We start from the raw sequence: 288,358 nt of genomic DNA, 5'->3' as shown, positions 1-288,358 counted from the left end.
CACTCACTCACCCACTCACTCACCCACTCACCCACTTACTCACCCAGTCAACCACTCACTCAACCACTCACCCACTCACTCACCCACTCACTCACCCACCCACTCACCCACTCACTCAACCACTCACCCACTTACTCACCCAGTCAACCACTCACCCACTCACTCACCCACTCACTCAACCACTCACCCACTCACTCAACCACTCACCCACTCGCTCTCTCACCCACTTACTCACCCAGTCAACCACTCACTCACTCACTCAACCACTCAACCACTCACCCAACCACTCACCCACTCACTCAACCACTCACCCACTCACTCACCCACTCACTCACTCACCCACTTACTCACCCAGTCAACCACTCACTCACCCACTCACTCAACCACTCACCCACTCACTCAACCACTCACCCACTCACTCACCCACCCACTCATCCACACACCCACCCACTCACCCAGTCAACCACCCACTCAACCACTCACCCACTCATCCACTCACCCACCCACTTATCCACACACCCACAATCACCCACTCACTCACCCAGTCAACCACCCACTCACTCACCCACTCACCCACCCACTCACCCACTCACCCACTCACTCACCCACTCACTCACTTACTCACCCAGTCAACCACTCACTCACCCACTCACTCAACCACTCACCCACTCACTCAACCACTCACCCACTCACTCACCCACCCACTCATCCACACACCCACCCAGTCAACCACCCACTCAACCACTCACCCACTCATCCAATCACCCACCCACTTATCCACACACCCACAATCACCCACTCACTCACTCAGTCAACCACGCACTCACTCACCCACTCACCCACTCACCCACCCACTCACCCACTCACTCAAACACTCACCCACTCACTCACCCACTCAACCACTCAACCACTCACTCACCCACCCACTCAACCACCACTCACTCACCCACTCACCCAACCACTCACTCACCCACTCACTCACCCACCCACTCACCCACTCACCCACTCACTCACCCACCCACTCACCCACCCACTCACCCACTCACTCACCCACTCACCCACCCACAGGTCCGAGAGAGCCCATGACTCCCGTGAGAGGAGGAGGAGGAGGCCTCGGGTGGGCCAGGACGCCCAGCTGACGGAGGTTGTCACGCTACACTCCCGTGGCAGTCGAGCGAGTACAAGGTGGCCGCCAGTCCGGACGCCCATGGCGGCGTCTGCAGAGGCGTCTCCTCTCACCCGACCAGGAAGCGCCCCCACGCTTTGGGGACGCCGCCGGAAGAGCCGGCGCCGCTGACGGGCGCCGAGTCCCCGGGCACGGCGATCAACGCGGGCTTCATCTTCGCCGGGTCGGCGGCGGCGGTGGTGGTGGGGGGGCTCCGTTGAAGGCTCCGCGGTTGGCACGATGGCGGCGCTGGAACCCAGAGAGAGACGGCGAAGGGTCCCCCTCAGGGAGTGATGTAGGATCACCCTGAGCGGGGGCCCATACCATTGGCTGCCATCGGAGCAGAAACCGCGCAAAAAATCCCCTAGGCCCCGTGGTAAAATCCCCTAGGCCCCGTGGTAAAATCCCCGAGGCCCCGTGGTAAAATCCCTAAGGCCCAGTGGTAAAATCCCCGAGGCCCCGTGGTAAAATCCACTTGGCCCCGTGGTAAAATCCCCTTGGCCCCGTGGTAAAATCCCCGAGGCCCCGTGGTAAAATCCACTTGGCCCAGCGGTAAAATCCCCTTGGCCCAGCGGTAAAATCCCCGAGGCCCAGCGGTAAAATCCCCTTGGCCCAGCGGTAAAATCCCCGAGGCCCCGTGGTAAAATCCCCTAGGCCCCATGGTAAAATCCCCTAGGCCCCGTGGTAAAATCCCTGAGGCAATACCTTTGCCCTAAGGCTGTGATTCCCACATTGGAGTACGAGCGTGGAGATGATTGTGTTCTCTACGTAATAATTCTAAGGCATCTTCTTTGGTTCTTTCGGTAAAGTCACATAGAATGAGAATAAAATAATAAATTGATAAAATAAAATAACACAATAATATTTTATTAATTTATTATTTTATTCTCATTCTACGTGACTTTACCGAAAGAACCATAGAAGATGAATCCTTGCAGTCACGAAAGCTTTAAATCGAAATTGAAAGGCAATTTTACTCAATTCCAGTAATATGTTTGCGTGGATTTCGTTGCGATATCGAATGGCCTCAGTTTGAATGTTTCCCCTGAGACACATTCAAACTGTTAAAAAAACATGCCTGAGTATTGCAATTACGTTTGCATTTTAAACAATTGTATAGTCTGTTAGCATGTGTGTTGCAGTGTCACCATGAAAGTATGCTTGAATTCCAACCCCTACGTCACAAAGTTTTGAACATGCACTTGTTATCGCGTGTAAATGTACAATTTTATAGTTCTGACAAGATTGTTGGCTTGTGTTGCCACTGTTCCTCTGACTGTCGCCGTGTTTTTTCACGGTAATTTGTACACTAACATCGCTGTGCGTGACAATAAATTAGCCGTCTCTGTTCAGGGCTTGGTGTTGCAATGCCACATTCCCCAAATTAGAAGTGGATAAACTCAACATTCCCCAAATGAGAGACGGATAACCAGAGTTCACCCGTATGTCTATTAACATGGAGTTATATAAATATAAGTGTATTGGTAATAATTATAATTTGAAGCTCTTTGTCAATCCACTGCTACGATGGAGGCCTTCTCGTTCTTTTCAGTCGCGTGGCTAGTTTGACCATACTTCGTGGAGTTACAATGATCATGAGAACGGTGAGGAATCAGCCCAGAACTACACGGGAGGATCTTGTCAATGATCTCAAGGCAGCTGGGACCATAGTCACCAAGAGAACAATTGGTAACACACTACGCCGTAAAGGACTGAAATCCTGCAGCGCCCGCAAGGTCCCCCTGCTCAAGAAAGCACATATACATGCCCGTCTGAAGTTTGCCAATGAACATCTGAATGATTCAGAGGACAACTGGGTGAAAGTGTTGTGGTCAGATGAGACCAAAATAGAGCTCTTTGGCATCAACTCAACTCGCCGTGTTTGGAGGAGGAAGAATGCTGCCTATGACCCCAAGAACACCATCCCCACCGTCAAACATGGAGGTGGAAACATGCTTTGGGGGTGTTTTTCTGCTAAGGGGACAGAACAACTTCACTGCATCAAAGGGACGATGGACGGCGCCATGTACCGTCAAATCTTGGGTGAGAACCTCCTTCCCTCAGCCAGGGCATTGAAAATGGGTCGTGGATGGGTATTCCAGCATGACAAGGACCCAAAACACATGGCCAAGGCAACAAAGGAGTGGCTCAAGAAGAAGCACATCAAAGGTTCTGGAGTGGCCTAGCCAGTCTCCAGACCTTAATCCCATAGAAAATCTGTGGAGGGAGCTGAAGGTTCGAGTTGCCAAACGTCAGCCTCGAAACCTTCATGACTTGGAGAAGATCTGCAAAGAGGAGTGGGACAGAATCCCTCCTGAGATGTGTGCAAACCTGGTGGCCAACTACAAGAAACGTCTGACCTCTGTGATTGCCAACAAGGATTTTGCCACCAAGTACTAAGTCATGTTTTGCAGAGGGGTCAAATAATTATTTCCCTCATTAAAATGCAAATTATAACATTTTTGACATGCGTTTTTTCTGGATTTTTGTTGTTATTCTGTCTCTCACTGTTCAAATAAACCTACCATTAAAATTTTAGACTGATCATTTCCTTGTCAGTGGGCAAACGTACAAAATCAGCAGGGGATCAAATACTTTTTTCCTCACTGTATATAAATCAGCACTGAAGAGACTAAAGCGGCCAGGTGTGGTGCTGGCCACCCACCCCCTCGCGTGTGCTGCTCGCTAACAGCACTTGTCCCACCTGTCTGTTAAGGCTATACGGGGGGGGGGGGGGGGGATCTTTGTGCAGTGGATGGACGAGAGAGCCGAGAGCTCGCCTACACACAGCTCAAGATCGGCGAAGACGCCGGAACGAGTCCACAGATGCTCATTCAGACGGGGCGCTCGGGCGGCGGTGGCATCGGAGCCGAGAAAATAAATCCACACCTTTTTTATGTTTCGGTCGGCCGTGGGTGGGGTCGTTTGACCATACTTCACCACACTGGTCAGTACAGATTGTTGAAGGCAGGAAGCATAGCTGTGAGAATATGGAAGTTAAATAAAACAATAGAATTTGCAGTGCAGCGCTCTGATATTTAGTATATTGTAAAAAAAAACAGTTAAAATCGGTGGCATTCGATGTCTGAACCGCTGCTAGGCCCTTCTCTTCACCTACCCACAATGACCAGCGTGGTGAAGTATGTTCAAACAACCTCCGCTTAACTGACAAATAGCGGCCAAGTAAATAATTCCCATGTATTCATAAATATTTGTTGCTTTTGTAACCTGCAGGGGCGCATCTCAATTTGTGGCAATTTTGCGATTCAGCGCCCTACTTGGTGGAATTTGCTATGCGGGGGCTTGCACGGGAATAGCGAGTCAAGGAATTGAGGTGGAGGTGGGGGTGGGCGGGCTAGGAAGAGAGGAGAGTAGGGGTTTGATGTTGCAAATTTTAAACACGAATTCCCCACGGCATCGCAGTCATTGCGTCCCAGATCGGAGGCGCACGTTTCCACATTTTCATGGTAACCGCAGTCAGACTGCCGGGATCACTTTGACAAATCGAAGTGGTGAGGTTTTGATGCTGCCACGGAAACGCCAAGGTGCTCGCGCAGATTTCCATCGCTGAGCGAAATAACTACCGCTATTTCTTACACCACCACCCAAACCATTCCCTCCACGCTCACCAAATGTTTAAAGAGAACATTTTTTTAAAGTAAATAAATAACGCCAACCGTGCAGGTCACAGGTTGCCTTTTTGTTACAGCTGACCTGCATTCAGGGTCAATTCTGATGGTAAAAAAATAAAATAACTCGTGTAAGTGATTACGCAGATGCGTTTTTTCCCCCCCGCTGTTTGTGTATGTGTATACAAACGCACTGCAGTTACGTACTGCGAACATAGTTACATACCGTGTGTCTATTAACATGGAGTTATATTAGGTGTGTTTGCGCTGCAGGTGACAGCGGGAACATTGTGTACAAAAGTAACCCGGTACCATTACTATTTACAGACAGGCTTCGAGTGCTTCTGCAGTGACATTGAATTTGTTTGAAAAGGGTGGAGTGGAAGAAGAGGGGGGTAGAGAAAAAGTTTGCTCTTATTACAACACAGCTTATAATCCCACCAATTGGTCATCTTGGTTTTTGTGGCAGTGCAAATTAGCTCGAGCACGAATATTTAAAAGGTCAGAAAAAGTTTAAATTTCAAATCCTGGAATTTTTTTCAATTACATTTTTTGTTCCTCTGTTGTAATTATTACCATATATTTTTACGCGTTCCAGCCACGTACTTACGCTCATTACAAAGCGGAAGTGGAGGTCATGCAGCGGCTCAGTGCGCCAAGCAGGAGTTGACTCATTAACCCAAACCAACTTAACAAAAAATTCCTCTCAAATTGTTTTTCGGGGAGTAAATATTGCAACGTATTTAAAATAAGGAGAACTTTACGTTGCGGATTACGTGCGTGTGTGCCAATAACCAGGATAATTCATGTTTGCAACAGCATTTGCGGGGATTGTTGGCCAAGGTTGACCCGCAAAAGATTTCTCGGCAAAAGGTTAACACCTTTACACTCCATCAAAGACTTCCGTGGTGGGCCCATTAATGTTCCGCATTGCTGATAGGTCCCGTACGGACTCTTAGACGCTCAATTGTTATGTTTTGATGTGCTTTTCATGCCTCTTTTTACTTAATTAGAAATGTGGGAACTTTAATGGTAACATAACCAACAATGTTCTTTCAAGGTTAACCCGTACACTTTGGGCGTAGACAGTCTTAAAATAACGGTCGATAGATCACTGCTTCAAATTTGTGTGTAAGTGGCAGTGGCCAAAATTTGGCAAATCCTTGGTGGAGTGGCATCACAGCTGCGCAAAACAGTCTGGGTAATTGCAATATGGCGGCAATAGCAGTGTCTTGCATCGTTGAGATAGCAGCATTGTGCGATTATGGTTCTGGTGAATAAAACTTTGAAGGGAGCTGAAATGTATGGGGAGGTTAGGGTGTACACTTCAGCGGTGCTTGCGTCTTGTACAAACGAGTGCTTGAGTGGTGAAAATGGTTTAAGAAGGTGGATGGATTGGATGCATGTGTCCCAGAGATGTCTACGCTTCTGGCATTTACATGGTACAACACTGATGAGGCACGTTCGTAAGTGTAGCAGGGAACACGAGAGTGGGAAGGTCTCTGTCCAGCAGCGGATTGAGAAAGGTCTCTAAAAGAAATGTACCGCATTCTTTGTCAATCACAGCGGCAATCGGTCGCTGCTGGTCAACCTCCAACTGAGGAATATTACCGAATGCTCATCGAGTCTGTCTCGTTTGTGGACACATCAAATAGCGGAGCCTTAATCCGAATTCATGTTTTACCTTTGTCAGCCCGCGACTGTGTCGGTCGTGAGGGAGGTTGTTCATGAACATACTTCACCACGCTGGGCAGTGCGGGTTGGTGAAGGAAGTGGGGGCCGTGTCCAAGACTGGTTTCATATATCACCCGACCACCGCTGATGTCAGATATAGCTATGAATCGAACTCGGATCGCCAGGTTTATAACACAGTGTGCCAACTAACCATGCCGTTTGTAATTGCAGGAGCAAATCCTCGTTTTTTTCTGTGGCTGACGCCGTGTGGAAAGACCCAGGGGGATTGTGGGGGAAGTGGCGGGCCTCCATAGGTGGCTTCGATATGCGGCAGGATGGGTCAGAAGCCTCTTGAACGGATTCGGTGATCTTCACGCATCAACTACAACCGAGAACAGGCCACGATGGCGATGTTTTATGAAGGGCCTGCTTTTCGACTCAGAAGTTCAGAGGTCGAGAGTTGACCCCGCAGCAGCGTGAACGGTGGCGCAGCTTAAAAAAAAAAACACTTAACCCACTCCGCCAGACGCGTCCCAACTTGTTGCCATGCAAAGAGTAGCAAAATGCCCTTTTGTTTGCAAAGGCCGCTGCCATTAGGAACAGGTTTTACCCTTTTAACTGGCACAAAAACTGACACCTTTATTCAAGGCATCGTGTCTGCAATAAACACAACACAAGCAGTCAAAGTGCAAACAAAAAAGACTGCTTGATGAGTAACCTGTGACCTTCGGTAAAGTCACATAGAATGAGAATAAAATAATAAAACCAACACAAGCGGCCTTCATCGTCGTGAGAATATTACTGTGTTATTTTATTTTATCAATTTATTATTTTATTCTCATTCTACGTGGTGACTTTACCGAAAGAACCAAAGAAGATGAATCCTTGCAGTCACGAAAGCTTTAAATCGAAATTTAACCTGTGACCGTACAACCTGCTCCGTCGATGCCGCGGTTTACGCATTGGCGTCTATCCACCGCTGGGTTGAAGGTCTCTTAAATTTCGATTTAAAGCTTTCGTGACTGCAATGATTCATCTTCTTTGGTTCTTTCGGTAAAGTCACGTAGAATGAGAATAAAATAATAAATTGATAAAATAAAATAACACAATAATATTCTCACGACGTTTCGGCCACAACACAAGCGGCCTTCATCAGGTGAAGGGGACGAGAATGTCTGGTAGGACAGTGCTGAAGGCTGCTTGCGTTGTGGGCGAAACGTCGTGAGAATATTATTGTGTTATTGTATTTTATCAATTTATTATTTTATTCTCATTCTACGTGACTTTACCGAAAGAACCAAAGAAGATGAAGGTCTCTTCCCTGTGCCGTCGTCGTTGCGACGACGCCGCAACGCGTCTCACTCCGGCACGTGAGGCAGGGCCCTTCATTGTAGTGGGCAACGTTCGCCGATTGAATGGTTTCTTCTTCGGAGACACGCGTCGATTACGGTTGCTTTTCGTTGTCGGTTTTCCAAAAGCACTCCAATCCTGCTCTCGTGTGTTGTCTTAACGGTGTGCAAAATAAAAATAATAATAAACCAACGGAATAAGTTGGCTGTATTATTCTACACAGGGGTTAAACTGTTCGAAAATGCAATTGCCAGAGATTCAGAACTCCCCGTACTTTTGATTTGCCTCAATATAAACAGTGTACCGAAGCCCCTGCATCATGATTAAGACGGATGCACTGCTTGTAGCTTGGAAGAGTCCACAATGATGGGGTGGGATAGAGGATATTATTTACCTCTGACTTTATCCCAGGTTTATACGGTGGAACTGCTTGTCCAAAAAATGTAATATTGCGCTTTAAAAATGGATCAAATATGAGAACAAACGCACTGTCGTTCACCCTGTCAAATCTCTGGAATTAGACATTTTATTTTGAAAACCATTTATACACAACGCATTTTAATCATTTTGCACTATTCCGTGTGCCAGAGGTGATATAAATTGGAATGATATCAATCTGTATTCTTAGCTCTTTCGGTAAAGTCACGTTGAAGGGAAACAATAAAATAATAAAATATATATAAAACAATAAAAATTCTCACGACGTTTCGACCATAACACAAACGGTCGTCATCAGGTGACGACCGTTTGTGTTATGGTCGAAACGTCATCAGGTGACGATCGTTTGTGTTATGGTCGAAACGTCGTGAGAATTTTTATTGTTTTATATATATTTTATTATTTTATTGTTTCCCTTCAACGTGACTTTACCGAAAGAGCTAAGAATATGAATTACAGCAGTCACCAAAGCTTTAAATCAAAATATCAATCTGGTTGGGGCGTACAACCATTCCAGAGGTGATTCCTCGAGACGTCTTTGCAGTAAATATTGTGGCACGAAGCCCGCCTTAAATATCGCAAATTCTCCAAGCCAGCCTCCGATAGAGCTTGTAGTGAAACGTTTCTGGATTGAGAAAGGTTACTCTGCCACCCAGCCTGACCTCGCGGTAACCCCACGAGTTCCCATTGCAGCAGGGCTGGCTGTATGGGAGAAAGCGGCTGCGGTACTATTTGTGGGGGTGAGTTGTGGGGGGGGCGGGGGTGCTGGGGAGATGTAGTGATGGGGAGGTGGGGGTGAGGGGATGTAGTGATGGGGAGCTGGGAATTAGAGGGATGAGGCTCGTGGTGGTGGTGGGGAGAGAGAGAGAAAGAGGTTGTGGTGTGGAGGGGAGTTCAGTTGCCACGTTGTGTTGTTTGGCGGTGAAGTAGGTCGAGAAACGGGAATGGATAGACAGACAACCAGGAATGGATGGACACATAATGGGGAATGGATGGACACACAACTGGGAATGGATAGACACAGAACTGGGAATGGATAGACACACAACTGGGAATGGATAGACACACAACTGGGAATGGACAGACACACAACAAGGAATGGATAGACACACAACCAGGAATGGATGGACACATAATGGGGAATGGATGGACACACAACTGGGAATGGATAGACACACAACTGGGAATGGACAGACACACAACAAGGAATGGATAGACACCCAACCAGGAATGGATGGACACATAATGGGGAATGGATGGACACACAACTGGGAATGGATAGACACACAACTGGGAATGGATGGACACACAACCGGGAATGGATAGACACACAACTGGGAATGGATAGACACACAACAAGGAATGGATAGACACACAACTGGGAATGGATAGACACACAACTGGGAATGGATAGACACACAACAAGGAATGGATGGACACACAACGAGGAATGGATAGACACACAACTGGGAATGGATAGACACACAACTGGGAATGGATAGACACACAACTGGGAATGGATAGACACACAACTGGGAATGGATAGACACACAACTGGGAATGGATAGACACATAACTGGGAATGGATAGACACACAACGGGAAATGGATAGACACACAACTGGGAATGGATAGACACACAACTGGGAATGGATAGACACACAACTGGGAATGGATAGACACACAATGGGAAATGGATAGACACACAACAAGGAATGGATAGACACACAACTGGGAATGGATAGACACACAACTGGGAATGGATAGACACACAACGAGGACTGGATGGACACAACGGGGAATGGGTGGACACACAACCGGGGAACGGGTGGACACACAACCAGGAATGTATGGACACAACGGGGAATAGGTGGACACACAACCAACGTTATTTCCCTGTTGTTCTTTCACGCCCTACCTATTTCAGACCCGTAACGTCCCTCTCTATTATGGCAAAAGGCTTGAGAACAACGCCCCGCTGGTGTGGCATCGTAGGCCTACGTGGTAATCTGCGTGTGACACAGAGATAAGTGCGGGCGAATACCGGCTGCGTCGCACGCGTGAACGTGAAGTGAGCGCGGCACTGTCGGTGTTTGAAGCGGTTAGAAAATGAAAGGAGACTCAGAAGAAGAGGCGATTGAGCTAATTTTGTGGAGGGTGGGGGGCGGTGAAAATTTTATTTAAGAGCATTTTCATCCCACCCCCCCCCCCCCCCAGAATCTATAAAATAAACACAATGACAAGCATCATGTTAGGCATCAGAATGGCTGTTTTGATATGGTGTGCCAAGATCAAATGTAACGCGGAGAATGTGGTTTGCAGGGCCGTACAAATGATGATGGGTCATGACAATGTTTAAGGCCCACTGTTTATGAACTTATGCTGTTGCAACGTGGGGTGAAGGCATCGATGTACAGAGTTATGCTATAGAGGAATGGCATGAAAACGTGTTTTATTTTTATAACATTCTTCGTACAACGTGAACAGCCCTTGTCACAGGCCACTTCTGGATGAGGACTTCCTCCTTGCCGTGCGGGTTGTGGAGGTCATTTGACCACGCCGATCCGTGCGAGTAATATGAGGCGGGGAACATAGGAGTAGAGTACAACAGCGTACCGTACTGCTTCTAACAGGCTCGACGTAGCCCACAACACACGACGTTCGGTTCGAAGCACTTGGTCTGTGCGCCCTTCCGTTGCTTGGGTCAACAGTGGGGCTAAGTTTTTGCCCAATCATCGCCAGCTGGATCAAAAACGTAATGAACTGACACCGATGCTCAGCTCCGTGATGACCCATTAAAACACTATCCAGTCTCAACCCTTTGCGTACCATAATATTTGCTTCATATTCTTAGTTCTTTCGGTAAAGTCACATTGAAGGGAAACAATAAAATAATAAAATATATATAAAACAATAAAAATTATCACGACGTTTCGGCCATAACACAAACGGTCGTCATCAGGTGTGTCGGTTTGCATTAATTTATTTATTTTTAAACGGTGTATTTATTTATAAAAAACGTCAGCGCCACGCGCAGCGATTTGGCAGTTTATTTAGAAGGACTAGTCCATCTATGTTCTGAAAAGAGGAGGGGGGAGACGAAAAATGTAATGTATGCTGTCTGAAAGCCACTGTAAGCGTGAACAATCAATTAAGACCTTATTTGATAAACCATTTCAGTTCTTAATTGATTGTTCACGCTTACAGTGGCTTTCAGACAGCATACATTAAATTTTCCGTCTCCCCCTCCTCTTTTCAGAACATAGATGGACTAGTCCTTCTAAATAAACTGCCAAATTGCTGCGCGTGTCGAAACGTCGTGAGAATTAATTTTATTGTTTTATAGATATTTTATTATTTTATTGTTTCCCTTCAACGTGACTTTACCGAAAGAACTAAGAATATGAATTACTGCAGTCACGAAAGCTTTAAATCAAAAATATTTGCTTCATTCATCTTTCTCTGTCTCAACTCACGTCGTCGTCATCGCCGTTGCTGTTGCTGTTGTTGCTGTTGTTGTTGTTGCTGTTGTTGTTGCTGTTGTTGTTTTTTGCCGTTGCCGTTTGTGTTTCTGTGCAGGTTCATCAACGCTCGCCGTCGGGATAGTGCAGCCCATGATTGACCAGTCCAACCGAGCAGGCAAGTGTCCACTCGCTGACTGAGCCATCGCCACAGAGGCACAGGCACACGAACACCCCCCGAGTTGGTTGCTGCCGTGTCGGCTGTCACGAGAAATTTGACACCAAAACAACAGCTTACGACTCGTGCCAATTCTAAGTTAGATTTTCCAAAAAGTACGGTGGGGGGGGAGGGGGGTGGAAATAAAAGTCCACTTATTTATTTTCTGACAGTTTTTACGCACGCTCGCCAGGGAGTCGCAACTTCTCGAGGAGCCTGCCGAAATTGTCAGCGCGGCCAGAACTATTTTTGTAAAGATCCAGTGCACAAGCGGCGTGTGAACACAGCACGTGAACACAGCACGTGAACACACAGCACGCGAACACAGCACGTGACACACAGCGCGTGAACACAGCACGTGAACACAGCACGTGAACACAGCACGTGAACACAGCACGTGACACACAGCACGTGACACACAGCACGTGAACACAGCACGCGGGTAGATGTTGCGTATGCGAGGCGCCACCTTGCCAAGGCTTGCCAGCCACAGCGTCGTTGCCCGTGCAAACTGGCACTGGTGGTGCCATCGTTTTACAAGTTTTACAAGTTGTGGGGGAGGGGGGGGGGGCTGACAGCGCAATGGGGAGAGGACGTATGATTTCGGAAAGGGGGTCACACCAACAGGCCAGACTATCGCATATGGTAGGTCCGGATGACCTCCGTCGTGGCCATTAAGCCGACGAATCAGTCGAATTATAAAATCTGTGGTAATTCTTGTATAATTATTTAAATCATTCGGGCAGGATCTGCATGTCGTAGGCCTAGCCTAGGACTCCCCATGTATTGAAATTGGCAGAGCGGTTTCGGTGATATTCTCTGAACCACCATACGTATACATATGGATAGATCAAATGATTATTAAATAGATGTGCTACTCAAGTTACATGTCAGGGCATCAGCCACTGGGTCACGAGCGTTAGTGTTTGAAATGGAATCCCTTCCTGAATACCGTGTGCCGTTCTACAGATTGGACACTATGCAAGATTTGTTCCCTCTACTGGCAAATACTATAGGTTCTCTCTCGCATTTCCACTGAAGCTATGCCAATGAAGACTTGGCTTGTGACTAATCGTATGAATGCTCGAATCAAATTAACATGTTGGCCATTCTCAGTCTACTTATGGATGGATGGATTGATTCCTCCCTGATGCCTTGTCGGTCATGGGGGTTTTAGCCGTGTATCACCACGCTGGCCAGAGCAAGTTTGTGAAAGGAAGTGCCCAGGACCGGATCAGATGTCACTCACTATTGATTTGAGCTGTGGCAAGGAATTGAACTGCGGTACTCTAACTACTACGGCACTGTTCCCCCCGTAAGTGATCATAACCATTCATTATTAATGTCACAGATCAACTTTGACATCTAGTTAGTTATTCTGTTAATTTCTATTCAGCCATTGTGGCAATGCTTTGAATTAATATCTGAATGAGCAGGAGTTTGTATGAACTCCTCCTGTTCTGCAGAGTGAGAGTGAGTGGAGTTTGTATAACCTCCTCCTGTTCTGCAGAGTGAGAGTGAGTGGAGTTTGTATGATCTCCTCCTGTTCTGCAGAGTGAGAGTGAGTGGAGTTTGTATGATCTCCTGCTGTTCTGCAGAGTGAGAGTGAGTGGAGTTTGTATGACCTGCTGTTCTGCAGAGTGAGAGTGAGTGGAGTTTGTATGATCTGCTGCTGTTCTGCAGAGTGAGAGTGAGTGGAGTATGTATGACCTCCTCGTGTTCTGCAGAGTGAGAGTGAGTGAGTGGAGTTTGTATGATCTCCTGCTGTTCTGCAGAGTGAGTGGAGTTTGTATGACCTCCTCCTGTTCTGCAGAGTGAGAGTGAGTGGAGTTTGTATGATCTGCTGCTGTTCTGCAGAGTGAGAGTGAGTGGAGTTTGTATGATCTGCTGCTGTTCTGCAGAGTGAGAGTGAGTGGAGTTTGTATGACCTCCTCCTGTTCTGCAGAGTGAGAGTGAGTGAGTGGAGTTTGTATGATCTCCTCCTGTTCTGCAGAGTGAGAGTGAGTGGAGTTTGTATGATCTGCTGCTGTTCTGCAGAGTGAGAGTGAGTGGAGTTTGTATGACCTCCTCGTGTTCTGCAGAGTGAGAGTGAGTGAGTGGAGTTTGTATGATCTCCTCCTGTTCTGCAGAGTGAGAGTGAGTGGAGTTTGTATGATCTGCTGCTGTTCTGCAGAGTGAGAGTGAGTGGAGTTTGTATGACCTCCTCGTGTTCTGCAGAGTGAGAGTGAGTGAGTGGTGTTTGTATGATCTCCTGCTGTTCTGCAGGGAGTGGAGTTTGTATGACCTCCTCCTGTTCTGCAGAGTGAGAGTGAGTGAGTGAAGTTTGTATGACCTCCTCCTGTTCTGCAGAGTGAGAGTGAGTGGAGTTTGTATGATCTCCTGCTGTTCTGCAGAGTGAGAGGAGTTTGTATGATCTGCTGCTGTTCTGCAGAGTGAGAGTGAGTGGAGTTTGTATGACCTCCTCCTGTTCTGCAGAGTGAGAGTGAGTGAGTGGAGTTTGTATGATCTCCTGCTGTTCTGCAGAGTGAGTGGAGTTTGTATGGCCTCCTCCTGCTCTGAAGAGTGAGAGTGAGTGAGTGGAGTTTGTATGATATGCTGCTGTTCTGCAGAGTGAGAGTGAGTGGAGTTTGTATGACCTCCTCGTGTTCTGCAGAGTGAGAGTGAGTGAGTGGAGTTTGTATGATCTCCTGCTGTTCTGCAGAGTGAGTGGAGTTTGTATGACCTCCTCCTGTTCTGCAGAGTGAGAGTGAGTGGAGTTTGTATGATCTGCTGCTGTTCTGCAGAGTGAGAGTGAGTGGAGTTTGTATGACCTCCTCCTGTTCTGCAGAGTGAGTGAGTGGAGTTTGTATGATCTCCTGCTGTTCTGCAGATTGAGAGTGAGTGGCGTTTGTATGACCTCCTCCTGTTCTGCAGAGTGATAGTGAGTGGAGTTTGTATGATCTCCTGCTGTTCTGCAGAGTGAGAGTGAGTGGAGTTTGTATGACCTCCTCCTGTTCTGCAGAGTGAGAGTGAGTGAGTGGAGTTTGTATGATCTCCTGCTGTTCTGCAGATTGAGAGTGAGTTGAGTTTGTATGATCTGCTGCTGTTCTGCAGAGTGATAGTGAGTGGAGTTTGTATGATCTGCTGCTGTTCTGCAGAGTGAGAGTGAGTGGAGTTTGTATGATCTGCTGCTGTTCTGCAGAGTGAGAGTGAGTGGAGTTTGTATGACCTCCTCCTGTTCTGCAGAGTGAGAGTGAGTGAGTGGAGTTTGTATGATCTCCTCCTGTTCTGCAGAGTGAGAGTGAGTGGAGTTTGTATGATCTGCTGCTGTTCTGCAGAGTGAGAGTGAGTGGAGTTTGTATGACCTCCTCGTGTTCTGCAGAGTGAGAGTGAGTGAGTGGAGTTTGTATGATCTCCTCCTGTTCTGCAGAGTGAGAGTGAGTGGAGTTTGTATGATCTGCTGCTGTTCTGCAGAGTGAGAGTGAGTGGAGTTTGTATGACCTCCTCGTGTTCTGCAGAGTGAGAGTGAGTGAGTGGTGTTTGTATGATCTCCTGCTGTTCTGCAGGGAGTGGAGTTTGTATGACCTCCTCCTGTTCTGCAGAGTGAGAGTGAGTGAGTGAAGTTTGTATGACCTCCTCCTGTTCTGCAGAGTGAGAGTGAGTGGAGTTTGTATGATCTCCTGCTGTTCTGCAGAGTGAGAGGAGTTTGTATGATCTGCTGCTGTTCTGCAGAGTGAGAGTGAGTGGAGTTTGTATGACCTCCTCCTGTTCTGCAGAGTGAGAGTGAGTGAGTGGAGTTTGTATGATCTCCTGCTGTTCTGCAGAGTGAGTGGAGTTTGTATGGCCTCCTCCTGCTCTGAAGAGTGAGAGTGAGTGAGTGGAGTTTGTATGATATGCTGCTGTTCTGCAGAGTGAGAGTGAGTGGAGTTTGTATGACCTCCTCGTGTTCTGCAGAGTGAGAGTGAGTGAGTGGAGTTTGTATGATCTCCTGCTGTTCTGCAGAGTGAGTGGAGTTTGTATGACCTCCTCCTGTTCTGCAGAGTGAGAGTGAGTGGAGTTTGTATGATCTGCTGCTGTTCTGCAGAGTGAGAGTGAGTGGAGTTTGTATGACCTCCTCCTGTTCTGCAGAGTGAGTGAGTGGAGTTTGTATGATCTCCTGCTGTTCTGCAGATTGAGAGTGAGTGGCGTTTGTATGACCTCCTCCTGTTCTGCAGAGTGATAGTGAGTGGAGTTTGTATGATCTCCTGCTGTTCTGCAGAGTGAGAGTGAGTGGAGTTTGTATGACCTCCTCCTGTTCTGCAGAGTGAGAGTGAGTGAGTGGAGTTTGTATGATCTCCTGCTGTTCTGCAGATTGAGAGTGAGTTGAGTTTGTATGATCTGCTGCTGTTCTGCAGAGTGATAGTGAGTGGAGTTTGTATGATCTCCTGCTGTTCTGCAGAGTGAGAGTGAGTGGAGTTTGTATGACCTCCTCCTGTTCTGCAGAGTGAGAGTGAGTGAGTGGAGTTTGTATGATCTCCTGCTGTTCTGCAGAGTGATAGTGAGTGGAGTTTGTATGACCTCCTGTTGTTCTGCAGAGTGAGTGTGAGTGGAGTTTGTATGACCTCCTGTTCTGCAGAGTGATAGTGGCGTTTGTAGATTATCTCCCCCAGTTCTGCATCTGTTTCCTCTAGATTTTCCATCATTCCTCCTCCCGCAGTTAAACACAAACACAAGTGCAAACTGGAATTGATTTAATAAATATCCCAGTGGCTAAAAAAAAGTACCGGACGATTACTCATTCGGGATTACACGCAGCAGCAGCGGCAGCAACAGCAAAATCGCTCTCCCTACCGCGGACAACTTTGGCAGGAAAAGTCTTGAGACACGTGAGTGAGGCTTTGAAGTGAACACCTCGATATGCGTACGTTCGATATCTCGAACTTTGGATTTGTGACCATTGCTGTAAGCAGAAGAAGGACCTAACAGAGAATGGGTTGACGACAGCGGAAGAGATTGGGTGTCAGTGTGATGTGGTGCACTACTTGAGCGTAATATAAAGCAGAGAGAGAGAAAAGTGGAAATGACAAATGATGGAATGTGCAGTGGACACCTAACGGGGCCACGTGTCCATGAATCGTGGTGATGATGATGATATAATTACTTTAAACGAAAGGCTAAATATAAAGTATGATCAAGTATAAAATACAATATAAGTGTACGACGCTACAGGAAGGCATAATACAGAGTGGTTTTTGGGGGGTTAGATCGTATAAATATACATGTGTCGTTAAACCCACTGACCACCCGACACAGCCAATTACTAAGGTTTGTCACGTAAACAAACTTTACATAAACCGTATTAACTTCACATCTCTATTTACGCGATCTACCACCCCCCCCCCCCCACTGACCCAAAAAAAATAACCCTGTACTATGGATTATATTTGTCGCGTCAGCCTGCTTGTTAAGCCGAGGTTTTGCAGTCCATGAAGGAGTCGTGGTAGCTGTGTTCTGATTTAGATCTGGAGCGATGGGATAGCTTCGTGGGTAGACGCTGCTGGGTTGAGATGCCGGCAGTGGCTCAGGGAGGCCTTCATCCAGCAGTGGATTGGTGCGAAAGAATCCTAAATACATGGCTGATGATATTATTGACCCCATGCACAACACCGCAGGTGTTCTCTCTCAAGCGAGAATGTTCACAGCTGCCAGTGAGTTGAAGGATTTCGAATTTTTAATCCGACTTGGGGGGGTTGGCTCAACCCATCATCCTCTGCCTCCAGCGGAGGTGGGGGGAGGGTCGATAAATTGGGTACCACTTTGTTTTGGAAGTCAACAGCGATTTGCCTTCACAAAAATTAACTGAAATAAAATATAATTATATGAGCAGTCTCCAACCCTTATACATCGCTCTCTGGCCTATGTGCAGTGTAGGAGGGCCATTGTCCGAAACGTCGCCTTATACAGGGACTCCTCTGCTTACGAACGTTCGACTTTCAGAGATGCAAAAAACCTGTCCGTATGTCATGTAGATGCTACATGAAGAACCAGTGGCATCTACATCTACAGAACGTGAAGAACCAGTGGCATCTACATCTGCAGAACGTGAAGAACCAGTGGCATCTACATCTGCAGAACTTAAATAACTAGTGGCATCTACATCTACAGAATGTGAAGAACCAGTGGCATCTACATCTGCAAAACTTAAATAACCAGTGGCATCTACATCTACAGAACGTGAAGAACCAGTGGCATCTACATCTGTAGAACGTGAAGAACCAGTGGCATCTACATCTGCAGAACTTAAATAACTAGTGGCATCTACATCTGCAGAACGTGAAGAACCAGAAGCATCTACATCTGTAGAACGTGAAGAACCAGTGGCATCTACATCTGCAGAACGTGAAGAACCAGTGGCATCTACATCTACAAAACTTAAATAACTAGTGGCATCTACATCTGCAGAACGTGAAGAACCAGTGGCATCTACATCTACAGAACGTGAAGAACCAGTGGCATCTACAGCTGCAGAACGTGAAGAACCAGTGGCATCTACATCTGTAGAACGTGAAGAACCAGTGGCATCTACACCTGCAGAACGTGAAGAACCAGTGACATCTATATCTGCAGAACTTGAAGAACCAGTGGCATCTACATCTACAGAACGTGAAGAACCAGTGGCATCTACATCTACAGAACGTGAAGAACCAGTGGCATCTACATCTACAGAACGTGAAGAACCAGTAGCATCTACATCTGCAGAACGTGAAGAACCAGTGGCATCTACATCTGCAGAATTTAAAGAACCAGTGGCATCTACATCTACAGAACTTGAAGAACCAGTGGCATCTACATCTGCAGAACATGAAGAACCAGTGGCATCTACATCTGCAGAATTTAAAGAACCAGTGGCATCTACATCTACAGAACTTGAAGAACCAGTGGCATCTACATCTGCAGAACATGAAGAACCAGTGGCATCTACATCTGCAGAATTTAAAGAACCAGTGGCATCTACATCTACAGAACTTGAAGAACCAGTGGCATCTACATCTGCAGAATTTAAAGAACCAGTGGCATCTACATCTACAGAACTTGAAGAACCAGTGGCATCTACATCTGCAGAACATGAAGAACCAGTGGCATCTACATCTACAGAACTTAAAGAACCAGTGGCATCTACATCTACAGAACTTAAAGAACCAGTGGCATCTACATCTGCAGAACTTAAAGAACCAGTGGCATCTACATCTGCAGAATTTAAAGAACCAGTGGCATCTACATCTACAGAACTTGAAGAACCAGTGGCATCTACATCTGCAGAACATGAAGAACCAGTGGCATCTACATCTACAGAACTTAAAGAACCAGTGGCATCTACATCTACAGAACTTAAAGAACCAGTGGCATCTACATCTGCAGAACTTAAAGAACCAGTGGCATCTACATCTGCAGGAGATTATACAACTTTTAAAGCGCATTCCCCGTGTTTAGTGTACACGCCGTACAACACGTTTGGAGTAAAGTTACGAACAGAGACCTCTGGAACGAAACTCGTTCGTAAGTCGAGGAGTCCTCGTATATAAAAAGTCACTGCCAAAGCACAATCACCAAATTCTAAGTTCTCTCTCCCTGTGTGGACGTGGGAGGGGTGCGGGTTCCACCGACCACTGCTCCACCCTCTATGCTCCACGCTCATCCCCGTCCAGAGGAATGTGGAATTTCCACCGCCGTGCAAGCACGTGACTCTTGACGTCTTACGGCCTCCGTGGCCGCCATGTTGGGTAAGTAGGTTCCGCTGTTTTGGACGAGCGTTTGCAGCCATGTTGGGTGAGTAGTTTCAGCCATCTTGGGTGAGTAATTTGCCGCCATTATTGGGTGAGGAATTTTTTGCCTTGAGGGCCGTTTTCACAGTAGCAGTCAAAGTAATCGACTCAGCAAAGGTCCTGTGAATCGATTCCAGAGACGAGCCATAGCATCAGATTAAAATTTACGATTCCCAATTTTGTATGGCAGTAATCGAAGAATCGATTACTGTTTGTATTTTGCAGGCGAGGTAACAAAAGCGACCCGCGCAAAAACTCCTCCTCGACACGATTGTTCTCTACATAGTACAGCGTAATTAATTAACACAATTAATGAACACTTTACCTCATAATTTACCTCATGATTATCGTATTTTAGCTTAAGTCGAGTTTTTTTTTATTTTGTTTTGTTTTGTTTTTGTTGTTCACTGGTGGGGTGGGGTGGGGATTGCTCAATATTGGTGACGACCTCGAGCAGAGAGACGGGGTCAGGGTCAGCGTGACCTGGCTGAAGGGAGGGGATACGTGAGGGGTACATGAGGGGGATACGTGAGGGGATACGTGAGGGGTACGTGAGGGATACATGAGGGGCATACGTGAGGGGATACGTGAGGGGGATACGTGAGGGGATACGTGAGGGGATACGTGAGAGGGATACGTGAGGGGATACGTGAGAGGGATACGTGAGGGGATACGTGAGGGGGATACGTGAGGGGATACGTGAGGGGGATACGTGAGGGGATACGTGAGGGGATACGTGAGGGGATACGTGAGAGGGATATGTGAGGGATACGTGAGGGGGATACGTGAGGGATACGTGAGGGGATACGTGAGGGGTATATGTGAGGGGATACGTGAGGGATACATGAGGGGGATACGTGAGGGGATACGTGAGGGGTACGTGAGGGATACATGAGGGGCATACGTGAGGGGATACGTGAGGGGGATACGTGAGGGGATACGTGAGGGGATACGTGAGAGGGATACGTGAGGGGATACGTGAGAGGGATACGTGAGGGGATACGTGAGGGGGATACGTGAGGGGATACGTGAGGGGGATACGTGAGGGGATACGTGAGGGGATACGTGAGGGGATACGTGAGAGGGATATGTGAGGGATACGTGAGGGGGATACGTGAGGGATACGTGAGGGGATACGTGAGGGGTATATGTGAGGGGATACGTGAGGGGATACGTGAGGGATACGTGAGGGGATACGTGGGGGGATACGTGAGGGGATACGTGAAGGGGATATGTGAGGGGATACGTGGGGGGATACGTGAGGGATACGTGAGAGGGATACGTGAGGGGATACGTGGGGGGGATACGTGAGGGGGATACGTGAGGGGATACGTGAGGGGATACGTGAGAGGGATACGTGAGGGGATACGTGAGAGGGATACGTGAGGGGATACGTGAGAGGGATACGTGAGGGGGATACGTGAGGGGATACGTGAGGGGGATACGTGAGGGGGATATGTGAGGGGATACGTGAGAGATACGTGAGGGGATACGTGAGGGGATACGTGAGGGGGATATGTGAGGGGGATGCGTGAGGGATACGTGAGAGGGATACGTGAGGGGGATACGTGAGGGGATACGTGAGGGGATACGTGAAGGGATACGTGAGGGGATACGTGAGGGGATACGTGAGGGATACGTGAAGGGATACGTGAGGGGATACGTGAGGGATACGTGAGAGGGATACGTGAGGGGATACGTGAGGGATATGTGAGGGGATACGTGAGGGGTACGTGAGGGGGATACGTGAGGGGATACGTGAGGGGGATACGTGAGGGATACGTGAAGGGATACGTGAGGGGTACGTGAGGGGGATACGTGAAGGGATACGTGAGGGGATACGTGAGGGATACGTGAGGGGTACGTGAGGGGGATACGTGAAGGGATACGTGAGGGGGATACATGAGGGGGATACGGGAGGGGATACGTGAGGGGATACGTGAGAGGGATACGTGAGGGGGATACGTGAGGGGATACATGAGAGGGATACGTGAGGGGATACGTGAGGGATACGTGAGGGATACGTGAGGGGGATACGTGAGAGGGATACGTGAGGGGATACGTGAGGGATACGTGAGAGGGATACGTGAGAGGGATACGTGAGGGGATACGTGAGGGGATATGTGAGGGGATACGTGAGGGATACGTGAGGGGGATACGTGAGGGATACGTGAGGGGATACGTGAGAGGGATACGTGAGGGGGATACGTGAGGGGATACGTGAGGAGATACGTGAGGGGGGTACGTGAGGGGATACGTGAGGGGATACGTGAGGGGGGTACGTGAGGGGGATACGTGAGGGGATACGTGAGGAGGATATGTGAGGGGATACGTGAGGGGGATACGTGAGGGGGATACGTGAGGACGTGTGACCAACAGCACAAAGGCGGTGAGGAGGAGGAAGAGGGCGATGTTGGTGATGTCGTGTAAAATGATGAGTGATGTGGAAGATGATCACAACGCGTGGTGGTGATGGCGTAAGACGGCGCTGCGGGTGTAGATGTTGGTGTTGGTGGGTGACGGTGAAGTGGAGGTGATGATGGTGTGGAGGTGATTGTGATGTGTGGGTGTGATAGTTTGAGTGTTGTTCGTGTGTGTGGAGGGGGGTGGGTGATGGTGTGGAGGTGATTGTGATGTGTGGGTGTGATAGTTTGAGTGTTGTTCGTGTGTGTGGAGGGTGAGGGGTGATGGTGTGGAGGTCATTGTGATGTGTGGGTGTGATAGTTTGAGTGTTGTTCGTGTGTGTGGAGGGGGGTGGGTGATGGTGTGGAGGTGATTGTGATGTGTGGGTGTGATAGTTTGAGTGTTGTTCGTGTGTGTGGAGGGTGAGGGGTGATGGTGTGGAGGTCATTGTGATGTGTGGGTGTGATAGTTTGAGTGTTGTTCGTGTGTGTGGAGGGGTGATGGTGTGGAGGTGATTGTGATGTGTGGGTGTGATAGTTTGAGTGTTGTTCGTGTGTGTGGAGGGTGGGGGGTGATGGTGTGGAGGTGATTGTGATGTGTGGGTGTGATAGTTTGAGTGTTGTTCGTGTGTGTGGAGGGTGGGGGGGGGTGATGCAGCGTGTGAGAGATAGTGTGATAATGGGGAGAATGATGTGAGTGATAATGTGATGGTTGTGGTGTAATGGTGTACATGACGATGATATGGAAATGATGATGTGGTGGTGTAAGTGTTGCGAGGGATGGTGGGAGTCATGGTTCGAGTGATAGTGGAGTAGGTGACGGGAGTGATTGTGTAAGACTTGATGTTGTGAGCAGTGCCGTGATGATGTGAATGGTGATGGGAGAAATGCTGCGAATATTGGTAGTGAGTGATGTTGGAAGGGGCACTGCGGAGGTGAGATGTTAACTACCTCGCCAGGTGTACAGAAAGTCGTGGGTTAGATCCCGACCCTGACGACGCCTGCTGTGTATTTGGAGTTTGCGGTGTCTCTCTCTGTGTGGTGAGATGTTAACTACCTCGCTAGGTGTACAGGAAGGCGTGGGTTCGATCCCGTCCCTGACGACGCCTGCTGTGTATTTGGAGTTTGCGGTGTCTCTCTCTCTCCCCGTGGTCGCGTAGATTTTTCTCCGGCTCCGGCTTTCCCTCCACATTTATATAATCAACGTGCGTTTAGAGTATTTGGCTGCTATACATTTCCACGTGAATGAGCCACTTTGTTGAGCTATAATTTGTGGCCAGGTCGCTTCTGAAAAAGAGCTTTACAGCTCGGTGGGATTTACCTTGTTAAATAAATACTGTATAGTAATTTACCGTCTATTGGAACCCCACTTCTCTGCTTTCTCTATGTGCTGTGAAGAAGGGCCATTGCCTGAAACGTCACCAGTAAATATACCCTTTCTTTTTAAGGTGACAGTCCTCTTGACGAATATGTTGAATTTTATTCGTGACACCACTGCCAATGCAGCAGCGTCGCCGCCACATACATTTTAGACCGATATCATTAGACTTGGCTCACCGTCTCCGCTGTGTGCAGGAATGCTCCAAGAGGAAGCGGGCCGGGGTGAGTGTGGGGGTGAGGAGCGGACGCAGGCCCTGCTGGTGAGCGACTGCCTGCCGTGCGGAGGGTGTCCGTCGGCGGGTGAGCGCGTGCTCATGGCTCAGCGGAATCCCAAGCAGCTGATGGACGTGCTGCACCCGCCAGAGGTGACGATGCTCTGGGGGAAACCACGACTACATTCGCACAACTGTAAACACACACTCGGTCACCTGCGCAGCTACGAACACTGCAACAGCAGCAGCCGCCGTTCGCCACTAAGCGGCGGCGATGTCACCACTGCGTCCTGCGCCAGGCCGGGTGCACGTTGAGGACGCGTGAAGTGTCGAAGGCTCGCTGACGGGAGCTCACGGAACAGACCCAGGTGGTACCGTGGGTTGACTGACTGAGGCGATTGGTAGATGCACCACCAGCTGCGTGCCGCCTACCGTACCCAAACTCGCTGCATTTTAGCCGCCCCTCTCGCTCCGCTCGTCGTTCCCGCTCGTCGTTGTGAGCGTCGCTCCTCCGCCCTCCGTTGTTGTTGGAGGGCGACCGCCTCCAACCGCCCGGCTACAAATACATCCGCGTGTGTACGTACGGTGACGTGCGCAAAGACAAATACCCCACCCGTGGCGTTGACGGGCCTTTGGGGCGAGCGCCGTGAAGACCGGCACGGCGCGCGAGGCAAACGTTTACCACGCACCGCACCGGGGCGCTCGTTCTAAGAGTCGGCCGAGGGGAGGCCCGGGACCGGTTCGCGTCTGTCGTCACCGAGGTTGGCCGCGAGCGAGAATCGATCCCGGGCCACGGGGGGGGCCTCGTCGACGCGGTGCGTGAACCGCCGCGCTGCCGCTCGCCACTACGCCGACCCGCACGCGCCCCAAACGCGACCGCCGCCTACGCCGCCGCCCCGTGGACTCGCGAGCGCCGAAGGCCGCGTCGGCCGAGTGGCTGGCGTGGCTGGCGGCGCTGCGTGGACGTGGCGGAGAAGGCACGCAGACTCACGGAGCTTCCTGCACGGCCTGGGTGAGGGGCCCTCGATCGCAACTCGCACGGTCACACCCCCTCACTCACACTCACACCTCCTCACTCACTCACTCACACCTCCTCACTCACTCACTCACACTCACACCTCCTCACTCACACCTCCTCACTCACACTCCCTCACTCACACTCCCTCACACCTCCTCACACTCCCTCACTCACACCTCCTCACTTACACCTTCTCACTCACACCCCCTCACTCACACTCCCTCACTCACACCTCCTCACTCACACCCCCTCACACTCCCTCACTCACACCCCCTCACACTCCCTTACTCACACCTCCTCACTCACATCTCCTCACTCACACTCCCTCACTCACACTCCCTCACTCACACCTCCTCACTCACACCCTCACTCACACCTCCTTACACCCTCACTCACACCTCCTCACTCACACCCCCTCACTCACACCTCCTCACTCACACCCTCACTCACACCTCCTCACTCACACTGGCTCACTCACACCTCCTCCTCCAAACACGGCGAGTTGAGTTGATGCCAAAGAGCTCCATTTTGGTCTCATCTGACCACAACACTTTCACCCAGTTGTCCTCTGAATCATTCAGATGTTCATTGGCAAACTTCAGACGGGCATGTATATGTGCTTTCTTGAGCAGGGGGACCTTGCGGGCGCTGCAGGATTTCAGTCCTTCACGGCGTAATGTGTTACCAATTGTTTTCTTGGTGACTATGATCCCAGCTGCTTTGAGATCATTGACAAGATCCTCCCGTGTAGTTCTGGGCTGATTCCTCACCGTTCCCATGATCATTGAAACTCCACGAGGTGAGATCTTCCATGGAGCCCCAGGCCGAGGGAGTTTGACAGTTCTTTTGTGTTTTTCCATTTGCGAATAATCGCACCAACTGTTGTCACCTTCTCACCAAGCTGCTTGGAAATGGTCTTGTAGCCCATTCCAGCCTTGTGTAGGTCTACAATCTTGTCCCTGACATCCTTGGAGAGCTCTTTGGTCTTGGCCATGGTGGAGAGTTTGGAATCTGATTGATTGATTGCTTCTGTGGACAGGTGTCTTTTATACAGGTAACAAGCTGAGATTAGGAGCACTCCCTTTAAGAGTGTGCTCCTAATCTCAGCTCGTTACCTGTATAAAAGACACCTGGGAGCCAGAAATCTTTCTAATTGAGAGGGGGTCAAATACTTATTTCCTTCATTAAAATGCAAATCAATTTATAACATTTTTGACATGCGTTTTTCTGGATTTTTTGGTGTTATTCTGTCTCTCACTGTTCAAATAAACCTACCATTGCAATTATAGACTGATCATTTTTTTGTCAGTGGGCAAACGTACTTAATCAGCAGGGGATCAAATACTTTTTTCCCTCACTGTAAGTGGGTGAGTGGGTGGGTGAGCGGGTGGGTGAGTGAGTAGTTGAGTGGGTGAGCGGGTGGGCGAGTGAGTGGGTGAGCGGGTGGGTGAGCGGGTGGGCGAGTGAGTAGTTGAGTGGGTGAGCGGGTGGGTGAGTGAGTGAGCCTCACCTGCAGCGTGGGTGGACAGCAGCTCGGCCGTCACCAGCGAGTGAGTGAAGTGGAAGAGGGACGACGTGAACTCCTCCTCCGCAGCTGCCCACCGTGCACACGAGGCCACCGCGGGGTTCACCGCGGGGTTCACCGCGGGGTTCACCGCGTTCTACTAAAACAAACTAAAACTGCCTTTTATTTGACCAGGCAAGGCCCCGGTGTGTTGCTGTGCAGCACTGTTTTAGAAGCGACCCCGGCCACCGCAAATGACAGCCCCACGAAGTGGGCCACTGTCGTCGCCGCGTCAAGAAGCGTGAACAACAATAATGTTACATCGGAGGGGATGGTGCTCGTAAAGTTACGAAAGAGGGTAGAATTAAAGTTCTCGATTTGAAGCTTTCGTGACTGCAAGGATCCACGCTCTTTGGTTCTATTCGGTAAAGTCACGTAGATAAAAAAATTTAAACAAAAATCACGACGTTTCAGGCCACAACACAAGCGGCCTTCATCAGGTGACAGTCTGGTCCCTTCAGCTGATGAAGGCCGCTTGTGTTGTGGCCGAAACGTCGTGATTTTTGTTTTAATTTTTTACCTACGTGACTTTACCGAATAGAACCAAAGAGTACAGAATGAAAGTGTTAATCTTTTAAAAAAAAAAAACTTTTTTGGAAGTGTTGCATTCACAACTTTTGCTCAAATTTTTTTTTGTTATTCATGGCAACCCATTTTTCTAACCATCCATCCGTTTGGCGTTAAAAACCATTTAACGCTACTGCTACCTCACACCTCCAATGTGCACGGTTGGTTACGTACAATGCGAAATACGTTCAACATACACACATACCCTCTTGTGTCCATCTAATTCATTGACTGAAGTGTAAGTGTGATTATAAATGCATTCTTTGTTAAGTAAAAATAAACACAATTTTAATAATTTTAATCAGAATGTCTTACTGACTGGCAATCATTACATACTTTATTAAAATCGATTTTTTTTTATTTGTTCATTCATGCACCATTATGATTTTGTTGAGATCTCTGCTCCACATCTTAAACCACACATTTCTAACTTAATCCCCTTGTATTGCCGGTGTGCACAGAGGAGTGAAGGGATGGGGGGATTAAAATAACGTGCCCATTATTTCATCTGCTCCACCGCCGGGGGCAGCGGTGGTGGTGGTGCCCGGCACCAGCTGCAGCTGCAGGGTGACAGCCGCTCACTCAGCCAGCCACTCACTCAACCAGCCACTCAGCCAGCCACTCACCCAGCCGCTCACCCAGCCACTCACCCTGCCACTCACCCAGCCACTCACCCACCCACTCACCCAGCCAGCCACTCACCCAGCCACTCACCCAGCCACTCACCCAGCCAGCCACTCATCCAGCCACTCACCCACCCACTTACCCACTCACCCACCCACCTACTCACCCACTCATCCACCCACCCACTCACCCACCAACTCACCCACCCACTCACCCACCAACCCACCCACCTACTCACCCACCCACTCACCCACCCACTCACCCACCCACCCACTCACTCACAAACCCACTCACCCACCCAACTACTCACCCACCCACTCACCCACTCACCCACCCACCCACTCACTCACCCACTCACCCACCAAACCACTCACCCACCCACCTACTCACCCACTCATGGGTGAGTGGGTGGGTGGGTGAGTGGGTGGCTGCGTGGGTGAGTGAGTGAGGCGTGGATGGGTGGGTGGTTTGGTGAGCGGGTGGGTGGGGGGTGGGTGGGTGAGTGAGTGAGTGAGTGGGTGAGTGAGTGGGTGAGGGAGTGAGTAGGTGGGTGGGTGGGTGAGTGAGTGGGTGTGTGAGTGAGTGGGTGGGTGAGTGAGTGGGTGGTGGTGATGCTGCCGCTGACGATGGTGACAATAATGATGTTGATTATGAGTTTCTCACACCATCAGCTTCAGCAGAATCATCAGCATCATCATCAGAATCATCAGCATCATCATCAGCTTCATCATCAGCATCATCATCGGCTTCAGCAGAATCATCATCATCAGCATTATCGGCATCGTCATCATCGTCATCATCGTCATCACCGTCACTGCGGTGGTGGTGGTGGTGGTGACGGTGTTTGTGAGCTGACTGTCACCATGGTGACGGTGGTGGTGGTGACGGTGATGGTGAGCTGACTGTCACTATGGTGACGGTGGTGGTGACTGTCACCATGGTGATGGTGAGCTGTCTGTCACCATGGTGACGGTGGTGGTGGTGACGGTGATGGTAAGTTGACTGTCACCATGGTGATGGTGATGGTGGTGACGGTGGTGGTGGTGAGCTGACTGTCACCATGGTGACGGTGGTGGTGAGCTGACTGTCACCATGCTGATGGTGAGCTGACGGTGATGGTGAGCTGACTGTCACCATGGTGATGGTGAGCTGACGGTGATGGTGAGCTGACTGTCACCATGGTGGTGGTGAGCTGACTGTCACCATGGTGACGGTGGTGGTGAGCTGACTGTCACCATGGTGGTGGTGAGCTCACCATCACCATGGTGACGGTGGTGGTGAGCTGCTGATCGTCTTCGTGCCTTCAATGTCTCCCCCAGCTCCTCCACGACTTCCACCCCAAGAAGAAGCAGAAGACCAAAGGCGTCTACAAGGTGAGTGGCTGGTGAGCGAGCCGCTGGTTAGCAGGTGAGCGGGTCGGTGAATGGGTGGGTGGGTGAGAGGGGTGAGCGGGTGGGTGAGTGGGCAGGCGGGCGAGGAGGTGGGTAGATGAGCGGGCGAGCGAGCCGCGGGTGAGCGGGTGAGGAGGCGAGTGAGCGGGTGAGCAGGTGAGCTAAGTGGGTCTCATGGTGATGGTGGTGGTGGTGATGGTGGTGGCGGCGATGATGATGGCTGTAGTGGGTCTCATGGTGGTGGTGATGATGATCATTTGACTGCTTCCCTCCCTCCCCCTCCCTCCCCCCCCTCCCCCCGTAGACGAAGAGCAGGCAGCCGCTGTGCACCAGCCAGATCTTGGCGCAGGATGAGCACACGGCTCAGACGGAGCTCTTCTCTGCCAAGTTTGAGCTGGCGCTGAGCAGCGCTGCCAAGCGCAGGATGTCACTCAAACCCGTGTGGGTGCCCGCACGCTCACCCACCCACTCACTCGCTCACCCACTCACTCACTCACCCACTTACTCACCCGCCCACTCACTCACTCACCCACTCACTCACTCAATCACCCACTCACTCACCCGCCCACTCACTCACTCACCCACCCACCCACTCACTCACCTACTCACTCACCCACTCACTCACCCACTCACTCACCCACCCACCCACTCAACCACCCACTCACTCACTCACCCACCCACCCACTCACCCACTCACTCACCCACTCACTCGCCCACTCACCCACAAACTCACCCACCCACTCATCCACTCACTCACCCGCCCACCCTGACGTCGCGTGTGCGTGCGTGCGTGTGTGCGTATGTCTACGTGCGTGTGTGTGTGTGTCTGCGTGTGTGTGTGTGTCTGCGTGCGTGCGTGTGTCTGTGCATGTGTGTGTCTGCGTGCGTGCGTGCGTGTGTGTGTCTGTGCATGTGTGTGCATGTGTGTGCATGTGTGTGTCTGCGTGCGTGTGTCTGTGCATGTGTGTGTGTCTGCGTGCGTGTGCGTGCGTGTGTGTGTCTGTGCATGTGTGTGCATGTGTGTGCGTGTGTGTGTCTGCGTGCATGTGTGTGTCTGTGCATGTGTGTGCGTGTGTGTGTCTGTGCATGTGTGTGTCTGCGTGCCTGCGTGTGTGTGTCTGTGCATGTATGTGCGTCTGCATGCGTGCGTGTGTGTCTGTGCATGTGTGTGACTGTGTGTGTGTGTGCTGCGCTCTTTTCAGGTTGGGGACAAATCTCTTCCAGAAGAATCCCAAGCACGTGTCGGTGCTGTCGGAGAGGTGAGCACCCCGTACTGCTGATGGTGATGATGGTGATGATGGTGATGGTGTTGATGGTGTTGATGGTGTTGTTGATGATGATGGTGTTGATGGTGTTGTTTATGGTGTTGATGGTGTTGATGGTGGTGTTGATGGTGTTGTTTATGGTGTTGTTTATGGTGTTGATGTTGTTGATGGTGTTTTTGATGTTGTTGATGTTATTGATGGTGTTGTTGATGTTGTTGATGTCGTTGACGTTGTTGCAGTGGTATCAGCTACGAGAAGCCGCTGTCACCTGTCCAGGTGGCAGCGCTCAGGGCGGAGAGAATCGCTAAGGAGAAGAAGGTGAGAGGGGGGGTGGGGGGGGGAGAGTGGGGGGAGAGTGGGGCGAGGGGGGGTGACTGAGTGCGTGGGTGAGTGGTGGGTGAATGGGTGAACATGCAAACACACATGGCTCTGATAATAACAATATGATGCATTGTCTTCAATAACAATGTAACTATAACGATATGATGCATTGTCTTTAATAACAATGTAACCGTAAAAATGGTATGCATTGTCTTCAATAACAATGTAACTATAACAATATGATGCATTGTCTTTAATAACAATGTAACTATAACAACAGCATGCATTGTCTTTAATAACAATGTAACTATAACAATAGAATGCATTGTCTTTAATAACAATGTAACTATAACACTAGGATGCATTGTCTTTAATAACAATGTAACTGTAACAATAGGATGCATTGTCTTTAATAACATTGTAACTATAACACTAGGATGCATTGTCTTCAATAACAATGTAACTATAACAATATGATGCATTGTCTTTAATAACAATGTAACCATAACAATAGGATGCATTGTCTTTAATAACAATGTAACCATACCAATAGGATGCATTGTCTTTAATAACAATGTACCTATAACAATAGGACGTGGCGGCCGCGGGCCGTGTGGGGCCGCCGCCGCCGGATCTCACCGCCGACCAGCCGCAGTGGCTTGTCAACGAGGACTGGGCCCTGCTGCAGGTGACGCGGTGGGGGGTGAGGGTGGTGGTTGAGGTGGGGAGGGTTTAAGGGTTTACGTCACGGTTAAGGTTTAGGGGTTTAGGCCACCCACCTGCTCGACAACAACCACCGCTGCGGTGTTGTCGCTTGTTCCAAGTGGAGAGGCCCAAGTGCTACTAAAGCACTTGCTGATGGCATCTTCTTCCTTGGTTCTTGCGGTAAAGTCACGTAGAATGAGAATAAAATAATAAATTTGGTAAAATAAAATTACACAATAAAATTCTCACGAAGTTTTATTTTATTTTATCAATTTATTATTTTATTCTCATTCTACGCGACTTTACCGAAAGAACCAAAGAAGATGAATCCTTGCAGTCACGAAAGCTTTAAATCGAAACATGGCAACTTCGCCAGCCAGCCCAGGCCTCCCCGCATGCTGGAGCTGGCTTCTCATTATTGCCGGGGACGTCGATTTTAATCCAGGCCCCGTCTTTCCCTTGTGGCGGCTGCGGCATGAACGTCAATGCAAATTCCATCCAACGCGACGGTTTGCAAAGCTTCGTAACGCAAACGCTGCGCTGCTTTAGCCCGCATCCCCAGCTCAAATTCCGGCCGGTTCTGCGAATCGTCCACTCCAACAACTCCACCTTGCACAACCACAACACGAAACATCCACGACAAAAACGACCTTAAAATCCTTCGACCAAAACATCGACGGCGTCAACGACAAATCTCTTGAACTCCGGCACCTTCCTACAAGATAACTCCATTGACGTAGCCGCCATCGAAGAAACAAAATTAAAATCCACTTCTCGCGCGCCCCGACTTACAAAATGTCACTTTCCTCCATAAGAGAGACCGACTAACAGCCGGTGGCGGTCTCCCTTTACCTCATCCACGACAGCATTCAATTTGAAGATATTAAAATCCCAATGCCTCATTCTGATATCACCGTATCAAATCCCGTCTGGGCCCGCTCACCGTAATCAACGTCTACATCTCGGCGACGAGGTCTTGCCCTCGCAACTAAGAGTTCAATATATATCGACTTTTACCAAACGACGACTCAATTGTTATTGGAGATTTCGACGCCCGCAAAAAAAGGCCGCAGTCTTCCCCTCCCCGATGCACGTGGCGACCTCATGGCCGGTATCTTGAAGGGCTCCCCTTATGGGGTACTCGATGAAAAGAATCAAACCAGAGTTCCGTCATCACCTTGCCCTTCAATAGTGTCAGGAAAACTCCTTTCATCAATCGACTGGCGAGTCTTTTTGAGGCCCTTGGAGCCGACCGCCCACCTATTGCGTTGACCCTCAATGCCGCCAAACATTCACAAACTCCTAAAAACCGTTGACTCGATGCTTTCGGTAAAGTCACGTAGAAGAGAAATAATAAAATAATAAAACAATAAAATTCTCACGACGTTGCGATTGCTAAACAAACAAGCAATCCTCAGCAGGTGTGAAATCCACAGCGAGAAGATTTTGAAAAAAAAGTGACGTTTTTTAATGATGATTGCAAATGTTGTGAGAATTATTTTAAAAAATATTTTTATTATTTTATTGTTTCCCTTCTACGTGGTGGTGACTTTACCGAGAGAACCAAGAATATGAATCCCTGCAGTCACGGAAGCTTTAAATCTACATTTAAATCCTAAAAACCGCTTGTATTACAACTTTAAAAAAGGAAACTGGCCACTTTTCACTTATGATTCAGAATAATTATTCACCGACAACATCAACCATAGCCACACATCCGCAAATAACTCTGAAAAGAATTTCAGAAACATCATCGCGACTACCACCAAGCACACCGTCGCTGGGGGGTTACTGCACGCAACACCTTCCCTGCCTCCCTAAACAAGCCTCAACGCTAATAAACCAACGGAACACCATTAGGACAAAAAATCCTACATCACCACAAATCCTCCCGGCCTTCAATATTGAAATCACAAAGCTAATCAATCAAGCCAAAACAGGGAACGCTGGCACGAGTTTGTAGAATCTTTTGACCACCGCCAAAACTCATCAAAACTTTGGAAGACCATCAAAGCCTTAGACGGACACTCCAAACCGCCAATTGCGCAACCACTTTCAACAACATATCCGATCTTGAAACTACTGGTACCAGTCATCGGCAAGTCCACTCAGCTCCACGTCCTCCTGTACCATGTCACTCCATCTCTTCTCTGGCCCGGGCTGCGCCTGTTTAGCCCCCTCTATCCGGCAGAACAAAAGCTGTTTAGGCATGCCGGACCACAGACACACACACACACACAAACTTACCCACTCACCCACCCACCCACTCACCCACCCACTCACCCACCAACCCACTCACCCACCCAACTAGTCACTCACCCACCCACCCACTCACCCACCCACTCAATCACCCACTCACCCACCCACCAACCCACTCACCCACCCAACTACTCATCCACCAACCCACTCACCCACTCACCCACTCACCCACCCACTCACCCACCAACCCACTCACCCACTCACTCACCCACTCACCCACCCACCCACTCACCCACTCACTCACCCAGTCACCCACCAACCCACTCACCCAACTACTCACCCACCCACTCACCCACTCACCCACCCACTCACTCACCCACTCACCCACCCACTCATCCACCCACTCACCCACCAACCCACTCACTCACCCACCTACTCACTCACTCAGCCCACCCACCCACCCACTCACTCACTCACCCACTCACCCACCCACTCACTCACCCACCCACGCACTCACCCAACTACTCACCCACCCACCCACCAACCCCCCCTCCCTCCGTGTCTCCTCACCAGGCGATCCAGCAGCTGCTGGAGCTGCCGCTGAACCTGGCCCTGGTGTCCCCGGCGCACACCCCCAACTGGGAGCTGGTGAGCGATGTGGTGAACGTGGTGAGCCGCGTCTACCGCTCACCCAAGCACTGCCGTTCGCGCTACGAGGCCGTTGTGGTGCCACGCGAGGAGGGCAAGGTGGGTGGCTGGGTGGGGGGGTGGGTGGGTAAGTGAGTGGGTGTGTGGGTGGCTAGTGGGGGGGTGGGTGGGTAAGTGGGTTGGTGGGTGGGTGAATGGGTGAGTGGGTAGGTTGGTGAGTGAGTGGGTGGGTTAGTGAGTGGGTGGCTGGGTGAGTGAGTGGGTGCATGGGTGAGTGGGTGGGTAGGTGAGTGGGTGGCTGCGTGGGTGAGTGAGTGCGGCGTGGATGGGTGGGTGGTTTGGTGAGTGGGTGGGTGAGTGAGTGGGTGGGTTAGTGAGTGGGTGAGTGGGTGGCTGGGTGGGGGGGTGGGTGGGTAAGTGGGTTGGTGGGTGGGTGAATGGGTGAATGGGTGAGTGGGTGGCTGGGTGAGTGGGTGAGCTGACTATCACCATGGTGACAGTGGTGGTGGTGACGGTGATGGTGAGCTGACTGTCACCGTGGTGACGGTGATGGTGGTGACGAGCTGACTGTCACCATGGTGACGGTGATGGTGAGCTGACTGTTACCATGGTGACGGTGGTGGTGAGCTGACTGTCACCATAGTGATGGTGAGCTGACGGTGATGGTGAGCTGACTGTCACCATGGTGACGGTGGTGGTGAGCTGACTGTCACCATAGTGATGGTGAGCTGACGGTGATGGTGAGCTGACTGTCACCATGGTGACGGTGATGGTGAGCTGACTGTCACCATGGTGATGGTGATGGTGGTGACGGTGGTGGTGGTGAGCTCACCATCACCATGGTGACGGTGGTGGTGAGCTGACTGTCACCATGGTGGTGGTGAGCTCACCATCACCATGGTGACGGTGGTGGTGAGCTGCTGACCGTCTTCGTGCCTTCAATGTCTCCCCCAGCTCCTCTACGACTTCCACCCCAAGAAGAAGCAGAAGACCAAAGGCGTCTACAAGGTGAGTGGCTGGTGAGCAAGCCGCTGGTGAGTGGGTGAGCGGGTGGGTGAGTGGGCGAGCGGGTGGGTGAGCGGGTGGGTGGGTGGGTGAGTGGGCGAGCGAGCCGCGGGTGAGCGGGTGAGTAGGCGAGTGAGCGGGTGAGCAGGTGAGCTAAGTGGGTCTCATGGTGGTGGTGGTGATTTTGATGGCGGCGATGATGATGGCGGCGATGATGATGGCTGTAGTGGGTCTCATGGTGGTGGTGATGATGATCATTTGACTGCTTCCCTCCCTCCCCCTCCCTCCCCCCCCTCCCCCCGTAGACGAAGAGCAGGCAGCCGCTGTGCACCAGCCAGATCTTGGCGCAGGATGAGCACACGGCTCAGACGGAGCTCTTCTCTGCCAAGTTTGAGCTGGCGCTGAGCAGCGCTGCCAAGCGCAGGATGTCACTCAAACCCGTGTGGGTGCCCGCACGCTCACCCACCCACTCACTCGCTCACCCACTCACTCACCCACTCACTTACTCACTCACCCACTCACTCACCGACCCACTCACTCACCCACTCACTTACTCATCCACTCACTCACCCACCCACTCACTCACCCACTTACTCACCCACCCACTCACTCACTCACTCACCCACTCACTTACTCACCCACTCACTCACCCACCCACCCACTCACCCACCCACTCACTCACCTGCCCACTCACTCACTCACCAACTCACCCGCCCACTCACCCACCCACTCACCTACCCACTCACCCACCCACCCACTCACCCACTCACTCACCCACTCACCCACCCGCCCACTCACTCACCCACTCACACACCCACTCACTCACCCACCCACCCACCCACTCACTCACTCAATCGCCCACCCACCCACACACTCACCCACCCACTCACTCACTCATCCACTCACCCACTCACCCACCCACTCACTCACTCATCCACTCACTCACCCGCCCACTCACTCACCCACCCACTCACTCACCCATTCACTCGCCCACCCACACACACACTCTTCCACCCACTCGCCCACCCACCCACACACACACTCTTCCACCCACTCACCCACCCACTCACTCACCCACTCACTCGCCTACCCACCCACCCACTCACTCACCCACTCACTCACTCACTCACCCACCCACTCACCTACCCACTCACCCACCCACCCACCCACTCACCCACCCACCCACCCACTCACTCACCCACTCACCCACCCACCCACTCACTCACCCACTCACCCACCCACTCACCCACCCACCCACTCACTCACTCATCCACTCACTCACCCGCCCACTCACCCACTCACCCGCCCACCCACCCACACACACACTCTTCCACCCACTCACCCACCCACTCACCCACCCACTCACTCGCCTACCCACCCACTCACTCACCCACTCACCCACTCACTCGCCCACTCACCCACTCACTCACCCACAAACTCACCCACCCACCCACTCATCCACTCACTCACCTGCCCCCTCTGACGTCGCGTGTGCGTGCGTGCACGTGCGTGTGTCTACGTGTGCGTGCGTGCGCGTGCGTGTGTCTACGTGTGTGTGTATGTGTGTCTGCGTGCAGGCGTGCGTGTGTCTGTGCATGTCTGTGTATCTGCGTGCGTGTGTCTGTGCATGTGTGTGTGTCTGCGTGCGTGTGTGTGTGTGTCTGTGCATGTGTGTGTGTCTGCGTGCGTGTGTCTGTGCATGTGTGTGTGTCTGCGTGCGTGTGCGTGTGTGTGTGTCTGTGCATGTGTGTGTGTCTGCGTGCGTGCGTGTGTGCGTCTGCGTGCGTGCGTGTTTGTGTCTGTGCATGTGTGTGTGTCTGCGTGCGTGTGTGTGTGTGTCTGCGTGCGTGTGTGTGACTTTGTGTGTGTGTGACTGTGTGTGTGTGTGCTGCGCTCTTTTCAGGTTGGGGACAAATCTCTTCCAGAAGAATCCCAAGCACGTGTCGGTGCTGTCGGAGAGGTGAGCACCCCACACCGCTGATGGTGATGATGGTGATGGTGTTGATGGTGTTGATGATGGTGTTGATGATGGTGTTGATGATGGTGTTGATGATGGTGTTGATGATGGTGTTGATGGTGTTGATGATGGTGTTGATGGTGTTGATGATGGTGTTGATGGTGTTGATGATGGTGTTGATGGTGTTGATGATGGTGTTGATGGTGTTGTTTATGGTGTTGATGTTGTTGATGGTGTTGTTGATGGTGTTGTTGATGGTTTTGATGTTGTTGATCGTGTTGATGGTGTTGATGCTATTGATAGTGTTGTTTATGGTGTTGATGTTGTTGATGTTGTTGATGTTGTTGATGGTATTGATAGTGTTGTTGATGTTGTTGATGGTGTTTTTGATGTTGTTGATGTTATTGATGGTGTTGTTGATGTTGTTGATGTTGTTGCAGCGGTAACAGCTACGAGACGCCGCTGTCACCTGTCCAGGTGGCAGCGCTCAGGGCGGAGAGAATCGCTAAGGAGAAGAAGCTGAGAGTGGGGGTGGGGGGGGAGAGTGGGGGGAGAGTGGGGGGAGGGTGGGGGGAGAGTGGGGGGAGAGTGGGGCGATGGTGGGTGACTAAGTGCGTGGGTGAGTGGTGGGTGAATGGGTGAACATGCAAACACACATGGCTCTGATAATAACAATATGATGCATTGTCTTCAATAACAATGTAACTATTACACTAGGATGCATTGTCTTTAATAACAATGTAACTGTAACAATATGATGCATTGTCTTTAATAACAATGTAACTATAACACTAGGATACATTGTCTTCAATAACAATGTAACTATTACAATAGGTTGCATTGTCTTCAATAACAATGTAACTATTACAATATGATGAATTGTCTTCAATAACAATGTAACTATAACAATATGATCCATTGTCTTCAATAACATTGTAACTATAACACTAGGATACATTGTCTTAAATAACAATGTAACTATAACAATATGATGAATTGTCTTCAATAACAATGTAACTATAACAATAGGATGCATTGCCTTTAATAACAATGTACAGTGAGGGATAAAAGTATTTGATCCCCTGCTGATTTTGTACGTTTGCCCACTGACAAAAAAATGGTCAGTCTATAATTTTAATGGTAGGTTTATTTGAACAGTGAGAGAGAGAATAACAACAACAAAATCCAGAAAAAAAGCATTTCAAAAATGTAATAAATGTATTTGCATTTTTATGAGGGAAATAAGTATTTGACCCCTCTGCAAAACATGACTTAGTACTTGGTGGCAAAACCCTTGTTGGCAATCACAGAGGTCAGATGTTTCTTGTAGTTGGCCACCAGATTTGCACACATCTCAGGAGGGATTTTGTGCCACTCCTCTTTGCAGATCTTCTCCAAGTCATTAAGGTTTCGAGGCTGACGTTTGGCAACTCGAACCTTCAGCTCCCTCCACAGATTTTCTATGGGATTAAGGTCTGGAGACTGGCTAGGCCACTCCAGGACCTTAATGTGCTTCTTCTTGAGCCACTCCTTTGTTGCCTTGGCCGTGTGTTTTGGGTCATTGTCATGCTGGAATACCCATCTACGACCCATTTTCAATGCCCTGGCTGAGGGAAGGAGGTTCTCACCCAAGATTTGACGGTACATGGCCCCGTCCATCGTCCCTTTGATGCAGTGAAGTTGTTCTGTCCCCTTAGCAGAAAAACACCCCCAAAGCATAATGTTTCCACCTCCATGTTTGACGGTGGGGATGGTGTCCTTGGGGTCATAGGCAGCATTCCTCCTCCTCCAAACACGGCGAGTTGAGTTGATGCCAAAGAGCTCCATTTTGGTCTCATCTTACCACAACTTTCACCCAGTTGTCCTCTGAATCATTCAGATGTTCATTGGCAAACTTCAGATGGTCATGTATATGTGCTTTCTTGAGCAGGGGGACTTTGCGGGCGATGCAGGATTTCCTTCACGGCGTAGTGTGTTACCAATTGTTTTCTTGGTGACTGTGGTCCCAGCTGCCTTGAGATCATTGACAAGATCCTCCCGTGTAGTTCTGGGCTGATTCCTCACCGTTCTCATGATCATTGCAACTCCACGAGGTGAGAACTTGCATGGAGCCCCAGGCCGAGGGAGATTGACAGTTCTTTTGTGTTTCTTCCATTTGCGAATAATCGCACCAACTGTTGTCACCTTCTCACCAAGCTGCTTGGCAATGGTCTTGTAGCCCATTCCAGCCTTGTGTAGGTCTACAATCTTGTCCCTGACATCCTTGGAGAGCTCTTTGGTCTTGGCCATGGTGGAGAGTTTGGAATCTGATTGATTGATTGCTTCTGTGGACAGGTGTCTTTTATACAGGTAACAAGCTGAGATTAGGAGCACTCCCTTTAAGAGTGTGGTCCTAATCGCAGCTCGTTACCTGTATAAAAGACACCTGGGAGCCAAAAATCTTTCTAATTGAGAGGGGGTGAAATACTTATTTCCCTCATTAAAATGCAAATTAATTTATAACATTATTAACATGCGTTTTTCTGGATTTTTTTGTTGTTTTTCTGTCTCTCACTGTTCAAATACACCTACCATTAAAATTATAGACTGATAATTTCTTTATCAGTGAGCAAACGTACAAAATCAGCAAGGAATCAAATACTTTTTTCCCTCACTGTACCTGTCACCGGATAAGTAAGAACTTGAGTGAAATAAAATTCCTTGGCTAAAAATCATTGCTAATCCCATTTTATAAGAATGCATTTTTCCTTGTGGGATGCTTTGGTCTCCAATTATATTCTACCAGGTTCAAAGCGTTTTTCCAAGATGCATTTTTGTTCATAGGTTGCATTGAGCAATTCACACAGTTTTCCTGTGCAGCAGAAGTGTTATTTTTACATCACCATAATGATTTAGAAATACAATACTATGTTACTTGATGATGATGACGACAATGTTGATATGCAGTATTTACTTTTTTTAATGGAAAATAATAAATAATAAAACTGGGACACGTTTATATATCATCATCGTCATCATCATCAGCCATGGTCAATGAATGGAGGCCAACCCACCACCTTTGACGATGCTACGATGTAATAATCCAACTATGACCTGCACACGAGCTGATTTCATTGCTCCATCTCCCAACTGATGCGTTACATTTTTTGACTGCCATGCCTGTTTACAATGGTTACTTTACAAATAATTCTGGTCCCACCATATGGTGTTGTTCAGGAGATTTATTTGCTAATTGACATTTTTTTGATCTCTCAGTTGTTCAGAAACAGCACTTGCATGTAACAACAATAATATATCTTCATCAACATCACGATACACTAAATATGGGCTTGGGTAAACAATGATCTTTTAATGATTTATATGTGCTGATCTCTCATTGCTTAGCTTATTGAAAATGTGGAGGAAGATATCGTATTATAGACCAAAAAATATCCATAATATACAATCACAAAGCAAACATTGTGCGTCATTGCCGAGTACATGATATGAACTGGATAATGCAATAATTGATTCACATTCTAATACATACGTGTGCACATCTGTTAATATTTTTTTCACCTTGCGCAACAAATACGTTACAAATGTGAAATTAAATTTAGTATGCGTGGAGAACGTCTTTCACACCGTACGTAGCCAACCGTGCTATAATCGGAGCTGCGACATGATTCCCTGATTGCATGTGCATCCATGTGTTGCTTTGTGCTCGGATTGCTTCTTTTTTCATCGTCAACAGTTACAACAATAAACGCACATCAGTGCTTTAATCAAGCATTCTTATTTTCAGTGGTCGTGGGTGCTGTGTCAAATTATTTCCATGCATTTAGGGCGATTTTAACTTGGGGACAAATGATCGGAGTAGGTTACATGTCAAGACGTTATGTAAAGACCGCGAGAGGTCACTTAGTATATCAACTAAATGTTGCAAATTCTTGGTTCTTTCGGTAAAGTCACGTAGAAGGGAAACAATCAAATAATAAAAATATAAAACAATAAAATTCTCGCTAGAAGGGAAACAATAAAATAATAAAAATATAAAATTCTCTATTATTTTATTGTCTTCCCTTCTACGTGGTGGTGACTTTACCGAAAGAACCAAGAATATGAATCCCTGCAGTCACGAAAGCTTTAAATCAACAATTTAAATGTTGCAAGTTTGACAAATGAAAGAAAGTAAATTGAGTTATGTAGAAAAAACAGCTTGCACAAGCTTCTGCCCACCCCCCACAGCACACAAATCCTCCCAATCCCCCCCCCCCACTTCTCCCTTTCCACCTCCCCACCATTATATAGCAGCCTATAAATGAAACATGCAAATAAAACAATATGCAGCAAAATCTTGGTTGCATGCTCGTTTCAAATTATTTGAATGATAAACAAAGCTTCGAGGGTTATTTTGCATTTTAGTAAATACCATAACCAAGTAAATGTGAAATAGAATTCAGAGTCAAATGACTTATCATCAAAGTCATTCTCTATCCGCTTCTGGAAGAAGGCCTTCCAATGTCCATCTCTCAATTGTCTTGCGAGTGATCAGAAACAATGATCAGGAACGGAACTCACAATGACAAATCAAATGTAACAATCGCACACGTTGGGAATTTCGCTGCGAGACAGAAAGCGGGACACAAAATGGATGGGCACAAGTGCGAGTAGAGCATATAAGTACAGTACAACAATGGATCCTTCAGCTGACCACCTTGCACCCCTGCAGCTGCCCATGCCAACCTGCTATGCGTGTGGTCAGCACTGCGCCAGCAACATCCAAGTTAAAACCTGATTATCTTCCAGGATTTGACTAGATCGGGTACATTCTGGGTTATTTGGGCATAGCTGCTGATGATGATGATGATTGAAAAGTTTTCATCCTGTGAACAAACGTAGCCCCCTATTATGGGAATGTGGAAATTTCACCTTGTTTGGTTGCTGGCATTGGTGATGAGAGTCACTCGATGCTTTTTACGTGAGCAAGAAAACACTTCGTATTTTTTTGACAAATTGTACGTGATTTAAATAATATGAACAAACTGCCTTGTATTCCTGGTTCTTTCGGTAAAGTCACCACCGCGTAGAAGAGACACAACAAAAACAGGTCCCTGCAGGGTGGGCTGGTAGGAACATTGGAATTTTGTGCAATTTGATGACATTGTTACTCTCAAATGTTGGGTGCAATAAGACATATCAAGTCTCTGCGCTGTCTATTGCTGATTTTACACCCAACAGCACGAGATTTCACTTCGTTAAAGTATTGAAAGGGGACGGACGGACGGACACATTAATCTATTGCAGGCTGGTACACTCAGTTTACAACTTCGTTCCTACCAGTATAATAAAAATATAAAACAATACAATCCTCATGACGTTTCGACTGCAACACAAGCAATCATCATCAGGTGTGAAAACCACAGCAAGAAATTTTGAAAAAAGTGGCGGTTATTTTTAACGTTAGCACCACGGAGAGCGATTTGGCAGTGATTCAGATGGACGAGTCCATCTATGTTCGGAAAAGAGGAGACGAAAATAATGGATGCGGTCTGAAAGTCACCGTAAACGTTAAAAACAAACGCAACTTTTTTCAAATTTTCTTGCTGTGGTTTTCACACCTGATGATGATTGCTTGTGTTGCAGTCGAAACTTCGTGATAATTTTATTGTTTTATATTTTTATTATTTTATTGTTTCCCTTCTACGTGGTGACTTTACCAAAAGAACCAAGAATATTAATCCCTGCAGTCACGAAAGCTTTAAATCAAAATGTAAACTGCCTTGTATTTGGTTTAACACGTGGTAGGCTTTCGTGACCAATATCATCCCATAATACAGCAAATCATCACTGGCCATTGGATCTGCATGATCGAACATCGGCGCTGAGGCGGCGGGAAGTGCGGCTGACACCGTTGTGAGAGGCGCAACCTGCGCAGGCAATGGCGGCTTACAACGGCCCGAGCCCAAAAAATACGCACATTTTTGAGCCGGCGGAAGGCGAGACAACGCATCGGCATTCGTGTGTTGTGCACCCCTACGGTAAGTGACATTGAAATCGTAGTCCTGAAGGACTTCGAGCCACCGAGAAAGCTGCCCGGACGGTTGGTCAACCCGCAGAGCGTACTGTAAAGCCGAATGATCAGATCGCACGGTAAAATGCTGACCATACAGGTACGGCCTGTATTGCTGAATAAAAAAAACAATGGCCAGCAGCTCACGTCTGGTCACACAGTATCTTTGTTCAGCAAGAGACAAGACTCTGCTACCATAGGCAACAACCCTTTCAATGCCATCAACTTTTTGGGACAGAACACCCCCAATCCCTGTATTGCTAGCGTCGGTGTCCAACACGAATGGCACGGAAAAATCGGGGTACGCAAGGGACGGTGCCGTCACGAGCGCATTCCGCAAGGAGTCGAACGCAGCCTGTTCTGCGTCCCCCCAATTAAAAACGCCACCCCTTTTGACGTAAGGGCGTGGAACGGCTTGGCAATCGTCGCGAAGCCAGCAACAAACTGGCGGTAGTACGACGCAAAACCAATAAAACTACGAACATCGCCCGCAGATGTAGGGGTCGGCCAATGTTGAACACATTTGGTTTTTTCAGGGTCGGTAGAGATGCCCGAGCGGTTAACTGTGCCCCAGATAGCGCACAGACTCACGCAGAAGGTGACACTTCTGCGGCTTGAATTTCAAGTTAGCAGCCCGCATTTTCAAGAAGACAGCACGCAACCGTTCGATGTGTTCGCCGAACGTGCGGCTAAAGACGATGACGTCGTCAAGATAAATGAGACATGAGTCCCACTGGAGCCCAGCGAGGACCAGCTCCATGAGCCTCTGGAACGTCGCTGGGGCCGAGTGGAGACCCATGGGCAATCTATTAAACTCGAAAAGGCCCTGTGGTGTCCGAAAAGCAGTCTTAGGTTTTGACGATTCGTCGAGGGGGAGTTGCCAAAACCCCGACAGAAGGTCCAAGGTGGAGAAATAGTGCGCCCCTGCCAGGGCATCCAATGACTCGTCCATACGAGGGAGAGGGTAGGCGTCCGCTACCGAGATTTTATTTAGGCGCCGAAAATCAACGCAAAAACGGAGACTGCCATTGTGCTTTTTGACCAGCACTATTGGAGCACCCCAGGGACTAGTGGAGGGAGAAATTATATCGGCCTTCAGCATGTCATCCACAGCCGATTTAACATGCTGTTTCTCCGCCGGGCTAAGCCGAAACGGGTTTTGTCGAATCGGGGCAGCGTCACCAGTATCAATGTGGTGACGCAGCAGCTTGGTGCAGCCAATATCAAATTTAGATTTACTGAAGACATCGGAAAATTCTCGCAGAAGAGCGCGCAATTTAATTCGCTGCGAATGAGACAGATCACCCGTGTCTGTGCAGAGCGCGTCCAACCATCTCTCATCCGATTCGGAAGGAGGTGGGACCTGCGGCGTGTCATGCACGTGTCCCACGACTCCGGTCCCCAACGGCACCGGGGTCACGTGAGTGAGCACAGTTCCTTGCGAAATGACGGTTGTGGACAATCCGACATTCAAAACCTGCAAGAACAGCTCCCTGTCGGCTGCTACGAGGGTCTGTGCAGCCACCAAATCTAACCCCTTAGCAGCTGCGTTTGAAGGCCCCAGCAAAATGCCATGTGCCAAGGCCTCCGGGGCTAGCGGCTTTTTAAGTTGCAAGGGCACGAGCATTTGTGTCCCTGGCGGAATGCGGACTGTGCTCGCGACAAACGCCTGCACCGAGGCACTAGCCATGCGCGGATGTGAGGGTGTGGGCAAGAACGCCATCCGTCGACCCGACGGGAGTTTGATGCAGCCTTGATCTACAAGGATCTTAATAGGCATTTTCGCGAGAAAATCAGTGCCTAACAAACACGGCACGGCAAGGGAAGAAGAGACCAAAATAGGCCCTGCCAATTTAATGTCTCCAATCGAAATTTGCGCCCGAATTTGCCCGATAATGCCCAGCGAACTGCCATTAGCGGCGAAACACGGGATAGAAACCCGTTCCAAGGGGCGGCATCGTACGGGCAGTATATTGTGAATCAAATCCGAAATGATCGTAGCTGACGCGCCAGTATCGACTAACACGCGAAATTCCACACCCTCGATTGATCCGACAACCACGGACGAACCTGCCGTCGCCGCGACTACCCTATGGGCCAACTCAGACCACTGCCCAGGTCTGAGTGGCCGCGAACAAACGCCAGAATACCCCCCATCACACGCCGAATCGCGAGCCCTTCTTATGGTGCGTTGCGGTGTGTATGGTGTGAATGAGGGCCGAGCGTGAGAGGCGTCGCGACTTGCCTGGTTTTGCCGCGATGCCGTGGACGTCCTGTAGTCCTGGCCCCGGGATGCGGAGGGGCGTTGTCGAGGCGCACGGCAGTCAGAGGAGATGTGGCCTCGTTGGCCACAGTTGAAGCACGTCACGTCGCCGCGTGGAGAAGGCCGTCCCCGCTGCTGGTCGTTGCGGCGACCAGCGTGGTCGGACGATCGCCGGCCCGTTGACCTGGTCGCCATGAAGGCCCGGTCGGGGGAGAACTCGGCGTCCCTGCTAGCAGGCTCCGACGTCGAAGCCGAGGCGGCGATGGTCGATTCCGTGTGGAGCAGCAGATGTGCGTGGATGCACCGAGCGGCTCGTAGCGAGCACATACTGTCGTCATCCACCACTTGAATGACGATGCGCAGCTCGCGCGCCAGCTCCAGCATCTTCTGGAGAATGATGGCGTCGATGGCCTCGTCGTCCATGCGAGGGTAACCCACTCTTGCCATCGCCAGTAGAGCGGTCCGGAATGCCAACGGAGACTCTTTAGGGCGGCGTCGCCTGTCGTAAAATCGGCTGTGGACGTCGGATGGAGGCCCGTAGACGTCGGACATCCGTCGTAGGGCCGATTGAAGAGTCGCCCTTTTATGCCTGGGGATGGTGAGGAGCGAGGCGAGAGCGTCGTCGTCCAGAGTGGCTGGTAGCGCTCGGAGCGCCTGTGCGTCCGACCAGCCCACCGTCTCTTGGTGGCTCAGGAAGCGACGCTGGAACACCGCCCAGTCGCCCCCTTCAGATGTGAATTCCCGGAAGATGGGCAGGCATTGTTGGAGGGCGGACGTCGTCTCCTCCTCAGCTTGCACCGTCTCGAGCCGGAGATTGGCGATTTCCCGGCCGATAGAGTCTACTGTACCGTGTCGGTACAGTGATGACGCGGCGTCTGCTGAGGAACTTGAATTCGCAGCGTCGCATGCTGATGACGTTGCGGGTTTTGATTGGCCCCCCGCGTTCCCAGGATGCCCCTGGCTTCCGCTTTCGGCGGGATCACGTGGTTCTCCGGCGGGAAAATCAAAATGTCCGCCCCGGCCGATGGCGGGAACGTCTGCTGGCGGTTGACTCGGCCTGCCCGCGACCTCCAAGTTGATCTCGAGAATGGAGGCCGCGGCATGTAGGAGTTGAGCGAGACGGCCGTGTGCTGCCCTGAGTCCGTTCCCCATTGCAGGGGGAGCGACCGGCTGCTCAACCGGTGGCTGGGCGGCCGTCAACGCGGCAGCATTTTCAGTGGAGCTGGCGGTGCTTGCAGGTGAGACAGCGTTTTCTTCGTTCTGGCTCCGCGCGTGGGCTGAACTTCTGGTTTCCATTTCCAACCACTCCTGACACCAGTTGTAGTGTTGTAAGGACGAGCAGACTTCTTAAGGAGGCACACTGTTTATTGTATTATTTCCTTATACAATGCTTAACACACACAGAGGGATATTCGGTCCCCTCATCCGATACCCTAGGGAGGTACAGCCTCTGGACTTGGCGGGACTCACACGTCTACTGCTAACCTCCTTGATACCTAAGGAGGTACAGCCTCCGGACTTGGCGGGACTCACACGTCTACCGCTAACCTCCTTGATACCTAAGGAGGTACAACCTCCGGACGTGGCGGGACTCACACGTCTACCGCTATCCTAGTCCTCCGGCTAGGACCTAGGGGAGGCTATCTGACCCACCGCTGGGCCGGTGGGTCCTGACCACTGGGTATGCCGAGCCTTAGCCCTTAGAAGGGCTGGGAGGCTGGTCCAGGGTCCTAGCTAGGCTTCAGCCTAGTCTTCTGTCTTCGTGCAGGGAGAGAACTCCCCGAGATCCGTTGGGTCACCTGTCTTATACCCCTTCGTGGCCAGGTAGAACCAATCAAACATTCCCACGTGGAACCGTCTGATTGGTTCGTACTAAACCCTGGCTACGATCCGTTTCACCTCCACTGACCCCAACCGTTGTACCCAGGGGTAATGCTGCACTGCCCCGGTGGCAATGCAGGTTACGCAACAGCGCGTAGTTAACACCTCTACATATATTTAAGTTTAAGTCATAGTTTCGCGGTAATTTTTTGAAGGTGGAGGGGTTACCAGCCCCTCTACCCATCCAGAGCCCCTGTTTAGCCCCTGTGGTGGTCACAGACACCATGAGGGGAGGAACCAATCGGAATTGGTCCTCCCCCCACAGCACTGTCCACGACAGAGTTGCCCGTCCGGCACCGTGAGGAGGTAGGGGGTTGAACACCATCACCACCATCATCACACCACTCACTTGAACATCACCATCACAACACTCACTTGAACATCATCACCATCACACACCACTCACTTGAACACCATCACCACCATCACACACCACTCACTTGAACACCATCACCACCGTCACACACCACTCACTTGAACACCATCACCACAATCACCATCACACACCACTCACTTGAACACCATCACCACCATCACACACCACTCACTTGAACCACCATCACACACCACTCACTTGAACCATCACCATCACCACCATCACAACACTCACTTGAACACCATCACACACCACTCACTTGAACATCACCACCATCACAACACTCACTTGAACATCATCACCATCACACACCACTCACTTGAACACCATCACCACCATCACACACCACTCACTTGAACACCATCACCACCGTCACACACCACTCACTTGAACACCATCACCACCATCACCACCATCACACACCACTCACTTGAACACCATCACCATCATCACACACCACTCACTTGAACCACCATCACACACCACTCACTTGAACACCATCACCACCGTCACACACCACTCACTTGAACACCATCACCACAATCACCATCACACACCACTCACTTGAACACCATCACCACCATCACACACCACTCACTTGAACCACCATCACACACCACTCACTTGAACCATCACCATCACCACCATCACAACACTCACTTGAACACCATCACACACCACTCACTTGAACATCACCACCATCACAACACTCACTTGAACATCATCACCATCACACACCACTCACTTGAACACCATCACCACCATCACACACCACTCACTTGAACACCATCACCACCGTCACACACCACTCACTTGAACACCATCACCACCATCACCACCATCACACACCACTCACTTGAACACCATCACCATCATCACACACCACTCACTTGAACCACCATCACACACCACTCACTTGAACCATCACCATCACAACACTCACTTGAACACCATCACACACCACTCACTGGAACATCACCACCATCACACACCACTCACTTGAACACCATCACACACCACTCGCTTGAACATCACCACCATCACCACCATCACACACCACCCACTTGAACACCATCACCATCACACACCACTCACCTGAACATCACCACCATCACCACCATCACACACCACTCACTTGAACCACCACCGCTGCGCCTGCAGAGTTTGCGTGCGGCCGATGCCGATGAGATGTCACCTCCGTACGACTCGCTGGCCGTCTTCGCGTACGAGGGCTCCGGCTCCGAGGCCGGCTCACTGAGCTCGCGAGCTCACTGAGCTCCTCACTGAACTCCTCACTGAGCTCCTCACTGAGCGGCTCCTCACCGTGGGACGCCGACCACAGCCACGGAGTCCTGGACACGTGGGGGCCGAACTTCTTCCACAATCTGTCGGACTTCCACAAGCTGGCGGACTTGTACGCTGGCGACTCAGACTGAGAACATCCACCACTACCACTACTACCACTATCACCACTACTACTACACTCACTACTACCACTGCAACTACCACTACCACCACTATCACCACTACACTCACCACTACTACTACCACTATCACCACTACCACCACTACTACCACTATCACCACTACTACCACTACTATTACACTCACCACTACTACCACTATTACCACTACCACTACACTCACCACTACTACTACCACTACCACCACTACTACCACTATCACCACTACTACCACTACTATTACACTCACCACTACTACCACCACTACTACCACTACAACTACACTCACCACTACTACTACCACCACCACTATTACCACTACTACCACTACCACCACTACTACCACTACTACTACCATCACTATCACCACTACCACCACTACCACCACACCCACCACTACCACCACTACCACCACACCCACCACTACCACCACACCCACCACTACCACCACACCCACCACTACCACCACTACTACCACTATCACCACTACTACCACTATTACCACCACACCCACCACTACCACCACTACTACCACTATCACCACTACTACCACTACTACTACCACTACTACCACTACCACCACTATCACCACTACCACCACTACCACCACACCCACCACTACCACCACTATCACCACACCCACCACTACCACCACACCCACCTCACGTCCTGCTGCTGCTGATGTTTCAGTTCTGTTTTTAATCCACCCTTGAGGACAAGAGCGTCGTTTGATTATCAAGGGCGTAGTTTAATTATTATAAATTAAAAACTTTAGCTTGATTGATCACTTGCGCTGCTGAGGAAGGACACCACCGTGACACTCGTCACGGAACAACAACACATCGTACGGTCCACACGATGTACCGCACAAGCAGCAGAGCAATCCCGTACCGTAATGCCGTACCACCGTGCTCTCACCCTTGCGGGGTAGGCAGAGACTGCTAGTCACGGTGGCTAGGAGATGAACCCACGACCTCCTGGTACGCAGGAGGTCGTGGGTTCACCTTGACACGGCCTCCTGCTGCTGCTGTATTTGGAGTTTGCGCGTCTCCCCATGGCAGTGCGAGTTTTCTCCTGGTGCTCCGGTGTTTTCCCCCGCTCCGCATTTAGAAACAACGTCTCTACGGGATGTTTATTTTTCGTGAGCATTTAGCTGCTGCTGTAAGTGTTCCACGCGTTGAGTTATCGCTTCTCTGTTTTTGTTATATACATGTGTACCCGGAAAAATAAAAAAATAAACGTTTCTCAGTATCGCGGTCACAGCGCGCGCCCCTTGTACCGCGATGTTCGCGAACGTCACCGACTCTAAACGGCGCTTTTTTTTCGCGCCCGTCCGTTTAAGAAGGGGGGGGTCAGGTCGTCGCGTCGAGTTTAAAATGTTTGTTCACGCACCGCCCCCCTCCGGTCCTTCACTCGAGGCTGAAGACGACCTAGGGGATCGATTTTCCGGAGCTCAGCCACGTGCAGCTCCGACCTCATCGAAACCGGTGATGTCAACAACGCCGAAAGTTGCGAAGGGCCGAGTTGACACTCGCGACGGGGTTTCACGAACTCGCGACCTTTCCCAACGTATTTCCTCACGTCGAACAATCAAAAAAAAGGGCACGGAATTACTCGCAGATTTTAAGCGCTTTAATTTCGAGCGTACACTTGACGTCGCCCTTACGAGACGGCACTCGATGAAGCGATATTACAGCAACGAACAGAACAAAATGAACATTTACTTTACAATCGCAACTTATATAATACCACGAAAGTCCACGCCCGCCAGTGACGTTATACTGCTCCTGTTCTGTCAAGCGTGTTTATTAAACAGTTTATGGCCAGTTCATTGCTACTGACGTGAACCATGTGTTGCCTATTCCGAATTACCCAGCTTGTTGTTTCACGTCTTGAATGGCGTAGCCTTCAAAAGTCGACCTACACACAGTTCGCTCTTCATTGCAAGGCCCGCAAGCCACTAGCGGCCACTGATGGGCCTTTAGCGCGGCCCTCTGACGTGCGCCCCCCCCCCCCCCCCCGACAATACACAAATGTGAAAACACCCCCCCCCATCATCATCATGCTGCTGTCAACCCCAGCTGTGGTTTCAAATGTGTGGCCGCCCAACTCAAACTTATAGGCGAAAGTGTCTCCCCCCTCCTCTCTGAAAATTGGTGAGAAACACTTTTATTATTCTTGGTTCTTTCGGTAAAGTCACCACCGCGTAGAAGGGAAACAGTAAAATAATAAAAATATATAAAACAAAATTCTCACGGCGTTTCGACTGCAACACAATCATCATCAGGTGTGAAAACCACAGCAATAAATTTTTTTCAAATTTTCTTGCTGTGGTTTTCACACCTGATGACGATTGCTTTGTGTTGCAGTCAAAACGTCGTGATAATTTTATTGTTTTATATTTTTATTATTTTATTGTTTCCCTTCTACGTGGTGACTTTACCGAAAGAACCAAGAATATGAATCCCTGCAGTCACGAAAGCTTTAAATCAACAGAAAAAACACTTACTTAAAACTGAACACCCAAAATATTTTAACCGCGGTGGCTAAAAGTCTCCACCCTGGCCACCATTTCGCCAAGAACATTGAACGCAAAACAACGTTAAAACAACGTTAAAACAACGTCGCTCAAAAAAACACTCTGACTTAATCCTCAGGTTCAAAAGCGTAGACATCTGGATCCTAAAACCAGTCAAAGATGTTGCCGCACTCTATTGCAGGAGGCTTGCTGGGAGGTAACGCAGAGATCATCCTCCCTCGTTTGACCTTTCTTCTCGACGCAGCTTTTCTTGAGATCTCGCTCGCCTGTGACAAATGAACACATCGAAGACGTCACAACAACACCGCCATCGTCAACAGTCACAAAGATGCGGGACGCAAACGCAGAGGCGCTCACAAAGAACCACGGCGAGATGCTCCCTTGGGATTACACTGAGAGATGGTGAAAGGAACAACGTTTTCGTTGTCCATCCACCCGCACCTTCGATTAGCACAGTTGGCTACGCACGGTGGTGCCAAAGTAGTTCAACACGTACACACGCACGTACGCACGCACGTACACACACACGCACGGACAACACGAGGGTCAGATAATGTACACAGGGTTCGTGGCTACGCACGGTGGTGCGAAAGTAGTTCAACACACGTACTGCACGGACAACACGAGGGTCAGATAATACACACGGGGGTTTCGTGACATCGTTCAAACTGTTGAGAGAAGCCACCTTGGGCAGGAGAGGGACGATGGGACGATGGCCAAGGAAAAAACGGACCGGAGTGGCATCCAACGGAAGATACTCGACCGAGGCGGCGACAACCGAGGAGATGGAGCGATGAATTGAGCCCCGCGTGCACAGGCGCTAAGTGTGGATCATTATAGATCTGCAGGATCGCGAGAGAGGTGGCGATTGCGCGGGGAGGCCTCCGTCCGGAAAGTGGAATGATTACGGCTGATGGGAGTCTCCATGCCACAAAAACGAGAATGTAGAAGCGTGAAAACGAGGGCACCAAACATGTGACACGAACACAATATTATTGTAAACATTAAACAGCATTTACATAAAAGGGGGGGGGGGAGCACTCAAAAGCTCCACACTGATAGATTCAAGAATCCATTGCTATGCTGCCATCTCCTGACCACCTCGTAGGCCAAGCCTGGTAGTCCCCGGCAGTCTCCCATGCAAGTATTGCACCGGCTAATTCCTGCTTAGTGTCTGAGATCTGACAAGAGTGGGCCCATTTAAAGATCGGTCAAAATTGTTGGCTTGAATGGGTGGGTGACCAATCGGGTGACTGGCATTGACGCTGCAATACGCGGACTAGGAATGAGAGCGACCACCTAGAAGCAATGCAATGAGATAAGTAGACAATAGAAGTGACGCTGCAATACGCGGACTGGGAATGAGACGCCTAGAAGCAATGCAATGAGATAAGTGGACAATAGAAGTGACGGTGCAGAGCTGCAATTGCTGGCTCATGCCACACTGCAGGCAGAATGAGTTCTACAGGGGGTGAGCGGCGCTGTCCACGACGTCTTGGAAGGAGTTCTACAGAGGGTGAGCGGCACTGTCCACGACGTCTTGGAAGATGGTGGGAGTAGCCGCAACTTGACCCCACCACACACAACCAGCCGATCGATTAAATGGCGCACCCATTTATCCAGAATGAGAAGTTGTATTTATATTGGAGGAATCCGATGAGCTATGAAGCCGTTTTTCACAGATGTCCGGTACTATTAACTATTTTTTTTATTTTACCAGGTAAGGCCCACTGAGCTGTATAGCTCTCGTTCAGAAGTGACCTGGCCACAAATGATAGCTCGACCAAGTGGCTTATCACGTGGAAATGTATAGCAGCCAAATACTCTAAAAAGCCACGTTTTTAAATGTGTAGGGAACAATCGGAGGACCTGGAGAAAAATCCACGCAACCACGTGGAGAACACGCAAGCTCCAAATATACAGCAGGCGTCAGAGTCGGCATGGAATCCACGACCTCCTGTATGCCAGGTGAGGCCGTTAACATTTCTACACCGGTAAGAAGGCCATGTCAGACGTCACAACAGCAAACAATACAAGAACACCACAATAGGAGTGCAAAGTATAGGAGAGGTTAAAAAAATGAATAAAACAATATAAACAAAAAAAACTAAACCATTTTGATCTTACTCTTTGTTTTTTTCGGTAAAGTCACGTAGGTAAAAAAAATCAATAAAATAAAAATAAATGAAAACCAAATTTTTTTTTAATCTCAGCAGGTAAGGCCCATTGAACGATGAGCTTCTTTTAGAGCGGCGAACTGGCCACAGACGGCAGCTCTAAGAAGCGGCTTGCCGCGTGAAACGTTGCTGGAGAGCAACAATGATCTTTTGGAGTGAGAGACAAAAGTGCGTTACGTCGTGGGCATTGTTGAAACCGCAGCGCCCAGGGAGATCAAGCCGGATTGCAAGCGAAGCGCACTCATTCTAGATTGGAAGTTGTCGTGACTGCAAAGGATCCACACACTCTGGCTCTTTCGGTAAAGTCACGTAGGTAAAGAAAATTAAAATAAAGGTTAAAAATAAATTAAACCACGACGTTTCGATCGTGACACAAAGCGGTCATCATCAGGCAAAGGGGTCAGCCTCTAAAGGCAAAGTGTTTGTGAAGGTTTGGGGATGGGAGGCATAGCCCAAGTGTAGCAACAACACCAGAAGCACGGGCGGTGCACGAGTGCCAATGTAGCAACAATGTAGCAACAATGCAGCAACAATGTAGCAACAATGTAGCAAAAATGCCAATGTAGCAACAATGCAACAAGAATGCAATGCAGCAACAATGCCAATGCAGCAACAATACCAATGCAGCAACAATGCCAATGTAACAACAATGCCAATGCAGCAACAATGCCAATGTAACAACAATGCCAATGTATCAACAATGCCAATGTAGCAACAATGCCAATGTAGCAGCAATGCCAATGTAGCAACAATGCCAATGTAGCAACAATGCCAATGTAGCAACAATGCCAATGTAGCAGCAATGCCAATGCAGCAACAATGCCAATGTAGCAACAATGCCAATGCAGCAACAATGTAGCAACAATGCCAATGTAGCAACAATGCCAATGTAGCAACAATGGATCAACAATGCCAATGTAGCAACAATGCCAATGTAGCAACAATGCCAATGTAGCAACAATGCCAATGTAGCAACAATGCCAATGTAGCAACAATGCCAATGTAGCAACAAAACCAATGTAGCAACAATGCCAATGTAGCAGCAATGCCAATGCAGCAACAATGCCAATGCAGCAACAATGCCAATGTAGCAGCAATGCCAATGTAGCAACAATGCCAATGTATCAAACAATGCCAATGTAGCAACAATGCCAATGCAGCAACAAAACCAAACGCTGGGGATGCGGGGGGGGGGGGGAATTAACTAGGAAATTAAATAGTCTAGAACCCGGCAGATATGATGGAACAACCAAAAACATCTTCTTGGTTCTTTCAGTAGTCACGTAGAAGGGAAATAATAAAATAATACAAATAAAACAATAATTTTCGTATTGTTTTATTTTTACCGAAAGAACCAAGATTATTAATCCAATACTATACAGGCATATCCTTGACAACTTCATAGCAACACCTGATATCGTTAGCAGACCCCACAAGGTATATTTAGCATCTGCCACAAACAATTTTGCAAGAATTTAAAGTGTAGTGGTAAAGCCTCACTCGGATTGTGTCCGTGTCATCGTCATCGGAGTCACCTGACCCCTCGGCATCAAAAAGGTTCTGAGGAAAATGTAAACAGTGATTAGCACAAATAAACTTGGGCATCTTCAGAGGTCAAATCAATTTCTAGGTTCACCTCCTCCAACCACATCTTGCACACCGCGTGCACTGCAGCCACGACCAATTTCATTCCACAAATGCCTCAATGACGTAGCTGCTGCACTTGGCACAGCCACGTTTCAAAGCTGCCTGAGTCGTTTCAAGGCCCCGGTTACAGTTATTCAGTTGAGGAAATTGTTTCCATTAAAAATCAAGTCACTTGAAGTAATCAATCCCATTCATTAAAACAGCTCATTCAGGGGGGGGGGAGGGGGGGCGACGTTTCGGCCACAACACAAGCAGCCATCCTCAGGTGAAGGAACATAACTGTCTGGACGACAGCGCTCCAGTGAACACCGCTAAGCTTGGCAGCGTCTTTTAAGCTGGGTGGGAGGAGCAGAGCCCCTTGACAAAGGAGTTTACATATCAACAGAGGAATTTATCATTGAAGTAGCTAAGTTAATGTGAGAGATTAGCAGGATGTTAATGTGAGGAATGAGCATGTAACTGGGAGATTAGCATGATGTTAGTGTGAGGAATTAGCATGTAACTGGGAGATTAGCAGGATGTTAGTGTGAGAAATTAGCATGTAACTGAGAGATTAGCAGGATGTTAATGTGATGAATTAGCATGTAACTGGGAGATTAGCATGATGTTAATGTGAGAAATTAGCATGTAACTGGGAGATTAGCATGATGTTAGTGTGAGAAATTAGCATGTAACTGGGAGATTAGCATGATGTTAGTGTGAGGGATTAGCATGTAACTGGGAGATTAGCATGATGTTAATGTGAGGAATTAGCATGTAACTGGGAGATTAGCATAATGTTAATGTGAGGGATTAGCATGTAACTGGGAGATTAGCAGGATGTTAATGTGAGGAATTATCATGTAACTAGGAGATTAGCATGATGTTAATGTGAGGAATTAGCATGTAACAGGGAGATTAGCATGATGTTAATGTGAGGGATTAGCATGTAACTAGGAGATTAGCAGGATGTTAATGTGAGGAATTAGCATGTAACTGGGAGATTAGCATGATGTTAGTGTGAGGAATTAGCATGTAACAGGGAGATTAGCATGATGTTAATGTGAGGAATTAGCATGTAACTGGGAGATTAGCATGATGTTAATGTGAGGAATTAGCATGTAACTGGGAGATTAGCATGATGTTAATGTGAGGGATTAGCATGTAACTAGGAGATTAGCAGGATGTTAATGTGAGGAATTAGCATGTAACTGGGAGATTAGCATGATGTTAGTGTGAGGGATTAGCATGTAACTGGGAGATTAGTGTAGTGCCGTGAATTCACTCGTACGACAACCGTCTCTTTTTCCTCCGTCACTTTTATTCCATCGTTCCGTACACACAGTAATTCTCTCCATGCTCCGCCAACTCGGACACTCCGATTTACTTCAGCATCGTCCGTGCATCACCTTCCACACACAGTGTTTCTTCGCCTATCTCTTCACACACAGTATCTTCCCTTCCACACACAGTGGTTCGTCTTCTATCTCCTCACACACAGTATCGCCGCTATCTCTTCACACGCAGTGACTTCCATCTATTCACACACAGTGACTCTATCTATCTCCGCTAACGCTGACTCTCCCTATCGCTATTTACTGTCTTTGGGGTCTGGCTCTCTATCTATTCTTCCCTAACATTTCCAGCTGTCTTCTTCGTATCTCTTCACCTCTCGTCAACAACTGCCCAGCAACAACTCTCCAGCAACAACTCCCCAGCAGCAACTCTCCAACAGCAACTCTCCAACAGCAACTCTCCAACAGCAACTCCCCTCCGTTCAAACCACCTCGCGTTTTATCCCCTCTCGCATTAGCCTTAATTAATTGCCACGTGGCTCGCTGGCCGTTTCCCGCCAGCCCGCACCTGTCCCCTTCATCACACATTCAGACGCTACCACTTAAGCTAAGTCTCTCGACCAATCACAGCCCTCGTGCCACGACTCCCTTAATTACTTGGGTTTGTTTACGCCACTCGCGACTCGACCACCTGTTCGACCTCGTGTGACCCGTTCTCCTTGTCTGTCTGTATGTACTGTATATGGCCAATTCCTATGCACATTATCTACCCCACTACATTAGCATGATGTTAATGTGAGGAATTAGCATGTAACTGGGAGATTAGCACGATGTTAATGTGAGGGATTAGCATGTAACTAGGAGATTAGCAGGATGTTAATGTGAGGGATTAGCATGTAACTAGGAGATTAGCAGGATGTTAATGTGAGGAATTAGCATGTAACTGGGAGATTAGCATGATGTTAGTGTGAGGGATTAGCATGTAACTGGGAGATTAGTGTAGTGCCGTGAATTCACTCGTACGACAACCGTCTCTTTTTCCTCCGTCACTTTTATTCCATCGTTCCGTACACACAGTAATTCTCTCCATGCTCCGCCAACTCGGACACTCCGATTTACTTCAGCATCGTCCGTGCATCACCTTCCACACACAGTGTTTCTTCGCCTATCTCTTCACACACAGTATCTTCCCTTCCACACACAGTGGTTCGTCTTCTATCTCCTCACACACAGTATCGCCGCTATCTCTTCACACGCAGTGACTTCCATCTATTCACACACAGTGACTCTATCTATCTCCGCTAACGCTGACTCTCCCTATCGCTATTTACTGTCTTTGGGGTCTGGCTCTCTATCTATTCTTCCATAACATTTCCAGCTGTCTTCTTCGTATCTCTTCACCTCTCGTCAACAACTGCCCAGCAACAACTCTCCAGCAACAACTCCCCAGCAGCAACTCTCCAACAGCAACTCTCCAACAGCAACTCTCCAACAGCAACTCTCCAACAGCAACTCCCCTCCGTTCAAACCACCTCGCGTTTTATCCCCTCTCGAATTAGCCTTAATTAATTGCCACGTGGCTCGCTGGCCGTTTCCCGCCAGCCCGCACCTGTCCCCTTCATCAGACATTCAGACGCTACCACTTAAGCTAACAGTCTCTCGACCAATCACAGCCCTCGTGCCACGACTCCCTTAATTACTTGGGTTTGTTTACGCCACTCGCGACTCGACCACCTGTTCGACCTCGTGTGACCCGTTCTCCTTGTCTGTCTGTATGTACTGTATATGGCCAATTCCTATGCACATTATCTACCCCACTACATTAGCAGGATGTTAATGTGAGGAATTAGCATGTAACTGGGAGATTAGCATGATGTTAGTGTGAGGGATTAGCATGTAACTGGGAGATTAGTGTAGTGCCGTGAATTCACTCGTACGACAACCGTCTCTTTTTCCTCCGTCACTTTTATTCCATCGTTCCGTACACACAGTAATTCTCTCCATGCTCCGCCAACTCGGACACTCCGATTTACTTCAGCATCGTCCGTGCATCACCTTCCACACACAGTGTTTCTTCGCCTATCTCTTCACACACAGTATCTTCCCTTCCACACACAGTGGTTCGTCTTCTATCTCCTCACACACAGTATCGCCGCTATCTCTTCACACGCAGTGACTTCCATCTATTCACACACAGTGACTCTATCTATCTCCGCTAACGCTGACTCTCCCTATCGCTATTTACTGTCTTTGGGGTCTGGCTCTCTATCTATTCTTCCCTAACATTTCCAGCTGTCTTCTTCGTATCTCTTCACCTCTCGTCAACAACTGCCCAGCAACAACTCTCCAGCAACAACTCCCCAGCAGCAACTCTCCAACAGCAACTCTCCAACAGCAACTCTCCAACAGCAACTCTCCAACAGCAACTCCCCTCCGTTCAAACCACCTCGCGTTTTATCCCCTCTCGCATTAGCCTTAATTAATTGCCACGTGGCTCGCTGGCCGTTTCCCGCCAGCCCGCACCTGTCCCCTTCATCAGACATTCAGACGCTACCACTTAAGCTAACAGTCTCTCGACCAATCACAGCCCTCGTGCCACGACTCCCTTAATTACTTGGGTTTGTTTACGCCACTCGCGACTCGACCACCTGTTCGACCTCGTGTGACCCGTTCTCCTTGTCTGTCTGTATGTACTGTATATGGCCAATTCCTATGCACATTATCTACCCCACTACATTAGCATGATGTTAATGTCAGGAATTAGCATGTAACTGGGAGATTAGCACGATGTTAATGTGAGGGATTAGCATTAACTGGGAGATTAGCATGATGTTAGTGTGAGGGATTAGCATGTAACTGGGAGATTAGCATGATGTTAACGTGAGGAATTAGCATGTGACTGGTCCATAAACAGTTCAGGTTTAACCTGGTCGAGTGCAGGCACCATTGGTGCTGCGTCAGCGAAACCTCGACATCTACGTGAGGAAGACGTCGGAGACCCTCACCTTGCCTGCTGCCCTGGCCTTGTCACTTCGCTTGGATGGCATCGCGCCAGACGCACTCTCTAGGAGTTGTTCATCCACCTAACGTACATTCATAAATATCGATGAAGATAAATCGTGCACATACATAGATCCTGCAATTAAACAAAAATTATTCGGCCTTGCTGGAATACGGCGTAAGCCAAAAGGCTTCCTGAATTTTTTTAAAATAATAATTTACTTTACAAAAAAAATCAGTTCCCGTGCGCGCAACGCACGAGCAAATATAAATCTTCATCGAGGTGTTGCACGTTGAGATTTTTGGGAATTCAGAAACCCGTCCCCTGGTCACGGGCATGCTTTGTGAGCGCTCCGTCTCTGGCACATCCATCCTACGGTTATTTAACAAATGCTCCAAGCTCGCCACGATGTTTATTCCACCTTCACGCATCCAGTGACCGCGGCCTTTTATTCCGATTCATGGTGATGGAGACTCACATTAAACTGCAGAGGAGAGATTTTGTTTGTGTTTTTCATTTAAAATTGATCTTTTAGTGCCAATTGTCAAATGAATGCCTTAAGATTCCAGTTACACAGCCATGCAATTATTAAGCAATTATTTTCATTAGATTAAAGCAAATATTTAATTATCTGCGGCATGCCAGTCAGCCCCCAATAACGGGAAAGGCTCTCCCCCCAGTTGGTCCGGCTTTGAGTGGTTTGACTGCGCGCCGTACATTAGGAGGAATGCCTCTATTCAGCACGAACATCCACAAGTGAACCTGGCATGACGCGAATCATCCCTGGGGTCAAGCGAGCCGCTCCTTCCCCTACCAGAGTGGATCAAGTCCCATTGCGGCGTCCGAAGAATTACAATCAAAGCGGTCGCATTAACTCACCGTCAAATCCATGCCTTCAGAGCTCTCGGAGTCCGACCAATAGAGTAACTTTCGCTTTGCATTCGCCATCTCCCCCGTGGCAAGGGGCTCGCGAATGCCCTCGGGAGCCGACTTGGCCGCTGTTACTGGTGCGGGCAAAGGTGAAGTCTTGCAGATCACACGGGCACACAGACAAAGATCCCCCATTTAGGTCTCGCAGGCTACAGGGGTGCCGTGCTGATCGCAAACACCGAACATCGTCGCTTAACCCAGCGGGATTTATTTAACAAGCCTGACTGATGAATAAGACCCAAGAAAGTAAAAAAAACTGCTCCAGATCTTGCTAGCTTGAATGAATACTGCTGAATAATATTGGTCTGTAATGCCAAAAGGCTGATGGCCAAAGCATCTATTACGTGCGTGTATGTGTAAACACAGAATACATTGTTACCCGTAACGTTCCACAATAAAAAATGAGTCTCAATACAAAATCAATTTCAATTATGTGGTGCAGAGATGTGCAGAGATGAGACCACGTGGATTGTTAACGAAAAGCGTTGAGTTGAAATCCGATTCTGTGGGCCCCGTCATAAGAATGTGGAATTTCCACTCCTGGCTTTCAGAGAGAGAGGGGGAGTGAGCCACCTCACGCCGGCTTGGCCAGCGCAGCGCACGAGGAGGGGGGTTGCCGTGGCCAGCACCTCACCTGGTCACATGTCTCCCCCCCAGTGCTGACGTGTACACACTCTGTCAGGTGTGTACACAAGGCTGACGTGTACACACTCGGTCAGGTGTGTACACAAGGCTGACGTGTACACACTCGGTCAGGTGTGTACACAAGGCTGACGTGTACACACTCGGTCAGGTGTGTACACAAGGCTGACGTGTACACACTCGGTCAGGTGTGTACACAAGGCTGACGTGTACACACTCGGTCAGGTGTGTACACAAGGCTGACGTGTACACACTCGGTCAGGTTTGTACACAAGGCTGACGTGTACACACTCGGTCAGGTGTGTACAAAAGGCTGACGTGTACACACTCGGTCAGGTGTGTACACAAGGCTGACGTGTACACACTCGGTCAGGTGTGTACACAAGGCTGACGTGTACACACTCGGTCAGGTGTGTACACAAGGCTGACGTGTACACACTCGGTCAGGTGTGTACACAAGGCTGACATGTACACACTCGGTCAGGTGTGTACACAAGGCTGACGTGTACACACTCGGTCAGGTGTGTACACAAGGCTGACGTGTACACACTGGGCCAGGTGTGTACACAAGGCTGACGTGTACACACTCGGTCAGGTGTGTACACAAGGCTGACCTGTACACACTCGGTCAGGTGTGTACACAAGGCTGACGTGCACACACTCGGTCAGGTGTGTACACAAGGCTGACGTGTACACACTCGCCGTGTGTCAACACAAGGCCCAGAGAGTTCAATTGTCTCAAAACAATGTTGATACAACTGTGCGCTCCCAGAAGGCAATTGTGGGACGGTGGCTTAAGAGACGTTATTATTGTTATTCTTGTTTTTTTTTCCGGTAAAGTCACGTAGAAGGGGAAACAACAAAATAATAAAAATACGAAACAAAAGCTTCAAATCAAAACGTAGATGTTTATCATCGTACCAAACGGAGAGATGGATATCGCGAAGAGAACGCGAGCGGGCTTTGGCCGGATATACTTCCGCTAGAACGGACGACGGCAGCCAGCCGACTTGGCGAGACTCGCGACGGAACGGCGGCCGAAGGCGAGGACGCCCCCAGAGAGGCCGACCGCCGTCGAGCCCGGGAGCGACGGGGATCGGCTCCCGTGCGCGACGAAACGCGCGACGTACCTGCGTGGCTCTCTCGCGTGGACGCCGGCGGAACCCCCGAGAGGATTCGCGCGGCGCCTCGTCCCCCGCCGAACCGGGAGCGAGCGCGTTCCCGTCGCCCGTCGCCGGCGTCACCGCGGAAGTCCCGGCCGTGACCGCCGCCTGGGGCGCGGCTCGGGGTCGGGACGACGCGTCAACGCCGCCCTCCTGCGGGGGGAACGCGAGAGGATCGAGTCGCCGCCTTCGCCGCGGGCAAAGTTCTCGGGCTCGCTTAGACGGAGCGAGTCCCGTGGGCAAAGCGGGAGCCGCGCTCTTTAAGCGGAATTTTTTTTTTAAATAAATCAATCCCGACGTTTCCATCGCAACGCTAAGCAAATCATCGTCAGGTGTGACAACCACAGCAAGGACATTGTTTACTCAAGCGGGAGAGAGACCAGGGGTTGTTTAACTGCCCTAACCCCTGGTCTCTCTCCCACTCTTACACTCACTCACTCATACACTCACTCACTCATACACTCACTCACTCATACACTCACTCACTCATACACTCATACACTCACTCATACACTCAATCACTCATACACTCAATCACTCATACACTCACTCACTCATACACTCACTCACTCATACACTCACTCATACACTCACTCACTCATACACTCACTCACTCATACACTCACTCACTCATACACTCACTCACTCATACACTCACTCACACATTCACTCACTCATACACTTACTCACTCACACACTCACTTACTCATACACTCACTCTCTCACACACTCACTCACTCATAAACTCACTCACTCATACACTCACTCAAACACTCACTCACTCATACACTCACTCACTCATACACTCACTCACTCACACACTCACTTACTCATACACTCACTCTCTCACACACTCACTCACTCATACACTCACTCACTCATACACTCACTCACTCATACACTCACTCATACACTCACTCACTCATACACTCACTCATACACTCACTCATACACTCACTCACTCATACACTCAATCACTCATACACTCACTCACTCATACACTCACTCACTCATACACTCACTCACTCAAACACTCACTCATACACTCACTCACTCAAACACTCACCTTCTGCTTCAATTCTTCCTTTAACTTTGCTATTTCTGCTCTCATTTCATTGTTCTGCTTTCAACAAACAAAAACGTCACGGTGATTGACATTGTATACTTGAGTTGTCTACATACACCAAGAACCTCTCTATAACGCAGGCGCGACTGGGGATATGAATGGCACACGCATTATAAGCTACTTGCATTATCAAGGAAACTTCACGTGCATCTCTGTACGTGTTTCTGTGCCTCCCTATCTGTGTCTGTCACATGGCTCAGTATCTCAGAGTGGGGAGCGGTGGCGCAGCGGTTAGCGCGTCGCGCTACGAACCCCACGACACGAGTTCCATTCCCTCTCACGGCCAACACCGTCAGTGACGATTCTCTGAACCGGTCCTGGGCCTCCGCTAGGTCGACTCAGCCTCAAATGAGTACCTGGTGCGGTGTGTAAACATCGCCACTCGGGAGACAAAAAGGCGGTCGGGCGTGGTGCTGGCCACCCACCCCCTCGTGTGCCACAGTGCCGGCCTTCATAGGTGCTGCTCGCGAACAGCGCTTGCCCCAGCAGTCTGTTAAGGCTACACGGGGGGATCTCTGTCTTTGTGTCTCTACGTGCATCTCAGTGTCGACTACTTTCACGAGAGTCAATCGGTACGATAATTGAACTGCAGATCCGTCGAGTATTTCATAGGTAGGACGACTGAGCGGACCGTCTCTCGGTTAAATCGTGTGCAGTGTGCGACCGTGCAAATGGGTTGCTTGCTCTTCCTTCAGCAAAATTTGTCACCGTTCTGATTTAAAGCTTCCGTGACTGCAGGGATTCATATTCTTGGTTCTTTCGGTAAAGTCACCACCACGTAGAAGGGAAGCGATAAAATAATAAAAATATAAGACAATAGAATTCTCGGGACGTTTCGACTGCAACACAAGCAATCGTCGTCAGGTGTGAAAACCACAGCAAGACATTTATTTTTTATTTTTCTTGTTGTGGTTTTCACACCTGACGATGATTGCTTTGTGTTGCAGTCGAAACCTCATGAGAATTTTATTGTTTTATGTTTTTTTATTATTTTATTGTTTCCCTTCTACGTGGTGGTGACTTTACCGAAAGAACCAAGAATATGTCACCGTTCTGTTCATACAATGAGTCTTTAATTTGCCGTGTGATTTGGCAACATTGCTCACCTGCCATAACATCACCGGGATTGTGAGGGTGGGGTGGAACGTGAGCGTGACCATTCTCAACGATGATTTACCAACGGAGGAACCAACAAATGATACAGAAGCTAAACGGGAAAGGCTCTCCCCCCAGTTGGTCCGGCTTTGAGTGGTTTGACTGCGCGCCGTACATTAGGAGGAATGCCTCTATTCAGCACGAACATCCACAAGTGAACCTGGCATGACGCGAATCATGCCTGGGGTCAAGCGAGCCGCTCCTTCCCCTACCAGAGTGGATCAAGTCCCATTGCGGCGTCCGAAGAATTACAATCAAAGCGGTCGCATTAACTCACCGTCAAATCCATGCCTTCAGAGCTCTCGGAGTCCGACCAATAGAGTAACTTTCGCTTTGCATTCGCCATCTCCCCCGTGGCAAGGGGCTCGCGAATGCCCTCGGGAGCCAACTTGGCCGCTGTTACTGGTGCGGGCAAAGGTGAAGTCTTGTAGATCACACGGGCACACAGACAAAGATCCCCCATTTAGGTATCGCAGGCTACAGGGGTGAAGTCTTGCAGATCACACGGGCACACAGACAAAGATCCCCCATTTAGGTCTCGCAGGCTACAGGGGTGCCGTGCTGATCGCAAATACCGAACATCGTCGCTTAACCCAGCGGGATTTATTTAACAAGCCTGACTGATGAATAAGACCCAAGAAAGTAAAAAAAACTGCTCCAGATCTTGCTGGCTTGAATGAATACTGCTGAATAATGTTGGTCTGTAATGCCAAAAGGCTGATGGCCAAAGCATCTATTACGTGCGTGTATGTGTAAACACAGAATACATTGTTACCCGTAACGTTCCACAATAAAAAATGAGTCTCAATACAAAATCAATTTCAATTATGTGGTGCAGAGATGTGCAGAGATGAGACCACGTGGATTGTTAACGAAAAGCGTTGAGTTGAAATCCGATTCTGTGGGCCCCGTCATAAGAATGTGGAATTTCCACTCCTGGCTTTCAGAGAGAGAGGGGGAGTGAGCCACCTCACGCCGGCTTGGCCAGCGCAGCGCACGAGGAGGGGGGTTGCCGTGGCCAGCACCTCACCTGGTCACATGTCTCCCCCCCAGTGCTGACGTGTACACACTCGGTCAGGTGTGTACAAAAGGCTGACGTGTACACACTCGGTCAGGTGTGTATACAAGGCTGACGTGTACACACTCGGTCAGGTGTGTACACAAGGCTGACGTGTACACACTCGGTCAGGTGTGTACACAAGGCTGACGTGTACACACTCGGTCAGGTGTGTACACAAGGCTGACGTGTACACACTCGTCGTGTGTCAACACAAGGCTGACGTGTACACACTCGGTCAGGTGTGTACACAAGGCTGACATGTACACACTCGGTCAGGTGTGTACACAAGGCTGACGTGTACACACTCGGTCAGGTGTGTACACAAGGCTGACGTGTACACACTCGGTCAGGTGTGTACACAAGGCTGACGTGTACACACTCGGTCAGGTGTGTACACAAGGCTGACGTGTACACACTCGGTCAGGTGTGTACACAAGGCTGACGAGTACACACTCGGTCAGGTGTGTACACAAGGCTGACGTGTACACACTCGGTCAGGTGTGTACACAAGGCTGACGTGTACACACTCGGTCAGGTGTGTACACAAGGCTGACGTGTACACACTCGGTCAGGTGTGTACACAAGGCTGACGTGTACACACTCGGTCAGGTGTGTACACAAGGCTGACGTGTACACACTCGGTCAGGTGTGTACACAAGGCTGACGTGTACACACTGGGCCAGGTGTGTACACAAGGCTGACGTGTACACACTCGGTCAGGTGTGTACACAAGGCTGACGTGTACACACTCGGTCAGGTGTGTACACAAGGCTGACGTGTACACACTCGTCGTGTGTCAACACAAGGCCCAGAGAGTTCAATTGTCTCAAAACAATGTTGATACAACTGTGCGCTCCCAGAAGGCAATTGTGGGACGGTGGCTTAAGAGACATTATTATTGTTATTCTTGTTTTTTTTTCCGGTAAAGTCACGTAGAAGGGGAAACAACAAAATAATAAAAATACGAACAAAAGCTTAAAATCAAAACGTAGATGTTTATCATCGTACCAAACGGAGAGATGGATATCGCGAAGAAAACGCGAGCGGGCTTTGGCCGGATATACTTTCGCCGGAACGGACGACGGCAGCCAGCCGACTTGGCGAGACTCGCGACGGAACGGCGGCCGAAGGCGAGGACGCCCCCAGAGAGGCCGACCGCCCTCGAGCCCGGGGAGCGACGGGGATCGGCTCCCGTGCGCGACGAAACGCGCGACGTACCTGCGTGGCTCTCTCGCGTGGACGCCGGCGGAACCCCCGAGAGGATTCGCGCGGCGCCTCGTCCCCCGCCGAACCGGGAGCGAGCGCGTTCCCGTCGCCCGTCGCCGGCGTCGCCGCGGAAGTCCCGGCCGTGACCGCCGCCTGGGGCGCGGCTCGGGGTCGGAGCGACGCGTCGACGCCGCCCTCCTGCGGGGGGAACGCGAGAGGATCGAGTCGCCGCCTTCGCCGCGGGCAAAGTTCTCGGGCTCGCTTAGACGGAGCGAGTCCCGTGGGCAAAGCGGGAGCCGCGCTCTTTAAGCGAATTTTTTTTTTAAATAAATCAATCCCGACATTTTGATCGCAACGCTAAGCAAATCATCGTCAGGTGTGACAACCACAGCAAGGACATTGTTTACTCAAGCTGGAGAGAGACCAGGGGTTATTTAACTTCCCTAACCCCTGGTCTCTCTCCCACTCATACACTCACTCACTCATACACTCACTCACTCATACACTTACTCACTCACACACTCACTTACTCATATACTCACTCTCTCACACACTCACTCACTCATACACTCACTCACTCACTCATACACTCACTCATACACTCACTCACTCATACACTCACTCATACACTCACTCACTCATACACTCAATCACTCATACACTCACTCACTCATACACTCACTCACTCATACACGCACTCACTCATACACTCACTCACTCAAACACTCACTCACACACTCACTCACTCATACACTCATTCACTCATACACTCACTCACTCAAACACTCACTCACTCATACACTCACTCACTCACACACTCACTTACTCATACACTCACTCTCTCACACACTCACTCACTCATACACTCACTCATACACTCACTCACTCATACACTCACTCACTCATACACTCACTCACTCATACACTCACCCATACACTCACTCATACACTCAATCACTCATACACTCAATCACTCATACACTCACTCACTCATACACTCACTCACTCAAACACTCACTCACTCAAACACTCACTCACACACTCACTCACTCATACACTCATTCACTCATACACTTACTCACTCACACACTCACTTACTCATACACTCACTCTCTCACACTCACTCACTCATACACTCACTCACACATTCACTCACTCACACACTTACTCACACACTCACTTACTCACACACTCACTGTCTCACACACTCACACACTCACTCTCTCACACACTCACTATCTCACACACTCACTCTCTCACACACTCACTCTCTCACACACTCACTCTCTCACACACTCACTCTCTCACACACTCACTCACACACACTCACTCACACACTCACACACTCACTCACACACTCACTCACTCATACACTCACTCACTCATACACTCACTCACTCATACACTCACTCACTCATACACTCAATCACTCATACATCCAATCACTCATACACTCAATCACTCATACACTCAATCACTCATACACTCAATCACTCATACACTCAATCACTCATACACTCAATCACTCATACACTCAATCACTCATACACTCAATCACTCATACACTCAATCACTCATACACTCAATCACTCATACACTCACTCACTCATACACTCACTCATACACTCACTCATACACTCACTCACTCATACACTCACTCACACACTCACTCATACACTCATTCACTCATACACTCACTCACTCATACACTCACTCATACACTCACTCATACACTCACTCATACACTCACTCACTCATACACTCACTCACACACTCACTCATACACTCATTCACTCATACACTCACTCACTCATACACTCACTCACTCATACACTCACTCACTCATACACTCACTCACACATTCACTCACTCATACACTTACTCACTCACACACTCACTTACTCATACACTCACTCACTTTCTCACACACTCACTCACTCATACACTCACTCACTCATACACTCACTCACTCATACACTCACTCACTCATACACTCACTCACTCATACACTCACTCATACACTCACTCACACATTCACTCACTCATACACTTACTCACTTACTCACTCACACACTCACTTACTCACTCACACACTCACTTACTCACTCATACACTCACTCACTCATACACTCACTCACTCATACACTCACTCACTCATACACTCACTCATACACCCACTCACTCATACACTCAATCACTCATACACTCACTCACTCATACACTCACTCACTCACACACTCACTCACTCATACACTCACTCAAACACTCACTCACTCATACACTCACTCACTCATACACTCACTCACTCATACACTCACTCACTCATACACTCACTCACTCAAACACTCACTCACACACTCACTCACTCATACACTCATTCACTCATACACTCACTCACTCATACACTCACTCAAACACTCACTCACTCATACACTCACTCACTCATACACTCACTCACTCATACACTCACTCACTCACACACTCACTTACTCATACACTCACTCTCTCACACACTCACTCACTCATACACTCACTCACTCACACACTCACACACTCACTCACTCACACACTCACTCATACACTCACTCATACACTCACTCATACACTCACTCATACACTCACTCACTCATACACTCACTCACACTCACTCACTCATACACTCATTCACTCATACACTCATTCACTCATACACTCATTCACTCATACACTCATTCACTCATACACTCACTCACTCATACACTCACTCAAACATTCACTCATACACTCACTCACTCACACATTCACTCACTCATACACTCACTCACTCACTCATACACTCACTCACTCATACACTCACTCATACACTCATTCACTCATACACTCACTCACTCATACACTCACTCAAACACTCACTCACTCATACACTCACTCACTCATGCACTCACTCACTCATACACTCACTCACTCATACACTCACCTTCTGCTTCAATTCTTCCTTTAACTTTGCTATTTCTGCTCTCATTTCATTGTTCTGCTTTCAACAAACAAAAACGTCACGGTGATTGACATTGTATACTTGAGTTGTCTACATACACCAAGAACCTCTCTATAACGCAGGCGCGACTGGGGATATGAATGGCACACGCATTATAAGCTACTTGCATTATCAAGGAAACTTCACGTGCATCTGTACGTGTTTCTGTGCCTCCCTATCTGTGTGTCTGTCACGTGGCTCAGTATCTCAGAGTGGGGAGCGGTAGCGCAGCGGTTAGCGCGTCGCGCTACGAACCCCACGACACGAGTTCCATTCCCTCTCACGGACAACACCGTCAGTGACGATTCTCTGAACCGGTCCTGGGCCTCCCCTAAGTCGACTCAGCCTCAAATGAGTACCTGGTGCGGTGTGTAAACATCGCCACTCGGGAGACAAAAAGGCGGTCGGGCGTGGTGCTGGCCACCCACCCCCTCGTGTGCCACAGTGCCGGCCTTCATAGGCGTTGCTCACTAACAGCGCTTGCCCCAGCAGTCTGTTAAGGCTACACGGGGGGATCTCTGTCTTTGTGTCTCTACGTGCATCTCAGTGTCGACTAATTTCACGAGAGTCAATCGGTACAATAATTGAACTGCAGATCCGTCGAGTATTTCATAGGTAGGACGACTGAGCGGACCGTCTCTCGGTTAAATCGTGTGCAGTGTGCGACCGTGCAAATGGGGCGCTTGCTCTTCCTTCAGCAAAATTTGACACCGTTCTGATTGAAAGCTTCCGTGACTGCAGGGATTCATATTCTTGGTTCTTTCGGTAAAGCCACCACCACGTAGAAGGGAAGCGATAAAATAATAAAAATATAAGACAATAGAATTCTCGGGACGTTTCGACTGCAACACAAGCAATCGTCAGGTGTGAAAACCACAGCAAGAATTTATTTTGTATTTTTCTTGCTGTGGTTTTCACACCTGACGATGATTGCTTTGTGTTGCAGTCGAAACCTCGTGAGAATTTTATTGTTTTATGTTTTTTTATTATTTTATTGTTTCCCTTCTACGTGGTGGTGACTTTACCGAAAGAACCAAGAATATGTCACCGTTCTGTTCATACGATGAGTCTTTAATTTGCCGTGTGACTTGGCAACATTGCTCGCCTGCCATAACATCACCGGGATTGTGAGGGTGGGGTGGAACGTGAGCGTGACCATTCTCAACGATGATTTACCAACGGAGGAACCAACAAATGATACAGAAGCTAAACTTACCGACGTTTGCACATTTTCAAGTGCTTCCTGATGTTTGTGGCCGATATAACAATATTGCTTTTCTTTAGCTGCCAGATTCCGGTCACACTGGCGCTTTACGTCGGGGATCGCAAGAAAGAAAATGCAAAACATTTTAACGGCATTTACCAACTTGCACAAAAACTAAGGAAATAGATGTGTGTGTGTGTGTTTTGGCTACGGTTACAATTTGCGTTTCGAAACATTTCGTGAATATATCGCGAACAATGTAGGGACGAAAGACGACGCTTCAAAATTCTTAACAAACTTTCTACTAAAAGTAAATAAACCCAAAAATAAATAAATTGAAACATAAACACCGGCAAATGTACATTCACAGAAATCCAACACATTTGTCAATAAAACTTCCCTAAAGAGGAACATCAAAAATACGAAGGGAAACTTTCGGGCAATGACCCTGGCATCGCGCGTCGCTTTCAGATGCCCTTCTGGGGCCGTCTGGAACGCTCTTCATTTTGATATTAGGAAACCACCAGAGCGATTAACTTTGAAATCTAGATCGAGAAACTAATTTCTACTGGACATCGGTGAAAGAGAGCTTTATAGCTCATCTGATTCCTCCTCCAGCCTAAATAAATATTCTAATCTCTGTGCTTAGTTTGTTGTCCTTCCCCGACACCTCCGATAAACACGGTTGGCTACGTACAGTGCGAAAGAAGTTCAGCATACGTACAGGTTAAACACTCATTAATTGGATGATAAAACCTGCATATAATATATAAATATAGCTCAGTGGGTTTTACCTAGTTTTATTTGTGTATATATTTTTTTAAGCTATTCGTTTACCTTTCCTATACTTTGCACTCCTACCGTGTTTTGGTTATTATTTGTTGTTGTTGTTGTAACGTTCTGACCCCGTGCCCCTACTGGACATTTGTGAAAAACAGCTTTATAGCTGAAGATGGATTCTGGCTTAGCAATCATTGGAAGGATTCGAAAAACCATTTCGGGTCTTAATTGATTGTTCACGCTTACGGTGGCTTTCAGACCGCATCCATTATTTTAGTCTCCCCCCTCCTCTTTTCCGAACACAGATGGACTCGTCCATCTGAACAAACTGGCAAATCGCTCTCCGTGGTGCTAACGTTAAAAAAACGCCACTTTTTTCAAATTTTATTGCTGTGGTTTGCACACCTGACGGTGATTGCTTGTGTTGCAGTCGAAACGTCGTGAGAATTTTATTGTTTTATATTTTTATTATTCTATTGTTTCCCTTCTACGTGGTGACTTTACCGAAAGAACCAAGAATAAAAACAGCTTTATAGCTCATCGCATTCCTCCTGCAGTCTAAATAAATATTCTGATTATAATGATATACAGAGAGGAGCCAGAGCTTGGGCAACTGTCGGCTCAGGGCTCATCGTGTGGCTGCCGTGCTGCTTGTCCGTAGCTCCTCGTGCCCGAGTCATTGTTACGTCTCTCTATGATAGGGTGAGCGAATGCCGTGCGAGTTACAAGTTTAAAACGTTATTGTTGCCGTTAAGAAGGGGGGCAATTGCAGAGCGTTATGAACAAATGCGCAATGTCGTTTTCAATCCAACCATTGCCAATGAACAATCAGAAGAAAAAAAGACACTTCGTTACTTCCTTTGACAAACTTTGCAGATATTTTGAAGCAGCTTAAAGCACGAAGTGCCAACTTCCGCGCGTTACCTTGTACTCTTCCGCCATCGCAATCATTTCCGTGATTTTGAACTGTGCAGTTTTTTCCGCTCTGATTTTCACTTGCTCAATCTCAGCTGAAATACTCCGGGAATTTATCTGGAAGAGGGTAAAAAAAACCCAACGGTCACGCTATGCGCCTGGGATTTTGACTCGATAAGAAAGAAATTCATTACTAAATGCCATGAAAGCAAAATATTTGCTGTTTTTTTTTTTACTTAACATCGGTGCAAGTTAACGCTCCACGTATAAAAAGTAACATCTGCTACGGCACCATTAGACTCCACCGTGCTTGTGTTGAGGAGTAAAGGGGTGACGGAATGTCACACTCGCCTCGGGAGGAGTGACGTCATGTCCCCTCGGGGTATTTGAGGGAGGACCGGTGACGTGTTCGGGGTCTTCGCGAGGAGCCGGGGTCGTGAGCGGTAGGAAAGTGGGGACCCAGGGTAGGGGGGCTACTTGACTCGGCTGGCCGAGTTGGTCAGCGCCGTGGGGAGAGCCCGTTAGCCTGGGGGGGGGGGGGGGGGGGCGTAGGGGTTCCCGGTACCTTTCCCCTGGGGAGATTTAGCTTAACCACCAAGTCCCGTGTTAGCCCTTCCCCAAAAGCTAGGCGACAGCCCTTAATAAACCGTTGGCATCAGCCCCGACAACGTCTGCCTTCCGCGTCGTCATTTACACCATAACACTTGTATAAATCACAGTTCGCACGCGACAACACGCAGCATCCTCTTCGCTGCGCGCGGTGGGTTTGGCTGTCTGCGAATCCGGCACCCTTCGAAGAAAGGCCAAGGTCGTTGATCGTTTGTGGAAACCCCCGAACCCAACTTCTGCTGATGAGGAGGCCAATAAAATACACGAAAAGTAGATGGCGCAAACCTGTGACTGAATTGAACTCGTATGCGCGGTGCATCTTTGGCCAGATGCTCCGGTTTCAATATACCGGACTCACGACACTCACAGGTGATGGGACGTGGCCAACAATCTCCGAGCAGAACTCTCACGTGAAAGAGAAAAAGAGCTCAAGGCTTGGGTGAGGTTTCACTGAATAAATAAATGGCACTCTTATTAGTTTCAGCGTCAACTGTTGTGTTTAGTTTGATGTCCTTCAACCCCCGCACCTCCCGATTATCATGCTCGGCTACGTACGGCGCGAAAGAAGTTCAACGTGCACACACATTATGCTCGGTGCGTTGTTTTTTTTAACCAAGACTGAAAACGGAGGTAAAAAAAACATTTGTCAACTTCTTTCCGCAAACCTCTTTCAGGTGCTTTATCTGCTCCCTGCAATCCGCCAACTCTGCCGCTGAGTTGTTGCGCGCTTGCTTGTGCCGTCGCTTCAGCGAGTCCATTTCAGACTCCAAATCCTTGATCTGCAAAGTGAACACGGTCATCGCGAACCTTGCAGTCACCGTACAGACTGCTTGGGTTTGAGATGTTTAAATATTTAAAAAAGTACTTTAAAAAAAACACGCTTTAATGTAATGTGCGCCGTGCTGGTGATGCCAGAACTCCACGACTCCAGGAAGTGGCCCCGAAACTCGCCACAAAGTAAGGGGCCTGTGGCCAATCACAGCCAACGTCAGTTGACAATGAGACCCAAGCCCAAACATAACATATAAAAAATAACGTTTAAATACATAACGTTTAAATACATGAATATAGTATTGTCATCAGTATGACATAAGTATACCAAGTTTGCGGTCGATACCACATTGAGAAGTGGGTTAACATTGAGTTACAAGATTTGAGGATGCAACAGAGTGAGTTAATACAAAGCTCGTGATAAAAAGGGGTTGTTTTAGAAGTGCTGTCAATGTTAATGTCATCACGCGCTGTCTGCTATTTATAAAGTCAACAACACCTGACTCCCACATTCTGCTCTTACAGTATAGCACGTAGACCGGCTTTAGACATTGTTACAATATAATTATTTGCTGTCGTCTTACATCTGAGCCACACTTGCAAGAGAGCTTTTTGGCCCAATGGGCTTTACTTAGGTAATAAACGTATGAACTTCAATTGTAACGTTGAATATTGTCCACTCTTCTGGCTGATATTGTGAAAACGACATTAAAATGTACTCACCAGCGTTTCTTGATGTTTCGCATTGTTATTGTCACTTGCAATTGTCATGTTATCTGAAAATAATAAAGTAATCATATTAATAAAAGGACTATCAATGAATGTTGGACATGATGAAAATATACAATAGACGTTAATAATGTACACACCTGATAGAAGTAAAATGTCGCACATGCGATAAATAATTAACACTCGCAATGGACATTTACACTCTCAAACGTTGCGTACCTATTTCTGTATTTTTTCCACGAATATTTGTTTCAAGCCTGCTACGAATCTCAGCTTCTTCACTGCACCTGCAAAAAAAACGTAACAAGACATCTGCCTCATTTCATTGTTTAAAAAATGTATAGGCAATGCAGCACACTCTCAATGCAAGACGAAATTCCACCGTGTAGCCTTAACAGACTGTTGGGTCAAGTGCTGCTCGCGGGCATCATTGAAGCCCGGCACGGTACACGAGGGGGTGGGTGGCCAGCACCACGCCCGGCCGCCTTTGTCTCCCCAGTGGCGATGTTGACACACCGCACCAGGTACTCATTTGAGGCCGAGTCGACCAAAGGGATGCCCAGGACCGGTTCAGACAATCGTCACACGAACGTTGTGTCCGTGATGTGCGGCAGAAGCCAGATTAAACGATGCGGAAAACTGCATCAGTGCACAAAATGTACCGTATTTGTTTTGCTTTACAGATACAACAGTCAGATGTTCTACGGAATGTAGTGCTCATAATAAAGGTTTGTGGGTTAGATCACGTTCTTTATAAATGTGTCGTAACCCTCCACCACCCGACACGGCCAATCAGCAATAAAGTGTCACGTTGACAAAAGACAAATAAATTTTTATTTAAAGCTTTCGTGACTGCAGGGATTCATCTTCTTGGTTCTTTCGGTAAAGTCACCATCACGTAGAAGGGAAACAATAAAATAATAAAAATATAAAACAATAAAATTCTCACGTCGTTTCGACTGCAACACAAGCAATCGTCAGGTGTGAAAACCACAGCAAGAACATTTGAAACGTCGTGATAATTTTATTGTTTTGTATTTTTATTATTTTATTGTTTCTCTTCTAAGTGGTGACTTTACCGAAAGAACCAAGAATATAAAAAGGCAAAATAGTTCACTACTTTAGCCCCACGCCGGTGGTGTTGAAGAGTGAATACACCACAACATTTACAGTTGTAGCGCCTCCTCCTGAGTAGCTCGCAATGTCTGACATTTACAAACTTGAAAACTCGCTAATAACTTAACTGGGGGAAACACAAAGCAATCGTCGCCCCCTACTGCAAAATAATTGCAGACACCTTCTAAACATTAACACCGTGGGGCAGTCATCATTAGACCTCCTTTGCCAGTACCAAAATATAATAAAAGGGTTTTTCCACTTTTATTACATTTTGGTACTGGCAAAGGAGGTCTAATGATGTAGATGCTCACCCCGAGCCCTCATTACTTTGATAGTGCATTGTCTTTGAGCTGTGTGACGCCTTTTGGGGTCATGTGGTCGAGCACCAATTGGGTCGAGGCTCAAAAGAAAGCCGTCCCTTGGTGTGGACCAATCAGTTTCAAGGACAATGCATCAGATATGATCATAGTGTGTTTTTTTGTTTGCATTTTTACTGCAGGTATTGTGGTAAATGCAGTAACATGAATCCTTGTAAAAAAAAAGGTTTCAGTTGTGTTGCCAGAAAAAAGTGGAAAAACCCCTTCTCTTATTATTACTGTGGGGCGGTGTTCTCCACCGCAAGCCCAGCGGGCCACCAGCGGCCCCTGGTGGTGTCCTTTAGTGCGGCCCCTGACACACGGCAATACACAGATCTGAAAACACCTCCCCACCACCGTCGTGCTGGTGTCGAACCCAGCGGTTTCAAACGTGTGGCGGCCCTCAAACTTTACGATGTCTTATCGGCGAACCTGCCCACCCTCCCCACCCTCCCTGCCTCTGAAAATTAGTTAAGAACACTGGTGAGGGGCTTCCATGCGTCAACCAGCGTGGTACGTAACAAGAGCGATGTAATGATAACATCTCAGCGCACCCGACTTGCTGTGCTGTAAAAAGTTCACCACTTGCCTCTGGCCGGCTGCTTCCGGCAACTCTTCGTTTGCCTTCTCTAGGTTTTGCACAATTACGTTTAGGTCCCGATGTTCGTGTTGCGGCTGGTCACGCGATTGTTGCAGCTCCGTCGTGCTTGTAGTGTGCTCTCGCTCCTCCACTGCAAGACTGCTCTCCGTGTTTTGAATCTTATCATAATACAGCAGTGGCAGAAAACACGTTTAGTCATCACTATTTCTGAAAGTAATATTTCCATTAATACCGTACGAGCTTTACTACCCGGCTTCGCCCGGGACTTGGATTCTTGTCTTGGATTAATTTCACATTCCCTTACATTTCACTGACAAAAAACCCTGGAAAAAAAATTGACACTTGCAAGAAATAAAACAGCCGAAACAAATCAATTTGACACGGATGTTTTTCGCTGACAGAAATTTAACCATAACCCACTTATGCGTAAGGTTCGATTAAGGCAACTCGGGGAGGGAATGACGTGGCGAGCTGAAAATCGTCGCGTTCCCTTAGAAATTCCAGACGGCGTCGGCTGTGCAAATTTCACAACGTCAGAGCTCAGCGTTCTAGAGTTTTTGCTGCTTCGCACACAAACGGATCTTCTGCTTTATATTTAAGAGCGCGCTGAAAATAGTCGCGTTGACGTAGAAAATCGAGACAGCTGTACCGCGCATTTGTGCGGGACACGCGGCCTGCGCGGAGGGTCGGGGGGGGGGGATGTGTGACGTCAGCAGGCACATTGCATAACGCTGCCGCATGCGGGTGACATCACAGATGTGACGTCACCGCTCACTTGTGCAATGTTTTATATCAATTATCGTGCCTCCCCCCCCCCCCCCAAATAAAAAAAGTCTATTTTTATACATTTTTCATTGTGTACAGTCTGGAAACTACCCACGTGCAAAATTTCAAGTTTGTTGCATGTTGGGAAGTATGCGATACATTTCGAACAAACGCACACATTCACAAATTTTCCTTTTATATATATAGATGAAGATTAAATCAATGAGGCATTAGACCCGCTACATCTTTCAGATACAGTAAAGAGCTGAGATTTGCAAAAAGGCTACAGAAGACCATTCAGATCAAAATATACAGAAATAGGTACGCAGACAATCTTCTACATAAACATGAATGGATTTGTCACCTGAAGTGTGCTTTCAACTTCCTGACGGCGATCTCTTTCAAGACTGAGGGTATTAATTTCTTCCTGTGCTTGCTCAAGTCGTGTTGGAAAGTTGCCTGTCAATTCGCGTAAAACAAACAAAATTGAGATCAACTTTCGCGGTCAGATGCGCAGACATTTGCCTGCCTACCGCACACATATCCAGGCTGTTGGCAAACGCCCACAATGTTAATGCAAGCACACAGTAAAGGCAACTTTACTGTGTGCTTGTCTCTGTGCTGGCTCGCTCTACTTGGTTGTCTGTGTGTGTGTGTGCGGTCCGGTGTGTGTGTGTGCGGTCCGGCAAAACAACCCCCTACCTCCTCGCGGTGCCGGACGGGCAACTCTGTCGTGGACAACGCTGTGGGGGGAGATCCAATTTTGATTGGCTCCTCCCCTCATGGCATATGTGTCCACCACAGGGGCAAAACGGGGGCTCTGGACGGGTGCGAGGGGCTGGTAACCCCTCCACCTTCAATTAATTACCACGAAACTACGAATTTAACTGAAATATGTAACAACTAAGCTTGTGCCGGAGGCCCCGGGGGGCCAGGCGTCTATGACGTCTCCTGGCCAAACCCCAATTGGCGGAGCCAGGAGATTGAATACCTACCCTCGGGGCTACTCCAGAAACAACGAAAAGCCACTACGGTTGGCCACGTGGAATGTTCGAACGCTCACTGCAGAGGAGAGGCTGCCACTCCTCTGTCGGGAGCTGGACGGGTACCGCCTGGATCTATGCGGCATTCAGGAGGTCCGGTGGACCGGCTCTGGCTCCTGCCACCATGAGGGGTGGACAGTCCTCTACTCGGGGCAGCAGACTGCCAAACAACAGGGTGTGGGTCTTCTTTTGAACAAAAGAATGAAAGGGGCGTGGGAGCGTGGCGGTGAGGTGTGGGAAGCTGTAAGCCCCAGGCTACTTTGGGCTCGCCTTCCCATCAACCGGAGGCGAGGAATGGTGGTCGTGGTTACTTATGCCCCCACCGAAGATGAACATCCGTGGAGGGATGCAGGCAAAGCCGATGAGTCAGATGCCTTCTATGACCTCCTGTCACAGGTGCTGGCTAAAGTGGCCCCTCGGGATAGAGTCATCATGTTGGGTGACTTCAATGCCCGAGTTGGTCATGATACTGGCACCTGGTCTGGAGTGATTGGAGGGCATGGGCCAGATCAGCTCAATAACAACGGTAGGAGGCTGCTAGATTTTTGTGCAGCCCATGGGCTTGTAATTACCAACACGCTGTTCCGGCATCGGCGCATCCACACAACATCATGGATGCATGCCGGGTCCAAGCAAGAACATCTGCTGGACTACATAGTGACGGACCAGCGAATGCGAGCCCATGTCCTTGACACCAGGACCTACCGTGGAGCTGATCTGCCCTCTGACCATCGACTAGTCATCTGTAAGATGCGCCTGCCATTCTTCCACTCCGGTGGTGGGTGTACACCCAGGACCCCATTCCAACCTAAAGTGGCCTGGTCTCAGTTATCTGATGAAAGTTGCAAGCGAGAATTTCATCATCGCTTGCGGCTGGGATTGGCATCGTCCCCGACTCCTCCTGATGTCGAGGGTAAATGGGCGAGGTTTAGGACTGTGACTCATGCAGCTGCAATGGCTGCTTTGGGTACGCAGTCCAGACCTCCCCAGACACCCTGGATGACAGAGGAGTTGTTCACGATGGTTGAGAAAAAGCGACAGGCCCACTGTCATCGGCTACAGAATCCCACGTCAGAGAATGAGGAGGCTTACCGCAGCCTTCGCTCGGAGGTTCGGAGAGCCGTGAGGCGCTGCAAGGATGGGTGGTGGTCGCGGGTTGCTGAGGAGATGGAGTCTGCCTCAGTGGCCCGTGATCACAAATCTCTATTTAACTCCATCAAAAAAGTAACCTGCAGCGCCACACCTATTACCATCATTAGGGGAAAAAACGGTGATCCGATTTCCGACCCCCAGGAACAGGTTCGCAGATTTGCTGAGCATTTCTGTGAGTTCCTGGGGGAGGGAAAATCCCTCAGCCAGGAAAACATCGTGGCACAAAGTGAGGATGACCCTGCTGAGGCTGCGGTGCCTCAAATATTGGATGAAGTCACCCCCTGTGAGTGGCTGGCTGAGGTGCCATCTGCTGGGGAGGTGTTGAGGGCGATCCGGAGTCTGGGGCCGGGAAGGGCGGCGGGCAGAGATGATCTCCCGGGCGAAGTGCTGAGGGAGGGTGGCGTTTGTGCACGGACTGCCCTATATGACATCATGACGGCGGTCTGGACCGCTGGGCGGGTTCCGCAGGATTGGAGGGATGCCCTGGTGGTCCCCCTTTTTGAGAGGGGGGACCGTGCAGACTGTGGCAACTGCAGGGGCGTCTCGCTCCTCGGTGTGCCGGGAGGGGTCCTGGCAGGGATTGTTCGGTATCGCCTTGCCGGGCACGCTGAGGAGAGGCTTGCGGAGCCCCGGTGCGGTTTCGGGAGAGGGCGGTCCTGCACAGATGCCATATTTTCTGTCCGTCTGCTACAGCGGAGGTGTAGGGAATTCCAACAAGACCTACATCTCTGCTTTATTGACCTGGTCGGGGCCTGTGATGCCATCAGTAGGCCTGGGCTCTGGGTCGTTCTTCGTGCTTTTGGAGTGCCTGACCCTCTGCTCACGATCATTGGGGACCTTCATGATGGTGAGCGGGCCCGGGTGGGGCTACGTGGCCGGGAGTCAGAGCCATTCCCTGTGCGCCTTGGGGTGCGACAGGGATGTCCTCTGGCTCCCACATTGTTTAACATCTATTTTGACCACGTGGTTCGTGAGGCCTTCAATGGCTGTGCCGGGGGAGTCTCCATGTGGTACAGATATAATGGGAGGCTGGTCGATGCCCGGGTGCGGTCGGGGGATGGCTCCCTGTTGCTCAACCACGTTGTGTATGCTGATGACTTGGTAATAGCTGCTCAGTCAGGGGAGGAGTTGGAGGCGCTGCTGCTGAGACTGGAGCGTGCCACTAAGAGGTGGGGCCTTACCATCAGCCCCACCAAGGCTGAGCACCTGCCTGGGTGTTTTGTGCCATCGGACACTCCACCCCCACGGCTCCCAATCGGTGATGGGGCAGTTGTGGAGAGAGTGGAGAGTTTCCCATACCTGGGCAGTGTGCTTATGACTGGCTCCAGTTTAACAGCAGAGGTCTCACTCCGAATCAGTCGAGCGGCAATGTCTTTTCATCGGTTGCGTGGCGCTGTGTGGAAGCTGCCTGGTCTGTCGCTCCGCACTAAGCTTCGGGTCTTCTCGGCCACGGTCATTCCCTCCCTTCTCTACGCTTGCGAAACGTGGACCCCCCTAATGGAGCATCTTCGCCGGTTAGAAACATTTGGGCTGGCCTGCCTGCGGTCCATCCTGGGTTTGGCCAGACTGGATTGTGTGAGGAGCTCACAGGTCCTTGAGGGATCTGGGCGGGGTCCCGTCGGTGGGCTCCTCCGGCGGGCAGGGCTGCGATGGCTGGGTCGTGTAGCCCGCATGCCCAGCCACCGCATGCCGAGACGGCTTTTGTTTGGCCGGATTGAGGGGGCTGGGCGGGCGCGGCACGGGCTGGGGAGGAGATGGGGTGATGTGGTGCAGGAGGACGTGGAGCTGGGTGGACTTGCCCATGACTGGTACCAGCGGTGTCGGGATCGGCCTCTGTGGAGGAGGCTCGTGAAGGATGCTGCTGGGCGGTTGGAGGCGGTCGCCCTCCAACAACAACGGAGGGCGGAGGAGCGACGCTCACAACGGCGGGCGGAGCGCCGGGTGGCTAAGGCACAGCAGGTTGGCACAGTAGGGGGCACAGGTGGTGCATCAGCCAGTCATCTCAGTCAGTCGACCCGTGGCACCTGGGTCTGCCCCGTGACCTCCTGCCAGCGGGCGTTCGACACTTCACGTGGCCTCAGGGTGCACATAGCCTGGCACAAGCGTCGTGGTGACGTCACCGCCACTTAGTGGCGAATGGCGGTTGTTGTTGTTGGTCTGTGTTTTGAGTATCAAACTTTACTTGCAATTGAGCAATCTTTTGAAATAGCGTGATCAACCGGACTATGCGTTAATTGTGTTTTGACCGACCATCTGTGTTGCTTTACATGGTTTCCAAATTTTTTTTGGGTAAACCCTGTTTGTCTGGTATGCTTCTCTCTCTGTGTCCCCTGTTGTATCTGTGTTAGTTCCCCCTACTTGGGTGTCTTTATATACATCTGAGGTTATGTGTCTCCCCTCTCTCATAATTTAGCTCTTCTGTACCCGATGATGGCTGCTTGTGCTGCTATTATGTTATTTTATTATTTCTTATTTATACGTGACTTTACTGAAAAAACCAAAGAGTAATCCCTGCAGTCACGAAAGCTTCAAATCAAGTCTGAATGTTAATGCACTCTCACGCTTTATTCCTTCGAGTCCAGCACAGTTTGAACTGGGATCTTGCAACGCGTGAGAGGTCGTTTTGAGTACTTCATTTCTTAACTCCAATAGCTCAGAATTTTCTTTGACCTTAAAGCGAAAGACAGAACGGTGTATGTTGCTAACTCCTGAACAATGCTACGACTATATCATTAGACCTCCTTTGCCAGTACCAAAATATCATAATAGGGGTTTTTTCCCATTTTTTTTCTGGCAACAAAACTGAAACCTTTTTTTACAAGGATTCATGTTATTGCATTAACCACAATACCTGCAGTCAAAATGCAAACAAAACACATACTATGATAATATATGATGCATCGTCCTTGAAACTGATTGGTCCACACCAAGGGACGGCTTTCTTTTGAGCCTCGACCCAATTGGTGCTCGACCAGATGACGTCTTTTGGCGTGTTTTTTGTTTGTATTTTGACTGCAGGTATTGTGGTTAATACAGTGACATGAATCCTTGTAAAAAGGTTTTAGTTTTGTTGCCAGAAAAAAGGGGAAACACCCTATTAAAATAATATGACTGTATACACGAATCTGCTGGGCAAGGCATGCTTTCTGGTTTGCAAGTCATCATTTAATTCAACTAAGTTTTGTTTACGAGAATGAAAAGAACTTGAAAAATCAACGTGAAGAGGTAAAAATGTGTACATCCCATATATTTCGTTGAACAAATGAATGTTGGGCACTAAATACGTTTTAAAGTGGAAATAAGTCACATTTTAGGCATTGTATTGTTATACAGACGTTTGTAAATTGTAAAACCAATGTATTACCCAATGTACAGAATGGCAATAGTAGGCGTTAAAGGCAATAGTTTGGGATAGGAACATGAATACGTCAGTTTTTATTTGAAGGTGATCTTACTCTTCAAAGGATATTTCATGATTGAGAGAGGCATGTCTTTGGGAGCTGAATTTCTTACATTTGAAATCAACAAAGAATATGAGCCTGTATTAGAACAGACCCTTATGTTTGTGCTGTATATACACTAGTTTGTAAAATGTAACACATGACAATTTAATCCAATATTTTGTTCTAAATATGCATTTAAAATGTGAGCAAAAGCGATCAGCTCATGATTTCACACGAACCTGGCTTTCTTTAATCGTCAACTTGATTGTAAAGTCCCACTGCGCTCTTCCCATTTCTTCCACAGCTACTTCCACTGCGTACAACACCCGCATCGTATGTTCAACAAAATATTCTTGGTTCTTTCGGTAAAGTCACGTTGAAGGGAAACAATAAAATAATAAAATATATATAACAATAAAATTCTCATGACGTTTCGACTGTAGCACAAACAGTCATCATCAGGTGTGAAAACCAACGGCAAGAAACATTTGAAAGAAGTGGCGGTTTGTATTCATTTATTTATTTTTAAGCGTTGGCACCACGGATAGCGATTTGGCAGTTTGTTTAGATGGACGAGTCCATCTATGTTCGGAAAAGAGGAGGGCGGGGAGACGAAAATTTTATGTATGCTGTCTGAAAGCCAGCATACATCAAATGTCTCTTGCCGTTGGTTTTTCACACCTGATGATGACTGCTTGTGTTACAGTCGAAACGTCGTGAGAATTTTATTGTTTAATATATATTTGTATTATTTTATTGTTTCCCTTCTACGTGGTGACTTTACCGAAAGAACCAAGGATATGAATCGCTGTGGTCGCGAAAGCTTAAAATCAACATTTCAACAAAATAGTTGAGCGCATCAATATTCATCCAGGAAAACCACAACTGTCATTGATCAGCATCGACAGTGCTCTATCCACTGCTCGATGGAGGCCTCCCCAAGCCACCGTCAACCCTCATGGCCTTGCTGCTGCTGCTGCTGCACGCGAGCCGGATCCCATGGCTCCATCTCCGTGGTAGCCGTCCCTCATTTGGCTGCCCAATGTTGTCACCAGCCTCGACATCGACCATCACCCGTTCGAGCGACGTGTACCCGACCAAGCCCAACTTACTTTCACCTTAACACTCGACGCTGCGTGTCTGGAATTTCCGTTCGGTCTCTGATCCTTTTCAATGATCCTTATTTGTGCACTTTTCAGATTTTGTTCCATTCTCACTGTCGAAGTCCAGATTTCTAATCCGCGTGACAAAGCAGGTGATATTCAACGATCGATAACTTCAGTGCCTATTTTTGCAAGTGGAAGGATTCCACACGACCCAGATAACACATTCTCCTGTGGAGGGAGCTGGTAGGAACGTTGGGTTGCCCGGTCAATGGCGGCACCACGTGGTGTATTCCGCAAATATGCCCGACTGTGAGGGCGGGCACAAAGCCGGCGTGAGTAGGTTACACGTTGAGTTTTATAAGGGCACCACGGGGTGACCAGCCCCTCCCCACCCAGCCCCACCCCTCCCACCCCCCACCCAGCCCCTCCCTCCCCACCCAGCCCCTCCCTCCCTCCCCACCCTCCCCTCTCCACCCAGCCCCACCCCTCCCATTTTTGGATGCACGACGAACGGACGGACACAATAATCCCCTGTGGGCTGGTGGTGTAACCAGGAGGTTGCTACCAGTAAAACTCAAGCTCACACCACTTAAATAATCCCCTGTGGGCTGGTGGTGTAACCAGGAGGTTCCTACCAGTAAAACTCAAGCTCACACCACTTAAATAATCCCCTGTGGGCTGGTGGTGTAACCAGGCGGTTCCTACTAGTAAGACTCAAGCTCACACCACTTAAATAACCCCCTGTGGGCTGGTGGTGTAACCAGGAGGTTCCTACCAGTAAAACTCAAGCTCACACCACTTAAATAATCCCCTGTGGGCTGGTGGTGTAACCAGGCGGTTCCTACTAGTAAGACTCAAGCTCACACCACTTAAATAACCCCCTGTGGGCTGGTGGTGTAACCAGCAGGTTCATACCAGTAAGACTCAAGCTCACACCACTTAAATAATCCCCTGTGGGCTGGTGGTGTAACCAGGAGGTTCCTACCAGTAAAACTCAAGCTCACACCACTTAAATAATCCCCTGTGGGCTGGTGGTCTAACCAGGAGGTTCCTACCAGTAAGACTCAAGCTAACACCACTTGAATAACCCCCTGTGGGCTGGTGGTGTAACCAGGAGGTTCCTATCAGTAAAACTCAAGCTCACACCACTTAAAAGCTTCGCACAGCTGGAATCAAGGGGCCCATTTTCTGTACCGCCACTTCACAGCCGAACGGGTTTGTAGTTTACTTACAAGCATGCACCACTGTGCCCAAACAAATATACGATATATGACAGTTTCAGGACATTGGTGCTCTATATATTTGACAAAACCTTCTTATTACTGAGCTATGCATTGCGTCACCATGCACGAGACTCACCTTTGTCCAACGTAACGTTCTTGTTATTTTGAGTCTTTAAATTTAAATCGCCGAGAGTCACCGCAAATGTCTTTAAAGGAAGATGACAGCAGGGTTTAAGCATCAATATGAAATGTGCACGTGTGCACGTTTATACCATTATACGTTTGTCAAGAAATACAATTAAATTAAAACAAAATAAAAAATGTATCGTACATTTACCTTCGTTTCTTGCTTCCGTGACAAGTTAACATATTCCGTGTTTTCCTTTTCTGCTTCAGCTGTCAATATCACCGTACGCACGTGACCCACGTGAGTCAACGACAAGCAAGTTTAATCACTAAACGTGTTACACCGTCAATGTTCATTATCACCGCAAGCACGTGACCCACGTGAGTCAACGACAAGCAAGTTTAATCACTAAACGTGTTACACTGTCAATGTTCATTATCACCGTACGCACGTGACCCACGTGAGTCAACGACAAGCAAGTTTAATCACTAAACGTGTTACACCGTCAACGTCATTATCACCGTACGCACTTGACCCACGTGAGTCAACGACAAGCAGGTTTAATCACTAAACGTGTTACACCGTCAATGTCATTATCACCGTACGCACGTGACCCACGTGAGTCAACGACAATCAAGTTTAATCACTAAACGTGTTACACCGTCAACGTCCATTATCACCGCACGAACGTGACCCACGTGAGTCAACGACAAGCAGGTTTAATCACTAAATGTGTTACACCGTCAATGTCCATTATCACCGTACGCACGTGACCCACGTGAGTCAAAGACAAGCAAGTTTAATCGCTAAACGTGTCACACCGTCAATGTTGAGAATGTACCTCTCGTGAATGTTTGTTGCACTGAAGAGGCTTGGCACTTCAGATCGTCACACATCTCCCCGGTGGCACGGATTCTTATGGACACAGGCATATTGCAAGGACAGCGGTCAGAAAACCTTCGTAGAAAAATCTCCACCATTTAAGACAAAGCGCATCGCAGAGAAGATATTCTTGGTTCTTTCGGCAAAGTCACGTAGAAGGGAAATAATAATCTGTGGATGTGTAGGCTTTGACTTTAACATAGCTATTTCTATGACCAGTCACAAGCTAATCCCTCAGTTATTTCAATGCTAAATTCTCCTGTTTGATTTGTACTAGGTGCCTCTGTGGATGTGTAGGCTTTGACTTTAACATAGCCATTTCTGTGACCAGTCACAAACTAATCCCTCAGCTATTTCAATGCTCGGAGTATCAAGTGGTTGTTTCTGTCTCTCCCTCCATACAGAAACAACCACTTGATACTCTGGTCAAAACCATCACACTACCATATATAGCAGGCGTCACTAAAAAGATTTCCAAAAATTCTAAACAAACACGAGATACAGGTCCGGTTCAATACAGTACACAAAATTTGTGATCTGATCCCATCCGTGAAGGATGTCATTCCTGACTTACAGTACCCCGGGGTTTACAAATTGAGTTGTACCTGCAGTGATTGCTATATCGGGGAGACGAAGCGACATGTCTCTGACCGAATTCGCGAGCACAAATCAGATTTGAAACACGGCAGAACGAATTCTTTTGCCGTAGCTGATCACTGTTACAAAGCTGTGGGTGATCACGATATAATTTTCTCCGATACCAAGGTTCTTTGCAAACCCACGGGTTTTTTTAAATCAGAGATTTCTTCACGAGGCAATTCAGATCTACAAACACAGACACAATTTCAACCGAGAAGATGGTTTCAAATTAAGCAACCATTGGAAAGATGTTCTACCTCCTCGCGGTGCCGGACGGGCAACTGTCGTGAACAGTGCTGTGGGGGGAGATCCAATTTTGATTGGCTCCTCCCCTCATGGCATATGTGTCCACCACAGGGGCTAAACGGGGGCTCTGGACAGGTGCCGGAGGCCCCGGGGGGCCAGGCGTCTATGACGTCTCCTGGCCAAACCCCAATTGGCGGAGCCAGGAGATTGAATATCCACCCTCGGGGCTCCTCCAGAAACAACGAAAAGCCACTACGGGTGGCCACGTGGAATGTTCGGACGCTCACTGCGGAGGAGAGGCTGCCATTCCTCTGTCGGGAGCTGGACCGGTACCGCCTGGATCTATGCGGCATTCAGGAGGTCCGGTGGACCGGCTCTGGCTCCTACCACCATGAGGGGTGGACAGTCCTCTACTCGGGGCAGCAGACTGCCAAACAACAGGGTGTGGCTCTTCTTTTGAACAAAAGAATGAAGGGGGCGTGGGAACGTGGCGGTGAGGTGTGGGAAGCTGTAAGCCCCAGGCTACTTTGGGCTCGCCTTCCCATCAACCGGAGGCGAGGAATGGTGGTCGTGGTTACCTATGCCCCCACCGAAGATGAACATCCGTGGAGGGATGCAGGCAAAGCCGATGAGTCAGATGCCTTCTATGACCTCCTGTCACAGGTGCTGGCTAAAGTGGCCCCTCGGGATAGAGTCATCATGTTGGGTGACTTTAATGCCCGAGTTGGTCATGATACTGGCACCTGGTCTGGAGTGATTGGAGGGCATGGGCCAGATCAGCTCAATAACAACGGTAGGAGGCTGCTAGATTTTTGTGCAGCCCATGGGCTTGTAATTACCAACACGTTGTTCGGGCATCGGCGCATCCACACAACATCATGGATGCATGCCGGGTCCAAGCAAGAACATCTGCTGGACTACATAGTGACGGACCAGCGGATGCGAGCCTATGTCCTTGACACCAGGACCTACCGTGGAGCTGATCTGCCCTCTGACCATCGACTAGTCATCTGTAAGATGCGCCTGCCATTCTTCCACTCCGGTGGTGGGTGTACACCCAGGACCCCATTCCGACCTAAAGTGGCCTGGTCTCAGTTATCTGATGAAAGTTGCAAGCGTGAATTTCATCATCGCTTGCGGCTGGGAATGGCATCGTCCCCGACTCCTCCTGATGTCGAGGGTAAATGGGCGAGGTTTAGGACTGTGACTCATGCAGCTGCAAAGGCTGCTTTGGGTACGCGGTCCAGACCTCCCCAGAGACCCTGGCTGACAGAGTAGGTGTTCAGGATGGTTGAGAAAAAGCGACAGGCCCACTGTCATCGGCTACAGAATCCCACGTCAGAGAATGAGGAGGCTTACCGCAGCCTTCGCTCGGAGGTTCGGAGAGCCGTGAGGCGCTGCAAGGATGGGTGGTGGTCGCGGGCTGCTGAGGAGATGGAGTCTGCCTCAGTGGCCCGTGATCACAAATCCCTATTTAACTCCATCAAAAAAGTAACCTGCAGCGCCACACCTATTACCATCATTAGGGGAAAAAACGGTTATCCAATCTCCGACCCCCAGGAACAGGTTTGCAGATTTGCTGAGCATTTCTGTGAGGTCCTGGGGGAGGGAAAATCCCTCAGCCAGGAAAACATCGTGGCACAAAGTGAGGATGACCCTGCTGAGGCTGCGGTGCCTCAAATATTGGAAGAAGTCACCCCCTGTGAGTGGCTGGCTGAGGTGCCATCTGTTGAGGAAGTACTGAAGGCGATCCGGAGTCTGAGACCAGGAAATACAGCGAGCAGAGATGATCTCTCAAGCGAAATGCTGAGGGAGGGTGGCGTTTGTGCACAGACTGCCCTATATGACATCATAACAACGGTCTGGGCCGCTGGACGGGTTCCGCAGGATTGGAAGGATGCCCTGGTGGTCCCCCTCTTTAAGAAGGGGGACCGCACAGACTGTAACAACTACAGGGGCATCTCACTCCTCAGTGTGCCGGGAAAGGTCCTGGCAAGGATTATTCAGCATCGCCTTGCCAGGCACGCTGAGCGGCTTGCGGAGCCCCAATGCGGTTTCAGGAAAGGGCGGTCCTGCACAGATGCCATATTTTCTGTCCGTCTGCTACAGCAGAGGTGTAGGGAATTCCAACAAGACCTAAATCTCTGCTTTATTGACCTGGTCACAGCCTATGATACCATCAGTAGGCCTGGGCTCTGGGTCGTTCTTCGTGCTTTTGGAGTACCTGACCCTCTGCTCACGATCATTAAGGACCTTCATGATGGTGAGCGGGCCGGGTAAAACTACGTGGCCGGGAGTCAGAGCCATTCCCTGTACACCTTGGGGTGCGACAGGGATGTCCTCTGGCTCCCACATTATTTAACATCTATTTTGACCACGTAGTTCGTGAAGCCTTCAATAGCTGTACCGGGGGAATCTGCAAATGGTACAGATATAATGGGAGGCTGATCGATGCCCGGGTGCGGTCAAGGGATGGCTCCCTATTGGTCAACCACGTTATGTACGCTGATGATTTGGTAATAGCTGCTCAGTCAGAGGAGGAGTTGGAGATGCTGCTGCTGAGACTGGAGCGTGCCACTAAGAGGTGGGGCCTTACCATCAGCCCCACCAAAAATAAGCACCTGGCTGGGTATTTTGTACCATCGGACACTCCACCCCCACAACTCCCAATCGGTGATGGGGCAGTTGTGGAGAGAGTGGAGAGTTTCCCATACCTGGGTAGTGTGCTTATGACTGGCTCCAGTTTAACAGCAGAGGTCTCACTCCGAATCAGTCGAGCGGCAATATCTTTTCATCGGTTGCGTAACGCTGTGTGGAAGCTACCTGGTCTGTCGCTCCGCACTAAGCTTCAGGTCTTCTCGGCCACGGTCATTCCCTCCCTTCTCTACGCTTGCGAAACGTGGACCCCCCTAATGGAACATCTTCGCCGGTTAGAAACATTTAGGCTGGCCTGCCTACGATCCATCCTGGGTTTAACCAGACTGGATTGTGTGAGGAGCTCACAAATCCTTGAAAGATCTGGGCAAGGTCCCATCGGTGAGCTCCTCCGGCGGGCAAGGCTGCGATGGCTGGGTCATGTAGCCCGCATGCCCAGCCAACGCATGCCGAAACAGCTTTTGTTCGGCCGGATTGATGGGGCTAAGCGGGCGCGGCACGGGCTAGAGAAGAGATGGAGTGATGTGGTACAGGAGGCCGTGGAGCTGAGTGGACTTGCCGATGACTGGTACCAGCGGTGTCAAGATCGACCTCTGTGGAGGAGGCTCGTGAAGGATGCTACTGGGCAGTTGGAGGTAGTCGCCCTCCAACAACAACGGAGGGCGGAGGAGCGACGCTCACAACAACGAGCGGAGCGCCGGGTGGCTAAAGCACAGCAGGTTGGCACAGTAGGGGGCACAGGTGGTGCATCAGCCAGTCATCTCAGTCAGTCGACCCGTGGCACCTGGGTCTGCCCCGTGACCTCCTGCCAGCGGGCGTTCGACACTTCACGTGGCCTCAGGGTGCACATAGCCTGGCACAAGCGTCGTGGTGACGTCACCGCCACTTAGTGGCGAATGGCGGTTGTTGTGTGTCTGTGTGTGTGTCTGTGTGTGTGTGTGTTTGTGTGTGTGTCTGTGTGTGTCTGTGTGTGTGTATGTCTGTGTGTGTGTGTTAGTATGTGTCTGTGTGTGTGTCTGTGTGTGTGGGGAGCGATAGTGTAGCGGTTAGCGCGCTGCGCTATGAACCTGGCGACCCGGGTTCGATTCCCGCTCACGGCCAACACCAGTGACGATTATCTGAACCGGTCCCGGGCCTCCCCTAGGTCGACTCAGCCTCAAATGAGTACCTGGTGCGGTGTGTAAACATTGCCACTTGGGAGACAAAGGCGGTCGGGCGTGGTGCTGGCCACCCACCCCCTCGTGTAGCGTTCCGGCCTTCATAGGTGCTCGCTAACAGCACTTGCCCCTACAGTCTGTTAAGGCTATATGGGGGATCTTTGTTTGTCTGTGTGTGTGTCTGTTGGTATGTATGTGTGTGTCTGTGTGTGTGTCTGTGTGTGTGTCTGTGTGTGTGTGTGTATGTCTGTGTGTGTGTATGTCTGTGTGTGTGTATGTCTGTGTGTGTGTGTATGTCTGTGTGTGTGTATGTCTGTGTGTGTCTGTGTCTGTGTGTGTGTCTGTGTGTGTGTGTGTCTGTGTGTGTGTGTGTCTGTGTGTGTGTCTGTGTGTGTGTGTGTGTCTGTGTGTGTGTCTATGTGTATGTGTGTGTGTGTCTGTGTGTCTGTGTGTGTGTGTCTGTGTGTGTGTGTCTGTGTGTGTGTCTGTGTGTGTGTCTGTGTGTGTATGTCTGTGTGTGTGTGTCTGTGTGTGTGTGTGTCTGTGTGTCTGTGTGTGTGTCAGTGTGGGGAGCGATAGTGTAGCGGTTAGCGCGCTGCGCTATGAACCTGGCGACCTGGGTTCGATTCCCGCTCACGGCCAAACACCAGTGACGATTATCTGAACCGGTCCCGGGCCTCCCCTAGGTCGACTCAGCCTCAAATGAGTACCTGGTACGGTGTGTAAACATCGCGACTGGGGAGACAAAGGCGGTCGGGCGTGTGTGAGTACTGTGTGTAGTGTGTGAATACTGTGTGCAGTGTGTGAGTACCGTGTGTGTAGTGTGTGAGTACTGTGTGTGTAGTGTGTGTAGTGTGTGAGTACTGTGTGTGTAGTGTGTGAGTACTGTGTGTGTAGTGTGTGAGTACTGTGTGTGTAGTGTGTGAGTACTGTGTGTGTAGTGTGTGAGTACTGTGTGTAGTGTGTGAGTACTGTGTGTGTAGTGTGTGAGTACTGTGTGAGTACTGTGTGAGTACTGTGTGTGTAGTGTGTGAGTACTGTGTGTGTATTGTGTGAATACTGTGTGTATTGTGTGAGTACTGTGTGTGTAGTGTGTGAGTACTGTGTGTAGTGTGTGAGTACTGTGTGTAGTGTGTGAGTACTGTGTGTGTAGTGTGTGAGTACTGTGTGTGTAGTGTGTGAGTACTGTGTGTGTATTGTGTGAATACTGTGTGTATTGTGTGAGTACTGTGTGTGTAGTGTGTGAGTACTGTGTGTAGTGTGTGAGTACTGTGTGTAGTGTGAGTACTGTGTGTAGTGTGTGTCACTCTCAGAGTTGGTCGAATCCAAATTAAGTGAAAAGAAAAATGCAAGGTGGCTCTCTGATGTAGGTGTAACAATGATGTCACTAGTTGCACCTCGTGATTAGATGAATTGCTGCAATTTAAATAAAATCATCTATCCGTTTTTTATAACATTGTAGTGAATTTAGCAGTGGTCTTGGGCCCATTGCATAAACATTCAGATAAAAATAATCCATTGTTTTCATATTCGATTCAATGCATGCTTAATTAAATGTGAAATCGATATTGATATCAATGGATTACATTCCATTTTACTGTCTGTCATTAAAAACGGTGCTGGCTCATTCTAATGTGGGTATTAGCTACCCCAAGTGATACAGCCAACTTCGAGGGATGGATGAGTAAAGAATCCGCTTATTTGGCTAATCTTAGCAAAGGTCAAGGCAATCGTCGAGAAGACTTAAACCTATCACCTGGCTCACCTGTGGAGTCATGCCGTGAAATAGGTGGCGTTGGGTCATTACGACGTCTTCCTTCTATTTAAACAGTAACATGAAAGTAATATATATACCGTACACAAGCAAGTGGAACAAATCTTGGCAACAAATCTCAGCAATGATTATACTTGCATTGTCTTTAGTCACAGAAACAGTAATCTGAGATGCGCATTGAGTAATGGAAGGTGATTTAATCCTCTGAGCAAGTAATTTATTTTTTCAACAGATATAATTTTTCATACAGTCAGCTTGCAAAGAAAAAACGCATTTTCATTTTGAACTCATCTATATTCCCGCATTGTGTTTTATTAGCATTATTGGTTCGTGCCTTTGAAATTAAATGAAGTAGCATTTGATTTAGCATTTGATTTACAATCAGGTATAACCTTCATTAAAACTGCGCAGGGCTTAGAGTGAATAAATAAGGTTGGTTACTGTGTCCGTACTCTTTGAATCTATGGGAGACTTTAGCATTGAAGTCTATGGGAGACTTTAACATTGAAGTCTATGGGAGACTTTAGCATTGAAGTCTATGGGAGACTTTAACATTGAAGTCTATGGGAGACTTTAACATTGAAGTCTATGGGAGACTTTAACATTGAAGTCTATGGGAGACTTTAACATTGAAGTCTATGGGAGACTTTAACATTGTGAGGGCGAGAGGTCGGCTCCACTCTCTCACTCACCGCCCTCCTTGTTGTGTCGCTCGCTCTCGTTCACGTTTTTGTTTTATTATAGTCGTAGTAGTTGTTGATATTACAGTATTAGTTATTATAGCAGTTCATGTTTTTATTACTAGTGTAATTGTTTATATTATTGCTGTTGTAAGTTGTTGATGTTATTATTAGTGTTATAGTTACGATTGTAGATGTTATTGTTATTATAGTAGTAGTTATACTTATGATTATAGATGTTGTGGTGGTGGTTGTTAGTCTCCTCAGAACACACAGCCGCCTTCTCCCGCCAAAACGCGACACTTCGGTGGTGGAGGGAGAGGGTCGTGGGCGAAACCAACACGGGCAGCGGGCGAGGGAGGGGTGAATGCCACCAGCGAACTTAAATTGTTTTAATTTAGGGGGGTACACAGCAAACCCCACCTTTCACTAACGCTAGCGAGCCCCTCTTGCTTCTTGTCGCTATGGATGAAATAATTAAACATCAAACAAATTCGCTACATTTATTCAGCGCGTCTTGAGTTTTGATACTTTTCATCCCCCTCCCCCTCTTCCGGGCTATGCTTGGTATAGTCTGAAACGCAGCAGCGCCTTATCTAGTCTATGCTATTTACCATGGGCCTTAATCCGGGCTATGAAATAAAGTTCAATGTCACGTGCAATGGAGCTGACCAATTAAAAAACACCCACGAAATATCAATACCACGTGACTCGTGGTGGGAAGGGGGTTGCCATCTTGGTAAGGGAGAAGCCACCACACACCCCCCCTACCTAAGATGACCGCTCACGTTGTTTGACTGGTTGTTGGGGAGAACCTCTAATAGCCAATAGCGACTATTAGGCGACTATTCACACTCGACTATTGCGGAGCTGTAGAAGCCCATCACGCTTTTACCCCGTCGTGGTCTTTGCGCAGGCAAAGTGAGTTCTCAGGCCCGTACGGGCGTACAGCCGTTTCAATACGGGCAAAGAACAATAAAAATCCGTGTCGATTTGTTTGTGTTTCTTCCTTGTGATGGGACTTTGTAGGATTGACGTTGAGATTTATAAGGGGCACGGGGTGATCAGTAAGGTCTGAATTGGTCTGTAATAAGGTAGGGCACTGATAAGGGGTTGACAGCTGTGTAGTGTATAGTGTAGTATAATGTATAGGATGAACGTTGAGATTTATAAGGGGCACGGGGTGATCAGTAAGGTCTGAATTGGTCTGTAATAAGGTAGGGCACTGATAAGGGGTTGACAGCTGTGTAGTGTATAGTGTAGTATAATGTATAGGATAAACGTTGAGATTTATAAGGGGCACGGGGTGATCAGTAAGGTCTGAATTGGTCTGTAATAAGGTAGGGCACTGATAAGGGGTTGACAGCTGTGTAGTGTATAGTGTAGTATAATGTATAGGATGAACATTGAGATTTATAAGGGGCACGGGGTGATCAGTAAGGTCTGAATTGGTCTGTAATAAGGTAGGACACTGATAAGGGGTTGACAGCTGTGTAGTGTATAGTGTAGTATAATCTATAGGATGCACGTTGAGATTTATAAGGGGCACGGGGTGATCAGTAAGGTCTGAATTGGTCTGTAATAAGGCAGGGCGCCGATAAGGGGTTGACAGCTGTGTAGTGTATAGTGTAGTGTAATGTATAGGATGAACGTTGAGATTTATAAGGGGCACGGGGTGATCGACAAGGTCTGAATTGGTCTGTAATAAGGTAGGGCACTGATAAGGGGTTGACAGCTGTGTAGTGTATAGTGTAGTATAATGTATAGGATGAACGTTGAGATTTCTAAGGGCATGGGGTGATCAGTAAGGTCTGAGTTGCTCTGTAATAAGGTAGGGCACTGATAAGTGGTTGAGAGTTATGCTACTGACACTCACGGTGTGACTATGCATACGTAGCCGTTCAGAGTGTTCAACGTCGGCCTGGGTGCTGCGGTCGTCCAGGCGGGCACCGTTCTAGCCCACGCAGTGGCCGTGTGTTGTGGGGAGGCCGGCAAGGCGACCACAGATGTCTCGTGGCCATGGTGAAGCGGAGGAGCGAGCCGGACGAATCATGGATGGACGCGCTGCGCTGCAAGAATTCCGATTTTATCCGGCGAGCGGCGGGGCGAATTTTCAAAACATTTTCAGTCAGGGTAAATATGACACTTTGGCCGCACGTCCCTGATGGCAGCACCGCATTGACACGGGCAACGCCGCTTCCGTACGCCAGAATTCACACGGGCTCAGTCGTCAGGAGGAGGACCACGTTCGCCACTGCGGTCGACGAGGGGAGCTCTCGTTGTTCCCGTTAAGAAACACGATGGGAGTCTGCGGCTTCGCGTGGATTTCCACCAATTGAACAGGGTCTCCGTGGCAGATGCACACCCGCTCCCACGGATGGACGATTCATTGGATGCCCTGTCGGCCGTGTGGGTTTTCTACCACACTTGACTTGTCGTCAGGGTGTTGGCAGTTGCCTCTTGATGAGAGCTCTAAACCAAATCCTGCGTTCTGAACACCTCGGGCTCTGTTCCAGTTTAATTGTCTCCCGATGGGACTCCACTCGGCTCCGGTCACGTTCCAGTGACTCACGCAGCTGGTCCTAGCAGGCCTCCAATGGGACTCGTGCCTTATTTATTTGGACCACGTGATCGTCTTCGGATGCATGTTCCAGGAGCAGCTGCAGCGGTCGCGATCGGTGTTTGTTAAACGTTCGGGCGGCCAATCTTACGTTTAAACCACAGGAGTGTCATCTCCTGCAGACATCGGTTCGCTACTTGGGGCACATCGTCAGCGAGTCCGGGATAGCCACGGACCCCAACAAAACTGCGTGCGTGCGCAACATGGCCAACCCCCACGTCGGTGGGTGACGTTTGCAGCTTTGTCGTATTACCGCCGCTTTGTGCCCAAATTTTGCAAAAATTGCAAAACCGCTCCACGCTCTCACCGCGGAAAGGCCAAAGATTTCGGTGGGGAGGGGGGGGTGGAGGAGGAAACCGCATTTGTCGCGCTGTGGGACGGCCTCGTGACTGCTTTGTGACGTCATACACCAACGTGCATTGAGGCCCTTGTAAGGACTGCTTTGTGACGTCCTACACCAACGTGCATTGAGGCCCTTATAAGGACTGCTTTGTGACGTCATACACTAACGTGCATTGAGGCCCTTATAAGGACTACTTTGCGACATCATACACCAACGTGCATTGAGGCCCTTGTAAAGACTGCTTTGTGACGTCATACACCAACGTGCATTGAGGCCCTTGTAAGGACTGCTTTGAGACGTCACACACCAATGTGCATTGAGGCCCTTGTAAGGACTGCTTTGTGACGTCATACACCATTTGCCATGACGTCCAAGCCATTAAACACCGGAACAACGAACGTGCCATTCAAGTACATCTTGAAACCCATTATCTAAAGTAGTTTGTATTAAACAATAACTAAATAATAGAAACACGTTTACAATATTGAGCGAAGTTATAGTCACGGACTTTTTCCAACTTTAGCTCAACAGGACCATAAAAGCTCAGATATTGGTTCATAATAAATTAATCAATCTGATTCAAATCATTAACTGGCTAAACACTTTTCGATTTCAACATCACCTTATAAAAGAATAACATTTTAAATATAAGCGCACAACTTTATCTATCTGTGATGAGCGCTGCACTTTCTGTTGTTTTCATGCAGGGGGCGCTGCAAACCTACACACCCCCTGCATGGACGACGGAGGCGCAGGGACAGACGTTTGATTACGTGGTCTTCTCGCACGGCCAGCAGCTCGATGTCGCCTTATCTCGATCCCGCAATCCCAAACAGGTGAAAGTCCGCATCGAACCGAACCCCCGGCAATTAGTAATATGAAGTAATATGAATTACTGCAGTCACGAAAGCTTTAAATCAAAATTGAATAAATTATGTTACTGACGCCGGCCCATATGTCGAGGGATGGGGGCGTGGGCACTGAACCCATCAAAATAAACTCGCGACGGCTTTAGCGGACACATTATGTTAATGAGCCACCAGTCACTGGGCGTAGCTTTGCCCAAATAAGGATTGCCACTGGACCGATATCGGCAGTGACCCAAGTGGAGGTGACGTCACGCTCAAGAGCGCGGGGGACGGGTGAATACCTTGGTGACATGACGTCACTAGCGAGGTACACCTCCCCCTGGCGTTTCACGCCGATGAGGTAATGCAGAGTAGGGATGTCACAGAGTTGGAGTTTAAGTTGATTTAGATTCATTTTCCATTGCTCCTTCCCTTGGGTGTGTGAGCTCAGCTACAACAACGTGGACATTATTGTGTATACACTGTGTGTGTACACTGTATGTACACTATGTCACTGTGTGTCGCTGTGTGTCACTGTGTGTGTCACTGTGTGTGTGTACACTGTGGAGAGTTTCCCCTGCCTGGGCAGTGTGCTTATGACTGGCTTCAGTTTAACAGCAGAGGTCTCACTCCGAATCAGTTGAGCGGCAATATCTTTTCATCGGTTGCGTAACGCTGTGTGGAAGCTACCTGGTCTGTCGCTCCGCACTAAGCTTCAGGTCTTCTCGGCCACGGTCATTCCCTCCCTTCTCTACGCTTGCGAAACGTGGACCCCCCTAATGGAACATCTTCACCGCTAAGAAACATTTAGGCTGGCCTGCCTACGATCCATCCTGGGTTTAACCAGACTGGATTGTGTGAGGAGCTCACAAATCCTTGAAAGATCTGGGCAAGGTCCCATCGGTGAGCTCCTCCGGCGGGCAAGGCTGCGATGGCTGGGTCATGTAGCCCGCATGCCCAGCCACCGCATGCCGAAACAGCTTTTGTTTGGCCGGATTGAGGGGGCTAAGCGGGCGCGGCACGGGCTAGAGAAGAGATGGAGTGATGTGGTACAGGAGGACGTGGAGCTGAGTGGACTTGCCGATGACTGGTACCAGCGGTGTCAAGATCGGCCTCTGTGGAGGAGGCTCGTGAAGGATGCTACTGGGCAGTTGGAGGCAGTCGCCCTCCAACAACAACGGAGGGCGGAGGAGCGACGCTCACAACGAGCGGAGCGCCGGGTGGCTAAAGCACAGCAGGTTGGCACAGTAGGGGGCACAGGTGGTGCATCAGCCAGTCATCTCAGTCAGTCGACCCGTGGCACCTGGGTCTGCCCAGTGACCTCCTGCCAGCGGGCGTTCGACACTTCACGTGGCCTCACGGTGCACATAGCCTGGCACAAGCGTCGTGGTGACGTCACCGCCACTTAGTGGCGAATGGCGGTTGTTGTGTACACTGTGTATATATACACTGTGTTCCCTGTGTGTGTACACTGTGTGTATACTGTATGTATAGTGTGTGTGTACACTTTGTGTGTACAATGTGTACATTGTGTGTGTACACTGTATGTACACTGTGCGTACAGTGTGTATACACTGTGTGTACACTGTGTGTGTACACTGTGTGTGTACAGTGTGTGTGTACACTGTGTGTGCACACTGTGTGTGTGTACACTGTATGTACACACAGTGTACACTGTGTGTGTGTACACTGTGTGTGTACACTGTGTGCTTGTGTACACTGTGTGTGTGTACAGTTTGTGTCCGCATTGAACCGAACCCCCGGCAAGGCCATCTACTTAATGATGAGAGAAAATTCACGCGAAATGTCCTTTTCAATGAAGTCTTCCAGATGAAAATTGATACAAGCTTTTAATGAAGAAATAAAATCATCTAATTCAAAACACAACACAATTCAAAGATGTTTCATTTTACAACTTCAAAACGGAGCAAGGGGTGCTTGTGTGAATTCGTCCTTCGTGTGCAAATGTTGTGACTTTCCTGGCCTGAAGGCCGTCAATGTGTTGGACCCTTATTGGTGCACAGCGTCTCAACAACGGCAGTGGGGTTTGCTTCAACCGATAGGTAACGAACATCCAGACGTCAATCAGCAAGGTGCATTTCTAGTCCCAGTTAGACAAAATCTACGTCAACACGTAAGACAAAACTACAATTCGTGTTGTAGAGAATGTACCTCCTCCTATACGTGTAACTTTCAAGTGGTATGCCTTGTAACTGATGAATGATCCGAGCGTGCTACCTATTTCAAAGACAATGAGTTGCTCCAGATGCTTCGTGGAACACAAAAACACCGTTTGACCTGTATCACAAGAACAACGGGTCCCACCTGAGTTCTCTGTACAGGTTACTTTCAAATACACACACACTTTGTCCTAACATCACTTATTCAATGTTTGACCCTTACAGATCAAATGTTACAAGTATGCACAAAACCAGACAAGTATACATTCTAAATTATTGACAGGCATATTAACAAAATTGGATTACTGCAGTGAAATATACTGCATCACGTTACATCGTATTAACAAGCTTTTAAAAAAATGCACAGTCTGCTTCACAGTGTATGTAAAACATACTATTGTGTCATTCAAAACGAGTAGGCCATTGCATGCTGGCGTCTGAGTGAAAATGTAGCAAATTCTAAACATTACCTACAAACTACACAACTGAGATGACACATCAATCATCGCCCCCTACTGACAGGCTCTTGTCCACATGCAGGCCGGTGCAGGGCCACCACCCTGTGCCACACAGGGGCAGCTGCTACTTGGGGATGCTCTTTGAGTGTTTGTGATGAGGTACGACACAAAACTCCGAGTTGCTGAGGCGATTAAGCAAGCACCATGTAAAAGCAATTATGATAACATAGTGAATGCTTGGGAGCTTATTGGCTCTTGCTCCTGGTTAGAGATCTACCCAACCCACGGGCCCACAAAGTGGTCAACTTCACGTTCTTGTCATTAAAGGTCTGTGACAAAGGTGCATCTATTGTAGCGACATCGTCTCTGGCTTACACATCTACCGGGTCTCCACTTGACTTTGTATTGTCTAGGAGCAAGTCCACCCACGCCTCCACTTCCACAAACTGCTGGGAGTTGCCTCGCTCTGCCTCAGTCAGAATTCTCCTCCTGCTTCACGATGTGAAGGTCCCATTTTGGAGTTGAATCGTCATCTTCACATTTTACCTTCACTTCTTCGCTCATCACTTCTTCACATTTCACCTTCACCTCTTCATATTTCACCTCGATACCTTTAAAAGTGTCCAAGCTGGGATTTTCGTCCGGTTCTTGTTTCATGAGGGATGGGCTCATTGCGGCACTTTGACTTTCACAAGCTGATTTCAGACTCCGACTCCGCTCCTTGTGGATCTTCCGATGTGTTCTCTGGTGTACTTGAAGATTTGATGAATGTGCAAATGCCTTCCCGCACAGAGTGCACCTGAAAGGTTTCTCTCCCGTGTGTGTTCTCTGGTGTTTTTTAAAAGTAGATAAATCTGAAAATGCCTTCCCACACACACTGCACTTGAAGGGTTTCTCTCCCGTGTGTGTTCTCTGGTGTGTTACAAGATTACATGACTGTGCAAATGCCTTTACGCACACACTGCACTTGAAGGGTTTCTCTCCTGTGTGTGTTCTCTGGTGTGTTACAAGATTACATGACTGTGTAAACGCCATCCCGCACATCGTGCACCTGAAGGGTTTCTCTCCTGTGTGTGTTCTCTGGTGTTTTTTAAGAGTAGATAAATCTGAAAATGCCTTCCCACACACAGTGCACTTGAAGGGTTTCTCTCCCGTGTGTGTTCTCTGGTGTTTTTTAAGAGCAGATGACCATGAAAATGCCTTCCCACACACAGTACATTTGAAGGGTTTCTCTCCTGTGTGAGTTCTCTGGTGCCGTGTCAAATTTCCAGTCTGATCCGTGCCGTATGCACGCTGGTCGCATTGTTGACTTGTCGTACCGAGCTGCGCTGAGTGCCTTTGCTCCATCAGACCAATTCTGCAGAGGAAGCGTCAGCTGCAGACAGAAAAAAAGAATATCCACACCATCTACACGTCAGGCACAGAGGAATGCACACGTGACTTACACGTCTATACTTATTAATATATTCATGATGTAGTGAAAAAGTTTCCCAAATTCATCAGATTTGATGAACGTGCAAATGCCTTCACGCACACCCTGCAACTTGAAGGGTTTATCTCCCATGTGTGTTCTCTGGTGTACTTTTAGATGTGGTGACTGTGCAAACGCCTTCACGTACAGAGTGCACCTGAAGGGTTTCTCTCCACGGGCTGCTATGGCACACAATGAGAGGGAAAAAGTCATTAATATGCCTGGAAGCCTTCATATCTTCAAGATGAATGTTAACCCAAAACTCTAAGCACACAATTTCGGCTGTCTGACTACAAAAGGGATATTTATGAAAGCTAAATTCAGCTGACATAGCAAAGGGTGTTGAAAACAATACTATCTGTGTTATGCAGAAATGCATGAATTAATGTTCAATCGCAAATTAGGTGTGAATCCAAGCTCAGATGTCCTTGAATGCTGGGGATGAACAGTTCCGACTTCAGCTGAATGTGTGTGCTGTGTAAACTCCCTGTTTCCATTCTTAGTAAGAGTTCCAGAGGAAAACAAAAATAAACTATTGTTTTGATATAACCTCCTTGTTCAACAGAGTTAATAGACTTTACTGCAAACACAAACTTGACACTGTCACACACTGCCATGAGTAAACAGGTGGTGGTGTGACCAGCACCATGCCTGGCCACCTTCATCTGCTCAGCATTAATTCTTCCTCACTCCACCAAGTAATGAATCGAGGATCAATCAACATAGCCGAGGCTATCCGTGTCTCTGTCTCTCTCTCCCCGTGGTGAACGTGTTCCCCTCCACACATTCAGAGTCAACAGCGGCACGCGCTTAGCATCTTTGATCGATAGATACATTGACACACGTATTGTTGGTTCTTTCAGTAAAGTCACGTAGATAGAAAATAAAAATAACAGATTAAATTTAATAAGATAAAGACCACTTGTGTTGCGATCAAAACGTCGTGGGTTTTTTTATTCATTTTAAAAATATATATATTTTTCATTTAATTTATTATGTTATTTTAATTTTATTTTCTATCTACGTGACTTTATCGAAAGAACCAAGAATATTAATTCCTGCAGTCACCAAAGATTTAAGTCAAAACATTCACACACGTTGACAAAGCCTCACCTTGTGTTGTTGTGGGCAGGTCGCTTCTGATAACAAGAGCGGTATAGCAGCTCAAGCGGGCTTGGCATGGTAACAAAAGAAAATAAAAACTGCGTGAATATTGACAATAAAACAAAGTTACAAAGTAGCGAGCCGGGTGAAGACAAATTAAACTTAAGCGAGATAATTAAAGTAAACGCAATAAGGCGAGGGCAGGAGGCAAGGCCCCGCGTGGCTAGGCCCCGCGTTGTAAAGTTCCAACCTGGACATCGATTCCCATGCTCGCTGCTACTCAACTGACATCCCTACGAGAGAGAGGCTCTACCTTGGTAAACAACAACCACCACCACAACAACCACCACCACAACAACCACAATCGCAATGAGAATTTATCACCTCGGATTTCAGTGCAGGAAGCGATAGCTTCCTGTTACCTCGTGACGTCACGCAGCAGCAGGTGACGTGACGTCACTTCGGGGGTACGAGACACGCTCCTCCCACAATGAGCGATCCGTAACTGAACAAATTAGAGAATTAATATATTATGTTAATGTAACTCGTCCCATATGTCGTGGGCAATGAACCCGTCGCAATAAACTCGCGACGGCTTTAACGAACACATTATGTTAATGAGTTGCCGTCACTGGGCGTAGCTTTGCCCAAATAAGGATTGGCACTGGAATGCAATCGGCAGTAACCCAAGCGGAGTTGACGTCACGCTCAAGAGCTCGGTGGAATACCTTGATGACATGACGTCACTAACGAGGTACACCTCCCCCTGGCGTTTCACACCGATGAAGTAATGCTGAGTGGTGACGTCACAGAGCGGGATTGGAGTTTAAGTTGATTTAGATTCATTTTCATTGCTCCCTCCCTTGGGTGCGTGGGCTCAGCTACAACAACGTGGACATTATTGTGTATACACTGTGTGTGTGTGTACACTGTGTGTGTGTATACTGTGTATGTGTGTGTACACTTTGTGTATACACTGTGTGTGTGTGTACACTGTGTGTGTACACTGTGTGTGTACACTGTGTGTATGCACACTGTGTGTGTGTACACTGTGTGTGTGTACACTGTGTGTATACACTGTGTGTGTACACTGTGTGTGTGTACACTGTGTATATGTGTATACACTGTGTGTATACACTGTGTGTGTGTACAATGTGTGTGTGTGTACACTGTCTGTGTGTGTGTGTATACACTGTGTGTGTGTGTACACTGTGTCTGTGTGTGTACACTCTGTGTGTGTACACTGTGTGTGTGTACACTGTGTGTGTGTACACAATGTGTGTATACACTGTGTGCACTGTGTGTATGTATATACACTGTATGTACATACACACTGTGTGTGTACACTGTGTGTGTACACAATGTGTGTGTGTACACTGTGTGTGTGTACACTGTGTGTGTACACTGTGTGTGTGCACTGTGTGTGTGTACACTGTGTGTGTGTATACACTGTGTGTGTGTGTACACTGTGTGTGTACACTGTGTGTATACACTGTGTGTGTGTGTGTACACTGTGTGTGTGTACACTGTGTGTGTGTGTACACTGTGTGTATACACTGTGTGTGTGTACACTGTGTGTGTGTGTGTACTGTGTGTGTGTGTACACTCTGTGTATATACTGTGTGTGTGTACACTGTGTGTGTGTGTGTACACTGTGTGTGTGTGGACAGTGTGTGTACGCTGTGTGTGTGTACACTGTGTGTGTGTGTGTACACTGTGTGTGTATATTGTGTGTGTGTACACTGTGTATATACTGTGTGTGTGTACACTGTGTGTATATACTGTGTGTGTGTACAGTGTGTGTGTACATTGTGTGTGTGTGTACACTGTGTGTACACACACACACAATGAGAGTGTGTGGTGCCACAACAGCGAAGCCGCTCCGTCGAAACCGGGGCCGTCGCTGTGCTGCTGCGACCGAGAAGCCACCAGGCTCCCATCACAGCACTTCCCCCGCCACCCCCCCCCCCAGGCCAACTGGCACTGCGGCACCGTGGCTTAACTTAGAATTTAATGACCACGGAGAACTCGCTGAGAACCGCATTGAGGAGATGCCCAGGACACACACGGGCCAGCAGACAGGTGGGGACCAGGGCAGCGTGGGTTAGCGTCTCTACCCATGGTGCACCGCGGGCTAGCGTCTCTACCCATGATGCACCACGGATTAACGGCCCTACCAATGATGCACCGCAGATTAACGGCCTGACCCGTGATGCACCGCGGATTAACGGCCTGACCCGTGATGCACCGCGGACGGGTGGTGCGAGGGCTTTGAAAGGAGCATAAAAAGGGACGCTTTGGGCAAGCACGGGGCCATTTATTTTATTTGACTGGAGATCAACAGGAGGGAGGGATCGAGGAGCCGTCACCTGATTGTTACTCACACGTCCGTGAGACAGAGAACAGCCAGATTCTGTTTACAGCATCATCAATCCGCGACCTCCATCGCTGCGAGGTCGGACCGTAAGTACGAGGGAGAGAGGTAAGACAAAGGAACGAAATTCGGAGAGAAAATAGAGGGCAGACAGGTCCATTAAGTATCAGGCAGTAGCGAGATAGGTTAGACCTGTCCTGCTGGTCCGTACTGACACACACAGTCTAGTTCTATACTCGCGGGGAATAAAACCACTAATAGGATAAAGCTGTGTCGTGGTCACTGTGAGTGCGAGGAGGGAGACGGAGTGTTTGGTGTTCGCATACCGGTACGAGTGTGTACAGAGTGTTTTGTGTTCGCGCGCATACGCGGCTGTTTGCAGCGAATAAGGGAGTAGAACATGCTTAGTGCCGGTACCTGTACGATCGTTTACAGTATCGTTCAGCGCGCGCGTACCTACACGAATATCTTCGGTGGTGCCCAGCGCTCGCGTACCTGCGCAATAGCCTACAGTAGCGCTTTACGCTCGCGCGCCTGTGTCTAATAGCGAATTAAGCGCCTGGCGTGCGCGAATACGCAGCTGTGTAAACAGCCTGTTAAATCGGAGCAAAGTAATCGAGGCGTGTTTGTTTTTGCTTAAGTGCGTGGAGCGTGGGTGGGAGGGAATCCCACGGGGGCGCGCCGCGCTTGTTTATTCCCGTGCAGGACAGGGTTTTACTTTGCGAGCGCGCTCACCGCGACACGCCGCCGTTCAACAGGGTAGCGCATCGCGAGCGTAAAGCGTACGAGCCGCTAATTAAGCTACGCAAACGCGGTCGACATCCCAGGCAGAGGTACAGGGGGGCGAGGCATTAGGGGTCGGTAGTCTGGACCCGACAGAGCAGCCGGGGGGTAGCGGTATGAGTGGAACGGGGGAGTCGGTGGGCAATGGCCCCGACAATTCAGTGATGGCGGGGGACGGTAGCCCCCACATTTTCCCTCCCCCAGGACCTCACAGAAATGCTCAGAAAATCTACAAACCTGTTCCTGAGGGTCGGAGATTGGATCACCGTTTTTTCCCCTAATGATGGTAATAGGTGTGGCCCTGCAGGTTACTTTTTTGATGGAGTTAAATAGAGATTTGTGATCGCGGGCCACTGAGGCAGACTTCATCTCCTCAGCAACCCGCGACCACCACCCATCCTTGCAGCGCCTCACGGCAATAACAGTGGGCTTGTCGCTGTTTCTCAACCATCCTGAACACCTCCTCTGTCAGCCAGGGTCTCTTGGGAGGTCTGGAACGCGTACCCAAAGCAGCCATTGGAGCTGCATGAGTCACAGTCCTAAACGTCGCCCATTTACCCTCGACATCAGGAAGACTCGGGGACAATGCCAATCCCAGCCACACGCGATGATGAAATTCTCGCTTGCAACTTTCATCAGATAACTGAGACCAGACCACTTTAGGTTGGAATGGGGTCCTGGGTGTACACCCACCACCGGAGTGGAAGAATGGTAGGCGCATCTGACAGATGACTAATCGATGGTCAGAGGGCAGATCGGCTCCACGGTCGGTCCTGGTGTCAAGGACATGGGCTCGCATCCGCTGGTCCGTCACTATGTAGTCCAGCAGATGTTCTTGCTTGGACCCGGCATGCATCCATGACGTTGTGTGGATGCGCCGATGCCGGAACAGCGTGTTGGTAATTACAAGCCCATGGGCTGCACAAAAATCTAGCAGCCTCCTACCATTGTTATTGAGCTTATCTGGCCCATGCCCTCCAATCACTCCAGCCCAGGTGCCAGCATCATGGCCAACTCGGGCATTGAAGTCACCCAACATAATGACTCTATCCCAAGGTGCCGCTTTAGCCAGCACCTGTGACAGGAGGTCATAGAAGGCATCTGACTCATCGGCTTTGCCTGCATCCCTCCACGGATGTTCGTCTTCGGTGGGGGCATAATTAACCACGACCACCACTCCTCACCTAAGGTTGATGGGAAGGCGAGCCCAAAGTAGCCTTGGGCTTACAGCTTCCCACACCTCACCGCCACGCTCCCACGCCCCCTATCTCCTCGCGGTGCCGGACGGGCAACTCTGTCGTGGACAGTGCTGTGGGGGGAGAGGGCCAATTCCGATTTGCTCCTCCCCTCATGGCGTCTGTGTCCAGCACAGTGGCTAAATGGGGGCTCTGGACGGGTGCGAGGGGCTGGTAACCCCTCCACCTTCAATTAATTACCACTAAACCACGAGTTAAACTGAAATATGTAACTAATAAGCTTGTGCCGGAGGCCCTGGGGGGACAGGCGTCTATGACATCTCCTGGCCAAACCCCAATTGGCAGAGCCAGGAGATTGAATCTCTATCCTCGGGGCTCCTCCAGAAACAAGGAAAAGCCACTACGGATGGCCACGTGGAATGTTCGAACACTCACTGCGGAGAAGAGCTGCCACTCCTCTGTCGGGAGCTGAACCGGTACCGCCTGGATCTCTGTTGCATTCAGGAGGTCCGGTGGACCGGTTCTGGCTCCTGCCACCATGAGGGGTGGACAGTTCTCTACTCAGGGCAGCAGACTGCCAAACAACAGGGTGTGGCTCTTCTAAGGCCCCCCACACACACACGCCGACAAAGACAAAGATCCCCCATATAGCCTGTAACAGACTGTAGGGGCAAGTGCTGTTAGCGAGCACCTATGAAGGCCGGAACGGTACACGAGGGGGTGGGTGGCCAGCACCACGCCCGACCGTCTTTGTCTCCCTAGTGGCGATGTTTACACACCACACCAGGTACTCATTTTAGGCTGAGTCGACCTAGGGGAGGCCCGGGACCGGTTCAGATAATCGTCACTGGTGTTGGCCGTGAGCGGGAATCGAACCCGGGTCGCCAGGTTCATAGCGCAGCGCGCTAACCGCTACACTATCGCTCCCCACACACAGACACACACGCACACACACACACAGGGCACACACAGACACCCACACGCACAGACACCCACACACGCGTGTGCTCTTCTTCAAAGACTCTGTGAAGAATAATAGGAGCATTAAAAGCGGAGCCAAATGTTCAAACCGGCAAACGTTACAGAGTGGTGGTGTGTGTGTGCGTGTGAGGTCCGGTGGACCGGTTCTGGCTCCTGCCACCATGAGGGGTGGACAGTTCTCTACTCAGGGCAGCAGACTGCCAAACAACAGGGTGTGGCTCTTCTAAGGCCCCCCACACACACACGCAGACAAAGACAAAGATCCCCCATATAGCCTGTAACAGACTGTAGGGGCAAGTGCTGTTAGCGAGCACCTATGAAGGCCGGAACGGTACACGAGGGGGTGGGTGGCCAGCACCACGCCCGACCGTCTTTGTCTCCCTAGTGGCGATGTTTACACACCACACCAGGTACTCATTTTAGGCTGAGTCGACCTAGGGGAGGCCCGGGACCGGTTCAGATAATCGTCACTGGTGTTGGCCGTGAGCGGGAATCGAACCCGGGTCGCCAGGTTCATAGCGCAGCGCGCTAACCGCTACACTATCGCTCCCCACACACAGACACACACACACACACAGGGCACACACAGACACCCACACGCACAGACACCCACACACGCGTGTGCTCTTCTTCAAAGACTCTGTGAAGAATAATAGGAGCATTAAAAGCGGAGCCAAATGTTCAAACCGGCAAACGTTACAGAGTGGTGGTGTGTGTGTGCGTGTGAAACAAAGGCTGTTCACCTACCCCCCCCCCCTCGTGTGCCGTTCCGACCTTCATAGGTGCTTCTCGCTAACAGCACTTGCCCCCACAGTCTGTTACAGGCTACACGGGGGATCTTTGTCTCCTTCATAGACATTGCTGCTGCTACTCGCTAACAGCATTTGCCCCTACAGTCTGTTACATGTTACATGGGGAACCTCTGTCTATTTACATGTGGGGGAGTGATGGCGCAGTGGTTAGCGCACTTAGCCACGATCCCAGGCAACCGGAGTTCGATTCCGCCAACATCAGTGACGAATTATCTGCACCGATCCTGGGTTCTCCCTTAGATAGACTCAGCCTCAAATGAGTACCTTGTGCGGTGTGTCGTAAACATCACCACTGGGGAGACAAAGGCGGCCGGGCGTGGTGTTGGCCACCCAACCGGCTCGTGTGCCGTACCGACCTTCATAGGTGCTCTCTAACAGCACTTGCCCCGGCAGTCTGTTGCAGGCTACACGGGGGATCTTGGTATTGTTTCTTGAAAGCACAAAGAATGTGTGTATGTCTGTGAGCAGAGTGGAGGATCGAGGTTTAGCAACTGGGGGGTTGGTAGGAAGAGGTAGTGATGGGTGGGACACGTAAAAAGAACTCGATTGGACGTGCAAGATGACATCATGTCACCCGGGGATTAACAGGCTTTGAGAAGATAAGAGGGGAGGGAGAGAGCAAATTGAATTCAGAGTTCACCTGGAGCCGCGTTGAATCCCAGCCGCCCTCAGCGTCCGCCTGACGCCCGTTGGGTGCAGCTGCGAACCATTGCCCAGGCAGAGTCTTCGCTGCCCAGCGTCCTCCCCAACTTCCACCGTGCGAGGTGAGTGATCGTTCAGTTGGTCAACTTCATTTGGCGTGACCCCGGGGTCCCGAAAAAATCAGGTCAATATTTATTATTTTTCAGTCCGCCCTCCGGTCAGCCATCGATCCTCAGCTTCTATGCCAAGGCGAGCCTGCGCCCGCAGTGAATTTAACGTGTTTATGTAATTTTTCAACTTTTTACGAAACTTAGTTCCCCGAGTAGCTCTCAACGAGGCCAATTGATTGACCACTAGTTTTGCTGTCGGTAAGGCAAGACTCGTGTCGCTACGCAGTTTTTCCCACCCCGGGGCAGTGATGAGACCCCCGGGGTCCCGCCAATTGCTTCAATTCAGCCCTGTTAGCCGTTAGCCCTAGCCTGAGAATAGTCGCACATCGCGAGGGGTGGGAAATAAGAGACTAGGCGAGATCCGTGGACTGTTCGCTGGGTGGGGGGGCATAAACAGGGGTTCACTATTCACGCCGGGAATAAAACCTTGGTACAAGATTGATGGTCGACGCGTTGTGCGTGTGTGAAGAGTGGTGGAACAGCGATTGGCACACTGCCGTGTGTGGGTGATAAAAATTAGTGGGTTTGGTTTGGCCATGTTTGTTGTAGTACGGAGTTAGACTGATGGGATTTTTGCACACAGCGTTGGTGTACGGTGCTTTTTCAGGATTTTTTCCTGGATTTTCTGTTTCCACAAAGTCACAAAGTCACTTTAAAATGTTTTCTTATTCGCGTTTTTGTTTGTTGCGGTTGCACCCGATTCAAGAGCCGAATGGCTCACAGGGCTATACACCAAATAAATGAAACTGGGTGGTTATACCGAGAGCGCAAACTAATGAGTATCCGTACAGCTGCGGAGTTTCTGCAGCTGCCAGCGAGTTAATAAATAACCACTCGAGGGCGGTCGCCGTGTTGACACAAGGGCTTAGCAGCTGGGGGGGGGGGGGGCATCCCGCCCTCTCACGGGGAGCGGGGCGTCAGCCCCCACGAGAGCATAAACGTTGTGACGTTTACTAAGCGTTCCTGCTACATGTTTTTTTTCAGCTGTGGATTAACTTTCGAAAATCTGTGAAATCTGGATGCAAAAGTAACTGGCAATTCTTGAGAATATTTTTTTGTTTGTTAATCGAGAAATCTGGAGATAGTACGGCAAAGAGAAATCTGCAGGAAATCGGAGAGCTTTGGTAAAAAAAAAAATATTGGGAAATCTAGAGACTATCTGAAAAGTATTGGATACAGTCTGCGAAACTCCTGAGAAATCTGGAGAGTCAAACAAAATCCCGAGATATCCGAAGAAAAAAATCGCTTCGAAAAATGCAGAGACATCTGTAGAAGGATCACACTCGTCCAAGACGTCCTTCCCACTTCCCGTGACTGCAGCCTCAAGGTGCACATGGCCTGGCACAAGCGTCGTGGTGACGTCACCGCCACTTAGTGGCGAATGGCGGTTGTTGTGTGTCTACGTGTGTGTGTCTACGTGTGTGCGTGTACACGTGTGTGTGTACACGCGTGTGTGTGTACACGCGTGTATGTTTACACGTGTGTATACACCTGTGTGTGTACACGTGTGTGTACACGCGTGTGTGTACACGTGTGTGTGTGTACATGCGTGCGTGTGTGTACACGTGTGTGTGTACACGCGTGTGTGTGTACACGCGTGTATGTTTACACGTGTGTGTGTACACCTGTCTGTGTACACGTGTGCGTACACGTGTGTGTGTACACGTGTGTGTGTGTACATGCGTGCGTGTGTGTACACGTGTGTGTGTACACGCGTGTGTGTGTACACCTGTGTGTGTATACGTGTGTGTACACGCGTGTGTGTACACGTGTGTGTATACGTAGGAGTTAGTTTCGGGTACTTTGTTGTTAAACAGTTGCTGAGCATAGGCACAAAAGTCAAACGAGCGGTCAGCAACTATCGGCAAATGTCAAAATGTAGTTAGAATGTAGTTAGGGTTCGATGTGTCTTGAATTGAGCCGAGGTCGTTGTCATCAAGAATCAAGAACTTGTGGGGATGAGGAGAAGAGGGGACGGGAGGGAATTCCAGAGCTGATGGAGGCAAGTGGGAATTTTCGTGTTGCTTCGGGAGCGTTTGGGGGAGGGGGTGAGAGGTGTGCTTCGTCTATGCAGAGGATGATGCTCTGGGCAATAAACATTTTTTTTAATCGGGAGAGCGCGATTAGCGAGTGCGCGGCGTTTGTGGAGCCTTTTGGTAAGAGCACGCGGTTATCAGTTTGCTGAAGTTTGTGGTCGCTTACTGACCCCTGTGACCCCCCTACTGGACGTGTGTGGAAAAGCGCTTCATAGCTCCTCGGATTCCTCCTCCTGCAGTCTACATACAGATCGTGAGACTCTGCATCGCGAGGACTGGGGTGGTCAGCCTCTCTGAGTGCGCGGTGTTTCGGGGCTGCATGATGTACAAAGCAGCACGGTGTTGTAGCTTTGTACAGCCACTTAAGTAGCAGTGCGCGTTGTTTAGCGACAGCGTGGTGAAGCAGTTTGTAACAGCGAAGACTATGGGGTGGGGGTGGGTAGGTGGGTGGGTGGTGGGGGTGGGTAGGTGGGTGGGTAGGTGGTGGGTAGGTGGGTGGGTCGGTGGTGGGGGTGGGTATGTGGGTTGGTAGTGGGATGGGTAGGTGGGTGGGTGGTGGGTAGGTGGTGGGGGTGGGTAGGTGGGTCGTGGTGGGGTGGGTGGGTAGGTGGTGGGGGTGCTTCGGTGGTGGGGGTGGGTAGGTGAGTGGGTGCTGTGTAGTGGGTCGGTGGTGGGGGTGGGTAGGTGGTGGGGGTGGGTAGGTGGTTGGGGGTGGGTAGATGGGTAGGTGGTGGGGGTGGGTAGGTGGGTTGGTTGTGGCTAGGTGGTGGTGGTGGTGGGTGGGTTGGTCAGCGTGTGTGAGTGCGCGGCGTCTATGAAGCGCGCGGTAGGCGGAGTGGCCCCCCCACCCACCCCCACCACCCACCCACCTACCCACCCCCACCACCTACCCACCTACCCACCCCCACCACCCACCCACTTACCCACCCCCACCACCTACCCACCTACCCACCCCCACCACCGACCCACGTGTGTGTGTGCGCGTGCTTGTATAGTCGTGTACACGCACACACACGCGTGCACACACTAATACGCGCGTGTACACACTCAGGCGTGTACACACACTAATACACACGTGCACACACTAATACGCACGTGTACACACCTATACACACAGACACCTATATACAGTACTGTATACACACGTGTACACACACACACACGTCGTGTACACAACAGACACGCACACACACACGTGTACACACACACAAACGTGTACACACACACGTCGTGTACACAACACACACACGAGGGTGTGTATATGTGTGTACTGTGTATCGCAATGTGGGTGTGGATGTGGGCCATGTGTTTACAAGTCCTGCAAGAAGACCACGCTGACGAAGACGACGATTCGACGAACGTCAAGACCTGACGACATTTGCGGAGAGATTTACCAACAGTGGTGATGGGAGGCTGACAAGGAGATCAACGTTTCGCAGGGGGACCCTGCAGCAGCTGCGAAGACGCGTTTCAGAGCGCGAGCTGTTTGCCATATCCACTGCTGGATAAGAGAGAGGCCTCTGACAAGTAGTTTGTTTGTGTGTGGTGGCTGTGTGTCGTGAAACCCGCCGCCACCCGACACAGCGGAGTCGTGAGGGGTTTAGGGGACGGAGCGTCAACAGAACGAGGAGAGCGAGAGCCACGACGTTAGCTTACACTCTGAAGTACGACGTTTCGCGAGCGATCCCAACGAGCCGAGCCTCCCGTCGAGGCGATTTGCCCGAATTGTGTTTGACCACACTTCACCGTCCTGGTATCGTGCAGAAGAAGAGGTGGTGGAGGTGATGACTTTGGATGGATGAAGACGTCGATTCACGTGGACGTTTGAAGCGAGGCGCCAACTTGCTTTGTTTGGATGTCGTGCCACACGCGAAGGGCCGAGGATAATGTTAAAGTTTAAAGTCGACAAACACAAAAGGTGAGGATTGTTTTTGTTGTTGTACACTCCACAACCATCGTTGTTGTTGTAATGCACAGCACCAATCGATCTCATCGGTAGCGTCGACAATCGTAAATTGTCGACGCTGTCGCTTATGCATCATCATCTCCATATATATAAAAAGGCAAAGTTGTGATTGTGTGTGTCTGTTCAAAATGTTTAGCGTACTTCCTGACATGCAACAATCTTGAAATTTGCCACGTGGGTACTTTCCAGACTGTACACCGTGCAAACATTATAGGGGGAGGGGGGGGAGGAGCTCAATAATGCATCAATTTTTTTGTACGGCAAGTGAGCTGTGACGTCAAATCTGTCACCATGGCCCGCGCATGTGGAAGCGTAACGCATTGTAGCGTAGTGGTTAGCGTTGTCTGTGTGTGTGTGTCTGTGTGTGTCTGTGTGTGTGTCTGTGTGTGTATCTGTGTGTGTGTGGAAGCGTAACGTATTGTAGTGTATCGGTTAGCGCTACGCCGCGCTACGAACCCGGCGACCCGAGTTCGATTCTCGCTCACGGCCACCACCGGTGACGATTATTTTAACCGGTCCTGGGCCTCCCCTAGGTTGACTCAGCCTTAAACGAGTAACTGCTGTAGTGTGTGAACATCGCCACTGGGGAGACAAAGGTGGCCGCGCGTGGTGGATCCAAGTCCCACTCACCCACCCATCCAACCACCCACTCACTCACCCACCCACCCATTCACCCATTCACCTACTCACCCACTCACCCACACACTCACCCACCCACCCACTCACCCACACACCCACCCACCCACCCATTCACCTATTCACCTACTCACCCACTCACCCACCCACCCACTCACCCACACACCCACCCACCCATTCACCCACCCACTCATACACCCACTATCCACTCGCCCACCGACCCGCTCACTCATCCACTCACCCACCCACTCACTCGGTCGATTGCTCATTGACTCACCCACTCACTCAGTCGCTCACTCTTGCAAACGAGTTCTCCGCCTTGTCACACAGCATAAACTTGAAACATGACGACGACGATGACCCCCGTGTGGTTTCTGCTGACGTCGGTATAACGCAACGTCTCCCCCAGGATTTCCGAATCGTCGCAACCACCGCAACAACAACAGCAGCCGCCGCAACAGAAACAACATCATCAGCAACATCAGCAGCAGCAGCAGCAGCACCAACACCATCATCAGCAGCAGCATCAGCTGGGCGGAGGCAACGGAGGAGGGGAGGAGGAGCTGCTGGTGGTGTGTGACGCGGCGCTGGCGCGCCCGGTCAGCGTTTCCAGCGGGAGCTCTGCCACCGCTACCACCGCCGCCACCACCGCCGCCACCGCCGTAATGTCCGGCCACTCGGCAGGGGGAGAGCACGACGGGGGGAGCACCCCCCCCATCCCCGTGCCTAAGGTGCGTGCGTGCGATCGGACCCAAAAACCTTGATTATCAACAATAATATTGGTTGCGAAAGTTTATTGCGTGTGAAACGAACAACCCCCCCCCCCCCACCGTTTGCCTCTACGCTGCGCCCCATCAGACACTCCGACCCCCACTGCGCTCTGCGCGAGTCGAGGCTGCGCTTGCGTAGAGGGCTGACGAGTTGCCACACCTGGGCGGCGTGCCTCTCGCACACCGCCTCCGCTTTGGCAGCAGAAGCTCCCCGGCGGTTCTCTAGGCCGTTAGAGCGGCGTTATCTTTTCACCAGGTCGCATGACGCCGCGCGCGCGGGACCTGCCGTGCCCGTCTCCGCACGACGCTTTGGGGCTTGTCGCGCCACGGTCGCGCCCCCCTCCTCTTCTCTACGCTTGTGACAACGGGGACACTCTTTGTCCCCGAGCGCCGGTTGCGCCGGTTGTGCAAACATTCAGGCCGGCTCCCCGCCCCCCCCCCTCCCCCCAACCTACGATCCGTCACGGTTTAATCAGGCCGGATTGTGCGAGGAGCAAGCTGGCTGGAGTCACGTAGCCCGCGTGTCCGGCCACCGCAAACCCGCCCAGGCATCTTACGATTTGTTGGATAGAGAGGGGGGGCTGAACGGACGCAAGGGACGCGCGTGAGAAGGGACGGGCCCTTGTGTTGCCAGCGGCGTGAAGATCGGCCTCTGCGGAGGAGGCTCGTTAAGGACGCTACCGGGCGGTGCCGGGCTAGGTGCGCTCTGAGACTACTGGGCAGTTGGAGGCAGCAGCCCGACAGCAACAGCGGAGGGCAGAGGAGTGACTCTCGCAACGACGAGCGCAGCGCCGGGCGGCTAGAACACAGCGAGGGGGGGGGGGGCTCGTTGGGGAAGCCCTCATCCGGCAGTGGATCGGCAAGAGGACTGCACGTGCTTGTGCGATCGTGTGGTGGTGGTGACGGAACGTTACGCGTGTGACGCAGAACGCCAAGGGCTCCAGGAAGCTCCAGAACTTCGGCAAACGCTCGCATTCCATCCGGCGGAACCCCAACGCGCCCGTCATGATCCGGGGTTGGCTTCACAAACAGGTGGGGTGGATTCACCGATAGACTCACATAGAGACCCACAGACTCACAGAGACCCACAGATTCATCACACAGAGACGCACAGACTCACACAGAGACCCACAGACTCATCACACAGAGACGCATAGACTCATCACACAGAGACGCACAGACTCACACAGAGACCCACAGACTCATCACACAGAGACGCATAGACTCATCACACAGAGACCCACAGACTCACACAGAGACCCACAGACTCATCACACAGAGACCCACAGACTTGCATAAAGACCCACAGACTCATCACACAGAGACCCACAGACTTGCATAAAGATCCACAGACTCACAGAGACCCACAGACTCACACAGAGACCCACAGACTCACAGAGACCCACAGATTCATCACACAGAGACCCACAGACTCACACAGAGACCCACAGACTCACAGAGACCCACAGATTCATCACACAGAGACCCACAGCCTTGAATAAAGACCCACAGACTCACACAGAGACCCACAGACTCACAGAGACCCACAGACTCATCACACAGAGACGCATACACTCACACAGAGACCCACAGACTCACACAGACCCACAGACTCATCACACAGAGACCCACAGACTCATCACACAGAGACCCACAGACTTGCATAAAGACCCACAGACTCACAGAGACCCACAGACTCACAGAGACCCACAGACTCATCACACAGAGACCCACAGACTCACTCAGAGACCCACAGACTCACACAGACCCACAGACTCATCACACAGAGACCCACAGACTTGCATAAAGACCCACAGACTCAAAGACACCCACAGACTCACACAGAGACCCACAGACTCACACAGAGATGCACAGACTCACAGAGACCCACAGACTCATCACACAGAGACGCATAGACTCACTCAGAGACCCACAGACTCACACAGACCCACAGACTCATCACACAGAGACCCACAGACTCATCACACAGAGACCCACAGACTTGCATAAAGACCCACAGACTCAAAGACACCCACAGACTCACACAGAGACCCACAGACTCACAGAGACCCACAGACTCATCACACAGAGACGCATAGACTCACATAGAGGAGTCTCGTCCTAACGCAGTGGCTGTGTGGCTGTCGGCACCACAGGACAGCACGGGGATGAAGCTGTGGAAGCAGCGTTGGTTCGTGCTGTCCGACTTCTGCCTGTTCTACTACAAAGGTGAGTGGTGCACTCTGACCCCTGACTTCTCAACCCGAGCCCTCACCATCTCGTTACCCCGGTTACTTGTGACGTGCCGGGAGCCGAGTCGCCACGAGTGGGCGGGCCCGGTCGCTCCGCCGTCGTGCCGTCGCTGGGGCCTCGATGTCCGACATTCCGCCCCGCGCCACGGGAGCTCCCTGGCAACGGGCTCGCTGTCCCCCCCCCTGCCCTCCCAACCATGCTGACTCTGCCCCCCCTCCACCTGCCCCGTGGCCCCCTGCCGTGGGGGAGTGCAGACAACAAGGAGGAGGGTGTCCTGGGCAGCATCTCCCTGCCCAGCTTCCAGGTGAATCCGGTGGAAGCCGACGATAAAATCAACGGCAAGTTCGCCTTCAAGGTACGGTGGGCAAGCGAGTGGGCCTAGCAGGCGGGCCTGGCGGGCGGGGCCTAGCGGGCGGGCCTGGTGGTGCGGCGTGTAAACATCGCCACTGGGGAGACGAAGACGGCCGGGCGTGGTTCCAGCCACCCACACCCTCGTCGTGTGCCGGGATGCCCCCTTCCGCTCGCACGCGGGGGGCCCACGGCGCCGGGTCACCGCCGCTCACTCGCATCACCGACCGTCGCGGTGAAGTACGGTCACCGAGACAACGACCGCGGCACGTGGGAGGTGGCAGTGGGGGGGGGAGCCTTTCATCCCGCGGCGGATTGACGAACGCCCGCACACTCTCGTTTTTGTGATTGTCATCACAACAATAATATTCACCATCGTTTTAAGTGGCCGCTGGTCACGTGTGCTTTGTGTTCTCGGATGCGACATGACGTGAATGTGCAGCGTGCTCGTCGTTGCACGGGGGGGGGGGGGGGGGTTGTTTTTATTATTTTTTTTCGGCTCGCTAACTTTTCGACTGCCCGCCCACTAACGGATTTCCCTGCCGCGCGCTCACTAACGCCCTGCTCAGGTGGGCAGGGGTGGGGGCCTCGGGTGGAGGGTGCGGGGGGTGCGACCGCTTGCCCGCTACGCCGCTCACGCTGTCCCCTCGCTCACGTAGAAGGCGTGATGTGTGACGTACTAGCGTGTGTGCGCGCGTGTGTGGTATTAACGTGTGCGTGTGTGTGTGGTATTAACCGCAGTAATCACCACGCACCATCTGCTTCGTTCAAAGTGGACGTTGGGAAATTCTGGATAGCTCCATCACCCCCACCCCACGCCACACGTCTAGACTGTTCTAACGATCGGCGTTGCGGCTTGCTCTCAAAGCGACGCTGCGTCTCGACGCACGTGGTAGTAACGGCACGGCCACCGAGGCGACGTCGGTTTGCCCCCCCCCCCCTCCGTGCACTTTCAGAAATTACCTTTCCTGCACGGTCTCCGTGCCGCAGCCGGCTGCTGCAGCTGCTACGCCCCGTACAGCGCGCGAGTTTGAGAAACCGCCGCTGTGCGGTGAGACGGTGCGGGGGGGTCTGGGTGCGATGCGGGGACTGGGTGCGATGCGGGGACTGGGTGTGATGCGCGTGGCTGCTTGTGCGTGCGTCGCCGTCGTCAATGTGTTCCCCCCCCCCCGTGCCGCGTGACCCCCTGGGAACTCTGGGAACGCCTCTTCCTCCTCTCCGTGCCTCTCTGGGTGTCTTCTCGGTTGGACCGTCGCTCCTTTCACTCCGACCTCGCGAGCCGCTCGCTCGCAAGGCGGCTTCGCTCGCCGGACAAAGGTACGCGCCCGCATGGCTGGGCTAGGGGTCGCGAGGATTTGGGGATGGACGGGGGGGGGGGGGTTCTTGCCGCGTTTTGTTTTTAGCCCAAAACAGCTCCTCGGCTTTTCAGATAAAAATTTCCGTGCGGTCGCCATGGGGCGTTGGATCTCGGGAGTGGTTCTGGGACGCCTCCTTCCTCGTGGCGTTCTCCGGACACGCCTAGGCGCTTTCCGCGGTGGGCTCCTGCTGGCGGATGCCGCTCTCTCTCGTCTCCAAAGGAGTTCAAAAACCGGCGACGATTTTTTTTCAAAAGCGGAAATTATTGACGTTGCCGTACGTCGATTAAAAAATAAATGAAACCCTTATAAGACGTGGGGGAAAGCTGACGGGAGAAAATACTCGCGTCGAATTTTCTTTTTATAAGACGAGCTGACCTGCACGTCGTCGCACGGGGCTAAAACAATAAAAAATGCAAAGCTACTCGAGAGGAAGCTGTTGGCCAATCAGGTCGGGGGGCAGGGACCCTCCTGAGGAATGGAGTTTCGGAGACTCGCTGGGCCCGAGGCTTTCCAGAGCGGTGAAGTATGGCCAAACAACCCCCGTGGCTGACACGGCATGAGGAAGGCTTCATCCGGCAGTGGATTGGCAAAACGAAGAGTTGATAACAATGGCTATTTTAATGGGCTTTCATTGATGAATCGATGACATTAATGAATATTTATTTACGATGTAATTTTGGTGCTCTGGAAAGCCTCACTTGTATGCGAACAAATACGCACTTGTGTACACGCGTGCGATGTCTGTGTTCGTGCACGCTCACGCATTCACGCAAAGTATGTATTTTTTTTAATCTCATAAGTTAAATGCCAGACGAATACAACTGCAACAGTGAAGTTACACTTCGCCGTTACTTCGAATGCATCAAAGCAATGTAGGCAAAAACGGGAAATACAATCGCGACGGAGTTCACGACGTAAAGTCCGGCCGGGTTATAATGCAGCTGACCAGATTATAATGCAGCTGACTGGGTTATAACGTAGCTGACTGGGTTATAATGCAGCTGACTGGGTTATAATCCAGCTGACTGGGTTATAATGCAGCTGACTGGGTTATAACGCAGCTGACTGGGTTATAACGCAGCTGACTGGGTTATAATGCAGCTGGTCGGGTTATAATGCAGCTGACTGGGTTATAATGCAGCTGACCTGCGTGCGTGCCTGCGTGCCTGCCTGCCTGCGTGCGTGCGTGCCCACCTCCTCTGTTCTCCCCCCCCCTCCCTCCACAAGCTGGGCCTCCGAGCCAGAGGCACGAGAAGCCGGCGGGGGGTGGGGGGGGGCGCCACTTGACTCGTGTGCCGTGGCAGGCGCGGCACGCTGGCATGCGCACCTACTACTTCGCCGCCGACTCGCTGGAGGAAATGCGCGTGTGGATGAAGGCGATGGCGCAGGCGTCGCAGCTGCAGATGGAGATCCCGCAGGGGTGAGACACCTCCTCCCCTCCAACCCCCCCTCGTGCGTTTGCGCGCGCGTGCGTGTGCGTTGAACGCAACGTACGTAGCCAGCCGTGCTAATCGGAGGTGCGGGGGAAGGACAGCAACCTATACACAAAGAGGAGTTCTCAAGAATTTAGTTTGTCAATCTAGATGATGATGATTTAAAATTGCGTAGCTCCAGCGGCTCCAGCGGCTTCCCAATATCGGATGGTAGCATGGCACAGGGTGGCGCAGGGTGGCGCAGGGTGGCTCAGGGTGTACACCGCCCGGCACGTACACCGCCTGGGAGTTCACAGCGACGTGGCCACAAACGATAGTTCAACGAAGTGGACATTTCTCGCAAGCCATACACTCTAAACCGTCGATTTAGGTGACAAACCTTGCTCAATGTCGGTTGGCTGGTGGGTTCAACGCCATATTTATATCAGTTTAACGCGTAGGCTCTTAGGTTGACTCAGTAATCCCCCCGCCACTTTGCGCAAGAGCGCAGAAGTGTGGTCACCACATCTACGCCTCTATATAAGGAACGTAGCAGGTGGAGGACTTCTCCACAAATCTGGCTGTCGCCTGATGAATCTGGTTGTATTTACTGGCGAAGCGTCACGATATTCAGAATTTAAATGTTGTGGCTTGGCTCTCCAACACACAACCGGTGTGCTGTACTAGTACACTACACTATACACTACATTATACACTACACTACTATACACTACATTATACACTACACGACTATACACTACACTATACACTACATTATACACTACACACTAGTGCTGTACTAGTGACGAATTGGCCACGTTCTGTTTACATGATAACCCTTACTAGTTGGCTGTGTCGGGTGGTGGCGGGTTTTAACGACACAACATTTACACATTTACGCGATCTAACCCAAGAAAAAAACCTGGGATATCAATTCTAAATGTGGAGAAGAATCAACGTAACCCACGGAAGAGAGAGTCGGGATTGAACCCACGACCTCCCGCGTACCAGGCGAGGTAGTCAACATCTCCCAGCCACCGCGGCGTCTCACGCGATCTGATCCCAACGTCCAGCAACGGCGGTGGCGGCGGCGGGGGCAACCGCTCACGCGGGCGAGCGGCGGCGGAGGAGGAGGCGGGGGGGCAGGTGCTCGTCGACGGGCTCCGTGGGGCGCCGGGAGATGTCGCGGCACTGGCCCGGTGGAGGCCGCCGCGCTCCGACGACGACGACGAACGGGGGGGCGGCCCTCGTGGCGATGTGGAGATCGTGACAGAGGAGGGGCCGGCTCGCTCGCGGGCCGGCACGGACGACGAAGACGCTGCGGCGGCAGCCGTGGCCGCGGAGGAGCTCCGGCGGCAGCTGCGCGACGGCGATGGCGAGAGGGGGGCGGCCGCGGAGCGGCGGGACGGCGACGAGAGGTTCAACCCGTCGGCGGGCCCAGGCCGAACGACCGCGGAGGCCGCCGATCGCCCCACCGCCGGCGCCGCGATCTTACGGCCGGAAGCGGCGGCGAAGTCCGGCGTGGTTCTATGTCACCCGAACCAGCAGCAGCCGCAGCAGCCGCAGCAGCCGCTGCAGCTGCAGCTGCGCCTGCAGCGGCACAGCACGGACAGGATGGGGCTTGCCGGCAGCAGCAGCAGCAGCCTGTCGGCGTTCAACCAGGACGAGTTTGGCTACGGGGCGGCTGGCGGCGCCGGCGAGGGCCACCGGGCGGCGGCGGCACTGGAGAGGCAGACGCGTGACTCCACGGTGCAGCTGGAGCAGTGGATGATGCGGTCGCTGAAGGAGAAGAACGAGAGAGACCGCTTGAGGTGAGGGAGACGCCGGGGTGCGGTTGGGGGGGGGGTAGAGGAGGGGTGGGGGGGGAGCAGCTCAAAGATTGGTGACAGGGAGTGAAGGAGGAGGGGGGGGGTGAAGATGGGAGGTGGAGGGAAGGAGGTGGAGGGGAGGAGGTGGAGAATGGTTAGAGACGAGATGGGGGGGATGGCCACGCGTGGCTGTGAACCCTGCGGGTCGCAGCGGTGAGGCGTCGCTGTGAAACCTTGAGCAAGGAACGGGCCCTGACCCCCTCCATCCTCCTCCTCCCCTCTCCTCTCCCCCCCCTCTCCCTCCTCCCCCGTAGCATCGCGTCCACCCAGACGCTGCCCAGGTCCATGCCCAGCTACCGCCAGTCGCTGGTGGTGGTGGTGGGCGCCCCCGGGGGGGTGGACGTGGCGGCGGCCGCCCCGGGGGCGCGCCGGCAACGCGCTGCCGAGTTCAGCCACGGCCACGGAGCGCGGGTACGGCTGCCCCCTCCCCCACACACGTATGGCGCTGTCTGTCGGGCTTTCTGTCTATTGGGCTGTCTGTCTATCGGGCTGTCTAACTGTCTGGCTGTCTGTCAGTCTGTCTGTCGGGCTTTCTGTCTATCGGGCTGTCTGTCTATTGGGCTGTCTGTCTATCGGGCTGTCTAACTGTCTGGCTGTCTGTCAGGCTGTCTGTCTGTCGGGCTGTCTGTCTATCGGGCTGTCTGTCTATCGGGTTGTCTAACTGTCTGGCTGTCTGTCAGGCTGTCTGTCTGTCAGGCTGTCTGTCTATCGGGCTGTCTGTCTATCGGGCTGTCTAACTGTCTGGCTGTCTGTCAGGCTGTCTGTCGGGCTGTCTGTCTATCGGGCTGTCTGTCTATTGGGCTGTCTGTCTATCGGGCTGTCTAACTGTCTGGCTGTCTGTCAGGCTGTCTGTCTGCCGGGCTGTCTGTCTATCGGGCTGTCTGTCTATCGGGCTGTCTGTCTATCAGGCTGTCTGTCAGGCAGTCTGTCTATCGGGCTGTCTGTCTATCGGGCTGTCTAACTGTCTGGCTGTCTGTCAGGCTGTCTGTCTGTCGGGCTGTCTGTCTATCGGGCTGTCTGTCTATCGGGCTGTTTGACTGTCTGGCTGTCTTTCCCTATGGTCTCGCAGTGCACGCAGACGCTGGATAGGAGGCCCACACCGTTCATGGTGCACACGTCCACCCCGCAGTCCACCCCGCAGTCCACCCCGCCCAGCCTGCAGGGCCGCACGGTGAGACACACGCCGCTCACCCCCACGCTCACCCTCGCCGCTCACCCCCGCGCTCACCCCCACGCTCACCCTCCCCACTCACCCTCCCCACTCACCCTCCCCGCTCACCCCCACGCTCACCCTCCCCACTTACCCTCCCCGCTCACCCCCACGCTCACCCCCACGCTCACCCTCCCCACTCACCCTCCCCACTCACCCTCCCCGCTCACCCCCACGCTCACCCTCCCCACTTACCCTCCCCGCTCACCCCCACGCTCACCCCCACGCTCACCCTCGCCGCTCACCCTCGCCGCTCACCCCCACGCTCACCCCCGCGCTCACCCCCATGCTCACCCTCGCCGCTCACCCCCACCCTCACCCTTCCCGCTCACCCCCACGCCCCCCCACCCTTCGCAAAAGAAGTTCAACGAACATTTACCTCTTGACCTCTTGACCTTTCCTTCCGACGGCGAGTCAAACCGCTCTCGCCCCGCCCGACTGCTGCGCCACCCGGTGGCCGTCTGGTCGGTGCGTCCACGGCAATCCCGCTATCGGGGTGGACAACGCCGGTGCAATGGTAACGGGGTGGCGGCCGATGTTGCTCCGTTTGTGCGGCGATGGCGGTGTTGATAATGCTGACGCGACGACGACGATGATGATGATGATAGCAGCGACGACGGTGATGGCGGTGGTTACGCACAGCCAGAGGAGCTGACCCTGCTGCTCATCCAGCTGCAGAGAAACCAGTCACAGGTCCGGCACGGGGGGGGAGGGGTCACGAGGTCACGCGGGAGGTCACGGGGCCACCGGGGGGGTCACACGGGGTCACACACAGTCACGGAGGGTCACAGGCGGGTCTCCAGGTCACACGATGGGGTCACAGGGTCACACGGGGGTCTTGGGGGATCGGAGGTCACGGGGGGCGTGGGGATGGGGCGCCACATCGGAACGAGGACGGCTGACACGGTAGCGGCACGCTAGCCACGTGCTCGACACGCACACGAGGTGCAAGATCGATTCACTGCCTCTGCGCTAGACACATGCTTAATACTTTATATATTATAGACACGTGCCCAATTCCCTGTACTCTAGACACACGCTTAATACTTTATATATTATAGACACGTGCCCAATTCTCTGTACTCTAAGACACATGCTTAATACGTTATATATTATAGACACGTGCCCAATTCTCTGTACTCTAAGACACATGCTTAATACTTTATATATTATAGACACGTGCCCGATTCTCTGTACTCTAGACACACGCTTAGTACTTTATATATTATAGACACGTGCCCGATTCTCTGTACTCTAGACACATGCTTAGCACTATATACTCAAGACACACGCTACCTACACATAATACATGCCCCACTCACAACACATGCTCTACCCCTTATATCGTATTTCACACACACACACACTACCCAAAACACACACACACACCACCCTGCCATCCTCCCACACACCACCACCCACCACTCTCACCACACTCCCTGGCCGCGCTCACCGCGCTCGCCATCCCGTGTCTTTGCTGTGCCACCCACGACTCCCCCGTGCCCCGCTGCCTGCTCAGTCGTTGGCACCACCACTGCACCTGCAAAGGAACCTGCGCTTGATTGAGAGCCAGGTGAGGCAGTATGGCATCATCCTCACCAGCATCCTCACCAGCATCCTCACCACCACCACCACCATCCTCACCACCACCAGCATCAACCTCACCACCATCCTCACCACCACCATCATCACCACCACCAGCATCATCCTCACCACCAGCATCATCCTCACCACCATCCTCACCACGACCATCATCCTCACCACCACCACCATCATCATCTCTCACCTGCATGGCCCCCACCGTCCCCACGGTTGCAGCCAGTACCCCCCCCCAGCCCCCCATCCATCGCCCCCCAGCCCCATCGTCACCTCGTTACCCGCACGGCGCCCCCTCGTCCCGTGCCTCGTCACGGACCTCGTCACGTACCTCTTCAAGTGCCGTCACACCAACCCCCCCCCGCCCCCCCCCCCCCGTTCCCCCTGCCCGGTAGCTCCCCAGTAGCCCAGCGGCGTAGCTGCCGGTGGCGTGTGCGGGGCGGGCCGACCGCGGGATAGAGCGGGGGGGGGGGGGGGGGGGAGCCCCACGTGGTCACACAGCGGGAGCAAACGTCGCGAGTGCTGCAGGCGGTGCAGTCGTACCGTTGGTGAGGCCCAGGTGCCAGGCTGACGAAGGGAGGAAGAGAAGGGGTTGGTGGAGGGGGGTCCACGCCACCTGCGCCGCTACGCCACTCGGGGGCCCATCGCATGCCTGACGTCGCGTTGCTGAGGCCGCGTTATCCCTTTACCCCGTCGTTTAGTTACCCCCCCGCCCCACGTCACGAGAGGGTCACGAACGGCGGGGTCGCGCAAGCTCGATCGCGCCGCCGCCCCCCGCCGGGTCTGGCTGGGTTGGAAAATAATTTCACTGGAGGGGTAGGGGGAGAGACAAAGGCGGCCGGGCATGGTGGCGGTGGTAGTGCCGGCCACCCACCCACCCGGCTTGTGCGCCACAGTGCCGGCCTTCGCAGGCGCCGCTGCAGCGAGCAGCTGCAGCGAGCAGCTGCAGCGGCGCTCGCCCCAGCGCCCTCGTTGAGGCTGCGTGCCGCCGAAATCGCGGTGTTATCGGCAAGCGCGGAAAAATATTCGGCGACAAATGAAACCTCCCCCACCAATCCCCTGGGGGATGGGAAATCCCTCAGCCATAAAAACATCGTGGCACGAAGTGGGGATGACCCTGCTAAGGCTGCGGTGCCTCAAATATTGGAAGAAGTCACCCCCTGTGAGTGGCTGGCTGAGGTGCCATCTGTTGAGGAAGTACAGAAGGCGATCCGGAGTCTGAGACCAGGAAAGACAGCGGGCAGAGATGATCTCCCAAGCGAAATGCTGAGGGAGGGTGGCGTGTGTGCACAGACGGCCCAATATGACATCATAACAACAGTCTGGACCACTGGACGGGTTCCGCAGGATTGGAAGGATGCCCTGGTGGTCCCCCTCTTTAAGTAGGGGGACCGCACAGATTGTAACAACTACAGGGGCATCTCACTCCTCAGTGTGCCAGGAAAGGTCCTGGCAAGGATTATTCAACATCGCCTTGCCAGGCACGCTGAGGAGAGGCTTGCAGAGCCCCAGTGCGGTTTCAGGAAAGGGCGGTCCTGCACAGATGCCATATTTTCTGTCCGTCTGCTACATCAGAGGTGTAGGGAATTCTTTATCTCTGCTTTATTGACCTGGTCAAGGCCTATGATACCATCAGTAGACCTGGGCTCTGGGTTGTTCTTCGTGCTTTTGGAGTCCCTGACCCTCTGCTCACGATCATTAAGGACCTTCATGATGGTGAGCGGGCGCGGGTAAAACTACGTAGCCAGGAGTCAGAGCCATTCTCTGTACACCTTGGGGTGCGACAGGGATGTCCTCTGGCTCCCATATTATTTAACATCTATTTTGACCACGTAGTTCATGAAGCCTTCAATAGCTGTACCGGGGGAATTTCCATTTGGTACAGATATAATGGGAGGCTGATCGATGCCCGGGTGCGGTCAAGGGATGGCTCCCTATTGCTCAACCACGTTATGTATGCCGATGATTTGGTAATAGCTGCTCATTCAGAGGAGGAGTTGGAGACGCTGCTGCTGAATCTGGAGTGTGCCACTATAAGAGGTGGGGCCTTACCATCAGCCCAACCAAAACTTCCTGGGTATTTTGTACCATCGGACACTCCACCCCCACAACTCCCAATCGGTGATGGGGCAGTTGTGGAGAGAGTGGAGAGTTTCCCATACCTGGGCTGTGTGCTTATGACCGGCTCCAGTTTAACAGCAGAGGTCTCACTCCGAATCAGTGGAGCGGCAATATCTTTTCATCGGTTGCGTAATGCTGTGTGGAAGCTACCTGGTCTGTCGCTCCGCACTAAGCTTCAGGTCTTCTCGGCCACAGTCATTCCTTCCCTTCTCTATGCTTGCGAAACGTGGACCCCCCTAATGGCACATTTTCGCCGGTTAGAAACATTTAGGCTTGCCTGCCTACGATCCATCCTGGGTTTAACCAGGCTGGATTGTGTGAGGAGCTCACAAATCCTTGAAAGATCTGGACAAGGTCCCATTGGTGAGCTCCTCCAGCAGGCAAGGCTGCGTTGGCTGGGTCATGTAGCCCGCATGCCCAGCCACCGCTTGCCTAAACAGCTTTTGTTCGGCCGGATCGAGGGGGCTAAACGGGCGCGGCACGGGCTAGAGAAGACATGGAGTGATGTGGTACAGGAGGACGTGGAGCTGAGTGGACTTGCCGATTATTGGTACCAGCGGTGTCAAGATCGGCCTCTGTGGAGGAGGCTCGTGAAGGACGCTACTGGGCAGTTGGAGGCAGTCGCCCTCCAACAACAACGGAGGGCGGAGGAGCAACGCTCACAACAACGAGCGGAGCGCCGGGTGGCTAAAGCACAGCAGTTTGGCTAGTAGGGGGCACAGGTGGTGCATCAGCCAGTCATCTCAGTCATCTCAGTAAGTCGACCCATGGCACTTGGGTCTGCCCCGTGACCTCCTGCCAGCGGGCGTTCGACACTTCACGTGGCCTCAAGGTGCACATGGCCTGGCACAAGTGTCGTGGTGACGTCACCGCCAATTAGTGGTGAATGGCGGTTGTTGTTGTGTGTCTGCGTGTGTCTGTCTGCATCTTTCTGTGTGGGTCTGTGTGTATCTGTGTGGGTCTGCGATAGCGCTAACCGCTACACTATCGCTCCCCACACACATCTTTGTCTTTGTGTGTGGGGAGCGATAGTGTAGCGGTTAGCGTGCTGCACTATGAACCTGGCGACCTGGGTTCGATTCCCGCTCACGGCCAACACCAGTGACGATTATCTGAACCGGTCCCGGGCCTCCCCTAGGCCGACTCAGCCTCAAGTGAGTACCTGGTGTGGTTTGTAAACATTGCCACTAGGGAGACAAAGGCGGTCGGGCGTGGTGCTGGCCACCCACCCCCTCGTGTACCGTTCCGGCCTTCATAGGTGCTCGCTAACAGCACTTGCCCCTACAGTCTGTTAAGGCTATATGGGGGATCTTTGTCTTTGTGTGTTTCTGTGTGTCTCTGTGGGTCTGGTTGTGTCTGTGTGTCTGTGTGTGTGCCTGTGGCCGCGAGACGCGCTTGCCCCAGCGGTCTCTTCAAGGCCTCCACTGGGCAGGGGGTGATCTTTGTCTGTTGTGGCTGCGACAGATGAAGCTGACGCGGCTGTGTGACCTCAACAAAACACTTCACGAGCAGGAGACCAGGCTGAGGCATCTGCGCAACGAGAAGGTAAGTTCACGATGGTGAGGAGGTGAGTTCACGATGGTGAAGAGGTGAGTTCACGATGGTGAAGAGGTGAGTTCACGATGGTGAGGAGGTGAGTTCACGATGGTGAGGTGAGTTCACGATGGTGAGGAGGTGAGTTCACGATGGTGAGGAGGTGAGTTCACAATGGTGAGGAGGTGAGGTCACGATGGTGAGGAGGTGAGTTCACGATGGTGAGGAGGTGAGTTCACGATGGTGAGGAGGGGAGGTCACGATGGTGAGGTCACGATAGTAAGGAGGTGAGTTCACGATTCCCGCTCACGGCCAACACTGGTGACGATTATCTGAACCGGGTACTGGGCCTCCCCTAGGTCGACTCGGCCTCAAATGAGTACCTGGTACGGTGTGTATTAAACATCGCCACTGGGGAGACAAAGGCGGCCGGGAGTGGTGTGCTGTGCCAGCCTTCATAGGTGCTCGCTTACAGCACTTTCCCCAACAGTCTGTTAAGGCTACTCAGGGGATGTTTGTCTTTGTAGCGCGCGTGATGCTGACCAACCACCCACCCGCTTGTGCTGGCCTTCATAGCTGCTGCTGCTACTCGCTAACAGCACTTGCCCCATCAGTCTTGTCAAGGCTATACGGGGGATCTTTGTCTCATTCATAAGCACTGCTGCTGCTACTCGCTAACAGCACTTGCCCCATCAGTCTGTGAAGGCTATACGGGGGGTCTTTGTCTCATTCATACGCACTGCTGCTGCTACTCGCCGACAGCACTTGCCCCAACAGTCTGTTAAGGCTATATGGGGGATCTTTGTCTCATTCATAGGCACTGCTGCTGCTACTCACTGACAGCACTTGCCCCAACAGTCTGTCAAGGCACTTTTATTTGATTTTGGAGAGCGATGGTGCAGTGATTAGGGCCACGCTTGCGCTGAAACCCCATCTACCCGAGTTCAATTCCCGCTCAAGGCCTGCATCGGTGACGGCAATTATCTGAACCAGTCCTGGTCCTCACCGAGGTCGACTCGGACTTAAATGAGTGCTCTGTGCGAAGTGGAATCATCGGCAGTGGGGGGACGTGGCGACGCTACTCGCCGTGACGGCACTTGCCCCGACAGCTTGCAAAGGCTACCCGGGTGGATGGAAGGCATCTTTATCTTTGTGCGTGTGTGTGTGCATGTGTGCGTGCGTGCGTGTGTGTGTGCATGGGTACGTGGGTACGTGGGTGCGTGCGTGGGTGCGTGGGTGCGTGCGTGCGTGTGTATGTGGGTGCGTGCGTGTGTGGGTACGTGTGTGGGTGCATGTGTGGGTACGTGGTTGCGTACGTGTGTGGGTACGTGCGTGTGTGCGTGGCGGCGCAGGCGTGCATCGAGTCGTCCCTGGAGGTGCTGCACCTGCAGATCGCTCAGCGATGCTCGCACGAGCAGCAGCAGCAGCGGCTGCTGCTGCAGGCCGACCTTGTGCACCTCCGTGCAGACGGTGCCCGGCTCAGCCGGGTGAGAGGGACCCCCATGCCCCATCCCCTCACCCTCCCATCCCCTCAACCTCCCATCCTCCCACCCACCCATCCCCCACCCGATCACCCCCCCCCCCATCCCTCTCATCCCCCACCCAATCAGAGGCGACCTGGCCACAAATGTTGTGACCGTCACTCGTTGTTGTGACCGTTTGCTCGTTGTTGCGAGCGTCGCCCATTGTTTGTCACCGCCGTCGTCATCATCGTCACCATCGTCGCCGCCATCGTCATCGTGGCCATCGTTTTTGTCATTGCTAGGAGCGGCCCAAGAGCGCGATGGACGCGCTGTACCCGGCGGGCGGTCCCGCGGGCGGTGCCGCCCGGGGCAAGATGACCGCGCAGGAGCAACTGGAGCGGCTCAAGCTTAAGCAAAAGGCGGCGGCGGCGGCCGGGAGCGGCGTCGGGGGGGACGCGGCGACGATGGTGACCCCGGGGGGATCGGGCCAACGCGGCCACGCGATGACGCTCGACCGCCGGACCGTCCTGGCGGCGTGGTCGCCCACACGGCCCGCGTCCGTGGACGTCTCGCGGGTGTGTGAGTGTGTTGTGGTTGGCACGTGCCCTGTATGTGTGGGTTGAAGGTGGCACGTGCCCTGTGTGTGTGTTGGCACGACCGTGGTGCTGGCCAGCCCACCCCCTCGTGTGCCGTGCCGGCCTTCATAGGTGCTGCTACTCGCTAGCAGCGTTTGCCCCGACGGTTTGTTTGTTGGCACCAGTAGGGGGGCACAGGTGGTGCATCTGCCAGTCTATCTCAGTCAGTCAACCCATGGCACGTACAAAGTAGCACAGAGAGGACGGCCATCCCAGTCAGTCGACACGTTCCACGAGCCGTGGCGTTTCGCGCCGTTGCTACGTTGAGGTGCCGCCATTTCCGCGTCATTACCACTCGGTGGGCCTGGCGTCAACCGATGTGGCACATTTTATCGCGGGGGAGACACCGTGGCGAGACGGTGGGCGATGCCTTGGGCCATGAGGTTTTGGGCCACGAGGCCATGGGCCATGAGGCCGTGGTGGTGTGGTGTCCGCCTGCCTTATCCAACACCGCCGCCGCGTCATTGCAGCTCACGAAGTTGAGGCAGCGCCAAGACGACCTGGACATCGCCGAGATGGAGCGCGCTGTGCAGGACGCGCCGGCGCCCGAGACGCCGGCGCAGGAGATCGCGCGGCTCCGCACCGCATGCACGGAGCTCGACGGCAGCTACGATCCGGGGTCAGAGGTGAGATGCAGCCGGGGGTTCGGGGTGAGAGACGGTGAGGGTCAGAGGTGAGACACAGCCAAATCCTGGGTGAAAGTGGGAGGTGAGATGGCAGGGTCATAGGGGTGGGACACAGCCTGGGTCAGAGTTGAGACACAGCCGGGGTCAGGAGTGAGACACACTAGGGCCAGGGGTGAGAGATGGCCAAGGTCAGAGGTGAGACACAGCCAAGGTCAGAGGTGATCCAGGGTTAGAGATCAGTGGGTAGAGATCCGGGTCTGGTTTGAGAGCTATATCCGGTTGATGAGTGAGAGGTGGGGGGGGGGTGTTGGGATGGTGAGAGATGTGGCGCTTGGCGGTGATGTTTCAAATGCTGCTGAGAGTTCTGGGATTTTGGGCTTACGAGGCCTGGGTTCCAATCAGGAGTCGGAGGTCAGGAGCGAAAACAGCTGGACCCGGGCAGGAGGTCACGGAGAGAGAGATCCAAATCTGAGCATTGTTCTGTGTCTGTTGTTAGGTGCTGGTGATCACAGCCATAAAGGCAATGGTAGCGTTGTGATGTAGAAAATGATTTTGATTATAGCAATGCTAATTATGTATATGATGATGGCAAAGGCAGCAATGATAACCGTAGTTACGACGACGATTGTCATGACGATGACAGTGGTAAAGAGAGCCATGACGATGTCAGTATTCATGACCATGGTTACGATGTTTGCAACGGCATTTGATGGTGACAATGACAGCGAGCGATGACGACAATGTTTACCGATGATAACGGGAGCGATGATGTTGATGACGAGCCGGTCACGGTAATGCCCCCTCCCCCCGGCCCGCAGGTGCCCCCCCCTCGTCGCCACGTGACGGTGCCCGAGCGCCACGTGGACGAGGACCCCGAGGAGCCGCCGATCCCCCTGGGAATGGAGGCGTGGCAGAAGAACACGGAGCGGATCAAGGCGATGCTCGCCAAGTCCAGGTACAGCGTCGTCACGCTCGCGTCGTCACGCACGCGTCACGGTGCGTCGCGGTATTCCGTTTCGCACCGCCGCGACCGCCCGCCGTCACATTTCCCCGCCCTCTCCGCGTTGCCAGCGTGCAGAACGCGGTGCCGCCGCCGTCGCCGGCGAGCTGCGAGGCGACGCGGGGCAAGGCGGAGGTGTACGTGCAGGAGCTGGAGCGCATCGTCAGCATGTCGTGCGCCCTCGCTGCGGAGGCGTGCCAGCGCAGCAAGGCCGGTACGGCGCCACTGCCGCGGGCGGCTCGGCCGCGCGTCGGTGGCACCCGGCACGCGGTATTCCAGGGGTCCCCCTCACGGGGTTTGGCGCCTCGCCATTTGTTCACTGGGTCGCCGGTAAACTGCGGTAGGTGGCGCTCGACTCCGTGGTATACCGGACGCGGTGTGCCGGAGCGGGGATATATTTTCCGGGTGACCAACCCGGCCGAAGCGAGTCTCCGCGTTCCTCACGCCCGTCGCTCCGCTCTCTGGTTTTGTTTCCTGCCGCCCGCCCGACAGCCAAAGTCGCTTCCCCGACGAAGGAGGCGTCCCCTTCCCAGGATGCATCGGCGCCCGGCGGCGGCAGCTATTCTACGCTTGTTTAAAACGCCAAGGTTTCCGCTCAGCTCAGCGGTGAGAGACTCACTCGCTCACCCACTGGCTCATCCGCTCGCTCACCCACTGGCTCATCTGCTCGCTCACCCGCTCGTTCGCTTGCTCACTCACCCACTCGATAACCCGCTTGCACGCTCACCCAATCGCTCAACCTGCTCGCTCATGGACTTTCGCACCCACTCGCTCGCTTGCTCAGGCACTCGCTCACTCACTCGCTCACCCACTCGGAACAATCTCGGGCTCACGGCCACCGCTGTGGTTGACATCTCGGCATGAGTACTCGTGTTGCCGGTGGTACCCTCAGTTTCACCGTTGCTCTTGAAATCCCCTACCCCCCCCCCCCAGGTGTCATCCACCTGGCGGAAGAGGTGAAGGAAGAGGACGACGACGATTAAGGGAACAAGAAGAGGTGTCCGCGAGAACGCGGCCGCACGGGGAGGAGGGGGCGGGGGGAGAATGCAGGACGCCGCCGCGAACGGCCGTGCGTCTGTCGCCGTCGTCATCCCGACGATCGTTACAGAGCCCCAACAATGAGCGGCGTCGTTACCGGATGAAGAAGTGGCGGTGCGGGCGGTGCAGGTGGTGTGGGCGGTGCCCCTTCTCCGCTCACAAAGAGTTTCTTCAAGTGTTCGATTCTCGTAGAAGGGAGAGGGAAAGTTGTATCGGCATTCTTAGCAGATTTTATACTGTTTGTATGCCCACGCTAAATGGTGATAACTTTAAAATGACCCCCAAACGATTTTATAACCACACTTGCGTTTGGAATATTAGAAATATGCTTTAATAATGAGGATGACGACGATGCTCAACCGTCAAAGACAGGATAACAACACGTGACGATTTCCAGACGCACGCATTTTGTTCAAATGCTCTCGCTGCGGGGAGAAAATGGCCTTTGATTGTATTCTTACCCCCAGGTATCCTTTTTTGCAAGAGACTTTAGCCCCCCCCCCAACGCCCATATCGATGTCTGGGTTTTAATGTGGAGGTCGGCGAAGGTAACTCTCTCTATGACCGTCCTGGGTGCTCTGGGTGAGTCGACCCACGCACGCGGCACCTGGGTCTGTCCCCTTCGTCACGGCCTCAGGAGGGCCGCCACCTCGTCTGGCGCACAACGCCGTGGCGGACGTCGCCGCCACCTCGACAACGAGCAGCGGTTGTTGTTTGTTTGTTGTTTGTTGGTTGCTTGTTGGGCCAGCGACGCGCGCCCTCTCCCAACACGCGCGTGCCGCACCCCGACCTCAAGCGCGCCCGTGTCCGTTGTGACGTGGCCCGTTGTGACGTGGTCCATTGTGATGACGAATGGCGTCAGCCAATCAAATCCATCATCGCACGCACGCGCCTTGAGTCACCCCCCTCTCTCCCCCCCCCCCCCAAGGTTGCGTTTTTAGACTTTGAGCGACAGCATCTCGGTGCCTATATATCGACTTGCCGCAGTTGGCAAAGCAATGCACCCCCTTTTACCCGATGGGTGGCATTTGCACCCAAAAGTTGCTGCAAAAAAAAAACTACTAGCGGTGTAATAAAAGTTAATTTTAAAAAAAACTAAGTGATGCAACAATATATAAAACACGCAAAAAAACATGACACTTCAATACAGCACGTTGATAAATTATCCCGTTACATTTGTGGTGGTTATAAATTGACGAATAAAACTTCTGATCAGGCAACACATGTATCGTCTTTTATACAAGGTCCCTAACACAAAGGGTTTATCGGTGTTGAGTGTGTGTATCGGTCCCTTAACCCGATGCCTGGGGAGGTATGGCCTCTATGAGCCCTATCACTGGGCAACTCGCTCTCTATCACTGGGCAACTCGCTCCCTATCACTGAGCAACTCGCTCCCTATCACTGGGCAACTCGCTCCCTATCACTGGGCAACTCGCTCCCTATCACTGGGCAACTCGCTCCCTATCACTGGGCAACTCGCTCTCTATCACTGGGCAACTCGCTCTCTATCACTGGGCAACTCGCTCCCTATCACTGGGCAACTCGCTCTCTATCACTGGGCAACTCGCTCTCTATCACTGGGCAACTCGCTCCCTATCGTCCTCCGGCTGGGACCTAGGGGAGGCTATCTGACCCCACCGTCCCGGTCCGTGGGTTCTAACCACTGGCCTCACTGAGCTCCGGCCCTTAGAAGGACATCGGAGCTTGGGGTCCAGGGTCCTCTCTTCAGCCCAGGTCTTCGTTCTTCAGCTTTCAGATGACTGAGCCAGACCTCTGAGAGGTCCGGCTTATATACTGGTTCGTGGCTTGCTCCGTCCTAGCCACGCCTTCCTTCTGGAACATTCTGGAAGGTTACGTCATCCCCCGGTTCCCCCCTCCCGGGGCCCTGGGGAATGTGTCCCAGGATCCGTTTGCTGGGTTTTGTCGTTGGTCCCTTTTTGGGCCCATGGACATTTGCCTTGTCGTGGTTTATTTCAGTTTTTTTTATTTTTATTTTGGTATAGCCCTGTGAGCCATTCGGCTCTTGAATTGGGTGCAACAACAACAAACAAAAAAACATTGCTCAACCTCTATCATCTGACCTAATAATTAAGAGTAATCAAATTAATAAACAGTAAATCTATGTTTTAACGGAGCTGTGAATATAAGCGTTTTGCGCATGCGCAAATGTGTGCTGTCGCGCGCTGAGCGGTAAAATAATAAGTAAAAATCTCACTAAATCGTTAATTAAACTACCTTAAAGTTTAGGGATGGGAAAACGGAATAGCCTATGCCAAGCAGGGGGCTTATGGCTTGCCGCCCAGCATGTTATTTTTCTACGCGAACCCCGCGGTTAGAAAGCCAAATCCCTCGCAAGCGAGCGTCGTCGCTTCAAGACGATTCTAAAGGAATCTACAACCTTTGATTCCTTTGCGCGATTGAAATAATCGATTCTTGGCGCGCTCGGATTTTATTTTAAACGGATTTTATTTTAAATTAATGAGTTATCTTTTCATTTGTATGTTAAGTTTTTAAGTTTTCAGACGTTTTAAAATGTTTCCCCGCTAGTAGCAGTATATATCGACTCTATAGCACATTGTACTCACCTGACAGATTGCCGTGACGAGGCCTAGTCCCGTGCAAAGCCTCCGGCCTCGCCTAGATTGCCCGGCCGGCCGTGGCTGTTGTTGTATATATAGGTGTTATGAAAATTGATGAAAATAATGAGAATTAAATGAAATTTGTGATTTGCATAATTTATCCGAAATTATGTTAATCAGTGTAATTAGGCGCATAAATTATGCTGATTCGAGAGATAATCGTATTAATTTATGCGAGTGGGCGTGGTTATGATAATGCAGGTCGTTATGGATTATCAGGTCGAGCCTCGGTGACGAGGATTGTGTTATGAATTGGAATAACGCAATTAATCGTATGCAGTGACGCATGCGTTGTGAGCGTGAATGAGAGAGAGTCGATTCGATTCTGCTCTTTAATTCCGTATTATCGATAAGAATACGATTACTCTCGATTGAACATTACGAATTATGTGTGTTATGGATTATGTGTGGTGATAGTGTGCTTATGATAGGTCCCCAGGATTCAGATCTCAAACGCAGAACAATATTATGCAGAATTTCAGGAAGAATCACACACAAACCTTCTGCTTTAATCAATTTTATTTCTAGCTAACTTTAATTTTTGGATAATATAAAAACTCAATCTCGGGATTTTGGAATTTCAACACAGCGTTAACATGATACCATCACGATTGCGTTGTTTCACCTCGATAGCGGCACCTGTGGTTAATTCCCGACGCGTAACGCAATCGATCGGTTGTTGAGAGAGAGATTAAAAACATGCGAACTATTCTATCAAACCTTAACTTTATAATATGCAAACTCGTATGCTTGAATTGTTACACAACACGGCACTTGGTCTTTGATTCGTATCCAATCCTTAATACATTCTGATATGCGAAGTTATTATGCTTGAAATCGTCAGCACAGTACCACGTTGATGTTCGTTCATTGATTCATAACGATTATGAATTTAAAGCGTTCGACTGTGATACTTCGAATTGCCTTATCAACACCACTCGATGGCCACAATGCTTCGTTACTTGAATTGTCACACAACACAGCATTCGGTCATTGATCATGTGTGGCCCTTAATGCAATTATTGTCACGTTGTTCACAATAGGATGACTGATTATCATGCAACGCTACTCGTTGACAGGGGCACTACAACCAGTATTATTCTTGGAGGCACAACTATGCGTTTCAATTCGTTATTTCATTCGTGGATACCAGCAAGATTATGCAGAAAGACAATATTAACGAACGACTCAAGTATTTCTAATCAACTTCTCAACGCGACTCAATGGGTGGCGATGTTTCCTTTTGATATCCTTATCTCGGGCCAATCTTTTAATTAATTGTGGCCAGACCTCTGACAGGGAACCGGTTGAACCCGCTCTCTATCCCCGCGAGCGGCGCTCCGTGGTGAGGAGTCAAGAATTAATCTTTGTTAATGGGTCAGTTGGTAATTTATGCGGTTAGAAGTACAGCCCCAGCACAATATTACAGAGAAAAATTATGAACACTCTTAAAAACGATGGATTATTCACTCGGTCGTTGCGATGTTTCCACAATCACGGATGGTTCAATGGCTTGAGGTTTTTAGGCTTTGTTAATGACCCGTGTGTGTGTGTGTTGAATGGTGTGAGTGGTGAAAGAGTAGGCCAATGTTCGGAATCGATTCTTTGCGTCAAGCAGACGTCTGGTTTGTGTGTAGTGGGGGGCAGTGTATCATACGTATCAGTTGATTCTTCTTTCAGTAGTTGGTTCGGACTCGACGGACGTTGGTGAACGAGTAGATGCGTTGTTGTAGCTGAGATGACCGTCTGGTAGACGGCGTTAGAAGCACGCCCGCAGCGGCGCGCTGGTACTCCGTCGTCGGCGGTTGTAGATTGCAGGCTCACGATTCGCTCGTGGTGGCGCTGGTGCTGGTGGCACGCTGGTGGCGCGCTGTTGGTACGCGCTGGTGCTGATGCTGGTGCTGATGGCACGCTGGTGGCGCGCGCTCCCTCTCCTTGAAGACGCGCGAACGCGCCCGTGCTGGTTCGCTGACAGCAGTTTCCTCCACTGCTGGATGAGCTACGCCGGCGCGCGCTCTTTCCGCTGCTGTAGTATCTGACGCTGCGCTCGCGAGCGACAGGTCAAGTTTTCTTCTGCTGAGTTGAGTTGAGATGAGTCTTCTTCTGTTGAGCTGAGTTGAGATGAGTCTTCTTCTGTTGAGCTGCCCCCGAGGGCTGATGAGTTGATTTCAATGCTGAAACGGCTCCTTTTTATGCCAAAAATCTCTCCCCTTCTCGGCTCCCCCTCACGAGGTGGAGCTATCTTTGATCTGATCGTATGTCGGTGGGGGGGGTTCGTGTGTCGGTGGTGGGGGGGGTTCGTGTGTCAGTGTGTATGTTTGTGTGTGTGTCATTTATGACATGGTCCTGTTCGGGTCTTTCCTCAAGCCATAAACATCAAGACAACAGACACCTCGATTCATCTCGGTGGCGTCTGGTTGTCTGATCCCTCCACCCAGAGAGAGGGGCGGGTTCCCCCCCCCCCCCTTTTCCGTTCGCGTTCCGACGCACAAAGAAATGGTTAAGATTTTTTTTAAGTTTAACATTTCACATCACAGTTGGTATCTTATCATACACAGTTATGATCCTGCTTGTGATTCATAGTATTTGATTTATTTCCAAGTGAAGATGCTCTTCCGAGCGTATGCATTTTATCACGTGCTGCAGGGAAAGACAAAGGTGGTCGGGAGAGACAAAGGTGGTCGGGAGCACCTCTTTATACTTTCGACTTATTTTTCTCAAATACCATTTGGTCCCATGTTCGCCAAGACTCGTGTTTGTAACTACGTCTTCCCGACACCTCTCGGTTTTACCGAGGTTCGAATTGTTATGATGGAATTATTAAAAAGAAAAATAATTATCATCCTGAGTTTAAGAGGTCCATTTCTTGATTGTTGGAATCCATATCCCTTGGTTCTATAAGGTTCTATAATGGAATGTCGTGTAAGGTTAACACGTTGTTATTATTCATATTATTTTGCAATTTTCTTTAAAACTTTATTTGCCTGGTTGCCGTGTGTGGGGTGGGTGCGTCTCCTCATCAAACCCGGCTGGCTTTTCCAGATGGCCCCTTGTGATAAGGTGTAATTCCTGCTTCTCCGCGCTGTGAGAGAGACAAAAGGTGGTCGGGGTTGCTTGGAATATTGTTTAAACTCTTTCGCAAGTTTGCTCGTTGTCTCATTCCTTCTCGATAACCTTTGATGTGACTCGGTATTCTTGCTCCAAGCTTTGTTTTAACAGTAAAAGTATTAAAGGTGAAAATCATTTGATAGCGAATTAATCATTGGATAATAATTCACTGATGTGTCTGGTGGCCTGTTCTTAATTGGAGTGAGCGTTAGGCTCGCTACTTTTATCTTATTCTTGTTGTTGCCTTTTAATTTTTGTTGTTGTTGTTTTACTGGAAAATAAGGAAAAGAATATGTATATGATTTACCCTGTTGGCGTCTGGTGTCTGCTCTCTTGGTGTTCTGACCTCGGAGGGACCTTTCCTAAGGGGCCCATCAAACTCTTGTTCATCTGGAGATTTTCGCCGATAGCTGTTACATCCTCGCCTCGAGAGTTTTATTATTTCTTTATTTCTTAATGGTCTGTTTATGACCGACATCTGGTTTTTCGTGTTTCTGGCTTACGGGTTTGATTCATTATTAAAAAAATATATATTGTTTGTCACGAAAGAAAGGAAAAAGAAATCTAGGTGTATGCATCCATAAATATTCTTACGGATATTAATTGTGAAAAAAGGGCCGTATACAACATTCTGCCCTTTCAAAAATGATCGGTGGTCTGCCACCGGTTATTTTTAATATTAAAGAAAAATGCCTTTTTCCACCATGAACCATCAAGTTTGTGATTTTTCCTTACAACGCGCGCGTACGTGTCACAACTTAGCATGATTATATTTGAATTAATAAGGGATTTTTTGTGTGTTTTTTTTGTAATAAGATAAGGAAGTATTCTACTGACTACATGTTATAGGGGAAGTTGTTGATTGAATTTTTTTTTTATTCTTCCTCTTGTTCTCCCAGCACAGGGTACGGTTTGATTTGATTGATGTGTACCCACTTGTACTGCTGCTCTCTTCCTGTCTTTGTGATTTTTATCTGATATACAACTGGGGACATTTTGTCAACAATCTCGTGTGGTCCTGTCCAGGAAGGGAGGAATTTCCTGCACTTCTGCTTTCTTTTTTCGTAATTGAGGTACAACACCTGGTCTCCGAGCTGGTATTCTGCGAGGCTGGCTTTTTGGTCATAGTATGCTTTGCTCCCCTGAGCCTCTGCTTGCAACTGGTCTCTGACCATAGCGAATGTGCTCTGTAGGTGACTGTTCAGTCCCGCTAGGTATTCAGTGGGCGTCATTGCCGTCGGGGTCTCGTCCTCCAGTGGGACATACAGCAGGTGCACTGGGAGGGTCATTAGTCTCCCTGTCATGATCTCGAATGGTGTCCTGCCTGTAGCTTGGTTGGGTGTGGCTCGCATGGCCATCAATACTAGGGGTAGTTTCGTATCCCAGTCGCGTCCCGTGGTGGACACATATTTCTTTAGGAGGCTCACGATGGTCCTGTTGGCTCTTTCCACCTGTCCTGAGGATTGTGGATGGTAGGCGATGTGTAGTTGTCTTCTTACTCCCAACATCTTCCACACTTCTGTGATGACTTCGGCTGTGAAGTGGCTTCCTTTGTCTGAATCGATTGTTGACGGTAGGCCCCACCTACTGAATATTTGGTTGATCAGTAGGATAGCTGTCGTTTCCGCGGTGTTGTTGGGTGCTGGTAAACACTCTATCCATTTGGAGAATGCACAGGTCACAGTCAGCATGTACTTATTTCCTTTGGTTGATCGGTTGACAGGTCCTATCCAGTCGATTTGTAGGTTGGACCATGGATAGTCTGTTCCCCTCTTCTGTAGGGGTGCCCTATGCCTTGAGGTCGTTGGCTGGTACTTGCAACACACGAGGCAGTTGGACACATGTTCGTGTATGTCTTGACTCATTTTAGGCCAGTAGGCCACCTGCCGCAGCATCTGTCCCGTGTTCATCTCGCATCGGTGGCCGCTGCATGGTTCGTCGTGGGCATGTTGTAACATTATCTCTCGATATTGTGAGGGGACTACCCATCTAGTTTTACCGTCTTTTTCGTTCGTATATACCAGTAGCCCTTTTCGTATTGAGAACCTTTTGATTTGGTTATGCATGATCTCGAGCTCTTTGTTGTTGTTCAGGTTGTCGGTAGTGATTGGTTTTCCTGTTGGATCCTGGATATGATCAGCCAGTGTTTTTAGTGTTTCGTCCTCTTGTTGCATTCTGACTAGATCTTCGGAAGGCTGTGCACTGTTCAATTGGGCTCTGACTCCAGCTTCTGCAGGGTTCTTCCCACTCCTGGTGATCAGTCTTATTACGGCAGGGTCTTGGTTCGTCGACTCTTGTTGTCCGTCTCTTTCGGTTTGGCTTTCTAGCTTCCACGGTGTGCCTTCCAGGCTTCCCGCTTTTGCGAGGGCGTCTGCCTGGTCATTTCCAGTTTTCTCTTGGCCAGGTATCTTGGAGTGCCCTTTGACCTTCTTCCAAAATATCTTCATATCTTTGTTCTGAACCATCGTATCTATGGCCTCGAACAGTTCTTGATGGTGAATTGGTTTATTTCTATGGTTCTTCATACCGTTCTTTTTCCATATGGGCAGGTGGTGTAGGAAGCTGTGCTGTACGTAGTTGGAATCAGTACACACCACCATGGTCTGTATTTGGTTATTGGATGCCATTTGGACGGCGATGTGTACCCCGGCCAATTCTGCATACTGGTTGGACTTTGGTCCCAGTTGAAATCCCGCTTGAATCCCTGTGAGTGGGCCAGTTTCCCAAACGATTCCTGATCCGGCGTGGAGTTTGTTTTCCTTCATTTTGGAGCATCCATCGATGCACACCATTGGTAGGTCGGCGCATGTTTCCTTTTTGAAGGGCAGGTGCCTGTTGTCCTCCGGAGGTACCTTTGCGGCACATGCTTCTATGCTGTCTAGCGTGCAATCATGTAAGTCAGCCAGACCTTTGGCCATTGGACTTTTCTTGTTTTTTGCGTATTTTACTGTGATTGGTAGGCCTTGGAGTGTCAGTGCCCAATTGGCTATCCGGCTGCTGGTTACGCGGCCCTCTCGAATCTTCTTATTGTTGAGGTACGCCAAGGATTCATGATTCGTTTCTAGGATGATTTTCTCTCCGTTCAACAAGTTCCGAAAATGTTGTATAGCCCAGATGTTTCCGAATATTGCCTTCTCGCACTCAGAGAACTTTGTCTCTACCCCACGGAGGGCCTTGCTGGCATAGGCAATAATTCGTTTCCCTGCTTCCTGTATCTGGTATAGTACCGAGCTGATACTATGATCTGAGTATGCGGTCTCTAGGTAGTATTCTTTTCCTTTCTCTGGGTATGCCAGGCAGGATGCCCCTGTGATCTGTCGTTTTAATTCCTCCACTGCAGATTCCTGTTCTTGTCCCCATTCCCATGGTTCGTCTTTTTGAAGTAGTTTGACTAGGGGTCGAGCGATCCCTGCGTAGTCGTCCACGAACTGTCGAAGGTAGTTGCAGATCCCTAAGAAGCTCCGAAGGGTCGTGACCGTGGTGGGCGGTTTGAGCGCGTGGAGGGCTTCAAGTCTTTTCGTTTGGGGTAACATTCCTTCAGTGCCGATCTGGAACCCGAGGTAGTCCACCCTTTTACGTTCCCACTGTCCCTTTTGTATTGATATCTTTGCACCTGCTTCTTTTAACTGCTCGAGGGTACGCTGGAGGTTCTCGAGGTGTTCTTCCCATGAGGAGTCCTTGACCAGAATGTCGTCGACATAGACGATGGTGCCTCGCTCTTTTGCGTCACCCATTGCCTTGTGTAGGAATATGTTGAAGTCTGCAGGTGAATTTGAGTATCCAAATGGGCATCGGTTCCAAGTATACTGTATCCCGTTGAATGTGAAGGCCGACTTGTATTGATCTGCTTTTTTCACGGGCATGGTCCAGAAACCATTTGATAGGTCCATTGTGGTGAGTATTTTTGCACCTTTTATTTGGTTGAGACTTTGGTCGATTTCCGCCATGGGCCATCGAGATAGGGGAACCGTTTTGTTGAGTTGCCTATAGTCGATGGTGAGTCGCCACTTGCCAGTGGGTTTTAGCACAGGCCAAATTGGTGAGTTGTAGGTTGAATTGCATTCCCGAATTATATTCTTCTTGAGTAGGTTTCCCAAGGTTTCTTGGATTGATTCGTAGGCGGCCAGTGGAATCTTGTATTGTTTCACGTATACCGCTGGTGCTCCCTCCAGGGTGGGAATGGATACCACATGTAGGTCGGTTTTTGCCGCAGTCATAGGAGTCTTCTGAGAACAGGAAGTGGTATTTCTGGAGCAGTTGTCGGAGCTCGTTTCGTTGAGTGTCATTTTCAAGGGCGTCTGCCGCTTCAATTTGTTGTTCAATTTGTTCTTCTATTGTAGGGACTTTTTTTCCTTGGTCTGGGTCTAAGGCTTCTGTGATTCCTGGTAGCTCAGTGGGTTGTTTCCCTTACGTTATTATCGGTTGAATTGCCTTTGCTTCACTGGAGTGGAATATGCTCTTGATCTTGTGTTGTCCTTCAAAAGTCCCCTGTTCACCTGTTTGACCACTAGTAGGCGGTATATACCCCACGAGGGGACAGTCCTTGGGAACTGCTGGTCGTAGGTCTGCTTCCTCAAGGTCCTTTCCCGGTTTATTTGTCAGCAGTTGAGTGGTTCGTATTCCTGCTGGACGCTTGATTCTGTTCTTGGTTGTCTGTGATAGGTCGTTGAGTTCTGGTGTGGTTACTTGAATTCCCATAGAGTCTTCTGCGACTTCTTCCTCTTCTGGATCCCTATGCTGCTCCGGCATTGACTGTGCCCATATTTGTCGGGATTCAAGGTTCATAATGGGTTTAAGGCGATTCAGTAGTTCGATCCCAATGATCAGCTCTTTTCCTGGGTTCTGTACGACATATAATGGATGGCTCATGTTGACTTCGTTGAACTTGAGCTTCATCGTGACCTTGCCCAATGGTCGCATGTGGGTCCCTTCGCATCCAGAGTAGGTAAGCTTGCTTGGCATCATCTGCAGTGCTTCATTCTTCCTCTGGAGGGCAGTCTGGAGTTCGTCAAATAGGTCCCTGGATATCATTGATATTTCTGCTCCAGTATCACAAAGGCCCTGGCTGGTCAGTGTGTCTTGCAGTGTTACTTCCATGTGGACTCGCCCGACCGGTCCTGCGGGAATTAATTCTCCCAGATGGTACCCTTTGCCCTCTGGTATCACCTCGGCGACTGCTTTGGTGTTTCTTGAGTTTCCTATGTTTACTTGGTCTACTCTGGCGTTGGGTGTGCCCTCTTCCTGTGTGTGTTCTGTTGGTCTTCTTGTCTTTGGTGTTGGTATCGGAGTCTTCATACTCTCTTGGTGTCCTCTTTCCATCCGAATGTGGTGGGCGTATCGACTCCTGTTGGCTGACTGTGGTCTATGCTCGATTGCTAGTGGAGGCGGCAGTGGAAGACGATATGGTGTTTGATTCAGTGGGCGTCGGCCCCCGTGGTGTAGGTATGATTCATCACTCGCTCTTCCTCCTCCATAGTTCCAGGATCCGCCTCCTTCGGTATTCCATGGCTGTGTTGTCCGTGGATGCCAAGTCCCTCTTGCCTCGCTCCTCTCCCCACGTGGAGTGTTATTCAGCATGCCGTTGATGGGTGTTGATTGTAGTAGATTAGGCGCCCTCTCCAGGGGGGTTTCATGTCCGTCCCGTATGGTGTTGTTATTATTTCTGGGACATTCGCTTCCCTCCAGATCAAGTCGTTCTTTATCTTTGGTGATGATGTGTGTTTTGGCTATGTTTGTGGTTCTTCGGCCGTTCACCCAGGCCGTGTGAGCCTTGCTTTCAATCTGGCGCAGGGAGGCAGTCTCGGGATCCAACATCATTCCTACTATCTTCATTATTTCAGGTCTTAGGGATTGGAAGAACATAACTTTTAATATTTTCCCTTCTTCTTGGGCGTTATCCACGTCGCCTGCGTAATACGCTCTCTTGAGGCGTAGGAGATAATCTCGTGGGTCCTCGTCTGCACGCTGAGTCATCAATTTTGCCGCATTCAATCCTTCAGACAGTGTGGAGTATTCCCCGAATCTCTTAACTACTACTCGGCTTAATTGCTTGAAATCGCTCCTGACCCTATTGGGCAGGGAGGTTACCCATGGTCTGGCTGACTCATGCAAGCTCCTTGATAATAGACATGCTTTTTCTGCTGATTTACACAGACCCCGGATCTTAGCCTCCTGTCCTACTGTGGCTATGTGAGTGTGGATATCCCTGTTCTTGTTGTGTGGATCGAAGTAGGGAATTCTCACGAGCGCTTTATCCATTCGTTTGAGGGTTTTACTGTTAAAAGTGTGTTGTTCGTCGTCAGTGGTGTCTGTTCCTGAGGAGTGCTCACTCGAGCTGTCCCGGTCTTTGCTATCACTGCTGTCATGTTTCCCTTGCCTGTGCCGTGGTCTCCCTCTGTCCGAGGATTTGTATCTGTCCCGTGGCTTGTGTGCTTTGTTTTTCCTATGTGGGTCTGGTGAATCGTGCTTGTGGGTTGGTGTGTGTGATCTCCTTGAGCTGTGTCTATGTGGTGAGTGTCTTTGTCCTTGACCTTCATACCGTCTATCACGTGCGTGGTGTCTGCTGGGTGATATGCTGCGTTTACGTTGGTCTCGTATTTTGTGACTGTCAGGATTCCTGTGTCTGTCTTCTGTGGTGCGGGTTGTTTTGCGTTGGTGAGTTTTATGTGTTGCGCGTCTCTCTGGGGAGCTGTCCCTGGTACCCGTGTCATGTCGGTCATGTTTACGTGAGGTGCGTTCCTCTGGTGAGCCGTCTGTGTCTGACTGGTCACTTTTGCGTGCTGTGCGCCTCTCTGGAGAGCTGTGGGTTCTACGTCGGTCGGGCTTGTGTGGAATGTGTCTTCCTAGTGAGCTGTCTCTGTCCTCTGCATCATATCGGTCATTTTTGCGTAGCGTGCGTCTTTCTGGCGAATTGTCCCTGTGCCGCTCATTCCGCCCTGGTTCCGCCCCTTTTGGTGCTATTCGTACTGCGTATCCTGGCAATTTTATTTTGGGTTTTTGTGTCTCTCTAATTTCGAGGTTGTCATCCGCATGTTTTTCCACTTTTATCCCTGTTTCTCCTTCCTTCCTCTCGAATTGCAAGGGGGTCTCTCTGTCAAAATTGCTTTCTTTGGTGGTCATACTTTTTGGGGATTTTGGCCCTGGGCTACGTATGCGTGGCTCGGAGTATGGTAAACTGCTACTCCCGTATGGGTTATGTGTATCAACGTCTGGGGGTTTCACTGGTGCAGCTAGCTCTGATCCTTTCTCTCCCACGAGGGTGCGCAGACGTTCTACCTCCCCCATCAGGGACAGTTTATCCTCTCTTTCCCTTTCAAATTTTTCCGCATTCCATGCCCTTTCCCTGTCTGTCTGTATGAGTAGGTGTGAGTCTAACCTTGCTATTTCCGCAATTTTTACATCACGTTCGGATTTGTTACATTTTATCACGTCCTTAAGAAGTTTTTTCCGATGTTCCTTAATGTCCTCGATATGTTTCCCCTCCCATATGTCTCTCTGTTCTGCCTGCTCTTTAGCAGTCCGGCCAGTACGTTTTAACACAAGTTCACGATATTGTTTTTCCATAGATTCCATCTCCTCCGGGGAGGTCCCCTCTGAGTCAGTGGTATGCGTTGGGGTGTCAGCCTCCGAATGTTGCAGATCCAGTTCCATCTATCTTATGTGGTGTACTTGATAGACTTGAGTGTATCTTAATTCTGACATTTCATTTGTGGTGTGAGTTACTCTGGAAATTCCCTTCGGAGCACGTATAAACAATTGTATCACAGGATATGGTCAGTTTGACTCGAGCAAATAATCTTACTTCAATTGTCTTTGTTATACCCTGCTACTCTGGAATTTCCCTTCAGAGTGCGTTTTTTTGTTTGCTTTACACCCGTTACAGTCACAGGGCAACATTAGATCATAAAACCTTGGTTAATACAACAGTGATTTGTTCCTTAATTCGAGCATAAACTGTCTGCGAGAGATCCCGGACGACGCGCCCAATATGTTGTATATATAGGTGTTATGAAAATTGATGAAAATAATGAGAATTAAATGAAATTTGAGATTTGCATAATTTATCCGAAATTATGTTAATCAGTGTAATTAGGCGCATAAATTATGCTGATTCGAGAGATAATCGTATTAATTTATGCGAGTGGGCTTGGTTATGATAATGCAGGTCGTTATGGATTATCAGGTCGAGCCTCGGTGACGAGGATTGTGTTATGAATTGGAATAACGCAATTAATCGTATGCAGTGACGCATGCGTTGTGAGCGTGAATGAGAGAGAGTCGATTCGATTCTGCTCTTTAATTCCGTATTATCGATAAGAATACGATTACTCTCGATTGAACATTACGAATTATGTGTGTTATGGATTATGTGTGGTGATAGTGTGCTTATGATAGGTCCCCAGGATTCAGATCTCAAACGCAGAACAATATTATGCAGAATTTCAGGAAGAATCACACACAAACCTTCTGCTTTAATCAATTTTATTTCTAGCTAACTTTAATTTTTGGATAATATAAAAACTCAATCTCGGGATTTTGGAATTTCAACACAGCGTTAACATGATACCATCACGATTGCGTTGTTTCACCTCGATAGCGGCACCTGTGGTTAATTCCCGACGCGTAACGCAATCGATCGGTTGTTGAGAGAGAGATTAAAAACATGCGAACTATTCTATCAAACCTTAACTTTATAATATGCAAACTCGTATGCTTGAATTGTTACACAACACGGCACTTGGTCTTTGATTCGTATCCAATCCTTAATACATTCTGATATGCGAAGTTATTATGCTTGAAATCGTCAGCATAGTACCACGTTGATGTTCGTTCATTGATTCATAACGATTATGAATTTAAAGTGTTCGACTGTGATACTTCGAATTGCCTTATCAACACCACTCGATGGCCACAATGCTTCGTTACTTGAATTGTCACACAACACAGCATTCGGTCATTGATCATGCGCGGCCCTTAATGCAATTATTGTCACGTTGTTCACAATAGGATGACTGATTATCATGCAACGCTACTCGTTGACAGGGGCACTACAACCAGTATTATTCTTGGAGGCACAACTATGCGTTTCAATTCGTTATTTCATTCGTGGATACCAGCAAGATTATGCAGAAAGACAATATTAACGAACGACTCAAGTATTTCTAATCAACTTCTCAACGCGACTCAATGGGTGGCGATGTTTCCTTTTGATATCCTTATCTCGGGCCAATCTTTTAATTAATTGTGGCCAGACCCCTGACAGGGAACCGGTTGAACCCGCTCTCTATCCCCGCGAGCGGCGCTCCGTGGTGAGGAGTCAAGAATTAATCTTTGTTAATGGGTCAGTTGGTAATTTATGCGGTTAGAAGTACAGCCCCAGCACAATATTACAGAGAAAAATTATGAGCACTCTTAAAAACGATGGATTATTCACTCGGTCGTTGCGATGTTTCCACAATCACGGATGGTTCAATGGCTTGAGGTTTTTAGGCTTTGTTAATGACCCGTGTGTGTGTGTTGAATGGTGTGAGTGGTGAAAGAGTAGGCCAATGTTCGGAATCGATTCTTTGCGTCAAGCAGACGTCTGGTTTGTGTGTAGTGGGGGGCAGTGTATCATACGTATCAGTTGATTCTTCTTTCAGTAGTTGGTTCAGACTCGACGGACGTTGGTGAACGAGTAGATGCGTTGTTGTAGCTGAGATGACCGTCTGGTAGACGGCGTTAGAAGCACGCCCGCAGCGGCGCGCTGGTGCTCCGTCGTCGGCGGTTGTAGATTGCAGGCTCACGATTCGCTCGTGGTGGCGCTGGTGCTGGTGGCACGCTGGTGGCGCGCTGTTGGTACGCGCTGGTGCTGATGCTGGTGCTGATGGCACGCTGGTGGCGCGCGCTCCCTCTCCTTGAAGATGCGCGAACGCGCCCGTGCTGGTTCGCTGATAGCAGTTTCTCTCCACTGCTGGCTGAGCTGCTGCACGCTCTTGCTTGGCGTTGCTGGCCGCGCTCTTTCTCCTTGAAGACGCGCGAACGCGCCCGTGCTGGTTCGCTGACAGCAGTTTCCTCCACTGCTGGATGAGCTACGCCGGCGCGCGCTCTTTCCGCTGCTGTAGTATCTGACGCTGCGCTCGCGAGCGACAGGTCAAGTTTTCTTCTGCTGAGTTGAGTTGAGATGAGTCTTCTTCTGTTGAGCTGAGTTGAGATGAGTCTTCTTCTGTTGAGCTGCCCCCGAGGGCTGATGAGTTGATTTCAATGCTGAAACGGCTCCTTTTTATGCCAAAAATCTCTCCCCTTCTCGGCTCCCCCTCACGAGGTGGAGCTATCTTTGATCTGATCGTATGTCGGTGGGGGGGGTTCGTGTGTCGGTGGTGGGGGGGGTTCGTGTGTCAGTGTGTATGTTTGTGTGTGTGTCATTTATGACATGGTCCTGTTCGGGTCTTTCCTCAAGCCATAAACATCAAGACAACAGACACCTCGATTCATCTCGGTGGCGTCTGGTTGTCTGATCCCTCCACCCAGAGAGAGGGGCGGGTTCCCCCCCCCCCCCCCTTTTCCGTTCGCGTTCCGACGCACAAAGAAATGGTTAAGATTTTTTTTAAGTTTAACATTTCACATCACAGTTGGTATCTTATCATACACAGTTATGATCCTGCTTGTGATTCATAGTATTTGATTTATTTCCAAGTGAAGATGCTCTTCCGAGCGTATGCATTTTATCACGTGCTGCAGGGAAAGACAAAGGTGGTCGGGAGAGACAAAGGTGGTCGGGAGCACCTCTTTATACTTTCGACTTATTTTTCTCAAATACCATTTGGTCCCATGTTCGCCAAGACTCGTGTTTGTAACTACGTCTTCCCGACACCTCTCGGTTTTACCGAGGTTCGAATTGTTATGATGGAATTATTAAAAAGAAAAATAATTATCATCCTGAGTTTAAGAGGTCCATTTCTTGATTGTTGGAATCCATATCCCTTGGTTCTATAAGGTTCTATAATGGAATGTCGTGTAAGGTTAACACGTTGTTATTATTCATATTATTTTGCAATTTTCTTTAAAACTTTATTTGCCTGGTTGCCGTGTGTGGGGTGGGTGCGTCTCCTCATCAAACCCAGCTGGCTTTTCCAGATGGCCCCTTGTGATAAGGTGTAATTCCTGCTTCTCCGCGCTGTGAGAGAGACAAAAGGTGGTCGGGGTTGCTTGGAATATTGTTTAAACTCTTTCGCAAGTTTGCTCGTTGTCTCATTCCTTCTCGATAACCTTTGATGTGACTCGGTATTCTTGCTCCAAGCTTTGTTTTAACAGTAAATGTATTAAAGGTGAAAATCATTTGATAGCAAATTAATCATTGGATAATAATTCACTGATGTGTCTGGTGGCCTGTTCTTAATTGGAGTGAGCGTTAGGCTCGCTACTTTTAACTTATTCTTGTTGTTGCCTTTTAATTTTTTTGTTGTTGTTTTACTGGAAAATAAGGAAAAGAATATGTATATGATTTACCCTGTTGGCGTCTGGTGTCTGCTCTCTTGGTGTTCTGACCTCGGAGGGACCTTTCCTAAGGGGCCCATCAAACTCTTGTTCATCTGGAGATTTTCGCCGATAGCTGTTACATCCTCGCCTCGAGAGTTTTATTATTTCTTTATTTCTTAATGGTCTGTTTATGACCGACATCTGGTTTTTCGTGTTTCTGGCTTACGGGTTTGATTCATTATTAAAAATATATATATTGTTTGTCACGAAAGAAAGGAAAAAGAAATCTAGGTGTATGCATCCGTAAATATTCTTAAGGATATTAATTGTGGAAAAAGGGCCGTATAAAACACTGTGGGCTGGGCCGCTACCCCCCCCCCCCCCACCCCACAATAATCCTATTTAATCGCTATATTTTTAGTATCTACGACCCTATAATAGTAAGTGCACACATTGGGGTGGAGGGGGACAGAAGAGGACGTGACACTTTGATGAATTTACCTCAGCGTCGCGTGTAAAAAATTTTCATTTTGAATGAGAAATGGCGTCCCCCCTGCGGCGACGGCGTCTGTGCATTGCCAGGGGCAACGGCGTTTCGTGCATGCGCAGCAGTGAGCCGGTCGGCAAAAGTAAATAAATAAAGATAAATCGCACCAAAACGTTAATTAAAACACTTTAAAGGTGACGGACGGGAAAACGAAATAGCCTATACCAAGCGGGGGGCCCAGGGCGTGCCGCCTGGCAAAAAAATTTCCACGCGAACCCCGCGGTCCGAGAGCCAAATCCCTCGCAAGCGAGCGTACACAGACAGACAAAAAAAATGAGTTTTATAGGTTAAATAAAACAAAGTCAGTACAGTCTAAACTTGCACCTTTTAGTCCAAACCAAACTCAAGATCACCAATTTTTATACTTCCGACTGTATGTCGCTGTTAAATCCTCTAAACTTGCAGCAGTTTCTAGGACATTGCCGGGTGAATATTAGCAAATTAACACGAAGCACTGAATCATGCAGGGCGATGTACATCCTAATTCATTGGGGTGAAAGCAACTGCCTATCCAGCTGGGTGGTGCTGAAGGTTGGAGCGTTGAGCTAAGCATGGGAATGTTGCGAGTTCGAGCCTAAGCTGAGGTTCAACTCAGCCCATTAACCATCCTTCATCGGTAAAATGAGTTTGATTTCATGGGAAATCAGCAGTGGTTATGTAATAACAATGCTTGCTCCTTCCATAAGAATGTGGAATGTGTGACCACTATTTCAGAGCTTCCAACATAATATGAGCTTGTTTTGGGGGGGAGGAATGCTGCCATCATCATTATCGTCATTATCATCAGTTGACAAGACTTTATTGCATTACATCTCTCAGTTCATTAAGCTTTGCTCACTGTGTGATTAGCTTTCAAAGTAAGGTGGAATATCACAACTATGAGACTTAATACATGGACATGGCCGATATATAGTAATAATAGATATATGATGGTTCTGTTGTTGGTGGCGTTTTAGACAGATATAATATTTGGACATGGCCGATATATAGTAATAATAGATAAATGATGGTTCTGTTGTTGGCGGCGTTTTAGACAGATATAATATATGGACATGGCCGATATATAGTAATAATAGATATATGGTTCTGTTGTTGGTGGCGTTTTAGACATATAATACAAGGACATGGCCGATATATTGTAATAATGGAGAGATGATGGTTCTGTTGTTGGCGGCGTTTTAGACAGATATAATACATGGACATGGCCGATATATAGTAAAATAGTATTATATCTGTCTAAAACGCCGCCAACAACATAACCATCATCTCTCTATTATTACTATATATCGGCCATGACCATGTATTATATCTGTCTACAACGCCGAAAACAACAGATATAATACGTGGACATGGCCAATATATAGTAATAATAGATAAATGATGGTTCTGTTGTTGGCGGCGTTTTAGACATATATAATATATGGACATGGCCGATATATAGCAATAATGGAGAGATGATGGTTCTGTTGTTGGTGGCGTTTTAGACAGATATAACACATGGACATAGACGATATATAGTAATATAGTATTATATCTGTCTAAAACGCCGCCAACAACATAACCATCATCTCTCTATTATTACTATATATCGGCAATGTCCATGTATTATATCTGTCTGAAACGCCACAAACAACAGATATAATACATAGACATGGCCGATATATAGTAATAATAGATATATGATGGTTCTATTGTTGGCTGCGTTTTAGACAGATATAATACATGGACATGGCCGATATATAATAATTATAATAGATATATGATGGTTCTGTTGTTGGCGGCGTTTTAGACAGATATAATTCATGGACATGGCCGATATATAGTATAGTATTGTCTAAAACGCCACCAACAACAGAACCATCATCTATCTATTATTACTATATATCGGCCATGTCCATGTATAATATCTGTCTAAAACGCTGCCAACAACAGAACCATTACATATCTAATATTACTATATATCGGCCATGTCCATGCATTAATTGCCTGCAATCTACCGACCCTCGAGGACCTGCACACGACAAGGTCTATGAGGCGAGCGAGGAAGATTATGGCCGATTTCTCCCACCCTGGACACTCTCTGTTTCAGCTACTCCCCTCCGGCAGAAGGCTTCGGTCCATCAGGACCAAAACCTCACGCCATAAAAACAGTTTCTTCCCATCTGCTGCTGGCCTGTTAAACAAGGCCAAGGGCTAACACTGTTTTTAACATTTGATCTACATAACGACACGTTGCTGATATTAACTATGTTTCCCTATTTGTATTTTTAAATTATATCTTAAAGCTATTTTATATTCGATATTTATTTAATTTTATATACTTCAGCCCCTTAGTGTTAGACTTTTAACCCTTATTATAGTAAGACTTGTTTAAAACTTATTTAAGATTTTAGATTCCTATATGTTGAATGTATGCACCATCCTGCCAAAGTAAATTCCGTGTCGGTGTGAACTTACATGGCGAATAAAACCCTTTCTGATTCTGATTCTGATTATATCTGTCTAAAACTCCCCCAACAACAGAACCATCATATATCTATTATTACTATATATCAGCCATGTCCATATATTATATGTCTAAAACGCCGCCAACAACAGAACCATCATCTATCTATTATTACTATAGAATCGGCCAGTTCCATGTCTTATATTGTCTAAAACGCCGCCAACAACAGAACCATCATATAACTATTATTACCATATATCGGCCACGTCCATGTATTATATTGTCTAAAACGCTGCCAACAACTGAACCATCATCTATCTATTATTACTTTATTTCGGCCACGTCCATGTATTATATTGTCTAAAACGCCGCCAACAACAGAACCATCATCTATCTATTATTACTATATATCGGCATCGACCATGTATTATATCTGTCTAAACCGCCGCAAACAACAGAACCATAATCTAAATATTATGTCTATACATCGGCCATGTCCATGTATTATAGCTGTCTAAAACGCCGCCAACAACGGAACCATTATCTATATATTATAACTATATATCGCCCATGTCCATGTATTACATCTGTCTAAAACACCGCCAACAACAGATCCACACATATATCTATTTTTACTATATATCGGCCATGTCCATGTATTATATCTGTCTAAAACGCCGCCAACAACGGAACCATCATCTATATATTATAACTATATATCGACCATGTCCATGTATTACATCTGTCTAAAACGCCGCCAAAAACAGATCCATCATATATCTATTTTTACTATATATCGGCCATGTCCATGTATTATATCTGTCTAAAACGCCGCCAACAACAGATCCATCATATATTTATTTTTACTATATATCGGCCATGTCCATGTATTATATCTGTCTAAAACGCCGCCGAAACGGGACCATCATCTATATATTATAACTATATATCGACCATGTCCATGTATTATATCTGTCTAAAACGCCGCCAACAACAGAACCATCATCTATATGTTATGTCTATATATCGGCCATGTACAAGTATTATATCTGTCTAAAACGCCACCAACAACAGAACCATATATCTATTATTACTATATATCGGCCATGTCCATATATTATATCTGTCTAAAACGCCGCCAACAACAGAACCATCATTTATCTATTATTACTATATATCGGCCATGTCCAAATAATATATCTGTCTAAAACGCCACCAACAACAGAACCATCATATATCTATTATTACTATATATCGGCCATGTTCATACATTATATCTGTCAAAAACGCCGCCAACAACAGAACCATCACCTATCTATTATTACTATATATCGGCCACTTCCATGTATTAAAGCTGTCTAAAACGCCGCCAACAACGGAACCATCATCTATATATGTCTATATATCGGCCATGTACAAGTATTATATCTGTCTAAAACGCCGCCAACAACAGAACCATCATATATCTATTATTACTATATATCGGCCATGTCCATGTATTATATCTGTCTAAAACGCTGCCAACAACAGAACCATTATATATCTAATATTACTATATATCGGCCACGTCCATGCATTATATCTGTCTAAAACTCCCCCAACAACAGAACCATCATATATCTATTATTTCTATATATCAGCCATGTCCATATATTATATGTCTAAAATGCCGCCAACAACAGAACCATCATCTATCTATTATTACTATATAATCGGCCAGTTCCATGTCTTATATTGTCTAAAACGCCGCCAACAACAGAACCATCATATAACTATTATTACCATATATCGGCCACGTCCATGTATTATATTGTCTAAAACGCTGCCAACAACAGAACCATCATCTATCTATTGTTACTTTATTTCGGCCACGTCCATGTATTATATTGTCTAAAACGCCGCCAACAACAGAACCATCATCTATATATTACTATATATCGGCATCGTCCATGTATTATATCTGTCTAAACCGCCGCAAACAACAGAACCATAATCTAAATATTATGTCTATACATCGGCCATGTCCATGTATTATAGCTGTCTAAAACGCCGCCAACAACGGAACCATCATCTATATATTATAACTATATATCGACCATGTCCATGTATTACATCTGTCTAAAACGCCGCCAACAACAGATCCATCATATATCTATTTTTACTATATATCGGCCATGTCCATGTATTATATCTGTCTAAAACGCCGCCAACAACAGAACCATCATCTATATATTGTCTATATATCGGCCATGTACAAGTATTATGTCTGTCTAAAACGCCGCCAACAACAGAACCATCATCTATATATTATGTCTATATATCGGCCATGTACAAGTATTATATCTGTCTAAAACGCCACTAACAACACAACCATCATCTATCTATTATTACTATATATCGGCCATGTCCATGTATTATATCTGTCTAAAACGCCGCCAACAACAGAACCATTATATATCTATTATTACTATATATCGGCCACGTCCATGCATTATATCTGTTCAAAACGCCCCCAACAACAGAACCATCATATATCTATTATTACTATATATCGGCCATGTTCATACATTATATCTGTCAAAAATGCCGCCAACAACAGAACCATCACCTATCTATTATTACTATATATCGGCCACTTCCATGTATTATAGCTGTCTAAAACGCCGCCAACAACGGAACCATCATCTATATATTATGTCTATATATCGGCCATGTACAAGTATTATATCTGTCTAAAACGCCGCCAACAACAGAACCATCATCTATCTATTAGTACTATATATCGGCCACGTCCATGTATTATATTGTCTAAAACGCCGCCAACAACATAACCATCATCTATCTATTATTACTATATTTCGGCCACTTTCATGTATTATATTGTCTAAAACGCCGCCAACAACAGAACCATCATATATCTAATATTACTATATATCGGCCATATCCATGTAATATATCTGTCTAAAACGCCGCCAACAACAGAACCATCATCTTTCTATTATTACTATATATCGGCCATGTCCATGTATCATATCTGTCTAAAACGCCGCCCATCATCTGTCTATTATTACTATATTTCAGCATCCTCCATGTATTATATGTCTAAAACGCCGCCAACAACAGAACCATTATCTGTCTAAAACGCCGCCAACAACAGATCCATCATATATCTATTATTACTATATATTGGCCATGTCATGTATTGTCTGTCTAAAACGCCGCCAACAACAGAACCATCATATATCCATTATTACTATATATCGGCCATGTCCATGTATTAAATTGTCTAAAACGCCGCCAACAACGCAACCATCATATATATTACTATATATCGGCCATGTCCATGTATTAAATCTGTCTAAAACGCCGCTAACAACAGAACCATCATCTATCTATTATTACTATATATCGGCTACTTCCATGTATTATATTGTCTAAAACGCCGCCAACAATAAAACCATCATATATCTATTATTACTATATATCGGCCACGTCCATGTATTATATTGTCTAAAACGCCACCAACAACAGAACCATCATCTATATATATTGTTTATATATCGGCCATGTCCATGTATTATAGCTTTCGTGACTGCAGGAATTCATATTCTTTGGTTCTTTCGGTAAAGTCACGTAGGTAGAAAAAATATAATAGATCACGACGTTTCGATCGCAAAACAAGCGACCATCTTCAGGTGTGAAACAAACACAGGCGGACTGCTGACGTAGGAGAAAGAGCCGCTGCAACAAGAGGTTATATAGGATATTGGTGGGCCTAACCCACTGATAAGTGGGTGGAGCTAGAGAAGGAATTTGTACCTAAATGTAAATGTGGGAGATTAGCATGTCAACGTGAGATGGCCCAATGTCAGAGAGCCGGGCAACAGGAACAAAAACCCCTAAGAGCAAGAGGTACACATGATGAGAGACACACAGAGAGTCGGAATAACAGCTGACATAGGCTGGTAGGAGGGAAAGATCACAGTCAGTTAAGAATTTACTTGGTTAATAAAGTCCTTCCAATGATTGCTCAGTTTGTACCCATCTTCTCGGTTGAAGTTGTCTGTGTTTATATATCTGGATGGCTTCATGAGCAAATCTCTGAAGGTAGCCGGTAGGTTTGCAGAGTAACTCCGTATTGGAAAAATATATTTCGTGTGAGCCCACAGCGTTAAAACAATGATCGGCAATGGCAGAGGTATTGGTCCTACCGTGTTTCAGATCTGCCTTGTGTTCACGAACACGGTCCGAGACATGTCATTTCGTTTCCCCAATGTAACTGCTGCCGCAACCATAACTCCGTTTCTAGACAACAGGGTATTGCATGTCAGGAATCACATCCTTTACAGATGGGATTAAATCACACACACAAACTGACACACACTGACACACACAGAGGATTCATAATGGTTGTCTCTCTCTCTCTCAGGGGATTCATAATAGCACTCTCTCTCTTTCTCAATGGATTCATAATGGCTGTGTCTCTCTGGGGATTTGCAATGGTTAAGACGGAGACATCGAGATGCTGGGTTTCCAGCTCTGGGTCCATGTGTATCAGCATCTCCTTTGGCCACGCGTCTCTTCAAGGAGGGTCCTGGCGGCATGGCCTCGCAGGGACAATCAGAACACCCAAGGCAACGAAATCAACAGGACGTAGCAAACAAAGACAGCCTGGTCAAGATGGGGAAGCGTTTTAATGTTTGCATTCACGCTCTCGAGCATCCCGGCGGAAGCGGCGAGAAGAAGCGATTCACGGACCGCCCTTAAAAGCTGGGGGCTATGATCAAGCGCTTGGAGCCAACGGAGAAAAACAAAAAACCGGGGGTCCAAATTGGTCAACGGTGGCTTCCCCTAATACAGGTTTTGTATTTATTTTGGTGTTAGATCCCTTATCAGTGACTACACTCAGACCTGTCAACCCCTTATCAGTGACTACACTCAGACCTGTCAACCCCCTATCAATGCCTACACCCAGACCTAACAATCTCTAATCAATGGCTACACCCAGACCTGTCAACCCCTTATCAGTGCCTACACCCAGACCTGTCAATCTCTAATCAATGCCTACACCCAGACCTGTCAATCTCTAATCAATGCCTACACTCAGACCTGTCAACCCCTTATCAGTGCCTACACCCAGACCTGTAAATCTCTAATCAATGCCTACACCCAGACCTGTCAATCTCTAATCAATGCCTACACCCAGACCTGTCAACCCCTTATCAGTGCCTACACCCAGACCTGTCAATCTATAATCAATGCCTACACCCAGACTGTCAATCTCTAATCAATGCCTACACCCAGATCTGTCAATCTCTAATCAATGCCTAAACCCTGACCTGTCAACCCCTTATCAGTGCCTACACCCAGACCTGTCAATCCCTATTCAGTGCCTACACCCAGACCTGTCAACCCCTAATCATACAAACTCCACTCACTCTCACTGTAGAATAGGGGGAGATAGAACAGGGGGAGATTATACAAATTATCAGACAAGCTACTTCACGTGACTTTCAGCCACGGATTATTCAATGCGCATAACTGTAGTTTGCGGCTACATGAACCAACTGTTCGATCAATAAAACACAGACACAAGACCGTGTATTATTAGGCCCACCCTAGACTTACTGGACGTGTGCGACCCACTCGGCCCAAACTCAGTCCGGTGGTCGTCTGGACCTTCATAGGTGTCTACGCCTTGGTAATTGAGACGTTAACTACCTTACCTGATATACAGGAGGTCGTGGTTGTAATTACTGGTAAAAGCATCTCAGTGTCTTGGGGTTCCCTCCCAGTTTCTTGCGTTTCTCTCCCGGCTTCCAGAGGGGCTCTGCGTCGTTCTGCTGGGCTCGCCCCGCATCGCCTCCTTCACCCGCGCGGGCAGCGACTCAAAGAGCTCTTCCTCCACCACCAGCCCCCCGCGCCTCAGCTCCGCGCACTCCCCCAGCTCGGCCGGCAGCTCCGTCAGCCGGTTCCCCACCAGTTCCAACCTGCGCAGCCTCCTCAGTCTCCCCACCAGGCCGCTGAGTTCGCACAGCTCGTTGTTGGCGAGCGCCAGCGTCCGCAATCCCTCGCACCGGAACAACTCATCGGGCAGACGCCGCAGGGCATTGCCCGACAGAAGGAGGGTGCTCAGCTGAGTCAGCAGCCACACGTCGGGCGGCAGGGCAGCGATGGCGTTGCGGCTCAGGTCGAGGGGGCGCAGGCCGTGCAGGCGGAGCAGCCCCGCAGGCAGCTCGCCCTCGATGAGGTTCCCGTCGAGGAAGAGCGAGCGCAGGGCCGGCGACCCCGCCCCCGCCGCGAACCGTGGGACGCTCACGAGGGCGTTATCCTAAAGGCTCAGGACGGCGAGGTGCTCCCAGGCGGCCGCCGGCAGCGACGCGTCATCGCCGTCGCCCAGCGAGCGGAGGCCGTTGCGGGACAGGTCGAGGTCGCTCAAGCGTCCCAGCGCCAGCAGGGGCCGCGGAAGCTCGGCGGGCTCCAGGCCGCAGCGCGTCAGCCGCAGCGTCTCCAAGCCGCGCAGCTTGCTCAGGGGCGCCGGCGACTCGAGGCGCACGCCGCCGTTGTCGAGGGCGAACGCGCGCAGGCCGCCGCCAGCGACGGCGGCCAGGCCGGGCGGGAGGCGGGCGACGCTTGTCGTCAGGCGCAGGCCCCGCAGGCGCCTGAGGCCGCCCAGCGGCTTAAGGAGCGCGGGCGTCAGGGGCCCCTCCAGGGACAGCTCCTCCAGGTGGCGCATTTCACGCAGCCAGCCCGGGACCTCCGCCTTGACCGCAAACTTCACCTGCAAGAGGGCGCGGGGGGGGGCGGACGCCGCGAATGGCAACGGTGAATATCGGTCCCCGACACTGCGACTTAAATACATTTGGTGGGGGAGGTGACTTTTTGGTGATGTCACGGCCGGGTCAGTGGAGCCGAATGGACCGCTCCGACCGACCCACCCTCGCGCCCGCCCGCCCATCCACCCACCCACGCACCTCCAACTGGTGCAGCTCCTCACTGAGGAAGGCGAGTGCGCGATTGTCGACGCTCACGGTGCAGTTCAGCAGCCGGAGTTGGTGCAGGTTCACCAACTGCACCACCGCCGCCCCCAGCGTCACCCCGTGCATCGAGTCCAGCGTCAGCACCTTCGGTGGGGGATTGGGTATGAGGGTGAGTGAGTTGGTGGGTGAGTGGGTGAGTGGGTGTGTGGGTCAGTGGGTATGTGGGTGAGTTGGTTGGGCGAGTGGATGAGTTGGTAGACGAGTGGATGTTTGGGTGAGTGAGTTGGTGGGTGAGTGGGTGTGTGAGTTGGTGGGTGTATGGGTGAGTGGATGGGTGTGTGGGTGAGTGGGTTGGTGAGTGAGTGGGTGTGTGGGTGGGTGTGTGCGTGGGTGGGTGTGTTGGCAAGCGAGTGGGTGAGTGAGCAAGTGGGTGAGTGTGTGCGAGAGTGGTTGGGTGGGTGTGTGGGCGAGTTGGTGGGTAAGTGGGTGTCTGGGTGAGTGAATTGATGGGTGAGTGAGCAGGTGGGTGGGTGGGTGGGTGCATGGGTGTGTCCACGGGCACCTGTATCTGAGTGAGGCGGTATGTGTCCACTGGCACCGCTGCCAGCTTGCAGAGGCGTAGCTCGCTCTCGCCCTGCGCGTTGATCTCAAGCAGCCCCGTCAGATGCGACAGGGTCCACACTTGATCCACGTTGACCTGCCTCAGCTTATTTTCGCTCACCTGCAGCAGCAGCAGCAACAGCACCAGCAGCCAAGCATGGATGGATTTTATTTGTTTCAGCAGCGAGGGCCCAATGAGCCGTACCGCCCCATGTTATACATATGTAGTGAGCAACTTCCGAGACACATCGCGTAGAGGCCTTCTTATTTATTCTCACACTGGACAATACGTATATGTAAACGTCTCTACGTGGCTACACAACCCCATCGTCGGCGTCCAACTACACAGTTACTTGACTTAGCGCAGCGACGGCGACGATGAGAGCCCTGCAGAAGATCGACCACGTGGCAGGACGGCAAAGAGAGATGACGGCGAGCGGCGACGCAGCCAGGACTCAGGACCCCCTCATGTACACCCCGGTGCGGCCAAGCCCCGCCTCCGGCCACGCCCCCTTCCAGAATCTTCAAGCAGGTTCCCGGTGCTTGCGGTCTGACTCAGCCTTTGACCTTTACTACCGATACGCCCCCCCCCCTTATAATTAGTCATTACATAACTTGCCTATAACTGCGATTACCCCTCCAGGCCGACAGGTGACACCCTGTCATTACACATGGACTAACACGACTCAGACAGAGACCCAAAGACTCAACATCCCCCCTATAGCCTCGATGGACTGTTGGGGCAAGTGCTGTTAGCGAGCACCGATGCAGGCCAGGCCAGAACGGCACACGAGGGGGTGGGTGGCCAGCACCACACTCACCACACAGAGACCCACAGTTTGTTGTCCTAACACCGCATCTCTGATCAGCGCGGTCGGCTCCGTCCAGTGTACGGCGTGCGTGCAGCGCACAGCGTGCTCTGCGAGCGGCTTCTCCTCACCTCGGACAGGAAGACGGAGAACTTGGATGCGTAGCACGGGTCGTACTTGTCCACTAGGTGCAGGAGGAAGGCGAAGTCGTTGCGCACGTCCGGAATGTCGTCCACCCCCGTCTCCTGGCGCGTCTCCGCGAAGCTGTACTCCTTGAGCCTGCAGTGTCAGCGCCCCCCCCCACCCCCCAGCACAGAGAACTCAGTGCCCGTCGACCCTCGTCCCGACGCGGAAGATCTCCCATAAAGCCACTAGTAAAACGTTACGTTTAAATCTTTGTTGCAGTGTCGCCGTCCGCGCTAACCGCGTCTCCACGATCGCCGAAAAGCCCGTAGGCCAAAGCCAGAAGGCTGCCAGACGGCGATCCGGTGCCACACAACCGCTCTGCGGCAGCACCGCCGCCCCCCCCCCTCTCACCTGCAGGTCACCACCCAGTAGACGACGTAGGCACAGGTGAGCGCGTAAACACACATCGTGGTCGCGTAGGCCATCCACATCATGCGGAAGATGCGCCACAGCCCGTGGACGCAGTAGAAGTTCCCGTAGCCCGTGATGTACTCGCCTTCCACGCAGTGGATGTGGTAGCGCATATTGGGCCAGGCGTAGCCGGTGTACGCGAGCACCACCAGCGCCTGCAGCAAGCGGGCCGCCGTCTGCAACACGTATATCCTGTGGAGCCCGCCGCCCGCCTCCGTGTGAGCGCGGAGTTTCTTCACCTTCTCGAAGAGAGCCTTAGCCTGCTCGCCCTCCTTGTCCAGGATGCGATCATCCGATGGCGTCTGCCGGTCCTCGCTCTGCCCCGGGGGGGACCGGTCGGGTGGTGCGGCCTCGCCGGGGTCGACAAACTGGACGGAGGGCCGGGGCGGTCCCGGCGGAGACTCAGGAGGCAGCTTCTCCATGGGGATTTCGCCGGATCTCGGGTCGCTGCGTACGTGGGATTGCGTGGACATCGGGCAACGCGTCATGACGCAGAGAAGCACAGAGACCCATAGAGACTCACAGAGACCCTTAGAGACTCAGAGACCCATAGAGACTCACAGAGACCCGCAGAGACCCACAGAGACCCATAGAGACTCACAGAGACCCATAGAGACTCAGCGACCCATAGAGACTCAATGAGACCCATAGAGACTCACAGAGACCCATGGAGACTCACAGAGATCCTTAGAGACTCAGAGACCCATAGAGACTCACAGAGACCCACAGAGACCCACAGAGACCCATAGAGACCCACAGAGACCCATAGAGACTCACAGATACCCACAGAGACCCATCGAGACTCACAGAGACCCGTAGAGACCCACAAAGACCCATACAGACTCACAGACACCCACATCACACACGCACACAAAGATCCCCTGTATAGCCTTAACAGACGGTAGGGGCAAGTGCTGTTAGCGAGCACTTATGAAGGCTGGAATTGTACAAGAGGGGGTGGGTGGCCAGCACCACGCCTGGTCGCCTTTGTCTCCCCAGTGGCGATGTTTACCAGGTACTCATTTGAGACCGAGTCGACCTAGGGGAGGCCCAGAACTGGTTCAGATAATCGTCGCTGGTCTTGGCCGTGAGCGGGAATCGAACCTGGGTCGCCGGGTTCATAGCGCAGGTCGCTAACCGCTTCACTACCGCTCCCCACAAAAACAAAACAAAGATCCCCCGTATAGCCTTAACAGACTGTAGGGGCAAGTGCTGTTAGCGAGCACCTATGAAGGCTGGAACGGTATACGAGGGGGTGGGCAGCCAGCACGACGCCCGACCGCCTTTGTCTCCGCAGTGGCAATGTTTTTATTCACCACACCAGGTACTCATTTGAGGCTGAGTCGACCTAGGGGAGGCCCAGGACCGGTTCAGATAATCGTCACTGGTGTTAGCCGTGAGCGGGAATCGAACCCGGGTCGCCAGGTTCATACCACAGCAGCGCGCTAACCGCTATACTACCGCTCCCCACACACACGTCACACACACGTACACACACACGCACACCGCCAACCGTAAGCCAAACCGGTTATGAAACGCAGGGGGATAGAGATATGTGTGAACGGGCTCGCTGCCCCAAACCCACGCGGGGTCCCCCTGCAGGGAGAAAGGGGAACTTTTTAGGTTTTTTTTACTTAAGGGGGGAAGGAATGACAAAGGCAAGAGAGGGGATAATAATAACCAGGAAGGAGCCGTGGGCCGTCTCTCCGTCAGCCCCCTTCTGACCTGCAGCTCTCCGCCGTGGCGGGCAGCGACGGCCGCAACGCCGCCGCCGTTGTTGCCACCCCATCAAGCGCGGCCTCGTGGACGGCGTGCGTGGTCCACTGCGAATCCATGCACTTGCCCAGCACGGACACAAAGTGCTCAATCTTGGAGCTCGTCTCCGGGAACCTGAACCAGAAGTTTCTGGTGGCCGTCAGGACGAGCGTGTGCAGCACCACGAGGTGCGGGAAGTACTTGCTGATCCACAGCCCCGCGTTGTCGTAGCAGAACTGGTTGATCAACCGGTACTGGTACTGGTCGAAGCCGGTCTGGGCGAGTGTGGGAACGCACGCAGAAGGGCAAAGTGAACTGGCGTGGCGGTGATATCGCATGCCCCTCCCTTGCAGGGTGACAGAGCTGGCTCAAATCTGGCTTTCGCCTGATGATGTCGGTTGTAATTACTGGCAAAACGTCACCGTACTCAAGATCGTCAATGTTGTGGCTTTGCTCTCCAACACACTGGTGTGCTGTACTAGGATATTACACTATACACTACACTATACACTACACTATACACTACACTATATATTACACTACACTATACATTACACTATACACTACACACCACATTATAGTATTCACTACACTATACATTACACTATACATTACACTACACTATACATTACACCACACGTTATACATTACACTACACTATACATTACACTATAATGTACATTACAATATACACTGCACTATACATTACACTATACACTACACTACTATAGACACTATACATTACAGTTTAACACGTAGGCTTTCGCGACCAATATTATTCTTAATAAAGGTTTTTGGGTTAGATCGCGTTTATTTTAATGTGTCGTAACCCTCCACCACCCGACACGGCCAATCAGCAAAAAAAAGTGTCACGTTGACAAAAGACAAATAATTCACTACTTTAGCCCACCGGTGTGTTGAAGAGTGAATCCACATTTACAGATTGAGTACGACGTTTCGCTGGTAAATACATCCAGCATCATCGGGCAATTCGCCAGAATGGTAAAGCCCTCGCTTGCTCCCGGTTTTATATAGAGCAGCAGGATGACGTCATCACTTAACTCATATCAGGTGCAGTGATTAGAGGCGGAGGGGGGGGGGTATTGTAATTATATAATCGATTAGTAATCAGTCATTGGTTATGATTAGTAATGAGTTGTAGATTAGTAATTCTTTAAATCAAAATGTAATGTGTATTATTTAATAATACGCTTCCAGGCCGCACTAAGCCGGTAGCTGTCAGAGCGATTAAAGTTATTCTTGTTCCTCTCAATTTCAATGGATTCTCTAATTAGTCTTTGCCAGTAATAATTAGTTTTACACACCACTGCAACATTGTCAAAATCAATTGAGTGTCCTTGTTGACAAGCATGTTCTGCCACTGCCGACAGTTGTGTTTGAGATAATTTAATATTTCTCTGATGTTCTTTTAGTCTTACGCTGATGTTACGTCCCGTCTGCCCAATGTAGCAGCTGCCACATGAACAATTAATCCGATATACACCTTCTGTTGATAGTTTAGGTAATGCGTCTTTAGTGCAAGATACTAGTTTTTGAATATTGTGTACTGTACCAAATCTTACTGTAATGTTTTGCTTTTGCAAAACACGGGCTAATTTGTCAGTTACTCCTGAGATATATGGAATTTTTATTGTTTTAACAATCTGGTCGCTTTCAGCAGTATTGCTTTGCGATCGTGATTTGGCATTCAATGCTCTGTTAATTTGAGCATTATTGTAGCCATTCTGTCGTAGTGCGTCTTTAACGTGTTTAATCTCTCTCACTAGACTCTCACCATCTGACACTGTTTTAGCCCGATGTATGAGCGTCTTGATAAGAGAGGATTTCTGAGCTGGATGATGATGTGATTCTGCATTCAGATAGGCATCAGTGTGCGTTTGCTTTCTGTAAACGCTGTGTGTTATTTTACCGTTTAGGCCATGTCCAAGCAAAATATCTAGGAATGGGAGTGTGTTATTCACCTCCATTTCCATGGTGAACTGGATGGCCGGGTTTTGTGCATTGAGATGATTTAGAAAATCATTAAGTGTATCTTTACCATGTGGCCAGACAACCAAAGTGTCATCCACATATCTAAACCAAAAGGATGGTTTTAATGTGCTCGAGGCAAGTGCTCTTATTTCAAAGTTTTCCATGTACAAATTTGCTATAGCAGGAGATAAAGGAGAACCCATTACTGCTCCTTCTTTTTGTTTAAAGAAATCCCCTCTCCATAAGAAGTAAGTGTTATTTAAACAATGGCCAGCAAGTTTCGGAATATCTTTTGGTAAACCGGTTTTCTTTACTAGTGTATCAAGTAATTTAAGCGATTCGTCCACTGGAACCTTAGTGAATAGAGAAATCACATCAAAACTTACCAGAATATCATCAGGAGTAAGTTTAATATCTTTAATCACATTCACAAGATGTTCTGAATTTTTTATGAATGAAGATGTCTTACCGATGTAGGGCTGTATTTGTTTGGTTATATATTTTGCTAATTGATATGTGGCAGAGCCAATTGTACTGACTATGGGTCGTAATGGGATGCCGATTTTATGAATCTTTGGTAGCCCATAGAGTCTAGGTGGTTTTGAGGCCCTTGGCTTAATTAGGTATTGCTCATTTTTAGGGATTAATGAATTTGCAATTATTGCAGTGGTCTTACGTTCTAAAGTATTAGTTGGATCTCGTTTAATTTTAATGCAAGTACTTTCCTCTAGTAAATTTCTAATTTTATTATCATAATCGGCTCGTGACATCACTACAGTAGTGCGGCCTTTATCAGCTGCTAGGATTTGGATATCCTTATTTACACGCAGCTCTCTTAAGGCTTTTGCCGTTACCCCACGCACAATTCCAGTGGATGAGATAATTGCTGAGGTAGAATCAGCAGTTAGACTCCTTCCACATAATGAGGCAGAGATAACTAGACATGAGGTTGCTAAAATAATTGGGAATAGCAAAGTTCCAAAAGTAAATATTAGCTCTACCAGCGAAACGTCACAGTACTCAAACTGTAAATGTGGATTCACTCTTCAACACACCGGTGGGCTAAAGTAGTGAATTATTTGTCTTTTGTCAACGTGACACTTTTTTTTTTGCTGATTGGCCGTGTCGGGTGGTGGAGGGTTACGACACATTTATAAATAAACGCGATCTAACCCAAAAACCTTTATTATGAACTATACATTACACTATACACTACACTATACACTACACTACTATAGACACTATACATTACACTATACACTACACTATACACTACACTATACATGACACTATTCCTCGGGCAACTGTCGGTGGCGCAGCCGGCCTTTCCGCTGGCAACCAGCGGTTCCCCCCCTGCACGGTGGTGCCGAGCCGGCCCGAGGGGGACCCTCACTCACCCTGTGGGCCCTGGGGTTGGCCACGAGGTCCCTCAGCACGGTCTCGTTCCACTCCTTCAGATCCACGTCGAAGCCGCTCGGCACCGGCACACACAGGATGCGCTCGTTCATGTTCTGGGCGGAGGCGGGGGAAGTGGGTACCGCGTGACCGTGAGGAGCGGTCGTCATGGTCACGTGACGCCGTGTGGTCTCCTGGAGGACGCCGCTCCACGCAGGTGGTTCACTTTGCGCAATTCCCGGTGTGTACGGGGGGGGGAGGCAACCCATATCGACCCAAGATTCGCTCTCTAGCCAGCGCTTTGAGTTAGCTCGCACGCAGAGTTGGAACCCACGACCTCCTGCGTGCCAGGCGAGGTAGTTAACATCTCGCGGCCACCGTGCTGATGAGACATACGCAGAGTCCGAATATGCAGCAGGGGTCAGGGATGGAACCTATGACCTCCTACACACCAGGCGAGGTCGTCAATATCTCCCGGCCACCGTGGCGCGATGTTATACAATATCCATGAGCAAGGCGGCGACATTGATGAATGTGCGTGGGGGGGCTCTCTGGAGCGTTGTTGGAACGACGCACCTGCAGCATCCCGGCAAAGATGCCGATCATGAACATGGGCACGGAGAGCATGTCGCACAACACGTCCCACCAGGGCTGAAGGATCTTGAGGTCCTGGTGACCCTCCAATGAGAAGGAGGAGGTCAGGGCTCCGATGGGAATCATGACTCGGGCCGAGACTGCACACAAGCAGACATCAGGCGCGCAGAAACACGCACAGAGAGACACTCGCACAGAGACGCGCACATAGAGATGCACACAGAGACACACATAGAGACACACACACAGAGACACACACAGACACACACAGAGACACACACAGAGACACACACGCAGACATCAGGCGTGCAAAAACACGCACACAGAGACACTCGCACAGAGGCGCGTACACAGAGACACACACACAGAGACACACACACAGAGACACACACAGAGACACGCACACAGAGACACATACACAGAGACACACACAGAGACACACACGCAGACATCAGACGCGCAGAAACACACACACAGAGACACGCACACAGAAACACACGCACAGAGACACACACACAGGCAACAAAGACACACACAGAGACACGCACACAGGCAACAGAGACACACACACAAAGACACGCACACAGGCAACAGAGACACACACACAGAGACACACACACAGACACACAGAGACACACACACAGAGACACACACACAGGCAACAAAGACGCACACAGAGACACCAACACAGGCAACAGAGACACACACACAGAGACACGCACACAGAGACACTCGCACACAGAGACATTCGCACAGACACACACACAGGCAACAAAGACAAAGATCCCCCGTGTAGCCTTAACAGACTGTAGGGGCAAGTGCTGTTAGCGAGCAACTATGAAGGCCGGAACGGTACACGAGGGGGTGGGTGGCCAGCACCACGCCCGACCGCCTTTGTCTCCCTAGTGGCAATGTTTACACACCGCACCAGGTACTCATTTGAGGCTGAGTCGACCTAGGGGAGGCCCGGGACCGGTTCAGATAATCGTCACTGGTGTTGGCCGTGAGCGGGAATCGAACCCGGGTCGCCAGGTTCATAGCGCAGCGCGCTAACCGCTACACTATCGCTCCCCACAAGGCAACAAAGTCGCACACACAGACACGCACACAGAGACACACACAGAGGCAGACACACACACAGGCAACAAAGACGCACACAGAGACACACACAGGCAGACACGCACACAGAGACACGCACACACAGAGACACACGCACACACAGGCAGACACACACAGAGGTGCACACAGAGACACACACGCACAGAAACACGCACACAGAGACACTCGCACAGAGACTCGCACAGAGACACGCACACAGAGACACACACAGACACACACACACAGAGACACACAGACACACACAGACACACAGAGACAGACACACACACAGAGACAACACAAATGTCTCCCCGTGTAGTCTCCCTGACGGGCTGCGTGAGGCTGACAGAGCCACACAGAGACACACACACAGAGACACACACACAGAGACACGCACAGAAACACGCACACAGAGACACTCGCACAGAGACACTCGCACACAGACACACGCACACAGAGACACGCACACAGAGACACGCACAGAAACACGCACACAGAGACACTCGCACAGAGACTCGCACAGAGACACGCACACAGAGACACACAGAGACACGCACACACAGACACACACACAGAGAAACACACACACAGAGACACACACAAAGAGACACACACAGAGACACACACAGAGACACACACACACATACACACAGACACAACACAAATGTCTCCCCGTGTAGTCTCCCTGACGGGCTGCGTGAGGCTGACAGACACACACAGACACACACACAGACACACACATACACACACAGAGACAGACACACACAGACACACAGACACACACAGAGACATACCCACACACAGAGACACACACACAGAGACACACACAGAGACACACCCACACACATAGACACACACACACAGAGACACACACACACAGAGACTCACACAGATACACACAGACACAGAGACACACACACACAGAGACACACACACAGACACAACACAAATGTCTCCCCGTGTAGTCTCCCTGACGGGCTGCGTGAGGCTTACAGAGACACACACAGAGACACACACACACATACACACACACAGAGACACACACAGAGACAGACACACACAGAGACACACACAGAGACACACACACACACAGAGACACACACAGAGACTCACACAGATACACACACACAGAGACAGACACAACACAGAGACACACACAGACACACAGACAGAGACACACACAGATACACACAGACACACACACAGACACACACACACACACAGAGACACACACAGAGACACACACACACACCCACACACAGAGACACACACACACAGACACACACACAGAGACACAGACACAACACAAATGTCTCCCCGTGTAGTCTCCCTGACGGGCTGCGTGAGGCTGACAGACACACACACAGAGACACACACACACAGAGACACACACACAGATACACACACACAGATACACACACAGAGACACAGACAGAGACACACACAGAGACACAGACACAACACAAATGTCTCCCCGTGTAGTCTCCCTGACGGGCTGCGTGAGGCTGACAGAGCCCGCGCGTCTTTGTGGGCCTCAGGCTGTGAGGGCGAGAGGTCGGCTCCACTCTCTCACTCACCGCCCCCGTTGTGTCGCTCGCTCTCGTTCACGTTTTTGTTTTATTATAGTCGTAGTAGTTGTTGATGTTACAGTATTAGTTATTATAGCAGTTCATGTTTTTATTACTATTGTAACTGTTTATATAATTGCTGTTGTAAGTTGTTGATGTTATTATTGTTTATATTATTGCTGTTGTTAGTTGTTGATGTTATTATTAGTGTTATAGTTACGATTGTAGATGTTGTTGTTATTATAGTAGTAGTTATACTTATGATTATAGATGTTGTGGTGGTGGTTGTTAGTCTCCTCAGAACACACAGCCGCCTTCTCCCGCCAAATCGCGACACTTTGGAGGTGGAGGGAGAGGGTCGTGTGGGCGAAACCAACGCGAGCAGCGGGCGAGGAAGGGGTGAATGTAACTGGCGAACTTAAATTATTTTAATTTAGGGGGGTACACAGCAAACGCCACCGTTCACTAACGCCAGCGAGCCCCTCTTGCTTCTGGTCGCTATGGGTGAAATAATTAAACATCAAACAAATTCGCTACATTTATTCAGCGCGTCTTGAGTTTTGATACTTTTCATCCCCCTCCCCCTCTCCGGGCTATGCTTGGTATAGTCTGAAACGCAGCAGCGCCTTATCTAGTCTATGCTATTTACCATGGGCCTTAATCCGGGCTATGAAATAAAGTTCAATGTCGCGCGTACAATGGAGCTAACCAATTAAAAAACACCCACAAAATATCAACACCACGTGACTCGTGCGGGGGGGGGGGTGCCATCTTGGTAAGGGAAAAGCCACCACACCCCCCCTACCCAAGATGACTGCCCACACGTTGTTTGGTTGTTGGGGAGAACCTCTGATAACCAATAGCGACTATTAGGCGACTATTCACACTCGACTATTGCGGAGCTGTAGAAGCCCATCACGGTTTTACCCCGTCGTGGTCTTTGCGCAGGCAAATTGAGTTCTCAGGTCCGTACGGGCGTACAGCCGTTTCAATACGGGCAAACAACAATACAAATCCGTGTCGATTTGTTTGTGTTTCTTCCTTGTGATGGGACTTTGTAGGATTAACGTTGAGATTTATAAGGGGCACGGGGTGATCAGTAAGGTCTGAATTGGTCTGTAATAAGGTAGGGTACTGATAAGAGGTTGACAGCTGTGTAGTGTATAGTGTAGTATAATGTATAGGATGAACGTTGAGATTTATAAGGAGCACGGGGTGATCGACAAGGTCTGAATTGGTCTGTAATAAGGTAGGGCACTGATAAGTGGTTGAGAGTTATGCTACTGACACTAACGGTATGACTATGCATACGTAGCCATTCAGAGTGTTTAACGTCGGCCTGGGTGCTGCGGTCGTCCAGGCGGGCACCGTTCTGGCCCACGCAGTGGCCGCGTGTCGTGGGGAGGCCGGCGAGGCGACCACAGATGTCTCGTGGCCACAGTAAAGCGGAGGAGCGAGCCGGACGAATCATGGATGGGCGCGCTGCGCTGCAAGAATTCCGATTTTATCCGGCGAGCGGCGGGGCGAATTTTCAAAACATTTTCAGTCAGGGTAAATATGACACTTTTGCCGTATGTCCCTGATGGCAGCACCGCATTGACACCGGCAACGCCGCTTCCGTAAAGTGGTCCAGAGGCCTATTCTCTCTCTCCTAGCCTCTCTACTGCTAGCCTGTTCTCTCACGCTCCTAGCCACTCCACTGCTAGCCTGTTCTCTCACCCTCCTTAGCCTCTCCACTGCTAGCCTGTTCTCTCTCACTCTCCTAGCCTCTCCACTGCTAGCCTGTTCTCTCACACTCCTTAGCCTCTCCACTGCTAGCCTGTTCTCTCTCTCACTCTCCTAGCCTCTCCACTGCTAGCCTGTTCTCTCTCACGCTCCTAGCCTCTCTACTGCTAGCCTGTTCTCTCACTCTCCTTAGCCTCTCCACTGCTAGCCTGTTCTCTCACGCTCCTAGCCTCTCCACTGCTAGCCTGTTCTCTCACTCTCCTAGCCTCTCCACTGCTAGCCTGTTCTCTCACTCTCCTAGCCTCCACTGGTAGCCTGTTCTCTCTCTCCTAGCCTCTCCACTGGTAGCCTGTTCTCTCTCACTCTCCTAGCCTCTCCACTGCTAGCCTGTTCTCTCTCACTCTCCTAGCCTCTCCACTGCTAGCCTGTTCTCTCTCACGCTCCTAGCCTCTCTACTGCTAGCCTGTTCTCTCACTCTCCTTAGCCTCTCCACTGCTAGCCTGTTCTCTCACGCTCCTAGCCTCTCCACTGCTAGCCTGTTCTCTCTCCCCAAGCCTCTCCACTGCTGCCCTGTTCTCTCTCCCCAAGCCTCTCCACTGCTAGCCTGTTCTCTCACTCTCCTAGCCTCTCCACTGCTAGCCTGTTCTCTCACCCTCTCCTAGCCTCTCCACTGCTAGCCTGTTCTCTCTCCCTCTCCTAGCCTCTCCACTGCTCGCCTGTTCTCTCTCTCTCCTAGCCTCTCCACTGCTAGCCTGTTCTCTCTCATGCTCCTAGCCTCTCCACTGCTAGCCTGTTCTCTCACCCTCCTGGCCTCTCCACTGCTAGCCTGTTCTCTCACGCTCCTAGCCTCTCCACTGCTAGCCTGTTCTCTCACCCTCCTAGCCTCTCCACTGCTAGCCTGTTCTCTCACTCTCCTAGCCTCTCCACTGCTAGCCTGTTCTCTCACCCTCCTAGCCTCTCCACTGCTAGCCTGTTCTCTCTCACTCTCCTAGCCTCTCCACTGCTAGCCTGTTCTCTCTCACGCTCCTAGCCTCTCCACTGCTAGCCTGTTCTCTCACCTTCCTAGCCTCTCCACTGCTAGCCTGTTCTCTCTCACGCTCCTAGCCTCTCTACTGCTAGCCTGTTCTCTCACGCTCCTAGCCTCTTCACTGCTAGCCTGTTCTCTCACTCTCCTAGCCTCTCCACTGCTAGCCTGTTCGCTCACTCTCCTAGCCTCTACACTGCTAGCCTGTTCTCTCACTCTCCTAGCCTCTCCACTGCTAGCCTGTTCTCTCTCTCCTAGCCTCTCCACTGCTAGCCTGTTCTCTCTCACTCTCCTAGCCTCTCCACTGCTAGCCTGTTATCTCTCACTCTCCTAGCCTCTCCACTGCTAGCCTGTTCTCTCACGCTCCTAGCCTCTCTACTGCTAGCCTGTTCTCTCACTCTCATAGCCTCTCCACGACTAGCCTGTTCTCTCTCACCCTCCTAGCCTCTCTACTGCTAGCCCGTTCTCTCACACTCCTAGCCTCTCCACTGCTAGCCTGTTCTCTCACGCTCCTAGCCTCTCCACTGCTAGCCTGTTCTCTCTCTCCTAACCTCTCCACTGCTAGCCTGTTCTCTCACGCTCCTAGCCTCTCCACTGCTAGCCTGTTCTCTCACCCTCCTAGCCTCTCCACTGCTAGCCTGTTCTCTCTCACTCTCCTAGCCTCTCCACTGCCTGCCTGTTCTCTCTCACTCTCCTAGCCTCTCCACTGCTAGCCTGTTCTCTCTCACGCTCCTAGCCTCTCCACTGCTAGCCTGTTCTCTCACCCTCCTAGCCTCTCCACTGCTAGCCTGTTCTCTCTCCCGCTCCTAGCCTCTCTACTGCTAGCCTGTTCTCTCACGCTCCTAGCCTCTCCACTGCTAGCCTGTTCTCTCTCACTCTCCTAGCCTCTCCACTGCTAGCCTGTTCTCTCACCCTCCTAGCCTCTCCACTGCTAGCCTGTTCTCTCTCACTCTCCTAGCCTCTCCACTGCCTGCCTGTTCTCTCTCACTCTCCTAGCCTCTCCACTGCTAGCCTGTTCTCTCACGCTCCTAGCCTCTCCACTGCTAGCCTGTTCTCTCACCCTCCTAGCCTCTCCACTGCTAGCCTGTTCTCTCTCACGCTCCTAGCCTCTCCACTGCTAGCCTGTTCTCTCTCTCCTAGCCTCTCCACTGCTAGCCCTGTTCTCTCTCTCCTAGCCTCTCCACTGCTAGCCTGTTCTCTCTCACTCTCCTAGCCTCTCCACTGCTAGCCTGTTCTCTCTCACTCTCCTAGCCTCTCCACTGCTAGCCTGTTCTCTCTCACTCTCCTAGCCTCTCCACTGCTAGCCTGTTATCTCTCACTCTCCTAGCCTCTCCACTGCTAGCCTGTTCTCTCACGCTCCTAGCCTCTCTACTGCTAGCCTGTTCTCTCACTCTCATAGCCTCTCCACGGCTAGCCTGTTCTCTCTCACCCTCCTAGCCTCTCTACTGCTAGCCCGTTCTCTCACACTCCTAGCCTCTCCACTGCTAGCCTGTTCTCTCACGCTCCTAGCCTCTCCACTGCTAGCCTGTTCTCTCTCTCCTAGCCTCTCCACTGCTAGCCTGTTCTCTCACGCTCCTAGCCTCTCCACTGCTAGCCTGTTCTCTCACCCTCCTAGCCTCTCCACTGCTAGCCTGTTCTCTCTCACTCTCCTAGCCTCTCCACTGCCTGCCTGTTCTCTCTCACTCTCCTAGCCTCTCCACTGCTAGCCTGTTCTCTCTCACGCTCCTAGCCTCTCCACTGCTAGCCTGTTCTCTCACCCTCCTAGCCTCTCCACTGCTAGCCTGTTCTCTCTCCCGCTCCTAGCCTCTCTACTGCTAGCCTGTTCTCTCACGCTCCTAGCCTCTCCACTGCTAGCCTGTTCTCTCTCACTCTCCTAGCCTCTCCACTGCTAGCCTGTTCTCTCACCCTCCTAGCCTCTCCACTGCTAGCCTGTTCTCTCTCTCCTAGCCTCTCCACTGCTAGCCTGTTCTCTCTCACTCTCCTAGCCTCTCCACTGCTAGCCTGTTCTCTCTCACTCTCCTAGCCTCTCCACTGCTAGCCTGTTCTCTCTCACGCTCCTAGCCTCTCTACTGCTAGCCTGTTCTCTCACTCTCCTTAGCCTCTCCACTGCTAGCCTGTTCTCTCTCACGCTCCTAGCCTCTCTACTGCTAGCCTGTTCTCTCACTCTCCTTAGCCTCTCCACTGCTAGCCTGTTCTCTCACGCTCCTAGCCTCTCCACTGCTAGCCTGTTCTCTCTCACGCTCCTAGCCTCTCCACTGCTGCCCTGTTCTCTCTCCCCAAGCCTCTCCACTGCTAGCCTGTTCTCTCACTCTCCTAGCCTCTCCACTGCTAGCCTGTTCTCTCACCCTCTCCTAGCCTCTCCACTGCTAGCCTGTTCTCTCTCCCTCTCCTAGCCTCTCCACTGCTCGCCTGTTCTCTCTCTCTCCTAGCCTCTCCACTGCTAGCCTGTTCTCTCTCCCGCTCCTAGCCTCTCTACTGCTAGCCTGTTCTCTCACGCTCCTAGCCTCTCCACTGCTAGCCTGTTCTCTCTCACTCTCCTAGCCTCTCCACTGCTAGCCTGTTCTCTCACCCTCCTAGCCTCTCCACTGCTAGCCTGTTCTCTCTCACTCTCCTAGCCTCTCCACTGCCTGCCTGTTCTCTCTCACTCTCCTAGCCTCTCCACTGCTAGCCTGTTCTCTCACGCTCCTAGCCTCTCCACTGCTAGCCTGTTCTCTCACCCTCCTAGCCTCTCCACTGCTAGCCTGTTCTCTCTCACGCTCCTAGCCTCTCTACTGCTAGCCTATTCTCTCACGCTCCTAGCCTCTCCACTGCTAGCCTGTTCTCTCACTCTCCTAGCCTCTCCACTGCTAGCCTGTTCTCTCACTCTCCTAGCCTCTCCACTGCTAGCCTGTTCTCTCTCTCCTAGCCTCTCCACTGCTAGCCTGTTCTCTCTCACTCTCCTAGCCTCTCCACTGCTAGCCTGTTCTCTCTCACTCTCCTAGCCTCTCCACTGCTAGCCTGTTCTCTCTCACTCTCCTAGCCTCTCCACTGCTAGCCTGTTCTCTCTCACGCTCCTAGCCTCTCTACTGCTAGCCTGTTCTCTCACTCTCCTTAGCCTCTCCACTGCTAGCCTGTTCTCTCTCACGCTCCTAGCCTCTCTACTGCTAGCCTGTTCTCTCACTCTCCTTAGCCTCTCCACTGCTAGCCTGTTCTCTCACGCTCCTAGCCTCTCCACTGCTAGCCTGTTCTCTCTCACGCTCCTAGCCTCTCCACTGCTGCCCTGTTCTCTCTCCCCAAGCCTCTCCACTGCTAGCCTGTTCTCTCACTCTCCTAGCCTCTCCACTGCTAGCCTGTTCTCTCACCCTCTCCTAGCCTCTCCACTGCTAGCCTGTTCTCTCTCCCTCTCCTAGCCTCTCCACTGCTCGCCTGTTCTCTCTCTCTCCTAGCCTCTCCACTGCTAGCCTGTTCTCTCTCATGCTCCTAGCCTCTCCACTGCTAGCCTGTTCTCTCACCCTCCTGGCCTCTCCACTGCTAGCCTGTTCTCTCACGCTCCTAGCCTCTCCACTGCTAGCCTGTTCTCTCACCCTCCTAGCCTCTCCACTGCTAGCCTGTTCTCTCACTCTCCTAGCCTCTCCACTGCTAGCCTGTTCTCTCACCCTCCTAGCCTCTCCACTGCTAGCCTGTTCTCTCTCACTCTCCTAGCCTCTCCACTGCCTGCCTGTTCTCTCTCACTCTCCTAGCCTCTCCACTGCTAGCCTGTTCTCTCTCACGCTCCTAGCCTCTCCACTGCTAGCCTGTTCTCTCACCTTCCTTGCCTCTCCACTGCTAGCCTGTTCTCTCTCACGCTCCTAGCCTCTCTACTGCTAGCCTGTTCTCTCACGCTCCTAGCCTCTTCACTGCTAGCCTGTTCTCTCACTCTCCTAGCCTCTCCACTGCTAGCCTGTTCGCTCACTCTCCTAGCCTCTACACTGCTAGCCTGTTCTCTCTCACTCTCCTAGCCTCTCCACTGCTAGCCTGTTCTCTCACGCTCCTAGCCTCTCTACTGCTAGCCTGTTCTCTCACTCTCATAGCCTCTCCACGACTAGCCTGTTCTCTCTCACCCTCCTAGCCTCTCTACTGCTAGCCCGTTCTCTCACACTCCTAGCCTCTCCACTGCTAGCCTGTTCTCTCACGCTCCTAGCCTCTCCACTGCTAGCCTGTTCTCTCTCTCCTAACCTCTCCACTGCTAGCCTGTTCTCTCACGCTCCTAGCCTCTCCACTGCTAGCCTGTTCTCTCACCCTCCTAGCCTCTCCACTGCTAGCCTGTTCTCTCTCACTCTCCTAGCCTCTCCACTGCCTGCCTGTTCTCTCTCACTCTCCTAGCCTCTCCACTGCTAGCCTGTTCTCTCTCACGCTCCTAGCCTCTCCACTGCTAGCCTGTTCTCTCACCCTCCTAGCCTCTCCACTGCTAGCCTGTTCTCTCTCCCGCTCCTAGCCTCTCTACTGCTAGCCTGTTCTCTCATGCTCCTAGCCTCTCCACTGCTAGCCTGTTCTCTCTCACTCTCCTAGCCTCTCCACTGCTAGCCTGTTCTCTCACCCTCCTAGCCTCTCCACTGCTAGCCTGTTCCCTCTCACTCTCCTAGCCTCTCCACTGCCTGCCTGTTCTCTCTCACTCTCCTAGCCTCTCCACTGCTAGCCTGTTCTCTCACGCTCCTAGCCTCTCCACTGCTAGCCTGTTCTCTCACCCTCCTAGCCTCTCCACTGCTAGCGTGTTCTCTCTCACGCTCCTAGCCTCTCTACTGCTAGCCTATTCTCTCACGCTCCTAGCCTCTCCACTGCTAGCCTGTTCTCTCACTCTCCTAGCCTCTCCACTGCTAGCCTGTTCTCTCACTCTCCTAGCCTCTCCACTGCTAGCCTGTTCTCTCTCTCCTAGCCTCTCCACTGCTAGCCTGTTCTCTCTCTCCTAGCCTCTCCACTGCTAGCCTGTTCTCTCTCACTCTCCTAGCCTCTCCACTGCTAGCCTGTTCTCTCTCACTCTCCTAGCCTCTCCACTGCTAGCCTGTTCTCTTTCACTCTCCTAGCCTCTCCACTGCTAGCCTGTTCTCTCTCACTCTCCTAGCCTCTCCACTGCTAGCCTGTTCTCTCACTCTCCTAGCCTCTCCACTGCTAGCCTGTTCTCTCTCTCCTAGCCTCTCCACTGCTAGCCTGTTCTCTCTCACTCTCCTAGCCTCTCCACTGCTAGCCTGTTCTCTCTCACTCTCCTAGCCTCTCCACTGCTAGCCTGTTCTCTCTCACGCTCCTAGCCTCTCTACTGCTAGCCTGTTCTCTCACTCTCCTTAGCCTCTCCACTGCTAGCCTGTTCTCTCACGCTCCTAGCCTCTCCACTGCTAGCCTGTTCTCTCTCACGCTCCTAGCCTCTCCACTGCTGCCCTGTTCTCTCTCCCCAAGCCTCTCCACTGCTAGCCTGTTCTCTCACTCTCCTAGCCTCTCCACTGCTAGCCTGTTCTCTCACCCTCTCCTAGCCTCTCCACTGCTAGCCTGTTCTCTCTCCCTCTCCTAGCCTCTCCACTGCTCGCCTGTTCTCTCTCTCTCCTAGCCTCTCCACTGCTAGCCTGTTCTCTCTCATGCTCCTAGCCTCTCCACTGCTAGCCTGTTCTCTCACCCTCCTGGCCTCTCCACTGCTAGCCTGTTCTCTCACGCTCCTAGCCTCTCCACTGCTAGCCTGTTCTCTCACCCTCCTAGCCTCTCCACTGCTAGCCTGTTCTCTCACTCTCCTAGCCTCTCCACTGCTAGCCTGTTCTCTCACCCTCCTAGCCTCTCCACTGCTAGCCTGTTCTCTCTCACTCTCCTAGCCTCTCCACTGCCTGCCTGTTCTCTCTCACTCTCCTAGCCTCTCCACTGCTAGCCTGTTCTCTCTCACGCTCCTAGCCTCTCCACTGCTAGCCTGTTCTCTCACCTTCCTAGCCTCTCCACTGCTAGCCTGTTCTCTCTCACGCTCCTAGCCTCTCTACTGCTAGCCTGTTCTCTCACGCTCCTAGCCTCTTCACTGCTAGCCTGTTCTCTCACTCTCCTAGCCTCTCCACTGCTAGCCTGTTCGCTCACTCTCCTAGCCTCTACACTGCTAGCCTGTTCTCTCACTCTCCTAGCCTCTCCACTGCTAGCCTGTTCTCTCTCACTCTCCTAGCCTCTCCACTGCTAGCCTGTTCTCTCTCACTCTCCTAGCCTCTCCACTGCTAGCCTGTTATCTCTCACTCTCCTAGCCTCTCCACTGCTAGCCTGTTCTCTCACGCTCGTAGCCTCTCTACTGCTAGCCTGTTCTCTCACTCTCATAGCCTCTCCACGACTAGCCTGTTCTCTCTCACCCTCCTAGCCTCTCTACTGCTAGCCCGTTCTCTCACACTCCTAGCCTCTCCACTGCTAGCCTGTTCTCTCACGCTCCTAGCCTCTCCACTGCTAGCCTGTTCTCTCTCTCCTAACCTCTCCACTGCTAGCCTGTTCTCTCACGCTCCTAGCCTCTCCACTGCTAGCCTGTTCTCTCACCCTCCTAGCCTCTCCACTGCTAGCCTGTTCTCTCTCACTCTCCTAGCCTCTCCACTGCTAGCCTGTTCTCTCTCACTCTCCTAGCCTCTCCACTGCTAGCCTGTTATCTCTCACTCTCCTAGCCTCTCCACTGCTAGCCTGTTATCTCTCACTCTCCTAGCCTCTCCACTGCTAGCCTGTTCTCTCACGCTCCTAGCCTCTCCACTGCTAGCCTGTTCTCTCACGCTCCTAGCCTCTCCACTGCTAGCCTGTTCTCTCACTCTCCTAGCCTCTCCACTGCTAGCCTGTTCTCTCACCCTCCTAGCCTCTCCACTGCTAGCCTGTTCTCTCTCACGCTCCTAGCCTCTCTACTGCTAGCCTATTCTCTCACGCTCCTAGCCTCTCCACTGCTAGCCTGTTCTCTCACTCTCCTAGCCTCTCCACTGCTAGCCTGTTCTCTCACTCTCCTAGCCTCTCCACTGCTAGCCTGTTCTCTCTCTCCTAGCCTCTCCACTGCTAGCCTGTTCTCTCTCTCCTAGCCTCTCCACTGCTAGCCTGTTCTCTCTCACTCTCCTAGCCTCTCCACTGCTAGCCTGTTCTCTCTCACTCTCCTAGCCTCTCCACTGCTAGCCTGTTCTCTCTCACTCTCCTAGCCTCTCCACTGCTAGCCTGTTATCTCTCACTCTCCTAGCCTCTCCACTGCTAGCCTGTTATCTCTCACTCTCCTAGCCTCTCCACTGCTAGCCTGTTCTCTCACGCTCCTAGCCTCTCTACTGCTAGCCTGTGCTCTCACTCTCATAGCCTCTCCACGGCTAGCCTGTTCTCTCTCACCCTCCTAGCCTCTCTACTGCTAGCCCGTTCTCTCACACTCCTAGCCTCTCCACTGCTAGCCTGTCCTCTCACGCTCCTAGCCTCTCCACTGCTAGCCTGTTCTCTCTCTCCTAGCCTGTCCACTGCTAGCCTGTTCTCTCACGCTCCTAGCCTCTCCACTGCTAGCCTGTTCTCTCACCCTCCTAGCCTCTCCACTGCTAGCCTGTTCTCTCTCACTCTCCTAGCCTCTCCACTGCCTGCCTGTTCTCTCTCACTCTCCTAGCCTCTCCACTGCTAGCCTGTTCTCTCTCACGCTCCTAGCCTCTCCACTGCTAGCCTGTTCTCTCACCCTCCTAGCCTCTCCACTGCTAGCCTGTTCTCTCTCCCGCTCCTAGCCTCTCTACTGCTAGCCTGTTCTCTCACGCTCCTAGCCTCTCCACTGCTAGCCTGTTCTCTCTCACTCTCCTAGCCTCTCCACTGCTAGCCTGTTCTCTCACCCTCCTAGCCTCTCCACTGCTAGCCTGTTCTCTCTCACTCTCCTAGCCTCTCCACTGCCTGCCTGTTCTCTCTCACTCTCCTAGCCTCTCCACTGCTAGCCTGTTCTCTCACGCTCCTAGCCTCTCCACTGCTAGCCTGTTCTCTCACCCTCCTAGCCTCTCCACTGCTAGCCTGTTCTCTCTCACGCTCCTAGCCTCTCTACTGCTAGCCTATTCTCTCACGCTCCTAGCCTCTCCACTGCTAGCCTGCTCTCTCACTCTCCTAGCCTCTCCACTGCTAGCCTGTTCTCTCACTCTCCTAGCCTCTCCACTGCTAGCCTGTTCTCTCTCTCCTAGCCTCTCCACTGCTAGCCTGTTCTCTCTCACTCTCCTAGCCTCTCCACTGCTAGCCTGTTCTCTCTCACTCTCCTAGCCTCTCCACTGCTAGCCTGTTCTCTCTCACGCTCCTAGCCTCTCTACTGCTAGCCTGTTCTCTCACTCTCCTTAGCCTCTCCACTGCTAGCCTGTTCTCTCACGCTCCTAGCCTCTCCACTGCTAGCCTGTTCTCTCTCACGCTCCTAGCCTCTCCACTGCTGCCCTGTTCTCTCTCCCCAAGCCTCTCCACTGCTAGCCTGTTCTCTCACTCTCCTAGCCTCTCCACTGCTAGCCTGTTCTCTCACCCTCTCCTAGCCTCTCCACTGCTAGCCTGTTCTCTCTCCCTCTCCTAGCCTCTCCACTGCTCGCCTGTTCTCTCTCTCTCCTAGCCTCTCCACTGCTAGCCTGTTCTCTCTCATGCTCCTAGCCTCTCCACTGCTAGCCTGTTCTCTCACCCTCCTGGCCTCTCCACTGCTAGCCTGTTCTCTCACGCTCCTAGCCTCTCCACTGCTAGCCTGTTCTCTCACCCTCCTAGCCTCTCCACTGCTAGCCTGTTCTCTCACTCTCCTAGCCTCTCCACTGCTAGCCTGTTCTCTCACCCTCCTAGCCTCTCCACTGCTAGCCTGTTCTCTCTCACTCTCCTAGCCTCTCCACTGCCTGCCTGTTCTCTCTCACTCTCCTAGCCTCTCCACTGCTAGCCTGTTCTCTCTCACGCTCCTAGCCTCTCCACTGCTAGCCTGTTCTCTCACCTTCCTAGCCTCTCCACTGCTAGCCTGTTCTCTCTCACGCTCCTAGCCTCTCCACTGCTCGCCTGTTCTCTCTCTCTCCTAGCCTCTCCACTGCTAGCCTGTTCTCTCTCATGCTCCTAGCCTCTCCACTGCTAGCCTGTTCTCTCACCCTCCTGGCCTCTCCACTGCTAGCCTGTTCTCTCACGCTCCTAGCCTCTCCACTGCTAGCCTGTTCTCTCACCCTCCTAGCCTCTCCACTGCTAGCCTGTTCTCTCACTCTCCTAGCCTCTCCACTGCTAGCCTGTTCTCTCACCCTCCTAGCCTCTCCACTGCTAGCCTGTTCTCTCTCACTCTCCTAGCCTCTCCACTGCCTGCCTGTTCTCTCTCACTCTCCTAGCCTCTCCACTGCTAGCCTGTTCTCTCTCACGCTCCTAGCCTCTCCACTGCTAGCCTGTTCTCTCACCTTCCTAGCCTCTCCACTGCTAGCCTGTTCTCTCTCACGCTCCTAGCCTCTCTACTGCTAGCCTGTTCTCTCACGCTCCTAGCCTCTTCACTGCTAGCCTGTTCTCTCACTCTCCTAGCCTCTCCACTGCTAGCCTGTTCGCTCACTCTCCTAGCCTCTACACTGCTAGCCTGTTCTCTCACTCTCCTAGCCTCTCCACTGCTAGCCTGTTCTCTCTCACTCTCCTAGCCTCTCCACTGCTAGCCTGTTCTCTCTCACTCTCCTAGCCTCTCCACTGCTAGCCTGTTATCTCTCACTCTCCTAGCCTCTCCACTGCTAGCCTGTTCTCTCACGCTCGTAGCCTCTCTACTGCTAGCCTGTTCTCTCACTCTCATAGCCTCTCCACGACTAGCCTGTTCTCTCTCACCCTCCTAGCCTCTCTACTGCTAGCCCGTTCTCTCACACTCCTAGCCTCTCCACTGCTAGCCTGTTCTCTCACGCTCCTAGCCTCTCCACTGCTAGCCTGTTCTCTCTCTCCTAACCTCTCCACTGCTAGCCTGTTCTCTCACGCTCCTAGCCTCTCCACTGCTAGCCTGTTCTCTCACCCTCCTAGCCTCTCCACTGCTAGCCTGTTCTCTCTCACTCTCCTAGCCTCTCCACTGCCTGCCTGTTCTCTCTCACTCTCCTAGCCTCTCCACTGCTAGCCTGTTCTCTCTCACGCTCCTAGCCTCTCCACTGCTAGCCTGTTCTCTCACGCTCCTAGCCTCTCCACTGCTAGCCTGTTCTCTCACTCTCCTAGCCTCTCCACTGCTAGCCTGTTCTCTCACCCTCCTAGCCTCTCCACTGCTAGCCTGTTCTCTCTCACTCTCCTAGCCTCTCCACTGCCTGCCTGTTCTCTCTCACTCTCCTAGCCTCTCCACTGCTAGCCTGTTCTCTCACGCTCCTAGCCTCTCCACTGCTAGCCTGTTCTCTCACCCTCCTAGCCTCTCCACTGCTAGCCTGTTCTCTCTCACGCTCCTAGCCTCTCTACTGCTAGCCTATTCTCTCACGCTCCTAGCCTCTCCACTGCTAGCCTGTTCTCTCACTCTCCTAGCCTCTCCACTGCTAGCCTGTTCTCTCACTCTCCTAGCCTCTCCACTGCTAGCCTGTTCTCTCTCACTCTCCTAGCCTCTCCACTGCTAGCCTGTTCTCTCTCACTCTCCTAGCCTCTCCACTGCTAGCCTGTTATCTCTCACTCTCCTAGCCTCTCCACTGCTAGCCTGTTATCTCTCACTCTCCTAGCCTCTCCACTGCTAGCCTGTTCTCTCACGCTCCTAGCCTCTCCACTGCTAGCCTGTTCTCTCACGCTCCTAGCCTCTCCACTGCTAGCCTGTTCTCTCACTCTCCTAGCCTCTCCACTGCTAGCCTGTTCTCTCACCCTCCTAGCCTCTCCACTGCTAGCCTGTTCTCTCTCACGCTCCTAGCCTCTCTACTGCTAGCCTATTCTCTCACGCTCCTAGCCTCTCCACTGCTAGCCTGTTCTCTCACTCTCCTAGCCTCTCCACTGCTAGCCTGTTCTCTCACTCTCCTAGCCTCTCCACTGCTAGCCTGTTCTCTCTCTCCTAGCCTCTCCACTGCTAGCCTGTTCTCTCTCTCCTAGCCTCTCCACTGCTAGCCTGTTCTCTCTCACTCTCCTAGCCTCTCCACTGCTAGCCTGTTCTCTCTCACTCTCCTAGCCTCTCCACTGCTAGCCTGTTCTCTCTCACTCTCCTAGCCTCTCCACTGCTAGCCTGTTATCTCTCACTCTCCTAGCCTCTCCACTGCTAGCCTGTTATCTCTCACTCTCCTAGCCTCTCCACTGCTAGCCTGTTCTCTCACGCTCCTAGCCTCTCTACTGCTAGCCTGTGCTCTCACTCTCATAGCCTCTCCACGGCTAGCCTGTTCTCTCTCACCCTCCTAGCCTCTCTACTGCTAGCCCGTTCTCTCACACTCCTAGCCTCTCCACTGCTAGCCTGTCCTCTCACGCTCCTAGCCTCTCCACTGCTAGCCTGTTCTCTCTCTCCTAGCCTGTCCACTGCTAGCCTGTTCTCTCACGCTCCTAGCCTCTCCACTGCTAGCCTGTTCTCTCACCCTCCTAGCCTCTCCACTGCTAGCCTGTTCTCTCTCACTCTCCTAGCCTCTCCACTGCCTGCCTGTTCTCTCTCACTCTCCTAGCCTCTCCACTGCTAGCCTGTTCTCTCTCACGCTCCTAGCCTCTCCACTGCTAGCCTGTTCTCTCACCCTCCTAGCCTCTCCACTGCTAGCCTGTTCTCTCTCCCGCTCCTAGCCTCTCTACTGCTAGCCTGTTCTCTCACGCTCCTAGCCTCTCCACTGCTAGCCTGTTCTCTCTCACTCTCCTAGCCTCTCCACTGCTAGCCTGTTCTCTCACCCTCCTAGCCTCTCCACTGCTAGCCTGTTCTCTCTCACTCTCCTAGCCTCTCCACTGCCTGCCTGTTCTCTCTCACTCTCCTAGCCTCTCCACTGCTAGCCTGTTCTCTCACGCTCCTAGCCTCTCCACTGCTAGCCTGTTCTCTCACCCTCCTAGCCTCTCCACTGCTAGCCTGTTCTCTCTCACGCTCCTAGCCTCTCTACTGCTAGCCTATTCTCTCACGCTCCTAGCCTCTCCACTGCTAGCCTGCTCTCTCACTCTCCTAGCCTCTCCACTGCTAGCCTGTTCTCTCACTCTCCTAGCCTCTCCACTGCTAGCCTGTTCTCTCTCTCCTAGCCTCTCCACTGCTAGCCTGTTCTCTCTCACTCTCCTAGCCTCTCCACTGCTAGCCTGTTCTCTCTCACTCTCCTAGCCTCTCCACTGCTAGCCTGTTCTCTCTCACGCTCCTAGCCTCTCTACTGCTAGCCTGTTCTCTCACTCTCCTTAGCCTCTCCACTGCTAGCCTGTTCTCTCACGCTCCTAGCCTCTCCACTGCTAGCCTGTTCTCTCTCACGCTCCTAGCCTCTCCACTGCTGCCCTGTTCTCTCTCCCCAAGCCTCTCCACTGCTAGCCTGTTCTCTCACTCTCCTAGCCTCTCCACTGCTAGCCTGTTCTCTCACCCTCTCCTAGCCTCTCCACTGCTAGCCTGTTCTCTCTCCCTCTCCTAGCCTCTCCACTGCTCGCCTGTTCTCTCTCTCTCCTAGCCTCTCCACTGCTAGCCTGTTCTCTCTCATGCTCCTAGCCTCTCCACTGCTAGCCTGTTCTCTCACCCTCCTGGCCTCTCCACTGCTAGCCTGTTCTCTCACGCTCCTAGCCTCTCCACTGCTAGCCTGTTCTCTCACCCTCCTAGCCTCTCCACTGCTAGCCTGTTCTCTCACTCTCCTAGCCTCTCCACTGCTAGCCTGTTCTCTCACCCTCCTAGCCTCTCCACTGCTAGCCTGTTCTCTCTCACTCTCCTAGCCTCTCCACTGCCTGCCTGTTCTCTCTCACTCTCCTAGCCTCTCCACTGCTAGCCTGTTCTCTCTCACGCTCCTAGCCTCTCCACTGCTAGCCTGTTCTCTCACCTTCCTAGCCTCTCCACTGCTAGCCTGTTCTCTCTCACGCTCCTAGCCTCTCTACTGCTAGCCTGTTCTCTCACGCTCCTAGCCTCTTCACTGCTAGCCTGTTCTCTCACTCTCCTAGCCTCTCCACTGCTAGCCTGTTCGCTCACTCTCCTAGCCTCTACACTGCTAGCCTGTTCTCTCACTCTCCTAGCCTCTCCACTGCTAGCCTGTTCTCTCTCACTCTCCTAGCCTCTCCACTGCTAGCCTGTTCTCTCTCACTCTCCTAGCCTCTCCACTGCTAGCCTGTTATCTCTCACTCTCCTAGCCTCTCCACTGCTAGCCTGTTCTCTCACGCTCGTAGCCTCTCTACTGCTAGCCTGTTCTCTCACTCTCATAGCCTCTCCACGACTAGCCTGTTCTCTCTCACCCTCCTAGCCTCTCTACTGCTAGCCCGTTCTCTCACACTCCTAGCCTCTCCACTGCTAGCCTGTTCTCTCACGCTCCTAGCCTCTCCACTGCTAGCCTGTTCTCTCTCTCCTAACCTCTCCACTGCTAGCCTGTTCTCTCACGCTCCTAGCCTCTCCACTGCTAGCCTGTTCTCTCACCCGCCTAGCCTCTCCACTGCTAGCCTGTTCTCTCTCACTCTCCTAGCCTCTCCACTGCCTGCCTGTTCTCTCTCACTCTCCTAGCCTCTCCACTGCTAGCCTGTTCTCTCTCACGCTCCTAGCCTCTCCACTGCTAGCCTGTTCTCTCACGCTCCTAGCCTCTCCACTGCTAGCCTGTTCTCTCACTCTCCTAGCCTCTCCACTGCTAGCCTGTTCTCTCACCCTCCTAGCCTCTCCACTGCTAGCCTGTTCTCTCTCACTCTCCTAGCCTCTCCACTGCCTGCCTGTTCTCTCTCACTCTCCTAGCCTCTCCACTGCTAGCCTGTTCTCTCACGCTCCTAGCCTCTCCACTGCTAGCCTGTTCTCTCACCCTCCTAGCCTCTCCACTGCTAGCCTGTTCTCTCTCACGCTCCTAGCCTCTCTACTGCTAGCCTATTCTCTCACGCTCCTAGCCTCTCCACTGCTAGCCTGTTCTCTCACTCTCCTAGCCTCTCCACTGCTAGCCTGTTCTCTCACTCTCCTAGCCTCTCCACTGCTAGCCTGTTCTCTCTCACTCTCCTAGCCTCTCCACTGCTAGCCTGTTCTCTCTCACTCTCCTAGCCTCTCCACTGCTAGCCTGTTATCTCTCACTCTCCTAGCCTCTCCACTGCTAGCCTGTTATCTCTCACTCTCCTAGCCTCTCCACTGCTAGCCTGTTCTCTCACGCTCCTAGCCTCTCCACTGCTAGCCTGTTCTCTCACGCTCCTAGCCTCTCCACTGCTAGCCTGTTCTCTCACTCTCCTAGCCTCTCCACTGCTAGCCTGTTCTCTCACCCTCCTAGCCTCTCCACTGCTAGCCTGTTCTCTCTCACGCTCCTAGCCTCTCTACTGCTAGCCTATTCTCTCACGCTCCTAGCCTCTCCACTGCTAGCCTGTTCTCTCACTCTCCTAGCCTCTCCACTGCTAGCCTGTTCTCTCACTCTCCTAGCCTCTCCACTGCTAGCCTGTTCTCTCTCTCCTAGCCTCTCCACTGCTAGCCTGTTCTCTCTCTCCTAGCCTCTCCACTGCTAGCCTGTTCTCTCTCACTCTCCTAGCCTCTCCACTGCTAGCCTGTTCTCTCTCACTCTCCTAGCCTCTCCACTGCTAGCCTGTTCTCTCTCACTCTCCTAGCCTCTCCACTGCTAGCCTGTTATCTCTCACTCTCCTAGCCTCTCCACTGCTAGCCTGTTATCTCTCACTCTCCTAGCCTCTCCACTGCTAGCCTGTTCTCTCACGCTCCTAGCCTCTCTACTGCTAGCCTGTGCTCTCACTCTCATAGCCTCTCCACGGCTAGCCTGTTCTCTCTCACCCTCCTAGCCTCTCTACTGCTAGCCCGTTCTCTCACACTCCTAGCCTCTCCACTGCTAGCCTGTCCTCTCACGCTCCTAGCCTCTCCACTGCTAGCCTGTTCTCTCTCTCCTAGCCTGTCCACTGCTAGCCTGTTCTCTCACGCTCCTAGCCTCTCCACTGCTAGCCTGTTCTCTCACCCTCCTAGCCTCTCCACTGCTAGCCTGTTCTCTCTCACTCTCCTAGCCTCTCCACTGCCTGCCTGTTCTCTCTCACTCTCCTAGCCTCTCCACTGCTAGCCTGTTCTCTCTCACGCTCCTAGCCTCTCCACTGCTAGCCTGTTCTCTCACCCTCCTAGCCTCTCCACTGCTAGCCTGTTCTCTCTCCCGCTCCTAGCCTCTCTACTGCTAGCCTGTTCTCTCACGCTCCTAGCCTCTCCACTGCTAGCCTGTTCTCTCTCACTCTCCTAGCCTCTCCACTGCTAGCCTGTTCTCTCACCCTCCTAGCCTCTCCACTGCTAGCCTGTTCTCTCTCACTCTCCTAGCCTCTCCACTGCCTGCCTGTTCTCTCTCACTCTCCTAGCCTCTCCACTGCTAGCCTGTTCTCTCACGCTCCTAGCCTCTCCACTGCTAGCCTGTTCTCTCACCCTCCTAGCCTCTCTACTGCTAGCCTGTTCTCTCACGCTCCTAGCCTCTTCACTGCTAGCCTGTTCTCTCACTCTCCTAGCCTCTCCACTGCTAGCCTGTTCGCTCACTCTCCTAGCCTCTACACTGCTAGCCTGTTCTCTCACTCTCCTAGCCTCTCCACTGCTAGCCTGTTCTCTCTCACTCTCCTAGCCTCTCCACTGCTAGCCTGTTCTCTCTCACTCTCCTAGCCTCTCCACTGCTAGCCTGTTATCTCTCACTCTCCTAGCCTCTCCACTGCTAGCCTGTTCTCTCACGCTCGTAGCCTCTCTACTGCTAGCCTGTTCTCTCACTCTCATAGCCTCTCCACGACTAGCCTGTTCTCTCTCACCCTCCTAGCCTCTCTACTGCTAGCCCGTTCTCTCACACTCCTAGCCTCTCCACTGCTAGCCTGTTCTCTCACGCTCCTAGCCTCTCCACTGCTAGCCTGTTCTCTCTCTCCTAACCTCTCCACTGCTAGCCTGTTCTCTCACGCTCCTAGCCTCTCCACTGCTAGCCTGTTCTCTCACCCGCCTAGCCTCTCCACTGCTAGCCTGTTCTCTCTCACTCTCCTAGCCTCTCCACTGCCTGCCTGTTCTCTCTCACTCTCCTAGCCTCTCCACTGCTAGCCTGTTCTCTCTCACGCTCCTAGCCTCTCCACTGCTAGCCTGTTCTCTCACGCTCCTAGCCTCTCCACTGCTAGCCTGTTCTCTCACTCTCCTAGCCTCTCCACTGCTAGCCTGTTCTCTCACCCTCCTAGCCTCTCCACTGCTAGCCTGTTCTCTCTCACTCTCCTAGCCTCTCCACTGCCTGCCTGTTCTCTCTCACTCTCCTAGCCTCTCCACTGCTAGCCTGTTCTCTCACGCTCCTAGCCTCTCCACTGCTAGCCTGTTCTCTCACCCTCCTAGCCTCTCCACTGCTAGCCTGTTCTCTCTCACGCTCCTAGCCTCTCTACTGCTAGCCTATTCTCTCACGCTCCTAGCCTCTCCACTGCTAGCCTGTTCTCTCACTCTCCTAGCCTCTCCACTGCTAGCCTGTTCTCTCACTCTCCTAGCCTCTCCACTGCTAGCCTGTTCTCTCTCACTCTCCTAGCCTCTCCACTGCTAGCCTGTTCTCTCTCACTCTCCTAGCCTCTCCACTGCTAGCCTGTTATCTCTCACTCTCCTAGCCTCTCCACTGCTAGCCTGTTATCTCTCACTCTCCTAGCCTCTCCACTGCTAGCCTGTTCTCTCACGCTCCTAGCCTCTCCACTGCTAGCCTGTTCTCTCACGCTCCTAGCCTCTCCACTGCTAGCCTGTTCTCTCACTCTCCTAGCCTCTCCACTGCTAGCCTGTTCTCTCACCCTCCTAGCCTCTCCACTGCTAGCCTGTTCTCTCTCACGCTCCTAGCCTCTCTACTGCTAGCCTATTCTCTCACGCTCCTAGCCTCTCCACTGCTAGCCTGTTCTCTCACTCTCCTAGCCTCTCCACTGCTAGCCTGTTCTCTCACTCTCCTAGCCTCTCCACTGCTAGCCTGTTCTCTCTCTCCTAGCCTCTCCACTGCTAGCCTGTTCTCTCTCTCCTAGCCTCTCCACTGCTAGCCTGTTCTCTCTCACTCTCCTAGCCTCTCCACTGCTAGCCTGTTCTCTCTCACTCTCCTAGCCTCTCCACTGCTAGCCTGTTCTCTCTCACTCTCCTAGCCTCTCCACTGCTAGCCTGTTATCTCTCACTCTCCTAGCCTCTCCACTGCTAGCCTGTTATCTCTCACTCTCCTAGCCTCTCCACTGCTAGCCTGTTCTCTCACGCTCCTAGCCTCTCTACTGCTAGCCTGTGCTCTCACTCTCATAGCCTCTCCACGGCTAGCCTGTTCTCTCTCACCCTCCTAGCCTCTCTACTGCTAGCCCGTTCTCTCACACTCCTAGCCTCTCCACTGCTAGCCTGTCCTCTCACGCTCCTAGCCTCTCCACTGCTAGCCTGTTCTCTCTCTCCTAGCCTGTCCACTGCTAGCCTGTTCTCTCACGCTCCTAGCCTCTCCACTGCTAGCCTGTTCTCTCACCCTCCTAGCCTCTCCACTGCTAGCCTGTTCTCTCTCACTCTCCTAGCCTCTCCACTGCCTGCCTGTTCTCTCTCACTCTCCTAGCCTCTCCACTGCTAGCCTGTTCTCTCTCACGCTCCTAGCCTCTCCACTGCTAGCCTGTTCTCTCACCCTCCTAGCCTCTCCACTGCTAGCCTGTTCTCTCTCCCGCTCCTAGCCTCTCTACTGCTAGCCTGTTCTCTCACGCTCCTAGCCTCTCCACTGCTAGCCTGTTCTCTCTCACTCTCCTAGCCTCTCCACTGCTAGCCTGTTCTCTCACCCTCCTAGCCTCTCCACTGCTAGCCTGTTCTCTCTCACTCTCCTAGCCTCTCCACTGCCTGCCTGTTCTCTCTCACTCTCCTAGCCTCTCCACTGCTAGCCTGTTCTCTCACGCTCCTAGCCTCTCCACTGCTAGCCTGTTCTCTCACCCTCCTAGCCTCTCCACTGCTAGCCTGTTCTCTCTCACGCTCCTAGCCTCTCTACTGCTAGCCTATTCTCTCACGCTCCTAGCCTCTCCACTGCTAGCCTGCTCTCTCACTCTCCTAGCCTCTCCACTGCTAGCCTGTTCTCTCACTCTCCTAGCCTCTCCACTGCTAGCCTGTTCTCTCTCTCCTAGCCTCTCCACTGCTAGCCTGTTCTCTCTCACTCTCCTAGCCTCTCCACTGCTAGCCTGTTCTCTCTCACTCTCCTAGCCTCTCCACTGCTAGCCTGTTCTCTCTCACGCTCCTAGCGTCTCTACTGCTAGCCTGTTCTCTCACTCTCATAGCCTCTCCACGGCTCGCCTGTTCTCTGTCACCCTCCTAGCCTCTCTACTGCTAGCCTGTTCTCTCACGCTCCTAGCCTCTCCACTGCTAGCCTGTTCTCTCTCACTCTCCTAGCCTCTCCACTGCTAGCCTGTTCTCTCACCCTCCTAGCCTCTCCACTGCTAGCCTGTTCTCTCTCACTCTCCTAGCCTCTCCACTGCTAGCCTGTTCTCTCACGCTCCTAGCCTCTCCACTGCTAGCCTGTTCTCTCACCCTCCTAGCCTCTCCACTGCTAGCCTGTTCTCTCTCACGCTCCTAGCCTCTCTACTGCTAGCCTATTCTCTCACGCTCCTAGCCTCTCCACTGCTAGCCTGTTCTCTCACTCTCCTAGCCTCTCCACTGCTAGCCTGTTCTCTCACTCTCCTAGCCTCTCCACTGCTAGCCTGTTCTCTCTCTCCTAGCCTCTCCACTGCTAGCCTGTTCTCTCTCACTCTCCTAGCCTCTCCACTGCTAGCCTGTTCTCTCTCACTCTCCTAGCCTCTCCACTGCTAGCCTGTTCTCTCACGCTCCTAGCCTCTCCACTGCTAGCCTGTTCTCTCACCCTCCTAGCCTCTCCACTGCTAGCCTGTTCTCTCTCACGCTCCTAGCCTCTCTACTGCTAGCCTATTCTCTCACGCTCCTAGCCTCTCCACTGCTAGCCTGTTCTCTCACTCTCCTAGCCTCTCCACTGCTAGCCTGTTCTCTCACTCTCCTAGCCTCTCCACTGCTAGCCTGTTCTCTCTCTCCTAGCCTCTCCACTGCTAGCCTGTTCTCTCTCTCCTAGCCTCTCCACTGCTAGCCTGTTCTCTCTCACTCTCCTAGCCTCTCCACTGCTAGCCTGTTCTCTCTCACTCTCCTAGCCTCTCCACTGCTAGCCTGTTCTCTCTCACTCTCCTAGCCTCTCCACTGCTAGCCTGTTCTCTCTCACTCTCCTAGCCTCTCCACTGCTAGCCTGTTCTCTCACTCTCCTAGCCTCTCCACTGCTAGCCTGTTCTCTCTCTCCTAGCCTCTCCACTGCTAGCCTGTTCTCTCTCACTCTCCTAGCCTCTCCACTGCTAGCCTGTTCTCTCTCACTCTCCTAGCCTCTCCACTGCTAGCCTGTTCTCTCTCACGCTCCTAGCCTCTCTACTGCTAGCCTGTTCTCTCACTCTCCTTAGCCTCTCCACTGCTAGCCTGTTCTCTCACGCTCCTAGCCTCTCCACTGCTAGCCTGTTCTCTCTCACGCTCCTAGCCTCTCCACTGCTGCCCTGTTCTCTCTCCCCAAGCCTCTCCACTGCTAGCCTGTTCTCTCACTCTCCTAGCCTCTCCACTGCTAGCCTGTTCTCTCACCCTCTCCTAGCCTCTCCACTGCTAGCCTGTTCTCTCTCCCTCTCCTAGCCTCTCCACTGCTCGCCTGTTCTCTCTCTCTCCTAGCCTCTCCACTGCTAGCCTGTTCTCTCTCATGCTCCTAGCCTCTCCACTGCTAGCCTGTTCTCTCACCCTCCTGGCCTCTCCACTGCTAGCCTGTTCTCTCACGCTCCTAGCCTCTCCACTGCTAGCCTGTTCTCTCACCCTCCTAGCCTCTCCACTGCTAGCCTGTTCTCTCACTCTCCTAGCCTCTCCACTGCTAGCCTGTTCTCTCACCCTCCTAGCCTCTCCACTGCTAGCCTGTTCTCTCTCACTCTCCTAGCCTCTCCACTGCCTGCCTGTTCTCTCTCACTCTCCTAGCCTCTCCACTGCTAGCCTGTTCTCTCACCCTCCTAGCCTCTCCACTGCTAGCCTGTTCTCTCTCACGCTCCTAGCCTCTCCACTGCTAGCCTGTTATCTCTCTCCTAGCCTCTCCACTGCTAGCCTGTTCTCTCTCACTCTCCTAGCCTCTCCACTGCTAGCCTGTTATCTCTCACTCTCCTAGCCTCTCCACTGCTAGCCTGTTCTCTCACGCTCCTAGCCTCTCTACTGCTAGCCTGTTCTCTCACTCTCATAGCCTCTCCACGACTAGCCTGTTCTCTCTCACCCTCCTAGCCTCTCTACTGCTAGCCCGTTCTCTCACACTCCTAGCCTCTCCACTGCTAGCCTGTTCTCTCACGCTCCTAGCCTCTCCACTGCTAGCCTGTTCTCTCTCTCCTAACCTCTCCACTGCTAGCCTGTTCTCTCACGCTCCTAGCCTCTCCACTGCTAGCCTGTTCTCTCACCCTCCTAGCCTCTCCACTGCTAGCCTGTTCTCTCTCACTCTCCTAGCCTCTCCACTGCCTGCCTGTTCTCTCTCACTCTCCTAGCCTCTCCACTGCTAGCCTGTTCTCTCACTCTCCTAGCCTCTCCACTGCTAGCCTGTTCTCTCTCTCCTAGCCTCTCCACTGCTAGCCTGTTCTCTCTCACTCTCCTAGCCTCTCCACTGCTAGCCTGTTCTCTCTCACTCTCCTAGCCTCTCCACTGCTAGCCTGTTCTCTCTCACGCTCCTAGCCTCTCTACTGCTAGCCTGTTCTCTCACTCTCCTTAGCCTCTCCACTGCTAGCCTGTTCTCTCACGCTCCTAGCCTCTCCACTGCTAGCCTGTTCTCTCTCACGCTCCTAGCCTCTCCACTGCTGCCCTGTTCTCTCTCCCCAAGCCTCTCCACTGCTAGCCTGTTCTCTCACTCTCCTAGCCTCTCCACTGCTAGCCTGTTCTCTCACCCTCTCCTAGCCTCTCCACTGCTAGCCTGTTATCTCTCACTCTCCTAGCCTCTCCACTGCTAGCCTGTTCTCTCACGCTCCTAGCCTCTCTACTGCTAGCCTGTTCTCTCACTCTCATAGCCTCTCCACGACTAGCCTGTTCTCTCTCACCCTCCTAGCCTCTCTACTGCTAGCCCGTTCTCTCACACTCCTAGCCTCTCCACTGCTAGCCTGTTCTCTCACGCTCCTAGCCTCTCCACTGCTAGCCTGTTCTCTCTCTCCTAACCTCTCCACTGCTAGCCTGTTCTCTCACGCTCCTAGCCTCTCCACTGCTAGCCTGTTCTCTCACCCTCCTAGCCTCTCCACTGCTAGCCTGTTCTCTCTCACTCTCCTAGCCTCTCCACTGCCTGCCTGTTCTCTCTCACTCTCCTAGCCTCTCCACTGCTAGCCTGTTCTCTCTCACGCTCCTAGCCTCTCCACTGCTAGCCTGTTCTCTCATGCTCCTAGCCTCTCCACTGCTAGCCTGTTCTCTCACCCTCCTAGCCTCTCCACTGCTAGCCTGTTCTCTCTCACGCTCCTAGCCTCTCTACTGCTAGCCTATTCTCTCACGCTCCTAGCCTCTCCACTGCTAGCCTGTTCTCTCACTCTCCTAGCCTCTCCACTGCTAGCCTGTTCTCTCACTCTCCTAGCCTCTCCACTGCTAGCCTGTTCTCTCTCTCCTAGCCTCTCCACTGCTAGCCTGTTCTCTCTCTCCTAGCCTCTCCACTGCTAGCCTGTTCTCTCTCACTCTCCTAGCCTCTCCACTGCTAGCCTGTTCTCGCTCACTCACCTAGCCTCTCCACTGCTAGCCTGTTCTCTCTCACTCTCCTAGCCTCTCCACTGCTAGCCTGTTATCTCTCACTCTCCTAGCCTCTCCACTGCTAGCCTGTTCTCTCACGCTCCTAGCCTCTCTACTGCTAGCCTGTTCTCTCACTCTCATAGCCTCTCCACGGCTAGCCTGTTCTCTCTCACCCTCCTAGCCTCTCTACTGCTAGCCCGTTCTCTCACACTCCTAGCCTCTCCACTGCTAGCCTGTCCTCTCACGCTCCTAGCCTCTCCACTGCTAGCCTGTTCTCTCTCACTCTCCTAGCCTCTCCACTGCTAGCCTGTTCTCTCTCACTCTCCTAGCCTCTCCACTGCTAGCCTGTTCTCTCTCACTCTCCTAGCCTCTCCACTGCTAGCCTGTTCTCTCTCACGCTCCTAGCCTCTCTACTGCTAGCCTGTTCTCTCACTCTCCTTAGCCTCTCCACTGCTAGCCTGTTCTCTCACGCTCCTAGCCTCTCCACTGCTAGCCTGTTCTCTCTCACGCTCCTAGCCTCTCCACTGCTGCCCTGTTCTCTCTCCCCAAGCCTCTCCACTGCTAGCCTGTTCTCTCACTCTCCTAGCCTCTCCACTGCTAGCCTGTTCTCTCACCCTCTCCTAGCCTCTCCACTGCTAGCCTGTTCTCTCTCCCTCTCCTAGCCTCTCCACTGCTTGCCTGTTCTCTCTCTCTCCTAGCCTCTCCACTGCTAGCCTGTTCTCTCTCATGCTCCTAGCCTCTCCACTGCTAGCCTGTTCACTCACCCTCCTGGCCTCTCCACTGCTAGCCTGTTCTCTCACGCTCCTAGCCTCTCCACTGCTAGCCTGTTCTCTCACCCTCCTAGCCTCTCCACTGCTAGCCTGTTCTCTCACTCTCCTAGCCTCTCCACTGCTAGCCTGTTCTCTCACCCTCCTAGCCTCTCCACTGCTAGCCTGTTCTCTCTCACTCTCCTAGCCTCTCCACTGCCTGCCTGTTCTCTCTCACTCTCCTAGCCTCTCCACTGCTAGCCTGTTCTCTCTCACGCTCCTAGCCTCTCCACTGCTAGCCTGTTCTCTCACCTTCCTAGCCTCTCCACTGCTAGCCTGTTCTCTCTCACGCTCCTAGCCTCTCTACTGCTAGCCTGTTCTCTCACGCTCCTAGCCTCTTCACTGCTAGCCTGTTCTCTCACTCTCCTAGCCTCTCCACTGCTAGCCTGTTCGCTCACTCTCCTAGCCTCTACACTGCTAGCCTGTTCTCTCACTCTCCTAGCCTCTCCACTGCTAGCCTGTTATCTCTCTCCTAGCCTCTCCACTGCTAGCCTGTTCTCTCTCACTCTCCTAGCCTCTCCACTGCTAGCCTGTTATCTCTCACTCTCCTAGCCTCTCCACTGCTAGCCTGTTCTCTCACGCTCCTAGCCTCTCTACTGCTAGCCTGTTCTCTCACTCTCATAGCCTCTCCACGACTAGCCTGTTCTCTCTCACCCTCCTAGCCTCTCTACTGCTAGCCCGTTCTCTCACACTCCTAGCCTCTCCACTGCTAGCCTGTTCTCTCACGCTCCTAGCCTCTCCACTGCTAGCCTGTTCTCTCTCTCCTAACCTCTCCACTGCTAGCCTGTTCTCTCACGCTCCTAGCCTCTCCACTGCTAGCCTGTTCTCTCACCCTCCTAGCCTCTCCACTGCTAGCCTGTTCTCTCTCACTCTCCTAGCCTCTCCACTGCCTGCCTGTTCTCTCTCACTCTCCTAGCCTCTCCACTGCTAGCCTGTTCTCTCTCACGCTCCTAGCCTCTCCACTGCTAGCCTGTTCTCTCACGCTCCTAGCCTCTCCACTGCTAGCCTGTTCTCTCACTCTCCTAGCCTCTCCACTGCTAGCCTGTTCTCTCACCCTCCTAGCCTCTCCACTGCTAGCCTGTTCTCTCTCAATCTCCTAGCCTCTCCACTGCCTGCCTGTTCTCTCTCACTCTCCTAGCCTCTCCACTGCTAGCCTGTTCTCTCACGCTCCTAGCCTCTCCACTGCTAGCCTGTTCTCTCACCCTCCTAGCCTCTCCACTGCTAGCCTGTTCTCTCTCACGCTCCTAGCCTCTCTACTGCTAGCCTATTCTCTCACGCTCCTAGCCTCTCCACTGCTAGCCTGTTCTCTCACTCTCCTAGCCTCTCCACTGCTAGCCTGTTCTCTCACTCTCCTAGCCTCTCCACTGCTAGCCTGTTCTCTCTCTCCTAGCCTCTCCACTGCTAGCCTGTTCTCTCTCTCCTAGCCTCTCCACTGCTAGCCTGTTCTCTCTCACTCTCCTAGCCTCTCCACTGCTAGCCTGTTCTCTCTCACTCTCCTAGCCTCTCCACTGCTAGCCTGTTATCTCTCACTCTCCTAGCCTCTCCACTGCTAGCCTGTTATCTCTCACTCTCCTAGCCTCTCCACTGCTAGCCTGTTCTCTCACGCTCCTAGCCTCTCTACTGCTAGCCTGTTCTCTCACTCTCATAGCCTCTCCACGGCTAGCCTGTTCTCTCTCACCCTCCTAGCCTCTCTACTGCTAGCCCGTTCTCTCACACTCCTAGCCTCTCCACTGCTAGCCTGTCCTCTCACGCTCCTAGCCTCTCCACTGCTAGCCTGTTCTCTCTCTCCTAGCCTCTCCACTGCTAGCCTGTTCTCTCACGCTCCTAGCCTCTCCACTGCTAGCCTGTTCTCTCACCCTCCTAGCCTCTCCACTGCTAGCCTGTTCTCTCTCACTCTCCTAGCCTCTCCACTGCCTGCCTGTTCTCTCTCACTCTCCTAGCCTCTCCACTGCTAGCCTGTTCTCTCTCACGCTCCTAGCCTCTCCACTGCTAGCCTGTTCTCTCACCCTCCTAGCCTCTCCACTGCTAGCCTGTTCTCTCTCCCGCTCCTAGCCTCTCTACTGCTAGCCTGTTCTCTCACGCTCCTAGCCTCTCCACTGCTAGCCTGTTCTCTCTCACTCTCCTAGCCTCTCCACTGCTAGCCTGTTCTCTCACCCTCCTAGCCTCTCCACTGCTAGCCTGTTCTCTCTCACTCTCCTAGCCTCTCCACTGCCTGCCTGTTCTCTCTCACTCTCCTAGCCTCTCCACTGCTAGCCTGTACTCTCACGCTCCTAGCCTCTCCACTGCTAGCCTGTTCTCTCACCCTCCTAGCCTCTCCACTGCTAGCCTGTTCTCTCTCACGCTCCTAGCCTCTCTACTGCTAGCCTATTCTCTCACGCTCCTAGCCTCTCCACTGCTAGCCTGCTCTCTCACTCTCCTAGCCTCTCCACTGCTAGCCTGTTCTCTCACTCTCCTAGCCTCTCCACTGCTAGCCTGTTCTCTCTCTCCTAGCCTCTCCACTGCTAGCCTGTTCTCTCTCACTCTCCTAGCCTCTCCACTGCTAGCCTGTTCTCTCTCACTCTCCTAGCCTCTCCACTGCTAGCCTGTTCTCTCTCACGCTCCTAGCCTCTCTACTGCTAGCCTGTTCTCTCACTCTCAGCCTCTCCACGGCTCGCCTGTTCTCTCTCACCCTCCTAGCCTCTCCACTGCTAGCCTGTTCTCTCTCACTCTCCTAGCCTCTCCACTGCTAGCCTGTTCTCTCACCCTCCTAGCCTCTCCACTGCTAGCCTGTTCTCTCTCACTCTCCTAGCCTCTCCACTGCCTGCCTGTTCTCTCTCACTCTCCTAGCCTCTCCACTGCTAGCCTGTTCTCTCACGCTCCTAGCCTCTCCACTGCTAACCTGTTCTCTCACCCTCCTAGCCTCTCCACTGCTAGCCTGTTCTCTCTCACGCTCCTAGCCTCTCTACTGCTAGCCTATTCTCTCACGCTCCTAGCCTCTCCACTGCTAGCCTGTTCTCTCACTCTCCTAGCCTCTCCACTGCTAGCCTGTTCTCTCACTCTCCTAGCCTCTCCACTGCTAGCCTGTTCTCTCTCTCCTAGCCTCTCCACTGCTAGCCTGTTCTCTCTCACTCTCCTAGCCTCTCCACTGCTAGCCTGTTCTCTCTCACTCTCCTAGCCTCTCCACTGCTAGCCTGTTCTCTCTCACGCTCCTAGCCTCTCTACTGCTAGCCTGTTCTCTCACTCTCATAGCCTCTCCACGGCTCGCCTGTTCTCTCTCACCCTCCTAGCCTCTCTACTGCTAGCCTGTTCTCTCACGCTCCTAGCCTCTCCACTGCTAGCCTGTTCTCTCTCACTCTCCTAGCCTCTCCACTGCCTGCCTGTTCTCTCTCACTCTCCTAGCCTCTCCACTGCTAGCCTGTTCTCTCTCACGCTCCTAGCCTCTCCACTGCTAGCCTGTTCTCTCACCCTCCTAGCCTCTCCACTGCTAGCCTGTTCTCTCTCCCGCTCCTAGCCTCTCTACTGCTAGCCTGTTCTCTCACGCTCCTAGCCTCTCCACTGCTAGCCTGTTCTCTCTCACTCTCCTAGCCTCTCCACTGCTAGCCTGTTCTCTCACCCTCCTAGCCTCTCCACTGCTAGCCTGTTCTCTCTCACTCTCCTAGCCTCTCCACTGCCTGCCTGTTCTCTCTCACTCTCCTAGCCTCTCCACTGCTAGCCTGTTCTCTCACGCTCCTAGCCTCTCCACTGCTAGCCTGTTCTCTCACCCTCCTAGCCTCTCCACTGCTAGCCTGTTCTCTCTCACGCTCCTAGCCTCTCTACTGCTAGCCTATTCTCTCACGCTCCTAGCCTCTCCACTGCTAGCCTGTTCTCTCACTCTCCTAGCCTCTCCACTGCTAGCCTGTTCTCTCACTCTCCTAGCCTCTCCACTGCTAGCCTGTTCTCTCTCTCCTAGCCTCTCCACTGCTAGCCTGTTCTCTCTCACTCTCCTAGCCTCTCCACTGCTAGCCTGTTCTCTCTCACTCTCCTAGCCTCTCCACTGCTAGCCTGTTCTCTCTCACGCTCCTAGCCTCTCTACTGCTAGCCTGTTCTCTCACTCTCATAGCCTCTCCACGACTCGCCTGTTCTCTCTCACCCTCCTAGCCTCTCTACTGCTAGCCTGTTCTCTCACGCTCCTAGCCTCTCCACTGCTAGCCTGTTCTCTCACGCTCCTTAGCCTCTCCACTGCTAGCCTGTTCTCCCTCTCTCACTCTCCTAGCCTTTCCACTGCTAGCCTGTTCTCTCTCACGCTCCTAGCCTCTCTACTGCTAGCCTGTTCTCTCACGCTCCTAGCCTCTCCACTGCTAGCCTGTTCTCTCTCACGCTCCTAGCCTCTCTACTGCTAGCCTATTCTCTCACGCTCCTAGCCTCTCCACTGCTAGCCTGTTCTCTCACTCTCCTAGCCTCTCCACTGCTAGCCTGTTCTCTCACTCTCCTAGCCTCTCCACTGCTAGCCTGTTCTCTCTCTCCTAGCCTCTCCACTGCTAGCCTGTTCTCTCTCTCCTAGCCTCTCCACTGCTAGCCTGTTCTCTCACGCTCCTAGCCTCTCCACTGCTAGCCTGTTCTCTCACGCTCCTAGCCTCTCCACTGCTAGCCTGTTCTCTCACGCTCCTTAGCCTCTCCACTGCTAGCCTGTTCTCCCTCTCTCACTCTCCTAGCCTTTCCACTGCTAGCCTGTTCTCTCTCACGCTCCTAGCCTCTCTACTGCTAGCCTGTTCTCTCACTCTCCTTAGCCTCTCCACTGCTAGCCTGTTCTCTCACGCTCCTAGCCTCTCCACTGCTAGCCTGTTCTCTCTCACGCTCCTAGCCTCTCCACTGCTGCCCTGTTCTCGCTCTCCAAGCCTCTCCACGGCTCGCCTGTTCGCTCTCACCCTCCTGGCCTCTCCACTGCTAGCCAGTTCTCTCACGCTCCTAGCCTCTCCACTGCTAGCCTGTTCTCTCTCACGCTCCTAGCCTCTCTACTGCTAGCCTATTCTCTCACGCTCCTAGCCTCTCCACTGCTAGCCTGTTCTCTCACTCTCCTAGCCTCTCCACTGCTAGCCTGTTCTCTCACTCTCCTAGCCTCTCCACTGCTAGCCTGTTCTCTCTCTCCTAGCCTCTCCACTGCTAGCCTGTTCTCTCTCACTCTCCTAGCCTCTCCACTGCTAGCCTGTTCTCTCTCACTCTCCTAGCCTCTCCACTGCTAGCCTGTTCTCTCTCACGCTCCTAGCCTCTCTACTGCTAGCCTGTTCTCTCACTCTCATAGCCTCTCCACGGCTCGCCTGTTCTCTCTCACCCTCCTAGCCTCTCTACTGCTAGCCTGTTCTCTCACGCTCCTAGCCTCTCCACTGCTAGCCTGTTCTCTCTCACTCTCCTAGCCTCTCCACTGCCTGCCTGTTCTCTCTCACTCTCCTAGCCTCTCCACTGCTAGCCTGTTCTCTCTCACGCTCCTAGCCTCTCCACTGCTAGCCTGTTCTCTCACCCTCCTAGCCTCTCCACTGCTAGCCTGTTCTCTCTCCCGCTCCTAGCCTCTCTACTGCTAGCCTGTTCTCTCACGCTCCTAGCCTCTCCACTGCTAGCCTGTTCTCTCTCACTCTCCTAGCCTCTCCACTGCTAGCCTGTTCTCTCACCCTCCTAGCCTCTCCACTGCTAGCCTGTTCTCTCTCACTCTCCTAGCCTCTCCACTGCCTGCCTGTTCTCTCTCACTCTCCTAGCCTCTCCACTGCTAGCCTGTTCTCTCACGCTCCTAGCCTCTCCACTGCTAGCCTGTTCTCTCACCCTCCTAGCCTCTCCACTGCTAGCCTGTTCTCTCTCACGCTCCTAGCCTCTCTACTGCTAGCCTATTCTCTCACGCTCCTAGCCTCTCCACTGCTAGCCTGTTCTCTCACTCTCCTAGCCTCTCCACTGCTAGCCTGTTCTCTCACTCTCCTAGCCTCTCCACTGCTAGCCTGTTCTCTCTCTCCTAGCCTCTCCACTGCTAGCCTGTTCTCTCTCACTCTCCTAGCCTCTCCACTGCTAGCCTGTTCTCTCTCACTCTCCTAGCCTCTCCACTGCTAGCCTGTTCTCTCTCACGCTCCTAGCCTCTCTACTGCTAGCCTGTTCTCTCACTCTCATAGCCTCTCCACGACTCGCCTGTTCTCTCTCACCCTCCTAGCCTCTCTACTGCTAGCCTGTTCTCTCACGCTCCTAGCCTCTCCACTGCTAGCCTGTTCTCTCACGCTCCTTAGCCTCTCCACTGCTAGCCTGTTCTCCCTCTCTCACTCTCCTAGCCTTTCCACTGCTAGCCTGTTCTCTCTCACGCTCCTAGCCTCTCTACTGCTAGCCTGTTCTCTCACTCTCCTTAGCCTCTCCACTGCTAGCCTGTTCTCTCACGCTCCTAGCCTCTCCACTGCTAGCCTGTTCTCTCTCACGCTCCTAGCCTCTCCACTGCTGCCCTGTTCTCTCTCTCCAAGCCTCTCCACGGCTCGCCTGTTCTCTCTCACCCTCCTGGCCTCTCCACTGCTAGCCTGTTCTCTCACGCTCCTAGCCTCTCCACTGCTAGCCTGTTCTCTCTCTCCTAGCCTCTCCACTGCTAGCCTGTTCTCTCACGCTCCTAGCCTCTCCACTGCTAGCCTGTTCTCTCACGCTCCTAGCCTCTCCACTGCTAGCCTGTTCTCTCACGCTCCTTAGCCTCTCCACTGCTAGCCTGTTCTCCCTCTCTCACTCTCCTAGCCTTTCCACTGCTAGCCTGTTCTCTCTCACGCTCCTAGCCTCTCTACTGCTAGCCTGTTCTCTCACTCTCCTTAGCCTCTCCACTGCTAGCCTGTTCTCTCACGCTCCTAGCCTCTCCACTGCTAGCCTGTTCTCTCTCACGCTCCTAGCCTCTCCACTGCTGCCCTGTTCTCGCTCTCCAAGCCTCTCCACGGCTCGCCTGTTCGCTCTCACCCTCCTGGCCTCTCCACTGCTAGCCAGTTCTCTCACGCTCCTAGCCTCTCCACTGCTAGCCTGTTCTCTCTCTCCTAGCCTCTCCACTGCTAGCCTGTTCTCTCACTCTCCTAGTCTCTCCACTGCTAGCCTGTTCTCTCACTCTCCTAGCCTCTCCACTGCTAGCCTGTTCTCACTCACTCTCCTAGCCTCTCCACTGCTCGCCTGTTCTCTCTCTCTCTCCTAGCCTCTCCACTGCTAGCCTGTTCTCTCACGCTCCTAGCCTCTCCACTGCTAGCCTGTTCTCTCACCCTGCTGGCCTCTCCACTGCTAGCCTGTTCTCTCACGCTCCTAGCCTCTCCACTGCTAGCCTGTTCTCTCTCTCCTAGCCTCTCCACTGCTAGCCTGTTCTCTCACGCTCCTAGCCTCTCCACTGCTAGCCTGTTCTCTCACCCTCCTAGCCTCTCCACTGCTAGCCTGTTCTCTCTCACGCTCCTAGCCTCTCTACTGCTAGCCTGTTCTCTCACGCTCCTAGCCTCTCCACTGCTAGCCTGTTCTCTCACTCTCCTAGCCTCTCCACTGCTAGCCTGTTCTCTCACTCTCCTAGCCTCCACTGGTAGCCTGTTCTCTCTCTCCTAGCCTCTCCACTGCTAGCCTGTTCTCTCTCACTCTCCTAGCCTCTCCACTGCTAGCCTGTTCTCTCACGCTCCTAGCCTCTCCACTGCTAGCCTGTTCTCTCACCTTCCTAGCCTCTCCACTGCTAGCCTGTTCTCTCTCACGCTCCTAGCCTCTCCACTGCTAGCCTGTTCTCTCACCCTCCTAGCCTCTCCACTGCTAGCCTGTTCTCTCTCACTCTCCTAGCCTCTCCACTGCCTGCCTGTTCTCTCTCACTCTCCTAGCCTCTCCACTGCTAGCCTGTTCTCTCACGCTCCTAGCCTCTCCACTGCTAGCCTGTTCTCTCACCCTCCTAGCCTCTCCACTGCTAGCCTGTTCTCTCTCACGCTCCTAGCCTCTCTACTGCTAGCCTATTCTCTCACGCTCCTAGCCTCTCCACTGCTAGCCTGTTCTCTCACTCTCCTAGCCTCTCCACTGCTAGCCTGTTCTCTCACTCTCCTAGCCTCTCCACTGCTAGCCTGTTCTCTCTCTCCTAGCCTCTCCACTGCTAGCCTGTTCTCTCTCACTCTCCTAGCCTCTCCACTGCTAGCCTGTTCTCTCTCCCGCTCCTAGCCTCTCTACTGCTAGCCTGTTCTCTCACGCTCCTAGCCTCTCCACTGCTAGCCTGTTCTCTCTCACTCTCCTAGCCTCTCCACTGCTAGCCTGTTCTCTCACCCTCCTAGCCTCTCCACTGCTAGCCTGTTCTCTCTCACTCTCCTAGCCTCTCCACTGCCTGCCTGTTCTCTCTCACTCTCCTAGCCTCTCCACTGCTAGCCTGTTCTCTCACGCTCCTAGCCTCTCCACTGCTAGCCTGTTATCTCACCCTCCTAGCCTCTCCACTGCTAGCCTGTTCTCTCTCACGCTCCTAGCCTCTCTACTGCTAGCCTATTCTCTCACGCTCCTAGCCTCTCCACTGCTAGCCTGTTCTCTCACTCTCCTAGCCTCTCCACTGCTAGCCTGTTCTCTCACTCTCCTAGCCTCTCCACTGCTAGCCTGTTCTCTCTCTCCTAGCCTCTCCACTGCTAGCCTGTTCTCTCTCACTCTCCTAGCCTCTCCACTGCTAGCCTGTTCTCTCTCACTCTCCTAGCCTCTCCACTGCTAGCCTGTTCTCTCACGCTCCTAGCCTCTCTACTGCTAGCCTGTTCTCTCACTCTCATAGCCTCTCCACGACTCGCCTGTTCTCTCTCACCCTCCTAGCCTCTCTACTGCTAGCCTGTTCTCTCACGCTCCTAGCCTCTCCACTGCTAGCCTGTTCTCTCACGCTCCTTAGCCTCTCCACTGCTAGCCTGTTCTCCCTCTCTCACTCTCCTAGCCTTTCCACTGCTAGCCTGTTCTCTCTCACGCTCCTAGCCTCTCTACTGCTAGCCTGTTCTCTCACTCTCCTTAGCCTCTCCACTGCTAGCCTGTTCTCTCACGCTCCTAGCCTCTCCACTGCTAGCCTGTTCTCTCTCACGCTCCTAGCCTCTCCACTGCTGCCCTGTTCTCTCTCTCCAAGCCTCTCCACGGCTCGCCTGTTCTCTCTCACCCTCCTGGCCTCTCCACTGCTAGCCTGTTCTCTCACGCTCCTAGCCTCTCCACTGCTAGCCTGTTCTCTCTCTCCTAGCCTCTCCACTGCTAGCCTGTTCTCTCACGCTCCTAGCCTCTCCACTGCTAGCCTGTTCTCTCACGCTCCTAGCCTCTCCACTGCTAGCCTGTTCTCTCACGCTCCTTAGCCTCTCCACTGCTAGCCTGTTCTCCCTCTCTCACTCTCCTAGCCTTTCCACTGCTAGCCTGTTCTCTCTCACGCTCCTAGCCTCTCTACTGCTAGCCTGTTCTCTCACTCTCCTTAGCCTCTCCACTGCTAGCCTGTTCTCTCACGCTCCTAGCCTCTCCACTGCTAGCCTGTTCTCTCTCACGCTCCTAGCCTCTCCACTGCTGCCCTGTTCTCGCTCTCCAAGCCTCTCCACGGCTCGCCTGTTCGCTCTCACCCTCCTGGCCTCTCCACTGCTAGCCAGTTCTCTCACGCTCCTAGCCTCTCCACTGCTAGCCTGTTCTCTCTCTCCTAGCCTCTCCACTGCTAGCCTGTTCTCTCACTCTCCTAGTCTCTCCACTGCTAGCCTGTTCTCTCACTCTCCTAGCCTCTCCACTGCTAGCCTGTTCTCACTCACTCTCCTAGCCTCTCCACTGCTCGCCTGTTCTCTCTCTCTCTCCTAGCCTCTCCACTGCTAGCCTGTTCTCTCACGCTCCTAGCCTCTCCACTGCTAGCCTGTTCTCTCACCCTGCTGGCCTCTCGACTGCTAGCCTGTTCTCTCACGCTCCTAGCCTCTCCACTGCTAGCCTGTTCTCTCTCTCCTAGCCTCTCCACTGCTAGCCTGTTCTCTCACGCTCCTAGCCTCTCCACTGCTAGCCTGTTCTCTCACCCTCCTAGCCTCTCCACTGCTAGCCTGTTCTCTCTCACGCTCCTAGCCTCTCCACTGCTAGCCTGTTCTCTCACCCTCCTAGCTTCTCCACTGCTAGCCTGTTCTCTCTCACGCTCCTAGCCTCTCTACTGCTAGCCTGTTCTCTCACGCTCCTAGCCTCTCCACTGCTAGCCTGTTCTCTCACTCTCCTAGCCTCTCCACTGCTAGCCTGTTCTCTCACTCTCCTAGCCTCCACTGGTAGCCTGTTCTCTCTCTCCTAGCCTCTCCACTGCTAGCCTGTTCTCTCTCACTCTCCTAGCCTCTCCACTGCTAGCCTGTTCTCTCTCACTCTCCTAGCCTCTCCACTGCTAGCCTGTTCTCTCTCACGCTCCTAGCCTCTCTACTGCTAGCCTGTTCTCTCACTCTCATAGCCTCTCCACTGCTAGCCTGTTCTCTCACGCTCCTAGCCTCTCTACTGCTAGCCTGTTCTCTCACTCTCATAGCCTCTCCACGGCTAGCCTGTTCTCTCTCACCCTCCTAGCCTCTCTACTGCTAGCCCGTTCTCTCACACTCCTAGCCTCTCCACTGCTAGCCTGTCCTCTCACGCTCCTAGCCTCTCCACTGCTAGCCTGTTCTCTCTCTCCTAGCCTCTCCACTGCTAGCCTGTTCTCTCACGCTCCTAGCCTCTCCACTGCTAGCCTGTTCTCTCACCCTCCTAGCCTCTCTACTGCTAGCCTGTTCTCTCACGCTCCTAGCCTCTCCACTGCTAGCCTGTTCTCTCTCACTCTCCTAGCCTCTCCACTGCTAGCCTGTTCTCTCACCCTCCTAGCCTCTCCACTGCTAGCCTGTTCTCTCTCACTCTCCTAGCCTCTCCACTGCCTGCCTGTTCTCTCTCACTCTCCTAGCCTCTCCACTGCTAGCCTGTACTCTCACGCTCCTAGCCTCTCCACTGCTAGCCTGTTCTCTCACCCTCCTAGCCTCTCCACTGCTAGCCTGTTCTCTCTCACGCTCCTAGCCTCTCTACTGCTAGCCTATTCTCTCACGCTCCTAGCCTCTCCACTGCTAGCCTGCTCTCTCACTCTCCTAGCCTCTCCACTGCTAGCCTGTTCTCTCACTCTCCTAGCCTCTCCACTGCTAGCCTGTTCTCTCTCTCCTAGCCTCTCCACTGCTAGCCTGTTCTCTCACGCTCCTAGCCTCTCCACTGCTAGCCTGTTCTCTCACCCTCCTAGCCTCTCCACTGCTAGCCTGTTCTCTCTCACTCTCCTAGCCTCTCCACTGCCTGCCTGTTCTCTCTCACTCTCCTAGCCTCTCCACTGCTAGCCTGTTCTCTCTCACGCTCCTAGCCTCTCCACTGCTAGCCTGTTCTCTCACCCTCCTAGCCTCTCCACTGCTAGCCTGTTCTCTCTCCCGCTCCTAGCCTCTCTACTGCTAGCCTGTTCTCTCACGCTCCTAGCCTCTCCACTGCTAGCCTGTTCTCTCTCACTCTCCTAGCCTCTCCACTGCTAGCCTGTTCTCTCACCCTCCTAGCCTCTCCACTGCTAGCCTGTTCTCTCTCACTCTCCTAGCCTCTCCACTGCCTGCCTGTTCTCTCTCACTCTCCTAGCCTCTCCACTGCTAGCCTGTACTCTCACGCTCCTAGCCTCTCCACTGCTAGCCTGTTCTCTCACCCTCCTAGCCTCTCCACTGCTAGCCTGTTCTCTCTCACGCTCCTAGCCTCTCTACTGCTAGCCTATTCTCTCACGCTCCTAGCCTCTCCACTGCTAGCCTGCTCTCTCACTCTCCTAGCCTCTCCACTGCTAGCCTGTTCTCTCACTCTCCTAGCCTCTCCACTGCTAGCCTGTTCTCTCTCTCCTAGCCTCTCCACTGCTAGCCTGTTCTCTCTCACTCTCCTAGCCTCTCCACTGCTAGCCTGTTCTCCCTCACTCTCCTAGCCTCTCCACTGCTAGCCTGTTCTCTCTCACGCTCCTAGCCTCTCTACTGCTAGCCTGTTCTCTCACTCTCATAGCCTCTCCACGGCTCGCCTGTTCTCTCTCACCCTCCTAGCCTCTCCACTGCTAGCCTGTTCTCTCTCACTCTCCTAGCCTCTCCACTGCTAGCCTGTTCTCTCACCCTCCTAGCCTCTCCACTGCTAGCCTGTTCTCTCTCACTCTCCTAGCCTCTCCACTGCTAGCCTGTTCTCTCTCACTCTCCTAGCCTCTCCACTGCTAGCCTGTTCTCTCACGCTCCTAGCCTCTCCACTGCTAGCCTGTTCTCTCACCCTCCTAGCCTCTCCACTGCTAGCCTGTTCTCTCTCACGCTCCTAGCCTCTCTACTGCTAGCCTATTCTCTCACGCTCCTAGCCTCTCCACTGCTAGCCTGTTCTCTCACTCTCCTAGCCTCTCCACTGCTAGCCTGTTCTCTCACTCTCCTAGCCTCTCCACTGCTAGCCTGTTCTCTCTCTCCTAGCCTCTCCACTGCTAGCCTGTTCTCTCTCACTCTCCTAGCCTCTCCACTGCTAGCCTGTTCTCTCTCACTCTCCTAGCCTCTCCACTGCTAGCCTGTTCTCTCTCACGCTCCTAGCCTCTCTACTGCTAGCCTGTTCTCTCACTCTCATAGCCTCTCCACGGCTCGCCTGTTCTCTCTCACCCTCCTAGCCTCTCTACTGCTAGCCTGTTCTCTCACGCTCCTAGCCTCTCCACTGCTAGCCTGTTCTCTCTCACTCTCCTAGCCTCTCCACTGCCTGCCTGTTCTCTCTCACTCTCCTAGCCTCTCCACTGCTAGCCTGTTCTCTCTCACGCTCCTAGCCTCTCCACTGCTAGCCTGTTCTCTCACCCTCCTAGCCTCTCCACTGCTAGCCTGTTCTCTCTCCCGCTCCTAGCCTCTCTACTGCTAGCCTGTTCTCTCACGCTCCTAGCCTCTCCACTGCTAGCCTGTTCTCTCTCACTCTCCTAGCCTCTCCACTGCTAGCCTGTTCTCTCACCCTCCTAGCCTCTCCACTGCTAGCCTGTTCTCTCTCACTCTCCTAGCCTCTCCACTGCCTGCCTGTTCTCTCTCACTCTCCTAGCCTCTCCACTGCTAGCCTGTTCTCTCACGCTCCTAGCCTCTCCACTGCTAGCCTGTTCTCTCACCCTCCTAGCCTCTCCACTGCTAGCCTGTTCTCTCTCACGCTCCTAGCCTCTCTACTGCTAGCCTATTCTCTCACGCTCCTAGCCTCTCCACTGCTAGCCTGTTCTCTCACTCTCCTAGCCTCTCCACTGCTAGCCTGTTCTCTCACTCTCCTAGCCTCTCCACTGCTAGCCTGTTCTCTCTCTCCTAGCCTCTCCACTGCTAGCCTGTTCTCTCTCACTCTCCTAGCCTCTCCACTGCTAGCCTGTTCTCTCTCACTCTCCTAGCCTCTCCACTGCTAGCCTGTTCTCTCTCACGCTCCTAGCCTCTCTACTGCTAGCCTGTTCTCTCACTCTCATAGCCTCTCCACGACTCGCCTGTTCTCTCTCACCCTCCTAGCCTCTCTACTGCTAGCCTGTTCTCTCACGCTCCTAGCCTCTCCACTGCTAGCCTGTTCTCTCACGCTCCTTAGCCTCTCCACTGCTAGCCTGTTCTCCCTCTCTCACTCTCCTAGCCTTTCCACTGCTAGCCTGTTCTCTCTCACGCTCCTAGCCTCTCTACTGCTAGCCTGTTCTCTCACTCTCCTTAGCCTCTCCACTGCTAGCCTGTTCTCTCACGCTCCTAGCCTCTCCACTGCTAGCCTGTTCTCTCTCACGCTCCTAGCCTCTCCACTGCTGCCCTGTTCTCTCTCTCCAAGCCTCTCCACGGCTCGCCTGTTCTCTCTCACCCTCCTGGCCTCTCCACTGCTAGCCTGTTCTCTCACGCTCCTAGCCTCTCCACTGCTAGCCTGTTCTCTCTCTCCTAGCCTCTCCACTGCTAGCCTGTTCTCTCACGCTCCTAGCCTCTCCACTGCTAGCCTGTTCTCTCACGCTCCTAGCCTCTCCACTGCTAGCCTGTTCTCTCACGCTCCTTAGCCTCTCCACTGCTAGCCTGTTCTCCCTCTCTCACTCTCCTAGCCTTTCCACTGCTAGCCTGTTCTCTCTCACGCTCCTAGCCTCTCTACTGCTAGCCTGTTCTCTCACTCTCCTTAGCCTCTCCACTGCTAGCCTGTTCTCTCACGCTCCTAGCCTCTCCACTGCTAGCCTGTTCTCTCTCACGCTCCTAGCCTCTCCACTGCTGCCCTGTTCTCGCTCTCCAAGCCTCTCCACGGCTCGCCTGTTCGCTCTCACCCTCCTGGCCTCTCCACTGCTAGCCAGTTCTCTCACGCTCCTAGCCTCTCCACTGCTAGCCTGTTCTCTCTCTCCTAGCCTCTCCACTGCTAGCCTGTTCTCTCACTCTCCTAGTCTCTCCACTGCTAGCCTGTTCTCTCACTCTCCTAGCCTCTCCACTGCTAGCCTGTTCTCACTCACTCTCCTAGCCTCTCCACTGCTCGCCTGTTCTCTCTCTCTCTCCTAGCCTCTCCACTGCTAGCCTGTTCTCTCACGCTCCTAGCCTCTCCACTGCTAGCCTGTTCTCTCACCCTGCTGGCCTCTCCACTGCTAGCCTGTTCTCTCACGCTCCTAGCCTCTCCACTGCTAGCCTGTTCTCTCTCTCCTAGCCTCTCCACTGCTAGCCTGTTCTCTCACGCTCCTAGCCTCTCCACTGCTAGCCTGTTCTCTCACCCTCCTAGCCTCTCCACTGCTAGCCTGTTCTCTCTCACGCTCCTAGCCTCTCTACTGCTAGCCTGTTCTCTCACGCTCCTAGCCTCTCCACTGCTAGCCTGTTCTCTCACTCTCCTAGCCTCTCCACTGCTAGCCTGTTCTCTCACTCTCCTAGCCTCCACTGGTAGCCTGTTCTCTCTCTCCTAGCCTCTCCACTGCTAGCCTGTTCTCTCTCACTCTCCTAGCCTCTCCACTGCTAGCCTGTTCTCTCACGCTCCTAGCCTCTCCACTGCTAGCCTGTTCTCTCACCTTCCTAGCCTCTCCACTGCTAGCCTGTTCTCTCTCACGCTCCTAGCCTCTCCACTGCTAGCCTGTTCTCTCACCCTCCTAGCCTCTCCACTGCTAGCCTGTTCTCTCTCACTCTCCTAGCCTCTCCACTGCCTGCCTGTTCTCTCTCACTCTCCTAGCCTCTCCACTGCTAGCCTGTTCTCTCACGCTCCTAGCCTCTCCACTGCTAGCCTGTTCTCTCACCCTCCTAGCCTCTCCACTGCTAGCCTGTTCTCTCTCACGCTCCTAGCCTCTCTACTGCTAGCCTATTCTCTCACGCTCCTAGCCTCTCCACTGCTAGCCTGTTCTCTCACTCTCCTAGCCTCTCCACTGCTAGCCTGTTCTCTCACTCTCCTAGCCTCTCCACTGCTAGCCTGTTCTCTCTCTCCTAGCCTCTCCACTGCTAGCCTGTTCTCTCTCACTCTCCTAGCCTCTCCACTGCTAGCCTGTTCTCTCTCCCGCTCCTAGCCTCTCTACTGCTAGCCTGTTCTCTCACGCTCCTAGCCTCTCCACTGCTAGCCTGTTCTCTCTCACTCTCCTAGCCTCTCCACTGCTAGCCTGTTCTCTCACCCTCCTAGCCTCTCCACTGCTAGCCTGTTCTCTCTCACTCTCCTAGCCTCTCCACTGCCTGCCTGTTCTCTCTCACTCTCCTAGCCTCTCCACTGCTAGCCTGTTCTCTCACGCTCCTAGCCTCTCCACTGCTAGCCTGTTCTCTCACCCTCCTAGCCTCTCCACTGCTAGCCTGTTCTCTCTCACGCTCCTAGCCTCTCTACTGCTAGCCTATTCTCTCACGCTCCTAGCCTCTCCACTGCTAGCCTGTTCTCTCACTCTCCTAGCCTCTCCACTGCTAGCCTGTTCTCTCACTCTCCTAGCCTCTCCACTGCTAGCCTGTTCTCTCTCTCCTAGCCTCTCCACTGCTAGCCTGTTCTCTCTCACTCTCCTAGCCTCTCCACTGCTAGCCTGTTCTCTCTCACTCTCCTAGCCTCTCCACTGCTAGCCTGTTCTCTCTCACGCTCCTAGCCTCTCTACTGCTAGCCTGTTCTCTCACTCTCATAGCCTCTCCACGACTCGCCTGTTCTCTCTCACCCTCCTAGCCTCTCTACTGCTAGCCTGTTCTCTCACGCTCCTAGCCTCTCCACTGCTAGCCTGTTCTCTCACGCTCCTTAGCCTCTCCACTGCTAGCCTGTTCTCCCTCTCTCACTCTCCTAGCCTTTCCACTGCTAGCCTGTTCTCTCTCACGCTCCTAGCCTCTCTACTGCTAGCCTGTTCTCTCACTCTCCTTAGCCTCTCCACTGCTAGCCTGTTCTCTCACGCTCCTAGCCTCTCCACTGCTAGCCTGTTCTCTCTCACGCTCCTAGCCTCTCCACTGCTGCCCTGTTCTCTCTCTCCAAGCCTCTCCACGGCTCGCCTGTTCTCTCTCACCCTCCTGGCCTCTCCACTGCTAGCCTGTTCTCTCACGCTCCTAGCCTCTCCACTGCTAGCCTGTTCTCTCTCTCCTAGCCTCTCCACTGCTAGCCTGTTCTCTCACGCTCCTAGCCTCTCCACTGCTAGCCTGTTCTCTCACGCTCCTAGCCTCTCCACTGCTAGCCTGTTCTCTCACGCTCCTAGCCTCTCCACTGCTAGCCTGTTCTCTCACGCTCCTTAGCCTCTCCACTGCTAGCCTGTTCTCCCTCTCTCACTCTCCTAGCCTTTCCACTGCTAGCCTGTTCTCTCTCACGCTCCTAGCCTCTCTACTGCTAGCCTGTTCTCTCACTCTCCTTAGCCTCTCCACTGCTAGCCTGTTCTCTCACGCTCCTAGCCTCTCCACTGCTAGCCTGTTCTCTCTCACGCTCCTAGCCTCTCCACTGCTGCCCTGTTCTCGCTCTCCAAGCCTCTCCACGGCTCGCCTGTTCGCTCTCACCCTCCTGGCCTCTCCACTGCTAGCCAGTTCTCTCACGCTCCTAGCCTCTCCACTGCTAGCCTGTTCTCTCTCTCCTAGCCTCTCCACTGCTAGCCTGTTCTCTCACTCTCCTAGTCTCTCCACTGCTAGCCTGTTCTCTCACTCTCCTAGCCTCTCCACTGCTAGCCTGTTCTCACTCACTCTCCTAGCCTCTCCACTGCTCGCCTGTTCTCTCTCTCTCTCCTAGCCTCTCCACTGCTAGCCTGTTCTCTCACGCTCCTAGCCTCTCCACTGCTAGCCTGTTCTCTCACCCTGCTGGCCTCTCCACTGCTAGCCTGTTCTCTCACGCTCCTAGCCTCTCCACTGCTAGCCTGTTCTCTCTCTCCTAGCCTCTCCACTGCTAGCCTGTTCTCTCACGCTCCTAGCCTCTCCACTGCTAGCCTGTTCTCTCACCCTCCTAGCCTCTCCACTGCTAGCCTGTTCTCTCTCACGCTCCTAGCCTCTCCACTGCTAGCCTGTTCTCTCACCCTCCTAGCTTCTCCACTGCTAGCCTGTTCTCTCTCACGCTCCTAGCCTCTCTACTGCTAGCCTGTTCTCTCACGCTCCTAGCCTCTCCACTGCTAGCCTGTTCTCTCACTCTCCTAGCCTCTCCACTGCTAGCCTGTTCTCTCACTCTCCTAGCCTCCACTGGTAGCCTGTTCTCTCTCTCCTAGCCTCTCCACTGCTAGCCTGTTCTCTCTCACTCTCCTAGCCTCTCCACTGCTAGCCTGTTCTCTCTCACTCTCCTAGCCTCTCCACTGCTAGCCTGTTCTCTCTCACGCTCCTAGCCTCTCTACTGCTAGCCTGTTCTCTCACTCTCATAGCCTCTCCACGTCTAGCCTGTTCTCTCTCACCCTCCTAGCCTCTCTACTGCTAGCCTGTTCTCTCACGCTCCTAGCCTCTCCACTGCTAGCCTGTTCTCTCACGTTCCTTAGCCTCTCCACTGCTAGCCTGTTCTCTCTCTCACTCTCCTAGCCTCTCCACTGCTAGCCTGTTCTCTCTCACGCTCCTAGCCTCTCTACTGCTAGCCTGTTCTCTCACTCTCCGTAGCCTCTCCACTGCTAGCCTGTGCTCTCACGCTCCTAGCCTCTCCACTGCTAGCCTGTTCTCTCTCACGCTCCTAGCCTCTCCACTGCTGCCCTGTTCTCTCTCTCCAAGCCTCTCCACTGCTAGCCTGTTCTCTCACTCTCCTAGCCTCTCCACTGCTAGCCTGTTCTCTCACCCTCTCCTAGCCTCTCCACTGCTAGCCTGTTCTCTCACCCTCTCCTAGCCTCTCCACTGCTAGCCTGTTCTCTCTCACTCTCCTAGCCTCTCCACTGCTCGCCTGTTCTCTCTCTCTCTCCTAGCCTCTACACTGCTAGCCTGTTCTCTCACCCTCCTGGCCTCTCCACTGCTAGCCTGTTCTCTCACGCTCCTAGCCTCTCCACTGCTAGCCTGTTCTCTCACGCTCCTAGCCTCTCCACTGCTAGCCTGTTCTCTCACCCTCCTAGCCTCTCCACTGCTAGCCTGTTCTCTCTCACTCTCCTAGCCTCTCCACTGCTAGCCTGTTCTCTCACCCTCCTTGCCTCTCCACTGCTAGCCTGTTCTCTCTCTCTCCTAGCCTCTCCACTGCCTGCCTGTTCTCTCTCACTCTCCTAGCCTCTCCACTGCTAGCCTGTTCTCTCTCACGCTCCTAGCCTCTCCACTGCTAGCCTGTTCTCTCACCCTCCTAGCCTCTCCACTGCTAGCCTGTTCTCTCTCACGCTCCTAGCCTCTCTACTGCTAGCCTGTTCTCTCACGCTCCTAGCCTCTCCACTGCTAGCCTGTTCTCTCACTCTCCTAGCCTCTCCACTGCTAGCCTGTTCTCTCTCTCCTAGCCTCTCCACTGCTAGCCTGTTCTCTCTCACTCTCCTAGCCTCTCCACTGCTAGCCTGTTATCTCTCACTCTCCTAGCCTCTCCACTGCTAGCCTGTTCTCTCTCACGCTCCTAGCCTCTCTACTGCTAGCCTGTTCTCTCACTCTCATAGCCTCTCCACGGCTAGCCTGTTCTCTCTCACCCTCCTAGCCTCTCTACTGCTAGCCTGTTCTCTCACTCTCCTTAGCCTCTCCACTGCTAGCCTGTTCTCTCACGCTCCTAGCCTCTCCACTGCTAGCCTGTTCTCTCTCACGCTCCTAGCCTCTCCACTGCTGCCCTGTTCTCTCTCTCCAAGCCTCTCCACTGCTAGCCTGTTCTCTCACTCTCCTAGCCTCTCCACTGCTAGCCTGTTCTCTCACCCCCTCTCCTAGCCTCTCCACTGCTAGCCTGTTCTCTCTCACTCTCCTAGCCTCTCCACTGCTAGCCTGTTCTCTCTCACTCTTCTAGCCTCTACACTGCTAGCCTGTTCTCTCACGCTCCTTAGCCTCTCCACTGCTAGCCTGTTCTCTCACGCTCCTAGCCTCTCCACTGCTAGCCTGTTCTCTCACCCTCCTAGCCTCTCCACTGCTAGCCTGTTCTCTCACGCTCCTAGCCTCTCCACTGCTAGCCTGTTCTCTCACCCTCCTAGCCTCTCCACTGCTAGCCTGTTCTCTCTCACTCTCCTAGCCTCTCCACTGCTAGCCTGTTCTCTCACTCTCTTTTTCTTTTTTCAACGTAAAAGTTAATTTAATAAGCCACACATCATGCGCCGACAACGTTAACAACACCACAACGAACCTGGGGCTTAATGTAAAACAACGCGAATGTTTACGTGCCGAGGAGCGCCTATTTCCCGCCCTCCCCCGCGCGGGTGTCACGTGATCGGCGAGGGTCACGTGATCGACTCGCCATTAACCCGCCCGTCACCGCCCGCCACCATCTTGAGGCGGCCGCGCGTTCGCTGGGGGAACAAAAAAAAAATCGACATCGACTTTTACAACTTCCTCGCAACTCTTCGATGAATCCGACCAGAAAACACGATGACTATATTTTAATATCATTCGTTACTTAAACAAGGCCCAGATCGCCTTTTGTCTCTCTGTGTCTGTGTCCTGTGCGTGTACAGCGTGTGTCTCTCTGTGTCTGTGTCCTGTGTGTTTACAGCGTGTGTCTCTCTGTGTGCTGTGTGTGTACAGCGTGTGTCTCTCTGTGTCTGTGTCCTGTGTGTGTGCAGCGTGTGTCTCTCTGTGTCCTGTGTGTGTACAGCATGTCTCTCTGTCTGTGTCCTGTGTGTGTACAGCGTGTGTCTCTCTGTGTCTGTGTCCTGTGCGTGTACAGCGTGTGTCTCTCTGTGTCTGTGTCCTGTGTGTGTACAGCGTGTGTCTCTGTGTCTGTGTCCTGTGTGTGTACAGCATGTGTCTCTCTGTGTCTGTGTCTTGTGTGTGTACAGCGTGTGTCTCTCTGTGTGTGTGTACAGCGTGTGTCTCTCTGTGTCTGTCCTGTGCGTGTACAGCGTGTGTCTCTCTGTGTCCTGTGTGTGTACAGCGTGTGTCTCTGTGTCTGTGTCCTGTGTGTGTACAGCGTGTGTCTCTCTGTGTCTGTGTCCTGTGTGTGTACAGCACATGTCTCTCTGTGTCTGTGTCCTGTGTGTGTACAGCACGTGTCTCTCTGTGTCTGTGTCCTGTGTGTGTACAGCGTGTGTCTCTCTGTGTCTGTCCTGTGCGTGTACAGCGTGTGTCTCTCTGTGTCCTGTGTGTGTACAGCGTGTGTCTCTCTGTTTCTGTGTCCTGTGTGTGTACAGCGTGTGTCTCTCTGTGTCCGGTGTGTGTACCGCGTGTGTCTCTGTGTGTGTGTACACACACACAGGGACACACACACAGGACACAGACACAGAGAGACACACGCTGTACACGCACAGGACACAGACACAGAGAGACACACGCTGTACACACACACACAGAGACACACGCTGTACACACACAAGACACAGACACAGAGAGACACACGCTGTACACATACAGGACACAGACACAGAGAGACACACGCTGTACACACACAGGACACAGACACAGAGACACACGCTGTACACGCACAGGACACAGACACAGAGAGACACACGCTGTACACGCACAGGACACAGACACAGAGAGACACACGCTGTACACACACAGGACACAGACAGAGAGACACGCTGTACACGCACAGGACACAGACACAGAGAGACACACGCTGTACACACACAGGACACAGAGAGACACACGCTGTACACGCACAGGACACAGACACAGAGAGACACACGCTGTACACACACACACAGAGACACACGCTGTACACACACAAGACACAGACACAGAGAGACACACGCTGTACACATACAGGACACAGACACAGAGAGACACACGCTGTACACATACAGGACACAGACACAGAGAGACACACGCTGTACACATACAGGACACAGACACAGAGAGACACACGCTGTACACACACAGGACACAGACACAGAGACACACGCTGTACACGCACAGGACACAGACACAGAGAGACACACGCTGTACACGCACAGGACACAGACACAGAGAGACACACGCTGTACACACACAGGACACAGACAGAGAGACACGCTGTACACACACAGGACACAGACACAGAGAGACACACGCTGTACACACACAGGACACAGACACATAGAGACACACGCTGTACACACACAGGACACAGACACAGAGAGACACACGCTGTACACACACAGGACACAGACAAAGAGAGACACACGCTGTACACGCACAGGACACAGACACAGAGAGAGACACGCTGTACACGCACAGGACACAGACACAGAGAGACACACGCTGTACACACACAGGACACAGACACAGAGAGACACACGCTGTACACACAGGACACAAAGAGACACACGCTGTACACACACAGGACACAGACACAGAGAGACACAGGCTGTACACACACAGACACAGAGAGACACACGCTGTACACACACAGGACACAGACACAGAGAGACACACGCTGTACACGCACAGGACACAGACACAGAGAGACACACGCTGTACACACACAGGACACAGACAGAGAGACACACGCTGTACACACACAGGACACAGACACAGAGAGACACACGCTGTACACACACAGGACACAGACACAGAGAGACACGCTGTACATACACAGGACACAGAGACACATGCTGTACACACACAGGATACAGACACAGAGACACACGCTGTACACGCACAGGACACAGACAGAGAGACAAACGCTGTACACGCACAGGACACAGACACAGAGAGACACACGCTGTACACACACAGGACACAGACACAGAGAGACACGCTGTACACACACAGGACACAGAGACACATGCTGTACACACACAGGACACAGACACAGAGACACACGCTGTACACGCACAGGACACAGACAGAGAGACAAACGCTGTAAACGCACAGGACACAGACACAGAGAGACACACGCTGTACACACACAGGACACAGACAGAGAGACACACGCTGTACACACACAGGACACGGACACAGAGAGACACACGCTGTACACACACAGGACACAGACACAGAGAGACACGCTGTACACACACAGGACACAGACACAGAGAGACACGCTGTACACACACAGGACACAGAGACACATGCTGTACACACACAGGACACAGACACAGAGACACACGCTGTACACGCACAGGACACAGACAGAGAGACAAACGCTGTACACGCACAGGACACAGACACAGAGAGACACACGCTGTACACACACAGGACACAGACACAGAGACACACGCTGTACACGCACAGGACACAGACAGAGAGACAAACGCTGTACACGCACAGGACACAGACACAGAGAGACACACGCTGTACACACACAGGACACAGACACAGAGAGACACGCTGTACACACACAGGACACAGAGACACATGCTGTACACACACAGGACACAGACACAGAGACACACGCTGTACACGCACAGGACACAGACAGAGAGACAAACGCTGTACATGCACAGGACACAGACACAGAGAGACACACGCTGTACACACACAGGACACAGAGAGACACGCTGTACACACACAGGACACAGCGAGACACACGCTGTACACACAGGACACAGACACACGCTGTACACACACAGGACACAGAAACAGAGAGACACACGCTGTACACACACAGGACACAGAGAGACACACGCTGTACACACACAGGACAGACAGAGAGACACACGCTGTACACGCACAGGACAGACACAGAGAGACACACGCTGTACACACACAGGACACAGACAGAGAGACACGCTGTACACACACAGGACACAGACACAGAGAGACACACGCTGTACACACACAGGACACAGACACAGAGAGACACATGCTGTACACACACAGGACACACAGAGAGACACACGCTGTACACACACAGGACACAGACACAGAGAGACACACGCTGTACACACACAGGACACACACACAGAGAGACACACGCTGTACACACACAGGACACACAGAGAGGCACACGCTGTACACACACAGGACACACAGAGAGACACGCTCTACACACACAGGACACACAGAGAGACACACGCTGTACACACACAGGACACAGACACAGAGAGACACGTGCTGTACACACACAGGACACAGACACAGAGAGACACACGCTGTACACACACATGACACAGAGAGACACACGCTGTACACACACAGGACACAGACACAGAGACACACGCTGTACACACACCGGACACAGAGAGACACACGCGGTACACGCACATACACACACAGAGAGACACACGCTGTACACACACAAGACACAGACACAGAGAGACACACGCTGTACACACACAGGACACAGACACAGAGAGACACACGCTGTACACACACAGGACACAGACACAGAGACACACGCTGTACATGCACAGGACACAGACACAGAGAGACACACGCTGTACACACACAGGACACAGACAGACACACGCTGTACACACACAGGACACAGACACAGAGAGACACACGCTGTACACACACAGGACACAGACACACGCTGTACACACAGAGGACACAGAAACAGAGAGACACACGCTGTACACACACAGGACACAGAGAGACACACGCTGTACACACACAGGACAGACACAGAAAGACACACGCTGTACACCCACAGGACACAGACACAGAAAGACACACGCTGTACACCCACAGGACACAGACACAGAGAGACACACGCTGTACACACACAGGACACAGACACAGAGAGACACGCGCTGTACACACACAGGACACAGACACAGAGAGACACGTGCTGTACACACAGGACACAGAGACATGCTGTACACACACAGGACACAGACACAGAGAGACACACGCTGTACACACACAGGACACAGACATAGAGAGACACACGCTGTACACACACAGGACACAGACACAGAGAGACACGTGCTGTACACACACAGGACACAGACACAGAGACACGCTGTACACACACAGGACACAGACACAGAGAGACACACGCTGTACACACACATGACACAGAGAGACACACGCTGTACACACACAAGACACAGACACAGAGAGACACACGCTGTACACACACAGGACACAGACACAGAGACACACGCTGTACACACACAGGACACAGAGAGACACACGCTGTACACGCACAGGACACAGAGAGACACACGCTGTACACGCACAGGACACAGAGAGACACACGCTGTACACGCACAGGACACAGACACAGAGAGACACACGCTGTACACACACAAGACACAGACACAGAGAGACACACGCTGTACACACACAGGACACAGACACAGAGAGACACACGCTGTACACACACAGGACACAGACACAGAGACACACGCTGTACACGCACAGGACACAGACACAGAGAGACACACGCTGTACACGCACAGGACACAGACACAGAGAGACACACGCTGTACACACACAGGACACAGACACAGAGAGACACGTGCTGTACACACACAGGACACAGACAGAGAGACACGCTGTACACACACAGGACACAGACACAGAGAGACACACGCTGTACACACACAGGACACAGACACAGAGAGACACACGCTGTACACACACAGGACACACAGAGAGACACACGCTGTACACACACAGGACACACAGAGAGACACGCTCTACACACACAGGACACACAGAGAGACACGCTGTACACACATAGGACACAGACACAGAGAGACACACGATGTACACGCACAGGACAGACACAGAGAGACACACGCTGTACACACACAGGACACAGACACAGAGAGACACGTGCTGTACACACACAGGACACAGACACAGAGAGACACACGCTGTACACACACATGACACAGAGAGACACACGCTGTACACACACAGGACACAGACAGAGACACACGCGGTACACGCACAGGACACAGATACACGCTGTACACACAGAGGACACAGAAACAGAGAGACACACGCTGTACACACACAGGACACAGAGAGACACACGCGGTACACGCACAGGACACAGACACAGAGAGACACGATGGACACACACAGGACACAGACAGAGAGACACATGCTGTACACACACAGGACACAGAGAGACACACGCTGTACACACACAGGACACAGACACAGAGAGACACACGCTGTACACACACATGACAGAGAGACACACGCTGTACACACACAGGACACAGACACAGAGAGACACGCTGTACACACACACACAGAGACACACGCTGTACCCACACAAGACACAGACACAGAGAGACACACGCTGTACACACACAGGACACAGAGAGACAAACGCTGTACACACACAGGACACAGACACAGAGACACACGCTGTACACGCACAGGACACAGACACAGAGAGACACACGCTGTACACACACAGGACACAGACAGAGAGACACACGCTGTACACACACAGGACACAGACAGAGAGACACGCTGTACACGCACAGGACACAGACACAGAGAGACATGCTGTACACACACAGGACACAGAGAGACACACGCTGCACACACACAGGACACAGACACAGAGAGACATGCTGTACACACACAGGACACAGAGAGACACACGCTGCACACACACAGGACACAGACACTGAGAGGCACACGCTGTACACACACAGCACACAGAGAGACACACGCTGTAAACACACAGGACACAGACACAGAGACACACGCTGTAAACACACAGGACACAGACACAGAGACACACGCTGTACACACACAGGACACAGACATAGAGAGACACACGCTGTACACACACAGGACACAGACACAGAGAGACACGTGCTGTACACACACAGGACACAGACACAGAGACACGCTGTACACACACAGGACACAGACACAGAGAGACACACGCTGTACACACACATGACACAGAGAGACACACGCTGTACACACACAAGACACAGACACAGAGAGACACACGCTGTACACACACAGGACACAGACACAGAGACACACGCTGTACACACACAGGACACAGAGAGACACACGCTGTACACGCACAGGACACAGAGAGACACACGCTGTACACGCACAGGACACAGAGAGACACACGCTGTACACGCACAGGACACAGACACAGAGAGACACACGCTGTACACACACAAGACACAGACACAGAGAGACACACGCTGTACACACACAGGACACAGACACAGAGAGACACACGCTGTACACACACAGGACACAGACACAGAGACACACGCTGTACACGCACAGGACACAGACACAGAGAGACACACGCTGTACACGCACAGGACACAGACACAGAGAGACACACGCTGTACACACACAGGACACAGACACAGAGAGACACGTGCTGTACACACACAGGACACAGACAGAGAGACACGCTGTACACACACAGGACACAGACACAGAGAGACACACGCTGTACACACACAGGACACAGACACAGAGAGACACACGCTGTACACACACAGGACACACAGAGAGACACGCTCTACACACACAGGACACACAGAGAGACACGCTGTACACACATAGGACACAGACACAGAGAGACACACGATGTACACGCACAGGACAGACACAGAGAGACACACGCTGTACACACACAGGACACAGACACAGAGAGACACGTGCTGTACACACACAGGACACAGACACAGAGAGACACACGCTGTACACACACATGACACAGAGAGACACACGCTGTACACACACAGGACACAGACAGAGACACACGCGGTACACGCACAGGACACAGATACACGCTGTACACACAGAGGACACAGAAACAGAGAGACACACGCTGTACACACACAGGACACAGAGAGACACACGCGGTACACGCACAGGACACAGACACAGAGAGACACGATGGACACACACAGGACACAGACAGAGAGACACATGCTGTACACACACAGGACACAGAGAGACACACGCTGTACACACACAGGACACAGACACAGAGAGACACACGCTGTACACACACATGACAGAGAGACACACGCTGTACACACACAGGACACAGACACAGAGAGACACGCTGTACACACACACACAGAGACACACGCTGTACCCACACAAGACACAGACACAGAGAGACACACGCTGTACACACACAGGACACAGAGAGACAAACGCTGTACACACACAGGACACAGACACAGAGACACACGCTGTACACGCACAGGACACAGACACAGAGAGACACACGCTGTACACACACAGGACACAGACAGAGAGACACACGCTGTACACACACAGGACACAGACAGAGAGACACGCTGTACACGCACAGGACACAGACACAGAGAGACATGCTGTACACACACAGGACACAGAGAGACACACGCTGCACACACACAGGACACAGACACAGAGAGACATGCTGTACACACACAGGACACAGAGAGACACACGCTGCACACACACAGGACACAGACACTGAGAGGCACACGCTGTACACACACAGCACACAGAGAGACACACGCTGTAAACACACAGGACACAGACACAGAGACACACGCTGTAAACACACAGGACACAGACACAGAGACACACGCTGTACACACACAGGACACAGACACAGAGAGACACACGCTGTACACACACAGGACACAGACACAGAGAGACACACGCTGTACACACACAGGACACAGACACATAGAGACACACGCTGTACACCCACAGGACACAGAGACAGAGAGACACACGCTGTACACACACAGGACACAGACACAGAGAGACACACGCTGTACACAGGACAGACACAGAGAGACACACGCTGTACACACACAGGACACAGAGACAGAGAGACACACGCTGTACACACACAGGACACAGACAGAGAGACACACGCTGTACACAGGACAGACACATAGAGACACACGCTGTACACACACAGGACACAGAGACAGAGAGACACACGCTGTACACACACAGGACACAGACAGAGAGACACACGCTGTACACAGGACAGACACAGAGAGACACACGCTGTACACACACAGGACACAGACACAGAGAGACACGTGCTGTACACACACAGGACACAGACACAGAGAGACACACGTTGTACACACACATGACACAGAGAGACACACGCTGTACACACACAGGACACAGACAGAGACACACGCTGTACACACACCGGACACAGAGAGACACACGCGGTACACGCACAGGACACAGACACAGAGAGACACGATGGACACACACAGGACACAGACAGAGAGACACATGCTGTACACACACAGGACACAGAGAGACACACGCTGTACACACACAGGACACAGACACACGCTGTACACACACATGACACAGAGAGACACACGCTGTACACACACAGGACACAGACACAGAGAGACACGCTGTACACACACACACACACACAGAGACACACGCTGTACCCACACAAGACACAGACACAGAGAGACACACGCTGTACACACACAGGACACAGAGAGACACACACTGTACACACACAGGACACAGACACAGAGACACACGCTGTACACGCACAGGACACAGACACAGAGAGACACACGCTGTACACACACAGGACACAGACAGAGAGACACGCTGTACACGCACAGGACACAGACAGAGAGACACGCTGTACACGCACAGGACACAGACACAGAGAGACACACGCTGTACACACACATGACACAGAGAGACACACGCTGTACACACACAGGACACAGACAGAGACACACGCTGTACACACACCGGACACAGAGAGACACACGCGGTACACGCACAGGACACAGACACAGAGAGACACGATGGACACACACAGGACACAGACAGAGAGACACATGCTGTACACACACAGGACACAGAGAGACACACACTGTACACACACAGGACACAGACACAGAGAGACACACGCTGTACACACACATGACACAGAGAGACACACGCTGTACACACACAGGACACAGACACAGAGAGACACGCTGTACACACACACACACACACAGAGACACACGCTGTACCCACACAAGACACAGACACAGAGAGACACACGCTGTACACACACAGGACACAGAGAGACACACACTGTACACACACAGGACACAGACACAGAGACACACGCTGTACACGCACAGGACACAGACACAGAGAGACACACGCTGTACACACACAGGACACAGACAGAGAGACACGCTGTACACGCACAGGACACAGACAGAGAGACACGCTGTACACGCACAGGACACAGACACAGAGAGACATGCTGTACACACACAGGACACAGAGAGACACACGCTGCACACACACAGGACACAGACACAGAGACACACGCTGTACACGCACAGGACACAGACACAGAGAGACACACGCTGTACACACACAGGACACAGACAGAGAGACACGCTGTACACGCACAGGACACAGACACAGAGAGACATGCTGTACACACACAGGACACAGAGAGACACACGCTGCACACACACAGGACACAGACACTGAGAGACACACGCTGTACACACACAGCACACAGAGAGACACACGCTGTAAACACACAGGACACAGACACAGAGACACACGCTGTACACACACAGGACACAGACACAGAGAGACACACGCTGTACACACACAGACACAGAGAGACACACGCTGTACACACACAGGACACAGACACAGAGAGACACACGCTGTACACACACAGGACACAGACACATAGAGACACACGCTGTACACACACAGGACACAGAGACAGAGAGACACACGCTGTACACACACAGGACACAGACACAGAGAGACACACGCTGTACACAGGACAGACACAGAGAGACACACGCTGTACACACACAGGACACAGACACATAGAGACACACGCTGTACACACACAGGACACAGAGACAGAGAGACACACGCTGTACACACACAGGACACAGACAGAGAGACACACGCTGTACACAGGACAGACACAGAGAGACACACGCTGTACACGCACAGGACAGACACAGAGAGACACACGCTGTACACACACAGGACACAGACACAGAGAGACACGTTCTGTACACACACAGGACACAGACAGAGAGACACGCTGTACACACACAGGACACAGACACAGAGAGACACACGCTGTACACACACAGGACACAGACACAGAAAGACACACGCTGTACACACACAGGACACAGACACAGAGAGACACACGCTGTACACACACAGGACACACAGAGAGACACACGCTGTACACACACAGGACACACAGAGAGACACGCTCTACACACACAGGACACACAGAGAGACACACGCTGTACACACATAGGACACAGACACAGAGAGACACACGATGTACACGCACAGGACAGACACAGAGAGACACACGCTGTACACACACAGGACACAGACACAGAGAGACACGTGCTGTACACACACAGGACACAGACACAGAGAGACACACGCTGTACACACACATGACACAGAGAGACACACGCTGTACACACACAGGACACAGACAGAGACACACGCTGTACACACACCGGACACAGAGAGACACACGCGGTACACGCACAGGACACAGACACAGAGAGACACGATGGACACGCACAGGACACAGACACAGAGAGACACGATGGACACACACAGGACACAGACAGAGAGACACATGCTGTACACACACAGGACACAGAGAGACACACGCTGTACACACACAGGACACAGACACAGAGAGACACACGCTGTACACACACATGACAGAGAGACACACGCTGTACACACACAGGACACAGACACAGAGAGACACGCTGTACACACACACACACAGAGACACACGCTGTACCCACACAAGACACAGACACAGAGACACACGCTGTACACACACAGGACACAGAGAGACACACACTGTACACACACAGGACACAGAGAGACACACACTGTACACACACAGGACACAGACACAGAGACACACGCTGTACACGCACAGGACACAGACACAGAGAGACACACGCTGTACACACACAGGACACAGACAGAGAGACACGCTGTACACGCACAGGACACAGACAGAGAGACACGCTGTACACGCACAGGACACAGACAGAGAGACACGCTGTACACGCACAGGACACAGACACTGAGAGACACACGCTGTACACACACAGGACACAGACACAGAGACACACGCTGTGCACGCACAGGACACAGACACAGAGAGACACACGCTGTACACGCACAGGACACAGACACAGAGAGACACACGCTGTACACACACAGACACAGAGAGACACACGCTGTACACACACAGGACACAGACACAGAGAGACACATGCTGTACACACACAGGACACAGACACATAGAGACACACGCTGTACACACACAGACACAGAGAGACACACGCTGTACACACACAGGACACAGACACAGAGAGACACATGCTGTACACACACAGGACACAGACACATAGAGACACACGCTGTACACACACAGGACACAGAGACAGAGAGACACACGCTGTACACACACAGGACACAGACACAGAGAGACACACGCTGTACACAGGACAGACACAGAGAGACACACGCTGTACACGCACAGGACAGACACAGAGAGACACACGCTGTACACACACAGGACACAGACACAGAGAGACACGTTCTGTACACACACAGGACACAGACAGAGAGACACGCTGTACACACACAGGACACAGACAGACACACGCTGTACACACACAGGACACAGACACAGAGAGACACACGCTGTACACACACAGGACACACAGAGAGACACACGCTGTACACACACAGGACACAGAGAGACACGCTCTACACACACAGGACACACAGAGAGACACACGCTGTACACACATAGGACACAGACACAGAGAGACACACGATGTACACGCACAGGACAGACACAGAGAGACACACGCTGTACACACACAGGACACAGACACAGAGAGACACGTGCTGTACACACACAGGACACAGACACAGAGAGACACACGCTGTACACACACATGACACAGAGAGACACACGCTGTACACACACAGGACACAGACACAGAGACACACGCTGTACACACACCGGACACAGAGAGACACACGCGGTACACGCACAGGACACAGACACAGAGAGACACGCTGGACACACACAGGACACAGACAGAGAGACACATACTGTACACACACAGGACACAGAGAGACACACGCTGTACACACACAGGACACAGACACAGAGAGACACACGCTGTTCACACACATGACACAGAGAGACACACGCTGTACACACACAGGACACAGACACAGAGAGACACGCTGTACACACACAGAGAGACACACGCTGTACCCACACAAGACACAGACACAGAGACGCACGCTGTACACACACAGGACACAGACACAGAGAGACACACACTGTACACACACAGGACACAGACACATAGACACACGCTGTACACGCACAGGACACAGACACAGAGAGACACGTGCTGTACACACACAGGACACAGACACAGAGAGACACACGCTGTACACACACATGACACAGAGAGACACACGCTGTACACACACAGGACACAGACACAGAGACACACGCTGTACACACACCGGACACAGAGAGACACACGCGGTACACGCACAGGACACAGACACAGAGAGACACGCTGGACACACACAGGACACAGACAGAGAGACACATACTGTACACACACAGGACACAGAGAGACACACGCTGTACACACACAGGACACAGACACAGAGAGACACACGCTGTTCACACACATGACACAGAGAGACACACGCTGTACACACACAGGACACAGACACAGAGAGACACGCTGTACACACACAGAGAGACACACGCTGTACCCACACAAGACACAGACACAGAGAGACGCACGCTGTACACACACAGGACACAGACACAGAGAGACACACACTGTACACACACAGGACACAGACACATAGACACACGCTGTACACGCACAGGACACAGACACAGAGAGACACACGCTGTACACACACAGGACACAGACAGAGAGACACACGCTGTACACACACAGGACACAGACAGAGAGACACGCTGTACACGCACAGGACACAGACAGAGAGACACATGCTGTACACACACAGGACACAGAGAGACACACGCTGTACACACACAGGACACAGACACAGAGAGACACACGCTGTACACACACAGGACACAGACACAGAGAGACACACGCTGTACACACACAGGACACAGACACAGAGAGACACACGCTGTACACACACAGGACACAGACACAGAGAGACACACGCTATACACACAGGACACAGAGACACACGCTGTACACACACAGGACACAGACACAGAGAGACCCACGCTGTACACGCACAGGACACAGACACAGAGAGACAAACGCTGTACACGCACAGGACACAGACACAGAGAGACACACGCTGTACACACACAGGGCACAGAGAGACACACGCTGCACACACACAGGACACATACACACGCTGTACACACACAGGACACAGAAACAGAGAGACACACGCTGTACACACACAGGACACAGAGAGACACACGCTGTACACGCACAGGACAGACACAGAGAGACACACGCTGTACACACACAGGACACAGACACAGAGAGACACACGCTGTACACACACAGGACACAGACATAGAGAGACACACACAGGACACACAGAGAGACACGCTGTACACACACAGGACACAGACACAGAGAGACACACGCTGTACACACACAGGACACAGAGAGACACACGCTGTACACACACAGGACAGACACAGAAAGACACACGCTGTACACCCACAGGACACAGACACAGAAAGACACACGCTGTACACCCACAGGACACAGACACAGAGAGACACACGCTGTACACACACAGGACACAGACACAGAGAGACACGCGCTGTACACACACAGGACACAGACACAGAGAGACACGTGCTGTACACACAGGACACAGACAGAGAGACATGCTGTACACACACAGGACACAGACACAGAGAGACACACGCTGTACACACACAGGACACAGACATAGAGAGACACACGCTGTACACACACAGGACACAGACACAGAGAGACACGTGCTGTACACACACAGGACACAGACACAGAGACACGCTGTACACACACAGGACACAGACACAGAGAGACACACGCTGTACACACACATGACACAGAGAGACACACGCTGTACACACACAAGACACAGACACAGAGAGACACACGCTGTACACACACAGGACACAGACACAGAGACACACGCTGTACACACACAGGACACAGAGAGACACACGCTGTACACGCACAGGACACAGAGAGACACACGCTGTACACGCACAGGACACAGAGACACACGCTGTACACGCACAGGACACAGACACAGAGAGACACACGCTGTACACACACAAGACACAGACACAGAGAGACACACGCTGTACACACACAGGACACAGACACAGAGAGACACACGCTGTACACACACAGGACACAGACACAGAGACACACGCTGTACACGCACAGGACACAGACACAGAGAGACACACGCTGTACACACACAGGACACAGACACAGAGAGACACGTGCTGTACACACACAGGACACAGACAGAGAGACACGCTGTACACACACAGGACACAGACACAGAGAGACACACGCTGTACACACACAGGACACAGACACAGAGAGACACACGCTGTACACACACAGGACACACAGAGAGACACACGCTGTACACACACAGGACACACAGAGAGACACACGCTGTACACACACAGGACACACAGAGAGACACGCTCTACACACACAGGACACACAGAGAGACACGCTGTACACACATAGGACACAGACACAGAGAGACACACGATGTACACACACAGGACACAGACACAGAGAGACACACGCTGTACACACACAGGACACAGACACAGAGAGACACGTGCTGTACACACACAGGACACAGACACAGAGAGACACACGCTGTACACACACATGACACAGAGAGACACACGCTGTACACACACAGGACACAGACAGAGACACACGCTGTACACACACCGGACACAGAGAGACACACGCGGTACACGCACAGGACACAGACACAGAGAGACACGATGGACACACACAGGACACAGACAGAGAGACACATGCTGTACACACACAGGACACAGAGAGACACACGCTGTACACACACAGGACACAGACACAGAGAGACACACGCTGTACACACACATGACACAGAGAGACACACGCTGTACACACACAGGACACAGACACAGAGAGACACGCTGTACACACACACACAGAGACACACGCTGTACCCACACAAGACACAGACACAGAGAGACACACGCTGTACACACACAGGACACAGAGAGACAAACACTGTACACACACAGGACACAGACACAGAGACACACGCTGTACACGCACAGGACACAGACACAGAGAGACACACGCTGTACACACACAGGACACAGACAGAGAGACACACGCTGTACACACACAGGACACAGACAGAGAGACACGCTGTACACGCACAGGACACAGACACAGAGAGACATGCTGTACACACACAGGACACAGAGAGACACACGCTGCACACACAGGACACAGACACAGAGAGACATGCTGTACACACACAGGACACAGAGAGACACACGCTGCACACACACAGGACACAGACACTGAGAGGCACACGCTGTACACACACAGCACACAGAGAGACACACGCTGTAAACACACAGGACACAGACACAGAGACACACGCTGTAAACACACAGGACACAGACACAGAGAGACACACGCTGTACACACAGACACAGAGAGACACACGCTGTACACACACAGGACACAGACACAGAGAGACACACGCTGTACACACACAGGACACAGACACATAGAGACACACGCTGTACACCCACAGGACACAGAGACAGAGAGACACACGCTGTACACACACAGGACACAGACACAGAGAGACACACGCTGTACACAGGACAGACACAGAGAGACACACGCTGTACACACACAGGACACAGACACATAGAGACACACGCTGTACACACACAGGACACAGAGACAGAGAGACACACGCTGTACACACACAGGACACAGACAGAGAGACACACGCTGTACACACACAGGACACACAGAGAGACACACGCTGTACACACACAGGACACACAGAGAGACACACGCTGTACACACACAGGACACACAGAGAGACACGCTCTACACACACAGGACACACAGAGAGACACGCTGTACACACATAGGACACAGACACAGAGAGACACACGATGTACACGCACAGGACAGACACAGAGAGACACGTGCTGTACACACACAGGACACAGACACAGAGAGACACACGCTGTACACACACATGACACAGAGAGACACACGCTGTACACACACAGGACACAGACAGAGACACACGCTGTACACACACCGGACACAGAGAGACACACGCGGTACACGCACAGGACACAGACACAGAGAGACACGATGGACACACACAGTACACAGACAGAGAGACACATGCTGTACACACACAGGACACAGAGAGACACACGCTGTACACACACAGGACACAGACACAGAGAGACACACGCTGTACACACACATGACACAGAGAGACACACGCTGTACACACACAGGACACAGACACAGAGAGACACGCTGTACACACACACACACACACAGAGACACACGCTGTACCCACACAAGACACAGACACAGAGAGACACACGCTGTACACACACAGGACACAGAGAGACACACACTGTACACACACAGGACACAGACACAGAGACACACGCTGTACACGCACAGGACACAGACACAGAGAGACACACGCTGTACACACACAGGACACAGACAGAGAGACACGCTGTACACGCACAGGACACAGACAGAGAGACACGCTGTACACGCACAGGACACAGACACAGAGAGACACACGCTGTACACACACATGACACAGAGAGACACACGCTGTACACACACAGGACACAGACAGAGACACACGCTGTACACACACCGGACACAGAGAGACACACGCGGTACACGCACAGGACACAGACACAGAGAGACACGATGGACACACACAGGACACAGACAGAGAGACACATGCTGTACACACACAGGACACAGAGAGACACACGCTGTACACACACAGGACACAGACACAGAGAGACACACGCTGTACACACACATGACACAGAGAGACACACGCTGTACACACACAGGACACAGACAGAGAGACACGCTGTACACACACACACACACACAGAGACACACGCTGTACCCACACAAGACACAGACACAGAGAGACACACGCTGTACACACACAGGACACAGAGAGACACACACTGTACACACACAGGACACAGACACAGAGACACACGCTGTACACGCACAGGACACAGACACAGAGAGACACACGCTGTACACACACAGGACACAGACAGAGAGACACGCTGTACACGCACAGGACACAGACAGAGAGACACGCTGTACACGCACAGGACACAGACACAGAGAGACATGCTGTACACACACAGGACACAGAGAGACACACGCTGCACACACACAGGACACAGACACAGAGACACACGCTGTACACGCACAGGACACAGACACAGAGAGACACACGCTGTACACACACAGGACACAGACAGAGAGACACGCTGTACACGCACAGGACACAGACACAGAGAGACATGCTGTACACACACAGGACACAGACACAGAGAGACATGCTGTACACACACAGGACACAGAGAGACACACGCTGCACACACACAGGACACAGACACTGAGAGACACACGCTGTACACACACAGGACACAGAGAGACACACGCTGTAAACACACAGGACACAGACACAGAGACACACGCTGTACACACACAGGACACAGACACAGAGAGACACACGCTGTACACACACAGACACAGAGAGACACACGCTGTACACACACAGGACACAGACACAGAGAGACACACGCTGTACACACACAGGACACAGACACATAGAGACACACGCTGTACACACACAGGACACAGAGACAGAGAGACACACGCTGTACACACACAGGACACAGACACAGAGAGACACACGCTGTACACAGGACAGACACAGAGAGACACACGCTGTACACACACAGGACACAGACACATAGAGACACACGCTGTACACACACAGGACACAGAGACAGAGAGACACACGCTGTACACACACAGGACACAGACAGAGAGACACACGCTGTACACAGGACAGACACAGAGAGACACACGCTATACACGCACAGGACAGACACAGAGAGACACACGCTGTACACACACAGGACACAGACACAGAGAGACACGTTCTGTACACACACAGGACACAGACAGAGAGACACGCTGTACACACACAGGACACAGACACAGAGAGACACACGCTGTACACACACAGGACACAGACACAGAGAGACACACGCTGTACACACACAGGACACACAGAGAGACACACGCTGTACACACACAGGACACACAGAGAGACACGCTCTACACACACAGGACACACAGAGAGACACACGCTGTACACACATAGGACACAGACACAGAGAGACACACGATGTACACGCACAGGACAGACACAGAGAGACACACGTTGTACACACACAGGACACAGACACAGAGAGACACGTGCTGTACACACACAGGACACAGACACAGAGAGACACACGCTGTACACACACATGACACAGAGAGACACACGCTGTACACACACAGGACACAGACAGAGACACACGCTGTACACACACCGGACACAGAGAGACACACGCGGTACACGCACAGGACACAGACACAGAGAGACACGATGGACACGCACAGGACACAGACACAGAGAGACACGATGGACACACACAGGACACAGACAGAGAGACACACGCTGTACACACACAGGACACAGACACAGAGAGACACACGCTGTACACACACATGACACAGAGAGACACACGCTGTACACACACAGGACACAGACACAGAGAGACACGCTGTACACACACACACACAGAGACACACGCTGTACCCACACAAGACACAGACACAGAGACACACGCTGTACACACACAGGACACAGAGAGACACACACTGTACACACACAGGACACAGAGAGACACACACTGTACACACACAGGACACAGACACAGAGACACACGCTGTACACGCACAGGACACAGACACAGAGAGACACACGCTGTACACACACAGGACACAGACAGAGAGACACGCTGTACACGCACAGGACACAGACAGAGACACACGCTGTACACGCACAGGACACAGACAGAGAGACACGCTGTACACGCACAGGACACAGACACAGAGAGACATGCTGTACACACACAGGACACAGAGAGACACACGCTGCACACACACAGGACACAGACACAGAGACACACGCTGTACACGCACAGGACACAGACACAGAGAGACACACGCTGTACACACACAGGACACAGACAGAGAGACACGGTGTACACGCACAGGACACAGACACAGAGAGACATGCTGTACACACACAGGACACAGAGAGACACACGCTGCACACACACAGGACACAGACACTGAGAGACACACGCTGTACACACACAGCACACAGAGAGACACACGCTGTAAACACACAGGACACAGACACAGAGACACACGCTGTACACACACAGGACACAGACACAGAGAGACACACGCTGTACACACAGAGACACAGAGAGACACACGCTGTACACACACAGGACACAGACACATAGAGACACACGCTGTACACACACAGGACACAGAGACAGAGAGACACACGCTGTACACACACAGGACACAGACACAGAGAGACACACGCTGTACACAGGACAGACAGAGAGAGACACACGCTGTACACGCACAGGACAGACACAGAGAGACACACGCTGTACACACACAGGACACAGACACAGAGAGACACGTTCTGTACACACACAGGACACAGACAGAGAGACACGCTGTACACACACAGGACACAGACAGACACACGCTGTACACACACAGGACACAGACACAGAGAGACACACGCTGTACACACACAGGACACACAGAGAGACACACGCTGTACACACACAGGACACAGAGAGACACGCTCTACACACACAGGACACACAGAGAGACACACGCTGTACACACACATGACACAGAGAGACACACGCTGTACACACACAGGACACAGACACAGAGACACACGCTGTACACACACCGGACACAGAGAGACACACGCGGTACACGCACAGGACACAGACACAGAGAGACACGCTGGACACACACAGGACACAGACAGAGAGACACATACTGTACACACAGGACACAGAGAGACACACGCTGTACACACACAGGACACAGACACAGAGAGACACACGCTGTTCACACACATGACACAGAGAGACACACGCTGTACACACACAGGACACAGACACAGAGAGACACGCTGTACACACACAGAGAGACACACGCTGTACCCACACAAGACACAGACACAGAGAGATGCACGCTGTACACACACAGGACACAGACACAGAGAGACACACACTGTACACACACAGGACACAGACACATAGACACACGCTGTACACGCACAGGACACAGACAGAGAGACACACGCTGTACACACACAGGACACAGACAGAGAGACACGCTGTACACGCACAGGACACAGACAGAGAGACACATGCTGTACACACACAGGACACAGAGAGACACACGCTGTACACACACAGGACACAGACACAGAGAGACACACGCTGTACACACACAGGACACAGACACAGAGAGACACACGCTGTACACACACAGGACACAGACACAGAGAGACACACGCTGTACACACACAGGACACAGACACAGAGAGACACACGCTATACACACAGGACACAGAGACACACGCTGTACACACACAGGACACAGACACAGAGAGACCCACGCTGTACACGCACAGGACACAGACACAGAGAGACAAACGCTGTACACGCACAGGACACAGACACAGAGAGACACACGCTGTACACACACAGGGCACAGAGAGACACACGCTGCACACACACAGGACACAGACACACGCTGTACACACACAGGACACAGAAACAGAGAGACACACGCTGTACACACACATGACACAGAGAGACACACGCTGTACACACACAGGACACAGACAGAGAGACACGCTGTACACACACACACACAGAGACACACGCTGTACCCACACAAGACACAGACACAGAGAGACACACGCTGTACACACACAGGACACAGAGAGACACACACTGTACACACACAGGACACAGACACAGAGACACACGCTGTACACGCACAGGACACAGACACAGAGAAACACACGCTGTACACACACAGGACACAGACAGAGAGACACGCTGTACACGCACAGGACACAGACAGAGAGACACACTGTACACGCACAGGACACAGACACAGAGAGACATGCTGTACACACACAGGACACAGAGAGACACACGCTGCACACACACAGGACACAGACACAGAGACACACGCTGTACACGCACAGGACACAGACACAGAGAGACACACGCTGTACACACACAGGACACAGACACAGAGAGACACACGCTGTACACACACAGGACACAGACAGAGAGACACGCTGTACACGCACAGGACACAGACACAGAGAGACATGCTGTACACACACAGGACACAGAGAGACACACGCTGCACACACACAGGACACAGACACTGAGAGACACACGCTGTACACACACAGGACACAGAGAGACACACGCTGTAAACACACAGGACACAGACACAGAGACACACGCTGTACACACACAGGACACAGACACAGAGAGACACACGCTGTACACACACATGACACAGAGAGACACACGCTGTACACACACAGGACACAGACACAGAGAGACACGCTGTACACACACACACACAGAGACACACGCTGTACCCACACAAGACACAGACACAGAGACACACGCTGTACACACACAGGACACAGAGAGACACACACTGTACACACACAGGACACAGAGAGACACACACTGTACACACACAGGACACAGACACAGAGACACACGCTGTACACGCACAGGACACAGACACAGAGAGACACACGCTGTACACACACAGGACACAGACAGAGAGACACGCTGTACACGCACAGGACACAGACAGAGAGACACGCTGTACACGCACAGGACACAGACACAGAGAGACATGCTGTACACACACAGGACACAGAGAGACACACGCTGCACACACACAGGACACAGACACAGAGACACACGCTGTACACGCACAGGACACAGACACAGAGAGACACACGCTGTACACACACAGGACACAGACAGAGAGACACGCTGTACACGCACAGGACACAGACACAGAGAGACATGCTGTACACACACAGGACACAGAGAGACACACGCTGCACACACACAGGACACAGACACTGAGAGACACACGCTGTACACACACAGCACACAGAGAGACACACGCTGTAAACACACAGGACACAGACACAGAGACACACGCTGTACACACACAGGACACAGACACAGAGAGACACACGCTGTACACACACAGACACAGAGAGACACACGCTGTACACACACAGGACACAGACACATAGAGACACACGCTGTACACACACAGGACACAGAGACAGAGAGACACACGCTGTACACACACAGGACACAGACACAGAGAGACACACGCTGTACCCAGGACAGACAGAGAGAGACACACGCTGTACACGCACAGGACAGACACAGAGAGACACACGCTGTACACACACAGGACACAGACACAGAGAGACACGTTCTGTACACACACAGGACACAGACAGAGAGACACGCTGTACACACACAGGACACAGACAGACACACGCTGTACACACACAGGACACAGACACAGAGAGACACACGCTGTACACACACAGGACACACAGAGAGACACACGCTGTACACACACAGGACACAGAGAGACACGCTCTACACACACAGGACACACAGAGAGACACACGCTGTACACACATAGGACACAGACACAGAGAGACACACGATGTACACGCACAGGACAGACACAGAGAGACACACGCTGTACACACACAGGACACAGACACAGAGAGACACGTGCTGTACACACACAGGACACAGACACAGAGAGACACACGCTGTACACACACATGACACAGAGAGACACACGCTGTACACACACAGGACACAGACACAGAGACACACGCTGTACACACACCGGACACAGAGAGACACACGCGGTACACGCACAGGACACAGACACAGAGAGACACGCTGGACACACACAGGACACAGACAGAGAGACACATACTGTACACACACAGGACACAGAGAGACACACGCTGTACACACACAGGACACAGACACAGAGAGACACACGCTGTTCACACACATGACACAGAGAGACACACGCTGTACACACACAGGACACAGACACAGAGAGACACGCTGTACACACACAGAGAGACACACGCTGTACCCACACAAGACACAGACACAGAGAGACGCACGCTGTACACACACAGGACACAGACACAGAGAGACACACACTGTACACACACAGGACACAGACACATAGACACACACACTGTACACACACAGGACACAGACACATAGACACACGCTGTACACGCACAGGACACAGACACAGAGAGACACACGCTGTACACACACAGGACACAGACAGAGAGACACACGCTGTACACACACAGGACACAGACAGAGAGACACGCTGTACACGCACAGGACACAGACAGAGAGACACATGCTGTACACACACAGGACACAGAGAGACACACGCTGTACACACACAGGACACAGACACAGAGAGACACACGCTGTACACACACAGGACACAGACACAGAGAGACCCACGCTGTACACGCACAGGACACAGACACAGAGAGACAAACGCTGTACACGCACAGGACACAGACACAGAGAGACACACGCTGTACACACACAGGGCACAGAGAGACACACGCTGCACACACACAGGACACAGACACACGCTGTACACACACAGGACACAGAAACAGAGAGACACACGCTGTACACACACAGGACACAGAGAGACACACGCTGTACACGCACAGGACAGACACAGAGAGACACACGCTGTACACACACAGGACACAGACACAGAGAGACACACGCTGTACACACACAGGACACAGACATAGAGAGACACACACAGGACACACAGAGAGACACGCTGTACACACACAGGACACAGAGAGACACACGCTGTACACGCACAGGACACAGACACAGAGAGACACACGCTGTACACACACAGGACACAGACACAGAGAGACACGTGCTGTACACACACAGGACACAGACACAGAGAGACACACGCTGTACACACACATGACACAGAGAGACACACGCTGTACAAACACAGGACACAGACACAGAGACACACGCTGTACACACACCGGACACAGAGAGACACACGCGGTACACGCACAGGACACAGACACAGAGAGACACGCTGGACACACACAGGACACAGACAGAGAGACACGCTGGACACACACAGGACACAGACAGAGAGACACATACTGTACACACACAGGACACAGAGAGACACACGCTGTACACACACAGGACACAGACACAGAGAGACACACGCTATTCACACACATGACACAGAGAGACACACGCTGTACACACACAGAGAGACACACGCTGTACCCACACAAGACACAGACACAGAGAGACGCACGCTGTATACACACAGGACACAGACACAGAGAGACACACACTGTACACACACAGGACACAGACACATAGACACACGCTGTACACGCACAGGACACAGACACAGAGAGACACACGCTGTACACACACAGGACACAGACAGAGAGACACGCTGTACACGCACAGGACACAGACAGAGAGACACATGCTGTACACACACAGGACACAGAGAGACACACGCTGTACACACACAGGACACAGAGAGACACACGCTGTACACACACAGGACACAGACACAGAGAGACACACGCTGTACACACACAGGACACAGACACAGAGAGACACACGCTGTACACACACGTACACAGAGAGACACATGCTGTACACACACAGGACACAGACACAGAGAGACACACGCTGTACACACACAGGACACAGACACAGAGAGACACACGCTATACACACAGGACACAGAGACACACGCTGTACACACACAGGACACAGACACAGAGAGACCCACGCTGTACACGCACAGGACACAGACACAGAGAGACAAACGCTGTACACGCACAGGACACAGACACAGAGACACACGCTGTACACACACAGGGCACAGAGAGACACACGCTGCACACACACAGGACACAGACACACGCAGGACACAGAAACAGAGTGACACACGCTGTACACACACAGGACACAGACACAGAGAGACACACGCTGTACACACACAGGACACAGACATAGAGAGACACACACAGGACACACAGAGAGACACGCTGTACACACACAGGACACAGACACAGAGAGACACACGCTGTACACGCACAGGACACAGACACAGAGAGACACACGCTGTACACACACAGGACACAGACAGAGAGACACGCTGTACACGCACAGGACACAGACACAGAGACATGCTGTACACACACAGGACACAGAGAGACACACGCTGTAAACACACAGGACACAGACACAGAGAGACCCACGCTGTACACGCACAGGACACAGACACAGAGAGACAAACGCTGTACACGCACAGGACACAGACACAGAGAGACACACGCTGTACACACACAGGGCACAGAGAGACACACGCTGCACACACACAGGACACAGACACACGCTGTACACACACAGGACACAGAAACAGAGAGACACACGCTGTACACACACAGGACACAGAGACACACGCTGTACACCCACAGGACACAGACACAGAGAGACACACGCTGTACACGCACAGGACAGACACAGAGAGACACACGCTGTACACACACAGGACACAGACACAGAGAGACACACGCTGTACACACACAGGCCACAGACATAGAGAGACACACACAGGACACACAGAGAGACACGCTGTACACACACAGGATACAGACACAGAGAGACACACGCTGTACACGCACAGGACACAGACACAGAGAGACACACGCTGTACACACACAGGACACAGACAGAGAGACACGCTGTACACGCACAGGACACAGACACAGAGACATGCTGTACACACACAGGACACAGAGAGACACACGCTGTAAACACACAGGACACAGACACAGAGAGACACACGCTGTACACGCACAGGACACAGACACAGAGAGACAAAAGGCGATCTGGGCCTTGTTTAAGTAACGAATGATATTAAAATATAGTCATCGTGTTTTCTGGTCGGATTCATCGAAGAGTTGCGAGGAAGTTGTAAAAGTCGATGTCGATTTTTTTTTGTTCCCCCAGCGAACGCGCGGCCGCCTCAAGATGGTGGCGGGCGGTGACGGGCGGGTTAATGGCGAGTCGATCACGTGACCCTCGCCGATCACGTGACACCCGCGCGGGGGAGGGCGGGAAATAGGCGCTCCTCGGCACGTAAACATTCGCGTTGTTTTACATTAAGCCCCAGGTTCGTTGTGGTGTTGTTAACGTTGTCGGCGCATGTGTGGCTTAATAAATTAACTTTTACGTTGAAAAAAGAAAAAGAGAGTGAGAGAACAGGCTAGCAGTGGAGAGGCTAGGAGAGTGAGAGAGAACAGGCTAGCAGTGGAGAGGCTAGGAGGGTGAGAGAACAGGCTAGCAGTGGAGAGGCTAGGAGAGTGAGAGAGAACAGGCTAGCAGTGGAGAGGCTAGGAGAGAGAGAGAACAGGCTAGCAGTAGAGAGGCTAGGAGCGTGAGAGAACAGGCTAGCAGTGGAGAGGCTAGGAGCGTGAGAGAACAGGCTAGCAGTAGAGAGGCTAGGAGCGTGAGAGAGAACAGGCTAGCCGTGGAGAGGCTGAGAGTGAGAGAACAGGCTAGCAGTAGAGAGGCTAGGAGCGTGAGAGAGAACAGGCTAGCAGTGGAGAGGCTAGGAGAGTGAGAGAGAACAGGCTAGCAGTGGAGAGGCTAGGAGAGTGAGAGAGAACAGGCTAGTAGTGGAGAGGCTAGGAGAGAGAGAACAGGCTAGCAGTGGAGAGGCTAGGAGAGTGAGAGAACAGGCTAGCAGTGGAGAGGCTAGGAGAGTGAGAGAACAGGCTAGCAGTGGAGAGGCTAGGAGCGTGAGAGAACAGGCTAGCAGTAGAGAGGCTAGGAGCGTGAGAGAGAACAGGCTAGCAGTGGAGAGGCTAGGAGGGTGAGAGAACAGGCTAGCAGTGGAGAGGCTAGGAGAGTGAGAGAACAGGCTAGCAGTGGAGAGGCTAGGAGGGTGAGAGAACAGGCTAGCAGTGGAGAGGCTAGGAGCGCGAGAGAACAGGCTAGCAGTGGAGAGGCTAGGAGAGAGAACAGGCTAGCAGTGGAGAGGCTAGGAGCGTGAGAGAACAGGCTAGCAGTGGAGAGGCTAGGAGCGTGAGAGAACAGGCTAGCAGTAGAGAGGCTAGTAGGGTGAGAGAGAACAGGCTAGCCGTGGAGATGCTATGAGAGTGAGAGAACAGGCTAGCAGTAGAGAGGCTAGGAGCGTGAGAGAGAACAGGCTAGCAGTGGAGAGGCTAGGAGAGTGAGAGATAACAGGCTAGCAGTGGAGAGGCTAGGAGAGTGAGAGAGAACACGCTAGCAGTGGAGAGGCTAGGAGAGAGAGAACAGGCTAGCAGTGGAGAGGCTAGGAGAGTGAGAGAACAGGCTAGCAGTAGAGAGGCTAGGAGCGTGAGAGAGAACAGGCTAGCAGTGGAGAGGCTAGGAGGGTGAGAGAACAGGCTAGCAGTGGAGAGGCTAGGAGAGTGAGAGAGAACAGGCAGGCAGTGGAGAGGCTAGGAGAGAGAGAGAACAGGCTAGCAGTGGAGAGGCTAGGAGGGTGAGAGAACAGGCTAGCAGTGGAGAGGCTAGGAGAGTGAGAGAGAACAGGCTAGCAGTGGAGAGGCTAGGAGGGTGAGAGAACAGGCTAGCAGTGGAGAGGCTAGGAGCGTGAGAGAACAGGCTAGCAGTGGAGAGGCTAGGAGCGTGAGAGAACAGGCTAGCAGTGGAGAGGCCAGGAGCGTGAGAGAACAGGCTAGCAGTGGAGAGGCCAGGAGGGTGAGAGAACAGGCTAGCAGTGGAGAGGCTAGGAGAGGGAGAGAGAACACGCGAGCAGTGGAGAGGCTAGCAGAGTGAGAGAGAACAGGCTAGCAGTGGAGAGGCTAGGAGAGGGTGAGAGAACAGGCTAGCAGTGGAGAGGCTAGGAGAGTGAGAGAACAGGCTAGCAGCGGAGAGGCTTGGAGAGAGAGAACAGGGCAGCAGTGGAGAGGCTAGGAGCGTGAGAGAGAACAGGCTAGCAGTGGAGAGGCTAGGAGCATGAGAGCACAGGCTAGCAGTGGAGAGGCTAAGGAGAGTGAGAGAACAGGCTAGCAGTAGAGAGGCTAGGAGCGTGAGAGAGAACAGGCTAGCAGTGGAGAGGCTAGGAGAGTGAGAGAGAGAACAGGCTAGCAGTGGAGAGGCTAAGGAACGTGAGAGAACAGGCTAGCAGTGGAGAGGCTAGGAGCGTGAGAGAACAGGCTAGCAGTAGAGAGGCTAGGAGGGTGAGAGAACAGGCTAGCCGTGGAGAGGCTATGAGAGTGAGAGAACAGGCTAGCAGTAGAGAGGCTAGGAGCGTGAGAGAGAACAGGCTAGCAGTGGAGAGGCTAGGAGAGTGAGAGAGAACAGGCTAGCAGTGGAGAGGCTAGGAGAGTGAGAGAGAACAGGCTAGCAGTGGAGAGGCTAGGAGAGAGAGAGAACAGGCTACCAGTGGAGGCTAGGAGAGTGAGAGAACAGGCTAGCAGTGGAGAGGCTAGGAGCGTGAGAGAACAGGCTAGCAGTAGAGAGGCTAGGAGCGTGAGAGAGAAGAGGCTAGCAGTGGAGAAGCTAGGAGGGTGAGAGAACAGGCTAGCAGTGGAGAGGCTAGGAGCGTGAGAGAGAACAGGCTAGCAGTGGAGAGGCTAGGAGAGTGAGAGAGAACAGGCAGGCAGTGGAGAGGCTAGGAGAGTGAGAGAGAACAGGCTAGCAGTGGAGAGGCTAGGAGGGTGAGAGAACAGGCTAGCAGTGGAGAGGCTAGGAGAGTGAGAGAGAACAGGCTAGCAGTGGAGAGGCTAGGAGGGTGAGAGAACAGGCTAGCAGTGGAGAGGCTAGGAGGGTGAGAGAGAACAGGCTAGCCGTGGAGAGGCTATGAGAGTGAGATAACAGGCTAGCAGTGGAGAGGCTAGGAGAGTGAGAGAGAACAGGCTAGCAGTGGAGAGGCTAGGAGAGTGAGAGAACAGGCTAGCAGTGGAGAGGCTAGGAGAGTGAGAGAACAGGCTAGCAGTGGAGAGGCTAGGAGCGTGAGAGAGAACAGGCAGGCAGTGGAGAGGCTAGGAGAGTGAGAGAACAGGCTAGCAGTGGAGAGGCTAGGAGGGTGAGAGAACAGGCTAGCAGTGGAGAGGCTAGGAGCGTGAGAGAACAGGCTAGCAGTGGAGAGGCTAGGAGAGAGAGAACAGGCTAGCAGTGGAGAGGCTAGGAGCGTGAGAGAACAGGCTAGCAGTGGAGAGGCCAGGAGGGTGAGAGAACAGGCTAGCAGTGGAGAGGCTTGGAGAGAGAGAACAGGGCAGCAGTGGAGAGGCTAGGAGCGTGAGAGAGAACAGGCTAGGAGCGTGAGAGAACAGGCTAGCAGTGGAGAGACTAAGGAGAGTGAGAGAACAGGCTAGCAGTAGAGAGGCTAGGAGCGTGAGAGAGAACAGGCTAGCAGTGGAGAGGCTAGGAGAGTGAGAGAGAGAACAGGCTAGCAGTGGAGAGGCTAAGGAGCGTGAGAGAACAGGCTAGCAGTGGAGAGGCTAGGAGCGTGAGAGAACAGGCTAGCAGTAGAGAGGCTAGGAGGGTGAGAGAGAACAGGCGAGCCGTGGAGAGGCTATGAGAGTGAGAGAACAGGCTAGCAGTAGAGAGGCTAGGAGCGTGAGAGAGAACAGGCTAGCAGTGGAGAGGCTAGGAGAGTGAGAGAGAACAGGCGAGCAGTGGAGAGGCTAGGAGAGTGAGAGAGAACAGGCTAGCAGTGGAGAGGCTAGGAGAGAGAGAACAGGCTAGCAGTGGAGAGGCTAGGAGAGTGAGAGCACAGGCTAGCAGTGGAGAGGCTAGGAGAGTGAGAGAACAGGCTAGCAGTGGAGAGGCTAGGAGCGTGAGAGAATAGGCTAGCAGTAGAGAGGCTAGGAGCGTGAGAGAGAACAGGCTAGCAGTGGAGAGGCTAGGAGGGTGAGAGAACAGGCTAGCAGTGGAGAGGCTAGGAGCGTGAGAGAACAGACTAGCAGTGGAGAGGCTAGGAGAGTGAGAGAGAACAGGCAGGCAGTGGAGAGGCTAGGAAAGTGAGAGAGAACAGGCTAGCAGTGGAGAGGCTAGGAGGGTGAGAGAACAGGCTAGCAGTGGAGAGGCTAGGAGAGTGAGAGAGAACAGGCTAGCAGTGGAGAGGCTAGGAGCGTGAGGGAACAGGCTAGCAGTAGAGAGGCTAGGAGCGTGAGAGAGAACAGGCTAGCAGTGGAGAGGCTAGGAGGGTGAGAGAACAGGCTAGCAGTGGAGAGGCTAGGAGCGTGAGAGAGAACAGGCTAGCAGTGGAGAGGCTAGGAGAGTGAGAGAGAACAGGCAGGCAGTGGAGAGGCTAGGAGAGTGAGAGAGAACAGGCTAGCAGTGGAGAGGCTAGGAGGGTGAGAGAACAGGCTAGCAGTGGAGAGGCTAGGAGCGTGAGAGAACAGGCTAGCAGTGGAGAGGCTAGGAGAGAGAGAACAGGCTAGCAGTGGGGAGGCTAGGAGCGTGAGAGAACAGGCTAGCAGTGGAGAGGCTAGGAGTGTGAGAGAACAGGCTAGCAGTAGAGAGGCTAGGAGGGTGAGAGAGAACAGGCTAGCCGTGGAGAGGCTATGAGAGTGAGAGAACAGGCTAGCAGTAGAGAGGCTAGGAGCGTGAGAGAACAGGCTAGCAGTGGAGAGGCTAGGAGAGTGAGAGATAACAGGCTAGCAGTGGAGAGGCCAGGAGGGTGAGAGAACAGGCTAGCAGTGGAGAGGCTTGGAGAGAGAGAACAGGGCAGCAGTGGAGAGGCTAGGAGCGTGAGAGAGAACAGGCTAGCAGTGGAGAGGCTAGGAGCGTGAGAGAACAGGCTAGCAGTGGAGAGACTAAGGAGAGTGAGAGAACAGGCTAGCAGTAGAGAGGCTAGGAGCGTGAGAGAGAACAGGCTAGCAGTGGAGAGGCTAGGAGAGTGAGAGAGAGAACAGGCTAGCAGTGGAGAGGCTAAGGAGCGTGAGAGAACAGGCTAGCAGTGGAGAGGCTAGGAGCGTGAGAGAACAGGCTAGCAGTAGAGAGGCTAGGAGCGTGAGAGAGAACAGGCTAGCAGTGGAGAGGCTAGGAGAGTGAGAGAGAACAGGCTAGCAGTGGAGAGGCTAGGAGAGTGAGAGAGAACAGGCTAGCAGTGGAGAGGCTAGGAGAGAGAGAACAGGCTAGCAGTGGAGAGGCTAGGAGAGTGAGAGCACAGGCTAGCAGTGGAGAGGCTAGGAGAGTGAGAGAACAGGCTAGCAGTGGAGAGGCTAGGAGCGTGAGAGAATAGGCTAGCAGTAGAGAGGCTAGGAGCGTGAGAGAGAACAGGCTAGCAGTGGAGAGGCTAGGAGGGTGAGAGAACAGGCTAGCAGTGGAGAGGCTAGGAGCGTGAGAGAACAGGCTAGCAGTGGAGAGGCTAGGAGAGTGAGAGAGAACAGGCAGGCAGTGGAGAGGCTAGGAAAGTGAGAGAGAACAGGTTAGCAGTGGAGAGGCTAGGAGGGTGAGAGAACAGGCTAGCAGTGGAGAGGCTAGGAGAGTGAGAGAGAACAGGCTAGCAGTGGAGAGGCTAGGAGCGTGAGGGAACAGGCTAGCAGTAGAGAGGCTAGGAGCGTGAGAGAGAACAGGCTAGCAGTGGAGAGGCTAGGAGGGTGAGAGAACAGGCTAGCAGTGGAGAGGCTAGGAGCGTGAGAGAGAACAGGCTAGCAGTGGAGAGGCTAGGAGAGTGAGAGAGAACAGGCAGGCAGTGGAGAGGCTAGGAGAGTGAGAGAGAACAGGCTAGCAGTGGAGAGGCTAGGAGAGTGAGAGAACAGGCTAGCAGTGGAGAGGCTAGGAGAGTGAGAGAACAGGCTAGCAGTGGAGAGGCGAGGAGAGAGAGAACAGGCTAGCAGTGGAGAGGCTAGGAGAGTGAGAGAACAGGCTAGCAGTGGAGAGGCTAGGAGAGTGAGAGAACAGGCTAGCAGTGGAGAGGCTAGGAGAGTGAGAGAACAGGCTAGCAGTGGAGAGGCTAGGAGAGTGAGAGAACAGGCTAGCAGTGAAGAGGCTAGGAGCGTGAGAGAACAGGCTAGCAGTAGAGAGGCTAGGAGCGTGAGAGAGAACAGGCTAGCAGTGGAGAGGCTAGGAAGGTGAGAGAACAGGCTAGCAGTGGAGAGGCTAGGAGGGTGAGAGAACAGGCTAGCAGTGGAGAGGCTTGGAGAGAGAGAACAGGGCAGCAGTGGAGAGGCTAGGAGCGTGAGAGAACAGGCTAGCAGTAGAGAGGCTAGGAGCGTGAGAGAGAACAGGCTAGCAGTGGAGAGGCTAGGAAGGTGAGAGAGAACAGGCTAGCAGTGGAGAAGCTAGGAGGGTGAGAGAACAGGCTAGCAGTGGAGAGGCTAGGAGAGTGAGAGAACAGGCTAGCAGTGGAGAGGCTAGGAGGGTGAGAGAACAGGCTAGCAGTGGAGAGGCTAGGAGCGTGAGAGAACAGGCTAGCAGTGGAGAGGCCAGGAGGGTGAGAGAACAGGCTAGCAGTGGAGAGGCTAGGAGCGTGAGAGAGAACAGGCTAGCAGTGGAGAGGCTAGGAGAGAGAGAGAGCAGGCGAGCAGTGGAGAGGCTAGGAGAGGGAGAGAGAACAGGCTAGCAGTGGAGAGGCTAGGAGAGGGTGAGAGAACAGGCTAGCAGTGGAGAGGCTAGGAGCGTGAGAGAGAACAGGCTAGCAGTGGAGAGGCTAGGAGAGTGAGAGAGAACAGGCGAGCAGTGGAGAGGCTAGGAGAGTGAGAGAGAGAACAGGCTAGCAGTGGAGAGGCTAAGGAACGTGAGAGAACAGGCTAGCAATGGAGAGGCTAGGAGCGTGAGAGAACAGGCTAGCAGTAGAGAGGCTAGGAGGGTGAGAGAACAGGCTAGCCGTGGAGAGGCTATGAGAGTGAGAGAACCGGCTAGCAGTAGAGAGGCTAGGAGCGTGAGAGAGAACAGGCTAGCAGTGGAGAGGCTAGGAGAGTGAGAGAGAACAGGCTAGCAGTGGAGAGGCTAGGAGAGTGAGAGAGAACAGGCTAGCAGTGGAGAGGCTAGGAGAGAGAGAGAACAGGCTACCAGTGGAGGCTAGGAGAGTGAGAGAACAGGCTAGCAGTGGAGAGGCTAGGAGCGTGAGAGAACAGGCTAGCAGTAGAGAGGCTAGGAGCGTGAGAGAGAAGAGGCTAGCAGTGGAGAAGCTAGGAGGGTGAGAGAACAGGCTAGCAGTGGAGAGGCTAGGAGCGTGAGTGAGAACAGGCTAGCCGTGGAGAGGCTAGGAGAGTGAGAGAGAACAGGCAGGCAGTGGAGAGGCTAGGAGAGTGAGAGAGAACAGGCTAGCAGTGGAGAGGCTAGGAGGGTGAGAGAACAGGCTAGCAGTGGAGAGGCTAGGAGAGTGAGAGAGAACAGGCTAGCAGTGGAGAGGCTAGGAGGGTGAGAGAACAGGCTAGCAGTGGAGAGGCTAGGAGCGTGAGAGAACAGGCTAGCAGTGGAGAGGCTAGGAGCGTGAGAGAACAGGCTAGCAGTAGAGAGGCTAGGAGGGTGAGAGAGAACAGGCTAGCCGTGGAGAGGCTATGAGAGTGAGAGAACAGGCTAGCAGTAGAGAGGCTAGGAGCGTGAGAGAGAACAGGCTAGGAGTGGAGAGGCTAGGAGAGTGAGAGATAACAGGCTAGCAGTGGAGAGGCTAGGAGAGTGAGAGATAACAGGCTAGCAGTGGAGAGGCTAGGAGAGTGAGAGAGAACAGGCTAGCAGTGGAGAGGCTAGGAGAGTGAGAGAACAGGCTAGCAGTGGAGAGACTAGGAGAGTGAGAGAACAGGCTAGCAGTGGAGAGACTAGGAGAGTGAGAGAACAGGCTAGCAGTGGAGAGGCTAGGAGCGTGAGAGAGAACAGGCTAGCAGTAGAGAGGCTAGGAGCGTGAGAGAAAACAGGCAGGCAGTGGAGAGGCTAGGAGAGTGAGAGAACAGGCTAGCAGTGGAGAGGCTAGGAGGGTGAGAGAACAGGCTAGCAGTGGAGAGGCTAGGAGCGTGAGAGAACAGGCTAGCAGTGGAGAGGCTAGGAGAGAGAGAACAGGCTAGCAGTGGAGAGGCTAGGAGCGTGAGAGAACAGGCTAGCAGTGGAGAGGCCAGGAGGGTGAGAGAACAGGCTAGCAGTGGAGAGGCTTGGAGAGAGAGAACAGGGCAGCAGTGGAGAGGCTAGGAGCGTGAGAGAGAACAGGCTAGCAGTGGAGAGGCTAGGAGCGTGAGAGAACAGGCTAGCAGTGGAGAGACTAAGGAGAGTGAGAGAACAGGCTAGCAGTAGAGAGGCTAGGAGCGTGAGAGAGAACAGGCTAGCAGTGGAGAGGCTAGGAGAGTGAGAGAGAGAACAGGCTAGCAGTGGAGAGGCTAAGGAGCGTGAGAGAACAGGCTAGCAGTGGAGAGGCTAGGAGCGTGAGAGAACAGGCTAGCAGTAGAGAGGCTAGGAGGGTGAGAGAGAACAGGCGAGCCGTGGAGAGGCTATGAGAGTGAGAGAACAGGCTAGCAGTAGAGAGGCTAGGAGCGTGAGAGAGAACAGGCTAGCAGTGGAGAGGCTAGGAGAGTGAGAGAGAACAGGCTAGCAGTGGAGAGGCTAGGAGAGTGAGAGAGAACAGGCTAGCAGTGGAGAGGCTAGGAGAGAGAGAACAGGCTAGCAGTGGAGAGGCTAGGAGAGTGAGAGCACAGGCTAGCAGTGGAGAGGCTAGGAGAGTGAGAGAACAGGCTAGCAGTGGAGAGGCTAGGAGCGTGAGAGAATAGGCTAGCAGTAGAGAGGCTAGGAGCGTGAGAGAGAACAGGCTAGCAGTGGAGAGGCTAGGAGGGTGAGAGAACAGGCTAGCAGTGGAGAGGCTAGGAGCGTGAGAGAACAGGCTAGCAGTGGAGAGGCTAGGAGAGTGAGAGAGAACAGGCAGGCAGTGGAGAGGCTAGGAAAGTGAGAGAGAACAGGCTAGCAGTGGAGAGGCTAGGAGGGTGAGAGAACAGGCTAGCAGTGGAGAGGCTAGGAGAGTGAGAGAGAACAGGCTAGCAGTGGAGAGGCTAGGAGCGTGAGGGAACAGGCTAGCAGTAGAGAGGCTAGGAGCGTGAGAGAGAACAGGCTAGCAGTGGAGAGGCTAGGAGGGTGAGAGAACAGGCTAGCAGTGGAGAGGCTAGGAGCGTGAGAGAGAACAGGCTAGCAGTGGAGAGGCTAGGAGAGTGAGAGAGAACAGGCTAGCAGTGGAGAGGCTAGGAGGGTGAGAGAACAGGCTAGCAGTGGAGAGGCTAGGAGCGTGAGAGAACAGGCTAGCAGTGGAGAGGCTAGGAGAGAGAGAACAGGCTAGCAGTGGAGAGGCTAGGAGCGTGAGAGAACAGGCTAGCAGTGGAGAGGCTAGGAGTGTGAGAGAACAGGCTAGCAGTAGAGAGGCTAGGAGGGTGAGAGAGAACAGGCTAGCCGTGGAGAGGCTATGAGAGTGAGAGAACAGGCTAGCAGTAGAGAGGCTAGGAGCGTGAGAGAACAGGCTAGCAGTGGAGAGGCTAGGAGAGTGAGAGATAACAGGCTAGCAGTGGAGAGGCTAGGAGAGTGAGAGAGAACAGGCTAGCAGTGGAGAGGCTAGGAGAGAGAGAACAGGCTAGCAGTGGAGAGGCTAGGAGAGTGAGAGAACAGGCTAGCAGTGGAGAGGCTAGGAGCGTGAGAGAGAACAGGCTAGCAGTGGAGAGGCTAGGAAGGTGAGAGAACAGGCTAGCAGTGGAGAGGCTAGGAGGGTGAGAGAACAGGCTAGCAGTGGAGAGGCTAGGAGAGTGAGAGAACAGGCTAGCAGTGGAGAGGCTAGGAGCGTGAGAGAACAGGCTAGCAGTGGAGAGGCTAGGAGAGAGAGAACAGGCTAGCAGTGGAGAGGCTAGGAGAGTGAGAGAGAACAGGCTAGCAGTGGAGAGGCTAGGAGAGAGAGAACAGGCTAGCAGTGGAGAGGCTAGGAGAGTGAGAGCACAGGCTAGCAGTGGAGAGGCTAGGAGAGTGAGAGAACAGGCTAGCAGTGGAGAGGCTAGGAGCGTGAGAGAATAGGCTAGCAGTAGAGAGGCTAGGAGCGTGAGAGAGAACAGGCTAGCAGTGGAGAGGCTAGGAGGGTGAGAGAACAGGCTAGCAGTGGAGAGGCTAGGAGCGTGAGAGAACAGGCTAGCAGTGGAGAGGCTAGGAGAGTGAGAGAGAACAGGTTAGCAGTGGAGAGGCTAGGAGAGTGAGAGAGAACATGCAGGCAGTGGAGAGGCTAGGAGAGTGAGAGAGAACAGGCTAGCAGTGGAGAGGCTAGGAGAGTGAGAGATAACAGGCTAGCAGTGGAGAGGCTAGGAGAGTGAGAGATAACAGGCTAGCAGTGGAGAGGCTAGGAGAGTGAGAGAGAACAGGCTAGCAGTGGAGAGGCTAGGAGGGTGAGAGAACAGGCTAGCAGTGGAGAGACTAGGAGAGTGAGAGAACAGGCTAGCAGTGGAGAGACTAGGAGAGTGAGAGAACAGGCTAGCAGTGGAGAGGCTAGGAGCGTGAGAGAGAACAGGCTAGCAGTAGAGAGGCTAGGAGCGTGAGAGAAAACAGGCAGGCAGTGGAGAGGCTAGGAGAGTGAGAGAACAGGCTAGCAGTGGAGAGGCTAGGAGGGTGAGAGAACAGGCTAGCAGTGGAGAGGCTAGGAGCGTGAGAGAACAGGCTAGCAGTGGAGAGGCTAGGAGAGAGAGAACAGGCTAGCAGTGGAGAGGCTAGGAGCGTGAGAGAACAGGCTAGCAGTGGAGAGGCCAGGAGGGTGAGAGAACAGGCTAGCAGTGGAGAGGCTTGGAGAGAGAGAACAGGGCAGCAGTGGAGAGGCTAGGAGCGTGAGAGAGAACAGGCTAGCAGTGGAGAGGCTAGGAGCGTGAGAGAACAGGCTAGCAGTGGAGAGACTAAGGAGAGTGAGAGAACAGGCTAGCAGTAGAGAGGCTAGGAGCGTGAGAGAGAACAGGCTAGCAGTAGAGAGGCTAGGAGCGTGAGAGAGAACAGGCTAGCCGTGGAGAGGCTATGAGAGTGAGATAACAGGCTAGCAGTGGAGAGGCTAGGAGAGTGAGAGAGAACAGGCTAGCAGTGGAGAGGCTAGGAGAGTGAGAGAACAGGCTAGCAGTGGAGAGGCTAGGAGAGTGAGAGAACAGGCTAGCAGTGGAGAGGCTAGGAGCGTGAGAGAGAACAGGCAGGCAGTGGAGAGGCTAGGAGAGTGAGAGAACAGGCTAGCAGTGGAGAGGCTAGGAGGGTGAGAGAACAGGCTAGCAGTGGAGAGGCTAGGAGCGTGAGAGAACAGGCTAGCAGTGGAGAGGCTAGGAGAGAGAGAACAGGCTAGCAGTGGAGAGGCTAGGAGCGTGAGAGAACAGGCTAGCAGTGGAGAGGCCAGGAGGGTGAGAGAACAGGCTAGCAGTGGAGAGGCTTGGAGAGAGAGAACAGGGCAGCAGTGGAGAGGCTAGGAGCGTGAGAGAGAACAGGCTAGGAGCGTGAGAGAACAGGCTAGCAGTGGAGAGACTAAGGAGAGTGAGAGAACAGGCTAGCAGTAGAGAGGCTAGGAGCGTGAGAGAGAACAGGCTAGCAGTGGAGAGGCTAGGAGAGTGAGAGAGAGAACAGGCTAGCAGTGGAGAGGCTAAGGAGCGTGAGAGAACAGGCTAGCAGTGGAGAGGCTAGGAGCGTGAGAGAACAGGCTAGCAGTAGAGAGGCTAGGAGGGTGAGAGAGAACAGGCGAGCCGTGGAGAGGCTATGAGAGTGAGAGAACAGGCTAGCAGTAGAGAGGCTAGGAGCGTGAGAGAGAACAGGCTAGCAGTGGAGAGGCTAGGAGAGTGAGAGAGAACAGGCGAGCAGTGGAGAGGCTAGGAGAGTGAGAGAGAACAGGCTAGCAGTGGAGAGGCTAGGAGAGAGAGAACAGGCTAGCAGTGGAGAGGCTAGGAGAGTGAGAGCACAGGCTAGCAGTGGAGAGGCTAGGAGAGTGAGAGAACAGGCTAGCAGTGGAGAGGCTAGGAGCGTGAGAGAATAGGCTAGCAGTAGAGAGGCTAGGAGCGTGAGAGAGAACAGGCTAGCAGTGGAGAGGCTAGGAGGGTGAGAGAACAGGCTAGCAGTGGAGAGGCTAGGAGCGTGAGAGAACAGACTAGCAGTGGAGAGGCTAGGAGAGTGAGAGAGAACAGGCAGGCAGTGGAGAGGCTAGGAAAGTGAGAGAGAACAGGCTAGCAGTGGAGAGGCTAGGAGGGTGAGAGAACAGGCTAGCAGTGGAGAGGCTAGGAGAGTGAGAGAGAACAGGCTAGCAGTGGAGAGGCTAGGAGCGTGAGGGAACAGGCTAGCAGTAGAGAGGCTAGGAGCGTGAGAGAGAACAGGCTAGCAGTGGAGAGGCTAGGAGGGTGAGAGAACAGGCTAGCAGTGGAGAGGCTAGGAGCGTGAGAGAGAACAGGCAGGCAGTGGAGAGGCTAGGAGAATGAGAGAGAACAGGCAGGCAGTGGAGAGGCTAGGAGAGTGAGAGAGAACAGGCTAGCAGTGGAGAGGCTAGGAGGGTGAGAGAACAGGCTAGCAGTGGAGAGGCTAGGAGCGTGAGAGAACAGGCTAGCAGTGGAGAGGCTAGGAGAGAGAGAACAGGCTAGCAGTGGGGAGGCTAGGAGCGTGAGAGAACAGGCTAGCAGTGGAGAGGCTAGGAGTGTGAGAGAACAGGCTAGCAGTAGAGAGGCTAGGAGGGTGAGAGAGAACAGGCTAGCCGTGGAGAGGCTATGAGAGTGAGAGAACAGGCTAGCAGTAGAGAGGCTAGGAGCGTGAGAGAACAGGCTAGCAGTGGAGAGGCTAGGAGAGTGAGAGATAACAGGCTAGCAGTGGAGAGGCCAGGAGGGTGAGAGAACAGGCTAGCAGTGGAGAGGCTTGGAGAGAGAGAACAGGGCAGCAGTGGAGAGGCTAGGAGCGTGAGAGAGAACAGGCTAGCAGTGGAGAGGCTAGGAGCGTGAGAGAACAGGCTAGCAGTGGAGAGACTAAGGAGAGTGAGAGAACAGGCTAGCAGTAGAGAGGCTAGGAGCGTGAGAGAGAACAGGCTAGCAGTGGAGAGGCTAGGAGAGTGAGAGAGAGAACAGGCTAGCAGTGGAGAGGCTAAGGAGCGTGAGAGAACAGGCTAGCAGTGGAGAGGCTAGGAGCGTGAGAGAACAGGCTAGCAGTAGAGAGGCTAGGAGGGTGAGAGAGAACAGGCTAGCAGTGGAGAGGCTAGGAGAGTGAGAGAGAACAGGCTAGCAGTGGAGAGGCTAGGAGAGTGAGAGAGAACAGGCTAGCAGTGGAGAGGCTAGGAGAGAGAGAACAGGCTAGCAGTGGAGAGGCTAGGAGAGTGAGAGCACAGGCTAGCAGTGGAGAGGCTAGGAGAGTGAGAGAACAGGCTAGCAGTGGAGAGGCTAGGAGCGTGAGAGAATAGGCTAGCAGTAGAGAGGCTAGGAGCGTGAGAGAGAACAGGCTAGCAGTGGAGAGGCTAGGAGGGTGAGAGAACAGGCTAGCAGTGGAGAGGCTAGGAGCGTGAGAGAACAGGCTAGCAGTGGAGAGGCTAGGAGAGTGAGAGAGAACAGGCAGGCAGTGGAGAGGCTAGGAAAGTGAGAGAGAACAGGTTAGCAGTGGAGAGGCTAGGAGGGTGAGAGAACAGGCTAGCAGTGGAGAGGCTAGGAGAGTGAGAGAGAACAGGCTAGCAGTAGAGAGGCTAGGAGCGTGAGGGAACAGGCTAGCAGTAGAGAGGCTAGGAGCGTGAGAGAGAACAGGCTAGCAGTGGAGAGGCTAGGAGGGTGAGAGAACAGGCTAGCAGTGGAGAGGCTAGGAGCGTGAGAGAGAACAGGCTAGCAGTGGAGAGGCTAGGAGAGTGAGAGAGAACAGGCAGGCAGTGGAGAGGCTAGGAGAGTGAGAGAGAACAGGCTAGCAGTGGAGAGGCTAGGAGAGTGAGAGAACAGGCTAGCAGTGGAGAGGCTAGGAGAGTGAGAGAACAGGCTAGCAGTGGAGAGGCGAGGAGAGAGAGAACAGGCTAGCAGTGGAGAGGCTAGGAGAGTGAGAGAACAGGCTAGCAGTGGAGAGGCTAGGAGAGTGAGAGAACAGGCTAGCAGTGGAGAGGCTAGGAGAGTGAGAGAACAGGCTAGCAGTGAAGAGGCTAGGAGCGTGAGAGAACAGGCTAGCAGTAGAGAGGCTAGGAGCGTGAGAGAGAACAGGCTAGCAGTGGAGAGGCTAGGAAGGTGAGAGAACAGGCTAGCAGTGGAGAGGCTAGGAGGGTGAGAGAACAGGCTAGCAGTGGAGAGGCTTGGAGAGAGAGAACAGGGCAGCAGTGGAGAGGCTAGGAGCGTGAGAGAACAGGCTAGCAGTAGAGAGGCTAGGAGCGTGAGAGAGAACAGGCTAGCAGTGGAGAGGCTAGGAAGGTGAGAGAGAACAGGCTAGCAGTGGAGAGGCTAGGAGGGTGAGAGAACAGGCTAGCAGTGGAGAGGCTAGGAGAGTGAGAGAACAGGCTAGCAGTGGAGAGGCTAGGAGGGTGAGAGAACAGGCTAGCAGTGGAGAGGCTAGGAGCGTGAGAGAACAGGCTAGCAGTGGAGAGGCCAGGAGGGTGAGAGAACAGGCTAGCAGTGGAGAGGCTAGGAGCGTGAGAGAGAACAGGCTAGCAGTGGAGAGGCTAGGAGAGAGAGAGAGCAGGCGAGCAGTGGAGAGGCTAGGAGAGGGAGAGAGAACAGGCTAGCAGTGGAGAGGCTAGGAGAGGGTGAGAGAACAGGCTAGCAGTGGAGAGGCTAGGAGCGTGAGAGAGAACAGGCTAGCAGTGGAGAGGCTAGGAGAGTGAGAGAGAACAGGCGAGCAGTGGAGAGGCTAGGAGAGTGAGAGAGAGAACAGGCTAGCAGTGGAGAGGCTAAGGAACGTGAGAGAACAGGCTAGCAGTGGAGAGGCTAGGAGCGTGAGAGAACAGGCTAGCAGTAGAGAGGCTAGGAGGGTGAGAGAACAGGCTAGCCGTGGAGAGGCTATGAGAGTGAGAGAACCGGCTAGCAGTAGAGAGGCTAGGAGCGTGAGAGAGAACAGGCTAGCAGTGGAGAGGCTAGGAGAGTGAGAGAGAACAGGCTAGCAGTGGAGAGGCTAGGAGAGTGAGAGAGAACAGGCTAGCAGTGGAGAGGCTAGGAGAGAGAGAGAACAGGCTACCAGTGGAGGCTAGGAGAGTGAGAGAACAGGCTAGCAGTGGAGAGGCTAGGAGCGTGAGAGAACAGGCTAGCAGTAGAGAGGCTAGGAGCGTGAGAGAGAAGAGGCTAGCAGTGGAGAAGCTAGGAGGGTGAGAGAACAGGCTAGCAGTGGAGAGGCTAGGAGCGTGAGAGAGAACAGGCTAGCCGTGGAGAGGCTAGGAGAGTGAGAGAGAACAGGCAGGCAGTGGAGAGGCTAGGAGAGTGAGAGAGAACAGGCTAGCAGTGGAGAGGCTAGGAGGGTGAGAGAACAGGCTAGCAGTGGAGAGGCTAGGAGAGTGAGAGAGAACAGGCTAGCAGTGGAGAGGCTAGGAGGGTGAGAGAACAGGCTAGCAGTGGAGAGGCTAGGAGCGTGAGAGAACAGGCTAGCAGTGGAGAGGCTAGGAGCGTGAGAGAACAGGCTAGCAGTAGAGAGGCTAGGAGGGTGAGAGAGAACAGGCTAGCCGTGGAGAGGCTATGAGAGTGAGAGAACAGGCTAGCAGTAGAGAGGCTAGGAGCGTGAGAGAGAACAGGCTAGCAGTGGAGAGGCTAGGAGAGTGAGAGAACAGGCTAGCAGTGGAGAGACTAGGAGAGTGAGAGAACAGGCTAGCAGTGGAGAGACTAGGAGAGTGAGAGAACAGGCTAGCAGTGGAGAGGCTAGGAGCGTGAGAGAGAACAGGCTAGCAGTAGAGAGGCTAGGAGCGTGAGAGAAAACAGGCAGGCAGTGGAGAGGCTAGGAGAGTGAGAGAACAGGCTAGCAGTGGAGAGGCTAGGAGGGTGAGAGAACAGGCTAGCAGTGGAGAGGCTAGGAGCGTGAGAGAACAGGCTAGCAGTGGAGAGGCTAGGAGAGAGAGAACAGGCTAGCAGTGGAGAGGCTAGGAGCGTGAGAGAACAGGCTAGCAGTGGAGAGGCCAGGAGGGTGAGAGAACAGGCTAGCAGTGGAGAGGCTTGGAGAGAGAGAACAGGGCAGCAGTGGAGAGGCTAGGAGCGTGAGAGAGAACAGGCTAGCAGTGGAGAGGCTAGGAGCGTGAGAGAACAGGCTAGCAGTGGAGAGACTAAGGAGAGTGAGAGAACAGGCTAGCAGTAGAGAGGCTAGGAGCGTGAGAGAGAACAGGCTAGCAGTGGAGAGGCTAGGAGAGTGAGAGAGAGAACAGGCTAGCAGTGGAGAGGCTAAGGAGCGTGAGAGAACAGGCTAGCAGTGGAGAGGCTAGGAGCGTGAGAGAACAGGCTAGCAGTAGAGAGGCTAGGAGGGTGAGAGAGAACAGGCGAGCCGTGGAGAGGCTATGAGAGTGAGAGAACAGGCTAGCAGTAGAGAGGCTAGGAGCGTGAGAGAGAACAGGCTAGCAGTGGAGAGGCTAGGAGAGTGAGAGAGAACAGGCTAGCAGTGGAGAGGCTAGGAGAGTGAGAGAGAACAGGCTAGCAGTGGAGAGGCTAGGAGAGAGAGAACAGGCTAGCAGTGGAGAGGCTAGGAGAGTGAGAGCACAGGCTAGCAGTGGAGAGGCTAGGAGAGTGAGAGAACAGGCTAGCAGTGGAGAGGCTAGGAGCGTGAGAGAATAGGCTAGCAGTAGAGAGGCTAGGAGCGTGAGAGAGAACAGGCTAGCAGTGGAGAGGCTAGGAGGGTGAGAGAACAGGCTAGCAGTGGAGAGGCTAGGAGCGTGAGAGAACAGGCTAGCAGTGGAGAGGCTAGGAGAGTGAGAGAGAACAGGCAGGCAGTGGAGAGGCTAGGAAGTGAGAGAGAACAGGCTATCAGTGGAGAGGCTAGGAGGGTGAGAGAACAGGCTAGCAGTGGAGAGGCTAGGAGAGTGAGAGAGAACAGGCTAGCAGTGGAGAGGCTAGGAGCGTGAGGGAACAGGCTAGCAGTAGAGAGGCTAGGAGCGTGAGAGAGAACAGGCTAGCAGTGGAGAGGCTAGGAGGGTGAGAGAACAGGCTAGCAGTGGAGAGGCTAGGAGCGTGAGAGAGAACAGGCTAGCAGTGGAGAGGCTAGGAGAGTGAGAGAGAACAGGCTAGCAGTGGAGAGGCTAGGAGGGTGAGAGAACAGGCTAGCAGTGGAGAGGCTAGGAGCGTGAGAGAGAACAGGCTAGCAGTGGAGAGGCTAGGAGAGAGAGAGAGCAGGCGAGCAGTGGAGAGGCTAGGAGAGGGAGAGAGAACAGGCTAGCAGTGGAGAGGCTAGGAGAGGGTGAGAGAACAGGCTAGCAGTGGAGAGGCTAGGAGCGTGAGAGAGAACAGGCTAGCAGTGGAGAGGCTAGGAGAGTGAGAGAGAACAGGCGAGCAGTGGAGAGGCTAGGAGAGTGAGAGAGAGAACAGGCTAGCAGTGGAGAGGCTAAGGAACGTGAGAGAACAGGCTAGCAGTGGAGAGGCTAGGAGCGTGAGAGAACAGGCTAGCAGTAGAGAGGCTAGGAGGGTGAGAGAACAGGCTAGCCGTGGAGAGGCTATGAGAGTGAGAGAACCGGCTAGCAGTAGAGAGGCTAGGAGCGTGAGAGAGAACAGGCTAGCAGTGGAGAGGCTAGGAGAGTGAGAGAGAACAGGCTAGCAGTGGAGAGGCTAGGAGAGTGAGAGAGAACAGGCTAGCAGTGGAGAGGCTAGGAGAGAGAGAGAACAGGCTACCAGTGGAGGCTAGGAGAGTGAGAGAACAGGCTAGCAGTGGAGAGGCTAGGAGCGTGAGAGAACAGGCTAGCAGTAGAGAGGCTAGGAGCGTGAGAGAGAAGAGGCTAGCAGTGGAGAAGCTAGGAGGGTGAGAGAACAGGCTAGCAGTGGAGAGGCTAGGAGCGTGAGAGAGAACAGGCTAGCCGTGGAGAGGCTAGGAGAGTGAGAGAGAACAGGCAGGCAGTGGAGAGGCTAGGAGAGTGAGAGAGAACAGGCTAGCAGTGGAGAGGCTAGGAGGGTGAGAGAACAGGCTAGCAGTGGAGAGGCTAGGAGAGTGAGAGAGAACAGGCTAGCAGTGGAGAGGCTAGGAGGGTGAGAGAACAGGCTAGCAGTGGAGAGGCTAGGAGCGTGAGAGAACAGGCTAGCAGTGGAGAGGCTAGGAGCGTGAGAGAACAGGCTAGCAGTAGAGAGGCTAGGAGGGTGAGAGAGAACAGGCTAGCCGTGGAGAGGCTATGAGAGTGAGAGAACAGGCTAGCAGTAGAGAGGCTAGGAGCGTGAGAGAGAACAGGCTAGGAGTGGAGAGGCTAGGAGAGTGAGAGATAACAGGCTAGCAGTGGAGAGGCTAGGAGAGTGAGAGAGAACAGGCTAGCAGTGGAGAGGCTAGGAGAGTGAGAGAACAGGCTAGCAGTGGAGAGACTAGGAGAGTGAGAGAACAGGCTAGCAGTGGAGAGACTAGGAGAGTGAGAGAACAGGCTAGCAGTGGAGAGGCTAGGAGCGTGAGAGAGAACAGGCTAGCAGTAGAGAGGCTAGGAGCGTGAGAGAAAACAGGCAGGCAGTGGAGAGGCTAGGAGAGTGAGAGAACAGGCTAGCAGTGGAGAGGCTAGGAGGGTGAGAGAACAGGCTAGCAGTGGAGAGGCTAGGAGCGTGAGAGAACAGGCTAGCAGTGGAGAGGCTAGGAGAGAGAGAACAGGCTAGCAGTGGAGAGGCTAGGAGCGTGAGAGAACAGGCTAGCAGTGGAGAGGCCAGGAGGGTGAGAGAACAGGCTAGCAGTGGAGAGGCTTGGAGAGAGAGAACAGGGCAGCAGTGGAGAGGCTAGGAGCGTGAGAGAGAACAGGCTAGCAGTGGAGAGGCTAGGAGCGTGAGAGAACAGGCTAGCAGTGGAGAGACTAAGGAGAGTGAGAGAACAGGCTAGCAGTAGAGAGGCTAGGAGCGTGAGAGAGAACAGGCTAGCAGTGGAGAGGCTAGGAGAGTGAGAGAGAGAACAGGCTAGCAGTGGAGAGGCTAAGGAGCGTGAGAGAACAGGCTAGCAGTGGAGAGGCTAGGAGCGTGAGAGAACAGGCTAGCAGTAGAGAGGCTAGGAGGGTGAGAGAGAACAGGCGAGCCGTGGAGAGGCTATCAGAGTGAGAGAACAGGCTAGCAGTAGAGAGGCTAGGAGCGTGAGAGAGAACAGGCTAGCAGTGGAGAGGCTAGGAGAGTGAGAGAGAACAGGCTAGCAGTGGAGAGGCTAGGAGAGTGAGAGAGAACAGGCTAGCAGTGGAGAGGCTAGGAGAGAGAGAACAGGCTAGCAGTGGAGAGGCTAGGAGAGTGAGAGCACAGGCTAGCAGTGGAGAGGCTAGGAGAGTGAGAGAACAGGCTAGCAGTGGAGAGGCTAGGAGCGTGAGAGAATAGGCTAGCAGTAGAGAGGCTAGGAGCGTGAGAGAGAACAGGCTAGCAGTGGAGAGGCTAGGAGGGTGAGAGAACAGGCTAGCAGTGGAGAGGCTAGGAGCGTGAGAGAACAGGCTAGCAGTGGAGAGGCTAGGAGAGTGAGAGAGAACAGGCAGGCAGTGGAGAGGCTAGGAAAGTGAGAGAGAACAGGCTAGCAGTGGAGAGGCTAGGAGGGTGAGAGAACAGGCTAGCAGTGGAGAGGCTAGGAGAGTGAGAGAGAACAGGCTAGCAGTGGAGAGGCTAGGAGCGTGAGGGAACAGGCTAGCAGTAGAGAGGCTAGGAGCGTGAGAGAGAACAGGCTAGCAGTGGAGAGGCTAGGAGGGTGAGAGAACAGGCTAGCAGTGGAGAGGCTAGGAGCGTGAGAGAGAACAGGCTAGCAGTGGAGAGGCTAGGAGAGTGAGAGAGAACAGGCTAGCAGTGGAGAGGCTAGGAGGGTGAGAGAACAGGCTAGCAGTGGAGAGGCTAGGAGCGTGAGAGAACAGGCTAGCAGTGGAGAGGCTAGGAGAGAGAGAACAGGCTAGCAGTGGAGAGGCTAGGAGCGTGAGAGAACAGGCTAGCAGTGGAGAGGCTAGGAGTGTGAGAGAACAGGCTAGCAGTAGAGAGGCTAGGAGGGTGAGAGAGAACAGGCTAGCCGTGGAGAGGCTATGAGAGTGAGAGAACAGGCTAGCAGTAGAGAGGCTAGGAGCGTGAGAGAACAGGCTAGCAGTGGAGAGGCTAGGAGAGTGAGAGATAACAGGCTAGCAGTGGAGAGGCTAGGAGAGTGAGAGAGAACAGGCTAGCAGTGGAGAGGCTAGGAGAGAGAGAACAGGCTAGCAGTGGAGAGGCTAGGAGAGTGAGAGAACAGGCTAGCAGTGGAGAGGCTAGGAGCGTGAGAGAGAACAGGCTAGCAGTGGAGAGGCTAGGAAGGTGAGAGAACAGGCTAGCAGTGGAGAGGCTAGGAGGGTGAGAGAACAGGCTAGCAGTGGAGAGGCTAGGAGAGTGAGAGAACAGGCTAGCAGTGGAGAGGCTAGGAGCGTGAGAGAACAGGCTAGCAGTGGAGAGGCTAGGAGAGAGAGAACAGGCTAGCAGTGGAGAGGCTAGGAGAGTGAGAGAGAACAGGCTAGCAGTGGAGAGGCTAGGAGAGAGAGAACAGGCTAGCAGTGGAGAGGCTAGGAGAGTGAGAGCACAGGCTAGCAGTGGAGAGGCTAGGAGAGTGAGAGAACAGGCTAGCAGTGGAGAGGCTAGGAGCGTGAGAGAATAGGCTAGCAGTAGAGAGGCTAGGAGCGTGAGAGAGAACAGGCTAGCAGTGGAGAGGCTAGGAGGGTGAGAGAACAGGCTAGCAGTGGAGAGGCTAGGAGCGTGAGAGAACAGGCTAGCAGTGGAGAGGCTAGGAGAGTGAGAGAGAACAGGTTAGCAGTGGAGAGGCTAGGAGAGTGAGAGAGAACATGCAGGCAGTGGAGAGGCTAGGAGAGTGAGAGAGAACAGGCTAGCAGTGGAGAGGCTAGGAGAGTGAGAGATAACAGGCTAGCAGTGGAGAGGCTAGGAGAGTGAGAGATAACAGGCTAGCAGTGGAGAGGCTAGGAGAGTGAGAGAGAACAGGCTAGCAGTGGAGAGGCTAGGAGGGTGAGAGAACAGGCTAGCAGTGGAGAGACTAGGAGAGTGAGAGAACAGGCTAGCAGTGGAGAGACTAGGAGAGTGAGAGAACAGGCTAGCAGTGGAGAGGCTAGGAGCGTGAGAGAGAACAGGCTAGCAGTAGAGAGGCTAGGAGCGTGAGAGAAAACAGGCAGGCAGTGGAGAGGCTAGGAGAGTGAGAGAACAGGCTAGCAGTGGAGAGGCTAGGAGGGTGAGAGAACAGGCTAGCAGTGGAGAGGCTAGGAGCGTGAGAGAACAGGCTAGCAGTGGAGAGGCTAGGAGAGAGAGAACAGGCTAGCAGTGGAGAGGCTAGGAGCGTGAGAGAACAGGCTAGCAGTGGAGAGGCCAGGAGGGTGAGAGAACAGGCTAGCAGTGGAGAGGCTTGGAGAGAGAGAACAGGGCAGCAGTGGAGAGGCTAGGAGCGTGAGAGAGAACAGGCTAGCAGTGGAGAGGCTAGGAGCGTGAGAGAACAGGCTAGCAGTGGAGAGACTAAGGAGAGTGAGAGAACAGGCTAGCAGTAGAGAGGCTAGGAGCGTGAGAGAGAACAGGCTAGCAGTGGAGAGGCTAGGAGAGTGAGAGAGAGAACAGGCTAGCAGTGGAGAGGCTAAGGAGCGTGAGAGAACAGGCTAGCAGTGGAGAGGCTAGGAGCGTGAGAGAACAGGCTAGCAGTAGAGAGGCTAGGAGGGTGAGAGAGAACAGGCTAGCAGTGGAGAGGCTAGGAGAGAGAGAACAGGCTAGCAGTGGAGAGGCTAGGAGAGTGAGAGAACAGGCTAGCAGTGGAGAGGCTAGGAGCGTGAGAGAGAACAGGCTAGCAGTGGAGAGGCTAGGAAGGTGAGAGAACAGGCTAGCAGTGGAGAGGCTAGGAGGGTGAGAGAACAGGCTAGCAGTGGAGAGGCTAGGAGAGTGAGAGAACAGGCTAGCAGTGGAGAGGCTAGGAGCGTGAGAGAACAGGCTAGCAGTGGAGAGGCTAGGAGAGAGAGAACAGGCTAGCAGTGGAGAGGCTAGGAGCGTGAGAGAACAGGCTAGCAGTGGAGAGGCCAGGAGGGTGAGAGAACAGGCTAGCAGTGGAGAGGCTTGGAGAGAGAGAACAGGGCAGCAGTGGAGAGGCTAGGAGCGTGAGAGAGAACAGGCTAGCAGTGGAGAGGCTAGGAGCGTGAGAGAACAGGCTAGCAGTGGAGAGACTAAGGAGAGTGAGAGAACAGGCTAGCAGTAGAGAGGCTAGGAGCGTGAGAGAGAACAGGCTAGCAGTGGAGAGGCTAGGAGAGTGAGAGAGAGAACAGGCTAGCAGTGGAGAGGCTAAGGAGCGTGAGAGAACAGGCTAGCAGTGGAGAGGCTAGGAGCGTGAGAGACCAGGCTAGCAGTAGAGAGGCTAGGAGCGTGAGAGAGAACAGGCTAGCAGTGGAGAGGCTAGGAGAGTGAGAGAGAACAGGCTAGCAGTGGAGAGGCTAGGAGAGTGAGAGAGAACAGGCTAGCAGTGGAGAGGCTAGGAGAGTGAGAGAGAACAGGCTAGCAGTGGAGAGGCTAGGAGAGAGAGAACAGGCTAGCAGTGGAGAGGCTAGGAGAGTGAGAGCACAGGCTAGCAGTGGAGAGGCTAGGAGAGTGAGAGAACAGGCTAGCAGTGGAGAGGCTAGGAGCGTGAGAGAATAGGCTAGCAGTAGAGAGGCTAGGAGCGTGAGAGAGAACAGGCTAGCAGTGGAGAGGCTAGGAGGGTGAGAGAACAGGCTAGCAGTGGAGAGGCTAGGAGCGTGAGAGAACAGGCTAGCAGTGGAGAGGCTAGGAGAGTGAGAGAGAACAGGCAGGCAGTGGAGAGGCTAGGAAAGTGAGAGAGAACAGGTTAGCAGTGGAGAGGCTAGGAGAGTGAGAGAGAACATGCAGGCAGTGGAGAGGCTAGGAGAGTGAGAGAGAACAGGCTAGCAGTGGAGAGGCTAGGAGAGTGAGAGATAACAGGCTAGCAGTGGAGAGGCTAGGAGAGTGAGAGATAACAGGCTAGCAGTGGAGAGGCTAGGAGAGTGAGAGAGAACAGGCTAGCAGTGGAGAGGCTAGGAGAGTGAGAGAACAGGCTAGCAGTGGAGAGACTAGGAGAGTGAGAGAACAGGCTAGCAGTGGAGAGACTAGGAGAGTGAGAGAACAGGCTAGCAGTGGAGAGGCTAGGAGCGTGAGAGAGAACAGGCTAGCAGTAGAGAGGCTAGGAGCGTGAGAGAAAACAGGCAGGCAGTGGAGAGGCTAGGAGAGTGAGAGAACAGGCTAGCAGTGGAGAGGCTAGGAGGGTGAGAGAACAGGCTAGCAGTGGAGAGGCTAGGAGCGTGAGAGAACAGGCTAGCAGTGGAGAGGCTAGGAGAGAGAGAACAGGCTAGCAGTGGAGAGGCTAGGAGCGTGAGAGAACAGGCTAGCAGTGGAGAGGCCAGGAGGGTGAGAGAACAGGCTAGCAGTGGAGAGGCTTGGAGAGAGAGAACAGGGCAGCAGTGGAGAGGCTAGGAGCGTGAGAGAGAACAGGCTAGCAGTGGAGAGGCTAGGAGCGTGAGAGAACAGGCTAGCAGTGGAGAGACTAAGGAGAGTGAGAGAACAGGCTAGCAGTAGAGAGGCTAGGAGCGTGAGAGAGAACAGGCTAGCAGTGGAGAGGCTAGGAGAGTGAGAGAGAGAACAGGCTAGCAGTGGAGAGGCTAAGGAGCGTGAGAGAACAGGCTAGCAGTGGAGAGGCTAGGAGCGTGAGAGAACAGGCTAGCAGTAGAGAGGCTAGGAGGGTGAGAGAGAACAGGCGAGCCGTGGAGAGGCTATGAGAGTGAGAGAACAGGCTAGCAGTAGAGAGGCTAGGAGCGTGAGAGAGAACAGGCTAGCAGTGGAGAGGCTAGGAGAGTGAGAGAGAACAGGCTAGCAGTGGAGAGGCTAGGAGAGTGAGAGAGAACAGGCTAGCAGTGGAGAGGCTAGGAGAGAGAGAACAGGCTAGCAGTGGAGAGGCTAGGAGAGTGAGAGCACAGGCTAGCAGTGGAGAGGCTAGGAGAGTGAGAGAACAGGCTAGCAGTGGAGAGGCTAGGAGCGTGAGAGAATAGGCTAGCAGTAGAGAGGCTAGGAGCGTGAGAGAGAACAGGCTAGCAGTGGAGAGGCTAGGAGGGTGAGAGAACAGGCTAGCAGTGGAGAGGCTAGGAGCGTGAGAGAACAGGCTAGCAGTGGAGAGGCTAGGAGAGTGAGAGAGAACAGGCAGGCAGTGGAGAGGCTAGGAAAGTGAGAGAGAACAGGCTAGCAGTGGAGAGGCTAGGAGGGTGAGAGAACAGGCTAGCAGTGGAGAGGCTAGGAGAGTGAGAGAGAACAGGCTAGCAGTGGAGAGGCTAGGAGCGTGAGGGAACAGGCTAGCAGTAGAGAGGCTAGGAGCGTGAGAGAGAACAGGCTAGCAGTGGAGAGGCTAGGAGGGTGAGAGAACAGGCTAGCAGTGGAGAGGCTAGGAGCGTGAGAGAGAACAGGCTAGCAGTGGAGAGGCTAGGAGAGTGAGAGAGAACAGGCAGGCAGTGGAGAGGCTAGGAGAGTGAGAGAGAACAGGCTAGCAGTGGAGAGGCTAGGAGGGTGAGAGAACAGGCTAGCAGTGGAGAGGCTAGGAGCGTGAGAGAACAGGCTAGCAGTGGAGAGGCTAGGAGAGAGAGAACAGGCTAGCAGTGGAGAGGCTAGGAGCGTGAGAGAACAGGCTAGCAGTGGAGAGGCTAGGAGTGTGAGAGAACAGGCTAGCAGTAGAGAGGCTAGGAGGGTGAGAGAGAACAGGCTAGCCGTGGAGAGGCTATGAGAGTGAGAGAACAGGCTAGCAGTAGAGAGGCTAGGAGCGTGAGAGAACAGGCTAGCAGTGGAGAGGCTAGGAGAGTGAGAGATAACAGGCTAGCAGTGGAGAGGCTAGGAGAGTGAGAGAGAACAGGCTAGCAGTGGAGAGGCTAGGAGAGAGAGAACAGGCTAGCAGTGGAGAGGCTAGGAGAGTGAGAGAACAGGCTAGCAGTGGAGAGGCTAGGAGCGTGAGAGAGAACAGGCTAGCAGTGGAGAGGCTAGGAAGGTGAGAGAACAGGCTAGCAGTGGAGAGGCTAGGAGGGTGAGAGAACAGGCTAGCAGTGGAGAGGCTAGGAGAGTGAGAGAACAGGCTAGCAGTGGAGAGGCTAGGAGCGTGAGAGAACAGGCTAGCAGTGGAGAGGCTAGGAGAGAGAGAACAGGCTAGCAGTGGAGAGGCTAGGAGCGTGAGAGAACAGGCTAGCAGTGGAGAGGCCAGGAGGGTGAGAGAACAGGCTAGCAGTGGAGAGGCTTGGAGAGAGAGAACAGGGCAGCAGTGGAGAGGCTAGGAGCGTGAGAGAGAACAGGCTAGCAGTGGAGAGGCTAGGAGCGTGAGAGAACAGGCTAGCAGTGGAGAGACTAAGGAGAGTGAGAGAACAGGCTAGCAGTAGAGAGGCTAGGAGCGTGAGAGAGAACAGGCTAGCAGTGGAGAGGCTAGGAGAGTGAGAGAGAGAACAGGCTAGCAGTGGAGAGGCTAAGGAGCGTGAGAGAACAGGCTAGCAGTGGAGAGGCTAGGAGCGTGAGAGAACAGGCTAGCAGTAGAGAGGCTAGGAGCGTGAGAGAGAACAGGCTAGCAGTGGAGAGGCTAGGAGAGTGAGAGAGAACAGGCTAGCAGTGGAGAGGCTAGGAGAGTGAGAGAGAACAGGCTAGCAGTGGAGAGGCTAGGAGAGAGAGAACAGGCTAGCAGTGGAGAGGCTAGGAGAGTGAGAGCACAGGCTAGCAGTGGAGAGGCTAGGAGAGTGAGAGAACAGGCTAGCAGTAGAGAGGCTAGGAGCGTGAGAGAGAACAGGCTAGCAGTGGAGAGGCTAGGAGGGTGAGAGAACAGGCTAGCAGTGGAGAGGCTAGGAGCGTGAGAGAACAGGCTAGCAGTGGAGAGGCTAGGAGAGTGAGAGAGAACAGGCAGGCAGTGGAGAGGCTAGGAAAGTGAGAGAGAACAGGTTAGCAGTGGAGAGGCTAGGAGGGTGAGAGAACAGGCTAGCAGTGGAGAGGCTAGGAGAGTGAGAGAGAACAGGCTAGCAGTGGAGAGGCTAGGAGCGTGAGGGAACAGGCTAGCAGTAGAGAGGCTAGGAGCGTGAGAGAGAACAGGCTAGCAGTGGAGAGGCTAGGAGGGTGAGAGAACAGGCTAGCAGTGGAGAGGCTAGGAGCGTGAGAGAGAACAGGCTAGCAGTGGAGAGGCTAGGAGAGTGAGAGAGAACATGCAGGCAGTGGAGAGGCTAGGAGAGTGAGAGAGAACAGGCTAGCAGTGGAGAGGCTAGGAGAGTGAGAGAACAGGCTAGCAGTGGAGAGGCTAGGAGAGTGAGAGAACAGGCTAGCAGTGGAGAGGCGAGGAGAGAGAGAACAGGCTAGCAGTGGAGAGGCTAGGAAGGTGAGAGAACAGGCTAGCAGTGGAGAGGCTAGGAGAGTGAGAGAACAGGCTAGCAGTGGAGAGGCTAGGAGGGTGAGAGAACAGGCTAGCAGTGGAGAGGCTAGGAGCGTGAGAGAACAGGCTAGCAGTGGAGAGGCCAGGAGGGTGAGAGAACAGGCTAGCAGTGGAGAGGCTAGGAGAGTGAGAGATAACAGGCTAGCAGTGGAGAGGCTAGGAGAGAGAGAGAGCAGGCGAGCAGTGGAGAGGCTAGGAGAGGGAGAGAGAACAGGCTAGCAGTGGAGAGGCTAGGAGAGGGTGAGAGAACAGGCTAGCAGTGGAGAGGCTAGGAGAGGGTGAGAGAACAGGCTAGCAGTGGAGAGGCTAGGAGAGTGAGAGAACAGGCTAGCAGTGGAGAGGCTTGGAGAGAGAGAACAGGGCAGCAGTGGAGAGGCTAGGAGCGTGAGAGAACAGGCTAGCAGTAGAGAGGCTAGGAGCGTGAGAGAGAACAGGCTAGCAGTGGAGAGGCTAGGAAGGTGAGAGAGAACAGGCTAGCAGTGGAGAGGCTAGGAGGGTGAGAGAACAGGCTAGCAGTGGAGAGGCTAGGAGAGTGAGAGAACAGGCTAGCAGTGGAGAGGCTAGGAGGGTGAGAGAACAGGCTAGCAGTGGAGAGGCTAGGAGCGTGAGAGAACAGGCTAGCAGTGGAGAGGCCAGGAGGGTGAGAGAACAGGCTAGCAGTGGAGAGGCTAGGAGCGTGAGAGAGAACAGGCTAGCAGTGGAGAGGCTAGGAGAGAGAGAGAGCAGGCGAGCAGTGGAGAGGCTAGGAGCGTGAGAGAGAACAGGCTAGCAGTGGAGAGGCTAGGAGAGAGAGAGAGCAGGCTAGCAGTGGAGAGGCTAGGAGAGGGTGAGAGAACAGGCTAGCAGTGGAGAGGCTAGGAGCGTGAGAGAGAACAGGCTAGCAGTGGAGAGGCTAGGAGAGTGAGAGAGAACAGGCGAGCAGTGGAGAGGCTAGGAGAGTGAGAGAGAACAGGCTAGCAGTGGAGAGGCTAGGAGAGGGTGAGAGAACAGGCTAGCAGTGGAGAGGCTAGGAGAGGGTGAGAGAACAGGCTAGCAGTGGAGAGGCTAGGAGAGTGAGAGAACAGGCTAGCAGTGGAGAGGCTTGGAGAGAGAGAACAGGGCAGCAGTGGAGAGGCTAGGACCGTGAGAGAGAACAGGCTAGCAGTGGAGAGGCTAGGAGAGTGAGAGAGAGAACAGGCTAGCAGTGGAGAGGCTAGGAGAATGAGAGAGAACAGGCTAGCAGTGGAGAGGCTAGGAGAGTGAGAGAGAACAGGCTAGCAGTGGAGAGGCTAGGAGAGAGAGAACAGACTAGCAGTGGAGAGGCTAGGAGAGTGAGAGAACAGGCTAGCAGTGGAGAGGCTAGGAGAGTGAGAGAACAGGCTAGCAGTGGAGAGGCTAGGAGCGTGAGAGAACAGGCTAGCAGTAGAGAGGCTAGGAGCGTGAGAGAGAACAGGCTAGCAGTGGAGAGGCTAGGAGGGTGAGAGAACAGGCTAGCAGTGGAGAGGCTAGGAGCGTGAGAGAGAACAGGCTAGCAGTGGAGAGGCTAGGAGAGTGAGAGAGAACAGGCAGGCAGTGGAGAGGCTAGGAGAGTGAGAGAGAACAGGCTAGCAGTGGAGAGGCTAGGAGGGTGAGAGAACAGGCTAGCAGTGGAGAGGCTAGGAGGGTGAGAGAACAGGCTAGCAGTGGAGAGGCTAGGAGCATGAGAGAGAACAGGCTAGCAGTGGAGAGGCTAGGAGAGTGAGAGAACAGGCAGGCAGTGGAGAGGCTAGGAGAGTGAGAGAGAACAGGCTAGCAGTGGAGAGGCTAGGAGGGTGAGAGAACAGGCTAGCAGTGGAGAGGCTAGGAGAGTGAGAGAACAGGCTAGCAGTGGAGAGGCTAGGAGGGTGAGAGAACAGGCTAGCAGTGGAGAGGCGAGGAGCGTGAGAGAACAGGCTAGCAGTGGAGAGGCTAGGAGAGAGAGAACAGGCTAGCAGTGGAGAGGCTAGGAGAGTGAGAGAGAGAACAGGCTAGCAGTGGAGAGGCTAAGGAACGTGAGAGAACAGGCTAGCAGTGGAGAGGCTAGGACCGTGAGAGAACAGGCTAGCAGTAGAGAGGCTAGGAGGGTGAGAGAACAGGCTAGCCGTGGACAGGCTATGAGAGTGAGAGAACAGGCTAGCAGTAGAGAGGCTAGGAGCGTGAGAGAGAACAGGCTAGCAGTGGAGAGGCTAGGAGAGTGAGAGAGAACAGGCTAGCAGTGGAGAGGCTAGGAGAGTGAGAGAGAACAGGCTAGCAGTGGAGAGGCTAGGAGAGAGAGAGAACAGGCTACCAGTGGAGGCTAGGAGAGTGAGAGAACAGGCTAGCAGTGGAGAGGCTAGGAGCGTGAGAGAACAGGCTAGCAGTAGAGAGGCTAGGAGCGTGAGAGAGAAGAGGCTAGCAGTGGAGAAGCTAGGAGGGTGAGAGAACAGGCTAGCAGTGGAGAGGCTAGGAGCGTGAGAGAGAACAGGCTAGCAGTGGAGAGGCTAGGAGAGTGAGAGAGAACAGGCAGGCAGTGGAGAGGCTAGGAGAGTGAGAGAGAACAGGCTAGCAGTGGAGAGGCTAGGAGGGTGAGAGAACAGGCTAGCAGTGGAGAGGCTAGGAGAGTGAGAGAGAACAGGCTAGCAGTGGAGAGGCTAGGAGGGTGAGAGAACAGGCTAGCAGTGGAGAGGCTAGGAGCGTGAGAGGACAGGCTAGCAGTGGAGAGGCTAGGAGCGTGAGAGAACAGGCTAGCAGTAGAGAGGCTAGGAGGGTGAGAGAGAACAGGCTAGCCGTGGAGAGGCTATGAGAGTGAGAGAACAGGCTAGCAGTAGAGAGGCTAGGAGCGTGAGAGAGAACAGGCTAGCAGTGGAGAGGCTAGGAGCGTGAGAGAGAACAGGCTAGCAGTGGAGAGGCTAGGAGCGTGAGAGAACAGGCTAGCAGTGGAGAGACTAAGGAAAGTGAGAGAACAGGCTAGCAGTAGAGAGGCTAGGAGCGTGAGAGAGAACAGGCTAGCAGTGGAGAGGCTAGGAGAGTGAGAGAGAGAACAGGCTAGCAGTGGAGAGGCTAAGGAGCGTGAGAGAACAGGCTAGCAGTGGAGAGGCTAGGAGCGTGAGAGAACAGGCTAGCAGTAGAGAGGCTAGGAGGGTGAGAGAGAACAGGCGAGCCGTGGAGAGGCTATGAGAGTGAGAGAACAGGCTAGCAGTAGAGAGGCTATGAGCGTGAGAGAGAACAGGCTAGCAGTGGAGAGGCTAGGAGAGTGAGAGAGAACAGGCTAGCAGTGGAGAGGCTAGGAGAGTGAGAGAGAACAGGCTAGCAGTGGAGAGGCTAGGAGAGAGAGAACAGGCTAGCAGTGGAGAGGCTAGGAGAGTGAGAGCACAGGCTAGCAGTGGAGAGGCTAGGAGGGTGAGAGAACAGGCTAGCAGTGGAGAGGCTAGGAGCGTGAGAGAACAGGCTAGCAGTGGAGAGGCTAGGAGAGTGAGAGAGAACAGGCAGGCAGTGGAGAGGCTAGGAAAGTGAGAGAGAACAGGCTAGCAGTGGAGAGGCTAGGAGGGTGAGAGAACAGGCTAGCAGTGGAGAGGCTAGGAGAGTGAGAGAGAACAGGCTAGCAGTGGAGAGGCTAGGAGCGTGAGGGAACAGGCTAGCAGTAGAGAGGCTAGGAGCGTGAGAGAGAACAGGCTAGCAGTGGAGAGGCTAGGAGGGTGAGAGAACAGGCTAGCAGTGGAGAGGCTAGGAGCGTGAGAGAGAACAGGCTAGCAGTGGAGAGGCTAGGAGAGTGAGAGAGAACAGGCAGGCAGTGGAGAGGCTAGGAGAGTGAGAGAGAACAGGCTAGCAGTGGAGAGGCTAGGAGGGTGAGAGAACAGGCTAGCAGTGGAGAGGCTAGGAGCGTGAGAGAACAGGCTAGCAGTGGAGAGGCTAGGAGAGAGAGAACAGGCTAGCAGTGGAGAGGCTAGGAGCGTGAGAGAACAGGCTAGCAGTGGAGAGGCTAGGAGTGTGAGAGAACAGGCTAGCAGTAGAGAGGCTAGGAGGGTGAGAGAGAACAGGCTAGCCGTGGAGAGGCTATGAGAGTGAGAGAACAGGCTAGCAGTAGAGAGGCTAGGAGCGTGAGAGAACAGGCTAGCAGTGGAGAGGCTAGGAGAGTGAGAGATAACAGGCTAGCAGTGGAGAGGCTAGGAGAGTGAGAGAGAACAGGCTAGCAGTGGAGAGGCTAGGAGAGAGAGAACAGGCTAGCAGTGGAGAGGCTAGGAGGGTGAGAGAACAGGCTAGCAGTGGAGAGGCTAGGAGAGTGAGAGAACAGGCTAGCAGTGGAGAGGCTAGGAGAGAGAGAACAGGCTAGCAGTGGAGAGGCTAGGAGCGTGAGAGAACAGGCTAGCAGTGGAGAGGCCAGGAGGGTGAGAGAACAGGCTAGCAGTGGAGAGGCTTGGAGAGAGAGAACAGGGCAGCAGTGGAGAGGCTAGGAGCGTGAGAGAGAACAGGCTAGCAGTGGAGAGGCTAGGAGCGTGAGAGAACAGGCTAGCAGTGGAGAGACTAAGGAGAGTGAGAGAACAGGCTAGCAGTAGAGAGGCTAGGAGCGTGAGAGAGAACAGGCTAGCAGTGGAGAGGCTAGGAGAGTGAGAGAGAGAACAGGCTAGCAGTGGAGAGGCTAAGGAGCGTGAGAGAACAGGCTAGCAGTGGAGAGGCTAGGAGCGTGAGAGAACAGGCTAGCAGTAGAGAGGCTAGGAGCGTGAGAGAGAACAGGCTAGCAGTGGAGAGGCTAGGAGAGTGAGAGAGAACAGGCTAGCAGTGGAGAGGCTAGGAGAGTGAGAGAGAACAGGCTAGCAGTGGAGAGGCTAGGAGAGAGAGAACAGGCTAGCAGTGGAGAGGCTAGGAGAGTGAGAGCACAGGCTAGCAGTGGAGAGGCTAGGAGCGTGAGAGAATAGGCTAGCAGTAGAGAGGCTAGGAGCGTGAGAGAGAACAGGCTAGCAGTGGAGAGGCTAGGAGGGTGAGAGAACAGGCTAGCAGTGGAGAGGCTAGGAGCGTGAGAGAACAGGCTAGCAGTGGAGAGGCTAGGAGAGTGAGAGAGAACAGGCAGGCAGTGGAGAGGCTAGGAAAGTGAGAGAGAACAGGTTAGCAGTGGAGAGGCTAGGAGGGTGAGAGAACAGGCTAGCAGTGGAGAGGCTAGGAGAGTGAGAGAGAACAGGCTAGCAGTGGAGAGGCTAGGAGCGTGCGGGAACAGGCTAGCAGTAGAGAGGCTAGGAGCGTGAGAGAGAACAGGCTAGCAGTGGAGAGGCTAGGAGGGTGAGAGAACAGGCTAGCAGTGGAGAGGCTAGGAGCGTGAGAGAGAACAGGCTAGCAGTGGAGAGGCTAGGAGAGTGAGAGAGAACAGGCAGGCAGTGGAGAGGCTAGGAGAGTGAGAGAGAACAGGCTAGCAGTGGAGAGGCTAGGAGAGTGAGAGAACAGGCTAGCAGTGGAGAGGCTAGGAGAGTGAGAGAACAGGCTAGCAGTGGAGAGGCGAGGAGAGAGAGAACAGGCTAGCAGTGGAGAGGCTAGGAGAGTGAGAGAACAGGCTAGCAGTGGAGAGGCTAGGAGAGTGAGAGAACAGGCTAGCAGTGGAGAGGCTAGGAGAGTGAGAGAACAGGCTAGCAGTGGAGAGGCTAGGAGAGTGAGAGAACAGGCTAGCAGTGAAGAGGCTAGGAGCGTGAGAGAACAGGCTAGCAGTAGAGAGGCTAGGAGCGTGAGAGAGAACAGGCTAGCAGTGGAGAGGCTAGGAAGGTGAGAGAACAGGCTAGCAGTGGAGAGGCTAGGAGGGTGAGAGAACAGGCTAGCAGTGGAGAGGCTAGGAGAGTGAGAGAACAGGCTAGCAGTGGAGAGGCTAGGAGGGTGAGAGAACAGGCTAGCAGTGGAGAGGCTAGGAGCGTGAGAGAACAGGCTAGCAGTGGAGAGGCCAGGAGGGTGAGAGAACAGGCTAGCAGTGGAGAGGCTAGGAGAGTGAGAGATAACAGGCTAGCAGTGGAGAGGCTAGGAGAGAGAGAGAGCAGGCGAGCAGTGGAGAGGCTAGGAGAGGGAGAGAGAACAGGCTAGCAGTGGAGAGGCTAGGAGAGGGTGAGAGAACAGGCTAGCAGTGGAGAGGCTAGGAGAGGGTGAGAGAACAGGCTAGCAGTGGAGAGGCTAGGAGAGTGAGAGAACAGGCTAGCAGTGGAGAGGCTTGGAGAGAGAGAACAGGGCAGCAGTGGAGAGGCTAGGAGCGTGAGAGAACAGGCTAGCAGTAGAGAGGCTAGGAGCGTGAGAGAGAACAGGCTAGCAGTGGGGAGGCTAGGAAGGTGAGAGAGAACAGGCTAGCAGTGGAGAGGCTAGGAGGGTGAGAGAACAGGCTAGCAGTGGAGAGGCTAGGAGAGTGAGAGAACAGGCTAGCAGTGGAGAGGCTAGGAGGGTGAGAGAACAGGCTAGCAGTGGAGAGGCTAGGAGCGTGAGAGAACAGGCTAGCAGTGGAGAGGCCAGGAGGGTGAGAGAACAGGCTAGCAGTGGAGAGGCTAGGAGCGTGAGAGAGAACAGGCTAGCAGTGGAGAGGCTAGGAGAGAGAGAGAGCAGGCGAGCAGTGGAGAGGCTAGGAGAGGGAGAGAGAACAGGCTAGCAGTGGAGAGGCTAGGAGAGGGTGAGAGAACAGGCTAGCAGTGGAGAGGCTAGGAGCGTGAGAGAGAACAGGCTAGCAGTGGAGAGGCTAGGAGAGTGAGAGAGAACAGGCTAGCAGTGGAGAGGCTAGGAGCGTGAGAGAGAACAGGCGAGCAGTGGAGAGGCTAGGAGAGTGAGAGAGAACAGGCTAGCAGTGGAGAGGCTAGGAGAGGGTGAGAGAACAGGCTAGCAGTGGAGAGGCTAGGAGAGGGTGAGAGAACAGGCTAGCAGTGGAGAGGCTAGGAGAGGGTGAGAGAACAGGCTAGCAGTGGAGAGGCTAGGAGAGTGAGAGAACAGGCTAGCAGTGGAGAGGCTTGGAGAGAGAGAACAGGGCAGCAGTGGAGAGGCTAGGACCGTGAGAGAGAACAGGCTAGCAGTGGAGAGGCTAGGAGAGTGAGAGAGAGAACAGGCTAGCAGTGGAGAGGCTAGGAGAATGAGAGAGAACAGGCTAGCAGTGGAGAGGCTAGGAGAGTGAGAGAGAACAGGCTAGCAGTGGAGAGGCTAGGAGAGAGAGAACAGACTAGCAGTGGAGAGGCTAGGAGAGTGAGAGAACAGGCTAGCAGTGGAGAGGCTAGGAGAGTGAGAGAACAGGCTAGCAGTGGAGAGGCTAGGAGCGTGAGAGAACAGGCTAGCAGTAGAGAGGCTAGGAGCGTGAGAGAGAACAGGCTAGCAGTGGAGAGGCTAGGAGCGTGAGAGAGAACAGGCTAGCAGTGGAGAGGCTAGGAGAGTGAGAGAGAACAGGCAGGCAGTGGAGAGGCTAGGAGAGTGAGAGAGAACAGGCTAGCAGTGGAGAGGCTAGGAGGGTGAGAGAACAGGCTAGCAGTGGAGAGGCTAGGAGGGTGAGAGAACAGGCTAGCAGTGGAGAGGCTAGGAGCATGAGAGAGAACAGGCTAGCAGTGGAGAGGCTAGGAGAGTGAGAGAACAGGCAGGCAGTGGAGAGGCTAGGAGAGTGAGAGAGAACAGGCTAGCAGTGGAGAGGCTAGGAGGGTGAGAGAACAGGCTAGCAGTGGAGAGGCTAGGAGAGTGAGAGAACAGGCTAGCAGTGGAGAGGCTAGGAGGGTGAGAGAACAGGCTAGCAGTGGAGAGGCGAGGAGCGTGAGAGAACAGGCTAGCAGTGGAGAGGCTAGGAGAGAGAGAACAGGCTAGCAGTGGAGAGGCTAGGAGCGTGAGAGAACAGGCTAGTAGTGGAGAGGCCAGGAGGGTGAGAGAACAGGCTAGCAGTGGAGAGGCTTGGAGAGAGAGAACAGGGCAGCAGTGGAGAGGCTAGGAGCGTGAGAGAACAGGCTAGCAGTGGAGAGGCTAAGGAGAGTGAGAGAACAGGCTAGCAGTAGAGAGGCTAGGAGCGTGAGAGAGAACAGGCTAGCAGTGGAGAGGCTAGGAGAGTGAGAGAGAGAACAGGCTAGCAGTGGAGAGGCTAAGGAGCGTGAGAGAACAGGCTAGCAGTGGAGAGGCTAAGGAGCGTGAGAGAACAGGCTAGCAGTGGAGAGGCTAGGAGCGTGAGAGAACAGGATAGCAGTAGAGAGGCTAGGAGGGTGAGAGAGAACAGGCTAGCCGTGGAGAGGCTATGAGAGTGAGAGAACAGGCTAGCAGTAGAGAGGCTAGGAGCGTGAGAGAGAACAGGCTAGCAGTGGAGAGGCTAGGAGAGTGAGAGAGAACAGGCTAGCAGTGGAGAGGCTAGGAGAGTGAGAGAGAACAGGCTAGCAGTGGAGAGGCTAGGAGAGAGAGAACAGGCTAGCAGTGGAGAGGCTAGGAGAGTGAGAGAACAGGCTAGCAGTGGAGAGGCTAGGAGAGTGAGAGAACAGGCTAGCAGTGGAGAGGCTAGGAGCGTGAGAGAACAGGCTAGCAGTAGAGAGGCTAGGAGCGTGAGAGAGAACAGGCTAGCAGTGGAGAGGCTAGGAGGGTGAGAGAACTGGCTAGCAGTGGAGAGGCTAGGAGAGTGAGAGAGAACAGGCAGGCAGTGGAGAGGCTAGGAGGGTGAGAGAACAGGCTAGCAGTGGAGAGGCTAGGAGAGGGGGTGAGAGAACAGGCTAGCAGTGGAGAGGCTAGGAGAGTGAGAGAACAGGCTAGCAGTGGAGAGGCTTGGAGAGAGAGAACAGGGCAGCAGTGGAGAGGCTAGGAGCGTGAGAGAGAACAGGCTAGCAGTGGAGAGGCTAGGAGCGTGAGAGAACAGGCTAGCAGTGGAGAGGCTAGGAGCGTGAGAGAACAGGCTAGCAGTGGAGAGGCTAGGAGGGTGAGAGAACAGGCTAGCAGTGGAGAGGCTAGGAGCGTGAGAGAACAGGCTAGCAGTGGAGAGGCTAGGAGAGAGAACAGGCTAGCAGTGGAGAGGCTAGGAGCGTGAGAGCACAGGCTAGCAGTGGAGAGGCCAGGAGGGTGAGAGAACAGGCTAGCAGTGGAGAGGCTAGGAGAGGGTGAGAGAACAGGCTAGCAGTGGAGAGGCTAGGAGAGTGAGAGAACAGGCTAGCAGTGGAGAGGCTTGGAGAGAGAAAACAGGGCAGCAGTGGAGAGGCTAGGAGCGTGAGAGAGAACAGGCTAGCAGTGGAGAGGCTAGGAGCGTGAGAGAACAGGCTAGCAGTGGAGAGGCTAAGGAGAGTGAGAGAACAGGCTAGCAGTAGAGAGGCTAGGAGTGTGAGAGCGAACAGGCTAGCAGTGGAGAGGCTAGGAGAGTGAGAGAGAGAACAGGCTAGCAGTGGAGAGGCTAAGGAGTGTGAGAGAACAGGCTAGCAGTGGAGAGGCTAGGAGAGTGAGACAACAGGCAAGCAGTGGAGAGGCAGGAGGGTGAGAGAACAGGCTAGCAGTGGAGTGGCTAGGAGCGTGAGAGAACAGGCTAGCAGTAGAGAGGCTAGGAGAGAGAGAACAGGCTAACAGTGGAGAGGCCAGGAGGGTGAGAGAACAGGCTAGCAGTGGAGAGGCTAGGAGCGTGAGAGAATAGGCTAGCAGTAGAGAGGCTAGGAGCGTGAGAGAGAACAGGCTAGCAGTGGAGAGGCTAGGAGGGTGAGAGAACAGGCTAGCAGTGGAGAGGCTAGGAGCGTGAGAGAGAACAGGCTAGCAGTGGAGAGGCTAGGAGAGAGAGAGAGAGAACAGGCGAGCAGTGGAGAGGCTAGGAGAGTGAGAGAGAACAGGCTAGCAGTGGAGAGGCTAGGAGAGGGTGAGAGAACAGGCTAGCAGTGGAGAGGCTAGGAGAGTGAGAGAACAGGCTAGCAGTGGAGAGGCTTGGAGAGAGAGAACAGGGCAGCAGTGGAGAGGCTAGGAGCGTGAGAGAGAACAGGCTAGCAGTGGAGAGGCTAGGAGCGTGAGAGAACAGGCTAGCAGTGGAGAGGCTAAGGAGAGTGAGAGAACAGGCTAGCAGTAGAGAGGCTAGGAGCGTGAGAGAGAACAGGCTAGCAGTGGAGAGGCTAGGAGAGTGAGAGAGAGAACAGGCTAGCAGTGGAGAGGCTAAGGAGCGTGAGAGAACAGGCTAGCAGTGGAGAGGCTAGAAGAGTGAGAGAGAACAGGCTAGCAGTGGAGAGGCTAGGAGAGGGTGAGAGAACAGGCTAGCAGTGGAGAGGCTAGGAGAGGGTGAGAGAACAGGCTAGCAGTGGAGAGGCTTGGAGAGAGAGAACAGGGCAGCAGTGGAGAGGCTAGGAGCGTGAGAGAGAACAGGCTAGCAGTGGAGAGGCTAGGAGCGTGAGAGAACAGGCTAGCAGTGGAGAGGCTAAGGAGAGTGAGAGAACAGGCTAGCAGTAGAGAGGCTAGGAGCGTGAGAGAGAACAGGCTAGCAGTGGAGAGGCTAGGAGAGGGTGAGAGAATAGGCCTCGTCGCCGAGCGCAGTCTATCGCCTAAGCTCGACCGGAACAGCCGACCTCGCCTTTTACCGGTATCCACTCACCTCTTCTTTACGCTGCCCGATGGGGCTTGGGGGGGGGGGAAAGGCTCGCCCTGAACTCCACCCTGCGAACCTCACGCGGAATGTTGAGGACGGCTGAGGCCGCCTGAACTTCGTGCCGACGTTCCTGAATGACTCCGCAGAATTTTTTTGCTCCGCTCCCACTCCCTTATATGGCAACAAAAACCCGTTAGTACCCGGATCATCTGACGTCATCCTGCGCATCCAATCGAACGCCCCCGGCCGTTGGGGGGTGGTGGGGGGGGGAGGAGGCTCGTCATCCCCCCCACCCGCGCCGCCGCCCCCGCCCCCCTCCCGCTGTTTACCCAGTGACATCGCTGCCCGTGGCGCTAACGGTGATTGGCTGGGACTGTTGCCGGGGGCTGCAGAGGCGCCGGGGGGTGTCTGAGAGGAGGCAGAAGCTGTGAGGTGACGTCATCGGTTGGGCCCAATCAAAGGTAGACGAGAAGCGACGGCGGTGATTGGCTGGGACTGTTGCCGGGGGCTGCAGAGGCGCCGGGGGGTGTCTGGTGGTGGATGACGCGTTGTGTGCGGGAGACACGCCATATATTAATTCTAGATTTGCATATATTATCAGAGCATGTTGTGTTTGCGTGTTCATCACAAGTGCGTGCGGTTAATGCAGCAGAGTTGATTCCTCGCAAAAAAAGGGTTTTTTTATTGCTAGACAGGGTAAAACTTAATTCTTATTTTTTTAGTTCTTTCGGTAAAGTCACGTAAGTATAAAATAAATCAGAATTTTAACCAGAGTATAGATTCCTGCATTCACGAAAGCTTCAAATCAACATTAATTCTTATTTTCTTCCAAACAGTGACCTGTCTTCGTAACAGACAGAAGCAATTCGAGGCTGTAACCTCTGTCTCGGTGCCATGATGCTTAAGTGAACCGAGGCTGTGTGAAAACAGCGACCTCTGTTTCAGTAACCTCTGTCTTCGTAATAGACAGAAGCAACTCGAGGCTGTAACCTCTGTCTCGGTGCCATGATTCTTAAGTGACCCGAGGCTGTGTGAAAACAGCGACCTCTGTTTCAGTAACCTCTGTCTTCGTAACAGACAGAAGCAACTCGAGGCTGTAACCTCTGTCTCGGTGCCATGATGCTTAAGTGACCCGAGGCTGTGTGAAAACAGCGACCTCTGTTTCAGAGAGGAGCGGTGGCGCAGCGGTTAGCGGCCTCGCCGAGTTCGATTCCCGCACACGGTCAGCAAACGCGAGTGACGATTATCCGAACTGGTCCTGGGCCTCCCCTAGGTCGACTCAGCCTCAAATTGAGTAGCCTATGCGGCGTCTAATCAAAGCCGCTACTTAAAACATTTTTTTGTTAAATTGTCTTTGCATTTTATTTTAGCGGTACAATGTTGTGATGCGTTTGATAATAAATTCGGTTTACTCGGGGAGACAAAGACAGCCGGGCGTGGTGCTGGCCGCCCACCCCTTTCCGTGTACCGTTCCGGCATTCAAGAGGCGCTGCTCGCTGAACAGCACTTGCCCCAGAAGTCCGCCACAGGCTACAACAACACCACCGGTGTGGGGGGGTCTTTTGTCTTTGGTGGCTGTGTCAGTTGTGAAAACAGCGACCTCTGTATCCCGGTGTGGGGGTGGGGGTGTTTGTAACAGACAGATGGAACTAAAGAGGCGTTTGCAACGTCACGTGATTTCCCGACACTTTTGATATCGCCAGAGTTCATTACCCCGCCAACATCGCAGCAGCAGCAGCGGTGTTACTACAACCTCAGGGTTATAACTACAGCAGCAGTGTTGTTACTACTACAACCTCAGGGTTATAACTACAGCAGCAGTGTTGTTACTACTACAACCTCATGGTTATAACTACAGCGGTGTTGTTACTACTACAACCTCAGGGTTACTACTACAGCAGCGGTGTTGTTACTACTACAACCTCAGGGTTATAACTACAGCGGTGTTGTTACTACTACAACCTCAGGGTTACAACTACAGCAAGCGGCGTTGTTACTACTACAACCTCATGGTTACTACTACAGCAGCGGTGTTGTTGCTACTACAACCTCAGGGTTATAACTACAGCGGTGTTGTTACTACTACAACCTCAGGGTTACAGCTACAGCAAGCGGTGTTGTTACTACTACAACCTCAGGGTTACAACTACAGCAAGCGGCGTTGTTACTACAACAACCTCAGGGTTACAACTACAGCAAGCGGCGTTGTTACTACTACAACCTCATGGTTACTACTACAGCAGCGGTGTTGTTGCTACTACAACCTCAGGGTTATAACTACAGCGGTGTTGTTACTACTACAACCTCAGGGTTACAGCTACAGCAAGCGGTGTTGTTACTACTACAACCTCAGGGTTACAACTACAGCAAGCGGCGTTGTTACTACTACAACCTCAGGGTTACAACTACAGCGGCGTTGTTACTACTACAACCTCAGGGTTACAACTACAGCAAGCGGCGTTGTTACTACTACAACCTCAGGGTTACAACTACAGCAAGCGGCGTTGTTACTACTACAACCTCAGGGTTACAACTACAGCAAGCGGCGTTGTTACTACTACAACCTCAGGGTTACAACTACAGCAAGCGGCGTTGTTACTACTACAACCTCAGGGTTACAACTACAGCAAGCGGCGTTGTTACTACTACAACCTCAGGGTTATAACTACAGCAGCGGTGTTGTTACTACTACAACCTCAGGGTTATAACTACAGCGGTGTTGTTACTACTACAACCTCAGGGTTACAACTACAGCAAGCGGCGTTGTTACTACTACAACCTCAGGGTTATAACTACAGCAAGCGGCGTTGTTACTACTACAACCTCAGGGTTATAACTACAGCGGTGTTGTTACTACTACAACCTCAGGGTTACAACTACAGCAAGCGGCGTTGTTACTACTACAACCTCAGGGTTACAACTACAGCAAGCGGCGTTGTTACTACTACAACCTCAGGGTTACAACTACAGCAGCGGTGTTGTTACTACTACAACCTCAGGGTTATAACTACAGCAGCAGTGTTGTTACTACTACAACCTCAGGGTTACAACTACAGCAGCAGTGTTGTTACTACTACAACCTCAGGGTTACTACTACAGCAGCGGTGTTGTTACTACTACAACCTCAGGGTTATAACTACAGCAGCAGTGTTGTTACTACTACAACCTCAGGGTTACTACTACAGCAGCGGTGTTGTTACTACTACAACCTCAGGGTTACAACTACAGCAAGCGGCGTTGTTACTACTACAACCTCAGGGTTACAACTACAGCAAGCGGCGTTGTTACTACTACAACCTCAGGGTTACAACTACAGCAAGCGGCGTTGTTACTACTACAACCTCAGGGTTACAACTACAGCAAGCGGCGTTACAACTTCTTCCTTGGGAACGCGAGCAGCCAAGTGAAAGTTCGTGCCCGCGTCGCCGACTTGAACACGGCCCACGACTTCCCGCCACTTGCAGCACACACACACACACGTACACACACACACACGGCACACACACGGTGAGATTCACAAGCAACACACTCTCTCACGCTGTGTGAACATGCGGTGCTGGATAACGCGCGCGACATCCACACGCGGGTTGTTGTTGTTGTTGTTGCCACAAGGTTGTGTTGTTCCACACGCGGGTTGTTGTTGTTGCCACAAGGTTGTGTTGTTCCACACGCGGGTTGTTGTTGTTGCCACAAGGTTGTGTTGTTACACACGCGGGTTGTTGCCGCAAGGTTGTGTTGTTCCACACGCGGGTTGTTGTTGTTGCCACAAGGTTGTGTTGTTACACACGCGGGTTGTTGTTGCCGCAAGGTTGTGTTGTTCCACACGCGGGTTGTTGTTGTTGCCACAAAGTTGTGTTGTTCCACACGCGGGTTGTTGTTGCCGCAAGGTTGTGTTGTTCCACACGCGGGTTGTTGTTGTTGTTGTTGCCACAAGGTTGTGTTGTTACACACGCGCTGTTTTACAACAGACGGTATTCACGCAAACAGCCAAACTCGCCACGTTTGTATCCTGTAACAGTACTTGAGACTCGGTTCGAAGCATTCGTGACTTGCAGGAATTACTCTTTGCGTGTTTTTTTCGGTAAAGTCACGTACGAATAAGAAATAAATTAATGAAATGACGTGATAGCGTAGGACGTTTCGGCCGCAACACAAGCGGCCATCATCAGGTACAGAAGAGCTAAATTTGAACGCGACTCCCACTGTGTGCTGTCTCTGTGCTGGTCCGCTCTGCTTGAATGTCTGTGTGTGTGTGCGGTCTGTGTTTTGAAGTTCATACTTAACTTGCAGTTTAGCAATCTTTGAAATAGCGTCATCAATCAGACTATGCGTTGATTGTGTTTTGACCGACCGTCTGCGTTGCTTTATATGGTTTCCAAATTTTGCTAAACCTTGTCTGTTTTGGTATGCTTCCCCCAGTATTCACACACTACACACACAGTACTCACACACTACACACACAGTACTCACACACTACACACACAGTACTCACACACTACACACACAGTACTCACACACTACACACAGTATTCACACACTACACACAGTATTCACACACTACACACCCAGTATTCACACACTACACACACCGTACTTACACACATTACACACAGTATTCACACACTACACACACAGTACACACACACTACACACACAGTACACACACACTACACACACAGTACTCACACTACACACAGTACTCACACGCTACACACACAGTACTCACACACTACACACAGTACTCACACACTACACACACACTACACACACAGTACTCACACACTACACACACACTACACACACAGTACTTACACCCTACACACACAGTACTCACACACTACACACACAGTATTCACACACTACACACACCGTACTCAAACACATTACACACAGTATTCACACACTACACACACAGTACACACACTACACACACACTACACACACAGTACTCACACACTATTCACACACTACACACAGTACTCACACACTACACACACACTACACACACACTACACACACAGTATTCAGACAATACACACAGTATTCACACAATACACACACAGTACTCGCACACTACACACGGTACACACACTACACACACAGTATTCACACACTACACACAGTATTCACACACTACACACCCAGTATTCACACACTACACACACCGTACTTACACACATTACACACAGTATTCACACACTACACACACAGTACACACACACTACACACACAGTACACACACACTACACACACAGTACTCACACAGTATTCACACACTACACACACAGTACTCACACACTACACACAGTACTCACACACTACACACACAGTACACACACACTACACACACAGTATTCAGACATTACACGCAGAGTACTCACACACTACACACACAGTGCTCACACACTACACACACAGTACTCACACACACAGTACACACACACTACACACACAGTACACGCACGCTACACACACAGTACTTACACACTACACACAGTACTCACACACTACACACACAGTACACACACACTACATACACAGTACACACACACTACATATATTACTATGTATTATATAAAGAGGCTACCTGGGGTAGCTTTGTCTGTGTCTGTGTATGAGAGCACTTGCCCCTACAGCCCCGCTAGAGGCTACCTGGGGTAGCTTTGTCTATGTATGTTTTGACAGCACTTGCCCCGACAGCCCTGCTAGAATTTATCTGGGTTAGCTTTGTTTGTATCTGTGTGAGAGCACTTGCCCCTACAGCCCTGCGAGAGGCTACCTGGGGTAGCTTTGTCTGTGTTTGTGTAACAGCACTTGCCCCTACAGCCCTGCTAGAGGCTACCTGGGGTAGCTTTGTCTGTGTCTATGTAAAAGCACTTCCCCCTACAGCCCTGCCAAAGGCTACCTGGGGTAGCTTTGTCAGTGTCTGTGGAACAGCACTTGCCCCCACAGCCAGCTAGAGGCTACCTGGGGTAGCTTTGTCTGGATGAGTGGGTGGGTGTTTGAGTGAGGGGGTGAGTTGGTGAGTGAGATTCTAGTTTTTACCACAAGAGGGCAGCATTGAGTCGCGAAATAATTTGTGTGGGGGGAGTGGTGGTGCAGTGGTTAGCGCACGTTGAGTGTGTGTGGGGAGTGGTGGTGCATTGGTTAGCGCACTGTGTGTGAGTGGTGGTGCAGTGGTTAGCGCACTGTGTGTGAGTGGGGAGTGGTGGTGCAGTTGTTAGCGCAATGTGTGTGTGTGTGGGGAGTGATGGTGGTGGTGGTGTTGTAAACATCGCTAGAACTGGGAGAGAGACAAAGGCGGTCGGGCGTGGTGGTGCTGGCCACCCACTCCCTCTGTGTGTGTAGCCACAGTGACGGTAGCCTTCATAGGTGCTATTGCTCAAAGCACTTGCCCCTACAACCAGAAAGATTCTACCTGGGGTAGCTTTGTCTGTGTCTCTGTGACAACATTTGCCCTGACAACCAGCTAGAGGCTACCTGGGTAGCTTTGTCTATGTATGTTTTGACAGCACTTGCCCCTACAGCACTGCTAGAATTTATTTGGGTTAGCTTTTTTGTATCTGTGTGGCAGCAATTGCCCCTACAGCCCTGTGAGAGGCTACCTAAGGTAGCATTGTCTGTGTTTGTGTAACAGCACTTGCCCCTATAGCCCTGCTAGAGGCTACCTGGGGTAGCTTTGTCTGTGTTTGTGTAACAGCACTTGCCCCTACAGCATTGCTAGAAGGTACCTGGGGTAGCTTTGTCTGTGTCTGTGTATGAGAGCACTTGCCCCGCTAGAGGCTACCTGGGGTAGCTTTGTCTATGTATGTTTTTACAGCACTTGCCCCGACAGCCCTGCTAGAATTTATCTAGGTTAGCTTTGTTTGTATCTGTGTGAGAGCACTTGCCCCTACATCCCCGCTAGAGGCTACCTGGGGTACCTTTGTCTGTGTCTATGTAACAGCACTTGCCCCTACAGCCCTGCCAAAGGCTACCTGGGGTAGCTTTGTCAGTGTCTGTGGAACAGCACTTGCCCCTACAACCAGCTAGAGGCTACGTGGGGTAGCTTTGTCTGGATGAATGGGTGGGTGGGTGAGTGGGTGAGTTGGTGAGTGAGATTCTAGTTTTTTACCAAAAGAGGGCAGCATTGAGTCGCGAAATAATTTGTGTGGGAGGAGTGGTGGTGCAGTGGTTAGCGCACGTTGAGTGTGTGTGGGGAGTGGTGGTGCAGTGGTTACCGCACTGTGTGTGAGTGGGGAGTGGTGGTGCAGTGGTTAGCGCACTGTGTGTGAGTGGGGAGTGGTGGTGCAGTGGTTAGCGCACTGTGTGTGTGTGGGGAGTGGTGGTGCAGTGGTTAGCGCACTGTGTGTGAGTGGGGAGTGGTGGTGCAGTGGTTAGCGCACTGTGTGTGTGAGTGGGGAATGATGGTGCAGTGGTTAGCGCACTGAGTGTGTGTGTGTGGCTGGTGGTGGTGGTGTTGTAAACATCGCTAGAACTGGGAGAGAGACAAAGGCGGTCGGGCGTGGTGGTGGTGGCCACCCACTCCCTCTGTGTGTGTAGCCACAGTGACGGTAGCCTTCATAGGTGCTATTGCTCAAAGCACTTGCCCCTACAACCAGAAAGATTCTACCTGGGGTAGCTTTGTCTGTGTCTCTGTGACAACATTTGCCCCGACAACCAGCTAGAGGCAACCTGGGGTAGCTTTGTCTATGTATGTTTTGACAGCACTTGCCCCTACAGCACTGCTAGAATTTATCTGGGTTAGCTTTTTTGTATCTGTGTGGCAGCAATTGCCCCTACAGCCCTGCGAGAGGCTACCTAAGGTAGCTTTGTCTGTGATTGTGTAACAGCACTTGCCCCTATAGCCCTGCTAGAGGCTACCTGGGGTAGCTTTGTCTGTGTTTGTGTAACAGCACTTGCCCCTACAGCATTGCTAGAGGGTACCTGGGGTAGATTTGTCTGTGTCTGTGTGTGAGAGCACTTGCCCCTACAGCACCGCTAGAGGCTACCTGGGGTAGCTTTGTCTATGTATGTTTTTACAGCACTTGCCCCGACAGCCCTGCTAGAATTTATCTGGGTTAGCTTTGTTTGTATCTGTGTGAGAGCACTTGCCCCTACATCCCCGCTAGAGGCTACCTGGGGTACCTTTGT

At 52.1% G+C, this 288,358-nt stretch overlaps 2 protein-coding genes and 1 pseudogene across 5 annotated transcripts in view; 1 reads left to right on the top strand and 2 right to left on the bottom strand.

Annotated features, from left to right (window-relative positions):
* LOC116958723 (gap junction gamma-1 protein-like) overlaps window positions 1-1,386 on the top strand; it is an 11,332-nt gene extending 9,946 nt beyond the window's left edge. The window contains exon 4 of the mRNA XM_076059642.1: window positions 1,171-1,386. Coding sequence (XP_075915757.1) covers window positions 1,171-1,386 — 216 coding nt within the window. The remainder of the gene's footprint in view (window positions 1-1,170) is intronic.
* Window positions 1,387-50,624: 49,238 nt separating this feature from the next.
* Window positions 50,625-75,252, bottom strand: LOC142908925 (uncharacterized). Of its 4 annotated transcripts, none has more exons than XM_076059589.1 (14): window positions 75,168-75,252; window positions 74,943-74,995; window positions 74,114-74,227; window positions 72,849-72,956; window positions 71,157-71,249; window positions 69,884-69,940; window positions 66,940-67,125; window positions 64,939-65,085; window positions 63,447-63,500; window positions 62,348-62,533; window positions 60,525-60,671; window positions 59,650-59,727; window positions 55,224-55,283; window positions 50,625-51,812 (listed from the first exon to the last, which is right to left on the bottom strand). In XM_076059589.1, the coding sequence occupies exons 2-14, from the start codon at window positions 74,988-74,990 to the stop codon at window positions 51,690-51,692; spliced, it is 1,401 nt and encodes a 466-aa protein (XP_075915704.1). In that variant the 5' UTR covers window positions 74,991-74,995; window positions 75,168-75,252; the 3' UTR covers window positions 50,625-51,689. The 4 variants fall into 4 exon arrangements, with proteins under 4 accessions (XP_075915704.1, XP_075915705.1, XP_075915706.1 ...); XM_076059590.1 differs by having other exon boundaries at window positions 69,884-69,937; XM_076059591.1 differs by lacking the exon at window positions 71,157-71,249 and having other exon boundaries at window positions 69,884-69,937.
* Window positions 75,253-158,640: 83,388 nt separating this feature from the next.
* On the bottom strand, window positions 158,641-280,464 carry LOC142908924 (volume-regulated anion channel subunit LRRC8E-like; annotated as a pseudogene).
* Window positions 280,465-288,358: the final 7,894 nt, after the last annotated feature.

This window comes from Petromyzon marinus, unplaced genomic scaffold, assembly GCF_048934315.1.
Source record: "Petromyzon marinus isolate PM22_M1 ecotype Great Lakes invasive population unplaced genomic scaffold, UKy_Petmar_22M1.pri1.0 PM_G_Scaffold_11, whole genome shotgun sequence".
Taxonomy (NCBI): Eukaryota; Metazoa; Chordata; class Hyperoartia; order Petromyzontiformes; family Petromyzontidae; genus Petromyzon; species Petromyzon marinus.
Note: the sequence above shows the minus strand (reverse complement) of the source record. Positions and strands in the feature narration are given on the sequence as shown.

What these genes read in the sequence shown, in the direction of transcription:
- LOC142908925 (XM_076059589.1), bottom strand. Translation starts at nt 74,990, where the DNA reads ATGACAATTGCAAGTGACAATAACAATGCGAAACATCAAGAAACGCTG. An exon ending in CGAAACATCAAGAAACGCTG is followed by an intron (nt 74,228 to 74,942) that starts GTGAGTACATTT and finishes TTCACTTTGCAG; the next exon opens with ATCAAGGATTTGGAGTCTGA. An exon ending in CTGAAGGCATGGATTTGACG is followed by an intron (nt 59,728 to 60,524) that starts GTGAGTTAATGC and finishes AATGTACGTTAG; the next exon opens with GTGGATGAACAACTCCTAGA.